The sequence below is a fragment of the Patella vulgata genome, chromosome 2 (assembly GCF_932274485.2).
Source record: "Patella vulgata chromosome 2, xgPatVulg1.2, whole genome shotgun sequence".
NCBI classification, from domain to species: domain Eukaryota; kingdom Metazoa; phylum Mollusca; class Gastropoda; family Patellidae; genus Patella; species Patella vulgata.
Window position 1 is genome coordinate 10748620 of NC_065880.2, and position 279571 is coordinate 11028190.

A 279571-nucleotide genomic window follows, 5' to 3' on the forward strand; every position below is an offset into this window, starting at 1 on the left:
TGGCCTATGTTACTCCCCGGTCCGAGCTACCCCTATACCCCAAATTTCAGACTCGGGGCAGACCTAGTGTAGCCGCCAACCCCGAACAGACAGACAGACAAACTTCACAAATATTAGTATAGATATCAAATTTCTGACATCTTACCCCAGTCTAATATGCACTCAGATTGATTATTTTATATTTATTTAAGAAAACAAAATCAAAATAATAACACTAGATTATGTCACAGGTTGGATTCAGTCAGATATAAAAAAAAGGCCTACCAATAAGTTTTCGCAGACAACAAAATGGCAGCTGGCTTATTACATAGCAAAACAGCATAGATTGATGAATTTTAAATTCCACATATCTTTGTAAATACTGAATGGAATGAACCATTTTTTGACTGATATTCATATAAGAGATTCATCTTTCACAATATTGTAGTTTGGCACCACAGGACTTTAAACATACATTATGCAAGAACTAAATCTGCCAATGGCAGGTCTTTCTTTAGGCCTGAAATGTTATCTAAATTATTAATTAGACATTAATTAACTTATCCAGACCATAATCAACTCTAGATGGCATCGATAGCCTGCGATATTTACTGGATTAAGATACCATTTGCTGCTCAACTTCGATTCATAATTTAATCATGAAATGGATCATCAAGACTATGTTTTTTATCGTACAGATTTTAGTAATGATGATCAAGGCTAGGCTGAAATTTCAATCGCTTCATTCTCAGTTCATAGTGGATCAATCTGATGAAATTTTCAGCAAATTGCCTTTACACTATCTAGTTTTTAACTACCAACTTATATCTAATCTCCCATAATGTATCTTTAAGTCATCATCCAATTACCAGTACATGTTTTAATTATATTAGTTCAAGAAAGAACAAGAAGCCAATCAAATTTTAATTATTTCTGGTAATTGCTTCATGGGTCCATGATCTGGGTGGGTTGGGTTGGTAGCCGTTTAGTTGGATGGGTCCATGATCAGGGTGGGTTGGGTGGCCGAATGGTTAGCATGTGCGCATTGTATCCTAGAGTCTATCATTGAGTCAACAGGTGTGGTTTCAATTCCCCGACAAGGAGTAGGGTAGTCTGTCCAACCTCGTGGCTTTTCTCTGGGTCCTCCCACTGCTAAAAACCACTACGCACAAGCGCATTATTGAAATAAAGTTGAACCATATTTACATGTAAGTCCTGAAATGACCTAATTTCTGTCAGTGGACTTAAACCCCATTTCTCTCTCTCTCTATTGTCCATGATCAGTTTTTAGTGTCTCCAATCACCTACAATGCACTGTTGTGGCCTGACAATCTATCTTTACCATTTATACTTCTATCAATTCTGTATTTTCAGTCTTTTGGTAGTGATGGAAAATTGGTGTTACATTATTGTAAAACACAAGCATGGGGATGACAGCAAGCTTTAATTTATTTCAAAATTTGTAAAAAGTATTTCTGTATATACATTGTATATAGGTCACACATCAAATAAAATACAACCATAAATTAAAAACATTTAGTTTATTTCTTTGTCAATTGGGGGGATCGCCGATTGGTTAGCATGTGCGTGCTGTATCATAAGGTCTGTCATTGAGTCAACTGGCAGGGTTTCGATTCCCCGTTTGTACGTGACAAGGAGTAGGGTCACCTGTCCAACCTTGTGGGTTTTCTCCGGTTTCCTCCCACTGCTAAAGATCCCTACGCGCATGTGAATTATTGAAATAAAATTGAATCATGTGTTAGTTCCGAAATGACCTAGTTTGTGTCGAGTGGACGTTAAACCCCATTTCTCTCTCTTTGTCAATGGATGTGTGAGGGACTTTTAAAGTTGGTCCATTCATCAACAAATACAATATGTGTCATTATTATTGTGGTAATCACATACATTAGGATATGACATTGTCCATAGAAAATTACCAAGAATTATTTTTGTTGATGTATGGCTATATTTAAGGGAATTAAGCTTATAATTACCCCATTTCCTACTGGGACCCCATTTGACCCAATTTATATGGGGAGAGGATATAATGTTCTGTTGTTAACAAGAGGAAAAAGTCAGTACCTCACCTACTTTTTATACGCCCATGGAGATATTAGCAATTGAATTTTAGGTCTAGTCTCGATCATCATTACTAAAGTTGGTATGATAAAAAAACAAAATCTTGATTATCCATTTTTGGATTTAATCATCAGCAGATCGGATTCAAATCCAGTGAAAATTCTCAACACATAAGATGGCACTGAGAGTTGATTAAGGTCTTTTCATGTTAATAAATGTCTAATTGCAGACAGACCTGCAATAGGCAGATTTATCTCTTGCATAATGTATATTTATTCAGGTATGTTTAATTGTGCTCATCATTCATTGTTTTACAAGTATCCTACATACTGTAGCCACACGTATGTTAAAACATTTCCCCAGTAATCTGAATAAGGTTGTCAGTCAATGGTTATATATTCAGGGGTTTGACTGTTGAAGAATTATCATTTTAAGCAATAACCACTTTTTCAATAAATATTTATTAAGTTACATTTCCCTTATATATACAATTAGGACAACTTCAAGACGTAAAAATATTATATAAAATGACAGTTGGATATTTTAAAACGGAAGAAAGATAAATCACTTTGAAAATAAGTTTTCATGTGTAATAAATATTAAAATTTAAATCAATTTTGGAAATGTATGTACAAAATGAGTTGTAAAAATTTAATTTTAGAATGTAAGCAAATGAAGAGTCCAGGGGAAGAACGATCTAAGTCACACTTTTGTCATTTTGCATAAAAGGCAAAACAGACTTTTGGACGAGAATACTTGGCGCGAACAGAACAACGAGTGGGTTTAATAACAACTTCAAATGATGTTTAATACCAGTACAACAACTGACTTCCACTTTTCAGCCAAATTAAGGTCAAATAAAGGGTATGATGGGCGTATTTGTCCAGGAGGCCATTTCACAAGGGCCTTGGTTTCAATGTGACTCTGATTGTTTTTACCTGAAATTGATTTTTCCACAGAAAGCTTATACAATTTGCTTCTAGATGACGCCATTAACTGGGGTTCACTGAAAAAGTGACTTAGATCGTTCTTCCCCGGGGCTCTTCAAATATTCTGTAGGTAATAATTTCTTTGAATTGTAAACCGTGTAATGTTTTGAATTGAGGTGATAATAAATTATGAAATATGATAGGAGCAATTTTTGCAAATATAAATGAGAACTCTATTCTTCATGTTTTAGTAATTGGGAAATTTCCATACTAAAATAGCTCCATCTTGGCCAACACTGATAATGTACCTTTGGTTAGGACAAATTCGGACTTTAGTAATAGCTGCACTGTGTCCAATACCAACATTGGTAACTTCTCCTTCATCATACCTCCACACCTGAAACATAAAAAATAGGATTCATTAATGATAACTTTAATGTTTTTTTAGTTTTCTTTCAAGGCATACATTAAAGATACATTATGGGAGATTAGATAAAGAGCTGGTAGTTTTCACTATAATAGTTAAAAGCAAGATAATGTAAAGGGAATTTGCTGAAAATTTCAGTCAAATTGATCCACCCTGAACCAAGTATTTAGAGATTGAATTTTGGGTCTAGTCTCGATCATTATTACTAAAGTCGGTACGATAAAAAAACAGTCTCGATTATCCATTTTTTTATTTAATCAAAAGCAGCAGACTGAGTTCTAATCCAATAAATATCACAGCCTAGAGATGCCATCGAGAGTTGATTATAGTCTGGATAAGTTAATTAATGTCTAAATAATTTAGATAACATTTCAGACCTAAAGAAAGACCTGCAATTGGCAGATTTAGCTCTTGCATAATGCATGTTTACAAATGTGTACCTCAAATATTTAAGGCATACATTAAACATGCATTATGCAAGAGCAAAATCTGCTTATTACAAGTCTTTCTTTAGGCCTGAAATGTTATCTAAATTATCAATTAGACATTAATTAACTTATCCAGACCATAATAAACTCTGGATGTCAAGGCTAGCCTTCGATGTTGGCTGGATTAGATTCCTATATACCGCTTAACGGCCATTGATAATTAAATCAAAACAGTGGATAATCGAGACTATGCTGTTTATATTAATGATTTTAGTAATGATGACCGAGACTATGCGAAAATTTCACCCACTTCGTTCTCGGCTCATAGTGGATCAATTTGACTGAAATTTTCAGCAAATTACCTTTACACTATCAAGTTTTTAACTATTATAGCGAGAACTGCCATCTCGTTAACTGATCTCCCATAATGTATCTTTAACAGGGAGAAAATAATCCACAAGTTTACAAATTAATGTGTACCTCAAATATTTAAAGGTTCTTTGAACAAATGCCGATATAAAGATGAATAGAATCTTGCAATGCAACTGCATTATTTTTTTTACCCCTAGATTAACAGCTGTTAAATATTTATAAAACATAAAAATATATTTTGAATATATGAAGTAAGAGAGAGAGAAATGGGGTTTAACGTCCACTCGACAAAAACTAGGTCATTTCGGAACTAACACATGGTTCAATTTTATTTCAATAATTCACTTGCACGTAGGGGTCTTTAGCAGTGAGAGGAAACCGGAGAAAACCCACAAGGTTGGACAGGTGACCCTACTCCTTGTCCATAAATCGGGGTAATCGAAACCACGCCAGTTGACTCAATGACAGACCTTATGATGCAGCGCGCACATGTTAACTATACTAACGTTCAAAAGAAAGTATACACTGTGCATTTTGTGCTGCATCAACCAAAGTCGTTTTTCCATGGTATACGGTATTAGGGTAGAATGTCAATTTGTTTCACATTTTTATTTTGCTTAGAAATGTTGAGTTTGGACGCAAGAGACAAACTCAATAATGCTTTATCAAATGTTTTTAATCTAAACAAAACTTAGTCATACTTTTAGTGTGTATACTTTCTTTTGGACGTCAGTATATTCAGCCATCCAACCTCCCTTTTTTGAATAATATATAAGAATGTAATAACAAAGATAATGAAAGATAATAACCTTTAACAACTTCTCTTCTCCACCAGTAACAAAGTATTTTCCATCTGGGGATGTATCCAAAGCATTTATAGCACCAGCTAAAGAACCATCTAGTTCTCTAATCAGAGAACCATCAAATGTTTCCCAGTAACCAATTTTCCTATCAGTGCCACAAGTCACAATATGGCAGGCATCAGCTCCATAACCAACACACTGGAATAATGTATTGGCGAAAACAATCTGACTTCTAACTTTTTTTCTGAAAAAGAAATAAATGAATCCGATTAAGACTCTGTATAAAAAGATAATCAACATAATAAAATCAGTAAATCAAATGTGCATTTAACTGCTTTTAACTCAATCTAATTAAAATACAGATCTACACATCGTTTCATTTTTTTTATACTTTCGATGTCCTACACTACATGAAGATCAGCGTTTCTGTTTCTTGTGGTTTACCCACAGTCCCTGCACCTCACGCCAAAAACTCGCTGTAACAGACTGTTTCATTGGCTAATCCCTCACATTAACTAAAACGCCGGTAGTGTAGTAAAGACAAGTAAAACAAAATTTTGAACTATAATTTATAAAAAAAACGAAACGAAATAGGATCTGTGTTTTAATCAGATTGCAGATCATGTGAATAGTTAAAACTATGGCTCTACTTTCAACAAGATTTTATAAGGCATTAATTTATCTATACTTAATTTTTTTATGTGCACAATTTGGTTAATCAAATGTCTGACATCATAGGGTCAAAGCCACTCCTATGACCCCTGACACGACCTCCCACTACAACTGGTCAGATCTTCGTGTAGTGTAGGCCATCAAAAGTATAAAAAAAAACAAAACGAAATATAGATGTGTATTTTTAATCAGATTGCATGATCTGTGATTGTTTATAATTCATTACAATAATTTAAAGTTACAATTTCATATTTTCTAAGAAAGTCAAAACATAATTATTTCTATGTCTTTTGCTTAATAGGTTGTCAACTCACTATTATACGATCATAGGTGTCATTCTCACACTTAAAACTCATTTACACCGGAAATAATAACACAATTACCTCCCTTGTTTTCTATTCTCAAACGTTTGAATTTGTCGATGAAAATGATATTTTTGCCAATTTCTCAACTGGCAATAGTGAATTATAGGATTAATAGGATTATTTTTTAACAAGGTAGGACTGTTTATAGATACCATCTATTTTAAGGCTTTATTTTAATAAATTTTAAAAATATAACTTAAAAATATGAAATTGTAACTTTAAGAAAACAAGCACAAAGTGCACTAATGATTTGTTCATCAACTTACTCTAGATCCCATATGATGCAGGTACCATCTGTACTAGCAGATGTACATTCTTTGTCATTGTCTCGAACCTTGATTGCTGATACAGAACCTTTATGTTCTTTCATCGTTTCAATTAGAACGCCTCTGTAGACTTTCTTTCCACGGGCATCGTAATTTTCTTGTATGGACCAAATCCTTACTTGTCCTTCGCCCCCGCCACTAATAATACATCTACCATCTGATGTACAGGCTATAGCCGTTACACCTTTATTGTGGGCTTCATTTATAACACATTTGTCCACTATGTTCGATGTCTTGGGATCAAATCCAAACGCTCTTATTTTACCATCAGCCCAAGCTGAAAAATAAACAAATTCATAAACACAAGAGAAAATATCCACTATAGTTATTCCCTAGATTAATCATACATTATGCAAGAGCTAAATCTACCTATTTCAGGTCTGAAATGTTATCTAAATTATTAATTATACATTAATTAACTTATCCAGACCATAATCAACTCTCGATGTCATCGCTAGCCTGCGATATTTACTGAATTAGGATCCGATTTGCTAGTCAACTTTCATTCATGATTTAATCATGAAATGGATAATCGAGACTGTTTTTTTTATCGTACCTACTTTAGTAATGATGTTCACGGCTAGGCCAAAAATTCAATCGCTAAATTCTTGGTTCAGAGTGGATCAATTTGACTGAAATTTTCAGCAAATTCCCTTTACATTATTTAGTTTTAACTATTATAGTGAGAACTGCCAGCTCTATCTAATCTGCCATAATGTATCTTTAATCTTTAGGGCTTTAACGTCCTATTGTTTTAATGAGAGAGAGAGAAGTGAGGTTTAATGTCCACTCGACACAAAACATACCTGAGTAGATACTGGAACCATCCCTTGTTATACACACAGCATTACAGGTTAAATTAGAAACAACATGTCGTCGAATTTCTTTACCAGTTGATAACTGCCAGATTCGTATTTCTTCATCTTGACATGTTACAATCAGTTCTGATGTTCCACTGAAAAAAAACATAAAATTTCATTAAATCAAAATTATGGATTGATATAGTAGGGGTTTTACGTCCTACTGGCCTAATGAAGACGGGCATGTGTGTTTATCCTTCCTTTATAATTGCAAATCTCTTTATTAGCCCTGTTATAGATGTAGGATGTTAAACCCCATTTTATTTCATTTCACCTTATTATTTTGTCCACTGAACAATCTTCTAGAGAGAAAAATGGGGTTTAACTTCCACTCGACACAAACTAGGTCATTTCGGGACTAACATATGGTTCAATTTTATTTCAATAATTTGCGTGCGCGTAGGGGTCTTCAGCAGTGGGAGGAAACCGGAGGACCCAGAGAAAACCCACGAGGTTGGAAAGACGACCCTACTCCTTGTCAAGTACAAGTGGGGAATCGAAACCACACCACTTGACTCAATGATAGACTTTCTGATCCAACGTGCACACGCTAACCATTTGACCACCCCCCCACCCCAATATTCTAGAACACCCCTACATTTAGCAATGTCTACATCACTGCATCTACTAAAATGGTTTTTAAAGAACAAATTCTAAAAGTATATAATAATAAAAACTCACAATGGAAAAACTGCATCATTAACTTGTTTGGAATGGCAGGTTTTGGTTAGTTCACATTTGAATTCCGCATAATTGAATCTGTAGATCTGGGAATGACCACTGCCAACGAAAAACTGCAAAAATCATGATTTAATTGTTTATGAATAAATAATTTTAGAGGCCAGCAAATTAATGAAAGAAAGGAAAATTTAAAAAATTAACAAACTTTATATGAAAATTATGAATAAATATTTTTTGGGGCCAGCAAATTTATGAAAGAAAGGAACGTTTAAAAATTAATTTAACATGGCATAAAAAGACTTCATACGAACACATACCTGGTGGCCTCCACCTCTTAGCGCTATTGATGTTATGGAATTACATTTATTTTTGAACGAGGTATCTCTCCAGGGTCTGAAATAGAAAATAAGTCGCCATGTTACTGTTCTTAATTAAAAATTTGTAAACATTCTAAAGGCCGGATGATTATCTGCTGTCTGATGAAGATCTGACCTATGACCCTATGACACCAGTTTTGTTTTCTATAGCTGTGAATGTATACCCACAGTTCCACGTGCCATGCAACAAGAACTCAACTCAACTGATCATTTGTTTGGTTAATCCCATACATCAACTAGAACGCGAGTTATTTAACAACACTTCCAGATCCTAGTGTAGTGAAGACAATTAAATAAAATTTTGAACCATAAAATACAAAACAAAATAGGATCTGCATTGTAATCGGATTGGATTTTCTGTAACAGAACTGAATTTTGAATTTTTGTTTAATGTTGATTCCACTTTCAACACTGGTCAGATCTTCATGTAGTGTAGGCCATCGAAAGTATAAAAAAACGAAACAAAATATAGATCTGTATTTAAATCAGATTGTATCTAACACTAATGACAGACAATAATTACAAGGATATCCTTTAAAATCCTACAACAGTTTAATTAACCAATAATACTTACTTGACATTTTGTTTGTGAACCATTGTTGCCTTTACTTTGTTGGCCTGAACAGACAATTTTATCTTATATTCTCCAAGTTCCCCATCCCCTGCTCCAACCAAAAATTCAAATGTGGGTAAACATGTTTTGGTGCCATCTCTGTTCAAGTGTTCATCTCTTTCCGAAATTCTAACAAACGCTAATGCAGTCACCCCGAGGCTGAATTTATTTTTCTCTGGAACAACAAACTGCAGACGCTGGGAGTCCATGTTGACAACAAGAATATCACCGGTTGTGGTTCCACAGAAGAAATATGGAGGATCTTGCTCATCAACCATCTGACAAAAAATAATTATATAATGAGAGAGGGAGAAAATTGGGGTTTATTAATGCCCACTCCAGAAAAAAAGTCCATTTCGGGACTAAAATATGATTATTTCAATAATTCGATGCGCTTAAAGAGTCTTGAGCAGCGAGACGAAACCAGAGAAAACATGCAGTTGAACAGCTGACTCTACTCCTCTTCACATACAAGAAGGAGAGAGAGAGAAATGGGGTTTAAAGTCCACTCGACACAAACTAGGTCATGTTGGGACTAACATATGGTTTAATTTTATTTCAATAATTTGCTTGTGTATAGGGGTCTTCAGCAGTGGGAGGAAACCGGAGGACCCAGAGAAAACCCACGAGGTTGGAAAGACGACCCTACTCCTTGTCACGTACAACCGGGGATTCGAAACCATGCCAGTTGACTCAATGACAGGCCTTATGATATAGCGCGCACATGCTAACCATTCGGCCATCCAACCCCCCCTCCCCATACAAGATGGAAATCGAAACCACGCCAGTTGACTCTAATGACAGACATTGTGATCTAAAGCGCATGTGTCTGACCATTCAGAACCCAACCCCCTGGGGCCCCTATAATGAGAACGAAATATGTAGTGTAATTCAGTGAGTGTCCCTCTGGACATAATTCAGAAATAGATCATTGTTATAAAGTTTAACAATTACACGCTAAAAAATCAACTCACCTCAATACATTTTACTATTCTTTTTAAACCTCCCAAATTTACGTCTGTCGGTCGAATTTTACGATTTTCTACATCTAACTGCCAAACTCTCAGAGTATTTCTAAAAATATTTTTAAAAAAAAATTAATTGTTAACAATTTGAAAAGCACTGCGGGCAAATCTCAAATAATCTTGTTTGCTACTTGGGTTAATGTTGTTTCTAAAATTGTCATTTCTTCAATTAAACATACATTATACAAGAACTAAATCTTTCTATTGCAGGTCTTTCTTTAGGCCAGAAATGTTACATAAACTATTAATTAGACATTAATTAACTTATCCAAACCATAATTAACTCGCAATGTCATCTTATGTGTCTGATTTTCACTGGATTTGAATTTGATCTGCTGCTAATGATACTGTTTTTTATCATGATGATCGAGGCTAGGCTTAAAATTCAAAAGCTAATATCTCAGTTCAGAGTGGAGCAATTTGACTGAATTTTCAACATATTCTATTTACATTATTTATTTTTTAACTATTATAGCGAGAAGAGTCAACTCTTTATCTAATCTCCCATAATGCCTGTTTAAAGTAAATTAAAGTGAAAATTAGTAAGTTATGATATACTGTACTTACTCTCCACCTGTTACAAATACATCATCTTTACTGTTTGAAGCACAAACACAGTATGTATTTCCAGCACTTTTAACTTGTGCTTGAGATCCACATATCGCCTCTCCTGTTATTGTATCCCACACCACCACACTGTAAAGATAATGAATTAATATAAGGACCTCAGATTTTCGACCCAAGCAAACAAATAGATACTGTTACTTGCCAGGACCTCTGTGATCTAGTCATTTTAAGGCCAGTCTTTGTGGCATGCATAAATATAGCCCCAGTTATTCAGGCAATATCTATTTTCAAACGCAATTAGTATAATGTTTTTACACTATTTAATCAGCAAGCCTAACAAATTTTCACTGATTAATTCTATTGCCAATAACTTTTGAAAAATGTTACACATGGAAACAAAATTTACACAGAGAGAGTCAATGACAGACCATATTATGATACAACGTGCACGTGCTAACCATTCAGCCATCCACCCCCCACCCCTTACAGAGAAAGGAGATATAAAGCCCAAAATGAATAGTAAAATATCTCAAAATCACCAAATTTGGAATGCATTAGACATGACAACTTCCATGAAATAAACTTACGATCCATCATCCTGTCCACCTAATGATATAAGGTAGCGGTCTTCACAGGAAAAAGTTAGAGATTCAACTTTTACTTTATGCAGTAAAGGCAAATTATGAATTGGTTCTCCTCTTGCGTAGTCCCAGATAATGATTGTAGCCTAAAATAATGGGGAAAAAATAAGTTTACAGTAAAATGTTTCAGTGGCATTTAGTAATTGAACTGGAAATACAGAGAACAATTCTACAGGATACAAGTTATATATATAGCATGGCTTTCATGAGTTAACAGGTTTAACTAGAGGCCGTAGGCCGAGGTGTTAAACCTGTTAACGAATGAAGCATGCTATAAATGTCCTGTAACATTGACAACTGCTCAACATGCTTGTTGTTATTGCACAGAAAACCCACCCCACTTCTCTATGATTTCTACAAGAGAGAGAAATGGGGTTTAACGTCCACTCGACACATACTAGGTCATTTTAGGACTAACATATGGTTCAATTTTATTTCAATAATTCGCTTGCGCTTAGGAGTCTTTAACAGTGGGAGGAAACCCCTGAGGTTAGACAGACGACCTTACTCCTTGTCACGTACAACCGGGGATTCGAAACCACGCCAGTTGACTCAATGATGCTCACATGCTAACCGTTCAGCCAACCCCCCCCCCCCCCTGATTTCTACGAATACTAGTGTAAAGAAGCAAAAGTGTGCAATAACATTGGACATGTCTATTTATTGCACGGTTAAGCTCCACCCAATCTACTAGAGGGAAAACAATCTGCTTATTCAACTAAAAGAACAAAGGAAGATTTCCCATCCATTTTACAATTAGTACTGTTTATTAGTGTGCTGAACATTTTAATTAAGCTTCTCTAGTCTCTATTATTAAAGTAATGAATAATAATGAAAAAATATAAAATATGATGGGACATATAGTAGTACTGTCGTGAATAGAGTATGCATAAACCAACATGTTTGTTGTTGAAAAGACGACTATCTGTTAGGCCTACCCGTGGCTGGTTCATTTCAAAATGGATTAAGAAGCCTAATCAACCTGATGTAAATTTGTCAACTGTGTAATGGACTTCAATGGTAGAATATTGTTTATTTCCTATATTTTTTTCAAAATTTTACTTTCTAGGCTGACTAGAAACATTATAATTTATTGAGGCTAGTAATTATAAGCTCAGTCACAGAAATTATGTTTTATTGATATTTAAGCAGGAACCATAATCACATAGTCCTGATGGACTACGGTAATGCAGGAACTTTAGAGTAGTTTAGTGAGACTATAATATCTTTACCTTAAATCCCATGTGTGTCACTTGACCTGTTGCAAGATATTTTCCAGATTTGGATATAGCCAAGCAGGTAACTTCATCAGTATGTTTTGACAGTATTCTTTGAGAACAATCTGTGGAAATATCTTCAATGATTATATTGCAACCTAATGGGTATATTAAGTGCTTTCTATCCGGGTGCATTTTTAATCCACCGACCACAGAGCCTGAAAATATTTTTATAAATTATAAGTTATAATTAATGAATATCACCGAAAATCAAAATAAACAACCTGATAGATATTCTTCAAATGCAAAATTCTCATCAGTAGGCTAGTGGAACCATAGTTCTGCTCTGAACGTAGCTCTCATTACTCTCGCCCTGTACATTCAGGGATCGTCCTATTGAATCCTTGTCGAAATAAAATCGTCTCCCAGTGAATTTTACTGGGCAACTTTTTACTGCTAAACGGTCATGTGTCAAGCCGTTAAGCAGAAAGGGGACGTATTTTTAACAGCATGATCCTGAGCATGTTATGTTGCACATACTGACTCGAGCGAGGTAAGCAAGGTCTTATTTCCTCACTAAAATGTTGGAAGTGGATAAACGACCGGATTCTGTTCCTGACGAAATGTTTACTACGAAACCGGATATCGTCTCTGATTGGCCAATTTTATCACGTGGTTATTAGCGGCCTATTCCAATATGGCGGCCTATACAAGCATCCTACTTGGTGCTGAATTTACGACTCTAAATTCACTTTTAAGGCGATGAAACAATTTGAATTTAAGAATCAATAGTGACATATTGGCGAAGAGATACGCGGACATTAGAAAATGCAAGAAAGAGAGGGTTAGGGTTAGAACCGAACCTATCGCGATAGAATAACCATGTGATGAAATTGGCCAATCAGAGACGATATCCGGTTTCGTAGTAAATTTTCGTAAGGAACCGAATCCGGTTGTTTATCCACTTCCTTAAATGTGCCTTTACATTGTTCAGGCTTTCACTGAGACTAACACACAACCGTTTAGCAGTAAAAAGTTGCCCAATAAAATTGAGAGTCGATTTAATTTCGACAAGGATTCCATAGGATGGTTCCTGAACGTACAGGCCAGGGCGAGTGTGACCTACGCTCAGAGCTGAACTAGTGGAATCATTTCTAAATATCATATGATTATGAATATGATTTAAAAAAATCTTATTTTGAAATATTAAAAATACAGGCCTAGCCTATATGGCAAAAACAACCTGTTTACTAATAATTAATTTAGTTTAAATTTTGGCTTCAACTCAACACTATTAACTTAAAGTAGCTAAGTCTCTAACTCAATATCATCCAAAATCTTCAACATTGAAAACACGATTTATTTGTCAAATTAAATCAACATTGATGTTGTGATCTTACCGGAAAAAGATGGGCTTTTGATATCCAATATTTAAGACAAAATAATAAACATTTTACCATTGGTACACGAATCGTGTACCATAATGCCCTTCAGCCCCAGTTATATCAAGAGACTCGAGGGACGAGGCTAGACACATTGCACCAAATTAAATGGCGTATGTAGACTGGAATAACCAGACACTAGAAATTTGCACTCGCTTGAGACTGCTGCCGCTGGCTTATTTCGCCGAACATAACTGATTTGAAATTGGAGTAAAAACGGAAACCATTGAATGTAAATCAGTTTATATACATTCATATTACAGTAATATATGCGTTGCGACCCACTTTTGTCAATTTCTTGGTCCCAAATGTTAGCGATTTAGCTCCTTTAAATTATACTAACTAGGCCTAGGCCTATCCCATTAAATCATCAACAAGTGAAACTAAAGCGAGATAGTCCTAGCCTAAAAAGTCTACTGAATTATTAAATAGGGATATTCTTATTCTAAAGAAAAGAAGCCAGCCTGCTTTACCCCATGTCCGTAGATTACCTATGGTTACAGTACACTGACAGTCACTGACTCAGCACCGGTACTGCGGTAGGCTACTTACCATTAAAACCAATAATTCTCTCGAGTTTTAGTGTATTGAATTCTTCGCGAAGATCTGCCATACTGATGTTTTTACAGACTCAAGTCTGTCTGGTGGTTTTCAGAAATATAACTAACAGCAACTACACCAAGTCCACTAAATAATCTAAAGTTGGTGTACAAATCCTAGAGACTTCGAATTATTTTGTTGTCATTAGAAACCAACATGGCGGACGAATAGTAAGCAGCGCCCCTATTCCTTTGGGTAAGTAAAGGGAGAGAAGAACGTTCGCATGTTCAGGCGGTAGCAGACCACCATTATCCCCCATTGTCAATAGCGATTGTCAAGCTAATTATCATGGCTTTGATGTAGCGTCATACTTATTGTAATATACCATGTGCACGAGTTCCGGTGACAACCATAACTGAAATTGCTTCATAAAATAAAATTCCATACGCATTCACTAATTGACGCTATTTTAAACAATCCAGCATGTGTATGAAATAATAATTTATATTGGTAAATATATATCGTTGCTGATTCTTCCTTTAGAGAACCAACTACAAAAGGAACGAAGATGAAATGAACTACCATATCGGACAATAAAACCAAATGGAAGGAAGAATGGACCACACTCACCAACAAGACCGAAGGAATATTTGAACTGTACTGCTATTCAACCGGACAAATTGACCAGACCGACAGAAATGACTTATACACACATATATATATATGTACATTCTATGTTTATTTGTCTCAATGTTCGTCCGTATTCATGTTTGCTTTGTCAAATGTTCGTGTTGTGCTGCATGATATGTGTCTGTAAAATGTCTATGTTTGTCACTAGTAGCACTTCTTTTTTAGTTTTAGCACCGTATCGTCCCGTCATTAATTGTTCTACTTGTGCTGTACATATTTATATAAATATCTAATAATCCTTTCAATTTTTTTTTATGGCTGAATGGTTAGCACGTGCGCGCTGTACCATAAAGTCTGTCATTGAGTCATCTGGCGTGGTTTCGATCCCCGGTTGTACGTGACAAGGAGTAGGGTCGCCTGTCCAACCCCGTGGGTTTTCCCCGGGCCCTCCAGTTTCCTCCCACTGCTAAAGACCCCTACGCGCAAGCGAATTATGAAAATATAATTGAACCATATTTTAGTCCCGAAATGACCTAGTCTGTGTCGAGTGGACGTTAAACCCCATTTCTCTCTCTCTCTCTCTCAATTTGTTTTCGCTAATAACCCTGTAAATAATTTCACTCTGTACATATAACATGTAATTGTGTGCGATATCACCTCGGTGGAAGCAGACGTTAAATAAACTTATTTCACTCGCACAAACAAACAGATTGTTGTCGTGCTGATCTAATTCCAACTGTAACTCAACGGCTATACAGGTAGAGAGCTGCGGTGGCTCAGTTAGTAAGATGTTGGCTCGCTAACCTGGATTTCCTGTGTTCAATCCAGGTTTTGGCCGACAAAGTTCATCGGGATTTAGGTCCCCTTTGTTAGTGGTGTAGGACTAAGGCGTGACCTGGGACAGCTGCCTAGTCGTTTGGGTGGGACGAAAAATGAGGTCCCGCGTACACATTGGTGTGCATGTAAACGAACCCTTGACAGTTGGAATTTGATATAGGCTTAATTAAGAGTAGGCTGTAGCGCCGCCGCCCGGGCGAAATTTCCCTTTCGGCGTCTGCTCGACTTCATTAATTAGCCCAGTCGGTGCAGAAAAGTAGGACGTTAAACTCCATTTCATTTTCATTGAATTTATGCTACACTATGCAATACAGGTAATATGTGCATATCACGTGTCATCAGTAATTTTAAATCAGACTGCGTGCAGAAAATATTGTTATTATTCACTGTTTATCGGGAATTTCCGTGTTCTATCAGATGCTCATTCAATTTCAATGACTATTTACATTTAATTAATAATAATTACGTTTTCTTTTATATCTAAAGGTTTAATATTCCCTTGTTTTTATTCATTCATACTTAATAAAAACATGGTAATGCACGGACCTTTTCTATTTTTCTCGTTTTTTCTCGTTTTTTCTTATCTAGTGGGGGTGGGGGTGGATGGCCGAATGGTTAGCACGTGCACGCTGTATCATAAGGTCTGTAATTGAGTCAACTGGCGTGGTTTCGAATCCCCGGTTGTACGTGACAAGGAGTAGGATCGCCTGTCCAACCTCGTGGGTTTTCTCCGGGTCCTCCGATTTCCTCCCACTGCTAAAGACCTCTACGCGCAAGCGAATTATTGAAATAAAGTTAAACAATGTTATTCCCGAAATGACCTACTTTGTGTCGAGTGGACGTTAACCCTCTCTCTCTTGGGAGCCACGGTGGCTTGGTGGTTAAGACGCTGGCTTGCTAGCCTGGAGGTCGGGTGTTCGATCCCTGCATTGGCCGAGAAAGTTCATCTGGATTTTCCGACGTGGTTTCCCCTTGTCAGTGGTGCAGAACGGAGGGCCTGACAAGGACAGCTGTCTAGTCCTTCGGATGAGACGAAAAACCGAGGTCCCGTGTATACATTGGAATTCGATATAACACACTCATAGCACACTGTATGGCATATGCCCGTCTTCATTAGCCCAGTACAGGAGCAGAACAGTAGGACGTTAAACCCCATTTCATTTTCCCCCTCTCTCTCTCTCTCCCCCCTCTCTCACTCTTATCTAGTGACAGTCAATTATTTTTTTGAATTGTCAGATAACCTCTCATAGTAGAAGGATAAATCGTGTTTTCCTTTTGCGTTCGTCAATTCCCTTTCTTGAAAGCTTCGTAACAAATCTATCGTAGCAATGATCTCTGTGTTAAAACTTATATTTGGGACGCGTTTAACCAATTCTATCACATGTGATAATGACTGACACCAATATTGTTCTTTAATATCTAAAGGTGTTTGTTGCTTGAATGTCACGAGATTCGGAGATTCACTATGCCGTTCACGTGGAGTTTAATGTGCTGATTAAATTTGTTATATCATGGCAGTTTTACAACATGAGAAATGGGTACATACGTGACCTTCTAACACGAATGAAATTTGATTTTGCAGCTAATAGAATTGTTTCAGCTTTACATCACGGATTTGCCGCGTTTGTTCCCGAGCCCTGCACGGGTTTGGTAGTTTTCTAAAGCCCAACCTTTTAAAGGATAATATTGGTGCCAGTCATTATCACATATGTGTTAGAGATGGTTAAACACATTCCAAATATACTTTTAACACAGAGATCATTGCTACGATAGCTGAGTAATACAGGTTTCCCGTATCGGAAGTGACGAACGCTAAAGGAAAACACGAGTCACCGCTCTATCTTATAACTGACTGAAGCGACGAGTGATAACATATACACGGCCGAATTTCTGCTCACTAATAATTCATTCGAAGACCAAAAGTTATTGTGTGAGACTGCGAGAGGATATCTGACAATTCATAAAAAGAATTGACTGCCACTAGATAAGAGAACACGTAATAAAAACAGAAAAAGTCCGTGCATTACCATGTTTTTATAAGGTATAGAATGAATATAAACAAGGAAATGTACGGACTATTTCTATTTTTCTCGTGTTCTCTTATCTAATGACATTCAATTACTTTATTGAATTGTCAGATATCCTCTTACAGTCCCATATAACAACTTTTGGTCTTGGAAGGAATTATTAGTGAGCAGAAATTCGGCCGTGTATCTGTTATCACTCGTCGCTTCAGTCAGTAGTTATATAGAGCAGCGACTCGTGTTTTCCTTTGACGTTCGTCACTTCCGATACGGGAAACCTGTATTACTCAGCTATCGTAGCAATGATCTCTGTGTTAAAAATATATTTGGAATGTGTTTAACCAGCTCTAACACATAAGTGATAATGACTGGCACCAATATTGTCCTTTAATTCCATTGTCACCATAAATTATAATTATATTCCTTTCTTGGTCGCAATTGAACCCCACACAATTTGAAACCATCAATATTGGATTTATCCTTTCCTTGCCACTTGGTCACCACATCCTATCACATCTTATTTCTTTCTTTTCGTTTTACACCGGCTCGGGCGGATCCAGGATTTGAATTTTTTGCAGAAGGGGTTTGCCCGGTACCTGAGACGATTATTTTTTTATTATTTATTTTTTTTTTCAATTTTTTTTTTTTTTTTTTTTTTGGGGGGGGGGGGGCTCTTCCCCGCACCCCAGCCTTGAAAATTCGGATAAAGGATAAAGCCCACACGAGCGTGAAACTTTTCTCATAAAAGGTGTTGTTTTAAATGTTTATGTAGCTGAGCGGGAGGGGGAGGGGGCTCTGAATTCGCCCGTGCACCGTGATATATTCGAGCCACCGTATTTCGTTTTAATTAGCTCAAACGCGAGGAACATCTTCTTTGTTTAAAATTAAGTGATTTTTCGTACAATCACGGGCAATAATCCATGAAGTTCCGGGTCTATATGCGCCATTATCGAAAAGAATCGAGATATTTTGAATATAAACATGTACATGTATTTTAAGTTTCATCAAAATCAGATACAAATTGTTACCATAGAGGGGTCCACAAGGTAAAAATGCGATTGTTTACACAAATTAAAATAGGGGCAATAATTTATGAATTTACGGTCCGATGTGTGCCAATATCGCAAGGAACCCAGATCTTTCGATATACATATTATTATATTTAGTTGTGTCAAAATCAGATAAAAATTGTGACCTCTAACGAGTCTATAAACAACTGTGAACAGATACACGGACAGATACATAAAACATCAATGCGAAAAGATGGGCGTATAAAAAGGCCAAAATTAGCTCCATGCAGCGTTGTATTTTCAACTTAAATCGGGGAATTGGGTGGACGAATGGCTTGATACGTGCGCGTTAGATCATTTGGTCTGTCATTAAGTCAGGTGACGGGGTTTCGATCTCCGCTACTACGTGACAAGGAGTAGGTCGCATGTCCAACCTCGTGGGTTTTTCTCCGGTTTCCTCCCACAGGCAAAGACACCTTTGCGCAAGCAATTTATTGAAATAAGAAAGAATAACGATATGTTAGGCATTGCCAAAACATATGTGACGCTATCGGTAAAAAACGCTATTGGTGAGTGATGAGGGACTTAAACCCCGATTTCATTTCATTTAGTTAAAGGGACAATAACACTCTTGCTGGCTTGACAGCTCCAGAAAATAAAAAAATAGCCTTATTCTAAGTACTAGATGTGTTAGTGTCCTACCTGTTGTGTAAATTATCCATTAAATCCTATTTTACTTGTCCAGAGGGTTCAAAAATATTTTTAAATCCAAGTCACATTTGAAAAGCTTTAGGTCAGGCTTTTCAAATCATTTAGTTGAATTTTTCCAATTTTTTAAATTAGGTGTGTTAAGATGAAATTTGTATCATCAATTAATTGGAATAATGTAAAATAGTACAATTTGTTGACCAGAATAAAGATTGGGACATATTATTCAGTTACAACAAGAGTGGTATTGAGCCTTTAACAGATTGTGTACAAAAATCTTGAAGCCGAGCGAGGCCCTGTCGTTTTTGACTAACTACCGTCGTTTGGATAGAACGCAAAGGTCCCGTGTAGGCTACACATTGGCGTAGCGCCGCTAGCTGTCCGGACAAAATTTCCCGATAGCTCACTGTATGACGTATTCACGTCTTCATTTATAATCCCAGTCGGTGGATCAGCCCTTCAAAGTAAGTGAACTGAATGATACGACCAAATGTCGGGAAGCCACGGTGGCTCGGTCAAACCTCACAAAACAGGCAGAATTGACAGGCAGATCTCGAGATTCTGCCTGTTCCTCCCGTTCACAAGAATTTGCTCGCAGCAATGACCTTGACTCAAATTTTCAAATTACCTCAAACTCCAAATCCCCCTTTTCAGGTTGCTCGCTATATGTCATCTTGCATAAAAGTGCTTTCCGGTGAGATAACGATCGGCGAACAGCTATATCGAGGCAATACAATATAATGTTGAGATTCATTGTGGGGTGCATGGGATTGTCCATGGGTGGCGCCCTATACGATTAGACCCGTAGGCCTACAGCGCAATGCATGGCGCATAAAACCTTGTCTTCATTACCCCGGTTGGTGCAAAAAGGCGGGACGTTAAACCTCAGTTCATTTTTTCATTGGAACATGAGACCTATGAGCCACAATACAATACTTTGCGGAAGTCGGTGTAACGTATGCAAATATAAATAGTCTCGATCGTTGCTTTCATTGAATGTAGCCTAATTAAATTAATACCGTAATTATTGTTCTGGCCCATGTGTTTGGGACGGCCGTTTTGGTTTGTTCTTGTTTTTTGTTTGTTTGTTTTTTGTTTTGGGGGGGGGGGGTCTAATAAAAGTTGAAGTGTATCTTGTTGTATATCGTTTTGTGTTGGCTGTTGTTGTCTACCAGGCAATGAAGTCGGGCGACTTACCTGGATACACGGGAGATCGTGTTTCCGTTCCATCCGAGTAACTAGATGTGTACGTATACTGTTTGTCTTGTCCCCTGCACTATCTAGCCTGTAGTAAATATTAGTTTGGGTGTATTAGTTTATCAGTAGGCTATACTTGGACATGCAGTCAGTAAATGCTCTCCCTTATTTATTTATTTATTAAAAAATTCCCATATTTATTTATTTATTTATTTATTTATTTATTTAAAATTCCCATAATTATTATTTTTTTATTTAAAATTCCCATAATTATTATTTTTTTTATTTAAAATTCCCATAATTATTATTTTTTTATTTTTTTATTTAAAATTCCCATAATTATTATTTTTTTATTTATTCAAAATTCCTATAACTAATTTTAATATATTTACAACTTTTCTTGAAACTATGAAGTTGATAGTCGCAAATATATTTTATTTATCATGAGTGTTAAATTAGTAATTATTTAATATGATGCCGATTCTCTTTTATTCAGCGTTAAAAAATCATACTTTAGGTATTTATTCCTTTAAAAAAAACTTTGCGTATGTAAAAACAATTTGCAAATCAACATATGCATTGTCATCTAATCGTAGCCTTAGCCTGTTTTCATGGTCATTACTTTTCCGCGATATTATTGTTTATATTTTCTGGGTCATGGACAAGAAAATCGGTTTTATTTATGCATTATTTACTACCCAAGTCATGCTTGTCTGTAGGTCAAAAAAGGACAACGCGAGACAGGCACGCTCAACGCTTTGCATTGTGGGTAGTTTTCCTAGATGTAAACAGCGGGTAGAGGGTAAGTTGTTTTCCTCTCTTGATGTGCTGCCATTTTTGTGTGCGAGCATAACCTCGTGATGTCTGCTGTTTCGCAGTCTTCGGATAACGATGCCTATGCTCTGTTGGCATTAAAATCGGCACCGGCAAGTCCTGCAAGAATGGGTTGGTGTCCAGACCCAAAGCATACCGCTATTGCACGCTTAGAAGGTCGAGACTTTGAATATTTGATGCGTCAAAATCGCATTACTATTGGCCGTAATAGCAGCAAGGGAGATGTCGACGTTGATATGGGACATTCAAGCTTCATTTCAAGGGTGCATCTAGAAATATTCTATGAACTGCCTAATTTTTTCATGAAGTGTGGTGGAAAGAATGGGGTATTTATTGATGGTATTTTTCAAGGAAAAGGAGCACCACCGTTACAGTTACCAAAAACGTGAGTTTGTTTTGTTTTGATGGCATGTGCCGACTGAGTGCGCGTGCTCGGAAATATGCATTGTTTACAATTACGTTTTGAATAGTTCTGCCCCATTTATTGTTAATTTCTTTCTTTGTATTATCAAAGTTAATCCAGTTTTATCATTTGATATTATTATTGCAAAGAAACAGATTGTTGTAACCCCCAAATACGTGTATTTTGATGCCGCAGTCAAAAGTTTGTTTCCATGTGGTTTTCCCCAAAATGGCGGCTATGTAAACAATTTATCTGCCTTGATCTGTCATTCATGATGTGAAAACTATTGTTATGTAATCAAGATAGTAAAGTGGGCTTTTATTGTTTGTGATTGACAACTGTAAGCTTGTTTGTTTGTGACTGGACATTAGAACCTATCATTAGTCAACTCAAGTGTCAATTTATATAAGATGTGAAATTTACATTTAGTTCCCCCTTGTGTGTCTATAAATAATAAAATATGCATGGCATAGGCCTATTTTAATGATTACTAATAGATAAAACTTCTGTTCTAAGGCCAATATCATTTTCTTGCTTTTATGTTTAATTGGCCTAAAATCTATAACCTTAATTTGTGTTAGATTAATAATTGCTGTCAAATAATATTATTTGTGATCTTTCTCATATTAATCAATTTTATCATTGTTTCCAACAGATGTATCCTGCGCTTTCCTAGCACAAACATCAAGATAGTGTTTCAATCATTGGTTGAAGAAAATCCTCCTCCTATTGCCATACCACCACCTAGTTCAATTAATGTCTCGCCAAAGAAGAAACCTTTACCACCATTAAAAATAAATATACCAGAACATGCACATCCAGTAAACAGTCCATGTCTTTCTCCAACAGGAACTATTAGGTAGGCTTTTAGTACTCAACCATAACACTATTTAAAAACTTATTAAGAAAGTACCTTAATAATATGAAAATGTATATTGTGTCCTTTTTTTTTTTATTATATAAACCTATATTTCAGTGTGGGTGTATTATGTCGTCGACATGTTGGGCAATCCATCCACAATTGGTTTGTGAACGCAATAAAGGCCACACTTTTCGACAGATTCTTTTCAGATATGGCTTGAAGCATTGGAGTCAACAGTAGACGAACCCTATTGATATTCAGAGTTATCCCCCCTTGCCAAAAAACATTGTGCACTCAATAAGAGTTTAGTTTTAACCGATTCTTTTCAAATTTTCTGTGGTCATGACAGGATGATACATTTTCCTGTTAGTGTGTCAGAGACTACATTTTTTAACAGTTTTTTTTTGTTTTTTTTTTAAGTTTTATGAGAAGCATAAGGACTTTGAGGAGACGATAATCCTATTGAGGCATTGGAATCGGAAAGAATGAACCCTGTTGATTTTCATCAATTTTTTACAGGGATATATATTATTTTTCCTGAAAAGTTTGTGAAAACAATCGAGATTAGATTTCTTAAAGGCTCCTGGATCCATTAATTTTTCTTTCGGATAAGCTGCTGTTGAGAAATACATGTAGCGGTTCTGTGGGCATATTTCCACACTTTGCGTCATGGTTATCTTTTCTTAATATTGGCAACACCTAACTAGAAACTCAAGACAAGTGCATGGATGAAACATTGTTATTTATATGAGAGAAATATAATAATATAATGAACTAGTTATGTTGAAATAAATATTAAATAAATCATTTTTAATTTGGGTGAATTGATCATTGAATTACTTAACGATGACCATATTTTATTGCAGTGCTGCAAATTCTTGTCCAACAAGTCCAAGAGGAGGAACAGGCCCTCGTATGTTTGTGCCCGATTTACAAGCAGCAGCTGTGTATGCTGCCGCTCACCCACGTGAAGAAAAAGACACTCAAAATAATCAAACTATTGTTGGTAGTGATAGTCCACGAGATGAATCAAAACCCCCATATTCTTATGCTCAGCTAATTGTGCAAGCTGTAACATCAGCAACTGATAAACAGCTAACATTAAGTGGCATATATGCTTATATTACAAAGAATTATCCATATTATAGGACAGCAGATAAAGGATGGCAGGTATGTTTGAGTTTACCATTTTAAACAGTACCTGGTAGGATTTTCAATGTGTGATTTTAATGAGGTAGGCAATGACAAAATGACAATCCATTTCATCCAATCTCAACTGAATCAGAATAAACAAAGTGGAAATGGAATGAAATGAAATGGGATTTAACGTCCTACTGTTCTGCTCCGACTGGGCTAATGAGGAAGGGCATACAGTGTGCAATGAGGGATATTTTGGCCAGACAGCGGCACTATGGGATCTTTTATGTGCAATCCAATGTATGTACAGGGCCTCGGTTTTTCATCCCATTCAAACGACTAGACAGCTGTCCTTGTCAGACCTTCAGTACTGCACCACTGATGAGGGAAAACCATGTTGAAGAATCTCGCTGAATTTTCTCGGCCAATGCAGGGGTTGAACAGACAACCTCCAGGCTAGCGAGCCAGCGTCTTACCCACTTAGCCAATCTTGAAAATGACCACCTAATTTATTATTTGGACACCTGTTTGTGGTATTAGAATAACCTACAGGGCTAAATACAAATTCGAACACGATAACGAATTCACTAATGTTATGTTTTTCAGAATTCAATAAGACATAATTTATCATTAAATCGCTACTTTGTTAAAGTACCCAGATCTCAGGAGGAACCTGGCAAGGGTTCTTTTTGGAGAATAGACGCTGCATCAGAAGCTAAACTTACATCACAAGCTTTTAGGCGGCGGAGACAACGTGGTGTACCATGTTTTAGAACACCTTTTGGTGGATTATCTACAAGGTAAATTATTTTACTACATGTATAAAATAATGACATACTGTTCTATAAATTGTTTATTACCAATCGGATTAAAATACAGATCTATATTTCGTTTTGTGTTGATGGCCTAGACCACATGAAGATCTGACTGGTTGTAGTGGAAGGTTGCGTCTGAGATCATACCAGTGGCTTTTGTCCCTATGAAGTTAAACATTTGATTAATTAATCAGCGTTGATGTTTGTAGTGGGTTACCAACTGATCCGTGCACCTCACGCCAAAAATTTTCTGTAACTGACCGTTTTGATTGGCTAATCCCTCACATCATCCTGAACGCTGGTTATATATCAGCTCTTCCAGATCCTAGTGTAGTTAAGACAAGTAAATCAGAATTTTAAACTATAAAAAAAAGAAACAAAATAGTTAAAAACTAGATAATGTAAAGGGAATTTCAGTCAAATTGATCCACTCTGAACAGAGAATTTAGCGATTGAATTTTAGGCTTAGCCTTGATCATCATTACTAAAGTCAGTACGATAAAAAAACATAGTCTTGATGATCCATTTTTGGATTAAATCACCAATGAGCATTGAGCAGCAAATCGAATTTAAATCCAGTAAATATTGCAGGCTAGCGATGACATCGAGAGTTGATTATCGTCTGGATAAGTTAATTAATGTCTAATTAATAATTTAGATAAGATTTCAGGCCTAAAGAAAGACCTACAATAGGCAGATTTAGCTCTTGCATAATGTATGTTTTATAATAATAGACAATGTAGAAAAGCATTGTACCAGGTTATCTGAACAAAGTTTTTGAATTGGACATGATCTTCTTATCCTTCAGATCTGCTCCAGCTTCTCCAAGTCATATGGCTGGAACATTTACACCTGATGATTTGTCAAGAGAAGGAAGTCCAGTACCTGAAACTATCTCTGAAACAGAGCCACCACAACATATGACCGGTGTAATATATCGGCCTGGTATTACTTCAGTTCAAACAGATCATAGACTTAGTCAGTCAGCTCCAGGTTCTCCTGCAGGTCAGTATTTTATAAACTGTACCCGATCAAGTTTCTACTCAGATATAGCTTAAAGATACATCATGGGAGATCAGATAAAGAGCTGGCAGTTATCATGAATGAAAGTTAAGCAGCAAATTGGATCCTAATCCAATAAATATCGCAGACTAGCAATGACATCGAGAGTTGATTATGGTCTGGAGAAGTTAATTAATGTCTAATTAATAACTAGGACAGCTGTCTAGTCGATGGATGGGTCCAGTGCATACATTGGCATGCACGTAAAAGATCCCTTGGCAATTGGAATAAGAGTAGGCTGATATAAGAGTAGGCCGTAGTGCCGCTGCCCGAGCAAAATTTCCCTCGTAGCACACTGTATGGCGCATGTCCATCTTCATTAGCCCAGTCAGAGCAGAATAGTAGGACGTTAAACCCGATTTCATTTCGATATCAAACGCTTCTGTATATATGCAAATAAAATAGATAAATTGTACCTGACTTTACTGAATTCCTTAAAGAAAAGAATCAGTATGACAATTTTAAATGTTTCAACTTTCAATATATTAAAAACCAGTTTTGTTTTTTGGGGTTTTTTTTTAGGATCTCGAGTATTGTCTCCTGTTACAGTGGTAGCTAATGCTCCTACAGCAATGCATCAAATGCCCTCTGTTATCACAAAACCAAAAATATTTGTTACAAATGCTGGACAACAAGTGCTACTGAATGGTCCACTAATCTCTGGCTCCCCAATTACAAACGGTACACATTTAGAAATTAAGAAAGAAAATCCTGACCATGGTCAAGGTAGGTTATAATTGTCACTGACGAAAATCAAATACGATTTTAATACGCCAACATGGAAATGTGGTCGTATATTGTTGTCTCCCCCTAACCGTTTTGAAATTTATATATGTTGTTTACATTAGTGAGATGAAGAGGCCTATTTCATTTTAACAATTTCTATTTATTGTTGTAACGACAAACATTATTGTCCAATTTGTTTAAATGCATTATGTCCTTTTAAGAATTGTGTAAAATGTAAAGTATAGCCTAATTTTATTTTAATGGAGGACATGGCAGAGAGAGAAATGGTGTTTAACCTCCACTCGACACACTAGGTCATTTCGGGACTGACAATTTTATTTCAATGATTTGCTTGCATCTAGGGATCTTTGGCTATGGGAGGAAACCCACAAGGTTTGACTGGAGACCTTGTCACGTACATGTGGGGATCTGACACCACCACCACGCCACTTGACTCAACGACAAGACCTAATGATCTAACCCACACACATTAAACCATTCGGTAATCACTCAACCCCATTCGCCAATCGACCCTCCAAGATTTTCATTTGTATAACATCATAAGAGAACACAATCTTTTTTTTACTTTTATGTCTGGAGTAGGGTCACCTGTCCAACCTCGTGGGTTTTCTCCGGGGCCTCCGGTTTCCTCCCACTGCTAAAAGACCCCTACGTACAAGCGAATTATTGAAATAAATAAATTAAATTTTATGTTAGTCCCGAAATAACCTAATTTATGTCGTGGACGTTAAACCCCATTTCTCTCTCTCACTTTTATGTCTTCTACTAAATATACTAATCAAAATTTATTATCAACATTAATAATATTTTTGTTGTTTTGTTGCAGGTATTATCAATACTAGTGCTTCACAAAAAGTTGCATCGTTAATGGCAACAGCAACAGCAGGCCAATATGGTGCTGGTGGCACTCTCAAACCAATTACCCTCATCCGGACATTGGCAGGTCCACAACAGTCAACAGGGCCAACAGCCGTAACCTTAGCAACACCACACCTAACATCACAACTAACAACATCTCAAGCTAATCTAACAACATCAGTAGGAGCACTACAAGCATCTCAACCCTTCACTCTCATCTCTCAGCCAACTTTTCAGATAGTTCAGTCTGCTGCTGTACCTTCAGGAGATAGTAAAAAAGTTCAGTCCCAGATAGCTGTGTCAACTGGAGAAAATCATGCAGTCATTTCTCAACCTGTAGCTACAGCTTTACAACAGCATTTATTAGTAAGACATTATTATATTTCAATTTATATTTTTCTTTCTCTCTATATATATTTGTAAGGGGGGGGAGGGTGGATGGCCGAATGGTTAGCATGTGCGCGCTGTATCATAAGGTCTGTCATTGAGTCAACTGGCATGGTTTTGATTCCTTGGTTGTACATAACAAGGAGTAGGTTCCTCTGTCCAGCTTCGTGGGCGTGGTTTCAAATCCCCGGTTGTATGTGACAAGGAGTAGAGTCGCCTGTCCAACCTCGTGGGTTTTCTCCGGGTCCTCCTGTTTCCTCCCACTGCTAAAGACCAGGGCTGTCGGTAATTTTTCACAGTTGATTAGCAGCACTGCTAATCAAAAAGTCCAATTTCGCCAAATTTGATTAGCAAATTTAAAAATTGATTAGCAGTTTTTCAGTTTCAACATAAAACACCTAAATAACAAGAAATTACTTTAATTCATAACAAACATGATGATTAGATTTCATTCTTAGATTTTTTTTAGCACTGCCACATGTAGTTGTGACAGTTTGTGAATGTGAATGTCTGAAGCCAAATCTTGGCAGTGACTTCCGAAGCCCTACTCATTTTAATTGTTATTTTTTTGTTACGTTAGAAATCTTGTTTGGAAAACAATTTTGTCTGCTTTTTATCGTGTATTACTATTTTGGTTCAATCGCGCGCACCTTTATTATTATTAACTAGACACACGCGATATGAACAATATTTTACGGGAATTCTTACTTTGATTTATCATTTTACAATACGTTAACATGTATTTATTTCTTTCAAAATGTATACTGATATAATTACTTGAAATTGACATGTCCCGCAACGTGAGTGGTACTACTTGATTCCCTATTTCCGGTTTAATAGTCGCTATTCATAGAGTTATGTCCCTTTATTATATACATGTAGTATAATGAATTGTGTCTGGGTAGTTCAAGAAGAAAATGTCACACGGAGAATTCAGTTTTGTTTATGAAATTTTATTTGGCATTTTATACACGTTGAAAGTGGATTATCCTTGTGTCAATATCCAAAATGACAGGCATATTAATGATTCGCAGTTACTGCGAATCAAAACCGTTAGATTTTTAATTTTTGATTAGCAACGGACAAAATATGTATCGCTAATTGCGCTGCGATACTGGTTGTCGGCAGCCCTGCTAAAGACCCCTACGTTCGAGCGAATTATTGAAATAAAATTGAACCATATGTTAGTCGAGTGGACGTTAAACTCCATTTCTCCCTCTCTCTATGTTTGTATATGGGACTTTACTTTTTAAATTTTCAAAAATAAGGAGTGCTCAAGTTTCTATTTAAGATGTTTCCAGTAGCAGTTTAATGCATTCAAAATATGTCATTCCTGCGATAGACCATTTTATTGATAATGCTCATATAAATTGTAGTAGTTAAAATCTCGGCAGCTTGGTTAATAATTATCATTTTATTCAAAATCTCAGAAAAAGGAAAATTGGGACTGATTGGAATTAATTTCATCAAAATCATACGCGAGATGTTCATAATATCAAACCAGATCTTAAACATACCTTGAAATTTCATCAAATTTGTCTAGAAGTTAAAAAGTAGTAAAATTTGTTATTCTTATACGTCCACATTTTCATGTGGACATATATTGTCCACACAATTTTTATACGATTTTGACGAAACTTGAAATATAGGGTTATCTCCTAAAGATCTCCGTTCCTTTCGAAATTTGTCGGTGTGCAGACGAAGAGACTTATCTTCATACGACTTTATTTGAGGATACGTCACTTCGTCTACCTAACGACGAATTGATCTGATTTTGATAAAAACTTAAAATTTATGATTATATACCAAAGATCTCGGGTTCCTTTCGATAATTGTGCATATCAGACTGTAATTTCCTGGATTATAGCCCCTGATTGTTCAAAAAATGATATTTCTTTTTTAGCTCCTTCTCGGTCCATTTCTTGCAAAATGTGGGCTTATCTTGCATGGCAACCAGATTTCTTGTTGAAGTAAAGAACGAAAACAACATCTGTCTAATAAGAGTTTATACAAATGTCTCTTTCCTTATGTTTTAGTTACTTATTTAAAGAAACCCAGGGGGCACGGTTGCTAAGTGGGTAAGACACTGGCTCGCTAGCCTGGAGGTCGGGTGTTTGATCCCTGCATTGGCCAAGAAAATTCATCCAGATTTTCCTTTGTGGTTCCTCCTTGTCAGTGATGCAGGACGGAGGGCCTGACAAGGACAGCTGTCTAGTCGTACGGATGGGACGAAAAACTGAGGTCCCGTGTACACATGAAAGATCCCTTGACAGTTGGAATTCGATATAAGAGAAGGCTGTAGTGCCGCTGTCCAGGCAAAATTTCCCTTGTACCACACTGTATGGCGGATATGCCCGTCTTCATTAGCCCATTTCGGAGCAGAACAGTAGGACGTTAAACCCCATTTCATTTCATTTCATTTAAAGGAACCCAGAAACAATTTGAAAGAATTTTATTTTGTTTGGAATTTTGCCAGAAATTAAATATTGCTAATTCTATTAACAGATGCAAAATGTTGCCAACCTGGCTGCTAAGAGAACTTCAGATGGGGAAAATGGTGAAAGGGAAGGTCCCGACGGAAAAAGAATAAAAACAGAAACAACCGAAGCAAGTTAATTGATGACACAAAGAGAAATATATTAACTGTGTGCTTTAATTGGTTTACCCAAGACTTCCATGATGATCTGGGTGAAATGTTTAAGTTCTTTTTAAAATGTTACTCTTTGTAAAACTATTAACAAATCTTCACCTATGCTTTATCCTTAAAAAACCCTATTTTGTAAAAAAGAAAATAATGATAAAATTAATGATGATTATCTATGATATATTCTATATTTAAACTTATAAAAGCTGTGTATTTATTGTGTTTAGATAATCATTACCTATATGATATACATGTTAGCATCCTACTTCATAGATCATCATCTTATGGCATAATAATGGTTGATCGTTATTCAATTTACTCACACCAATAATTTATTACGGAGAATGTCAGTTTTATGATGACCTTTGATATGAAATTAATTTTGAAACACATTGTAGATTTGAAGGTAGCAATATAGTGAAATAGTTATGTGTAAAGTTATATGAGCACTTAAAATACAGATGTGACGTCATCTGTTGATGTTGGCGTACTATTATTTCAAATAATCGTACGGGCAACTTGCCAATTGTACATTATTTATACTAGTGAAATATTGGACTCGAGTGACATATTTCACTGTAAAAGCACGTTCGGAGTATCTATATTTTAAGTCGTTTAATGGTCTTGAACTTAGGACATTGCATAATATATTGTAAAAACACGACCCTCTTGTTGTTACAGTGTATTACTTAATGTCACCTTCTCGTCCATTAAACAATACATAAATAAAATGATTCTAGTCTACATATTTTATGTGTGTAGTTCAGAAAGATTATCGGAATAGTATGATATTCACATTATGTTATGATATGTTATAATTAATTCGAACTTACTGTAGAGTAATTATAGTAAATTATTACATCGTGTACTTATGGTATCAATCTGATTAAAACAAAGATCCTAATTCGTTTTGTTTTTTATAGTTCAAAATTTCATTTTACTTGTCTTTACTGCACTAGGATCTAGGATATAACCAGCGTTCTGGTTGATGTGAGGGATTAGCCAATGAAACCATCTGTTACGGTGACTTCTTGGCGTGCGATGCACGAAACTGGGTAAACCACTAGAAACATCAACGCTGATTGATTAATCAATGTCTGATGTCATAGGTCAAAAGTCATTCACACGACCTCCAACGCGACCTTCCACTACAACCAGTCAGATCTTCATGGAGTGTAGGCCATCGAAAGTATAAAACAAACGAAACGAAATATAGATCTGTATTTTGATCAGATTGTATAGAGTTATAATAGTAAATTATTACATTGTGTAAGTATGGGATAGCAGTACATCGTCGATTCAGTCATCAATCAAAATTATATTAAGGAGAGAGATATGTAAACAAATGAAGTTAAATGGTTAGTTTTATGTACAAGTTAATAATATAGTTATTGATTTTATCATCGGTTATTATTTGTTTTGCTTTTAATTTAATGCTGTTTTGTGTTGTAAATTTTGAGAACTGTTTTGTTATTAATTATTAAAAAAAATGATAGAAATAAACCATAAATAATATTAAATTCAATGTTGTATAACATATAATATATCCCCAATTCTTGATCTGTTTATATTTTTAATTGTGGACATTTGATCGGCTATATGTATGTCAACATGTACTGATGTTACAGAATTGTTTTACATGGTTTATCCCCCGCCCACTTTTATTATGTTTACGTGTAAAATACTACCTTCTATGAAAGTGCTATTGTGTTTGGGGTGATATATATATTTATTATATATTCTAAACAAACATAAGACTAGTATTTTTTATTCTATTACAAATTTATTTAGTTTTATCTACCTAAATATACAACACAATAAGGCTGATTTATAATGTATATATTCCCTGTTATGATACACATGTACAAAGGTTTAATTTAATGCTGATCGCTAATATGTACATTGCTATATATGTCAGTTTAAATGTTAGTCAAAATATTTACATTGTTTTGAAAAATATTCAACTTGGGTTAAAAGATACCAGGTATTTTCTTCCTTCTCTACTGAACCTATGTTCATGTAGTCCATAAAAACAGTAGAGGTTTAAACATTCATTATGCAAGAGCTAAATCTGCCTATTGCAGGTCTTTCTTTAGGTCTGAAATATTATCTAAATTATTAATTAGACATTAATCATTCATGATTAAATTATGAAATGGATAATCGAGACTATGTTTTTTTTATCACACCAAATTTAGTAATGGTGATTGAGGCTAGGCCGAAAATTTAATCACTAAATTCTCGGTTCATAGTGGATCAATTTGACTGAAATTTTCAGCAAATTCCCTTTACATTATCTAGTTTATAACTATTATAGTGAGAACTGCCAGCTCTTTATCTAATCTCCCATAATGTATCTTTAAGTGAATAAAAACGGGTACATGAAACAGAATACAATAGTTCAAGAAGCCAGGAAAATTACCCGATTAGTAGAAAAGGCGTGGAAAATGATATTTTGTTTTTTGATATTTGCGTTATACAAATGATCATTTTGTAGAGTATTAATCAGTCAAAAGTGTATCTTGCTACAAAAAATGATATTTTGAATTTTGATATTTGCATTATACAAATGATCATTTTGTAGAGTATTCATCAGTCAAAAGTGTATCTTGCTACAAAAAATGATATTTTGAATTTTGATATTTGCATTATACAAATGATCATTTTGTAGAGTATTCATAAGTCAAAAGTGTATCTTGCTACAATAAATGATTTTGTAGAGTATTACCGGTAATCAGTCAAAGTGTATTTTGCTAGAAAAAATTTGTTCAATATTGAATGTTTGGCGAAATAAATAGGTAAGATTTTAAAATATTTTATATCCTACTGCATAATAATTGGTATTTATGATGAGGATTTTCAAGATGATCGAAACTGTGAGTGTTTTTGAGGAATTACGTTTTCTTCCATTTTTCTTTTTTCTTTTTTTTTTTTGATATCATTATTTATCACTTCACTCACCTCTTAGTAAATTATTCTTATATTATGATAGGTCATTACGCCATATTTTTGTATATACATAAAATGCACATATTGACAATATATCATCTTAATGTTGCTATATTATTTGGTACCATCTTTAGACTTCATTATAAATAATTGCCTTTGAAAAATGCCAGAAAATATTAGTGCTTTTAGGTCAGTGAATGTGTTCTTCTGTAAGCAAAGAACTCCAGTGTCTGTTCATCCTCGTGGATTTTCTCCGGGTCCTCCGGTTTCCTCCGAATGCTAAAGACCCCTATGCGCAAGCGAATTATTGAAATAAAATTGAACCATATGTTAGGTTCGTCTGTCCAGCCTCATGGGTTTTCCCCGGGTCCCCGGTTTCCTCCCACAGCTAAAGATCCCTACGCGCAAGTGAATTATGTAAATAAAATTAAACCATATGTTAGTCCCAAAATGACCTAGTTTGTGTCGAGTGGACGTTAAACTCCATTTCTCTCTCTCTCTCTTTCTCCGGGTCCTCCTGTTTCCTCCCACTGCTAAAGACCCCTATGCGGAAGCGAATTAATGAAATAAAATTGAACCATATGTTAGTCCCGAAATGACCTAATTTGTGATGAGTGGACGTTAAACCCCATTTCTCTCTCTCTCTCCAGCTATTACGATCTATGGCAAACTGTAAATTTCTTGTAAACTATTAGAGATATGTGTTAATAATGTTATCATACCCATGTCATCTGTTTCATCCATCATGTCATTTTAGTGTATCATAGTTGTTTTATTAGAAACTTATTCAAAGCCAATCATGATCAAGTTTTTTTCTCAAGTTGTTATTTTTGTTAAGATTAAGTCAATTATGATGGTGGACGAAACCACATTTATGGCGAATGATTTATTTTATGAAAATGTTCTCACAATAAGGCTGGTAATATATAAATGGTATTCTTTGAATGGCATTTAGTAATTGGAACATAATCAAACACTTTTATGGAATGACAATTACTATGGTTTATTTCACTGCGACGTTTCAACAAGATTTCCCAAGTTGTTATCAAGCATATACACAAATGGTGTTATATTATGCCAGTCGCATGTGTGTGGAGTGGAGCACGAGCTCAAATACAACTTTTTTGTTCCATTGTGAGTTCAGTGATTATTGAATCATACTAAAAGTTCACCAATTGCTTCATTGTGAAGTTTGAATAATTTTTTTTTATATTATGAAATTAAAATACAGGAATATTTTGGAACAAGTCCATTTATTCTTGTATTTTAAATGTTTATATATTTTATGATATTGTGAAATATATGTGTACAGAATTCACAAAATAATGACTTGTAAAGTGTATTACTTATTTGTTTGTTGAATGATTATGTTCGGAAACAAAAAATTTCACACATTTATAACCTGTGAATGAAAAGTTTTTCAAAAATCTAGAGAAAATGTAGTCTTCAATCATTTTTACAACTTTGCTTCATTAGTCAGCCTTTTATACCGTTATTTGTTTTATCGGCTATTTGGATACCATTGTATTGTAGTTAAATATGTTTTGTACATATGTGAATTTGGTTAATCAACAGTTTCCAGAAAAATTGATTAATTTAAATCTTCTCCAAATAGCTTTGCAGTGTCAATGTACTAATGATAGCATATTCATGTATTTGTAATTTTTGCAACTGTTGTCATTTCATTGTAATACGTCAGTCAGTGGCTATAATATGATCACGCTATATAATGAGTTTAAATATCATTTTTCCTTATATGTGATCACACCCACATGTATAAATAAAGTGTATTGTTTTAAGGTCAAATCAAGAGTAGATTTATCAATAGATTGCTAGGGGGGTGGGTGACTGAATGGTTAGCGCATGCACGCTGTATCATAAGGTCTGTCATTGAGTCAACTGGCGTGGTTTCGATTTCCTGGTTGTACATTGCAAGGATCGAGTAGGTTTGATGGTTTAATCTCGTTGGTATTTTCGGGGTCCTCCAGTTTCCTCCCATTGAACATATGTTAGTCCTGAAATGACCTAGTTTGGGCAAGTGGACCTTAAACTCCATTTCTCTCTCTCCATAGATTGGTCTCAATTTTGCAACTACACAACTGGTGAGGTTTAAAGTCCTACTGTTCTGCACAGACTGGGCTAATGAAGACCAGCATATGCCATACAGAGTGCTGTTAGGGAATGTTCGGACAGTGGCGCTGCAACATATTCTTGTATCAAATTCCACAGGTTCTTTTAAGTGCACTCCAACATTTACACGGGACCTCAGGTTTTTGGTCTCATCCAAACAACTAAGCCCAGTCCTTGCTTGGCTATACATCCTGCATCACTGACAAGGGGCAACCATGCTGGAAAATCCTAATTTGACTAATGCAACCAACACCGTGGTCGAACTCGACAATAAAAAATGTGAGGGTGTTCTTGAGGGACGTAAGGAGCACTTCTTGAGTGTTGATATAAGAGAACGAGATTTAAACATCTAGTAGATTCTTCAAGAGTAATTTACATAGGCTTCGATATATTTATGGTAAAGGAACGGCGACTAATGACAAATACAAGCTAAAAATGGATTCCCCTCAATGAAATTACGCGATAAACAAGGTTGACACATGGGTTAGTTTTCTAGAGGGATTTGATGCAAGCTTTTGATAGATATATTAGTTTAAATATGGTTTTAGACCCAAAATATCATCAAATCACGGGGGGGCGAATGGTTAGCATGTGCGTGCTGTATCATACGGCCTGTCATTTGAGTCAACTGGCGTGGTTTCGAATCCCCAGTTGTACATAACAAGGAGTAGGGTCGCCTGTCCAGTCTCGTGGGTTTTCTCCGGGTCCTCCAGTTTCCTCCCACTGCGAAATACCCCTACGCGCAAGCAAATTAAAGAGATAAAATTAAACCATATGTTAGTCCCGAAATGACCTAGTTTGTGTCGAATGGACGTTAAACCCCATTTCTCTCTCTCTCTCTCATCAAATCACACAGTTTGTACCTGGGAGAGCATCTTTAAAAGATTAAGTTACTTATGGAATGAGATGGGGGTTTAACGTCCTACTTTTCTGCACCGACTGGGTTAATAGAGAGATGGGGTTTAACATCCAATCAACACAAACTAGGTAATTTCGGGACTAACACATGGTTCAATTTTATTTCAATAATTCGCTTCCGCGTAGGGGTCTTTAGCAGTGGGAGGAAACCGGAGGACCCAGAGAGAACCGACGTGGTTGGAAAGGTGACCCTACTCCTTGTCATGTACAACCGGGGAATAAAAAACCCACCAGTTGACTCAATGACACACCATTTGATACAGCGCACACGTGCTAACCATTCAGCACCAAATGTTGTTTAATGGCACGTCGGCACTGTGCCAGACATATGGTGAATTCATTGAGACAGATTAAATGTAATCACATGATAAATGTAAAACAAAATATCACAGTCAAGTAAATAATTAAAATCATATCACAAAAACATTATAAAAACATATCACAGTATATTAAATATAACTAGAAAACAATAAATATGGTTAAAATATAATTATTTACATATTAAAATTTATGATAAAAATCTGTCTCTTTTAAAAAATCTAGCAGTTTTCCATATAAACAAGGTTGGGCAAACAGAATGTGCAAAGACTGGCAACGGTACTGGGTTAATGAAGATGGAAATGAAATGAAATGGTGTTTAACGTCCTACTGTTCTGCTCCGAACTGGGCTAAAGAAGACGAGTATACGCCATACAGTGTGCTACGAGGGAAATTTTGCCCGGACAGCGGCACTACGGCCTACTCTTAATACATCGAATTCCATCTGTCAAGGGATCTTTTACGTGCAAGCCTATGTGTACACAGGACCTCGGTTTTTCGTCCCATCCAAATGACTAGACAACTGTCCTTGTCAGGCCCTCAGTCCTGCATCACTGACAATGTAATGAAGATGGAAGTTAGTAAATATATAGATTTATATACATCCAGATTTATAATGTGGACATATTATGCTGTCTGTGTTTGTGTATCGCCTACAGGCTGCAATTCATAAAACTTACTCCTATACCCTAAGGATGATCCCTATTGTTTTTGACCCACTTGACCTAATTAGGAATGGAGTTATGGCCCCTGGTTAAACAATCTTTTGAAGCGCCTACGGGTCATAAATTTTGACAGATCTTCTTGAAACTTGATACTTAATCATCATGCCCTAAGGATGGACATTATTGATTTTGGTTCAGCCCCCGATTCTAGAAAATGTGTGGATCGTCTACAAACATTTTTGGCTTAAATATACTTGTAAAAATTGGGTTACTTAACCCTTATACCCTCAGGGTAACCCCTATTGTTTTTGGTCTACGTGACCTAATGATTAAAACATCTAGTCAACCTATAGGCCAGTGGCGGATTACCAATGGCACCCTAGAAAGTTAGAATGCATAAATCTTTTTACAATTATATATATTTTCTTAAGGTCTAAATATAAAAAAAATTTAACTAACGGCGAATTTGTACTGAACTGACTGATTACAACATTTTGTCTGGAGCAACTCTTTTATCCCCGGTATCCCCAGTGGTATCGTTTCCTTCTACTCCATCTGCATTTTTTAGCCGTGATTTTTATTTGATGCTTTGAGCAAGTGAAATTAGGTTCAGTTGAAAAATTTTCAACACATATTTTCACAGTTTGCATGGACATAAGCATGGGCGTCACATTGTTTTTCTGGGGGGGGGGGGGGGGGTCTGAATATACTTGGACCCCCCCCCCCCCAAAAAAAAAAAAAAAAATTTACATAGTAGGCCCTAAACTCATATTTATTTACAACAATTATTAGGATTAGTTAAGATCTTATCTGTATAAAACCTGTTATACATATCCCAATATGGTTTACATTGCTAAAATAAAACACAGAGAGAATCATCCTTGAAACATATGTGTGAAGTGAAAAGTAACTGTGTTCCATAAAATTGTGTCTTGTTAATTTTTTTCTGCCACTTATCAGAGTGAATCGCATGTAGGTACCCAAAAAAATTAACGCCTAAACCAAATATTTATCGGCCGCTCAGCCAGCCACGTAACCATAATACTTTGCACGCGGTGGACCAATCAGCAAACGAGTTGTGTAGACAGCATGGCCATGTGTTTGTTTATATTTTTTAGGGGTTTTAAAATAGGGTTAGGGTTAGGGGGTAGGGTTGCGGACCCCCAATTATATATTTCACGGCTACGCCTCTGGAAATAACTAATTATTTAAATTATGTTACAAATAATGAAGATCCTCGAGTGGAACACTGAAATCATAATCTTATCTTACCGAACAGTCTTTCGAGTGTCATGACACCCCGTGATTCTGGTTCGGCAGCCATTTTAAACTGAACAGAAATTTCGCATAACAGATGGTGGGTTTAATGAAATCATATAATTATACGGTAAGGTTTCACCTTTATTTCAATGGGAATTGGTTTATTGTATGTTAAGCTATGTACAGTACAGTTTGGGGTCAGTGTTATTGGAAATTAAGGGAGTTATAGGCCAGTAACTTTTTTTAGTCAATTGACTACCAAACTTGCTCAAAGGAAGTCCTTAGGACGGTCCACTACTGTGGCTGGAGCAAGGCGGAAGACATCAGTAGTGAAACCATTTCTACACTAACCCCAGACACATAGTCAAATTATTCATCCTTGTTAATTGTACTATTTTTATCGACTGATCAGAAAATTCCATAAATAGAAAGCGAATGGGCGCAGGAAAGTAACTCGCATTTTATTTTAACTAAGATTGCCGAATCGTTGTTGCCATCCTCCAGTGGTATCGTTCCTTTCTACTCCACTGAACCCTGGATTCATTCGCGGGGTTTTAACGAATTCAAATTATTTGCCCTTGATGATTTCATTGGCCACGTAGGTTGGTTCTACGAACCAATCAAAAAAACAGTTTAGGCCTACATACCAGTCTTAGTGTCATTTTCACGTTCACCACAATACACCAGCTTGTACGCTCGATTATGGGAAAGTTTGCAAGAAATCTAATATCAGAGAAGTGACATGCACACAAAATGATGTCCTAAAATATTTGACAATCGAGCGTACACTGCAGGCTCATGTATTGTGGTGAACGTAAAATAAAAAGTGTCTAGGTCCATGGACGCACTTATACCACCCGATTAAATTTTATTACATACTTCGAGAAGGTATTTGTTGAGTAATAAAACCTTCTAGTAGTTTATCGAGGGCTGGCCGTCCTTACCGCACGGTACAAATAAAACCTTCTAGTAGTTTATCGAGGTTCGGGTGCTTCCGGAGTTCAAAATGGCCGCTTTATATAAATGAGAATTTTGGGGATAACTAACCCTAACCCTAACCCTTTTTAAAAGACTGAACTTGGGTCTAATTTAGTTTTTACTCCTCTTAAAAGGGTTAGGGTTAGGGTTAGGGTTAGTATTCCCCTAAATACTCATTTGTATAAAGCGGCCATTTTGGTATGAGTTCTGGCTTGTTCTGAAATTTGTTGCTTCTAGTGGTGATAATATTTGTACCGTGCGGTAAGGACGACCAGCCCTCGATAAACTACTAGAAGGTTTTATTACTCAACAAATACCTTCTCGAAGTATGTAATAAAATCTAATCGGGTGCTTATACCGAGGATGTGTCTACCTGCACAAGAGTATAGTTACTCTGCTTTATGCGCGGCACTTTATTGGGCATCATCATTAATAAGATTATGTCAACAGTGTCCGTTGAATGCAGCTGCAACAGTCTTATTCATTGTTTGAAATTCGGGTGGGCCCAGAGATTTCCGTTGCAAAACTACATAAATAATTAGGCTATTTGGGACCACTTAAACTTAGCTATGGCTATACTCTGGCACTGGTATAGCGTGAAAGCCCGTTAGCGGTCGTTTATTTTTTTTTAAAATCTGGAAGAGGCCCTCACACTCCCTGTGGGCACTGACCAGGGGCGCAGATCGCCAAAAATTGGTGGTGGGGACTATTGGTAAAGAAGGGGGTTGGGGGTCCCCCCCCTCCCGAAATTTTTTGAAAACTAGACGCTCTAAAACGCACTCTGTGGGTATTTTCAGCATCATTTTCTGGCAAAATAATACGAAATATAACCGCACGCCGCTGGCGTGAGTTGCTAGAGGTTGGTGGGTGGGGGGGGGGCTTTTATAATTTTTTTAATTTTTGTTACAAAATAATGTCTAAATATGCATTCTCAGCGATTCTGAGGAGTTTTTACCAATAACAAAATAGTTCAGAGAGCAATTTTTTAATCGAAAAAAAAATTCAATAAAGTGTTTAATATATTTAAAACTAAAGAACAGTACATTTATATCCACTCTGCCCGTTTCTTTTCCCTTTGTCTTCTTTCTGGACGGCCCATGACAGGTTTTAAAAAATGTCTTTTCGGATAAATTTCCTAAATTTCTAAACCATCTTCAAAACAGCCAAAAAATTTCACTTACTTGTGATAATAAGTACACGATTCTTGGCTCAGCTTACTGTACTAAAAAAAATAGAGGGTTCGAGTCTTAAATTTTAGATTTAATTGCCTATGTTCCACAGAGAGAGATAGAAACCGGTCTTTAAAAATACGTTTATTTAGTTTGGCAGCAAATCTAGCAATGAAGGGTTCCCCAGATATACAAACTAAATCCTTTAGTTAGGTGATTTATCATCCAGTATACCAGATAAAAACAAAATTTCAGTTTTTCCTTAACCCTTTAATACCCAGGGTATCAGATATGCACACGATATACATATTTTAATCCCTATGGAATATTTTGATTATTTACTGTCATAATATGAATTATCACTTATTCCCTGTTAAATAAAAATCGGTCACCGGGTGCAGCTGTACAACTTAAGGACCCTGGCCTCAAGTGCCTGGGACCAACTCTACACTTTTTGAAATGTCAATAAAAGCTCTGGAATGATTTCAATTTCAGAAAATAAACAGTAAGTAAAACATCGGAAATAACGGAAATAAATGGTGGGGACACAGTATATCATGTCCCCACCATTAAAAATATCGGTGGGGACGCGTCCCGGTGTCAACACCGGGATCTGCGACCATGGCACTGGCAGAATAACTGCAAAACTATATAAAGAAGGTAAGATGGACCACTTTCTAGTGTCTTTACACGTGCCGGAAAACGCGTAAGTTTGCGGCCGCCTAATTTTCAAACTTTTCGCGCGCTTGGTGACTTTTTTCTGACATTTCATTTTTCATTTCTTCACACACACACACACATATTTTTTCACGGGACCCGTATGCCTATGTGTATGTTATAAATTTTGAAACGCAATAATTAATTGAACATTGAGGGTGACTTTACTCAGGAATTGATTGAAGTTTGGTGAACAACAATGACATAGGCTACTTTGCTACCCACGAGTGAGCCGCACGGTGGCTCACTAGCCTGGGGGTCGTGTGTTCGATCCCTGCATTGGCTGAGAAAGTTCGTTGGCTTCCACTTGTTAGTGATGTAGGACGAAGGGCCTGACAATGACAGCTTTCTAGTTGGGATGGAAAACAGACCCCGTGTACACATTGGCGTGCACGTAAAATATCTCTTGGCAGTTGGGATTCGATATAAGAGTAGGCCATAGTGCCGTTGCCCGGGCAAAATTTTCCTTATATAGTTAGCACACTTGACTTTGTGGTGTATGACCGTCTTCATTAGCCTAGTCGGAGCAGAACAGTAGGACGTTAAATCCCATTTCATTTCATTTTGCTACCCATGGGCATTCAGTGATTTGAGGTATTTTCAAATAAAAAAAATAATCGGTGATATTTATTACAAAATTTATTTTCAATATAAACGTAACCTAGTTTTAGGAGGAGGCCCCCATAAGTGTGCGAGGAGCACTACAGGCCACAATTTTTTTTACCGATCCTCTTGAAAAAGGACATACTTAAATCTTGTTCTATAAGTTTGATGCGTAAAGAATTTAGTCAACCTGGCCTAATTACTTGCTTTTGGTCACTGTTCTCATGGCAATTTTTGTTGACTTTTAGGGTCAGAATTTAAAAATAATGTTTTGCCAGGTTTTGATGAATATTCATGATTTTTAGGGCGGACTGGTCATAAATAAACACAGGCCTACATCAACTAAGGTGATTGAATAAGGAGATTCCATTGAACAGGCTTAGCAAAAAACAAAACAAAAAAAAACAAAACAAAAAAACCAATACAAAAAGCTAAATATATATTTATCAGATGATTGTTACATGTTGGGCTCTTTGTGGATATAAAGATTAAGAACATCAGAATTTTCAAGAAAAATTATAGGCCAAGAAATGTCATTGATTTAAAGGAGCTAAATCTATATTCTTTCTTAGAAATGGACACAAATGTATATAAACTGATTTACATTCAATCGTTTCAATTTTTACTGTAATGTCTAATCAGTTATGTTCGGTGAAATAACCGAAGAGTCCCAATTGAATGGCAGTCTTTGGTTATTTCAGCCTACTCCGGTAGTAGGCTATCCTCTTGTGGGATATATTTAGCGTCGTTCATCAAGTCGCTTAATACAAATGGCACCCGAAAGCATTGTGGCACTTGATTCGTGTGTCAATTTTAAAATGTTCATTTTGTATTATAATAAAGAAGCCCATCTTTTCAGGGTAAGATAACAACATCAATGTTGTTTAAATTGACCAATAAGTCGTGTTTGCAATGTCGAAAACTATGGGTGATATTGAGTTAGAGACTTGCATCCTTTAACATTCATTGAAGTTAAGTCAGTAACTCCAGCTGACTGAATTCGTTACGGAGTTATGGCTATGGCCCAAGATTTCGAAATCTTGTAAATCGTCGAACAGGCACAGGACATAATTTTTTACGGATCTGCTTGAAACTTGGTGTACATACATTATGTCTTTACAACTATTGAGCCAATGAAAATTTTGTGGGCGGCTCCGCAAAATTTGGGCACTGTTGGTGCTCATAACCCTCCCATAAAATAAGCGCACCTACGGCGAATTTTAGTGCACTAGACAATCGAGATTAAAGCTTGCAAGTTTGATTATCTCCCCTTGCTACAAAACACGAGGCGCTTATGTCTCCCTTGACAACCGCTTCAACAAAATCTCACCTGGTTGCCTTGGGTGCATATATTTTGATATTTATTTCAGTCTGCACCTAATGTATCAAGTAAAAACTATTTAACTTCGTACAAAGACGGTTCTGGATATATTATTACTTCAGAGATGGCCGCCGCAACACTGATGAGCCGGGAAATTGCCCCAGAGAAACCACTAGAAATGACAACAGGCTCTAGTTCAAGAAATGTTGATATGGAAATAGTTTATAATGGAAATACAGGCAATGATATGGGAATATCTACAGTTGGTTTCAGGTCATCTAAGTATAACCCAGCAGAATGGCACGAAACAAATTATTCAAAATATTATCAGTCGTTTGTGGACCGTGATGGATCAGAGCAAATACGCCATGAATCAAACCAAACATCAAAAGAAGCAGAAGCAACCACCAACAAAAGACAGGCTGCTGTCACCAAAAAACTAAATGAAAGGGTGCATGATATCAACTTCTGGAAATTGGAAATAGAAAGAGAAATAACTGATGTAATATCAGAAACAGATTTACAGTTAGCGCAAAAGAAAAGGTTAGAAAATGCTCTACGGGCCACAGAAATACCACTACACATAGCTACTGATAATTTGAATTGTCGACAGCGAAGAGTGGGTGTTGATATGGTTCAAGATGATGTAGAATTAGCATTATTAAAGGTAAATATAAATCACCATTTCATAATTTTTACCGTGTCATTGCATATGTTCATTTCTTTTCTTCTCATTGAATTCAAACAATACAATGAATATAATATTTTACAAATTAACTAACAGATGGTATTACTTTGGTAATTATCATTACATTAATTAAGAATTTAACTTTTAAGTAAAGCTATTTCTAAATCTGAAACTGAATTGATAATAAGTCGTTTTCATGTTTATTTAAATCTAATTTTCAGGAAGTTGAAATTATCAACAATGTTCAAGATTTATTAAAGAGAACAATTTCACAGTCTGAAAAACAAATAGTGTAAGTATCACTGTGGTTCTGGTTGTGTTTAAAAAAATCAATCAAGAAACTAAAGGAGTGAAACCTCTTTGAACAATAAAATGTTGAATTTGGTTGAACTGATGTATTAATGTTATGAGTGATGGGACAAGCTCTAGTTAAATTATCAATTCTAGAGATTGAGCAGAAATCTATTTGGTTTATTAATTTTGGTTTCGTTGAACACACTGTTGGTTATATCTTAGCATTTCATCTACAGATGTAAGTTATTAAACAAGGACAAATTGCTATCTTAGAAAACAAACCATCACATAAAGTACATATATTCTTTGAAACTACCCAATGAATTACTATAATTGTTATGTACGCAAACTTGTATATAGTACAATTAATTGAACTTTATTCTCATTTTCAGATTAAATCGTGATGCAAAACAGAACTTAGAAATGGATTGGAGTGATAAAAAGGAAGCTCTTGAAATTGATACTCGGGCTGCAGCGTTACGAAACCATCACACAAATAAACAGTTCTATCCAGGAGCAGCTAAATTTGAAGAGATGTAAGTGTTGTAAAACTCAATGCTTAATTTTTGAAAATCATAATTTATCTGTTTACAATATTACACTAATAATAATAAGTAAATTGTGGCAGTTAATTCACAAGACCAATCCAAAGAGATAACTCTGTGATGAATAGGCCTTTAATCTCTTGTATCCAGTTAATTATTAATACAGTTAATTACCTAGGCATTCATGTAAGGTATTATTTATTTATCCAATATTAACGAGTACCAAAGTTAATTACATTGCAAAATAATCTATTTTATAAGATTTGTGGACTTATCAATATTATTTTTGTTTATTTTATAGTCAATCTACACCAGAGTCCTGGGCACAGTTTTCACATGATAATATTGTACGAGGTGAACACGAAAGAATGGCATCCATACAGTTACGAACAATGATAGATAATATATTAGAGGATACTTCACGGGATATGAGAGAACAGTGCGATACTGTGGACACAGCTCTACATAAGAGAGTTGTGGAAGTTGAAGATGCTAAAACAAAGATGGAAGAAAATTTGGGCAAGGTATGTTCCTATATCATTATCAGTCAAATAATATAATAATAATAGTTTATTCACAACTACATGTACAAGCATGAGTATGGAAGTTACAACAATCATTTCACATTGTGATGCATTACAATATCTGATTAGATATCTTACAAAATAATATTAATTTTCAAGATGTGTAGTACATATTAATATTGATGTAATCATCAATATTAAATGGTACATGTCACTTAAAAAGGCTATATTTATATTCCTCTACACCTGACTGACTACAATCGTTAGTTTGATCCAGTAAGCTAACTGAAAAATATGTCTTTTTAATAGCTAGTTTTGTTAGCTGATTTTCTTCCTAGTGTGGAGGTTGAACTATTTGGATACATATGTCAATCTTAATCATGAATAATGTCCTCGGTTCAAAATAAAATCACAACATTTAAACATTGGGAGAATATTTAGAAGGTGTCTATCCTATTACGAAATGTTTGAAATTAATTTCTACTCATTATATAGAGATTCCTATTTTTCAAATATTTTATTTTGTGCCAACCACTCATTATCTTGATGCTTTGTTTTTACAGATCTGTGATGAAATTTCAAGTCAAGAGAAGAATATAGAAATGTTGAAAAAATCTATTCGAGATAAAGAAGATCCAATGAAAGTTGCCCAAACACGTCTCCACAACAGAACCTTCAGACCTAATGTAGAATTATGCAGAGATCCTGTGCAATATGAGTAAGTAGAAATGTTCTTTAATACTCTAATTTATTAAATATAAACTATTTCTTGATGCACATTTAATAGTACGAAATTAACCAGATCCATTAGTTAGATTTAAAATGATTGATACCAGATGAGATATTGACCCAGCTAATGAGATTAGGTTTAGTGATACACCCTCAGAATGAATTCATTGATTATTATTATTAAATGCATCTGTAGATAATCATAATCACTGGTCATCAAATCCATAATAAATTTTAATCCAGGATTATCAGTCTAATCCAGGATTATCAGTCTAATCCAGGATTATCAGTCTAATCCAGGATTATCAGTCTAATCCAGGATTATCAGTTTAATCCAGGATTATCAGTTTAGTCAAGGATTATCAGTTTAATCCAGGATTATCAGTTTAAAATTTAATCAAGGATTATCAGTTTAAAATTTAGTCCAGGATTATCAGTTTAAATCTAATCCAGGATTATCAGTTTCAAATTTAATCTAGGATTATCAGTTTCAAATTGATCAGTGCAATCACTAGTCTGATTTTGCTTAGAAGTTTTGTAGAAACACATCTTTAATTTAAATAATTTATTTTTTTGTTTAGGCTTGTTGGTGAAGTTAATGAAATTTCCCAGTCTATTGATGCTTTACATGCTAAGTTGAACTCTGCTGAAAACAAACTAAAAGATTTACAAGATAACAGAATGGCTCTTGAAAAAGAGATTTCCAACAAAAAGAACAGTCTTTTCATTGACCGAAACAAGTGTATGACTGTACGTACACGATACCCAACTACTCTCCGATTACAAGGCTATCAGTGAATAATATAACACGAAAAAACTTGCCCATGGTTATATTGTTTTTATTTATGTAAATTATAATTGAATTGGATATTATGTGGAACCAATAGAAAGTATATTAATGTCTAATTACACATATCATATCATTGTTAATAATTGTACATGAAAAATAGAATGTACACAAGTCACTATTTATTCACATACAATAACTTTTATTATATATTTACATATTCAACTGTGATAATTTTATAGCCTGTTTTGTTTCAATGTTTGAGAAATTTTATTGTACATTATAAACAATTTTTACTTAATAACTTTTAAAACTCAAATATCTACTTATTTTACTGATAATGTTTCAGATTTTTGTTGTTCCATATACGATGATGCGCCAGTCTTTAATTTTCTCAAACAGGAAATTATTTGGTATGAAATATAATTTAAAAATATACTTCACAGAATTTCTGGCTTATTGTTGTCATTTATAGACAGAGAGGAAAACCCCCAAGGTTATAGTCAGGCAATCCTCCTCTACAAGGGCATTTGTTTTTTTAAATATTGATATGAGCCCAGTGACCCATCATCCTAAACTGGTGGGCCAAGTTTTTATGGACTATTCAAGCACTGGAACATCACTATTCCACATTCTGTATCGACCCATAATTGATTTATAACTAGGACAAACTCAAACTTGATTTCTATGTTTTTAAAGTCCAAGAACTACCAGTAAAACGGACTAGGATTACACTTTAAATCTGTAATCCGTTTTTGTGCATTATATGAAATTTGGGTTTTACTTCCTACTTTTCTGAGGGGTTGGATGGCTGAATGGTTAGCGTGCGCGCGCTGTATCATAAAGTCTGTCATTGAGTCGACTGGCATGGTTTCGAATCCCCGGTAGTACGTGACAAGGAGTTGGGTCGACTGTCCAACCTCGTGGGTTTTCTCCGGGTCCTCCGGTTTCCTCCGACTGAAAACCCCTACGCGCAAGCGAATTATTGAAATAAAATTAAACCATGTTAGTCCCGAAATGACATTTCTCTCTCGCTCTCTCCTATTTTTCTGGACAAACAACATTCAGTGTGCTATTAGAGGATGTAATACAGACAGCTGCATTACAGCCTACTCTTTGTATTGATTTCCCCACTGTCAGAGGATATATTACAAATTGTATCTTAATCAGACTGACACTTCCTGAGCTACGGCCAATTCAATTTGGGTGATTTCAGCCATCAATTTGGGTGATTTCAACCAAAACAGGAATAACCACCAATGTTCAAATGGCCAAGACTCTGTAACCAATAAAAAAGTCACTGAAATTGGTATTTCTGGCAGGTTAATAATACAAAGAGTGAAGACCCTTTGCCCGGGCAATGCTCACTAGTCCGATATCTATTATTAGGGTTGGGGTTCATTACATCTTGTGGGTTTTCTCCCACTGCTAAATACTCCTAGGTGCATGCGAATTATTGAAATAAAATTGAAAACGATATGTTAGTCCAGAAATGGCCTAGTTTGTGTCAAGAGGACGTTAAACCCAGTTTCCCGTGTTGTTGAAAGTTTGAGATTTTCCGGCAGAATCCACCCTTGTCAGTGGTGTAGATTGGAGGGTCTGACAAGGGATAATGTATAGTCGTTCAGACAGGACAGAAAACAAGAGTTCCTATGTACACATTGTCATACACTTACAAGATCCCTTGACAGTTGGAATTTGAAATAAGAGTAGGCTGTAATGCCACTGTTTGGGGAAAAATAATCCCCCGTAGCACACTGTATGGCGTATGTTGTCTCAATAGCCCCTTCGGAGAACATTAACCCTCATTTAATTTTTCAGTCTAATATACTATTCAAAAAAAGTAGGGGATATTTGATTTTGGGGGCATAATAATAAAATATGCAAATGACTACGAAAAAAGTCACTATAGAACCTAACAGAAGAAACATTTCCAGTTACATGTGACGCCCAAACGCACCAATAGCTACCGCATGGAATGCAGGTGATGCTTGGGATCATCATGGGGGTCCAACCCAAGATTTGCACGACTCTGACTTTGAATGTTACAGTCATTGTGGCATTGAATTCCAGGGTGGAAACATCAGTTTAATTGTTTCAGTGACCAGAAAACAAATTTTGATATGCGTCGGCTTACCCAAAATGAAAGGTTACGTGCCCTTGGCATGCTACAGATCGGCACAACACAGGCGGTTGTGGCGCGGACGATGAATGTTTCTCAGTCTGTCATAAGCAGGCTATGGTCCAGATACCGTGATACACAATCTGTACAGGACAGACCACGCTCAGGTCGACCAAGGGCGACAACTCAAGCCCAGGATCGATTTATCCGTACCTTGGCCTTGAGAAATCATGTCATCACAGCAAATCAGATCAGCGCTCGTCTTCAAACAGACACTGGTGTGAGAGTGAGTGGCCAGACGATTCGGAATCGACTGCATAGCTGGGGTCACCTTCGCGCCCGACGTCCTCGCGTGATCCCTTGTTTGAGAGATCATCACATTCAGGCAAGACGTCGTTGGTGTACGGATCGTCAACACTGGGATAATCGACGCTGGAGCAATGTGATGTTTTCTGATGAGTCAAGGTTCACTGTTGATTTTTTGGACAGACGTAGGAGGGTGTGGCGTCGTCGAAACGAGCGCTTCCAAGACGTTAACGTCATCAGACATGATCGATTTGGGGGTGGTTCTGTTATGCCATGGTGTGGGGAGGCATCACTGTTGCTGGAAGAACGGCTTTACATGTTGTTGCAGGGCGTGTTACAGGCCAGTACTACCGGGACAACATCTTGGCAGTCCATGTTGTGCCGTTCGCACGACGTCATGGCCGCCGTTTCATCTTCCAGGATGACAACGCAAGATGTCACAGGGCCAGGATCGTTACCTCCAACAACAGAACATCACCACATTACCTTGGCCAGCACTGAGTCCCGACCTCTCCCCCATCGAGCATGTCTGGGACATGCTTGGACAGAGGTTACGTCAACGTCAACAACGTCCTGCCAATGTCCAAGAACTTGCTGCTGCGTTGCAACAGGAATGGGACAATCTGGACCAAAATGACCATAGACGTCTCATTAGGAGTATGCCACGTCGGATCAATGCTTGTTTGGCAAACAGAGGAAGATTTACCCGTTACTGACTTGGTTGTGATGCTGTGGTAACTTTGCTGTTTGACCCCGGGTATCATTTTACCCTTATAATGGTCAGTCTGTGCCTTACTTAGTCTAACGATCATTTGGAATAAATCGATGAATGTGAACTTCATTTCATTTTGTCATTTGTTTCTTCGTCAGTTTCATTAGGTGACTTTAATAACACTTAAAAATCAAATATTCCCTACTTTTTTTGAATAGTATATATTTCAGCTGCATAAGGTACTGCCAGCACTCTATTTCTTCAGGCCAAAATTTTGTTGAAATGTTAAAGTGATATGTCTACATTTCAGCTTCAGATGTCCTTAAAGTTACAATTTCATATTTTTAAAATGTATTAAAATAAAGATGTATCTATAAACAGTCCTACCTTGTTAAAGAATAATCCTATAATTCACTATTGCCAGTTGAGAATAGGAATAGGAAAACAAGGGACTTAATTGTGTTATTTCTGGTGTGAAGATTTTTAAGTGTGAGAAAGATAACCTATGATCGTATAATAGTGAGTTGACAACCTATTGAGCAAACGACATAGAAATAATTATGTTTTGACTATCTTAGAAAATATGAAATTGTAACTTTAATAATGTCCTTTCTATAATTTGAATTTGAAATCATGTCTACTAAGTTAGAATGGAGAAGTAGAACATGTTAAATTAGCCCCTCCAAGGGTCCCAATTGCACTACCTATCCCCAGGAGTTTGCAACCCTTGACTAAAACAATGGACTTGGATAGTCCATTAGACTCGAAGTGCACGATAGGACCTTTAATTCAGGGAATGGGGTTGATGGTTGTTTTTTTTTTTAATATCTCACTTACCCATACACACCTAAGCCTCCCAAACAACTGGCTCGAAAGGAAAGGTTCTGCACTATCACCCTCGGTGGAACCCGATGTTGACCTCTACGAACGAAGAGTCTGTTTTAACATTACAAAGAACAATTTATTTGTATTTAATTTTATTAAAATATAGTAAGCACTGCATGTGAATAGTTTGAACAAACTAAAGATCATATCAATTATATACAGCATATTCACAACATTAACATCATATACATAATGAATATGCATTATACCTAATGAATATGCATTATACAAGCATTACAACAAACTGACTGAAATCTTGCGTGTTGAGTCACACTTATAACAGAAAAATGATTGACAGATTGACATATGAAATATACACACTGACATGATTTTAAAATGAAAAAACTTGATGTGTAACTTCAAACAGATCTCTGGACACTAGACTTTTCTACGCATTGACAATGATAACAAATCGACTACAATTTTATAAAACAAGAGAAAGATATAATATAATAGGGACTTTTCGCATCGGTACGAAAACGAACACCAAAACGAACATATGTTCATTTACGTTTTCGTATCCTCTAACACTCGGTTTCGCAATCCGATGTACGATACTAGATAGATGGCGTTAATTTCCACTTCATGAACTTCTGTCTAGGCAAAGTTTTCAATTGATTTTTAGGCAGAATATTGCTTTCGAGCACATTCTACGAACTCTACACAATCAACAATATACACAAAGCCTCGAAAAATAGTGGAGAATTCAATATATGAGACAAGAAACATATTCGTTTGCATACCTACGTAAATCCAGCTCCACGCGCGTAATGTTTTTCACCAGCCGAACACTCATTACGGGTTGACGTCACAAGTACACATGAATCGATGAAGTTTTCGTATCAATGCAAAAGGTCCCTAATGTGAATATATACGGAGACATTAAAACCTTCTCATTGTGGCAGCTGCTATACCAAATCTATTGTCTGGTTGACGAGAAACATTTTGACCCATTAAATTCATATTTGAAGACGGCGCGGTAGTACCCATGTAGACATTATTTCCCATCGTACCCATGACCCCAACCCCCATATTATTGTAGCCTCTATGTTGATTTGTATTTGCGGTGTTTCCGATCCATCTGTCAGTAGAACGACCTATGACTGCTGGTTCAACTGGACCTAACTTACGATCCATACCACTACCCCAGGGTTGCCTTTGATTGGTTATTGCACCACCTGTAATAAATTGAAGCATTAATTAATTTTAAGTTTTTTTTAACTTAATTTATAGTATGGAAAACAATTTTGTCTAAACAGTGTTTAACTCCATGTATGGGAGAGAGAGAAATGGAGTTTAAGGTCCACTCCACACTAACTAGGTCATTTCGGGACTAACATATGGTTTAATTTTATTTCAATAATTCGCTTGCGCGTAGGGGTCTTTAGCAGTGGGAGGAAACCAGAGGACCCAGAGAAAACCCACGAGATTGGACAGGCGACCCTACTCCTTGTCACGCACAACCGGAGATTCGAAACCACGCCAGTTGACTCAATGACAGGCCGTATGATACAGCACGCACGTGCTAGCCATTCGGCCATCCTACCCCCCTTTTTGGCTTGGATATGATTGATTACCATATTGTGTATACTTACTGGCATTTCCTTGCCATGTATCACGTCCACCAGACATTACCATTCTAGAATCTGTACCATGACTATCTGTAAACAAATTAACACACATCAAAAATAAATATCAAAACAAGTGTGCACAAATAGTCTGTTGTAATGATTAATCATAAAGGAACCGAGGTTTTATCTCCATATATATATATATATATATAGGCTTAAAGGGTTAAATAGTTGAGGCTGACTCGATTTCAAACACCCAAAAGCAGTAGCAGCTCTTTCAGAAGACTCTTCCAGGCATGTGAATTGAGTGAAAAGAAATGAAATGGGGTTTAACGTCCTACTGTTCTGTTCCGAAATGGGCTAATGAAGACGGGTTGAGTGAAGAGCAGAAACAGGTATGGTTGATGGGATCAGTTTATAAACCATTATCAACATTCCACCATTTTATCTTCAGTTCCTTTTAGGTCCCGAATGGAAGAGATGGGTTACCTTCTGCGGGTGAAAGAGTTCAAATCAGCAGCACGGTAGAGATCTTCCAATAGAGGAAGGAGACAAATAGTGTCAGCCTTAGGATTTATATAGAAAGTAATGATTTACAGGTCATTTCGGGACTAACATATGGTTCAATTTTATTTCAATAATGCTAACCATACACGTGTTAACCATCCCACCCCCTTGTTTACAGTAGAAGGCTAGTTCACAATGCTTTAATAATATCTTTATTTAGTACACACCTCTTGTATGTGACGGTGTTGTTCTATCTGCTTTCCAGTCTGCTCTACCACTACCTGTATGACTAGTAGTACTAGTACGTTCATTTCTACTACCACTTCTATCTCTAACTCTATCACTTCTATCAGCTGTACCATATCGTGAACTACTTGTACTATATAATACAATTCATACATATAACAATGTTCATTAATATTAAACATATAACCCATGTTCACATCACCCTGACGTCATTATTTTTAACACTGAAAGCAATGGGACCTGGCTTCAAAAACTGTTAATTCTCTACATGTGCATAATGGTTTACTTAAGAGAATTGGGGTTTAACGTCCACTCAACACAGACTAGGTCATTTCGGGACTATAATAATTAAAATCAACATGTTCTACATAAATTGTTTCAATGGCATTTAGTAATTGAACTGGAATAGATAGGTCCCAATTCTATGGAATACAATTACTGCTTATTATTGAGCAATGCGTCAACTCGGCTTCTCTAGTCATTATCAAGCAATGATAAAATATGAAAATATAACTTGTAATTAAGGGGTATCTCTGGTTTGTCAGCATTAACTAAGTATTGTTGTGTACATGTATATATTGTCTTGTTATATTTTCATATTTTATCATTGCTTGTTAATGACAAGAGAAGCCTATTCGAAATGTCGCTCAGTTATAAGCAGTAATTGTATTCCATAGAATATGTTCTACATAGTTTTGAAGAAATTGTTATATGAACTGCCGATCTCAGCATAAAATCAATCGTATTTTAACGTACTCGCAAACAAATTATTATATTTTCTTTGATAGATTTTAACGTCCAGGAGTCAATTATATTCTGATTTAATCTTTATGCAAGACAAATGGGGAAGCTGTGTCCCACTGCTTTGAATGTTAATATCATTGACTGTTTATGAACTGACCTCTGACCTTTTACAGTGATATAAAACACCTATTTGAATCTAATGTATTTGTTAAATGTGCAAAATGTAGAAACTTACTGACAAGTATTCAGAATATTTTTTTTTTATTTCAGTTTGAACAGATAGGGTAGGAACTAGGGTTTGGATAGGGATTTTAAGTTTGTGCTAAACACAATCTACAAGGTTGGTAAAAGTAAGCATCAAATAAAAAGGGTGCAACTAATCTACCTGTACTACTAGCAATCTATTATTAGAAATAGATCAGATAGAACTGTAATCTGATTAAAACACAGATCCTATTTCGTTTCATTTTTTTATACTTCCAAATTTCGTTTTACTTGTCTTTACTACACTATGATCTGGAAGAGTTGTGATATAACCCACGTTCTTATTTATGTTTGGGATTAGCCAAAGAAGCGGTCTGTTATAGGGAGTTTTTGGCGGGAGTTGCATGGAACTGTGAGTAACCTACTAGAAACATCAAAGCTGATTGGTTAATCAAACTTTATAGGGTCAAAAAAAAAAATGCTTGTATGACCTCTGATGCAACCTCCTACTACAACTGGTCAGATATTCATGTAGTAGAGGCCATTGAAAGTATAAAAAAAATGAAACGAAATATAGATCTGTATTTTAATCAGATTGGAATAACTGTAATCATCAGAAATATATCGGACAGAAAAAATGTAATCATCAGAAATATATCGGACAGAAAAAATGTAATCATTAGAAATATATCAGACAGAAAAAATGTAATGTTGTATTTCATTCTGTTTGAAGAATAAAACTTACTTTGTATATCTATCATCATTACGTTTATCATCTCTACTCGTATCATGACGACCTCTATCTCGACGATCACTAGTAGTATCTGAACCTCGTCTATCGTATCTTTCTACCTTTCTATCAGTACCTGTACCAGAACTACTAGTACGATCATGGTATCTACCTGTACCACTGTCTCTTCTGAAACTCAAAACATGTCTCATAAACAATACTTGTTCGATGGGATACAAAACCTGTCCTTATAAACTGTTCCTGGTATCATTCAGGCTTTACATCAGGCTGTCTTTCATAAATTCTTATTTGAATAATGGCACTAACATCCATCCATCCACCCATCTTCCAATATGGTGTATTTTTTCTGGTTTCAAATTATAATCTTGTCCTTCTGTAATTGCTTCCGGTTTTGTTTCCCAATATTTTATAATCAAAACATATGACACGAACCTCACCAGAAAAAAAACAGTTTGCCAGGCAACAAAGTATATACCCAAAGCAGCTAAGTCGTCCTGGCAGTCCATAATTGTGTTGGTTTTTTTTGTAAGTAATGTAAAACATTCAACACAATAAAAACTCATCAAGAGCAGTAATTATCAAACAATTCAAATTTGTGTATAAATTTCAATAAATAGCTTCTAGAGCATCCACAAGGAATTGCGGTAGATGACGGTCGAACAGACTGGGATGAAGACAATATGAGATCCTAATTCTATAAGGTTGTATAAACATGTACAGGGATCATTTTAACCATCACCAAACTAAAATAACAGGGATTTTGTGTAGAGTGGGAGTAATATTACCCTTCCCATGATCTTCAGACCCATCATCAATTTCTGATATAACCATGAATAATGTTTATTATGTATTTTACCTAGTATCATACGGATCATATCTCGTTTCTAATGTAGCTCGTTTACCACCTACACCATAATCATCATCTCTACTACGACTTTCATATGGTCTCTTTAACGCTCTTCTTTCCATTTCTAGTCTATAAATATCATAAAAACAACTGTCATTTATCAAAATATTTAATTTCTTAAATAGTAGATAATCATCTCAATAATATAACGACTATACCAGAAGCTATAGCATGACCATGATAGACCACCCATTAAAATATTTGTAAATAAAAAGATATTTAGGAAAATAAAAACTGTAAGAAGTTTTTTTTGGTATAGTTTCTTGCTGAAATCAGTATATATTTGTAGGTTTAAGGGCTGAGGGCTACCCAAAAAATATTTTCTGAAATTCTAAAGCTATTGAATTGAAAATGCTACAAGTAGTTAGGAAATGTAATAAACAAGGGAAAACTAACATTAAAAAAAAAGGAAAAAAAAATTGTTGCCAGGGCAACACATTTTTTAGGAAAAAGTATGAATAACGTAGGTACACCATATCTTTGATAATAAGATAAATGTCTCCTTATCCGACTGCTTATTCTTTAATGATAACCCTAAAACCAGACAAAGTTTTTCTCTATAATTTTTATAGTTTCTTGGAAAATGATGTTTAAAACATTTGCCTCACTACAATATTTTGTCTTTGAAGAAGTATTTTGATAACTTTTGAAATATTAATGATAATTCAAATTGTTTTCTGTCTGATTCTGTGGTAGATATTAGTTTATATATCCTGCAAATTTTGCGAAAATATCTTAATTAGTTACAGAGATATAACGTACCTACATTTTTCATAATTTTTTCCCAAAAGATGCATTACCCTGGCAACAATTGTTTTTTAATGTTAATTTTCCTTTGTTTATTACATTTTCTAAATATATTCAATTCAATAGCTTTAACATTTCAGAACAAAATTAATCATATCCTCCCCGCTTAATAGCCGTTGTGTTTATGGTTTACATGGCTTTTAATTTTTTCTTCAATACTCAAAGAGTACTATTGTACCTTAATCTTTCTTGGCGTAGTAACTCCTCCTTTTCTCTTTCTAATTTTTCTCTTTCAAGTCGTAATCTCTCTATTTCTAATTTCTCTCTCTCTATTCTCTCTCTTTCTAATCTGTAAATTAATATAACATACTAAAATTAAACTATAGTTCAATGGGACAAATAAATCATAGCCAATTACACCAATATTGGAGCATAATCACCATATTTAGACCTTAACTCTCTGAAGAGAGATTGAAACACTGTGGAACTAGTATCTTTCTTTTTGTTTTTTGTAAGATCGGGATCGATCTTGGGGGGAGATATAGACCATGGTGGTGTCTCAAAGAAATGGGTATTTGCAATACTGTCTTGAGTGATACTAGCCCGAGACAAAAGGGGTTGAATACGAATACCGAACCACCGCATCTCTCCCCCCCCCACTCTAAAACAAGATTATTTCAGGATGACCGGAACATACAATCTTTATTTGACAACCCTTGGATCTGCAAAATATGTACTACAACTAGTCAACCAACCTACCGATTTCTTAAAAACATGGACTATAAAGATTGTACCTTATTTTTTCATGTTCTCTCTTTAGTCGGACAGCCTCTTCTCTCTGTCGTATATGAACTTCTTTTTGTCGATTTTGTTGTCTTTCTAATCTACGTCTCTCCTCATCTCTCATTTGTCTTTCTTTCTGTAAAATCCTTTCTCTTTCACGCTCAGCCTAATAAAAACACAAGACACAAAAATGAATAAAAAATTAAGAGTTACAGCAATTGCTATTAAAGAAGCTAAGTCGAAGACTTTGGATGATATTGAGTTAAAGACTAAGCTACTTTAAATCCTTTTCAATACTGGGCAGATGGGAGTTATCGAGATCTTTTTCAAACTTGCTGGTGGAATTGTTCAATGAAATGGTGTTTAACGTCCTACTATTCTGCTTCTATACTGGGCTAATGAAGACCGGCATTTGCCATATAGTTTGCTATGAGGGAAATTTTGCACAGGCAGCAGCACTATGGCCAACTCTTATATTGAAATCCAACTGCCAAGGGATCTTTTACATGCACGCCAAAGTATACACAGGACCTAGGCGTTTTTTTTATCCCATCCGAATGACTAGACAGCTGTCCTTATTAGGCCCTCCGTCCTGCACCAGTGACAAGAGGAAACCAAGTCGGAAAAAATTGTTCAAGGAAGGAAGTCTTAATTTGTGAGAATATTACAGCCCCTTCTCTGAAACATTTAAAATTTGCTAGGAATGTTCAACTAATCATCAGGAAGAAGTCTATCAAAATTCAGGGGCCTGTTTCACGAAGTTTTAACTAAGATAAAATCCAAATTTTAGTAATTTGATTGGATAATATTAGACTGATTTTAGTGCTTAGCCAATCAAAATTGAAGCTACTAAAATTTGGATTTTATCTTTAGTTAAGATTTCGAGAAACAGGGCCCAGATGCTATTGAACATAAATCAGTTTTAAATACATACTCGGATTTGTTCAAAAGATAAAATATCTTTAGAGCGACCCTTTGAATGATCTCTTGACCTCCCCCTTTCTGATCTTGGTCGAGAACTTTTTCTATCTTTATCTTTATCACTTTCACTCTTTTTATCTCCCTCTTTTTTATCTTCTGAATAAACAAGACAATTCATCAGTATTTTTCACAATTTTTCTATTTAAAAATATATTAAACAAATTTAATTAATTTTATAAAGGTATTACTCTTACACTCTGAGAATACCAAGTCTTAAATTTCATTACTTTAATTTATATCATTAATTTTTTAAATGTATTAAACTTGCATTGTGAAGACTAAGTCTTGAATTTAATTTACAAATATTTCGGGCTGTTCTAGAAACTAAGTTTACTATCAAACTGTACATATTTTGTACATCAGAAAGTAAATAAAATTTCATCAGCAATTTTTTCGCAAAGAGATACTTTTTACAATAAAATGACAAGTTGTAAAGACTTAATTACTTAATCAAGGTCAATTATTTCACAAGAGATAATTTTTACAAGAAAATCACAAGTCGTAAAGATTTAATTACTCAGTCAAGGCTAATTCTGTCACCATCATCATAACTTGAGATATCCCATTTCTAGCTGCTTCAGAAATATTTTTTACAATAAAATCAAAAGTCGTAAAAATTTAATTACTCAGCCAAGGCCAATTCTGTCACCATCACTATAACTTGAGATATCCCATGTCTAGCTGCTTTAGATACAAATGTTTATAGGGTACTTAATTGTCACTGTTTCTAGAACAGCCCTACCTTTAGAAGGATCTTTCTTCTCACTTGATTTGGTTGATTTTGAGTCCGATTTTGGCTCCTCCTTCTTGGGCGTCTTGTCATCTTTCTTGGGTGTTTTGTCTTCCTTGGCTTTATCATCTTTCTTTTCCTCCTCTTTTTTACCATCCTTAGATTCTGTTTTACTTGGTGTCTTTTTATCATCCTTTTTTTCTACTTTCTTCTCATCCTTCTTTTCTTCAACCTTTTTATCCTCCTTCTTATCACTTTTTCTATCATCCTTCTTATCATCCTTTCTATCACCATCTTTTTTATCTAAAAAAAATAATGATTTTTTTTTTGTAATTTCACACACTTCTCGAGTTCTAAAAGCTCAACAATTTTTAACCAATCTTGATCAGATCAAACTTTGATAACTATGGTTATAAAAATAAAACACACTTATATGGATATACTACTTCTGAATTTATTAACATGCTACGTTTCGATACACATACAGATATCGTTTTCAAGCAAATAATTTGCTTGAAAACGATATCTGTATGTGTATCGAAACGTAGCATGTTAATAAATTCAGAAGTAGTATATCCATATAAGTGTGTTTTATTTTTAGTGAAATCTATTTCTATATGTCTTATAAGGATTAAACTATGGTTATTTGCAGAAATCCGGTAGCATGTTTTCGAGTGGTCGCAACCGTTTGCAATATATTTATTTCCTTAATCAGATCAAACTTTCGTAACTATTTGCAGGGTACTTAAACCTAGTAAATTCGACAATCACAAATTTTTGTCCAATTGCATTGGTAGAATTGGATGTGGGGAAAAGACATTACATAGCAATACAACTTTGAGTAACCCCAAAATAGGCAGCATGTTTCTGAGCGGTCGCAACCAATTGCTAGGCTCCGTTTGCAATATTTTGTAACTCTAAAATGTAATCAGCCACATTCGAATTTCAGCTTGTCTTTAGGACAACTAGATGTCGTTCCTTTCCTACAAAAGAGAAACCAAGCTGGAAAATCACGATAAAACTTTCTCAGCCAACTAAAGAGAGAGAAATGGGGTTTAACGTTCATGTGACACAAACTAGGTCATTTCGGGAATAACATGGTTTAATTTTATTTCAATAATTCGCTTGCGCGTAGGGGTCTGTAACAGTGGGAGGAAACCAGAGGACCCTACTTCTTGTCACATACAACCCAGGAATCGAAAACCACGCCAGCTGACTCAATTACAGACCTAATGATACTATGCGCACGCATTCACCATTTGCCCTCCCCCCTCCTCTCAGCCAACTAAATGTTCTATTGATAAAACATTACTATTAAAGTTATTTACCATCTTTTCTAGTGCTGCTTGATGATCGTTTATCAGTTGATGATCGTTTATCAACTGATGATCGCCTATCATCTGAAGATCGCTTATCGTCTGATGAACGTTTATCATCGGATTTATGAGAGGTAGATGATGTTCCTGGTTCATTCTTAGCCTGCATTATGATAATAGAAATATCTTGTTAGGAATCATTCATACAATTCAATGTTTCAAACTTCAGTATATTGTACTTGAAATTTTTTTTTTAAAATTCAAGCCATGTTATCTTAAGCCAACAACATCTAAAGTTTACATTCTGTGTTCTGGATTTTTGGATATGACACTGTTTCCATGCACATCTTGCAATGTTTATACACATTTGATCAATTTAAACTATTCCAGATGAGTTTTACTGAGATGAAGAAATCTGGATTAGTTTTGAATAATTGATATTCAACATGAGTAACTCAAAAATAGGTAGCATGTTTGAGAGAGAGAGAGAGAGAGAGGAGAGGAGAGGAGAGGAGAGAGAGAGAGAGAGGGTTTAATGTCCACTCGACACAAACTAGGTCGTTTTGGGACTAACATGGTTTAATTTTATTTCAATAATTCGCTTGCGCGTAGGGATATTTAGCAGTGGGAGGAAACCGGAGGACCCGGAGAAAACCCACGAGGTTGGACAGGCGACCCTACTCCTTGTCACGAACAACCTGGGATTCGAAACCACGCCAGTTGACTCGATGACAGGCTTTATGATACAGCGCACAGGTGCTAACCATTCGGGCATCCAACCCCCCTTGAGCAGTCGCAGCTGTGCATATCTGTAGTTAAGGTAAGGTTCTGAAAAAGAAAATAAAATGTACCTACCCTTTCACAGAGACCATTTTACTGTGTACTATTATTAAGTGCAGGGGGACTGCACCACACAGAATTAGTTAAGGGTAGGTGAATGTTCTGAAAATGCTAAAAGAAAATGAAATGTACCTACCCTTTCAACGGAGATCATTTTACTGTGAAGTTCTGTTCTATGAAGATGTTGTATACATTTAGTTGCTTCTTCAACAGTTGACATGGTAACAAACCCATAACAACGTGAACCTGGTCTTCTGGCATTCGTAACAACCTTAGCTCCAACTACCTGTAAATATATAGTATCAACTACGTTAAAAATTTGTATATTGTCTAAAATATTAAAAAATGTGTTTTTGTCAACAAATATATTTTCCTTGTATTTCAAGATATTTTTTCCATATAATTGTTGATTATGTATTTAGGATGCATGGATGTCGAGGAAATATATCTTTAATTATTTTTAAATAATTTTGACCTGGCCATTAAACGAATATTCTGGTTTCACACACATGATATCCCTATATTTATCTTTATTTCGAAGTTATTGTATCACAACTAAAAATTATCCAAGTTGGTGTGTTTTCTATCGATAGAGCATGTGGTAATACACGTAAGCTACTGGAATGAATTTTCTACGGCCAATCCTGTATTCATTAGCCCAGTCGGAGCAGAACACTAGGACGTTAAACCCCATTTTATTTCATTTCCAATTTTGTGTTATGAAATAAAATGGGGTTAAAGATCCTACTGTTCTGTTCTGACTGGACTAATGAAGATGGACACAAAATTGGGATAAACCCAATATAAGAAAAGTGAAGCTATTACCTTGCCATATTTACTGAAGAGTTGTTTGAGTGCTGTAGCTCTAGTAAACGATGATAAACCGCTCACCCACAAGTTACGACTCGAAGAGGAACTTCCTGCATGAAAAACAAAATACAAATTGTACAATAACATTCTACTTGCATTATATTTTTTCTTATTCTAAGGTACATGTACATATAGAGTTATTCAATCAGATTGAAATACAGATCTATATTTCATTTCGTTTTTTTATACTTTCGATGGCTTACACTACATGAAGATCTGACAAGTTATAGCGATAGGTCACGTCAGGGGTCAAAAGACCGACTTATGACCCTTTTGACGTCGGACATTTGATTAACCTATCAGCATTGATGTTACTAGTGGATTACCCACAGTTCCGTGAAAAACCAGACCGTTTCATTGGCTTATCCCTGACACCATTCAGAACACGAGTTAAATAACAACTCTTCCAGATCCAAGTGTAGTAAAGACAAGTAAAACAAAATTTTGAACTATAAAAACGAAACGAAATAAGATCTGTGTTTTAACCAGATTGAGAAATATTTAACTCCATCCAGTATTAATGAAGATGTGAATATCTTGCAACGTTTGGTATCCTCTGCAGATGACATAAACCAGATATGGTCAAACTCAAAACGAACATAAACAAAATTCATTTTGGCCAAAATGGCTCACAAAGTGTTCGATTAATACTAAATAAGTGATTTTTAATTCGTTGTCTTCATTATTTTTCAAGATTGTAACCGTTTTCTTTATAAGTACTAATTAAACATACATTATGCAAGAACTAAATCTGCCTATTGCAGGTCTTTCTTCAGGCCTTAACCCCAAAATGGATAATCAGGTCTTTGTTTATTACTGTAACAATGGTAACAATGACAATCAAGGCTACCATGAAATTGATATGAGAATTTCTTGGCTCAGAGTGAAGCAATTTGACTGAAATTTTCAGCATATACCATTTACATTATCTATTTTTTAACTATTACAGTGAGAACTATCAGCTCTTTATCTAATCTTCCATAATGCCCCTTTACAAAGGTTCTACTCAACCCCATACTAGGATTTGAATTTAGGAAACTCCCTCTTTAGAAATTCAATCTTTTTGAATAATGTATATTTCTTACCTTTGCTGTCTTTTGATTTTGAATCTCTTGTGCTCTGAGATGAACTGTAATTTATAAATATAATTATTATGCTTCTATTCTTACACTAATAAATCAAGGATGATATATTTAATTTAATAAACCTTCCGTTTCTAAATGTTGCTAATAAGAGTTATAACTTGGAGGCGTGTGTCATAACGAATAGAAATGTAATCAAAAGTGAAAACCATCACCTTAATGTAAATGTATGTTAAGACCAATGAATGAACATAATTCACTCCAGAGAAAAAAAGACACAATCGGTAAAAATAATGAGGTCAACGCCCTATAAATTTCTTTCACGAATTTTTTCGTTCTGAACCAATTACGAAAATAAAACACATTCTTTAATCCATTTATTTTGTTGAACTGCTTTCATGGACTCTCCACACTCCAATACGAGTTCCGGTACATCTTTTACAATATCTTTCTCAATGCATTTTGAAATATCGCCATCCATGTAATGGAAATAATAAAATACCAAAAAACAACGTAATATAGGGGAGACAGAGTGGAAGTTGTTGATTTAATCACAATTTAGATATCAATAAAATTCAACTTTTTCTTTAAAAAGAAAAAAAACTAAGAAAACTAGAAACCCAACATCCAACTGTACAAGATCTAATTTGAAGGAGGGAAGCTGTAACCACAAGGAACCATTAAAAGGGGTGCAGAAATTGATGGTTTTGTTCTTCAGCATATCAAGCATTTGGTGTATGCTAAAGGCATCATACAAACCCAACCAACCTCTTGGATGTTGATTTGCTATCTTTGATATCCTTCTTTTCTTCTCCTTTCTTTTCTTCCTTCTTATCCGATTTATCTTCAGAAGACTTGCCCTTGTCCGTTTTCTCAGCTTCTACCTTTTTGTCCGTTTCTGGAGTGGTTACTTGGTTTTCTGCCGTTGATGAATCTGTAGTCGTAGCTTCTGTTTTAGCACTCACCTTTTGTTCACCCTGAGAGTTCAGAAGATCAGCATCTATTTCACTCATCTGAGTGTCATCTACCCTTAGATCAAATGAGTCATCGTTTGCCTCAAATATAGCACCTTTAGCTGCCACCTTTGCACCCGATGTTGGAGTTTTTGTGGTACCATTTCCTACTTTAGCAGCTCCTGTAGCCGATTTAGGTGTTGTCTCTGTTTTATTAGCTGTCTGTACTTTTGCTGCTGGGGTGGTCTTGGCTGTTGTTGGAGTTTTCGGGGCTGGTTTCGTCACTTTAGGGGAGGTGTTGGATGTATTGTTGACTGGTGTTTCTGTTGTCTTCACTTCTGCTGTCTTGTCTGTCACTGCTTCTGGTTGTTTTTCTTTCACTTCTGAGTCGGACTTGACATCAGTTTCTTCCTTCTTTGTTTCAACTTCTGGTTTTTGCTCGGTTTCCATTTTCACTTGACCAGCATCCACAGGGGGTGCTAAAGAAATTCATTGGAAAAGATGGTTAGGATCTTGTTATGATAGCAAATATAAATATAGTATGAACCCACTTACCGGCACACAATATTAAAAAAAACAAACAGATTAAGATATCAGGATACCATACTCCATTTTACACCTATCTTCGACATCACATTCCTTCGTAAATAGTTCTGTCATAGTTTATTTAGCACAATTCTGCTGACCATGAATTCATTATGTACATATTTTTACATCTTGTAAACTTATCTTTGAAGCTTTATTCAAGTGGATTCAGTTCGTGTATGTTTGATGGTATTAACGTGTCACTTCCGTCACTATTGTCCTCATATCTAGTATTTTAATTAATATACAACAAATAAATCGTATCACACGATGCTTTTGATCAATGTCCTCTCGGGTTTGCAATTTTAAAAAAAATACACATGCATCAGCCAGACGAAATATCTTGTGGTAAGTGTAACATCAGTTGTTCATCTGCTTCTTCCATGTCTCTTCTATTTGATTTCCTCCTCATACTAGTGTGCTCAAAACCCACATGAAAACATGTGTTTTAATTCTCTATACATACACCATATCCATCTAAATACTTTTTACTCAGGTATTTATTCTCACTACCTCGGACTGGTTATCATTTCCACAATACAGCCATTATTTTGAGAATATAGTATTTTTGATTTTAATCTTTGATTAAATTTGTGTATTGTATTATTGTAAGAGCCATATTTAAAATTTATTTATCGTATATTACATTAGTTTTACCTTCAGTAGTTTCAGTTGCCATGCTTTCTTCTGATTTACCTTCCACTTTCTGAAATGTTTAAAATCAACATGTATCTTCAGATCAATAATACTCAAGTTTCTTTTCCTTACAGGGACTAGGACGATTTGAACAGTCTCAAAAATAATAGTCTGAGTACGTCTGAAATTTAAGCGTTAAAATATTGAGGAATGGTGCATTTACCCAGTCTCAAAATTTTAGCTCATAACATTAGAATCGTTTGGACGTAAACGTCAAAACTGCTTATCCGGCACATAGCCAGCGTTTTACCCACTTAGCCACAGTGACTGCCAGATGGAATACGAGGATGAGTTATTAAAATCATAATCATGCAAACGAACCTTGTGTTTCTCTATTTAGTAAAATATTGTGAAGTTTCATTTGCTCTATAACAGTACTGATGCACCATTTAAAGCAATAGAGATCACATTTGCCTACTATAATTTTTTTGGAAAGATGAATTTCTAATAGGAATCAGTCCAAAAATGGTTCAATTCCTTTCCGTATATACAAAGATATGTTGAATTGGAATTTCATCGATCTATGATGCTCGCTATGCAATTAGCTAGTCACCATTTTGTTGTCCACGGACATTTAATGATAGGTCTATTTTAAATTCACTTGAATCCAAGCCAGGACATTATCTTGTGTCTATAATGTTCTCTTAAACATACATTATGCAATAGCAAAATCTGCTTATTACAAGTCTTTCTTTAGGAGTGAAAAGTTATCTAAATTATCAATTTGACATTATTTAACTAATCCAGACCATAATAAACTCTTGATGTCAACGCTAGCATTCGTTGTTGGCTGGATTAGATTCCTATATGCCGCTAACGGCCATTGATAATTAAATCAAAAAAAAGTGGATAATCGAGACTATGCTGTTTATATTAATGATTTTAGTAATGATGACCGAGACTATGCAAAAATTTCACCCGCTTCTTTCTCGGCTCACAGTGGATCAATTTGACTGAAATTTTCAGCAAATTACCATTACACTATCTAGTTTTTAATTATTATGGAGAGAAAACTGCCATCTCTTTATCTTATCTCCCATAATGTATCTTTAATTAAATGTTAAATAATCAATCTGAGTTTATATTAGCGTGGATTTAAAGTTTTCCATCTTGACCCATTTGTTAATCTCGTATGTTTATGCATATTCCTGAAGCAACGACTGCGAATTTTACATCTGGACGTTCCTAGATTACTTTTAAATTCCCAAACTTATACTCCATAGCTACGTTTTCTCCCTTTACTGCAGAAACGTGAACAGTCAGAAGTCGTGACACAAAGACAATCAAATCAACCATAGCAACCTCCACGGAAACCTTGACATTGAACAAACTTTGAACTTTGCAACTCGATTATCACATGTAGACATAAAAGCTGGAAAGCGCGAGACTTGGTATTCGCGATGATCAAGGAATCTGATAAGCTCTCAAGCTGGGTGAATACCCAATCGAAATCAGTGCTGAAAGATGCAGGGTATGACGTGAAGGCCTTGGTAAGATGTACAGAGTTAAAGCGAGATCAAGAATTCTACTGAAGATGACATTTATGTAAAAATCACCACCAATTAAAATCTTCGTACAAATTAGTAATGAGAAAAAAAGCAATAAAGTTTATTATCCAACTACCTTTTCAGTATTATCTTCAGTTTTATTACCATTGACTTCATTCTGTAATAAATGTACAATCAAATTGTAGCTTTCGTCACATTGTTATATATTAACAGCTAAATTTCTTTATTATAATCATTAATTACAAATGAGAAGGTTTTTTTAACATTTTTATACTATGTTGGCAAGTACAGGTAAATTTCGAGAGAGAGAGAGAGAGAGAGAGAGGGTTGACACAAACTTGGTCAGTTCAGGACTAACATGGTTAAATTTTATTTCAATAATTTGCTTGAAGGTAGGGGGCTTTAGCAGTGGGAGGAAACCGGAGGACCCGGAGAAAACCCACAAGGTTGGACAGGCAACCCTACTCCTTGCCATGTATGACTGGGAAATCAAAACCACACCAGTTGACTCAATCACAGACATTATGATACAGTATGCAGTGCTAACCATTCTCTTAATTTCATATTATTATTCAATCTCCAACAAAACAAGCAATGACAGTTCATATTCCATCGAAAAAGTTCAAGACAGAACATTTCACAAAATGTTTTATTCACAAAATTAAGCTTTATTCACTAAAATGTATCTAGGACATCTCCATTCTTATTGTTTAAAAGTAAAAATCATTCAAGCAAGTTATTGGGTTAAGCAGTCAATGACTATCACAAAGTACCTAACAATACCAACTTGATCAAGCTTAAATAAAGATTAAACCAACAGCTGTCTGAATTTATACACTCTTCAATACAACACATGTAACCAACAACTTCCCAGATATTAATCTTTTATTTTCCTGTTCATTACTATCAATAATTCTTGTAAATAATTAGCTAACTGGTTTATTTTATTCCCCTCATGGCATCTAATACAAATTAGTATTGATCTTACTTTTAAATTTGCTAATAATATACCCAAGAAGCTATCTTGACCTAAATAATTAAACTTGTACCTTAGAGATTCCTCTAGTGACATCTAATACTAATTAGATTAGAACTGATCTTACTTTTAAATTTACTAATAAACCTAAGAGAATATCTTGACCTAAATAATTCAACTTGTACCTTAGAGATTTCGTCTTTGTTATTTAGATTAGACTGATTTTCATCTTTAACTGGTTCCTGAAACAAGATCATGCTTTCTAAGCTACTTGATTTATGATGTTAAAACTACATGTATAAACTGAGTGCTTGTGAATATGTTTGTTAGCTGCAGGGAACAAAGTAAAAATATAGATATATATGGAACACACACACACACCAACAAAAATTATTAAAATACATTCAGTTTAAAAAAAATTAAAACAAACAAAAATGTTAAAATATGTTATAAAAAATAATATGTCTAGTTATAACTTTAAATATATAAATAAAAATTAAAATAAGACTCCTCCCCCCCCCCCCAACCAAAAAAAAAACAACTCAATCCCCACAAAAAAAACAACAAAACAATGCATCCAGTTATGAATAATGAGTACAGAAGTGAAATAAAGATAGCCATGCAAAGTGTTGATATCTGTCGCCACAACAGCTATGTCTCAAGAAAAAAAGTTAATTCTATAAGGAGCCTTCATGCCTTCAAGAAATAAGATTGTCTACGTGTTCACACACAATCAATAGTGTGGTGGTGGTAGTAGTTTATATGACAGTGAATATTGATAGGGTTCGTCCTATCATAACCCCAATGCTTCACACTATGTTTGAATCTTTTTTTGTCTAAACCTTAGCCAATTTATGATGAAACAGACTGACAGGGGCGACTAATTAACACACTGAAACGTGGGCTTATAAAAATAAATCGAATATTGACTATATAATACACTCTGTCTGAAAAGTAGGCTTATAAAAATAAAATGGAATATTTGTTTGAAAGTTTGAGTTAGATATATCTACAACTATACCTTCGATTCAGCTTTTTTTTCAACTGTTTTTTCAATTTCAGCCTGAATAATAAACAATATATAACATCGTCAGATGAGAGAGAAACAGAGAAATGGGGTTTAACGTCCACTCGACACAAACTAGGTCATTTCGGTTCAATTTTATTTCAATAATGCGCTTGCGCATAGTGGCCTTTAGCAGTGGGAGGAAACCGGAGGACTTGGAGAAAACCCACAAGGTTGGACAGACAACCCTACACCCTGTCACGCACAACTAGGGAATCGAAACCATGCTAGTTGACTTAATCACAGACCTTATGATACAGCCATCCAAGCAGAGGTAGAACATTTATAATAACCCAACTTTACTGATTTACAAGTACAACTTCTTTTCATTTCCAATCGAGATCTAATAAAAATATTCTTTTGTTTTTACTGAATATTTAAAGATATATTATGTAAAATTTAGATAAAGAGCTAGCCATTCTTGCTATAATAGTTCGAAAATAGATAATGCAAAATGAATAATTTGAAAATTTCATTTAAATTACTCTATTGCAAGCGAAGACATTAGCCTTTGAAGGTTTGACAAGACGTGTGCATTAATTTCAACCACCACACTGGTTGTTCGAAGCTATGTCTCGCTCCTCCATTTTTAGCTTAAATCAAAATATGGCTGAACAGTTCTAATCTATTTAATATCGGAGAAAACAGATGCCATCGAGAGTTGATTATGGTCTTGTTTTGTTAATAAATGTCTAATAGTTTATATACATGTAACATGCATATGCTCTTGCATAATGTATCTTTAAAAAACATAACTTGTTAGTCAATATATTAATTGATTTATTGAATATTTAAATTTAATACAGCACGTATGATCAGTAAAATTGATTATACTGAAAAAAATAAAGCTAATAAAATTTCAATCAATATATGTAAATAGGTAAGTCTATATTGACAGCAAAAAATATTATAAAATTAATGAGAAAATTCTCTGACCACCTGTGCTCTTATTCAAATTTTATTACAAATAATATTAAATTTAACAAAATGAGTTGTTTCAAAAATGGCACAAACAATAATGATATTCGACATGTATTTTATAAAACTTACATTGTCAACTTTTGTAGTTTCGTCTTCAGTCGTTGGAGCATCTACACCATCAGTTGTTTCTGCTGGTTCACCTGTCTCTGTTTCCATATCTTCCTCTTCTTCGTCGTCTTCCTGTGTAAGACAAAATAAAGTTATTAAGATTCTATCACTAACAACTAAATCTATTTGTTAAGACCAGCTCAATTTTTGTCAAGGTTACCGAGATGTAAATAAGGTTAGGGCACCTGAATGTTCGCGAGATTGTAGGTTAGGGTTAGGGTAAGCATTGGGGCAAAGTCTAGGGTTAGGGTTAGAATTAGCGCTAGCCATGTTTACATCTCGTGACCAATGACGAAAATTTGAGCTGGCCTTATCATTTAGCACTAACCATCTCTAACAATAAGCTTCTGATTTCAATAAAAAAAATAGACGTATGCATTTCAAGCTGATAAATCACCAAGAAGAAAAAAAAAAGTTCGGAAAATTATTAGATCTTAATAAATTAAAAATTTTTGTTTTAAAAATAATACCTAAAATATATGATATAGTTACTTCAATTAATAAAACTGTATAACAAAGTATCAAACGCACAGCTCACAATAAAATATGTCCGTTTTTGCTGCTAACTTTCAATGTACTGACAAAATCTTCAAGAATATTGAATAAACTATGAAACACTTCACCAAACTTGGAGTTTATATCATGATTGGCTATTAATATACCAGATAACTGTTACAATAGTCAATAAAAAATAGCCTTAAATCAATACAAAATGGTGACATATGTTCAAACCCTTTATACTGCTCATACTGATACCGGTAACAGCATACCAGTAGTTACTGACTTACAATGGTTTTTATATATTCTTAGTAACAGTCTTTAAGGCAGTATATTATAATATGAAAGTTTATTCAATGAAGATGTAAGTTCAACAAACCTCAGTATTGGCCTTATCACCTGATTCTGTAGAATCATCTAAAAATAATTACAAATTACAATGCATTAATATGAATTTGTTGTAAAATATTTTAAGCTTAAATTAAAAGAATTTAAATATAAAGAAGACTAAATCATCAACACCCCACACACTTGTTAAATACAAGGATAGACAATCTCTGTGCAATTGTAATCAACAACCTTGTAATGTATTTGGGTTTTTTTTGGGTTTTTTTTAGAATTACACTGTCAAAGTATGAGAAGACTGAAAACATTTGGATATATGAATGATGCAAGTTTAATGTAAGTTTGAAACTTTTCGACACAGGATAATAAGATGCAACTATTTCAAAATCAATATAAATATAATCATAAATACAATTCAGTGTGTATCGGTACCTGCATCAGTCTTTCGTGGTGACTTTTTTTGTGTATTACCAGTCTTTTTGGTAGAAATATCGGCTATATCAAAGAGAAATTCATTTGGATCTTCACCAGCATCCTCTATAGACTGAAAACAAGACAAAATTGTATAACAATTGTTCTTTGACAGAAACCGGAGGACCCAGAGAAAACACATGGGGTTGGACAGGCGACCATACTCCTCGTCACATACAACCAGGGAATCAAAACTGTGCCAGTTGACTCAATGACAGACCTTATGATACAGCGCGCACACGCTAACCATTCAGCCATCCATCCAATCCCCTGTTCAAAAGAAGCTACCTTTTGTACTTGTTGCTAGTACTAACCATGTTACACATTATCCATGTGTCCTTATTTTGAATTTGATCCTTATGAATAATGCAATATAAAATAGCTTGAATTCTTATCCAAAATCCCCGACTCTGCATTAGGTTTGTGATTTAAAGTTTCGTGAAATTCTACACTATAATTTGAATCCAAGCTTCAAAACTGTACTGAAGACATGCTTTAAATTTCATATAAAGGTCAATGACTTCACAGATGAGAAATGTGTGAAATTTCAGATTCTAAAATATCCATAATTTTAATAAAAGGAATATCAAAATATGACACCTGTACACGCCCCTTGAATTATTTCTTTCTCATATCCAGACTGTGGAAAAATAATATTTTCCTGACCTAATTACCGGTATTTGATGTCAAATTTTTCCAGTAAATTATATAAACTTTATTTTCAAACATTATTTTCATTTTTTTTTAAATGTTCAAATATACAATCCAGTGATTTGTGTGCATGTCCATTTAAGTCAATATTTACACTGATGTCTTTAAAATCATACTGTTCTGCACCCAACTGGGCTAATGAAGAAGGGCAAAAATCAACCAGTGTGCAATGATGAAAATTTTCCCGAACAGCGACACTACAGCCTAATCTCATATGGATTTTAAAATGTTATGGGTTCTTTTACATGTAAGCCAATGTGTTTGCCAACTTAGGTTATTCGTCCTAACCGAAAATGTGTGAAATATGTTGTTATAAAAGCATCTGTGATTTGACTTACAACTTTGGGCGTAACTGCAAAACAGAGCTCTGTGTAAAGCTGTGCAAACACGAATTATCAAAGTTAGATTATAATGCAACGTTATAGGCCTATGTGAATGCCTCACATCCCCGTTCCCCCAAAATCCCCCCCCCCCCCCGTTATGCGTCCCTGCCTCTATCAGACATGCGGTATGAATGAACTTGAAATCAGTCAGTCATCATTGGTAATAGAAGTGGAAACCCTGGAAAATTTATGATCTAAGGGAGGTAAATACATGTAGTGCTAAATAAAGATATAGACACCCATGAATTCTTTTTCAAGAATTGACCTTCAGTACTAGTATTCAAATGGCCAAAACATCTTGTTTATTATTATGAACAATCACATCCACTAAACTTAATCTAAATGGCAATTTCCTATTTTCAGGGGTCAAACTGGACCCGACCGTTTTTCTTTATCTTAAGTTAATTCGTCGTCACGATTCATGTTTGTTTATAATAATGAATGAACCAACTGAATTGTGGGATTTTTTTCTAGGAAGGGGTGCAACTATTTCTTGAGTTTCGCTATTTATATATGTAGTAGATTATCATGTCACATATCGACTGTCAAATGTGTAAAAACGGTCCAACCAGTCCCTCACAACATTGAAAACAAGCATGTTGTGGGTGATCAGCACTGTGCATTTAGTTTTGAAGCAACCTGATAACCAAGTCTTCTGTAGTAATCTGTTTCACTAAATTCTGCTTATGTTAATGTTTGTAACGAAAAGTATTTGAAAACCACAATAAAACGCAAAATAGCAAATGTGCGTCTCAAATATACTGTGTAGCCAATGACAATAATAAACCGAAAATGCTAGCAATGGTGTAAGTAAAAAGTCGAGCCTTACTTTTTCATTTACGTTTTTGGCAGTCATTATAATTTTTCCATCTAGCCTATTTTCATTTTCACGACCCAAATTTAATCTATTTAGGACTTCGTTATCTAACTACTACTACGGCTGTACAAACCTTTTGTAACCTCTCATAAAGAACTGCTTTTACGCCAGTCTTATCTAAACCCCTCTTTTCTAATTCTGCACGTAAATCAACGACTCTTAAATCACTCAATTTTTTCTTTTCTGATACAGCCGCCATGATTTTCTCTCACTACAAATGAACGATCACGCGGTGATGGGCGCGCACAATGCAGTTTCATAGTTGAATTAGTTTCCGTCAGATTTATTTTCCGCGCAAGAATACATTCGAAAATGAACCCGTTTAAGTTCGTAATAATATGGCCACAGCACAGGTCATTAATGAATTCCCCATTGCCTTTAATGTTAATTCTCGTCTCTTAGACCGATTCAAACTTTTTCTCAAATTTTCGTTGGGTAGAATGCTTTCTACCATAGATGGAGCAACATGTGACAACCTCTTGATCAAAAGCACGTATGAGGTTCACCATGGAAAACTTGAGATACACAAACTGGAAGTAAAGACTTTAAACATGCAATTTTCCGCCCTACATTTCAACCTAACCAAACTCTCCACTCTTGTAGGCCTATTATCCTTCCGTCTCAAAATCATGAATATTCACCATAACCTTGCAGAAAATGTATTTTCAAACCCGTTTCTTCGATTCTACACCAAGAAGTCAACAAAAATCGCCACGCGCTCGAAATAGGTAATAAAGCCAGTTCAGCAGTTATTTTGACACCCGACTTTGCAAGAAACAAAAAAAAAAATGAGAAAGTGTACGATCCTATATAGCAGTTTGTGGGATTTCATAGCATTATAGGTCTACAGCAAAGCTAATTCATTCTATATTATCTCATATGAATTTTGAAAAAGGTCGGGGTGGTCAAACTAGATATTTTGCAGGCGAACCAAGGCAAAACATTTTTGGATGTTTTCTTTCGATTTATCCTAGAAAACGCCCACATTTAAAGCGATAATTTCATATTTTTAAGTTATATTTTTAAAATGTATTAAAATAAAGCCCTAAAATACATGGTATCTAAAAAACAGTCCTACCTTGTTAAAGAATAATCCTATTAATCCTATAATTCACTATTGCCAGTTAAGAAATTGGCAAAAATATCATTTTTAACTTCAAATTCAAACGTTTGAAGATAGCTATTCCATGGGGGGGGGAATAGAAAAACAAGGGAGGTAATTGTGTTATTATTTCCGGGGTGAATGGTTTTTACGTGTGAGAATGATACCTATAATCGTATAATAGTGAGTTGACAACCTATTGAGCAAAAGACATAGAAATAATCATGTTTTGACATTCTTTGAAAATATGAAATTCTCGCTTTAAACAGTCTGTGACATTCTTATAGGATCCGTTTTATATTTGCGCAATATTGTCCTCTGTGCAGTTTTGATTTCTTTCCCATATATGAAAAACACCTATCATTCCAGGCAGAGAGCAAAGAAATAAACCCGAACGGACCCAGCCAAATAAATTTATTCTAGCTCTTTGAAACTTGACATATATACTAATACACTTTTTTTAATATAATAAAGGGCATGTTGATTGCGCCTTTTGAGATTTTATAACATTTTATTCAATATATTGACAAATCAGTATAAGGCCTAAGTTAATTGTATATTTCTTGTGTCCTATCATGTACATAGCAATTAGCTAGTATTTTATTTAAAAGAAAGCACAATTAAACTTCTCTTTGAAGTGTATGTAAACGACCAGCCGAGCGAAGCGATGCCAAACAATTTTCTTAAAATAAAACCTACATTTTTAATTTTTTTAATCCGTCGGCCCAGGCCCAGAACCCTCTTAAGCCTACCTGTTCTTTAAATCATCCAAACTCGAAAAAAAAAACCCGACTGTTCTGACAGTCCAATGTAGTTAGAAGAGTGCAGTATTTCGAGAACCTTAAGGAAGAATACATAAATGAAGAATATTGAAAGTTTACAGAGAATCGATGAGTATAATATCCGACAAAGTGTGGGGATCACGTGGCTAGGTGGGTAAGACGCTGGCTCGCTAGCCTGGAGGTCGGGTGTTCGATCCCTGCATTGGTCGAGAAAGTTCATCCAGATTTTCCGGCGTGGTTCCCCCTTGTCAGTGATGCAGGACGGAGGGCCTGGCAAGGACAGCTGTCTAGTCCTTCGGATGAGACGAAAAACCGAGGTCCCGTGTATACATTGGAATGCACGTAAAAGATCCCTTGGCAGTTGGAATTCGATATAAGAGTAGGCGATAGTGCCGCTACCCGGGCAAAATTTCCCTCATAGCACACTATGGTGTATGCCCGTCTTCATTAGCCAAGTATAGGAGCAGAACAGTAGGACGTTAAACCCCATTTCATTTCATTTCCGACAAAGTGTTAATACCAAAGAAGCGTTTCTATTGTAATGGCATATTCATGCCAAAAAATTCCGATGAACTTTCTCGCCAATGCAGGGATCGAACACGCGATCTCCATGCTAGCGAACCAGCGTCTTACCTCTTTTCTTTGTTTGATGATTTAGTGAACTGTTAGATAAAGTATCAGAGATTTCACCTTTCATGTCGGAAATTCCATCGATTCTATAGTTAAACGTTTTGTAGTAGCCTACACGTATTCATCAATACATCAGTATCAAGACATACATGAGTTGGTCATTTTAACAGGCAAAACGAACTTTAATTATTACAATAATCTTTATTGTTTCTGTACAAATTAATATACCATTTTCCCGCCACTTTTAACATCGATATCCCGGTACCACCATTACAGAAAATTTTATACAGTATTCTATGAAATCTTTAAATTAAAGTTTGTTAATAGCAGTCTCTACAACATTCACCATCGCAATATCCTTGGTAAACGAAGTGAGGTTGTCACTATGGAAACAGTGACGAAGCCCGTCATCGCAATGACAACCAAGGTCATTTGAACAACAATACGATGCCATTACATATCGGTGTCATGGGGTTTCCCGGAAAATTCCTCCTTTCATCCCTTGCTTCTTTTTTTCTGGATGTCATATATTAATGATTTATGATAAAGCCGAACGATACATCACCCTGCTGTCCTATGACAACCAAGGTCATTTGCACAACAATATGAAGCCAAAGCGGTGTCATGGGGTTTCCCGGAAATTTCCTCCTTTCATCCCTTGCTTCTTTTTTTTCTGAATGTCATATATACTATTCAAAAAAAGTAGGGGATATTTGATTTTTAAGTGTTATTAAAGTCACCTAATGAAACTAACGAAGAAACAAATGACAAAATGAAATGAAGTTCACATTCATCGATTTATTCCAAATGATCGTTAGACTAAGTAAGGCACAGACTGACCATTATAAGGGTAAAACGAGAGCATCGCTGTCGCTGCAATATACGTCCACATTCTTGCTTTGATTCATATGGTACTTTTTAAAATAAAGTAGGTGTGACACCGCCCCTGGGGGTCGGGACATGCACCAAAATAAATAGTTGCTATTCTTACGGTATAAGGAATAAATATACCAAGTCCCTGGGGGTTGGACATGGACCAATATAGGTAGGCCTACAACCCTATGATGGATCATACTGAATTGGATCCAAATATGTTAATAATTGCAACCTGTAGATTATTTACAGACAAAATATTAACAAAAAGTGGGTGTAGCACCGCCCTTGGGGGGACTGACCATGTACGAAAATCAATAGTTGCCGTCCTTTGGGCATAAGGAATAAGTGTACTAAGTTCCAAGATAATCAATTCAGAATTGAAGCTAAACACAAAAATGGACGTGGCTGTGCCCCTGGGATCGGGGCATGCACCAAAATCAAAAGTTGCCGCCCTTGTGCCATAAGGAATACATATGCCAAGTTTGAAGATGATCCATTCAGAATGTCGGCCAGTATACAATACACACAAAAATTGGTATAAGGAATAACTATGCAAAGTTTCAAGACAATCCATAAAGAATTGGGCCCTGTAGGCGCCCCCCCCCCCCCCCACACACACACACACACAGACGGAGTGACGACGTAATACGTCCATATTATGAATGTGGACGTATAAAAACGATTAAAGGGAAGTAAGCACATTTAATACCGCAAGGATTTAATAATACAACTGCTCATCCTAAATTTTGTGAAGATGGTGCTATTATATTTAACTTATGATACCGTTCGTCGAACTAAGCTTATAATTCTTTTAGAATCAATGATATGCCTATGGTAATACATAGGGCCAGTTTAAGCTTGTATGGGGCCCCTAGCTAACAATGTCACTGGGGTCCTTGCATCAACGGTGAAAAGGGGGCATATTCTTGGTATTGTTTGTCTTACGCACGCAAATCCAATTTGTATGTTAGCATGGTAGATAGAACTAGAAATGGGCGTGGCTCTGCCCCTGGGGGTCGGGCATGCACCAAAAACAATAGGGATCTTCCTTGGGGTATAAGGAATAAGTATACCAAGTTTGAAGAAAATCCAGTAAGAATTGCGCCCTGTAGGCGACACAAAGACACACGAAAAGAAAATGGGAAATGGGCGTGGCTCTGCCCCTGGGGGTTGGGCATGTACCCCAAACGATAGGGATGTTCCTTAGGGTACAAAGAATGTGTATGCAAGATTATAAGTTAAGAAATGTGGCCTGTAGACGACAAACAAACAAATACTAGAAATGGGCGTGGCTCTGCCCCTGGGGGTCGGGCATGCACCAAAAACAATAGGGATCTTCCTTGGGGTATAAGGAATAAGTATACCAAGTTTGAAGAAAATCCAGTAAGAATTGCGCCCTGTAGGCGACACAAAGACACACGAAAAGAAAATGGGCGTGGCTCTGCCCCTGGGGGTTGGGCATGCACCCCAAACGATAGGGATGTTCCTTAGGGTACAAAGAATGTGTATGCAAAGTTTCAAGATTATTAGTTAAGAAATGTGGCCTGTAGACGACAAACAAACAAATACTAGAAATGGGCGTGGCTCTGCCCCGGGGGGTCGGGCATGCACCAAAAACAATAGGGATCTTCCTTGGGGTATAAGGAATAAGTATACCAAGTTTGAAGAAAATCCATGAAGAATTGCGCCCTGTAGGCGAACCACAGACACACACACACACACACACACACACACACACACACACATACACACATACACACACACACACACACAGACAGGGGCGACGGCATAATACGTTCACATTATGAATGTGGACGTATAATGATACCCGGGGTCAAACAGCAAAGTTACCACAGCATCACAACCAAGTCAGTAACAGGTAAATCCTCCTCTGTTTGCCAAACAAGCATTGATCCGACGTGGCATATTCCTAATGAGACGTCTAGGGTCATTTTGGTCCAGATTGTCCTATTCCTGTTGCAACGCAGCAGCAAGTTCTTGGACATTGGCAGGACGTTGTTGACGTTGACGTAACCTCTGTCCAAGCATGTCCCAGACATGCTCGATGGGGGAGAGGTCGGGACTCAGTGCTGGCCAAGGTAATGTGGTGATGTTCTGTTGTTGGAGGTAACCTGTAACGATCCTGGCCCTGTGACATCTTGCGTTGTCATCCTGGAAGATGAAACGGCGGCCATGACGTTGTGCGAACGGCACAACATGGACTGCCAAGATGTTGTCCCGGTAGTACTGGCCTGTAACACGCCCTGCAACAACATGTAAAGCCGTTCTTCCAGCAACAGTGATGCCTCCCCACACCATAACAGAACCACCCCCAAATCGATCATGTCTGATGACGTTAACGTCTTGGAAGCGCTCGTTTCGACGACGCCACACCCTCCTACGTTTGTCCAAAAAATCAACAGTGAACCTTGACTCATCTGAAAACATCACATTGCTCCAGCGTCGATTATCCCAGTGTTGACGATCCCTACACCAACGACGTCTTGCCTGAATGTGATGATCTCTCAAACAAGGGATCACGTGAGGACGTCGGGCGCGAAGGTGACCCCTATGCAGTCGATTCCGAATCGTCTGGCCACTCACTCTCACACCATGAGTGTCTGTTTGAAGACGAGCGCTGATCTGATTTGCTGTGATGACACGATTTCTCAGGGCCAAGGTACGGATAAATCGATCCTGGGCTTGAGTTGTCGCCCTTGGTCGACCTGAGCGTGGTCTGTCCTGTACAGATTGTGTATCACGGTATCTGGACCATAGCCTGCTTATGACAGACTGAGAAACATTCATCGTCCGCGCCACAACCGCCTGTGTTGTGCCGATCTGTAGCATGCCAAGGGCACGTAACCTTTCATTTTGGGTAAGCCGACGCATATCAAAATTTGTTTTCTGGTCACTAAAACAATTAAACTGATGTTTCCACCCTGGAATTCAATGCCACAATGACTGTAACATTCAAAGTCAGAGTCGTGCAAATCTTGGGTTGGACCCCCATGATGATCCCAAGCATCACCTGCATTCCATGCGGTAGCTATTGGTGCGTTTGGGCGTCACATGTAACTGGAAATGTTTCTTCTGTTAGGTTCTATAGTGACTTTTTTCGTAGTCATTTGCATATTTTAGTATTATGCCCCCAAAATCAAATATCCCCTACTTTTTTTGAATAGTATATTAATGGTTTATGATAAAGCCGAACGATACATCACCCTGCAGTCCTATTATCCTTGGTAAATGAGGCGAGGTCACCATGGCAACGGCGATGACGTCATGTCATCGATTATGACAACCAAGGTCATTTGTATGACAACGACGATGAGGCAACAGCAGTGGCTACGTGATGCCCGGGAATTCCCCTCCCTTGTATACATCTTGTGACCTTGGGAAAATCTGCAGAGGTGGCCTTCTGAAATAGATGACCTTGCCTTGCGCCAATATGGGCGTGGCACTGTTCAGTACACACATCATCTGTATTATGTCCCTTGTTCTTATGCTAATATTGTCTCCAGTGAAAAATAATATACATGATAACCAATTATTTTATACTACAAAATGTTTGCAAGTGACAGTGTATTGTTAACAAGTACCAATTTTCTTCTGTCATTTTCAAGATCTTAATTTATAGATGGAACTAAATGTAATGGGCGCTTGAATGTCTCTCATTGGCAATAAATCCTTTTTTTACCAAGGTCATTTTGATAATAACAGATAGTAATTTGAAATCCATAAATAGATGAACTGTTGAACAATTTTAATAGTTATGCACCAATTTTAAATAAAACAAAAACTTCTGTGACAAAGAAGAAAAATTAATAAGTCAAAACAATCACTATAAGTTCATAAATTAATAATTTATTCCTTGATATTTTCCTCACAATCGCTTTTAACATTATCTTGAACTTCACTGCTGACTTTCGTGTCTGAACTATTCTGACATTTGGTACTGTCATCAGTTTCATCTTCCTCCTTGTTGTCTGGCTTTGTTTTTGCCTCTTGTCTCTGTTTTTCTAAAGCTCTTCTTGGTACATATATCTGTCTCTCTGGTCTGTCCTTTCTCTTTCTTCTTTTATCCTCAGAATCGGTCACCTCTTCTTTTCCACCAGTAGCTTCAGTATTTTTACTGGTGTCACTAGTTGGTGGTGTTTCACTAGCAGGGACTGTTTCACTAGTTGGAGTTGTTTCACCAGCTGGGGTTGTTTCACCAACAACTTTATTATCATCATTCTTGTTAGTTAATCCAACAGTATCTTTGTCTGAAAGGTTGGTATCTGACTTCCCTTTTTCTCTAGAGCTATTCTTAATTTTATCTCCCTCTCCTTCTTTAAATTTATCCTTACTTTTATCCTTACTATAATTTCTACCATTATCCCTATCCTTTCCATAAACTGTATCCCTATTTCTGTCCTTTCCATAATCCCTATCCCTTCCATAGCCTTTATCCCTGTCCCTGTCTTTCCCATAATCCCTATCTTTTCTATAATCCCTTTCCCTGTCTTTTCCATAATCCCTATCTCTATCCTTTCCATAACTCTTATCCTTTCCATAGCTCCTGTCCCTGTCTCTTCCATAGTCTCTGTCTTTTCCTCTGTTATGTTCTTTATCTTTTCCATAATCACGTCCTTTAGAATTGTCCTTTGCACGATCTCTTTCTTTGTCATAAACTCGTTCCTTTCCTTTCCCATAATCACGATCACTACCTTTAGCCCTATCCCGATCCTTATCATAATCACTATCTTTTTCATTGTCAATATCCTGATCACTATATTTATCATCTTTAGGTCTATCACTACGCTTTCCTCGGCTCCCCTGATCATCTCCTTTAGCTCCACCTCGTCCCCCATAACTCTCACGCATACTTTTATATTTATCGCTGTAAGCACTGCTTGATTTATCATTTCTAGCCCTCTCTTTCTCACGATTTTCTTTAGAGAATCGCAACCTTTCTCTTCCGCTGTTTTTATCGTCTTTCTTGTCATCTCTTTTATCCCTGTCTTTATCATCATCTTTACTTTTCTCTTTTTCTCTTTCAGGATTCTTGAGCACTTTGACTGATAACTGTTCATCTGTTTTTGTATCTTTATTTTTATCCCTATCTTTGTCTTTTTCTTCTCTTTCCCTGTCTCGTTTCTCCCTTTCTCTCTCTTTTTCACGTCTTCTGCGTCGTTCTTCATCCTTCTGCTTCCTACGTTCAATTTCTCTTCTCTTTCTTTCTTCAATCTTTTTCTGAATTGCCATTTTTCTTTCCTCTCTTCGTCGCTTTAGATATTCTATCAACGGTGTAGTAACTTTTAATACCCCATTATTGGCTTTCAATTCTCTTTCTTTGTCTTCTATCTCTTCAATTAGGGTGTCTATTGTGGGTGCGGATTCTACGTCAGGGTTATTTAACGACTCTAAGAAATTCACATAATCTGAATCTTGTTCTAAGGTGCCCTTCCTGCTATCTACCTTTTTCACTTTCTTCTTTGGTACTTTTTGGAAAGGAGAAAATTCTACAATTGCAGGATATTCTTCTCCTTTGCTGTCCAGAAAAACATATCCATCAAATTTATCCCTAAACAGGTAGACATCTTCGGAATTGACGAAGTTGATGTAGGCTCTTGAAAATGCATTGGCACCAAGGCTGCGGTCAGCTTTAACAAAGTAGAAAAAATCATATGTGGGTAGTGGTGATACTTGCTCTATGAATGTTTCAGGTGTCAAGGATGGTGGTAGTCGCCTTAAAACTACTTTAGATGGCGCCGATTCCTTCGTAGATTCCTTCTTTCTTTCATCTTTTCGTTTATTTTCTGAAATTTTCGAGCTGTCTTTCTCTTCTGTCATCTTAGATTTTTAATTAGTTTCAAAACACAAGACCCGTGTTAACCCATTTCTGCCGAGTTCGATTGTCAAGACGTAAAATTGATAACGTAACTTATTGTAAATTCTCGAACAGGAAGATTCGCCATAAATAAATGTAGATAAAATTCAATTTGTTGGAAGGACGTACCTTATCTGGAAGTTCCAGTACAATCTCTCTGACGATATGATATTTTTGGCACTTAAAATCAAATACAGATTATCTGTTTTACACTTACAAAGCAGAAAAAGAACAAAAAGAACAGGATTACATTTTGATCGCGGAGGCATATATTTATCTGAAGGAACATATCAGACTATGAATCTTCGCTGTCCTTGACCTTTCATTCCTTTGATTGCTGTACGGGAAGACAACTCTGTCTGGCAGACTTTTGGATGGTTTGTTTGATCTACATGAAATGACATGAAATGAAATCAATGACAATTTACAGTATTTCTTTTTATAGGTATCTTTCATCTCTTTAGAAAGGTGTAACTGGGGCGGGCTGCGGAGTCCTTTATCTGTTGTTGTTGTTTATTACAGATTTAACGTCCAATACAATAAATATTATATTATTATTATTATATGGACAGGTTGATTGATTTTATTAAATTATTTACACCTGATAATTATTAAAAGCTCCTATAATAATACCGCCTCTGTTATGAGTATATATATAGGTTTTTCAGTGGTACATTTTACAATAGAACTAAGACCTTTGGCAGCTGACTTCATTTAAAGGAGCTAAATCGCTAATATTTGGGACCTAGAAATTGACACAAGTGGGTCGCAACTCATATAATACCGTAATATGTATGTATATAAATTGATTTACATTCAATCGTTTCCGTTTTTACTCTAATTTCAAATCAGTTATGTTCCGTGAAATAAGCCAGCAGTCTCAATCGAGTGCAAATTCCTAGCGTCTGGTTATTCCAGTCTACATAAGCCGTTTGGTTTGGTGCAATATGTCTAGCCTCGTTCCTCTAGTCTCTTGCTAGAACTGGGGCTGAAACGCATTATGGTACACGATTCGTGTACCAATGGTCAAATATTTATTTTGTCTTAAAATATTGAATATCAGAAGCCCACCCTTTTCTGGTAAGATCACAGCATCAATGTTGTTTTAAATTGACAAATAATTTTTGTTTTAAATGTTGAAGATTTTGGATGATATTGAGTTAGAGACTTAGCTCCTTTAAAGGTTCAATACCACTCTTGTTGTAACTGAATAATATGTCCCAATCTTTATTCTGGTCAACAAATTGTACTATTTTACAATATTCCAATTAATTGATGATATAAATTTCATCTTAACACACCTTATTTAAAAAATTTGAAAAATTCAACATAATGGTTTGAAACGTCTAACGTAAACCTTTTCAAATGAAACTTCGATTTAAAAATATTTTCAAACCCTCTGGACAAGTAAAATAGGATGTAATGGATAATTTACACAACAGGTAGGACACTTAAACATCTAGTACTTAGATAGAGATATTATTTATTTTCTGGAGCTTTCAAGCCAGCAAGAGTGTTATTGTCCCTTTAATTCATAGTGTCTATAGTGAAGCCATGCTGAAGGCTTATCATTATATATTATAGGCTATAGGAGTCTTATTATTATTAACTTATTATTAACTTTGCATCAAAGTTGAGCGACAAAAAGCTTTGCAACCGAAATAAATCAGATGGATTTTATACTATTTCAGTGTTGAAGAAGAAGGAAAGTTATGGATGCCAGATCAAGCTTTGGTGTTAAATTGGAGGAGTTTTTACTCATCCTAGATGACATCATTGACAGAAAGAATAGACATTTAGAAAGACTCTGTAAAGATAAGGAAATATTATTTAAACAGTGGTGAGTTACAGTATTATATTGAAATGAAGAAGTAATATAACAAAATGATTAGTAGATTTCACTAAAAAAAAGGCAGAAAAATCCAAAAGTTTGTTTAATAATAGCCAGTACGTGTCTAGTAGTTTAACAAACTTGAAATGGTGAAATACAGCAATCTGATTAAAATACAGATTATAGATCTACGATACAAGGAGTGGGCTATGCCTTGAAAATAGGGGGTTGGATGGCCGAATGGTTAGCACTTGCGCGCTGTATCATAAAGCTTGTCCTTTTGTCAACTGGCTTGTTTTCGAATACCTGGTTGTACATGACAAGGAGTAGGGTCGCCTGTCTAACCTCTTGGGTTTTCTCCAGGTCCTCTGGTTTCCTCCCACTGCTAAAGACCCCTACGCGCAAGTGAATCATTGAAATAAAATCAAGCCATATGTCAATCCCGAAATGACCTAGTTTGTGTCAAGTGGACGTTAAACCTCATTTCTCTCTCTCTCTATGCCTTGAAATTTTTGTTTTCATGTTATAATCATGTATCTAAACAAGCTTTTATATTTTACTCATTGAAGGCCGAAGACAGCATGTGATGAAGATGATAAAATCGATGATATTGAAGACAAGAAGAACGTACATGTAGAAGAAATCACTTGTGAAGAAAAACATGGAATGAATTTAGTCAACAATCTACTTAAACGTGCGGAAAAAGCCAGAATAGTTCAAAAAAAGGTTCCGAAACATTTTTTTGTCCTGTGTCTTCTTAATGTTCAATTCTCTAATTATCTTATTCCATAGAGAATTGTAGACTATATTAATCAGATTGTATGAAAGTAATATATCTACAAACTCTGATCAGGGAATCCGATTCTTTTTCAAATCTAAAATTGCTGCCATTGTTAGACACAGGTGAATAGTGTTGTAAGCTAAGACACTAGAGGATATTTTCAATATTCTGGCAGAATAGGAAAGGATTCCCTCCATACTTTATTTGGGGGGGTGGGGGGGGGGCTTATCACTTAATCACTTTAATCCTTGATATTGTTTTTTATGTTTTATAATAAATGCCATACTTTAATTGAAAAATATTTTCTGTTCACAATATGACCTGTGCATATCTAAGAACCATAAACAATTGGAATTTGAAGATTTACATCTGGCTGGATAAAATTTTCCCCAGCACAACAAATAGCCTTTTGACAAATGCCCTTTCTAATTTGATAACACCGTAACAAAATAGTTTTACAAAATAATTGCTCGTAATGTCATATTCTTTAATAAAATAGGGAGCCATGGTGGCTAATTGGGTAAGACGCTGGATCGCTACCCTGGAGATCGCGTGTTCGATCCCTGCATTGGTCGAGAAAGTTCATAGTGATTTCCGATGTGGCTTCACCTTGTCAGTCGTGCAGGAAGGAGGGCCTGACAAGCAAAGATGTCTAGTCATTCGGATGGAATGTAAAACCGAGGTCCTGTGTATACATTGGCGTTGGAATTCAATATAAGAGTAGGCCGTAGTGCCGCTGTCTGGGCAAAATTTCCCTCACAGCAGTCTGTTTGGTGTATGCTCGTCTTCATTAGCCAGTCGGCGTAGGACGTTAAACCCCATTTCATTTCATTTCTTTGATAAAATAATTTTATGCCCCACTATTCCGAAGTAATCCAATATATCTATTCTGTAATTTTCAGATTATTGAAAAAGCTAGAAAATCTGAAGAAACATCGATTGAATTAGAAGACAAGGTTGATGTTGATGAAAGTAATAATGCCAAATTAACTTCAAGTGTAGTTGAAGCAGATTCCCATATTGATAACACCAAGCAACAAGTTGACATTATTGTTAATGAAAAACAAATAGGCCATGTCGAAACTAACCCAAATAATGAAGTGGTATACAAAACGGGCAAAGATAGCAATATTAAATCAAAAAATGTTTTGAATAATAAGCCTAATGTGCAGCATAGTAGTGCAAGAACTGTCAGAAATGTACCTAGTCAAAAACATTCTGCTCCAATTAAGTCTACAAAAGTAAATAAAGATTCACTAAATCCAGTAAGATTAACAGATAGTACGAAGTCGACTAAATCTACTTTAAAATCATCCAGACCAAGTAGTACTACCAGCACAAGACACAAACAAATGCCTGTTCATATGTCGGCACCATTTAAAACGGACCCAAACGTGAAAGTTCCTGGAAGAAGAATCAACAAGTCGTCTTTAGTCTCATCAAAGCCTGTGATCAAATCAAAATATCTTGATACAAAAAACGCTCAAAACATTAATATCAAAACTAACTCATCCGCAAGAAATTGTATGATAAATGAGATCAAAACTAACTCGTCTGCAAATGAGCCTTCTGCTCCAATAAAAACTAGTACAAAGATCTCAAGTTCGGAGGTATCTTTGTCGAGGAGTGAAAATCAAGCAACATGTAGTGATAAAACAGTAGATCAATTGAGTTCTACAATTAAATGTGATAATGTAACTGTTGATTCAATCAGTGCTAATGAAGATGTGAAATCTCCTGATTCTTTGATTGACCCAAGTAAACTTGTTAATCCATTAGAAGAACTATGTATCGAAGATAAAGATGAAGCAATCTCAGTATCTAAACCAATATTTGATTTATACAGGGATGGGTAAAAAAATTTAAATCATTTTAAACCGGATAAGCTACTTAGGTTCATTTGACCAGGTTTGCCCAACCTTGTGGGTTTTCTATAGGTCCTCCAGTTTCCTCCTACAGGTATAGACCACTATGCGCAAGTGAATTATTGAAATAAAATTGAACCATATTTAATTTACTACTGTTCTGCTCCGACTGTGATAATGAAGACAGGCATACGGCATACAGTTTGCTATGAGGGAAATTTTGCCTGGGCAGCGACACTATGGCCTGCTCTTATATCGAATTCCAACTGCCAAGAGATCTTTTATGTGCATGCCAATGTATACACGATAACTGCTTACAACCGGCATATTGAAAGTTCACCCAATCTGATTAAAACACAGATCCTATTTCTTTTCGTTTTTTATAGTTCAAAATTTTGTTTTACTTGTCTTTACTACACTAGGATCTGGAAGAGTTGTTATATAACCCGCGTTCTGCTTGGTGCGAGGGATTAGCCTATTAAACTGTCAGTTGCTGCGAACTCTTGGCGTGCGATGCACGGAACTATGAATATTCCACTAGAAACAGCAACGCTGATTGGTTAATCAATGTCTGATGCTATTGGGTCAAAAGCTGCTCGTATGACCCCTGACGCAACCTTCCACTACAACCGGTCAGATCTTCATGTAGTGTAGGCCATCGAAAGCATAAAAAAAAAAAAACGGAATATAGATCTGTATTTTAATCAGATTGAAAGTTCACTGTTATATGGATCCATTTACAAGGGTGTTTATATAAATATCTATCTATTCTCGGGGGGGTGGATGGCTGAATGGTTAGCGTGCGCGCGCTGTATCATAAAGTCTGTCATTGAGTTGACTGGCGTGGTTTATACATGGCAAGGAGTAGAGTCGCCTGTCCAACCTCGTGGTTTTTCTCCGGGTCCTCCGGTTTCCTCCCACTGTTAAAGACCCCTATGCGCAAGCAAATTATGTAAATAAAATTAAACCATATGTTAGTCCCGAAATGACCTAGTTTGTGTCGAGTGGACGTTAAACCCCATTTCTCTCTCCCCCTCTATCTATACTCTCCGAAACGTCGCCTAAATAAATCAGTAGCTGTTTTCCATAAGTGTGTTTATAGTTTATTGCTCTGTCCAGTTACTAAATGCCACTTAAAAAATATATAAATAGCGTTACAAGATTTGTTTTTGTTTTGTCAGGTCAAGTTTAAAGATACCAGGTCGGCTAAAGAAATTGATCAGTCAGAATAGGAAATTACAACAAAAAGTATCTAAAGTCTCTGTAACTAAAAAAGTTGGTGTGAGCGATCGTGATAAATTTATGGGAAATCTAGAAAGTATTGTGAGTATTTTCTTCATTTTATGGGAAATCTAGATAGTATTTTGAGTATTTTCCCCAATTTTATGGGGAATCTAGAAAGTATTGGGAGTATTTTCCCTTATTTTATGGGAAATCTCGAAAGTATTGTGACAATTTCCCTCATTTTATGGGAAATCTAGAAAATATTGTGAGTATTTTCCCGTATTTATGGGAATTTTAGAAAGTATTGTGAGTATTTTCCCTTATTTTATGGGAAATCTAGAAAGTATTGAAAGTATTTTCTCCAATTTTATGTGAAATCTAGAAAGTAGTAGTATTTTTCCTTACTTTGTGATAAATTTATTGGAAATCTAGAAAGTATTGTATTTCACTCAGATAGTATTTTGAGTATTTTCCCCAATTTTACGGGAAATCTAGAAAGTATTGTGAGTATTTTACCTTACTTTGTGATAAATTTATGAGGAATCTAGAAAGTATTGTGAGTATTTTCCCCAATTTTATGGGGAATCTAGAAAGTATTGTGACAATTTCCCTTATTTTATGGGAAATCTAGAAAATATTGTGAGTATTTTCCCTTATTTTATGGGAAATATAGAAAATATTATGAGTATTTTCCCCAATTTTTTATTTGTACTCTGAATGAAATGAATAACTTTTTTACCATATGTTAGTCCCTAAGATCTAGTCTGCTCAGAGTGGACACTAAACCCATTTACTCTTTCTACCCAAGCCTGGAAATAAGGCACCTGTCACAGACAATGTCAGGTACAGATTCAGGCTTTGTCAAACACTAAATCTCTGATGCCTGTCATTTTGTCCGGCACTGATTTGTCTTTTTTATTGATATTATTAATACATGTCTGAATATAATTTGTTTTTTTAGTTTGATAAAAGTAGTGATTTGAGTCTTCAGTATAGAAAGTTACAATGTTTAACAGCCCACACTAAGTTACAACAATTACTTCAACAACTCCAATTAGAAAATATTAATGGTAATTATAATACAAATACTAGTCAACCCACCTTCTGGAGAACTATTAAAACGGGTTGGTTCGTCTGTCTATCTGTCCATTACACATTTTGGTGCACCATAACTATCAGTTAAGCGGTGGACACACTAACGGAATGATTCGGCCGAATGAATCAATGCCGATACTCGCCATATGGTTAACATGTGCACATTGCATCATAAGGTCGTAGGTATTCTCGAGCCCTTGTGAAGACATCAACCTCGTGGGTTTTCTCCGGGCCCTCCGGTTTCCTCCAACAGCTAAAGACCCTCTACGCGCAAGTGAATTATTGAAATAAAATTGAACCATATGTTAGTCTCAAAATGATCTAGTTTGTGTTGAGTGGCCTTTAAACCCCATATCTCTCTCTCTCTCTCTCTCTCTCTACTCCGACTGGGCTAATAGAGTGTGCTATGAGGGAAATTTTGCCTGGATAGTGGCTCTATGGCCTACTCTTAAATCAAATTCCAACTGCCAAATTATCTCTTACATGTTAATGTGTACATGGGACCTTGGTTTTTGTCCCATCCGAACGACTATATGTTGCCCGTTTCTATACCCTCTGTCCTGCACCACTGAAAAGGGGGAACCACGCCAGTTAATCCTGATGAGCGTTCTCTGCCAATGCATGAATCAAACATGGAACCCCCAGGTTAGCAAGCCACCGTGGTTTATACTGGATATGGAAACCGTTTAATTACTCTCAATATAAAGTAACCTGTGGTGGTATATTCTTCTCTTGTTTAAACATTTTTATTCGGGAACAGACTTAGCTTATGCAAAAGCCCTCTCTATAAATTCGGGGGTTGGATGACCGAATGGTTGTATGTGACAAGGAGTGGGGGGCCCTCCAGTTTCTTCCCACTGCTAAAGACTTCTACACGCAAGGGAATTATTGAAATAAAATTGAACCTTATGTTGGTCCCAAAATGACCTAGTTTGTGTCGTGTGGAGGTTAAACCCCATTTTTCTCTCACTCTCTCTCCCTCCTCTCCATATAGGAGCTTCTACCCTCTTCCATTTTAATGCTCCGCTCTAGTATTTTCTGTAATTTTATGTTTTTGAAAAATTGATGAACTACATGTATCTCAAATTTTTGTCATGATAATGCTGTGTTTTCAGATCTATCAACACCATTTGATGTTTTACATGCTAAAATGATGGTAGAATTTATTCTCACAGCTTATCACGACTATGAAGAGGAAACCAAAAATGTCCTTGCAGGTTTTTATCCATAAATACATGTATCTGTACAATTAAAATAGCTGTTTAAATGGCATTTAGTAATTGAACATATTAAAATAAACACAAATCTGATTAAAACACAGATCCTATTTCGTTTTGTTTTTATAGTTCAAAATTTCGTTTTACTTGTCTTTACTACATTAGGATCTGGAAGAGTTGTTGTCATTGACGTGTTCTGAATGATGTGAGGGGGTAGCCAATGAAACGGTCTGTTACAGGGGGCTTTAGACGTGTTTTGCACGGAACTGCGGGTAATCCATTAGAAACATCAATGCTGATTGGTTAATCAAATGTCTGACGTCATAGGGTCAAAAGTCACTCATATGACCTCTGACGCAACCTATCATTACAACCAGTCAGATCTTCATGTGGTGTAGGCCATCGAAAGTATAAAAAAACAAAACGAAATAATGATTTGTATTTTAATCAGATTGAATAAACACACGCGTTCTGTGGATCAACAATTACTGTATTTTTATATCAGCGCTACGTTTCTACAATGGTTTTCTATAATGCCTGAAAATGACAAGAGAATCATTGTAGAATGGTCAGCTCTTTAACTAAATCTTACATAATGTTGATTTGAACATGCATTATGCAAGAGCTAAATCTGCCTATTGCAGGTCTTTCTTTAAGGCTGAAATGTTTTTGAAATTATTAATTAACTTATCCAGGCCATAATCAACTCTCGATGGCATCAGCTTTCTCCGATATTAAATAGATTAGAACATTTCAGCCATGTTTTGATTTAAGCTAAAAATGGAGGTGCAAGACATAGCTTCGAACAACCAGTGCGGTGGTTGAAATTATTGCATACTTCTTGTCAAACCTTCAAAGGCTAATATCTTCGCTCGCATTAGAGTAATTTGAATGAAATTTTCAAATTATTCATTGTACATTATCTATTTTCGAACTATTATAGCAAGAATGGCTAGCTCTTTATCTAAATCTTACATAATGTTTATTTAATGTTAATAATTTAGTTATTTGTTTTACTTCAGTTAGAAACTATGATAGATCATCTTATAAACCTATTACAGTCAAATATCAACATTCACTTCCATCTATCTGGCTTCCTGATAATATCACCACAGGTAAAATTGATTATCTAAACGTTTTCTATAAACCTGTGCTGGGGAAATATCCTGATGTGTGTGAGAGAATATTGTCATTCTTGTCCATCTGTCTGAAAACTTTGTGATGCCAAATGGGTTTAAACCCCCCACCCCCACCCCCCCCCAGTGGCTGTTTACTTTCTTTTCTTTCCTCGTGAACTGAAATCAGCCTATTATGACTGTAACTCAAGCGTGGAACCACACAGTCCTGTTATCCAGTCTTAAAGATGTATTATGTACATGTAAGAGCTAAATCGACCTATTGCAGATCTTTCTTTAGGGCTCAAATGTTATATACCGGTAAACTATTAATTAGACATTAATTCACATGACAAGCCCATAATCAACTCTCCAGAGCATCGGATGGTTGTGATTTTCAACGTATTGAAACACAACCGCCATTTAATGATTTAATTTAAAAATGGATAATTGAGACTTTGTTTATTATCATAACAACAATAGCAATGAAAATCAAGACAACACTATTCTTTAAACAATCATAACTGCTCAATGAAGTAATAGTCCGATTGTCAGATAGTAGTTTTCACAAAATCAGAGTTTGTCTGTGAAATGTATGTTTCGTGCTATATTTTTCAACGTAACCATGAGATATATTTAAGCGAGCGTCATAGATCGATGAAATTATCAATTCAACAAATTGGATCATTTTTGGACCCATGTTCCTATTAGAGATTCATCTTTCACAATATTGTAGTTTGTGTCAAGGGGATGTTAAACCCCACCCTCTCTCTCTCTCTCTTATTAGAGATTCATCTTTCACAATAGTGTAGTTTGCAAGGGATTCCTATAGTGCCAACATGACGCAATGATACACCTTAATTCTAATGGTGTCTTTTCTATGTGATTTTTCTTTTTATTATTTACCAAGAAACTTATTTTTATTTCAGAAATCTTGGACTGTCGTGATCAAGTTACTTACAGGTCCAAAAAGGAAATACAAAAGTATCAAACTGCACTGTTTCAGTTACAATTACTACAATTACGTAAAGCTATTCTTCGAATTGTACAAACTGAACTTTTACCATGGCTTCAGAAGATGGATACTTCTTCCAGGTAAATGAAAATAGCCCCTTTCAATCTCCTATCAGTCTGTCTATTTTTATACGCCCACATTTTCATGTGGACGTATATTGTCGTCGCCCCTGTCCGTCCACAATTGTTTGTGAACAGTCTACAGGTCACAATTTTTATCCGATTTCAATGAAACTTGAAATATAGGTTTATCACCCTAAGATCTTGGTTCCTTTCGATATTGGCATGTATCGGGCTGTAACTTCATGGATTATGGCCCCTGATTGTACGAAAAATCATGTTTTTAGCTTGTGAACACTGTAGAGGTCACAATTTTTATCCGATTTGGTTTAAACTTGAAATGTATGCTTATAACCCATAGATCTTGGTTCCTTTCGATATTTGTGCATATCGGAATGTAACTTCCTGAATTATGGCCCCTGATTGTAATAAAAATCGCGTTTTTAGCTTGTGGACCCTATAGACGTGATAATTTTTATCTGATTTAAAAAAACGTATTATTATATCACCGTTAAACCCTAAGGACGGCTGAGTTCGAATTTCGTGAAAATCGGCCCAAAACTGACACACAAAATAGCCGCCGTTCGTTCTCAAATAGCGTTAAAATATAGTATATCAAGGTTGTGGACCCTATAGAGGTCACAATTTTGAACCGATTTTGTTGAAACTTGAAATGTAAGTTTATAACCCAAAGATCTTGGTTCCTTTCGATATTCGCGCATATCGGACTGTAACTTCTTGAAATATGGCCCCTGATTGTACGATAAATCACGTTTTTAGCTTGTGGACCCTATAGAGGTCATAATTTTTATCCGATTTAAAAAATCGTATTATGATATCACCGTTACACCCTAAGGACAGCTGAGTTTTGTGAAATTCGGCCCAAAACTGACAGATAAAATGGACGCCCTTCGTTCTCAAATAGCGTAAAAATATGGTATATCATGGTTGTGGACCCTATAGAGGTCACAGTTTTTATCCGATTTTGTTGAAACTTGAAATGTAAGTTTATAACCCAAAGATCTTGGTTCCTGTCGATATTCGTGCATATCGGACCGTAACTTCCCGAATTATGGCCCCTGATTGTTAAAAAAATCGTGTTTTTAGCTTGTGGACCCTATAGAGGTCATAATTTTTATCCGATTTAAAAAATCGTATTATTATATCACCATTACACCCTAAGGACAGCTGAGTTCAAATTTCATTAATTCGGCCCAAATCTGACAGATAAAATGGACGGCCTTCGTTCTCAAATAGCGTAACAATGTGGTATATCACGGTTGTGGACCCTATAGAGGTCACAATTTTTATCCGATTTTGTTGAAACTTGAAATGTAAGTTTATAACCCAAAGATCTTGATTCCTGTCGATATTCGCGCATATCGGACCGTAACTTCCTGAATTATGGCCCCTGATCTTTAAAAAAATCGTGTTTTTAGCTTGTGGACCCTATAGAGGTATAGCTAAAGTCATATTCCTTCCTGGGGGGGTTGGATGGCTGAATGGTTAGCGTGCGCGCGCTATATCATAAAGCCTGTCGTTGAGCCGACTGGCGTGGTTTCGAATCCCCAGTTGTACGTGGCAAGGAGTAGGGTCGCCTGTCCAACCTCGTGGGTTTTCTCCGGGTCCTCCGGTTTCCTCCCACTGCTAAAGACCCCTACGCGCAAGCAAATTATTGAAATAAAATTAAACCATATGTTAGTCCCGAAATGACCTAGTTTGTGTCGAGTGGACGTTAAACTCCATTTCTCTCTCTCTCTCTCACATTCCTTCCTTCATATTTTTTATAATGTTCATATCAAAATATGATAATTCGCCAATTCAGCCTCAAAATTGAAAATATCCGTCATTTTCATAGTTCCTCTCCTCAGGTGAAACCCGGGACTGGCAAGTTTAGGTGATCCTACATCGATGTCCCCACCCCCACCCCTCCTCCCAACATTTTTGGGCTAGCTGCGGGCCTTAAGTCCAATGTCACAGGACTCAAGTACCCACCTCTGGTGTGTACATACATTGTAGTCTATGAATTCAATTCAAGGATATTAAAAAATTCAAGACTGACACATTAAAAAATATATGTATTTTTTGGAGTGAATGATTTTTTTAAAGTTCTGCTTGCTAAATTAAATAAAAAGATAATCTTTGTCTGCTGTAACAAAGACCTGTGTGTTTTTGATGATAATTATATACTTAATTTTTTTTTCAGAGACTATATGAGTGTATACTGTGGTGTGTATTCTTTGCTTACATCTGATGGTAACCATCTTCCAGCTTTAGTTCAAGAAATTCTCCCATCCTGATATTGTAACCAACACTACCAGAAACCATATTTATTCTTATATTTTTAATAAAGCTAATTTATGTGAATACATTTTTTGTCAAGTTAAAGTAGCTAAGTCTCTAACTCAGTATCATCCAAAACCTTCGACCTTAAAAACATGAATTATTTGTTGGTTTTAATCAACATTGATGTTGTGATCTTACCGGGAAAAGATGGGCTTCTGATATCCAATATTTAAGACAAAATAAACATTTTACCATTGGTACACGTATCGTGTACCATAATGCGTTTCAGTGCCATTTGTAACAAGCGACCCGAAGAACGAGGTTAGACATATTGCACAAGTCATGTCAAACGGTTACCCCATTATTCTTATCTGGAGAGCATGCGCAATAAATACTACCGGTATAGACTGGAATAACCAGTCGCTAGAGATTACCATTCGATTGAGACTTCTGGCGTATTTCGCCGAACATAACTGCTTTGAAATTAGAGTAAAACGGAAACGAATGAATGTAAATCCGTTTATTTACATTCATATTACATTATTATATACGTTGTGACCCATTTGTGTCAATTTGTAGGTCCCAAATATTAGCGATTTAGCTCCTTTAAGTTCTTTTCTGAGATTACTGGTAAAACCAGCTTACTGATATAGGGGATGGGTGTCCTAGTATGATATAATATTGGCATATTGTGGCGACAAACACTAGTTATTGCTTCCATATATACTCTCCTAAAAATAGACCTATAGCAGTTTTCTGTCCCCCTTTTTTTACTTGGCGTTTTTTGTTAATTTTGGTCTAGAATTGAAGAAGAGTATTTTATTGACATTTTCTGCTAGGTTTTGGTGAATATTTATGATTTTGGAGGCAGAATGATCAGGAAGTAAACAGACATGAAAAAGAGAAATCAAATATAGACGTCACAGCCTGTAGGTTCCTTTGACTACCACATCAACTACCTCTTTGTGGTTATTAAGATAATCTCAATGTTCAAAAAAAAGTTTAGGCCAAGAAATGTTACGCATTTATCTATTGAAGTCAATAAGGGAGAGAATAACTAGTCTTAGTGCATAGGGAGGCAGACCACCATTAATTTTCCCATTGACTTCAATGTTAATTCTGGCCTCTTTGCCCACCTCCAACTTTTCCCCAAATTTTCGTTGGGCTGAATGCTTTTCACTACAGACAGAGAAACAAATGGTCATGTCTTTGCACTAAAATTTGTATGAGGTTGACCACCAAAACTTTGAGATACACAAACTTGAAGAAGCATACTAAAAACATGTAACTAGTTGCAGCCAACCTGATAACCCTGTTATCCTTCCGCCTCAAAATCTAAATATTTACCAAACCCTGGCAGAAAATGTTAATTCAAACGCTCTTCGTCCATTCTAGACCAAAAAATCAACAAAAATGGGCATGCAAAAGGGGAGAAAAGAGAGAGAATTGCTATAAATAGACGAACTACAATTTAATGGTGGTTTGCCTCCATAGGTGTTAAATGTGTTCCTACCACCCCATGCCATAATTTTTAATCAGGAATTGTATAACAATGGTAAAGTATGTCCATGTGAACAGGGAAGATCACTTGATTTGCAATTTATTCACTGATCAAGACAGGTAACTTGTTGTTGGGCGTCCCTGTTCCTTGGCTAAGTCTAAAAGTTAAGGCCAGCTCAATTTTTGTCAAGGTCGCCGAGATGTAAATAAGGTTTGAGCCCATGATTGTTGGCGAGATTGTAGGTTTGGGTAAGCATTGTGGCTAGGTCCAAGATAGGGATTAGCACTAGACCTGTTTACATCTTGTGACCTATGCCAAAAAATTGAGCTGCTCTTATCATTTAGCACTAATCCTGTTCCTGCTTTCATCGGCCAGGTCATAATCAGTTTGTCTGTTGTTACTAGGGTACATTAAACCCTCACTTTTCTTTTGTTGGGATATCAAGAGCTTAATCCATGCAATAATGTTCAGAAATGAAAGGGGGTTTAACGTCCTACTGTTCTGCTCCATACAGTGTGCTATGGGGAAAATTTTGCCCAGACAGCAACACTACAACCTACTCTTATATCGAGTTCCAACTGCCAAGGGATCTTTTACGTACATGCCAATGCCAATACGTGCACAGGACCTTGGTTTTCCGTACCACCTGAATGACTATACATCGTCTCTTGCCAGGCCCTCTGTCCTGCATCGCTGACAAGGGGGAGCCATGCCGGAATTCATGATGAACTTTCTCGACCAATGCATGTATCAAACGAGGAACCTCCAGGCTAGCTAGCAAACCTCTTACTCTCTGAGCCACCGTGACTCCTGCTAAAAAATATTCATTGATTCATTAATTATATCAAAATAGAGAGATGGGTTTAACTCCACTCGACACAAACTAGGTCATTTTGGGACTAACATAATAGTTCAATTTTATTTCATTAATTCGCTTGCACCAAGAGTTTTTTTTAGGGGGGTTGGTGAGGAGGAGAGAAAGAGATGGGGTTTAACAAAAACTAGGTCATTTCGCTTGCACCTAGGGGTCTTTTATTTTTTTTTGGGGGGGGGGGGGGGGTACAGGAGAGAGAGAATTGGGGTTTTAATACAAACTAGGTCATTTCGAGACTAACACATGGTTGAATTCTTTAGCAGTTGGAGGAAATCAGAGTACCCGGAGAAAACACACGAGGGTGGACAGGTGACCATACTACTCCTGGTCATGTACATCTGCCGAATCGAAATGAAATGGGGTTTAACATCCTACTGTTCTGCTCCTAACCTGGGCTAATGAAGACGGGCATACGCCATTTTGTCCGGGCAGCGGCGCTACGGCCTGCTCTTATATCGAATTCCAACTGCCAAGGGATCTTTTACATGCACGCCAATGTGTACACGGGACCTCGGTTTTTCGTCCCATCCGAACGACAAGGCAGCTGTTCTTGTCGGGCCCTACATCCTGCATCACTGACAAGGGGAAACCACACCGGAAAATCTGAATGAACTTTCTCAGCCAATGCAGGGATCGAACACCTGACCTCCAGGCTAGCAAGCCAGCGTCTTACCCACTTAGCCACGTGATCCCCCCTGCGAATCGAAACTACGCCAGTTGACTCAATGACAGACCTTATGATACAGCGCACACATGCTAACCATTATGAGACTAACATGGTAATTTTATATGCCCTCATTTCAGTTTGGAGATATTATGTAGTCACCCTGTTTATCGCGACAGAGGCTAGTTTTTGACGGATTCTTTTCAATTTTGGTGTGAAGCATTGTGGTCATTCGTACCCTAGTTATGCCCTCTTTGCCGAATACAGGTTATAGTCTTTAACAGAATTATTTCAAATTGAGTTAGAAGCAGTGCAGTCATGGGTGGAGGAATCCTATTGATATTCAACATTCCAGCTTCCTTCCATTCCGGAGTTATTATCCCTTTACCAAAAACATTGTGAACAAGATTGAGGATAGTTTATAACAAATTCTGTAGAATTCTGTGTTTTAACAATAGGGCGAAACCTATTGATGTTCACCATCCTGCATCCTTCCTTACCAGAGTTATGCCCCCTTTGTCAAAACCCTTGATAACTCAATAGAGGTTATAGTTTATAACAGATTCTTTTCAATTTTGGTGTGAAGCACTGTGGCTATTGATGGACAAACTCTATCGATATTCAGCATTGTGTGACTTTCAGTTCCAGAGTTATAACCCTTTTGCTTAAATATCAAATTTGGTGAACATCCAAGTTTTCCTTTTGGATAAGCTATTATCACATACTGGGTTGTTGGCCTTCATCAACTTTCATTGTCTTGTAAACCCCCACTACAACACTGTCCTACTTTTCTAAACCAACTGAGCTAATAAAGACAGGCATAAGTAAGAAGCACCCGATAATTATCTACAAGTACTTGCACATTTATCTTTTTATGTAGCATTAAGCAATCAAATGAATTATAGCTTTGCCCAATCAGCAGAAAATGCCCATCTTGGAACTTACTCATGGATTGATATAATACCTGTTTCATCAGAATAATCGAGTTATGAAATGAAATGGGGTTTATTAATGTCCCACTGTTCTGCACCAACTGGGATAATGAAGACAGGCATACACCATACAGTGTGCTATGAGGGACATTTTGCCCGGGCAGCGGCACTACAACCTACTCTTATTTTGAATTCCGACTATCAAGGGGTCTGTTATGTACCCATGTGCACACAGATCTCAGTTTTTCGTACCATTCGAACGATTAGACAGCTGTTCTTGTCAGACAATCCGTCCTGCATCATTGACAAGGGGGGAAACACGTCGGAAACAATATATGATAAGAAAGATTTATTATTCTGTCCCTTGCCAGGCCCTTGGTCCTACAGAGGATCGCGTTTTTTTTGTACTGCCCGAATGACTATATATTGTCCCTTGGCAGGCCCTCCGTCCTACACCACACTGGATAATACCCATGAACTTTCTCGGCCAACACCCTGGATGGAGAGAGAGAAATGGGGTTTAAAGCCCACTTGACACAAACTAGGTCATTTCGGGACTAACATATGGTTTAATTTTATTTCAATAATTCGCTTGCGCGTAGGGGTCTTTAGCAGTGGGAGGAAACCGGAGGACCTGGAGAAAATCCATGAGGTTGGACAGGCGACCCTACTCCTTGTCACGTACAACCGGGGAATCTAAACCCTGCCAGTTGACTCAATGACAGACCGTATGATACAGCGCGTGCATGCTAATCATTCGGTAATCCAACCCTGGATCGAACACAGGGCCTCCTGGTTTATGAAATGAAATGAAATTTAACGTCCTACTGTTCTGCTCCTAACCTGGGCTAATGTAGACGGGCATACGCCATGCAGTGTGCTATGAGGGAAATTTTGCTCGGACAGCGGCACTACGGCCTACTCTTATATCGAATTCCAACTGCCAAGGGATCTTTTATGTGCACGCCAATGTGTACACGGGACCTTGGTTTTTCATCCCATCCGAACGACTAGACAGCTTTCCTTGTCAGCCCCTCCGTCCTGCATCACTGACAAGGGAGAACCACGCCTGAAAATCTGGATGAACTTTCTCGGCCAATGCAGGGATCGAACACCCGACCTCCAGGCTAGCGAGCTAGCGTCTTACCCACTTAGCCACATGATCCCCTCCTGGTTTATGAGCAAATGTCTTAATCATTGAGCCACCATGGCTCCCTATGCGTTTCAAAGTTTCTACCAACCAAATTACTTATATCAAACCAAATCAACTATACATCAAATTTCATTCAACCATGTCCCATAACATCAACAAATCAAATTGCTTATGTTTCACAGAAAATGCTTCATCGAAGTCGGTCAAAACATTCACCAGATGAACATTACAGCCAAGTACCAGGCCCTCTGTCCCACAGCAATGAAAAGGTAGAACCAATCCGGAAATTCCTGATGGACACAAGGCTCGAAATGAAATGAAGTTTAATGTCCTACTGTTCTATTCCTGCTGGGCTAATGAAAACGGGTATATGCCATGCAATTTGCTATGAGGGAAAATGTGCCTGGACAGCGGCGCCATGCCCTACTTTAGTTCGAATGCCAACTGTCAAGGGATCTTTTACGTGCATGCCAATGTGTACACGGGACCTTGGTTTTTCATCCCATCCTAAACCATTGACAAGAGAGAGAGAGAGAGAGAAATGAGGTTTAACGTCCACTCAACACAAACTAGGTCATTTCGGGACTAACATGGTTCAATTTTATTTCCATAATTCGCTTGCGCGTAGGGGTCTTTAGCAGTGGGAGGAAACCGGAGGACCCAGAGAAAACCCACGAGGTTGGACAGGTGACCCTACTTGTCATGTACAACCAGGGAATCGAAACCCCGCCAGTTGACTCAATGACAGACTTTATGATACAACGCGCACGCCACTGACAAGAGGCAACCACGCTGGAAAAAAATGATGAACTTTCTCAACCAACACTGGGATCGAACACAGTACCACCAGGTTAGCGAGCCAATGTCTTACGTACTGAGTCACCATGGCTCCCCCACACGGATAGAACACAGGACCTTCAGTTTCGCAGTCCAATGTCTAACTCACTGAGCCACTGTGGCGCCCAACATGTAACAAATGTGTAGGGCTGGATGGCTGAATGGTTAGCACATGCACTGTCTGTCATTGAGTCAACTGGTGTGCTTTTGATTCCCCAGTTGTACGTGACAAGGAGTAGGGTCGTCTGTGCAACCTCGTGGGTTTTCTCCGGGTCTTCCCACTGCTAAAGACCCCTACGCGCAAGCGAATTATGGAAATAAAATTAAACAATATGTTAGTCCCGAAATTATTTAGTTTGTGTCGAGTGGACGTTAAACCTTATTTCTCTCTCAAAACAGAAAGCTCAACATGTAACCAATGTAACTACCAAATTCAATATATTTAAGGAGTATATAGGAGGGAATGGTTTTTAAAGACTTTAAATTGAATGGAGGGGCTAATGTGGGTGGAGAGAAATGGGGTTTAACTTCCACTCGATACAAACTAGGTCATTTCAGGACTAAAGGTATGGTTTAATTTTATTTCAATAATTCGCTTGCGCATTGGGGGGGGGTCTTTAACAGTGGTAGGAAACTGGAGAGAACCCATGAACTGGGTCAATTATGTTTCGATCAAATTCCAAGCAAAGGCCTACTTACAACCATATCTGGCACAACTTTGCACTTGAATGCAATGTACAGCTGAAATTGTTAGCCATACAAACTTTTCTAGTAAATGGTTGGCATCAGGTGTTCTAGAAAGATAAACTAAACTCGGAAATGAAATGGGGTTTAACGTCCTACAACTATACTGGGCTAATGAAGACGAGCATACGCCATAAAGTGTACTATGCGTGAAATTTTGCCCGGGCAGCGGCACTATCGCCTACTCCTATATCGAATTCCAACTGCCAAGGGATCTTTTAAGTGCATTCCAATGTTTACACGGGACCTCGGTTTTTCATCTCATCCGAAGGACTAGACAGCTGTCCTTGTCAGGCCCTCCGTCCTGCATCACTGACAAGGGGAAACCACGTCGGAAAATCGGGATGAACTTTCTCGGCCAATGCAAGGATCGAACACCAACTAAATCGGGCCAACTGTATTAAAATTCGTCTATTTTGGAAATAGGTTCTCCTTAATTAAGGACTAGATAGTGAATTTTGTTTACTTATCTCAATGCCTGTATTGCATCATACTCCTTAAAGTTTTTCGTTTGATTAGACCCAATCCCACTAAACACTGCAGTAATGAAAGCAAATTTCTGTTCCAAATTATGACTGGTCAATAGTCCGATTAACAACCAATAGCTAACTGCGTAACAATATCATTCCGATTTAAACAGATCTCCAGGTATGTTTACAAAACGTTACGTCATGACTCACAAAATTCATTACGCCGAATTAACCAGTGAATAGCAGAAATTCTAATTGCATGCCAAACGAGGCTATCAAAACGGCTACAATGTAATGAATACTGTTTGGTGACAAACAATACTTTCACCGTTTTTTTATACCTTAAATCACAGTCCAAAATTTTAAGGATGACCCCAGATTAAACGAAGGACTATTAGAGCCTATTGCTGTACATAGGAGAGATTTGATTGAACGGGAAGAATAGACACACTCCCTCAAAATCTCGCGTCAGGAATTTCTCGGGCTATTGCTTCAGGAATATGGTATTGCATGTGCTTTGATCAAGTGTTAATTTGTTTTAGTTGATGGACACACTTCAACTTAATTCGAAATTTTGCATAAACTCAAAACTTAACCATGCCAAATCTAATTCGTGTATAGTCAAATCAAACAATTGAGAGCTCAAGTACATCCTTGAAGTTAACATATCTTAACTTTCGAAACTGACATTCCTAATGAAATTCATTAACTCTTGAGACAACTTGTTTTCAAGCCCCGCTATACAACTACCACATGTTTGGTCCGATTCTTTTGGGAAAGAAATTATGTGGACAATAAACCCCATCTAAATAGTTGTACTCCTTGCTTATAGCTTGACTAATTTTCTAACTTTTGAATTTGCACCAATTTCAACAAACCGCTTCAAAGCTATAAGCAAGTGTTTAGCAATCTGATTAAAACACAGATCTTATTTCGTTTCGTTTTTTATAGTTCAAAATTCTGTTTTACTTGTCTTTACTACGTGTTCTCAATGATGGGAGGAATTAGCCAATGAAACGGTCTGTTACGGCGAGCTTTGGGCGTTTTTTGCACGGAACTGTGGGTAATCCACTAGTAACATCAATGCTGATTGGTTAATCGAACATCTGACATCATAGGGTCAAAAGCCACTCGTATGACCCCCAACGCGACCTATCGCCACAACCGGCCAGATCTTCATGTAGTGTAGGCCATCGAAGGTATAAAAAAACGAAACGAAATATAGATTGAGTGTTTAGTTACTTTTTTTGAGAATTTTTAGTCATTGAAAGATGATCCCAATCAAATTTAAATGACATGATGGCCAAAATAAAATCACAGCTAAATCAGCCTGTATCTGCATAATCAGGAAAGACACTGCTAACAGGAAAACTGCTTCTGTTCAGCAACTGCCAACAAACAGGCCAACAGGGTACAAACTGCAAGCAGTGGTCACCTCCGCTTACTATACAGCAAACAGCACAATTACCCGTTACTCAGCTCCTGACTGGGGAGACAAGAAAATATATAGGTTAGTGAATGAAAACGTTTTATTCTTATTATACAGAATGTATGCGAATAATGATAGATGAAAATGATAAACGAAGGACACTACACATAAAAACAACAATATCTGAAATTACGTAAACTATAAGACAATTCTTTACATTATGGTAATAATATTTTATCGTGTCCTTAAAACAAATCAAGTTGCTGAGAAGGACAAATAAAATTTATTTAATTATAAAACACAATATGAAACACTAAAACACATACAAAAGAAGGCATGTTACCTTTAATACTGAAAGGCAACAATTCAGTAAACAAGAGTTGTCTACGAAACAGATATGTGTTTCACAAATAGCATTCTGTCTGTGTTGGATGATGATTTTTTTATTATTTGCATTCAAGTTCCCCCCTCCAGTCCATTATATTCATTCATTTTCTCCATTCTCCATTGGAGAGGCAGATCTGGATCTAACTGGAGACTTTGATGGTGATCTGCTTCTTGATTTGCTAGCACTTCTTGATCGAGATTTGCTTCGTGATCGACTTCGAGATCTGGACCTGCTGTAGGATCTTCGCCTTCTTGAATATCTGTCTCGGGATCTTGATCTGGATCTGAAATAGAATATTACAACACTGTCAGATATTTGAATGAGTAGGCCTACTCTAGAGGGATAATAATAAAAGACAATAGAATCTAAATTATTTCGTTAGTTGACACAAACACATCAGCTCAGTAGAAATGTGATTTTAATTTTGCTCTTTAGTGCATTATCATATTCATAGTGACATCATTCTTCATACCGGTACACTGTCTCTAAAAAGAGGGGGGGGGGGCCAAAATATTTAATGTGTGCGAGATCACAAGGTCTCATCGAGTCTGATAGCATGGTTTCAATTCCCTGCTTGAACTATCCAACACCGCATGTTATCTCTGGATCTGCTACCTACAGCTTCAGACCCCTTACACTCATGCAAATTATTGAAATAAAACTGAACCGTGTTAGTCCCGAAATGACCTAGTTTGTTTCGAGTGGACGGTAAACCCCTTGTCTCTCTTTCTCTAAAGAGGCCATTTCTATTTATTTTGTTAACTCTTTGTGTTAGGTAATAACTGACCCAGATTATCCTATTTTTAAATTTTTACAACCCTACCCATGATGAAAGAAAACCTGACCTATGACTGTTATATCTTGAGCGGCCACCACCATCACGTTCACGATCTCTGCCGTGGTACCCCCCTCCACCTCCTCGTCTTCGATTATCTTGTCCTCTAGAATTTGATGGTCTGCCGTATCTTGCCATTTGCACCCTCAATTCTCTTCCATCCATCATAGCACCGTCCATTGAGTCCATGGCGTCTTCAGCATCTCTTTTGTCATAATACCTGACGAAAGCAAATCCACGACTTTCTTTAGTAAAGCGATCGCGTGGAATGTAGATGTCGCCAACTTCTCCATATTTATCGAATGCCCGACGTAAATCTTCGGGTCTAGTTCTGTAGGTCAAATTGTCCACTTTTAGAGATACCATACCCTCCGTTGAAGGGGGCCCATTTCTTCCATCTCTGCCATAACTCATGATTTTGTGTCTGAACAGAAATTCTGCCTCAGCGGTGATTCAAAATGGCGATTAAACGTGTCTTTCTAGTTGAAACCTTCCTCTTCCGTTGCAAGGTGCTTTTGTTCTGAATCTAGGTCAAAAGCGGTAGTCTCGACTATCCAGTCAACAACCAGTAGAGTTCTTATCCAGACGCAATCGACTTTCCTAAATAGATAGAGATAGATGTTTTAGATCTAGATATTTTATTACATAAAACACCCTTTTATAGCAGCATGTAAGTTATACATTATGGCATTACTTGAATACTTCTCGGTGAGAAAATTAATTTGACTCGAAAGGAATAAAACGCGGTCAAGATCCACACGCAGTGTGTGTGTGTGTGTGTGTGTGTGTGTGGGGGGGGGGGGGGGGGCTGGCAGCCGGTGGTTTGAGGAGCAAAGCTGGGGCAAAGTTCAAGGATTAGGAGGCAAAGGCGCGAGTTTCAATCAGGGGTATGGGGAGCCTCCCATAGAAATTTTTGAAAAAGAAACTGCCGGAAATGTAGCTACAATATGTACCCGCGTCCTGTCTTATGCCCGGCTACAATTGATCAACCAGTCCTTATGTTTATAAAATTGTGCGGGAGCCATAAAAAGCTCCTGATACCTTGAATATAATGCAGTTTAAAAGTAAACAAAAACTGAAAGTAGTTGACTAATCTCAATATTTAGGAGAGCGATTTAGCTAATTTGCAGGAGTCTTTAATGACTCCTTCGAAGGAAAGCCGACGTGCGTCGAGAGGAGCAGGAGCGAAATCTCCCCTTAAACGTGAAGGACTGATATACTATTCGAGGCTTTGCAATTTATGTTCAGTTGCATATTTTCAACACATATCATCACAGTTTGGATGGAAATAAGTAATTATTTAAATTATGTTACAAATAGTGACTAGTGGAACACTGAAATCTTAATCGTATCTCACCGAACAGTTTTTCTGTATGTTCGAGTGACAAATAATCATGTACGTGATTCTGGTTCGTCGGCCATTTTAAAATGAATAGAAATTTCGCATTACATAGCAGTTGGGTTTAATCAAATCATATAATTATGCGGCAAGGTTTCACCTTTATTCTAAAGGGAATTGGTTTTATGTTAAAGGCTCAATACCACTCTTCTTGTAACTGAATAATATGCCCCAATCTTTATTCTGGTCAACAAATTGTACTAGTTTACAATATTCCAATTAATTGATGATACACATTTTTATCTTAACACTCCTAATTTAAAAAATTGGAAAAATTCAACTGAATGATTCAACTGAATGATTTGAAAAGCCTAACGTAAACCTTTTCAACTGTGACTTGGATTTTAAAATATTTTCGAACCCTCTGGACAAGTAAAATAGGATTTAATGGATAATTTACACAACAGGTAGGACAATTAAACATCTAATACTTAGAATAAGGCTATTATCTATTTTCTGGAGCTGTCAAGCCAACAAGAGTGTTATTGTCCCTTTATAAGCTATGTGCAGTACAGTTGGTTAGAGTAATCGGAAATTAAGGGAGTTATAGGCTAGTAACTTTTTGGAAGTCAAATGACTACAAAACTTGCTCAAAGGAAGACCTTAGAGCGATCCACGGCTGTGGCTGGAGCAAGAGGGAAGACATCAGTAGTACGTCGAACCATTTTTACCGGAAATGCAGTCTGGCAGAATTTCGGGCACTGATCGTCGAGATAAATAGATCTGACCAGATACCGCCTGACGAGGGGGGTTGGGATGGCCTAGTGGTCTAGAGTGTCACGCTTCGACCTCTAGCTGGCCGGTCACCTCTGGCTTGCGGCTGTGGTTTCGATCCCTGGTGTGAGCGTATGTGGCATGGAGATAGGGGCGCCTTCTCAACCTCGTGGGTTTACTCCGGATACTCCGGTTTCCTCCCACACGAAAGACCCCTGCGCGTGCGCTAAGATCATGAAAATAAAAAAAAGACAACTTGTCTGCGATATCACCTTCGGTGGAAGCGGACGTTAAACACTAACAACAACAACAACAACCGCCTGACGCCTAGTTTACCCGACCAGGGAGGAAATTGTCAAACGAACGGACTTGCGAATCTCAACGAAGCTCCCGAAACTTTGAAATACTGGTCTTATGGCAATGAACATACCTATCGTTTAAAGTGTGGTAGTTGAAAATTAAACAAAAACAGGTTGGGGAAACTGGGGCACAGTGGGGCAAAGCCCATAACTATTTTTTCTAAACAAGTGTCCGATCTAGAATATAATACTGAAATTTAGGAATGAAATGAAATGTGGTTTAACGTCCTACTGTTCTGCTCCGACTGGGCTTATGAAGACGGGCATGCGCCATACGGTGTGTTGAGGGAAATTTTACCCTGACAGCGATGCTACGGCCTATACTCTTATATCGAATTCCAACTACCAAGGGATCTTTAACGTGCACGCCAATGTGTACACGGGACCTCGGATTCTAGTCCCATCCAAATGACTAGACAGGTGTCCTTAAGTCGGGTCCTCCGTCCTGCACCACTGAATGGGAAACCATGCCGGGGAATCTCAATGATGAATACTGAAAGGAAGATATATTAGAAGAAAACTGTTATATTTATTTTCAAGGGCATTCCGTAATGGATATAGAGAATTTCCTACCAGTCTATTTTTATATCAAAAAAATATCAACACAAGTTGATAAAGTAACAAAAACGAGGCTCTGCCGAGTTTTTTTTACTTTATTAACGAGTGTTGATATTTTTTGATATCCAAAAAGACGAGTAGGTGATTTTATTTATCATCCAATCCCTTCTAAGGAGATATCGCAGTAGATTATGAAATATACCACACAAGCGATATCTACTGTAGAATGTATTATTGGGTGATAAAAAGCACTAAGTCTGAGGCTATGCTGGGGAAAGAAAGAGTCGAAGAAAGAGATCGAGATGACAGAAACCCCCAAGGCCGAGGTTTTCTTTCCGATCCAGCCTAACCGAAAACGAGTGCATTATCTAACTTATAAACCGAAAATAAATTTTAATAGAAGAAAACTAAGGAATTCTGCAAGTTATTCCAGGCATAGAAAAACCGGGAAAGATCAAAGAAATTTACCGTTACAGTTCACTGGTTTACAATTTGTATCAATCTGTGTCGAGAGAAACAACGTCTTTTTGTTCGTTAAAATTTTGATTACTGTTTTCTTTTTAGCAATAGTCCATGCAGGTTTAGAGGTGTCGTCGCTGTTAGCAACATAATTATATGTGTGTAATTTCATAAATTGGTTTTATTGATATAATTATTTTGTGTATAAAACCTGCACGGCGTGAAGGTGGATTGGGTGGTATCGGTTATCTTGGGATGAGTTGTCTTTTAACTTGGGATGAGTTGTCAGGTATTCGGTGGGAAATGAAATGGGGTTTAACGTCCTTTTGTTCTGCTCCTATACTGGGCTAATGAAGACAGGCATACGCCATACAGTGTGCTATGAGGGAAATTTTGCCCGGGCAGCGGCACTCTCGCCTACTCTTATATCGAATTCCAACTGCCAAGGGATCTTTTACGTGCATTCCAATGTATACACGGGACCTTGGTTTTTTGTCTCATCCGAAGGACTAGACAGCTGTCCTTGTCAGGCCCTCCGTCCTGGTATTCGGTGGGACATACTATCCCACTCTTAAACCATCATTTTTTTTTTTAACTCTGTAACATTTTAGAGCCACATCTTTAATTATTATAATTTTAGAAATATAACACGACTCGAAATGGGTGGGGGTGGGGAAGATTAGGGTCCCGTATTCCTATGTAAAATAATTTGTCTAAACTGGTGTACCACTGCGAACCGACCTCGGGTTGTCTCGGACAATTATTAATAACTTTTCTTTTCGCATATCCTGAATTATAAACTTCGGACAATTATTTGTAACTTTTCTTTTCGCATATCCTGAATTATAAACTAACATTATACGCCGTGCATTTCGTGCTGCATCAACCCAAGTCGTTTTTCTATTGTATGCGGTATATAATGGGTACAAGGTCATTTGTTTTACATTTTTTTTTTTTGCTTGGATATGTTGGAGATAACTCGGTAATGTTTTATCAAATGTTTCTAATCTAAACAAAAGTTAGTCATATTTTACGTGTGCATACTTTCTGTAGGACATATTTCAACTGAAAGTTTGAAACTTAGTATGCCTATATGTTGGCTATCTACATATACCAAACCTCGATTTATCTCATCAATTTGGATAGAAAGTCAATAGGTTAAGTTCATATTAAACAAAATGATATGTTATATTATTTAGTACCGGTATCATGGGCGTCACACATGGGGGGGGGGGGGGGGGAGGGGGCTGAATATACTTTGACCCCCCCCCCCCCAAATTTACATAGTGGGCCCTAACTCATATTTATTTACATCAAATATTAGGATTAGTTAAGATCTTATCTGTATAAAACCTGTACATATCCCAATATGGTTTACATTGCTAAAATAAAACACAAAGAGAATCATCCTGGAAACGTGTGAAGTGAAAAGTAACTGTGTTCCATAATTGTATTAGTGTGATGTTTTAGTTTAACCCCGTAAAATATGCCACAACAGTGTCTACAGAAGACTAAAACTTTAAATTTTCTTTATAGGGGTGGCGTCCCACACTCTCCCTATCGCGCTACATCGTGCAGCAGCCTCGTGCCTCCGGTGTCACAGATTAACATTTTATATAATTTCATTTGCGGACCCCCCCCCCCCCCCAAATATATATTTTACGACTCCGCCTCTGGCCGGTATACAGTACATGTATTTTGATTTGAAAACACGATGTAGATTAAACAAGCATTATGCAAGAGCTAAATCTGCCTATTGCAGGTCTTTCTTTAGGCCTGGATGTTATCTAAATTATTAATTAGATATTAATTAACTTATCCAGACCATAATCAACCATCGATACTATCGTTAGCCTGTGATATTTACTGGATTTGAATACATTTTGTGATGGATAATTTAACTTAATCAAAGTGATCAAGGGACATAACTCTGGGAGTAATTATCCAATATTGCTGAAAATTAATAGGATTCTTTGTCTGATGACCATAAACACTGTCTATAAATTAAAAGTCTATTGGATATTCACCACATTTCAGTGTGGGCTATAAAAATGGATAATCGTGACTTTGTTTATTGTCCTACCAACGTTAGTAACGACGATCAACACTATCCTAAAATTGAATCACTATCTTGGTTCAGAGTGAAGCAATTTGAAATTTTCAGCATATTCTGTTTCCATTATTTAACCATAATAATAGTGAGAACTGTCAGCTATATCTAATCTTACCTAATGGCCCATTTAATAGAAACCTGAACACCCTAGACAAGTTTTAACCGATTTATTTCAATTTAGTGTGAAGCACTGGAGGAGAGAGAGAGATGGGGTTTAACGTCCATTCAACACAAACTAGGTCATTTCGGGACTAACATATGGTTCAATTTTATTTCTATAATTCGCTTGCGCGTAGGTCTTTAGCAGTGGAAGGCAACCGGACGACTTGCAGAAAACCCTACTCCTCGTCACGTACAACTGGGGAATCAAGACCTCGCCAGTTGACTCAACGACAGACCTTATGATACAGCGCGCATGTGCTAACCATAGTGATTTTAAAATTGAATCGCTATCTCGATTCAGAATGAAGCAATTTGACCGAAGCATATGCCCTTTATATTATCTAGTTTTTAACTATCATAGTGAGAACTGCAAGCTCTTTATCTAATCTCCCATAGTGTATCTTTAATACACAATGAAGATTACTTAAATAGAACAGTATAATTTAAAACCACTCAGTGCTGCAATAAAAGAATCAAGTAATAACCAAAAATGTCCACTTCCTAAAGTCACATTTAATGCCAAATTATTCAATCACTCCTGCTCAACGTCATTGTGGAACGATGAAATGAAATGGGGTTTAATGTCCTACTGTTTTGCTCCGAACTGGGCTAATGAAGACGGGTATACGCCATACAGTGTGCTATGAGGGAAATTTTGCCCGAACAGCAGCACTACAGCCTACTCTTATATCGAATTCCAACTGTCAAGGGATCTTTTACGCGCACGCCAATGTGTACACGTTTTTTTGTCTCATCCGAATGACTAGACAGCTGTCCTTGTCAGGCCCTCAATCCTGCATCACTGATAAGGGGGAACCACGCCGGAAAATCTGGGTGAACTTTCTCGGCCAATGCAGGGATCGAACACCAGACCTCCAGGCTAGCAAGCCAGCGTCTTACCCACTGTGACCCCCCGTATCAATCTAAAGACAATCGAAATGATTATATATAGGCGTAAACACGGTGTATAAATATAAAATCAATCAGATGATAACTATTGTCTCCAAAGCATCCACAAGATTTTTCAAAGTAATCAAGGGCCATAACTGTTGACAGTAATTATCAGAAATTGTTGAAAATCAATCGGTTTCTTCATCTGATGACCTCAAACACTGTATAAATTTATAAAGTCAATAGGATATTAACTTTAGCCTCTAGAGTGTCCACAAGCAATTAAGGACGGACGGGGGCAACAACAATATACGACCACATTTCAATCGGATATTAACTTAAGCCTCTAGGGCATCCACAAGTGATCAAGGGCCATAACTCTGGCAGTAATTATCAGAAATCGTTGAAAATAAATACACTTCTTTGTCTGATGACCTTAAACACTGTGTATGAATTTAAAGTAAATCGGATATTAACTTTAGCCTCTAGAGTGTCCATAAGATTTGTCAAAGTGATCAAGGGCCATAACTCTGGCAGCAATTAGAGGAAAATCGCTGAAAGTCAATAGGATCTGCATCTCATGACCTTAAACACTGTATAAATTTAGCCACAAGATTTTTTAAAGTGATCAAGGACCATAACTCTGCCAGTAATTATCGGAAATCGGTGAAAATCAATAGGATTCTCTGTCTCATGACCTTAAACACTGTGTATAAATATAAAGTCAATCCGATATTAACTTTAGCCTATAGAGCGTCCACAAGATTTTTCAAAGTGATCAAGGGCCATAACTCTGGCAGTAGTTATTGGAAATCAGTGAAAATCTATAGGCTTCTTCGTCTCATGATCTTAAACACTGTGTATAAATTTAATGTCAATCGGATTGTGCGAGAAATCTGGACAAACTAGATCATTTCGATTTAAGAGTAGGTCATAGCGCCACTGTCCAAGCAATATTTCCCTCATAGCACAATGTATGGTGTATGCCCGTTTTCATTAATCCAGCCAGAGCAGAGAGAAATGGTGTTTAAGGTCCACTCAACACAAACTAGGTCATTTCAGGACAAAAACATGGATCAATTTTATTTCAATAATTCACTTGTGCAAAGGGGTCTTTAGCAGTGGAAGGAACAGGAGGACCAGGAGAAAACCCACGAGGTTGGACATTCGACCCTACTCCTTGTCATATACAACCTGAGAATCGAAACCACGCCAGCTGACTCAATGACAGACTTTAAGTTACAACGCTCTTGCGCTAACCATCCCCCTGAACTAATAAGAGAGAACTAGGATCGAAATCCTGATGAACATTCTAGGCCGACACAGGGATCAAACACAAGACCTCCAGGTTAGTGAGCCAACGTCTTGGTCACTGAGCCATCGTAGGCCCCTACTGTGGATCAATCAGGTGCTAACTTTAGTCACTAGAGCTCATGAATCACATTCTATTCGAAATCAAAGTGGGATGACAATATATATGATCAAATTTCAATGAAATTTTTTTTAGTTGATTGTGCTACTACGTTCTTTTGATTCTCTTTGACACCCAATTAATTAGTCTCTTGTCACACCTAATTAAATTTTAAAATTTGATTACTGAACAACATGTCGAATGTTGCAGGGTACTCTTTATATTTTTTACTGACAGCACCCAAATCAAGGCAAGCATGACACAAACTAAACTCAACTAAACTCGACTTAACAGGCGATAGATCTGCTGACAAAGCGTATCTTTTTATGATTTTATAAAAAATTGAAATTCATGTAAAACCATCTTGACCGCTTTATGGGAAAAGTTGATCTCAAATGAAATAGATTCCCAAATGAAAATTTACAGGAATTCAGCAAAATCAGGAAAGACACTGCTAACAGGAAAACTGCTTCTGTTCAGCAACTGCCAACAAACAGGCCACAACAGGGAATAAACTGCAAGCAGTGGTCACCTCCGCTTACTATACAGCAAACAGCACAATTACCCGTTACTCAGCTCCTGACTGGGGAGACAAGAAAATATATAGGTTAATAAAAGATTTTTTATTTATTCAATGTTAAAATTGTCATTTCTTTATGATGTACGATGTTTATGGCAGTTTATGTAGCCATCATGAATATTACTCAAAATACTGATGATTGTTTTATCATTAAAGATAATAGAACATAAAACTTTAAAATTTTGCAATACTTTCAGTATTATATACATGTAGCATTCAATGCTAAAATCTATTCCCAAGTCAAAGGTAAATAAAATGTGCTCATGATGCCTATAAATATATACAAGTATTACTAGTGAATGTCTAGATCACAAAGCAATAGTAACCTGTTTCAACTGTTTTTATCTCTATAATAGAGAGCGTTATTCTTGTCCACATTTTCATACCAGTGGTTTACACAGGAAGCACTAACAGAACACTTTAATCAAATTCGGCATTATCCTTTGGAGATCTATCTGGGGATTTTGATGGTGACCGACTTCTCGACTGCCTTGGTTCACTCTTTGGTGTTCGACTCTTAGAACGACTGACACTTCTTGATCTTGACTTGCTCCGTGATCGGCTTCGTGATTTTGATCTGCTATGAGACCTTCGTCTCCTTGAATATCTGTCTCTGGATCTTGACCTAGATCTTAAAATTAAAAAAATAATTATTAATAGCTTTACAGAAAAAACATTCTACTGGATCACAATTTTGAGCCATTTTTCAACTATTCAACAAGTTATTTATTACACTTAAGCCCTGGTTACACTTAGCCGCAATAAGCGTGTCGTTCTCGACATGGTACCGGGCTGCAATAATTTTCAAGAAATTGACCCGTTTACAATACTCTAAAATAACCGGTCTCGGAACTGTGCCAAATGTGTAACTCTTCACAGAAAATTTAATTTCAGTCCCGATGCAAATTATCTGGATAAAAACAATTATGGGGGTTAATTTAGTTTGGGAATCATTCCTAGATCTGTCACTTCACACTTGTCAGTATCTGTTTTGATCTAGTTTATAATATTATTAGTTAAGAATTTAGTTTTTATTTTTAAACTAGGCTAATACTAATAGATTGATTATATTAATTCAAGGTCAACATTATCTTGGACTAGGCTAGCAGACTTGCAACAATTACACTGGAACGGAACAAAATCATGAACAACGGACTGGAATAGGCTGCTCTATGACGTACTGACCTAGATCTATTCCTTGAACGCCCGCCTCCACCACCACCACCATGCCCGCCGTAGTTATTTCTTCGGCGATCGTTGTAACCTCGTGAATTTGATGGTCTTCCATATCTAGCCATCTGAACCCGGAGCTCTCTTCCATCCATCATAGCACCATCCATAGCATCCATTGCATCTTCGGCGTCTCTTTTGTCATAAAATCTGACAAAGGCGAATCCTCTACTTTCTTTAGTGAAGCGATCGCGTGGGATATAAACATCTCCAACGTCGCCATATTTGTCAAATGATCTTCTTAGATCTTCTGGTCTGGTTCTGTAGGTTAAATTATCCACTTTTAGGGATGTCATCCCTTCTGTCTTAGGAGGTCCTCTTCCGTAACTCATAAGAAAGTCAATTCTTTACAATTTGAGCAAATCAAAAACGTTTTTTCTTCAAACATCTATGTCAATCTTGAAACCGCAGATACACGCTTACCATTTGGAGCGGCAAAGTGTCGCGAAAGGTTTTAACTCGGTGTATTCCGTAAGTCTTATCTGTCGTTGATTGGCTAGAATCATTTGCCTCTTCGCATTAATAATTATCTGACCAATGAAATTACAATGAATATCTCGGATTATTTCCGGAAGTACTCGGCGTATGATCAAGGCCGTGTTATGTTTGTTTAACGGCCAACACAATAATAGCTAATGTCCAAAACCCAGACAATAAATTATAAAACAGATGATAGTGGAGCACATATTAATTATGCCAACACTAGAAATCAAACTGTCAAAGCTCAAACTGCGAACACAATTATTGATTATTCTAAATTGTGTTATAATATCTAAGCTACTTTTAAAAAACACAAAAATCTGTTAGGCCTAATTAACTTAGAAAAATTAGAACATGATATAGAAGATTTAATTACGGGTATTCCAAATTCCTTAGCGCACAGCGCACCAGCTACGAAACCATCAAACCAAACACTGCCTAGAAAACTTTACAAAATCTCGTGACCATAAAAATGACAATAATGTCATGTGATAATATTGTTGTTCAAGATGGCGACGTGTGATATCAGATTGTACAATATTATCGTGCTTGGTGTCTCTTTTATGCTTATATTTACAGCATTCCAAACATGCTCAATGATAGAGGTATATAAAAGCTCCAAAAATATAATTTTAAAGATATTTCAGTCACCCCAAAAAACTTGTTAAAGCCAAAGACAATGTTGGTATCCACCAATTTTACTTGTGAATGTGATACGTAAAGACAATACCAAATATTATTTTTACATTGGATTAATTGAAAGAATCGGGAAGTGACACAAATAAAGTCAACCAGCTATTTTTTATACTGACTGAAGTAGAGAGCTGTAAACAGATAATTTTAAAATCACTGATAATTCTTGTGAAGTTAAAGAGTTGTGTATAGGATGCGAGATATCAGTTCGAAACTATCCCTAAAATTAATTTACTGTCATGTGATCAGAAAAACAGAGAAAAAGAGAAATAGTCCTTGCATAGATTACATATAGTAATATAGAAATGGTTCCACTACTGATCTCTTCTGTCTTACTCCAGCCACAGTAGTGGATCGTTTTAAGCAGTTCAAATGAGCAAGTTCTTTTTAATCAAATGACTAAAATAATGTTACTGACCTATAGCTTCCTTAATTTCCACATAACAGAGTTTAGTGCGACAATATTGTAGCTAATATTAATTCTGCTTCAACTATAAAGCCAAATGAATGCAATCTTTATTCCTTTACAAAAAAGTAATTGCAAATTGTGTAGGCTCCAGAGTGTATTTCAGCCTTGTTGTACATTTTTAAGCTAAATCAAAGATGTAATTTCTTTTAAGTGGGTATGATATTTTAGACACACTTTAAATAAATTAAAAACACTTATATGGATATACTACTTCTGAATTTATTAACATGCTACATTTCGATACACATGCAGATATCATTATCAAGCAAATAATGATTTATAACAAAAATGTGGTGCAATATATAATCGTTAATCTCTTATCGATTATTAGTTTGATCTGCTAAATTCAAATAATAATTTCTAATCGTTATCAATACATTACAATCTTTCAATTTGTTAATCCTTTGTAATTGTTTATCCATATTATGACTTCTCTCATCTTGTTATTTCTTAATTAAAGATTTATCTGTTACATGGTTTCCAATTGTTAACTATATATTGCACCACATTTTTGTTATAAATCATTATTTGCTTGATAACGATATCTGCATGTGTATCGAAACGTAGCATGTTAATAAATTCAGAAGTAGTATATCCATATAAGTGTTTTTAATTTGTGAAATCTACCTCTATATGTCTTATAAGGATTACACTTTAAATAAGTACAGTACACTGAATGAGTAGTAATTCAAGCTTCTGAAATCCAAGTTTTGATCATTGTTATGTATGAAATATCATATGCTTAGTCTTAGAGATGAGAAGTATCTGAAAACCAAGTTTTGATCATTGTCAAGTTATGTATGAAATAGCGTATGTTTAGAGATAAGAAATGAATATGAATTCATATTTGATGAATAAAGATCGGCCAATTATGGCTTTAGATTTAGAGCACAATCTGAATTGCAATATTTATAATCCATGTTGTGGAGACAGTGGTAACTTTTTATGAATAGTTTCGATCTGATATCTTCTCACAGTCTCATATATAACTGTATGTCTACACAGGAATATTGTCAATCAGGGACATTAACTTTTTCTTTTATTTTCGACATTTCCTGATTCTTTAAATCTTCTTTATGGATCAACTGTAGCAAAGATCTCCATGTTAAAGTAATATTTGGAATGTGTGTAACAAGTCCAATGTGAGGGGGTGGGGGTACCTACTATATTTCAGTACAAGAATATTTTCCAAAGGACACACTTTAGATAAAGAGCTGGCTATTCCTTGCTATAATAAATCAAAAGTAGATATTAGAAATGATTATATTGTATATTGAAGCTTTTAAGCATTTGCAAATGCAAAAAAAGCTTAATTTTAAATTCGCTTGTTGACAATTCATTAGCCCATAGTCAGAGCAGAACAGTAGGACGTTAAACCCCATTTCATTTGATATGGGAAAATGTCGCACATTACAGAATGAGTTGTCCACTGAGTAACATTGGCCACCCATATCATCCTAAAGGAATCCTTTGTTGTGTTATGTAACATAGATTAGTTAATGTCATGATAGATAGAAGTCTGTTGTTCCAACAAGGGCTTAATAGTTAATCCAAACACCCAAGATAAAATTGAATTAGAGGATTAATCTGTCAATGAAGCCAATTTTGACAACATTTACAATGAAGGATTAGTAATTAGAAAAGATTACAATGAAATGAACTAAGTTTGTTACTAATTACATTTTAGTGGTCGGTGTAATTCCAAACTGTCTGACATATTACAATGAAATGAACTAACATGTCATTAACTGTATTAATTATTTAATTTGCAATGTTGAGATTGATTTAAACACAATTTATTTCATAAATTGGATGGCCGAATGGTTAGCACGTGCACGCTGTATCATAAAGCCTGTCATTGAGTCAACTGGCGTGGTTTAGAATCCCCGGTTGTACGTGACAAGGAGTAGGGACCCCTACGCGCAAGCGAATTATTGAAATAAAATTAAACCATATGTTAGTCCCGAAATGACCTAGTTTGTGTCGAGTGGATGTTAAACTCCATTTCTCCCTTTCTCCCTCAATGCTAAAGACCCCTACTTGCAAGTGAATTATTGAAATAGAATTAAATCATATCATAGTTTGTGTGGAGTGGACGTTAAACCCCACTCTCTCTCTCTCTCTCTCTCTCTCTAATATATATATATACCCTCAGTTGAAAATTTTTAGTTAAAAATTCTACAAGTATATAATATAAACATAGGCATTTAACCATATTAATCGGTTAGAGACATTTAGTAACTGGATAGAGCAATAACATATAACATATGCTTATGGAAGAACAATTACAGTACTTAATTTATTTATGCAAACTTTCAAAGAGTTTTTTCTGAACATTTTTAATAATTGTTATCTGTAAGTATATGTTATAGTTTATTATTATACCATATATTTGATGTTTATGCCATAGTTTATTTAGTTGATATGAAAACATCATTATAATTCAAGGCACAAGTCTTGTCAACGGTGTATGAAATTCATACCTATTTTGTAAACCCTTCTGTATGTACATTCTATTCACTAAACCAGTAAATTCAATTGTCTTTCTTTTTTTGTCCCCCGCCTTTCGAAGAAAGCAGGGGACTATTAAAATGGGTTCGTCCGTCTGTCTGTCTGTCTGTCTGTCCGTCTGTCTGTCCTTCTGTCTGTCCGTCTGTCTGTCCGTCACACTTTTTGGGACACAATAACTCTCTTCCTAATTGAGCTAGAATGTTCAAACTTGGTGTATGTGTTTATTAGGTCAATGCCTTGATGGAGTTCGAAGATGAGCATTTTCCGCTTAGGGTAAGCAGAGATAAGCAATTTGATTGGTTGATGCTTTGGGACACGATAACTCTCTTCCTAATTGGGCTAGAATGTTCAAACTTGGTGTATGTGTTGATTAGGTCAATGCTTTGATGGAGTTCGAAGATGAGCATTTTCCGCTTAGGGTAAGCAGAGATAAGCAATTTGATTGGTTGATGCTTTGGGACACGATAACTTTTAATTGAGCTAGAATGTTCAAACTTGGTGTATGTGTTTATTAGGTCAATGCCTTGATGGAGTTCGAAGATGAGCATTTTCCGCTTAGGGTAAGCAGAGATAAGCAATTTGATTGGTTGATACTTTGGGGCACGATAACTCTCTTCCTAATTGAGCTAGAATGTTCAAACTTGGTGTATGTGTTGATTAGGTCAATGCCTTGATGGAGTTCGAAGATGAGCATTTTCAGCTTAGGGTAAGCAGAGATAAGCAATTTGATTGGTTGATGCTTTGGGACACGATAACTTTAGTTCTAATTAAGTGAGATTGATGAAACTTGGTGTATAGTTTCATTACAGTAATACCTTGACTAAGTTTGATAATGAGCATTTTCTGCTCAGGGTAAGCAGAGCGATACGCAATTTGATTGGTCGAGACTTTGGAAAACAATAACTCTCCTACTTTGATTGTCCCCCGCCTTTCGAAGAAAGCAGGGAACTATTAAAATGTGTTCGTCCGTCTGTCTGTTTGTCTGTCTGTCCGTTCCGCTTATGGTAAGCAGAGATAAACAATTTGATTGGTTGATCTTCGAATTGAGTAAATGTTCATGCTTATTGTCCCCCGCCTTTCGAAGAAAGCAGGGAACTATTAAAATGGGTTCGTCCGTCTGTCTGTTTGTCTGTCCGTTCCGCTTAGGGTAAGCAGAGATAAACAATTTGATTGGTTGATGCTTTGGGACACTATAACTTTAGTTCTAATTAAGTGAGAGTGATGAAACTTGGTGTATAGTTTCATTACAGTAATACCTTGACTAAGATCGATAATGAGCATTTTCTGCTCAGATTAAGCAGAGCGATAAGCAATTTGATTTGCTGAGACTTTGGAACACAATAACTCTCTAATTATTTTCCTATTTCGGCGGGGGACATCAGCCTCACTGTTGGCTTGTTTGTTTTAAATAGAAAACGGTACTGGACAGTGTTAAAGCAGATGGTAATGGCACTAATCCTGGAGATGGCTACACTAGGTATGTTTTTATATTGATCACCAGAATTAGACTTGAAATATTCAATCTTTATATGCTTGTCTTCATCAATAATATGTAAATACAAAATGAAATAGGGTTTAACATCCTACTGTTCTGTACCAACTTGGCTAATGAAGACAGTCATACGCCATACAGTGTGTTATGACAGCGGCACTACGGCCAGCTCTTAGTTTGAATTCCAACTGTCAATGGTTCATTTACGTGCACGCCAATGTATACACATGACTTTGTATTTTTCTATTTCATCTGAATGATTATTTATATGTTGTCCCTGGAAAGGTCCTCCATCCTGCATCAGGGGGAACCACGCCGAAAAATCCTGATGAACTTTTTCGACCAACAGCAAGATCGAACACATGACCCCAAGTTAGCAAGGCAATGTATTACTCACTGTGCCAACGTGGGGTTAGCACGTGCGAGCTGTATCATAAGATCTGTCATTGAATTAACTGGCGTGGTTTCGATTCCCCAGTTGTACGTGACAAGGAGTAGGATCGGCTGTCCACCTTCATGGCTTTTCTCTGTGTCCTCCGGTTGCCTCCCACTGCTAAAGACCCCTACGTGCAAGTGAATTATTGAAATAAAATTGAACCATGTGTTAGTCTCGAAATGACCTAGTATGTGTCAAGTGGACATTAAACCCCATTTCTCTCTCTCTTTTTCTTGATTTTAGAATGATTTTATGATTTTCATAAACAGTGTTTTAATAATACTAGGTTCCCACTGCTATGCGATGTGTTACGATATTATTGTTCATAATGAGTCCAAAATCTTGTACGTGCAGATATGTTCAGATACGTTTCGATACAATCAACACTTATATGATATGACCCGATAGGATCACCACGATAACCCCACAATTAAAACCACAATTTCACTCGTAGTGCGAATCATGATAATGGAAACCTAGCGTAACTAAGCGAAGGCAACATTATCCAGGTATAAATTTTACAAAGTTACAGTACACTAGTTCATAGAAAGAAGAACACATTTAACAAATCAGGCAGTTTTATTTTATTAATGAAAAGATGTTGCTATTCTTTTTGTACCCTCAGGGTTGGATGGCCGAATGATTAGCATGTGCACGTTGTATCATAAGGTCTGTCATTGAGTCAACTGGTGTGGTGTTGATTCCCCAGTTGTATGTGACAAGGAGTAGGGTCGCATGTCCAACCTCGTGGGTTTTCTCCTGGTCCTCCGGTTCCCTCCCACTGCTAAAGACCCCTACGCGCAAGCGAATTATTGAAATAAAATTGAAGCATATGTTAGTCCCGAAATGACCTAGTTTGTGTTGAGTGGATGCTAAACTCCATCTCAATCTCCATTTTTGTACCCTCAAGTGAATCACAGAAGTCCATTTTAATTGAAAGTTTAGTAGAGTTTTATGTTATCAAAATTTTGACCCCATGTATGCTGTATTTTTGCTATTCTCATCTAAATGACAAGTGGTTCTAGAAAGAAATGATGCTTAACATTTAGTCCAAACTTTACTTAGGTCATTTTGAAAGTAACATATGCTAATTTGTTATTTATATAGTTTACGTGTGCAATGTCGGGGGGAAAGTTTGCCCAGATAGCACCGTTTCCATGAACTCTTTTCTGAATTCCAACTGCCAAAGAATATTTTATCTACACCACCAAAGAAATTAGTAGATTGATAACTTTTTAAATGAGTTGAAAATGTCTCTTTTAACAAAAATCTTCTTTTATTACAGTCTGTGTATTATCTATGCTGTGTTCTCAGCATCTAATTGGGCAGCACCATCTGTTGTCAATTTTGCTGGACCAAAGATATCTATGATAATTGGTGGTATTATGTACTTGTAAGTTTAAAAATATTTTCCTTCTATTAAATTATAATTAAAGTGAGAACCAATCAGTATAGATACATAGACATGGTATGGTATATCCAACCTGAAGAAAATACAGTTTAACGTTATGCAATAATGCAGTTAAAAGTTATAATTAATATAAAGTCTTATGCAATTGAAGACAAATGTATATGGAGTTTTTTATTTCATAAAGAAATATACATAAAGCTTGATACGGCTAAATATCGGTAATTATTATAACTGTAAACAGTAGAGTTTGGCCCAGTTACTGGAGATCGCAGATGTATTTGAGTCACGTATGGTATATGGCACATGTTTCACAAGGTGCTGGAGAAGGGTGTGCCTATACCATGCACTTTTATTATTTTCCTGAACCACCTCTGCCAAACTCGCCTGCGCCTTATCTACGCATGCGCCTAATACACCGAAAAATATGGTAATACTGTGTAATTCAACACGGCGCCCGAAGTGTTTCAATCTGATTAAAACACAGATCCAATTTTGTTTTGTTTTTTTATAGTTCAGAATTTTGTTTTACTTGTCTGTCTTCACAACACTAGGATCTAGAAGATTGTTATATAACCCGCATTCTGGATGATGTGAGGGATTAGCCAATGAAACGGTCTGCTGCAGCGAGTTCTTGGTGTGCGATGCACGGAACTGTGGGTACCCTACTAGAAACATCAACGCTGATTTGTTAATCAAATATCCAACGTCATAGGGTCAAATGTCACTCGTATGACCAGACACGACCTTCCACTACAACCGGTCAGATTTTCATGTAGTGTAGGCCATCGAAAGTATAAAAAAATAAAACGAAATATAGATCCAGGCCACGAAATTTCACGCGAATGATACAAATCGGTTACATGCAGTCGCGACAGCTCAAAAACACGTGACCGATTTCCTGGTTACGCAAATTGAAATATCGGTTACGTTAACAAATTTCATTAACATTTATTCACATTTGATCAATTTTTATACAGCATGACTTTGTGACACAGGTCTAAATTATTTGTATTATAGCACAAACTCCAATCATTCATTCTTGGCATTTCATTTCTCCATCTTACTGGTACTTTGACACGTGGCTAAGTGGGTAAGACGCTGGCTCACTAGCCTGGAGGTCGATTGTTCGATCCCTGCATTGGCCGAGAAAGTTCATCCAGATTTTCCGGCGTGGTTTCCCCTTGTCAGTGATGCAGGACGGAGGGCCTGACAAGGACAGCTGTCTAGTCGTTCGGATGGTACGAAAAACCGAGGTCCCGTGTAGACATTGGCGTGCACGTAAAAGATCTCTTGGCAGTTGGAATTCGATCTAAGAGTAGCCCATAGTGCCGCTGCCCGGGCAAAATTTCCCTCATAGCACACTGTATGGCGTATGCTCGTCTTCATTAGCTCAGGTTAGGAGCAGAACAGTAAGACGTTAAACCCCATTTCATTTCATTTCGGTACTTTGACACATATTTTGACATCACGTATTGACCAGTATTGATCACGTATTGATCTGTATTTTAATCAGATTGATCTATCTATCAAATTACATCCATTAATAGTCTAATAATTGTTTTTATTACTTCGTTTCAGTTTATTTATTTTATCATTTTTAAAACCGATGGAATGGTCGTTATATTTAGGATCAGTTTTAGTGGGTTTCGGAGCTGCTAGTAAGTAATTATGTTATATATAATACTTTCTTTACATTCGTGGTAGAATATTATTTTCCCTCCTGCTGCCCATGAGATCTGCCACACTGATCCCTTTCTGCCAAAATTGCAGTGCCACAAATTTGCAGTGCCATAATGCAGTAACCTTCAACCGTTAAAATATACCTAATAATTTGTGATCTTATGTGTATTGTAAAGCAATTAAATTATCCAAAATTTGACCCCTTTCATAACCTCCAAATCAAAATTGTCCGCTCTTGAATACAGACACTATCCAGCTCGTGCATTTCAATGAAATACGTCACGAGAGTCCAATATTTCAACTAAATAATGTACACTAGGCGCATTGCCCTTGCCATTATTTGAAATAATGGTACGCCAACATCAAAGGATGACGTCGCATTTGTATTTTAAGTGTGGTTTAATGATCGATAGCGAGACATTAAGTAATATATTGAAACAACACATACAACACTCGCTCGTGCTTTACAATGAAATAGGTCACACGGTTCCAAAATTTCAACTAGTATAAATAATGTACACTTTGCTCATACCATTATTTAAAATAATGGTACGCCAACATCAAAGGATGACTTCACTTCAAAATTTCAACTAGTATAAATAATATAGGCTTGGCACATTGCCTATACCATTATTTGAAATAATGGTATGCCAACATCAAAGGATAACGTCACATCTGTATTTTAATTATTGTTGACTCAGTTTATACTTTGTTCAGTATGAGATTAATTAGGCAAAAAAAAATTTAAAAAATGGAATAAATGGCGAAAAGAAATAAGTCTCTTTTTTTACTTTGTTGCTGGTGCAAATTTATGATTGCTTCACATAGATAACTACGATATGTAATTTTATTTTACAGTTCTGTGGACGGGACAGGGAAACTTTTTAACAATCAACTCAGATTCAGAAACAGTTTCAAGAAATAGTGGAATTTTTTGGGCACTTCTTCAATGCAGGTGAAAATATAATGAAGATGCTATTCTTGATGGTATACATTTGTATTAAATATACCAAAATCCGACACAACTTGAAATATTTATCGACATGCGACTTGCGAATTATGACAACTCTCGTCATGCAAGAGCTGAGGACTCAAGTTGTGGTGTGGAGGATATTTGATGAACTGGTGACTTAAACAGGATTTGGTCTTTGTGAAAACATCAACCTCGTGGGTTTTCTCCAAGTCTTCTGGTTTCCTCCCACTGTTAAAGACCCCTACATGCAAGCGAATTATTGAAATAAAAATTATGTTAGTCCCGAAATGACCTAGTTTGTATCAGTGGACTTAAACCTCTCTCTCTCTCTCTCTCTCTCTCTCTCTCTCTCTCTCTCTCTCTCTGTTTAAATGCACATTTACTTGTATGCATGCTGTCGTAAATGCAATAAATATCTTATCTTTTCTTATCTTATATCATTCCTAATATTTTCATTTTATTTGATATAATATTGCCATATTTCTTTATATTTTCAGTTTACTGTTTGGAAATATGTACAGTTATTTTGTATTTAAGGGAAAATCCCACATTTCATCTACAGATAGAACTGATTTATTTATTGGTCTGAGTTCTGCTGCTCTGGCAGGAATTTTATCATTACTTCTACTTAGAAAAAAAAGGAACACTGACAGTGAAAATCTGGTTAATCTTAATTCAAGGTTGGTGCCCATATTTTGTGATTTATTTTCTAATGAAACAAATTATTTTTATTTAAAAAATAATCAACAGAATACCATTTAAATGTGAAGTTCAGCCCCCAATTCAGTCTCAGCTCCCAGAGATAAGTTTACCCTTTGTTTATCTCTGGGAAAACTCGCCAGCCATATGTCAGCCATTTTGAATGTCACATGATATATCCTTCTGTAGGATGTTTCACAATGATCCAAGATGGTGGCTCAAACTTGCGCACTAAAAATAGTTCGCAGTAAATCATCAAATCGGCTGTTTTCGAATGAACTTGTGATGTTAAGATGTGGAAAACGTTCCAAGGTTCATTAATATGTAACGCATGCATCAAATCGATGCCTAATTGTCGAGAAATCGGCAGCATTTCATTCAAACAAATCCAGCCAGTCAGGAGCCACTGGAGGCGGAGCTTAGGAACCGATTTAAGACTGGTTAATGGCCTGTGAGTTGTCCCAGAGATTAACGAGGAGAAAACTGATAAACGAGGGGTAAACTTATATCTGGGAACCAAGATTGCCTACAAATGTCACTGGAGCCAGACTGCAACATTTGTATAGTGTATTCAGCAAATGGACTGTTCACCGTGTACAAAATACAAAATAATTTTATATTAATGTACATTTACAGCGGTACAACAGAACCATCCGACTCACCTCTTCAAGCTCTTAGTAAGATTTTACAATAATATTTTTTATTCCTAAAGTAATAAGTTGTAATATAACTATACCTAAGCGGATGTATAAATCTGCCACCTAAGCCCCAATATACTTCTTTGACAAAATGACGTTACCTGTTTAAGGTGATGGAGCAAGATGATAAGATTTTACAATAATGTACCTAATAGTAAGTGCAGGGTGACTGCACCACACACAACAATTATACGATTACACAAAACAAATTTATGGACAAGACACAATACACATGGCCGAATGGTTAGCCTGTCCATGCTGTATCATAACGTCTGTCATTGAATCAACTGGCATGGTTTTAATTCCCCGGTTGTTTGTGACAAGGAATAGGGTCGCCTGTCCCACTGCTAAAGATCCCTACATGCAAGCGAATTATTGAAATAAAATGGAACCTTATGTTAGTCCCGAAATGACCTAGTTTGTGTTGAGTGAACGTTAAACCCCATTTCTCTCTCTCTCTCTCCATTTAGATGGTATAGATAATCTATCAGTATGGATGCCAACTCACTGTCAGTACTTAATTACGAATCATTTAACGCTACGAAAATGGAGAATTCATCCAAGAATTAATTTTGATTTGTAATACTTAGCTTGACACACGTGGAAATCAAACAGTTCAGTATCAAAAGTAAAACGAGGCTGTCCGTCTAGGTTTTGAATGGTGTCACAAAATCAAATGACCAAATTAAACACTGGATCATCTGGGCTATGTTATCACTTGTCTCTCCATTAAAAAAAAATTCTTTATGAACACTCTACAGTTTAGTGTTCTTTATAGATTGCTTTCAAATTTATGATTTTTTTTTTTAGAACGTTCCTTTCAACTGTTAAAAACAAGAGAAATGTTGTTTCTTAGTGCTGCATTTGCCTATACAGGTAGGTTTATTAATATGGGGAGTAGGGTCGCCTGTCCAACGTCTTGGGTTTTCTCCGGGTCCTCCGGTTTCCTCCCACTGCTAAAGACCCCTACGCACAAGCGAATTATTGAAATAAAATTGAACCATATCTCTCTCTCTCTTTCTCTCTCTCCCGTCCCTAGCAACAGAAGTTTTTTTCTCACATGTGTGAGGTTTCAAATGTGCCAAGATATGTCTACATAAATTTAATATTGTCCTATTGTTTTTAAAGGTTTAGAGTTAACATTTTTTAGTGGTGTATATGGAGCTAGTATTTCACATGATCAACATTTTGGGGCAGACAGAAATGGTCTCCTAGGACTGTCTGGGATATTAATAGGTGTAGGAGAAATTCTAGGTAAGATTTGATTTCATGAAATGAAATGGGGTTTAATGTTCTACTTCAACAGGGGAGTCACAATGGCTAAGTGAGTATGCTGCTGGCTCGCTAGTCTGGAGGTCCGGGTTCGATCCTGGTGCTAGCCGAGAAAGTTCATCAGGATTTTCCCGCGTGGTTTCCCCTTGTCAGTGGGGCAGGAAGGAGGTGCTGTTAAGGACAGCTGTCTATTCGTTGTTTAGATTGTGCGTGCTGTATCATAAGGTCTGTCATTGAGTCAATTGGCGTGTGCACTGTATCATAAGGTCTGTCATTGAGTCAACTGGTGTGTGCACTGTATCATAAGGTCTGTCATTGAGTCAACTGGCGTGGTTTCGATTCCCCGGTTGTACATTACAAGAAGTAGGGGCACCTATCCAACCTCGTGGGATTTCTCTGGGTCCTCTGCTTTCCTCCCACCGCTAATGACCCCTACGCGCAAGTGAATTATCGAAATAAAATTGAACCATATGTTAGTCCCAAAATGACCTAGTTTGTGTCGAATGGATGTTAAACCCTATTTCTCTCTCTCTCTCTCTCTCTCTTTGAAATTAACTCAGTAGCAAAAGGGTCAAGGTGATTAAAACACAGATCCTATTTTGTTTCGTTTTTATAGTTCAAAATTTTGTTGTCTTTACTACACTAGGATCTGGAAGAGTTGTTATCGTTATCGTGTTCTGAATAATCAGATTGCAAAATAGTTTAAAACTTTGTGATAATTTCTATATTTTCAGGTGGTGCCATGTTTGGCCTGTTTGGAAAAAGAACCAATAAACATGGAAGAGATCCTATTGTATTAATGGGTTATTTAGTTCACATGACAGCCTTTTATTTGATATTCATCAACATACCACAGAATGCACCAAGTGTAGAAACAAACGATTTTACTTATGTAATGTCCAAGTAAGACCAAGTTTTTGTTGATGTTTTGTTTTACTAAGCAAAAAAAGGGTTGAGGCCGCCCAAGTTTTGATTTGTCATTTGTCATTGATTCCATAATGTAGTAAGGTTTTTGAACGTTATTAATTTAACATGGTGCCCAAGGGGTTTCAATCTGATTAAAACACAGATCCTATTTCAGTAAATTTTTATAGTTGAAAATTTTGTTTTACTTGTCTATACTACACTAATTTATTTGATTATTGTTTTCTAATAGTAAAGTTGTAGCCTTGTTATGTAGTTTCTTCTTGGGATTTGGTGATAGCTGTTTCAATACCCAGGTATGTTTATTTGTCATATTCATTTTTCAGAAAATATCAAATTTTATACAGCTTAATTCATGCTAAAATATATTCAAATTAATTATTTAACATTTAATTAAGAAAACAAATTCAAAATATCAGCCTAGATAATTCCCGTGCTAAAAAGAAGCCAATCAAGTAGGTTCAGCGAAACTTAAGAATGACGATGGCTTGTTTAAAAAGGATATAGATGAAACGGCCAAAGGAAATGAAATGAAATGGGGTTTAACATCCTACTGTTTTGTTCCGAACTGGGCTAATGAAGACGGGCATACACCATACAGTGTGCTATGAGGGAAATTTTGCCCGGACAGCGGCACTACGGGCCTACTCTTATATCGAATTCCAACTGCCAAGGGATCTTTAACGTGCACGCTAATGTGTACACGGGACCTCGGGTTTTTCGTCCCATACGAACGACTAGACAGCTTTCCTTGTCAGCCCCTCCGTCCTGCATCACTAACAAGGGAGAACCACACCGGAAATCTGGATGAACTTTCTCGGCCAATGCAGGGATCGAACACCCGACCTCCAGGCTAGTGAGCCAGTGCCTTACCCACTTAGCCACATGATCCCCAACGGCCAAAGGAATATAGCTGTTATTCAAAATGACCCTAAAAAATCAAAAACGATGTTATTTGATAAGAATTCAGTGTTATATATTTAGGGGGAGCGATGGTGGCTAAGTAGGTAAGACGCTGGCTTGCTAGCCTGGAGGTCACGTGTCTGATTCCTGCATTGGCCAAGAAAATTCATCAGGATTTTCCAACATGGTTTCCCCTTGTCCTTGGTGCATGGACAGATGTAGTCTTTCGCATGAGACGAAAAAAAAACTGAGGTCCCCTGTATACATTGGCGTGCTCGTAAAAGATTCCCTGGTAGTCGGAATTCGATATAAGAGCAGGCTACTCATTTTCAGAATTAATCAGTCAAAATTTTAACTGGACTCAAGTACAAATTAGATAATTTGGGGTGATTTTAAATTTTTAAATTATTTTTACAAATTTTTAAACAACGGTTTGATATTGAATGAATGTGAAAGAAATTAGTGCTAAATACACAAGATTAAATGATACCCTGGTTATTGTAATATTAGTTTGCAAGGGATTGACTGAGACTAAGTTTTTTAAGTGACATGCAGATAGTTTTATAGATTGATATATATAAAAAGAACTTATATTATCATTTTTCAGCTGTATTCAATGTTGGGTTATATGTTTCCTGAAGACAGTTCACCAGCATTTGCTTTATTTAAATTCGTTCAGGTAATGAATATATTTAACAAAATCTTTTACTAAAACAATAGCAGTTTTTTCAGTCTTATACAAAATAAAACCAATTGTGAGCCACACAAAATTCCAGAAAAAATTTCATAACATAATTTCAAAGCACGTTCGTGCTCCAAGACACGTTATTTTAGGCCCTGATCTGGTTTCAACAGGAAATGTTCAATGGAGTTACTTGTTTCTGACAGGAAAATGAATGAATGGAAATCACCGAGGACATTTTTATTTTTAATTATTTGAAATTAACACAAGTGATGTGGCGGTAACTGAGAACCAGAAAATTTCTTTTATGTGACCTAGGTTTTTTTTTTATATTTTTAGTCAATTGCTGCTGCCATTGGTTTTGCCTACAGCAATGTTTTACTACTAGAATGGCAACTATTAATATTAGTCATATCCGGAACAGCTGGATGTATATGTTTCAATATCATAGAATGGCAGAACTCATGGGCAGTTAAAAGTGGCTATCAGACAATTTAACTTGATAATGTAAATAAAGTTTGAATAGTTTGGTAAGTAGGACTACTATTTTAACAATTTATAAGATTTTGTATAATGTTTATAGGAATTCGGGGGGTTGGATGGCCGAATGATTAGCAAGTGCATGCTGGATCAAGATTTGTCATTGAGTCAACTGGCGTGGTTTTGATTCCTTGGTTGTACATGACAAGGAGTAGGGTCGCTTGTCCAACCTCGTGGGTTTTCTCTGGGTCCTCCGGTTTCCTCCCACTGCTAAAGAACCCTACGCTCAGGCCAATTATTGAAATAAAATTGAACCATATGTTAGTCCCGAAATGACCTAATTTGTGTTGAGTGGACTTTAGCACACACACCCTCTCTCTCTCTCTCTCTCTTTCTCTCTCTCTCTCTCTCTCTCTCTCTCTCTCCCTTCATAAATGTGAATAATATGTCAATTCATATTGATATACACTTTACCCTGTTTTTCTGTAGGTAGAGAAAGACAGAAGAAGGAAGAAGTCGCTGGTCTGATGAATACTCCGCTAGTCCACCAAAAGACACTAATAAATAATCTATAAATTTAATATTTTAGTTTTATCTTAAAGATACATTATGGGAGATTAGATAAAGAGCTAGCAGTTCTCACTATAATAGTTAAAAACTAGATAATGTAAAAGGAATTTGCTGAAAATTCCAGTCAAATTGACCCACTATAAACTGAGAATTTAGCAATTGAATTTTCGGCTTAGCCTCGATCATCATTATTAAAGTCTGTACGATAAAAAACATAGTCTCAATTATCCATTTCATGATTTAATCATGAATGAAAGTTGAGCAGCAAATCAGATCATAATCCAGTAAATATTGCAGGCTAACGATGACATCAAGAGTTGATTATGGTCTGGATAAGTTAATTAATGTCTAATTAATAATTTATAAAACATTTAAGTCCTAAAGAAAGACCTGCAATAGACAGATTTAGCTCTTTCATAATGTATGTTTAAGGAAGATTATTCTAATACTCTTTTTTATTTGAATTGTATTAAATAAATATTCCAAATGTATCTAGCTAGCAATGTGCCACACTGTAAAGAAGGTATTAATGTGTAATTATATTTTGCTAAAACCAAGTATGTATATAAAATGTGCCACACTATCAAGTAGATATTAAATGTGTTATTATATTTTTCTAAAACCAAGTATGTATATAAAAAGACGATGTATTAACTTTTGAATAAGGAAAACCTTTTAATAAGGAAACTTTTTTATTTTTGTGTACATATCGTAGAATTAAAACAAATTACATGACTGTAAATCTGTCTGTTCTTAAAAGGGGAATTATGTAAGATATAGAGCTGGCCGTTCTGGCTATAATATTTCAAAAATAGATAATGTAAAATGAATATATTGAAAATTTACTTCAAATTACTTTATTACTATAGTTATCAATAATTATAGTTATAACAAGATGTGTACTGGTCATTCAAGACTTAGCTTCGCTCTCCATAAATTAAATCATAAAACGGCCAAACTGTTCTAATCTACTTAAAATCAGAGACATCCGATGGCATCAAGAGTTGATTATGGTCTTGTCATGTTTATAAATGTCTAATAAATAATTTAGATAACATTTCAGGTCTAAAGAAAGACCTGCAGTAGGCAGATTTAGCTCTTGTATAATGCATGTTTAAGCATGCTCATTGATGAATTTAGCTCTCAAGAGACAGAAATTATTATTAATATATGGGAATGATTCTGAGTGGTTAGGTGTTATAACCATTCGGAAGCCATGTTGGCTCACTAAGTCACCAGGAGGTCAGGGGTTCGATCCTGGTTTTGGTCGAGAATGTACGTCGTCATTTTCCATTGTGGTTTCCTAACTGCCCTACATTATACATCTCTCTCTCTCTCTCTCTCTCAATTTTAATCTATGCATAGTAATGATAGTCTATGCATTAATTAAATTTCTAAAGCGGTAGACACACACCTGAATGATTCGTCCGAATCAATCGGCGTCGAAATTCGCCTAGTGTGTCCACTGTCATTCGGCCAAATGATTCACCCGAATCAAACAGGTTTGATATATTCGACTGAATTATATTCGTCTGGTGTGTCTGCTTAGCCGAAGCATTCGGCCGAATGTAGAATTCATTAGCCAATCACCACTCATCATCCACTCATACCGAGAAGTCAGGTGATTGTTTGAAGACATAGACGCCGCCATGTTTAATCATGTGAGGTGAAAGGTGATGCAATCGACTGGTGAATCGGGCGAAGCATTCGACTAGTGTGTTTACCCATTCGGCCGTATAAAATTTGGCGCCGATTGATTCGGGTAATGTGTCCACTGCTTAAAATTTGAAGTTGATTTCAATGTTTAATTGTGTCTCATATTTGTACTCTATTTAAGCTCTACTTAAATCATTTATACAATATGTAAAACTGTGACATATTTATTGATAGATTAAACATATAAATGTACCAGTTAACATTTGTATTTCACTAGGGACCGGGTATCATTCAGATTTGATGAAAAAAGGAAAGAAACTGAGCCTACCATCTAGAATCTATGGGTTAGTTGTATTTTACGTCCGCTTCCACCGAGGTGATATCGCAGACAATCTAGAATCTAATCGTCGTATCCAGTTAATAGATTGACATCCAGAAAGTGTTAAATGCCATTGTCAAGATTCATCAAAAAATGTCCAGTTTGTGCTACGTGTAGTTTAAGAAACACTGTTTAGTTTTGACATCGGTCGTCTAGTTTATGAAACTAAATGGTCATAAACCAGACGACCAATATCAAAACTAAACAGTGTTTCTTAAACTACATGGTAGCAGAAACTAGGCGCTTTTTTGATGAATCTTGATGGCATTTAATATTTTCTGGATGCAATCTATTGGATACGTGTATTAGATTCTAGATGGTAGGCTCAGTTTCTTTCCTTTTTTCATCAAATCTGAATGATACCCGGTTCCTAGTGTGTATTTCATTCAAATAGTAAATTATGACGCCATGACTAAAATGTTCACATAGGCCAAAAGCTTCGGCCCCAAGTTCATAAAACATTATCAGACCTAAATTAAGAATTTACTCAACTTTCTGTCACTATTTATGAGAAATATCTTTGATCCAGAAACACAAAACTTTGCACATAGTTTCTTATTGATGTATTTGATACATTAAAACAACAAAAGTATTAAAAAGGGCTATAGTTTAGTTAAAATCGGTGAACAATTTTGAGTAAATTCTTTACTTAAGTCTGATAATGCTTTGTGAACTTGGGTCCAGATCCTTAGAGCTACCTGTCATATTGAGAGTCAACAAAAATTCCTGGATGTAGTTCATAGTGCCAGGAAGTATTGACATGATAGTTTAAGATTTATATCTAATAAATATATTAGGAATGAATACAATCTGATTAAAATACACATCTATATTTCGTTTCGTTTTTTTATACTTTCGATGGTCTACACTACATGAGGATCTGATCCGTTGTAGTGGAATGTCTCGCAGGAGTCGTACAAGGGGCTTTTGACCCTATAACGTCAGTTAATCAATCAGTGTTAATGTTTCTAGTGGTTTACCCACAGTTCCATGCATTGCACGCCAAGAACTCGCCATAACAGACCGTTTTATTGGCTAATCCCTCACTTCAACCAGAACGCAGGTTATATAACAAACTCTTCCAGATCCTAGTGTAGTAAAGACAAGTAAAATGAAATTTTGAACTGTAAAAACGAAACGAAATAGGATCTGTGTTTTAATCAGATTGAATTAAATAAACGTAACAATGCAAGAAATGTATGTGATGAATGTATTTAGATTTCTGGGCCCTGTTTCACGAAATATTAACTAAGATAAAATCCAAATTTTAGTAATTTGATTGGATAATATTAGATTGATTTTAGTGCTTAGCCAATCAAAATTGAAGTATCCACTAAAATTTTGATTTTATCTTTAGTTAAGATTTCGAGAAACAGGGCCCAGAAATTGTAAAATAATGTATATATGTATATAGTATTATTATTATTATTATTATCTTAAGATCTATATATTTTAAACTGAACATGACAAATATATTATAACTTGTTAAAAATGGTTGTTTGAACATGAATTTTAGTTACATTCAATCTTTATGTCATTAAAAGCGTCTAGTCTTTTCTTCAAGACTTGTGTTTGACTTTGCTTTAGATATTAGGTGGATATATATTTTCATTTCTTGTGGCGAACACACTACAGGTCAAAGTTTGTAACATATTTTTATCAAATTTTCATAATGAGTTCATGGGAAAGTGGGCGGGTTGGATGGTCGAATGGTAAGCGCATGCGCGTTGTATCATTAAGTCAACTGGCGCGATTTTGATTCCCCGCTTGTACGTGACAAGGAGTAGGGTCGCCATGCATAGTGATAACATAGTATCAGTTTACCCTTTAAAAAACTGGGGGGTTGGATGGCCGAATGGTTAGCACGTGTGCGCTGTATCATAAAGGCCTATCATTGATTCAACTGGCGTGGTTTTGATTCCCCAGTTGTACGTGACAAGGAGTACGGTCGCCTGTTCAACCTCGTGGGTTTTCTCCCACTGCTAAAGAACACTACGTGCAAGTGAATTGAAATAAAATTGAACCATATGTTAGTCCCGAAATGACCTAATTTGTGTGGCGTGGATGTTAAAGCCCCTTTCTCTCTGTCTGTCTCTCTCTCTCATGAGGGTCCTGTTTCACGAAATTTTAACTAAAGATAAAATCCAAATTTTAGTAGATACTTCAATTTTGATTGGCTAAGCACTACAACCCGTCTAATATTATCCAATCAAATTACTAAAATTTGGATTTTATCTTAGTTAAAATTTCGTGAAACAGGACCCAGACTTGTTATTTCCCTTTAATGCTTGGGCCCAAACAAAGTCCTGTTTATGTGTAAATGAAATTATATGATAAAATTATTGTTTCTTTAAGGAATTGTTATTTTTTACAATTTATATGCTTAATTTCATGTTTTATATTTTATAAATCTACTTTGTGGGTTGTCTTTAAAGGATTCATTTAACAAATAAATATATATATCAATTTAATTCGGTTTGATTTGTTTCACAAAGTGGTTATATGTTTACATTTAAAATTTTAGGTGTGGAGATAGTCAGTATTTTGTGTTCAATACCTGTGCCCATCTTCATTGGTCCATGGAGAGGGGGGGGGGGGGATGGCCGAATGGTTAGCACGTGCTCGCTGTATCATAAGGCCTGTCATTGAGTCAACTGGCGTGGTTTTGAATCCCCGGTTGTACGTAACAAAGAGTAGGTTCGCCTGTCCAACCTCACGGGTTTTCTCTGGGTCCTCCGGTTTTCCTCCCACTGCTAAGACCCATATGTTAGTCCCGAAATGACCTAGTAGGAGCATACAGTAGGACGTTAAACCCCATTGCATTTCATTTTCAATACCTGTAATCTAGATACAGGTCACAATTCTATGGAATACAATTACTATTCGAAGATACTATGTCGGTTTCCTGGTCGGACAATTTAGGATGTTTGGAAAATAGCGTCGGACATGTCCGGAATATACGGGCGAAATCCCATCACTGATCACTATGCATGGCTTATTGTACTTCAGGTAGCAGTATAACTTTCTACCAACATTGTCAAAAGAAATCAATGTATAAATTAATTAAAGATACATTATAGGAGATTAGATAAAGAGCTGGCAGTTCTTACTATAATAGTTAAAACTAGATAATGCAATGGGTATATGCTTAAAATTTCAGTCAAATTGCTTCACTCTGAACTGAGATATTAGCGATTGAATGTTAGGCCTCATAGTCTTGCTTATCCATTTTTGGATTTAATCATCAGTGAATGTTGAATAGCAGATTGGATTCAAATTCAATGAAAATCTGACACATAAGATGCCACCAAGAGTTGATTATGGTCTGAATAAATTAATAAATGTCTAATTAATAATTTAGATAACATTTCAGGCCTTAAGAAAGACCTGCGCTATCGGCAGATTTAGTTCTTGCTATAATGAGAGAGAGAGAGAAATGGGGTTTAACGTCCACTCGACACAAACTAGGTCATTTTGGGACTAACATATGGTTTAACTTTATTTCAATAATTCGCTTGCGCGTAGGGGTCTTTAGCAGTGGGAGGAAACCGGAGGACCCGGAGAAAACCCACGATGTTGGACAGTTTACTAATCTAGGGCCTCATTCACGAAAACTTCGAACTACAATATTTTAAAGATGCAGTCATTTCATTGGTTGAGAAATAACATCCTAGAACAAATTTGAGCTCTTGGCCAATGAAAGGGCAGAATTATTAAGATATTTTAGTTTTAAGTTTTCATGAATGTGTATCGCGATTCAGGAGCTATGATTCATAACCAGGTCAATATTTAACAAGAAAACAACAGGATAAATGAATAATTGATATTTTTAGTCCTGCCGATGTCGAAGAAATAAAACTGCTCTTAAACTGGGTTGATTCTGTTGTGTCTCTCGGAAGATCATTTCTGAGAGAGTTGGATGCTTTTAGCAGGTCAAAAAAACAACCCAGACCCCACCAAGAGGCCAACCCCAGTACCCCGCTAATTTGTGTCCCTGGTAATGCAGGAATAGTATAAATTAAAGCCCACATTGCGAGTCCAATACGACCGGAACTAGTCGATGATAACCAGGTCCTGATGGCCAATTTGATCTTATATTTACATGAATTTGTAGTCGAGTGGTAAGGACACTGAACTCGATTAGAATGAACCTCTGTCATGGCTTGGAGCCATGGTGGGTAAGACTCTGGCTCTCGTGTGTTCGACTCCTGCATTAGCCCACAAAGTTCATTGTTAGTTTCCGACGTGGTTTCCCAATGTCAGCTGTTTAGTCATTTGGATGGTACAAAAAAACGAGATTCTGTGTATACATTGGCTTTCACGTAAAAGATCCCTTGGCAGTTGGAATTCAATAGAAGAGTAGGCCATAGTGCCGCTGCCTGGGAAAACTTTTCCTCCTAGCACACTGTATGGCGTATGCCCGTCTTCATCAGCTCTCCTTAACAACATGGCAGAAGAACACAAATATAAATAATGTTAGTCCCAAAAGTATTGTGTTGACAAGATGTGAGAGAGAGAAAAATGTGGTTTGACATCCACTCAACACAAACTAGGCCATTTTGGGATTAACATATGGTTCAATTTTGTTTCAATAATTCACTTATGCGTAAGGGTCTTTAGTAGTAGGAGGAAACCTGAGGACCCAGAGAAACCCCACAAGGTTGGACAAGAGACCCTACTCGGGGAGTCAAAACCATGTCAAATGTAGACAACGCATCCAGACAAATATTCAAAGAATATTTTCCTGGACGATAGAGACTAAAGTTAAAGCAACTCCTTATATGGGAAACATCAACAACTTTTATTTCAATACATACATGTATTCACAAACTGATCATAAAACAGCACTGACAAAACGGCACATTTACAAAGCTTAATAATAGAATTTACACTTTGTACAACATATATTGTATATTTCTTAAACTCTTTCATATTAATAACAATAATACATAGAACATTAAGTAAGAGATTTCACATTAAAAAAGATGAAACCTAATTTCAATATTTTTAAAAAAGAAAATTGGAAAATTCCAAAGAATTGAGAATTTCTAATGAATACCTCAGGAATACAGATTACAATATGACATTAAAGCAAATAATTTGTTAAAAAAAAAAAGTTTTGTTTTGGTTAGCATGTGAGATAAAAGAGTGTTCAAGGAAATAGCCTGATTGCCGACATCAACATCACCATCCATTTACAATGTTTGGCGACATGACACGATTTATGACTGTGTTTAATACCCCTATAAATGACTTCTTACAATGATATGCTTACCATCATGTGACAAAAGAAGATAATCTGGTCCAGGGCCCACACTGGCTTTCAATTTTTTTCCGCCAAAATTGATGATAATTTTTATTTTAAAAAAATGTTCATATTTTTTTCCGCCAACTGGAATATTTTATCTGCCAAAAATGTTAAGAATTTACTCAACTTCAATCACTGTTTATGAGAAATATCTTTGATCCAGAAACACAAAACTTTGCACATAGTTTCTTATTAATGCATTTGATACATTAAAACAACCAACGTTTTACAAGGGGCTTAAAATAAGGCAAACAAGTTTGAGAAAATTCTTAACTTAAAGACTGAGAATGCTTTATGAACCAGGGGCCAGATGTTCTTCTAATGTATGAAATAACATCACTGTATTCGCTTCGAGTAGTCTAGATGCAAAGGATTGAGATCATTAAAACTGTGACAATATGATATATGTACGTGTTCCCAAGTGCGAAAAGCATTTCTTACTTTTTAACTCCATAGCTTAATTAGCCTTTTTTTTTTTATCATAAAAAGCAGGAGTCGAACATATCAAATTCACAAATAATAGTTTTAAAATCAACAATTGTTTGTTAATAACACATAATTAATAATTACACACTGGAATATTAGTCTCATCTGCTGCCATAAAAACACAATTAAAATAAGAAAAGAGGATTTGTCTGCAATAAAATTTTGATTATCAAATACAAACCTTAAAATATATTAAACAGATACCAATTATGAGATTATAACTATACTGATTTATATTCGATAAAATATGATTTATCCAATAATACATATTTGTCAAACAGCAGTTACATTTCACAAACTATATTTCAGATAATTTGAACAAATTTACAACTACCCAGTACCAGTAGGCAAATATCCAAATGTGACACACAGTTATTTTTAAACAATTTTAATAATTATTAAATGTTATGGAAATAATTTCCAAACAAATTTACAACTACTGGTATGCAAATATCCAAATGTGACACACAGTTAATTTTAAACAATTTTAATAATTATTAAATGTTATAGAAATAATTTCCAGACAAATTTACAACTACCGGCATGCAAATATCCAAAAATGTGACACGCAGTTATATTTAAACACATTTAATAATTATTAAATGTTTATGAAAATAATTTCCAAACTTTCCTTTGTATTAAAGATACATTATGTAAGATTTAGATAAAGAGCTGACCATTCTACACTATATAGTTCAAAAATAGATAATGAAAAATGGATTTATTGAAGATTTCATTCAAATTGCTCCATTGGGAGCGAAGATATCAGCTTTTGAAGGTTTGACAAGATGTGTGCATTAATTGCAACCACCGCACTGGTTGTTCAAAGATTAGCCTCGCTTCACCATTTTTAGATTAAATCAAAATATGGCTGACCTGTTCTAATCTACTTAATATCAGAGATATCTGATGACATCAAGAGTTGATTATGGTCTTGTCATGTTAATAAATGTCTAATTAATAGTTTAGAAAACATTTCAGGCCTGTATGTTTAAACACAGCCAATAACAAGATTGAATATCTAATTAAGTGTGCAGATTTAAAAATATACAAATGAAACTCCCTCCCCAAATCAAATTCTTCTGAATATTATTTAAAACCAGACCTAATATTTAATTTTGAGTGAAGATTTAAAGATATACATCAATGCCTGAAGGTATGGTTGTGTTTGTACATGCATGTAATATAAACAACAAAAGGATATAATATGAGCAGATACTGAATAAAAAAGCTCAAGTTTGTCTAAGCATCTAAATATATATTTATAAAAATGACAAGTGGGTGGTGATATGAATATTTGGAAATACTTATACATGGAGATATATATATATATATAAGAGAGGATGATATATATATATTCAATATTCATAAACAACTATATACAATTAAACTATTTATTACAAAACAATATATAATAATTATTAAGTAGTAATACGGGTATATATAAACTAATGGTGTGATATGTAGCACTACAAAAAAGGTAATATGTTCTTATTTCATAAAAACATCAAACACTCTAAGATATATATATCTATAAATCTAAATGTACCTGGAGAAAGGTGAGATAGAGTTCAAAGAGAAAACCTGTCAATTTGATGAATTTATCATCCTAATAAAATACTCTGTGTACAATTTTATTTCTTATAACTGCCAAACTTGGTGTGGTTGTGAAATTGTAAATCAAATATTTTTTTCTTGATCGATTTGTTCATCTTGTTAATAATAGTTCTGCAGTCATTCAATGCTGTCAATTCAAACTTTCTGGAAAGATGATAGAGCACCCACAAGGTTACAAAGCAAACACAGTGCTGAACCTGGGTCAGAAGTTGATTCCAATTTACTATGTGGATATTCACAATTGAGCTTTCCGGAATTAAATTCTCTCAATTCCCAAAATAAGTGTCAATCGAGTGAAAAGGAGAATTTGGGAATACAACGCATGTGCAGACTGCATAAAGAATATCTCAACCAATCATGACAGCTGAAACATATTTGTAACTTAAAATACGTCACGATTCTACTCACACCACCTCGGCTGTCGGGACTGACAAAACTGTGACATGAGTGAATTCCACCCATTTTCAATACTATCTAATTTTTCTGTATTGATGCTTAATTAGTATGTATTTTATATAAGGATACATGGAACACTAATACAAAACTGACATGCTATATATATAATAACATAAGCTAATATTATTTATACTTGTAGATATTACTTACATGATTTTATATTTCAGTTATACCATAGTTAAATTAAATGTCAATATCATCTAAATGCAATTAATATTGAGAAATAAATTCAAAGTACCATAGTTAAATTAAATGTCAATATCATCTAAATGCAATTAATATTGAGAAATAAATTCAAAGTACATGTTACAAATTGTGATAGAATTCTAATTGAGATTTTTTCACTCTTTTTTGGGGTTTTTGTACAGAAATAAAACGGTCTATGACGCATGCATGCCGTAACAGCTTTATGTAATACGTTCATTTTTCTTTTAATAGTCACATTTATCAAGTCACAACCTCACTAAAAAATTGGACATGAGCACTATAAAAGGTAAGTGACCCAGGTTAAGTTTTTTCAATCAGTATTTTATGCTGAAACTCTTTTAATAATCACATTTATCAAGTTACTCCCTCACTAAAAAATTGATGTGAGCACTATAAAAGGTAAGTGACCCAGGTTAAGTGTTTCTTCGATCGGTATTTTACGCTGAAACTCTTTTAATAGTCACATTTATCAAGTCACTCCTTCACTAAAAACTTGGATGTGAGCACTATAAAAGTTAAGTGACCCGCAAGTAAAGTCTTTTCTCGATCGTTATTTTGCGCTGAATCTCTTTCAGACAAAGAAGCCATTTCTTCAAAAATTGGCCTCTTGATTTGCATGCGTAAACAAACCGCTTTTTCGGACTAGGACTCATCCTTTAAATAACACAGAAGTTATTCTAAAAATATTTTTATGAAAGTCATAAAAGGAACTTTCTTAATTTTAATTTGTGACACATTATACAGTATATTGCTATCGATGTAATTTATAATAATAATAATAATAAAAAAAAGTATCGCACAACTATTCAATCCACTAGGGAATACACTAGGCGCTAGAAAATGTTAATGATAGTGACTAAATAACCAAGTTTTCAGTCTTTGGATTTAAAAACTGACAGATTCACATAGTCGGATATTTTCTGGAAGCGTATTCCAGGGGAATATAAAGACGAATAATCCTTAAAAACATTTCAAAGATTGATTTAAGATATAAAGATACACATACTTTCTGCGGAAAAGGACAAAAGATCTGATTAATATATATTCCTTAAAGAGCATGCATACAATACTTACATTTAATAATATATCTATTAAAGTTGCAATTTCATATTTTTACGTTATATTTTTAAAATTTATTAAAATAAAGCCTTAAAATAGATGGTATCTATAAACAGTCCTACTTTGTTAAAGAATAATCCTATCAATCCTATAATTCACTATTGCCAGTTGAGAAATTGGCAAAAATATCATTTTCCTCTTCAAAATCAAACGTTTGAGGATAGCTACTCCATGGTGGAGAATAGAAAACAAGGGAGGTAATTCGGAGGTAATTGTGTTATTATTTCCGGTGTAAATGAGTTTTAAGTGTGAGAATGACACCTACGATCGTATAATAGTGAGTTGACAACCTATTGAGCAGAGGACATAAGACATAATTATGTTTTGACTTTCTTAGAAAATATGAAATTGTAACTTTAAGCTAGGACATACACCATACTAAGATTAAAAGCTACTCAAAATATTGATCACATTCACAAAATAGGACACAGTTCATAAAATAAATTATATGTATATATATATATATGATTTGTTTATAATGAATAAAAATAAGATTTTATATATATTTTGTATATTTTATTTATTTGCCATCAAGTTTTGTGTAGTAATAAAGCAATGAGACAGCTGTTTGATACGAGCAACCATTATAGGCGTGTCTGTTTCATATTTATATATAACTAATAAACACATTATCTACAGACAATGGTCCAACTTGATTCTGGTGTGCCGATTAGTTTGAATGTTGCCATACATTCAAATAATAAACACATTTTCTACAGACAATGGTCCAACTTGATTCTGGTGTGCCGATTAGTTTGAATGTTGCCAGCCATACAAATAACATATGCATTAAGAACAGCAGTGGTCTAACTTGATTCAGGTGTGCCGATTAGTTTGAATGTTGCCTGTATGCTACATGTGAGACTGCAAGCAACAAGCAAAAATAGCACAAATCATTATAGAGGTAACTATATTCTTTCAAGCCACATTAAGAAATTCAATAATAATATGCATGTTGAACAAGCCTAAATGGGGCGTAATGTCCTGCTTTTCTGCATCAACCATGGCTAATGAAGATGGGAACTTCACGAGAGCAGAGCAGATTTCATAGAATGAGCAAAATATGAGTTGATGAAAATGAAACAAGCAAATCTGATTAGCACACCAGAAACAAGTTGGACCTATGTTATAAATTAATGACAATCTTTCAACTAAAAATAAATGAATGGAAATGGGGTTTAACACCCTACTGTTCTGCTCCGAACTGGGCTAATGAAGACGGGCATACGCCATACAGTGTGCTATGAGTGAAATTTTGCCCGGACAGCGGCACTACGGCCTACTCTTATATCAAATTCTGTCAAGGGATCTTTTACGAGCAGGCCAATATGTACACGGGACCAACTAAAAATAACTATTTATGATTGTGTATATATGTAGTGGAAAGATCGTCAAAAGTAAAAATAACTATTTATGATTGTATATATGGTGGAAAGATCGTAACTCTAAAGATATTGAAAATCTGGGAAAGAGATTCTACTTTTTCAGTTTGTTTGAGAATATAGTCTCAGAGCAATTTCCAGAAGTAACAATATTACCAAAATCAAGCATAGTTCTATTGTCTCTAAATTGAGAAGCATATCAACAACCTGACTATATACTATATTATTTTTTTATGAGATTAATTCCTTTTTGAACTTTTACTGCTAAATCAAGCAATTACTATCATTTATTTAAAAAAAAAAAGTTAGTAACGTTTTGATATTTTGGACAAAGGTCGATAGTTTCAAGCTTTAATAACAATGTAAAAATTTCTCAAGTACTAAACTGTCGGCCTATTCCCTGAAATAATCTCTCTCTTCCTCAGTCTTTGATCTTCATTGGAATTCATCATCAGAACTAAGAAGTGTGGTCTTTTCATTAAAGCGATGTTTATTTGGTGTGGTACCTGGAGGACCAGGAGGACCTTGTATACGAGGTTGTGGTTGACCATGACCATGTCCATGACTCTGTGGTTGAGGTGTGTTACCGTTTGGGGTGATCTGATTCTGATATTGATATGGTTCTGTGGGCCACATGCTATCTATATGTTCTTCTTCACGAGTTGGTTTCGAGCCATGTTGATATTGAGTGTACTGCTGGTACTGAGGATGAAAGTTATGAATTGCGTCCTGCATTATGTCCCTTGGGTTCATCGTTTCCTTCAAACTGCTCGATATGCTTTGAAGGGAGACAGTACGTCCATGAGTACTGGTAGGACCCGAGCTGTAAACACTATGGGGGAAAGCAAATCTAAGAGCAATGGCAGCAATAAACATCTCTATACAGATAAAGAAGTTTTGCCATCCAGCAGATACTGTACCTACTCCTACTTCCATGTGGTTACCTTGAGAAAATATAGGACTTATTACTTCCGTTTTCTCCAGTATAGCCAATACAACACCTAGAAAATATAATAATATCATATCAAATTAGTCATCATGCCCTACAACACTTAGAAAATATAATAAACAATATCATATCAAATTAGTCAACATGCTCTACATCATGTTTTCTATATAAAGGCCCAATATTCCAAAATAAAACAGCAAATATAGACTTTTAAGCCATTAGCAAAGACAAAAATAGGCTTAACGAGCTGAAGCTCAAATTAATTTTATATCCAAGAACAAAGAATCCAACAAGTTATCTTTCTAAGATCAATGAATCCAAGAAGTTATCTACGAAAACTGAATCCATGAAGTTATCTAAGAAAACGGATTCCAAGAAGTTATCTATCTAAAAACACTGAATCCAAGAAATCTAAAAACACTGAATCCAAGAAGTTATCTATCTAAAAACACTGAATCCAAGAAGTTACCTATCTACGTTTTTTTTTTGTTATAATCATCTAAAAACACTTTTCAGCCTTTTCTTTGTTAAATTTAAATAAGGAAAATGTTTATTAAACTTGTTCCACATTGCATCTTTAAAATGGCTATTTTTCGACAAACTTCAAAGTTGAACATTATCTTGGAAATATATTTTGAAACATGCGTATCTTTCATTTCTTACTTTGCCAAAATGACAGCGACAAACTTCAAAATGGACATTATCATGGAAATATATTTTGAAATGAAATGAAATGGGGTTTAACGTCCTACTGTTCTGCTCCTGTACTGGGCTAATGAAGACGGACATACGCCATACAGTGTGCTATGAGGGAAATTTTGCCCGGGCAGCGGCACTATCGCCTACTCTTATATCGAATTCCAACTGCCAAGGGATCTTTTACGTGCATTTTGAAAGATTTTTATTTCTTACCTTGCCAAAATGACAGGAAAATGGTGGATTTGATGATACAGAATTTAAGAACCGGTTCATATGCACTCAACAATTCTCTAGTGGCAAAATAGAAGAGAAGAAGCCCGTACAGAGCCAAACTTATAGAGAAATTGTAGATTAGAGTGATGTATAAATACGCTCGAGCAATTCTGTAATATATAAAATATTCATAAAATGATTAAAACATAAAATCTATGTCCTGCTGTTTTATCGAAATTACCCAATGAAATTATTGGTTCTGTTTTGGTTTTAACTAACATGAAAACTAGGCCTACACCTTGTCACATACAACCGGGGAATCAAAACCACACCAGTTGCCTCAATGACAGACCTTATGATACAGCGCCCACATGCTAACCATTCAGCCATCTTATAAAAGATCAGAATTTTTATTAATGTTTTAAAAAAAAATAATCTAAATTTCAATCTTTTAGCCACATATTATTATAATAATGTTCATAAATATTATACTTTGAAGTAATTATTGTGCTATAATTTATATTATTTTATGATCAGTAGTGGAATACCGCGTTTTATCAGTGAAATAAAAGTGTTATTCAACTGGCTAGTTGTTTTTACCTAAAATGATTGTAAAATCATAAAATAAATAGAACATTTGCCGTTTTGTCGTGAATAACATATTTTATTTCATCGAGAAGCAAGAAAACTTATATTTTCACGAATGCGTAGCATGAGTGAAAATATAAACGTTTTCTTGCTTCTCGATGAAATAAAATATGTTATTCACTCTAAAATGACAAATATCCTCTATATACTACTCCATAACACCAATCTGATTAAAACACATATCCTATTTCGTTTCGTTTTTTATAGTTCAAAATTTCGTTTTACTTGTCTTCACTACACTAGGATCTAGAAGAGTTGTTATTCTTGACGTGTTCTGGATGGTGTTAGGGATTACCCAATGAAACGGTCTGTTACAGCGAGATTAAGGCGTGTTTTGCACAGAACTGTGGGTAATCCATTAGAAACATCAATTGGTTAATCAAATTCTGATGTCATAGGGTCAAAAGCCGCTTGTATGACCTCTAACGTGACCTAAAGCTACGACTTGTCAGATCTTCATGTAGTAGAAGCCATCGAAGGTATAAAAAAACAAAACGAAATATAGATCTGTTGTTTTACTCAGATTGCCAAAAGACCAATAGTAAATCATTGTCAATAAGAAAGCATAATAAACAAAAATCCTTACGAGAAGTTTCCATCTTTATAATAACCAAAGGCTTGTAGGATGAGAGTTAAGATGGCCATAACAGGCTTGATGATACAAAACTGTAATGTGGCCTGAAAAAAACAAACAAGCGGTTCAAAATCACATTTAATCAATGCTCAAATATAGGATCAGATATATTAATGCTATATGGAAATAAGGTTAAGGTTATATTTTACAATATTTTCAGTCAAATGCAACTGCTCAGGGCTCTTGCTGCCAGAGAGAGAGAGAGAGAGAGAGAGAGAAATGGGGTTTAACATCTACCCAACACAAACCAGGTCATTTCGAGACTAAGATAAAGTTCAACTTTATTTCAATAAAATAAATCGATAGACCGTAGGGGTCTTTAGCTGTGGGAGAAACTGGAGTATTCAGAGTAAAACCCACAGACAAGCAGGGAGGAATCAAAACCAGGTCACTTGATCTTATGATCTAACTTGCCCATGTTACACCATTAGATCCCCTCCTGCCACTGCCCAAAGCCAATTTATCAATTTGTGAAATAAAATAGAAAGTGGTGATAATCCTGACAATATTTTCTTTTTTTATGTCCTGGTAATTCTTCCTGGACGGTCAAAACTTGTTTTAGTTAGAAATGGTTAGAACCTGGTAAAAACTAATCAAAACTCTGAGCGATACACTTAAGAATTATATCTCTTTCAAATCCACTTTAGACCACTATATTCTAGTACTACAAGGAGTTGGAATAATGTTTCACGTTTTGTAAGTATTTATATTATTATATATATTGCAGTGTACGTTATCATAGAAGGAAAATGTGAATATATCAATTAGCTTGCAATCTTATTTTTATCAAATTGTGTTTTAACAACAAAAAGTTAGTCATAACTTCCTGGTTTTACTGATTTTTACCATATTTTTACCAGGTGGTTAAAACTGAGTGTTTTTTGCCAACCAACCCAGGAAAAAAGGTGACATTTTTTTTTTCATAATCATATTTTATCCTGGAGTGTCAATAGTCATAGATTAATGGTTTTGGTTGATTGATAATTACGGATAAAAAAGACCATCCCATGTAATTAATTTAGATAATTAATCCAAGCAAAAAATAGTTATTAATTAATATGTTTCTCAATCGCTAAATGTCCGGTGTCTGTAATTCTACTAAAACGGCAAATGACAAACACCCAAAAAATAGGGATAATGCGCGGACTTGGTGATTGGGATTCCTTTATTTCCTGCATATTTTTTATTCTGCTAATTAATTCAAACAAAAAATAGTTACTAGTTAATGTATTTATCAATCACTAAATGACACTTAAAGCTTGATGTGAAATGGGTGACCAGATTGTAATGTCTAACTTAAGATATAATATAAATAAGTTGTTACAAACCTGTTTACAGAAACGTAGGAAACCAATTGTATATTGTCGTCCCGATAGACAACATGTACACCAAAACCAACTAGATCTACAAATAAAATACAATATTACAATTCTAAAGAGTTTTTCCAAGAGAGTGAGAGAGAGAGAGAGAGATGGGTTTTTACGCCCACTCAACACAAACTAGGTCATTTCAGGACTAACATATGGTTTAATTTTATTTCAATAATTCGCTTTACACGTAGGGGTCTTTAGCAGTGGGAGGAAACTGGAGGACCCGGAGAAAGCCCACGAGGTTGGACAGACAACCCTACTCCTTTTCACGTACAACCAGTTGACTCAATGACAGGCCTTATGATACAGCGCGCACGTTCTAACCATTCGGCCATCCAACCCCATTTCCTAGTGCGAACATTTATTACACAATGCATGCACTGATGCATGCACTGATAATCAATGATAACTTTAGCTGTTTGAACATACATGTAAACACTGTGTATAAGTTTCAAAACAATCGGATAATAACTTTAGCCTCTAGAGCACGCACACGATTTTTAAATAACTGCATTCATAAAGCAAAACTTGTCATTCACATATAGACTGAAGGTTGTCCTATTAACAACCTCAAGCCGGGAAATATGGTACCTATCACAGACAATGTCAGGCACAGATTTAGGCACAAAATCTCTGGTGCCTGTCATTATGTCAAGCACTGATTTGTCTTTTTATTGATATTATTAATACATGCCCGGCACCAAGTTGAAAATATTAGGTACTATTTTATGAATGCCTGACATTTTGTCAGGTACATCTAAAACCGTTATTTTCAGCCCTGTGTGCCCTTGACTAAATTACATTTACAGACTAAAAAAAAATACCCATAGTTAAAGAATAGCAGAAATATGAACAAATTATGGTTCATCGGTGTGATGTTGTATTTTGTTGAAAAAAAGAGATCTCTTTATTTATATTTCTTCACAATCCTTTATTTTGATCTCAGAATCCCAAGGATAATAGGGTTTTTTTCTGTGTAACATAATCCCTCAATATTAACAGGAAACTAATTATCTGTATCATTCAAGATTGTTAGAAAATTGACATTCTACTAATAGTGCATGTATATGACACAGAAGTCTTATTTAATACCTTTAAGCTCTAGTTGTCGAACATTCGTAATATCCTAAGGAATCTTATTGATTCAAATTATCACAGAGCCAATGGTATTACCTTTTTATAAGCTTTGCCTTTTAGCTTGACATATTTTTCAATCTCGTAGATAAGATGAATAGAGAAAACAGTCTGAAGTTAATCAATGTGAACAGCGAAGAATGTGGGTTTTTTTTTTGGGTTGACTATAAAACCTTGTCTGAAGAAAGTAACAATTAATTGGCTGGATCAGTTAACTTACTTGATTGGCTTTCCTCGTATTTCTGCCATAATTGAACCTTCACCTCCCAGATATTCATAGCACAGACTTAGAAAACTGTATATCACAAAGGCTGAAAAATATACAATTTAAATAATCACACATGTTATATGGAACGAATGAATGAAATAGAGTTTATCATTTGATGGATTATAATAAGTTCTTAGTTCTTCTCATTAATAGATTTTCTGATCTCAATACAAAATAAATATCAAATATAAAAATTAACTAGAATAAGATAAGTAGAACAGACTTAGAAAACTATATATCAGAAAGGCTAAAAAAAATATACAATGTAAATAACCACACTTGTTATATCGAACAAATGAATGAATGAATGAATGAATGAATGAGTGAATGAATGAAATGGTGTTTATCATTTGATCATTAATAAGTGTTCTTAGTTCTTCTCAATAATAAATTTTCTGATCTCAATACAAAATAAATATCAAATATAAAAGTTAAAGGACAATATAGGTGTCAGTCATTATTACATATGTGATAGAACTGGTTAAACACATTTCAAATATAATTTTTAACACAGAGATCATTGCTACGGTAGATGTGTGACAAACAGCTGAAGAAACGGGAAGTGACGTCAAAAATGACAAAACACGACTTATCCTTCTATATAAATGACTGAAGTAACGAACGATAACAGATACACGATCGAATTTCATTTCACTGATAATTCCGTTGAAGATGAAAAGTTTTTATATGAGACATCTGACAATTCAAAAAACAACTGGCTGTAATAATGACTGACACCAATATTGTCCTTTAACTAGAACTAATAGAAGTTGGCTTACCTTCATAACAGTCTCTAACACTGTCAAAATACACATAAAAATTGTCATTGTTGAAAAACATGAGACTGAGAAATGAGTCGAAGGAATAAATAGGTACAATGAACAATACTCGAACAATCCATCTTTGTTCATTAGGACATGTGTAGTAACGTAGATGTAAATAAATCTGAAATATTAAATCAAGAAAAATAAGATGATATATTGATGACGATATATAATAGTTGTCAAATGATAAAACATTGATCAATAAATAATTTCTTTTTACAATGTAGGGGGAGTGATGGTTGTATTGTTAGAGAGAGAGAGAGAGAGATCGATGGGTGTCATTATGGGACTAACATATGGTTCAATTTTATTTCAATAATTTGCTTGTGCTTAGGGGTCTTTAGCAGTTGGAGGAAACCAGAAAGCTCTCAAGGTTGAGAACAGGCTAAAGACCCGAGAATCGAAACTATGCCACTTGACTCAATGACAGACTTTCTGATTTAACGCACACACGGTCACCCCCCTGCCCCACACCTCTGTGTCGTTAGAACATTGGATTAGAGCCAACGGGTACCAATATGGTCAGTAATTATTCAGTATATACATCTTGATAAAAATCTGACGAGAAATTGTTGATGGACACTTGGTTTACAGATGTGGGTTTATAAAAACATTGTAATTATTTTGGTGTGTACAAAAGAATAACAAGATGAATGAAGTAAAGTTAGCACCATTTATTAAATAAGGCCGTACAACAGCCGCTATTCAATCTCCATTCATTTGATACAAATAAAAATCCTGACTTAAATATGGAATTAAATAAAAGCATTAGGGATAATGCCCATTACTATGACTCCCTCCTCACTCCCAACAAGTCCCCACCACCAAAAACAACAAGACAATCTTATAGAATTTCCCCACGCTATATATACCTTTTGTAAAAATTTGAAAGTTTCTCAACTCGTTTGAGATGTTTTAATAGTCTGAACTCAAAATATACATATCTTCATAGTCTTATATAATATAAAGTTGAACCTCTAAATGCCCATTAACACGACTCCCTCCCCAGTCCCAGTCCCAACAAGTCCCCACCAAGACAATCTTATAGAATTTTCCTATGACATATACCTTTTGTAATAATTCTAAAGTCTGTCAACCTATTTGAGATGTTTTAATAGTCTGAACTCAAAACATAAATATCTTCATAGTCTTGGTCAGTAATCTTATATCAAGTAAAACCTCTAAAATGCTAACATAACACGCTATGTAGCTGTCAGCTGGGTAATTGGAAAACATTGTCACAACGGTATGTCTACTGAATATTTTATGCGCTATGTTCTTCTGATAATTGTCTATGTGACACCGATGTAAAACAGTTTACTTCTTAAAATGGCAGTGTGGAAAACTGTCTGACTTCATAAATATATGAAATGGGTTAAACGTCCTACTATTCTGCTCCGACTGGGCTAATGAAGACGGGATCATAAATATGACTCATGCTACTCAGACAATGTACCTATCATCCAAATCCTAACTTTGGTAACTTAACATACTGAAAGATAGGATGCCAGACAGTGAAACATACTGATTAGACATATACGCCCACATAAAAGGAAGAGAGAGAGAGAGAAATGGGGTTTAACGTCCATTCGACACAAACTAGGTCATTTCGAGACTAACATATGGTTCATATACATTTTAAAAATATTGGATGATAAATGCAATCTGTAGACTTTTCACAAGCAATTGTGGCTGACTGACCAGGGCAAAGACAATACACAACCCAATTTCAAATGTTCTTGAGATTCTTGATAAACCCTAGTGTTTTTGCCATCACAGATACTGGTTGTGCATAAGGCAGGGTATGTTTACATTTTCTCGAAAATCTGATACCACTTATCACATCTGTGATGGAGATGATATTGATATCCTGTGGCGGTTTCACATAGCTAACTGTTCTAGTTTTATACCGTATTGACATTCAAATCTATTTGGTGTTGCAAAGGGCTGTAGTACTAACTCGGATATTTTGGATTGTCTGTTGTTGTTCTTAGTGCTTAAAGTCCGCTTCCACCAAAGGTGATCTCGCAGACAAGTTGTCTTATTTTCATTTTTATTATCTTGGCGCACGCACAGGAGTCTTTTCCTGTGGGAGGTAATTGGTGTACCCCGAGTAAACCCATGAGGTTGAAAAGGCGCCCCTATCTCCAAGCCACATACGCCCACACCAGGGATCGAAACCACAAATGCAAGCCAGAGGTGACCGGCCAGCTAGAGGTCGAAGCGCGGCACTCTAGACCAGAGTAAACCCACAAGGTTGAAAAGGCACCCCTATCTCCAAGCCACATAGGCCCACACCAGGGATCGAAACCACAAACGCAAGCCAGCTAGATGTCAAAGTGTGGCACTCTAGACCACTAGGCCATCCCAACCGCCCGGATTGTCTTGGGAGCTGCCCTGTCTAACAGGACCAGTATGGTGACTTGGAAGACAATAGCAGAAACAATGTGTGTGAAATAGCTTTATTTTAACGTCTTCCTCCACCGAGGTGATATCGCCGACAAAAAGATCTTGACAGCTTTATGTCCAATTTAGTTGTCGATTGGGGGATTAATTGTCCTCAAAATGAGTGGCCAGACTTTATTAAGTCGGAGATGATGGTTTCTTCCTCAAGATAATGAGCATCAATATGCATAACCACACATTTCTTGTGAATGGCCTCAATCAACAGGCACAAAAAAAATACATGTAATTGATGAGCTTGGGAGTAAATAATCAATATAGCCAGCACTACAGAATTATTTGTCAGTGATGTTAAATTGTCTTAGTTATTCTATTACAAAGATAGGTAATATGTAGCTGTATGTACATGTACTTGGACACAGACAACAGGTCATGAGTTCACACCATTCTCAGACTTAAGTTAAGAATTTACTCAAAATTGTTCACCTTATTTTAACTAAAATATAGCCCTTTATAAAACTTTTGTTGTTTTAATGTATCAAATACATCAATAAAAAACTATGTGCAACTGCAAAGTTTTGTGTTTCTGGATCAAAGATATTCTTTAAGTTGCATTTAGCGATCGGGGAACAAATTAACAGAACACAGTTTTTATGGGATACAATCACTAGTTTATTCTAAAAGCACGACGTTTCGACAAGTATCCTCTTATCGTTATCAAGCAAAAATGACAATTTAGTAAACTTGTGGACAATATATATGAAATTAATAAGAATCCATGCAGATGGTTTCTTATTAATTATGCAAGAGCTAAATCTGTCTATTGCAAGTCTTTCTTTCGGCCTGAAACGTTGTCTAAATATATTAATTAGACATTAATTAACCTATCCAGATCATAATCAACTCTCGATGGCATCCCTAGCATGCGATTTTTAGTGGATTATGACTCGATTTACTGCATAACTTTCCTTCACGATTTAATGATTAAATGGATAATCAAGACTATGCTGTTTATTGTAATGACTTAAGTAATGATGATCTAGGCTAGGCGGAAATTTCAATCGCTTAGTTCTCGGTTCATAGTGGATCAATTTGAATGAAATTTTATGCAAATTGCCTTTACATTATCTAGTTTTTAACTATTATAGTGAGAACTGCCAACTTGTTATCGAATATCCCATAATGTATCTTGAATATTTATCAACAATCTGATTAATAAAATACAGATCTATATTTTTTGTTTTGTTTTTTTAATACTTTTGATGGACTTCACTACATTAAGATCTGACCGCTTGTAGTGGGATGTCACATCTGGGGTCACACAATTGGCTTTTGACTCTTATCATGTCAGTCATTTGATTAACCAATCAGTGTCAGTGTTTCAAGTGGGTACTCATTAATACAAATTTTTATTTTGATTTGTTTTCTATACATGTAGCTGTGAATGACAACTCTTCCCGATTCTAGTGTATTGAAGACATAGGATCTGTGTTTTAATCATCATCTCACATAGAGACAACACCATCCCACTCTGAGACAACACCATCCCACACAGAGACAACACCATCCCACCCAGAGACAACACCATCCCACTCACAGACAAAACCATTCTACACAAAGATAACACCATCCCACACAGAGAAAACACCATCCCACTCTGAGACAACACCATTCCACTCAGAGACAACACCATCCTACAGTCAATGCCACCCCACATACAGACATCATCATCATCCCACAAAAACAGAAGCTAAGGTATGCATACCCTTTGCATAGTTATATCTTTCTAATTAAACGAGCATCCTTAGATTTCACAGGACATTGTAAACAAAATTGGTTTTAGGTATTTAAATCAAATGCCAAATGCGACGAAATAAATACAACTTGTTTGAAATTACAATGAAAATATTGAACAATTTGGACAAGATTGAGAGAATTGCGTAACGGGTAATTTATCTCATTTAAAGAATGGTTGACTTGATAATTGCGACGATCACTTATCACAGTAACTTTGACAAGTAGCTAGATAAACATGCTTATTATATAGGCACTTACACAGTGTGGAAATTTTTACTTTTGGCCAATCCCATATGGAGAGAGAGAGAGGGGGTTTAACGTCCACTTTACACAAACTAGGTGATTTCAGGACTAACATATGGTTCAATTTTACTTCAATAATTTGATTACACATCAGGGGCTTTAGCGGTGGGAGGAAATAGGAGATAACCCACAAGGTTGGACAGGTGACCCTATTCCTTGTTACGTACAACCGGGGAATCGAAACCACGCCACTTGACTCAATGACAAATCTTATAATCTAAAATTCCATTCCAAAACAGTGTGCAGCAGGGGTTCAGTGAGTTAGACGCCGGCTCGTTAGCCAGGGTTCGATCCCTGCATTGGCCGAGAAAGTTTATCCCGATTTTACGGCGTGGTTTCCCCTTGTCAGTGATGCAGGACTGAGGGCCTGACAAGGACAGCTGTCTAGTCTTTCGGATGAGATGGAAAACCGAGGTCCCGTGTATACATTGGAATGCATGTAAAAGATCCCTTGGCAGTTGGAATTCATTAGCCCAGTATAGGAGCAGAACAGTAGGACGTTAAACCCCATTTCATTTCGTTACCGGTAGCCAGGAGGTCTCGGGTTTGCTCGCAGTGTTGGCGAGAAGTTCCTATAGGTGATAACAGATTCGGTTTCCCTTGTCAGTGGTGCAGAACGGAGGGATTGCCAAGATCAGCTGTGCAGTTGCTTGGAAGGGGTGCGAAAAATTTAGGTTATGAGTACACATTGGCGTGCACGTAAAAGATCCCTTGACAGATGGAATTCAATATAAGATTAAGCTGTAGTGCTGCTGTCAGGGCACAATTTCCCTTATAGCATACTATATGGCGTATGTCTGTCTTCATTATCCCAGTTGGAGCAGAAAAGTAGAGCAGAAAAGTAGAACATTAAACCCCATTCGATTTCCTTTTAAAACAAGTGTAAATATCAACTGATGCATGTAACATACCTACGGACGGATGTAGGCCGATTGCTATTAGCTACTTTGATTTACATGTCAACTAAAACAGATGTGAACTATAGTACACTACATGTACCGGTAATACAACTAATAACATGCATCCATCAACTAATCCAGTAGAACCGTAAAACCCATTTCATTCTCCATCACCTACACACAACTCATCAATCAAACCATTTTGTCTACTATCTTACATTAACAGCACAACTAGGATATTCAATTCTCATTAATTCTCTACCATAGCAAATTCTCTACTACGGTGATAAAAAAATATTAATTTGATTTGTAATGTGGAAGTGGACCCCTAAGCTCCATTCACGCACGCCTAATGGTATTTGCTTTAATATATAATGTTATCATTATTCAATATACTGTCCTTATTTTACATCCTAATATTATCACTTTAACATCTTCTCAACCTTAAATTGTGATTTGTTACCATAGCAACTAACAGGACAATCTCTTAAGTCTAGACAACAACAGGAAAGTTGCAATATAGAACTAAAGAACCATTGTCCAGGTTGCAAACGAAATGAAATGAAATGGGGTTTAACGTCCTACTATTCTACTCCGAACTGGGTTAATGAAGACCGGCATTTGCCATACAGTGTGCTATAAGGGACATTGTGCCCAGAAAGCGGCACTACGGCCTAATCTTATATCGCATTCCAACTGTCAAGGGATCTTTTATTTGCATGCCAATGTGTACATGGGACCTTGGTTTTCCGTCCCATCCGAACAACTAGACAGCTGTCCTTGTCAGACCCTCCCGGCCTGCATCACTGACAAGGGGGAACCAGGTCGAAAAACCTGGATGAACTTTTTTGGCCGATGCAGGGATCGAACACCCGACCTCCAAACTAGCGAGCCAATGTCTTACCCACTTAGCCACCGTGACACCCTCATTGTCCAGGATGTAATCGGTACCCAATTTGACACGGTATCTTAAATCTTATGTAGTGTAATAAATGAAATTTATAGATCACTTTAACTTTAACAATGGTGTGCTACTGCGACTAATAGTAATAATAAAATCTTTGAAAAACAGCCAAATAAGATTGATTTCTGATACAATAATGGCTGGTTCCTTGTTTTATAACTTCTTTTTTTAAACATCAATCAACTGTACAGAACAAAAAGGCAAGATAAAGAAGTGGCTCCATGTGAAATCAATTTCACATTAAATGGACGAAAATTACTTTAAAGGAGCTAAATCGCTAATATTTGGGATATAGAAATTGACACAAATGGGTCGTAACGCATATAATAATGTAATATGAATGTATATAAACTGATTTTCATTCAATCGTTTCCGCTTTCAAATCAGTTTCAATCGAATGGCAATCTTTAGCGTCTGGTTATTCCAGTCTACACCGATAGTATTTATTGCGCATGTTCTTCAGATAAGAATATGGCGTCACCATTTGACATGACTTTTGGAATATGTCTAGCCTCTTCTTCGAATCCCTTGTTACAAATGGTGCTGAAACACATTATGGTAAAATGTCTATTTTGTCTTAAATATTGGATATCAGAAGCTCATCTTTTCCTGGTAAGATAACAACTTCAATGTTGATTTAAATTGACAAATAACTCGTGTTTCCAATGTTGAAGTCTTAGGATGATATTGAGTTAGAGACCTAGCTACTTTAAGTAAGGATAAAATAATTTACCCCAAGGGATAAAGTTCGTAAAGTTAAGTGGACTAAGATGAAACTAAATTATTCAGATTTTTTTCGTGCTTATGAATTTTTCATCTGGATTTAAACTGTGGGATAGACAAGTACGGACTAGTCTGACTGATATACAATCACTTCCTTCAATTCTATCAAGTACTTCAAGTCATGATGTGTTATCTTAGTGCTATAGAATTCACTTTCAAACTACAAATAAACAACAAATCTCTAATAGGAATCTCTATAATAATAATAATAATAATAATAATAATCTATTTATAAAGCGCTGAATATCCAACAAACTGGTTGCGCAAGAGCGCTATCTACATAAGATATCTTTAAAAGAGAAAAATAACCATAACACCAAAAACATTTAAACACATTGAAGGAATGAAGAGAATTGGTGAAATTACCATAAATAAACAAAATAGTTATTAGTCACAGGAGCAGAACAGTAGGATGTTAAACCCCATTTCATTTCATTTCTAATAGGAATATTAGTCTAAAAATGGTTCAATAACATTCAACATTTACAAAGATATGTGGAGCTAAAATTTCATCAATCTATGCTGCTCACTATGTAATAAACCAGCCGCCATTTTGTTGTCAGTGAATCCAAGCCAATACAATATCTAGCGTTGGTATTTTGATTTTGTTTTCTTAATTAAAGATACATTATGTAAGTTTTAGTTAAAGAGCTGACCATAATTGCTATAATAGCTCAAAAATAGATAATGTAAAATGGAAATATTGAAAATTTCATTCAAATTACTTCATTCTGAGTCAAGTTGTCACTGTTTGTAGTTTTGACAAGATGTGTGCAGCATGGTAACCAGGCACTGGTATATTCGAGACTTAGTCTCGCTTTCGCATTTTAAAATTAAATTCTTAAATGGCGAACCGTTCTAATCTAGTTAACATCTTGAGTATCCTATCCAATCGAGGGTTGATTATGGTCTAGTTTTGTTAATAAATGTCTAATTAATAGTTTATATAACATTTCATTACCAAAGAAAGACCTACAATAGGCAGATTTAGCTCTTGCATAATGTATGTTTAAATGTTAAATAATCAATCCGAGTATATACTAGCATTGATTAAGCAGCGAGTAATTTGATATACTAGCGACAAATTAAAATGCCGCATCGTTACTTTGAAAACTGTTTCTCTCATTATCTAATTTTGATGTATGGGTCGTTATTGTCTGGCAACATAATCAATCCTCTTGTTTCAGTAATTCCCTGTTCTTTGATTAAATATTCAGTGGTATCAATGTTTAAGGTATGATTTACATTTACTATCTTATTTCATCTTTATTAAATTCAACTGTTATTCACTACATATGTTCTTGTGCCGGCATGTTAGATAGTTGAATCGATGCATCGTGATTTATTGCATATGTTCTAGTGCTGGCACAAAAGATAGTTGAATTGATGTATCGTGATTCACTGGTTATGATCTAGTGCTGGCACAAAAGATTGTTGAATCGATGTATTGTGATCCACTGCTTATGTTCTAGTGCTGGCACGATAGATCTTTGAATCGATGTAACATGTTTAACTGCTTATGTCCTGGAGCTGTAACATGTTTAACTGCATATGTTCTTGTGCCGGCACGATATAGTTGAATAGATGTAACATGTTTAACTGCTTATGTTCTAGTACTGGCACCATTGATGGCTGAATCGATGTATCGTGATTTACTGCACATGTTCTAGTGCTGGCACGATTGATAGATGAATCGATGTACCGTGATTTAAGTATATGTTCTAGTGCTGGCACAATAGATCAGTGAATCGATGTATCGTGATTTACCTCCCAAAGATTTGTGTATTGAATCGCAAAACGCATTTATGTATCAAGATTATCTTTTTTTGTGGGGGTGGGGGGTGGGGGGTGGTAGCTTCAGTAAGTAACAGGTTACTCTTAATTATCCTCGTCACCCATTGTTTTGGTTCTTATTTTGATCCACATCAATATTGTGATAGAAAACAGTTTTATTTCTTCAACATCAGCAGGACTGAAAATATCAATTATTCATCTATTCTGTTCTTATCTTGATAAATATTAACCTGGTTATGAATTCTGATACAAATCGTATAGTAACACCTAATCACAATATGACCTGAGAGAGAGAGAGAGGGAGAGAGAGAGAGAGAGAGAGAGTTTAACCTGGACACAAACTAGGTCATTTCGAGACTAACACATGAGTCAATTTTATTTCAATAATTTGCTAGCGCATACAGTTTTTTGCAATGGGAGGAAACTGGAGGACCCAGAGAAAACCAACCAGGTTGGACAGGCGATCCTACTCCTTGTCACGTACAACCAGGGAATCGAAACCATGCCAGTTGTCCCAATGACAGGCCTTAAGATACTGTGCACACATGCTAACCATACGGCCACCCAACCCCCAATTGTATTAAGGGTAGAATCTCTCTCTCTCTCAATACAATTATCTAATTTTATAACTAAGCCGAAATGCCTGTTAATTATGCTGAGTAAGCGAGTTCTTGCAGAAATAGTTCATGATTGTGTTCAATAGGGACTACAATTAACCATGATAACATGGCAATAGAATGAAAGAGGCTATCATGTGACGGGTCAATACTTGGTTTGCCTGGTGAAGAGATGATTATAGATTATTGTTTCACAATGACCTTGTCTTTGTTCAACAGTAATTGCAACACATCCAGTAGACACATGCAATTTATCACCCTTCAACTAATACTGTACAGAAACTATTTATAATTCTGGTAGTTCATCTTGTTTCTTCTGGAAAGACTTTCTTTACAATAGTCTTTTATTTCCATATATCACAATGAAATGAAATGGGGTTTAACATTCTTCTGTTCTGCTCCGATTGGGCTAATGAAGACAGGCATACGCCATACAGTGTGCTATGGGGGAAATTTTGCCCGGGCAGCGGCATTACGGCCTACTCTTACATTAAATTCCAACTGCCAAGGGATCTTTAACGTGCAAGCCAATGTATACACAGGACTTCAGTTTTTCATCCCATTCGAACGATTTGACAGCTGTCCTTGTCAGACCCTCAGTCCTGCACCACTGACAAGGGGAAACCACATCAGAAAATCCTGATGAACTTTCTTTGCCAATGCAGGGATCGAACACGCGCACTCCAGACTGCGTTACGATCTACTCTTATATCAAATTTCTTCTGTCAAGGGTTCTTTTACCTACACGCCAATGTGTACACGGAAACTTTTTTTTTTGTCCCATCCAAACAAATATACACTGTCCGTTGCCAAGCCCTGCCTCCAGCACCACTGACAAGGTGAACCATCCCAGAAAATCCATTATGAACTTCTCGATCAATACCAAGATCAATCACATGACCTCCAGGTTAACGAGCCATGTCTTATTCACTGAGCCAATATATCACAAACAAGTTTAAATCTATAGTAAATATCAACAGGCATATTGTTTGTGTTTTTTTTTTATATACACCAATAAAATGTATAACTCATAACCAAATTCTCATCAAAGTAACCTGAGAACCACAACCTTATTTGTGCCAAATGTGGGGGATTGGATGGCCGAATGGTTTTCGCGTGCATTCTGTGTCATAATATAAGGTCTGTCATTGAGTGAACTGGTGTGGTTTCGATTCACTGTTTGTACGTGACAAGGAGTAGGGTCGCCTGTCCAACCTCATGGGTTTTCTCCAGGGTCCTCTGGTTTCCTCCCACTGCTAAAAACTTCTACACACAAGTGAATTATTGAAATAAAATTAAACCATATGTTAGTTCCGAAATGACCTAGTGGATGTTAAACCCCATTCCCCCCCCCCTCACTCTCTCTGACCAAATGAGTGAAACAAAGCGTGAAGCCATTGATTTTCATTTACATAAATATCTCACAATGCCTAAATCTAATTTACACCAAAAAGTACTGAAATTGATCGTCATTTGAAGAAACATTAAGCCCTTGAAAACTACAATATTGTAAAAGTTTAATCTCTAAAAGCAATATCAGTCCAAAACTTGCTTAAATTTGTTCAGTATTTACAAAAGATGGGATGAAATGAAATTTGTCAACATTGCAGTTTGCAAGATGTTTAATATTACTCGAATGACAATGAACAGGGGTAATAATGACTGAGTTATTCAGCTTTAAAGAGGGAGAGAGAGAGAGAGAAATGGGGTTTAACGTCCACTCGACACAAACTAGGTCATTTCGGGACTAACATGTTTTGGTTTTTTTAAAATTTTATTTCAATAATTCGCTTGCACGTAAGGGTCTTTAGCAGTGGGAGGAAACCGGAGGACCCGGAGATAACCCACGAGGTTGGACAGGCGACCCTACTCCTTGTCACGTACAACCAGGGATTCAAAACCACGCCAGTTGACTCAATGACAGGCCGTATGATACAGCACGCACGTGATAACCATCCAACCCCCCTAAGCTTTAAAGTCAGTGTAAACTAATTAAATGCCATATTTGGCATGTTTCATACTGCATATCATAATAGGGGCATTTAAAATTATGTCTTTGTCACAATATGCTTACACTGTAATCTGGGTATCATTCAATCTTTCAGATTCATTCAATATCAAATCTTTATTTAAAAATTCGTAAAAATCGTTTAAAATCACCAAAAATCATCTAATTAGTACTTGTGTCCAGTATAAAGCTGACCATTTAATTTTGATAATGAGTGTTCAATTTAAAAGCGTTTAATTTCTCGACCACTCTTAAAAAATAAACAACCCAATTAATTTTTGAACAGATGTCAGGAAATTAAATACTTGTAAATTGGACACTCATTATCAAAATTAATCAGTCAGCTTTAAACTAGACACAAATACAAATTAGATGATTTTAAATTATTTTTGCCTATTTTTAAACAAGGATTTGATATAAAAACAAAATGTGAAAAAAATTAGTGCTTGATACACAAGATTAAATGCTACCCGGGTTACAGTGTTAGGCCTTACAATATAAATAGTTCAACAATTCATGTATGGTGACTTTATAATTTATCATTTTCCTCTCATGAAATGTCAATTTCTATGTAGATACAGACACATGCTAACACTCAGATAAAATCCATATTTTTTGTCTTTATATTAAAAGCTATTAGGAAGTAATCTTTAAACAGGAAGCAATAAATTGACATCACCATGTTTAAATAATGGATTCACAGTATGATAATATTTATTAAACATGCATTATTAAGAGCTAAATCTGCATATTGCAGGTGTTTTTTCTACCTTCAAACGTTATATAAATTATCATTTAGTCATTTATTCACATGACAAACCCATAATCAACTCTCTCGGTCATCAGATACCTTAGGTTTTGAATAGATTAAAAGTTGTAATCTAATTAAAATGAAATGAAATGCAATGGGGTTTAACGTCCTACTGTTCTGCTCCTACTAGGGTAATGAAGACAGTCATACGCAATACAGTGTTCTAAGTGAAATTTTGCCCAGGCAGCAGCACTATGTCCTACTCTTATATCGAATTCCAACTGCCAATGTATACACCGGTCTTCGTATCATCCAAACGACTAAACATCTGTCCTTGTCAGGCCCTCCGTTCTGCACCACTGACAAGGGGGAACCATGCTTGAAAATCCTGTTGAACATGCTTGGCCAACGCTGGGATCGAATACGCGACCTCCAGGCTACCGCGCCAGCGTCTTACCCATTTAGCCACCGTGACTCCTCTAATCTAATTAGCAAGAATGTCTATGTAACTTTTACATAAACTAAAGTAATAATATCGTTATTAATTCAAACCTGGACAAAATGGTTTTTAATTTAAACTAAAACCTCATAGTCGAAACTTTGTATTAATAATAATATTGATAAAAATCAGAAAAAATACAAATCAATGCCGGACAAAATGACAGCCATGAGAAGCATTGTGTCTGATAAGCCTGAATTTGTGTCCGACATAGAAATGGGGAGGAACGCATATAATAATGTAATATAAATGTATATAAACTGATTTACATTCAATCGTTTCTGTTTTTACTTTAATTTCAAATCAGTTATGTTCAGTGAAAAATGCCTGAAGTCTCAATCGAATATCAATCTCTGTGCATGCTCTCCAGATAAGAATATGGCGTCACTGTTTGACGTGACTTCTGGAATATGTCTAGCCTCGTTTTTCAAGTCACTTATTACAAATGGTGCTGAAACGCATTATGGTACATGATTCGTGTACAAAGGATAAAATGTTTATTTTGACTTAAATATTGGATATCAGAAGCCCATCTTTTCCCGGTAAGATCATAACATTAACATTGATTTAAATTGACAAATAATTTGTGTTTTCAATTTCGAAGACTTTGGATGATATTGAGTTAGAGACTTAGCTACTTTAAATATTGGATATCAGAAGCCCATCTTTTCCCGGTAAAATCACAACATCAATGTTGATTTAAATTAACAAATAATTTGTGTTTTCAATGTCGATGACTTTGGATGATATCAGGGCTGTCGGTAATTTTTCACAGTTGATTAGCAGCACTGCTAATCAAAAAGTCCAATTTTGCCAAATTTGATTAGCAAATTTAAAAATTGATTAGCAGTTTTTCAGTTTTAACATAAAACACCTAAATAACAAGATATTACTTTAGCTCATAACAAATATGATTAGATTTCATTCTTACTATTCTTAGATTTTTTTAGCACTGCCACAAGTACTTGTGACAGTTTGTGAATGTGATGTAGACATTTAGTTAGGTCTTATGTCTGAAGTGACTTCCGAAGCCGCAATCATTTTAATTGTTATTTTTTGTTATGTTAGAAATCTTCGTTAGAAAACAATTTCGTCTGCTTTTTATCGTGTATTGCTATTTTTGTTAAATCGGGCGCACTTCGATTAACTAGACACACACGATATTTTACGGGAATTTTTACTTTGATTTATCATTTTACAATACGTTAACACATATTTATTTTTTTATATTTTATTTACAATATGTGGGGGATACACTGGATTTATTTCTTTCATAATGAATATGATATAATTACTTGATGTCTCGCAACGTGAGTGGTACTACTTTATTCCCTATTTCCGGTTTAATAGTCCCTATTCATAGAGTTATGTCCCTGTATTATATAGTACCGTATAATGAATTGTGTCTGGGTAGTTCGAGTAGAAAATGTCACTCGGAGAATTCAGTTTTGTTTATAAAATTTTATTCAATATTTTATACATGTTGAAAGTGTTGACAAAGCCTTCTAGTCTTCAAATGTGGATTATCCTTGTGTCAATATCCAAAATGACAGGCATATTAATGATTCGCAGTTACTGCGAATCAAAAACTTTAGATTTTAATTTTTGATTAGCAACGGACAAAATATGTATCGCAAATTGCGCTGCGATACTGGTTGTCGGCAGCCCTGGATGATATTGAGTTAGAGACATAGCTACTTTAAACTGCTAGAATTAATACTCAATCTTAGATTCGACCCTGTATCATTTGACAACAACACAAAATGACATTTATTTAGTACACTATAGTTCCATTTTATGAACATTACACCATTTTAACTTCTTATCCATGAAAACAATAGTAACAATCAACTTGACTCAGGCTACAGATAAATCTATTATACCAATAATCTATTTTTGTCTGAACAGACACAAGTTTTATTGAAAACCATTTATATCTGTTACTGATTACATATAAATCTCGTAACAATACATTATGAAAACTAATGTCTTGACACATGTACGAATAAAAAAATTAGACAAGTATATATTTGACAACAGGTCAAATGTCAGTTTTATAATGCAAGTTCTCTTCTTTCTTTATAAATTATAACACATTTATTCAACTTAAAATTCATTGTTTTATTAAGACCATTTTTATGAATACTAAAATATAATTTTTAGATTTATTTAATATCAGTATGACAAATTTCTACTAACACAACACGGCAATCTTATCACCTGTGTGTAATTTTATTCTTTAAAATAACAACTTCATGTTTAGATTTGGGTGTTTGTGGTTTTATAAATGCATGTGGATTTTTTTTCTTTCTTAAAACCCGAAACTGTATGACACTACAAGATAAGCAAGACAAGTTTAATTTTCATGGTGTTATTTTGCAGTGTGTATTGCACAGGTGCAGTTTATGTAATATACCCAAAACACAATCACTTGTTCGGATGGGATGAAAATCTGAGCTCCCATGTATACATTGACGTGCACGTAAAAGATCCCTTGGCAGTCAAAAAATCGATATAAGACTAGGCCATAGTGCCGCTGCCAGGCAAAATTCCCTCATAGCACACTGCATGGCATTTTCCCATCTTCATTAGATGAGTCGGAGCAAAACAGTAGGACGTTAAACCCCATTTCATTTCATTTCCAAATCACAATCAGTTATACATGCAGCTATAAAAGAGCTTAAACCAAACTACTGACACCTAAATCGTTTGCCATTAAATAGAATAGGAGATTAACATTCATAAGGTTTGAACAGAATTTGATTAATAGTGTTTTGAAAATGGTTTATCCATGACATATCAAATACAGTTTTGACCTGAATACCCATGAATCACATTTAAATAAATCATTATTTCAACCATATGTGCAATTTGTCAGTTTAACCGCCTCATATACAGCAATACTTCGGCTATTAATATTTTAACAATTTCTAGTCTAAAGGTACATGTATCATAAACTGGCAGGCTGGTTGTCAGTTACGTCACTTTAGATACTGATATACCAAAGTATCACAAAAATTTGTTACAATTAAACTACGCGGATGAGAAGTGGTATTAGATCTTCAAGAAAGATTATGCATAACATGCCTCGTGGACAACACCTGTCAATAGTCACATGTTTACACATAGTTCATTGGGGCTCTAGTTTTGATCCGGATTTCGTAAACGGAAGCATTGGTTAATGACAACCATGGGGCCCACTGGTCAACTTTTTTCAATAAATATCCTTACATCATTATTCCATTAAATATCATCAATATAGAGAAAGAGAAATGTGGTTTAACGTCCATTCCAGACAAACTAGGTCATGGTTAAATTTTATTTCAATAATTCACTTGCGCGTAGGGGGTCTTTAGCAGTCGTAGGAAACCGGAAGATGGACAGGCAACCTTACTCCTTGTCATGTACAACCGGGGGGAATCGAAACCACGCGAAACGTGTAATATCACTATATATTACCTTTTCATATACTAACATGTTGAAACGTCGTGCTGTATGTGCATAAACCAGTGATTGTTTTCCAAATAAATTGTGTTTTTTTGTGTGTTTTTTTTTAATCGCTAAATTTCATTCAAGGATTACAATGGCCTACTCTTTTATCAAATTCCAACTGCCAAGGGCTCTTTTACGTGCACGGCAATGTATACACAGGAACTTGTTTTTGTCCCATCCAAACGACTAAACAGCTGTCCTTGTCAGGTCCTCAAGGGGGGAACCACGTCTGAAAATCCTGATGAACTTTCTCGGCCAATGCAGGGATCGAAAACCCGACCTCCAGGCTAGCGATCCAGCATCTTAACCACTTAGCCACCGTGGCTCCTTTTTTTTACTTTCTTAATTATGCCTAATCTTTAATTGTCAGTCAAGGAAAACAATATCTCACCTGATGAACTGTTATAAGAATAGCTGCCACTGCAAATGTTCCTGCGATGCCTTGGGCTGCAGTAGTCTGTAAAAAGATCAGGGGTATTGGAGCCGATATATTGGATACATTAGGATCGAGTGATGAACCTGTTACATCTGGGTTAAATGTGGTAGTTGTTTGGGTTGTAGTAGGAATTGAACTTGTTGTAGTTGGTTCAGGAACTGCTGTAGTTGATTTTATAACGGCAGACACCAAATTAGCCAAGACTTTAGTTGTGGATGATGGTGACAATGTTGTGGAATCAATGGTAGCCATCTGAAAAATGTATACATTGAAGAAATCAATTTAAGAAAAATGCACTTTTTCAAATTCCATCGATTCATCCAGTAGGAAATTCTTTAGTAGTGGATAATGGTGACAATGTTGTGGAATCAACAGCAGCCATCTGAAAAATGTATACATGTACACTGACGAAATCCATTTAAGAGTAATACACTTTTTCAAATTCCATCGTTTCGGCCATACACACAAAGAGCACTACATTTATTATTATATCGTAAAAATGAAGAATTTGGGTCACCATATGCAATCTGATTAAAATACACATCTATGTTTCGTTTGGTTTTTTTTTTTTATACGTTCGATGGCCTCCACTACATGAAGATCTGATAAGTTGTAGTGGGAGGTTGCATCAGGGGTCATACGAGCAGCCTTTGACCCTGTGACATTAACATTTTATCAACCAATCAGTGCTGATGTCTCTACTGGGATTCCCAGTTTCATGCACACTACGTCAAAAAAACTAGCCGCAACAAGCCGTTTCATTGGCTAATACCTTACATCAACCAAAACGCAGGTTATATAACAACTCTTCCAGATCCTAGTGTTGTGAAGACAAGTAAAATGAAATTTTGAGACTATAATTAACGAAATGAAATAGGATCTGTGTTTTAATCAAATTGCTCCATATGTGACCCAACAACAAAATAAAATATAGATTTGTTACCATGGTAAATCAACTCTATCGTCAAACTTACAACACTACAGCAAAATAATTAAAATTGATTAATTAGATGTTGAACTAATCAATGTTCTTGATAACGAAATGAAAATAAAATGAAATGCGGTTTAACGTCTTACTGTTCTGCTCTGACTGGGCTAATGAAAATGGACAAACATGTACGCCATAATGTGGGCTAAATGAGGGAAATTTTGCCTAAACAGTGGCACTATGGCCTACTCTTATATCGAATTACAACCGTCAAGGGATCTTTTACGTGCACACCAATGTGTACAGGAGACCTGTTTTTTTGTCCCATCCAAACGACTAGACAGCTGTCCTCTTATATCGAATTCCAACTGTCAAGGGATCTTTTACGTGCACACCAATGTGTACGCGTGACCCCTTTTTTCCGTCCCATCAGAACAACTAGACAGCTGTCCTTGGTGGGCCCTTCGTCCTGCATCACTGACAAGGGGGAATCACGCCAGAAAATCTGGATGAACTTTCTCGGCCAATGCAGGGATCGAACACCTTAACCACCGTGATCCCTCGAGGGCATAATAACATTCTGGTTACCAAGCTTGCATCCTTGCTCACTCAGCCACCGTGATATATGTACATGTGGATTCACAGCTCAGCAGAAATTCAGCCAGTTGTGTGCATAAATTGATTGAAGCATGTAAAATGAGGGCATAATTAATTACTATAGAAACAGATCGAAGCTATGAGAGGATTGTTTGGCTGATAATATGTCTGGATTATCAACAAACCTTTTTTAACTTATATCACACACAAAGACAAATTTCAACAGATAGATCAAGAGAGAGAGAGAAATGGGATTTAACGTCCACTCGACACAAACTAGGTCATTTCGGGACTAACATATGGTTTAATTTTATTTCAATAATTAGCTTGCGCGTAGGGGTCTTTAGCAGTGGGAGGAAACCGGAGGACCCGGAGAAAACCGATAAGGTTGGACAGACGACCCTACTCCTTGTCACGTACAACCGGGGATTCGAAACCACGCCAGTCGACTCAATGACAGACTTTATGATACAGCGCGCGCACGCTAACAATTAAGCCATCCAACCCCCCTTCAACAGATAAAAATATATAATTTTGACATAAACATGTACATCATAATCGATTCAATAGGATTTGTTTTGAAACATTTGTTCTAGACGAAAATGATCAATACCGTGTATTATTCACAATGTGATAAACTACAAGTGAAAAGACTTGTCTAGTAGTTGATAATATATACCAGGTATGTGAAAATAAACAGATCAAAATCAATAACACCTGTATAGAATATAATACTGTGGTATAATCCTACTGTTTTACATATTGTAGAATACTTTACCTGTATATACCTGTACAATCACACAGTCTTACATTAAAGAAGCATTACGTAAGATTAGATAAAGAGAGAGAGTTTACCATCCACTTGACACAAACTTGGTCATTTCGGGCCTAACATAAGGTTCCATTTTATTTCAATAATTTGTTTGCACGTACATGTAGGGTCTGTAGCAGTGGGAGGAAATCGGAGGACCCGGGGAAAGCCCACGAGATTTGACAGACAACCCTACTCCTTGTCACGTACAACCAGGGAATCGACACCACGCCAGTTGACTTAATGACAGACCTTGTGATACAATGCGCAAGCTTCAAATTGCGTCACTCTGAACCGAGATATTAGAGATTCAATTTTAGGTTAGCCTCAATCATTACTAAGGTTAGTAAGATAATAAACAAAGTCTTGATTAGCCATTTTTTCATTAAATTACCTATCACAAAATGTATTCAAATCCAGTAAATATCAAAGGCTAACAATGGCGTTGAGAGTTGATTACGGTCAGGAAAAGATAATGTCTAATTGATAATTCAGATAACATCTAAATCCTAAAAATAACCTGCAATAGGTAGATTTAGCTCTTGCATAATGTATATTTAAGTTCATTATCTCATTATATTAAGTTGATGAGCCTATTATCACTTACTTAAATATAGCATTATAGTATAACACTGTTATTACTGTAGTATTATAAAATTGACAAGCAAATATCTGTAAACCCTGAAGGATTGTAGCAAATTATTTCACAGGCTAGATGTACATTCTTTTTTCCATAACCACAGATGCCTCAAGTTAAACATGCATATGCAAGAGATAAATCTGTCTATTGCACGTCTTTCTTTATGTTATATAAACTATTAATTAGACATTTATTAAACATACATTATGCAAGAGCTAAATCTGCCTATTGCACATTTTTCTTTAGGTTTGAAATGTTATCTTAACTATTAATTAGACATTTATTAACAAAACAAGACCATAATCAACTCTTGATGCAATTGGATACTCAAGATTTTAACTAGAATAACTGTTTGCCATTTAAAAAATTAATTTAAAAATGGGAAAGTGAGACGAAGTCTCAAATATCTAATTATAATGTATTTTTAACATGAAAAGACCATAATCAACTCTCAATGTCATCTGATGCTTTCTATATTCATTAGATTTTAATCCCATCTACATGCATCGTTCAACAGCCATTGATGATTAAACGCAAAAATGGATAATCAAGTATTTTCGTCACAATGGCAACGACAATCCAGGTTACAAGGTTTTTAAAATGAGTATTTCTCGACTTAGGCTGAAGTAATTTGATGGAAATTTTCAGAATATTCCTGTTACATTATCTATTATTTAACTCTTATAGTGAGAAATTTCAGCTCTTTATCTAATCTTCCACAATGTATCTTTAATATTTTGCTTTCTGTTAAATGTAGGATATGTATTCAATTGTGCTATGTTTTACTTTTAGTATTACATGTTTTGTCTATTTTTTGTTGTGCAGCTGTCATGCATTATCTATTAAAGATAGGTTCCCGCGTACAAACTAGGCGATTTAATGGTATATATGGACTAAAAACATATTCAAACTAATTAATTTGTCATAACTTTGCTTCAAATCCTTCTCAAACATTCTTATTGCTAAGGAATGTCCTGCTATAAAAATTCGATCAAACCAGGTCATGTTTACTTCACGTGACTTACCTCTCTTGCAAGTCAGAGGAGAATTCATTGCATACATAAGACGATGTTGTCTTTAATCGCTTACTATTTATTACAAAACGCAGGTTATATAACAACTCTTCCAGATCCTAGTGTTGTGAAGACAAGTAAAATGAAATTTTGAGACTATAATTAACGAAATGAAATAGGATCTGTGTTTTAATCAAATTGCTCCATATGTGACCCAACAACAAAATAAAATATAGATTTGTTACCATGGTAAATCAACTCTATCGTCAAACTTACAACACTACAGCAAAATAATTAAAATTGATTAATTAGATGTTGAACTAATCAATGTTCTTGATAACGAAATGAAAATAAAATGAAATGCGGTTTAACGTCTTACTGTTCTGCTCTGACTGGGCTAATGAAAATGGACAAACATGTACGCCATAATGTGGGCTAAATGAGGGAAATTTTGCCTAAACAGTGGCACTATGGCCTACTCTTATATCGAATTACAACCGTCAAGGGATCTTTTACGTGCACACCAATGTGTACAGGAGACCTGTTTTTTTGTCCCATCCAAACGACTAGACAGCTGTCCTCTTATATCGAATTCCAACTGTCAAGGGATCTTTTACGTGCACACCAATGTGTACGCGTGACCCCTTTTTTCCGTCCCATCCGAACAACTAGACAGCTGTCCTTGGTGGGCCCTTCGTCCTGCATCACTGACAAGGGGGAATCACGCCAGAAAATCTGGATGAACTTTCTCGGCCAATGCAGGGATCGAACACCTTAACCACCGTGATCCCTCGAGGGCATAATAACATTCTGGTTACCAAGCTTGCATCCTTGCTCACTCAGCCACCGTGATATATGTACATGTGGATTCACAGCTCAGCAGAAATTCAGCCAGTTGTGTGCATAAATTGATTGAAGCATGTAAAATGAGGGCATAATTAATTACTATAGAAACAGATCGAAGCTATGAGAGGATTGTTTGGCTGATAATATGTCTGGATTATCAACAAACCTTTTTTAACTTATATCACACACAAAGACAAATTTCAACAGATAGATCAAGAGAGAGAGAGAAATGGGATTTAACGTCCACTCGACACAAACTAGGTCATTTCGGGACTAACATATGGTTTAATTTTATTTCAATAATTAGCTTGCGCGTAGGGGTCTTTAGCAGTGGGAGGAAACCGGAGGACCCGGAGAAAACCGATAAGGTTGGACAGACGACCCTACTCCTTGTCACGTACAACCGGGGATTCGAAACCACGCCAGTCGACTCAATGACAGACTTTATGATACAGCGCGCGCACGCTAACAATTAAGCCATCCAACCCCCCTTCAACAGATAAAAATATATAATTTTGACATAAACATGTACATCATAATCGATTCAATAGGATTTGTTTTGAAACATTTGTTCTAGACGAAAATGATCAATACCGTGTATTATTCACAATGTGATAAACTACAAGTGAAAAGACTTGTCTAGTAGTTGATAATATATACCAGGTATGTGAAAATAAACAGATCAAAATCAATAACACCTGTATAGAATATAATACTGTGGTATAATCCTACTGTTTTACATATTGTAGAATACTTTACCTGTATATACCTGTACAATCACACAGTCTTACATTAAAGAAGCATTACGTAAGATTAGATAAAGAGAGAGAGTTTACCATCCACTTGACACAAACTTGGTCATTTCGGGCCTAACATAAGGTTCCATTTTATTTCAATAATTTGTTTGCACGTACATGTAGGGTCTGTAGCAGTGGGAGGAAATCGGAGGACCCGGGGAAAGCCCACGAGATTTGACAGACAACCCTACTCCTTGTCACGTACAACCAGGGAATCGACACCACGCCAGTTGACTTAATGACAGACCTTGTGATACAATGCGCAAGCTTCAAATTGCGTCACTCTGAACCGAGATATTAGAGATTCAATTTTAGGTTAGCCTCAATCATTACTAAGGTTAGTAAGATAATAAACAAAGTCTTGATTAGCCATTTTTTCATTAAATTACCTATCACAAAATGTATTCAAATCCAGTAAATATCAAAGGCTAACAATGGCGTTGAGAGTTGATTACGGTCAGGAAAAGATAATGTCTAATTGATAATTCAGATAACATCTAAATCCTAAAAATAACCTGCAATAGGTAGATTTAGCTCTTGCATAATGTATATTTAAGTTCATTATCTCATTATATTAAGTTGATGAGCCTATTATCACTTACTTAAATATAGCATTATAGTATAACACTGTTATTACTGTAGTATTATAAAATTGACAAGCAAATATCTGTAAACCCTGAAGGATTGTAGCAAATTATTTCACAGGCTAGATGTACATTCTTTTTTCCATAACCACAGATGCCTCAAGTTAAACATGCATATGCAAGAGATAAATCTGTCTATTGCACGTCTTTCTTTATGTTATATAAACTATTAATTAGACATTTATTAAACATACATTATGCAAGAGCTAAATCTGCCTATTGCACATTTTTCTTTAGGTTTGAAATGTTATCTTAACTATTAATTAGACATTTATTAACAAAACAAGACCATAATCAACTCTTGATGCAATTGGATACTCAAGATTTTAACTAGAATAACTGTTTGCCATTTAAAAAATTAATTTAAAAATGGGAAAGTGAGACGAAGTCTCAAATATCTAATTATAATGTATTTTTAACATGAAAAGACCATAATCAACTCTCAATGTCATCTGATGCTTTCTATATTCATTAGATTTTAATCCCATCTACATGCATCGTTCAACAGCCATTGATGATTAAACGCAAAAATGGATAATCAAGTATTTTCGTCACAATGGCAACGACAATCCAGGTTACAAGGTTTTTAAAATGAGTATTTCTCGACTTAGGCTGAAGTAATTTGATGGAAATTTTCAGAATATTCCTGTTACATTATCTATTATTTAACTCTTATAGTGAGAAATTTCAGCTCTTTATCTAATCTTCCACAATGTATCTTTAATATTTTGCTTTCTGTTAAATGTAGGATATGTATTCAATTGTGCTATGTTTTACTTTTAGTATTACATGTTTTGTCTATTTTTTGTTGTGCAGCTGTCATGCATTATCTATTAAAGATAGGTTCCCGCGTACAAACTAGGCGATTTAATGGTATATATGGACTAAAAACATATTCAAACTAATTAATTTGTCATAACTTTGCTTCAAATCCTTCTCAAACATTCTTATTGCTAAGGAATGTCCTGCTATAAAAATTCGATCAAACCAGGTCATGTTTACTTCACGTGACTTACCTCTCTTGCAAGTCAGAGGAGAATTCATTGCATACATAAGACGATGTTGTCTTTAATCGCTTACTATTTATTACAAATATCGTATCCTAATTAAATTCTCGAATTATCCACTACCCGCGTCTTTTTCCGTCATTTTTCTCACAGAAAGTGTTGTACATCTAACTCTTCATAAAGTTTATCAACTTGTACATCAAGCGCTCAATGTTCGCGTGTGACCTTTGACATAACGCGTGCAGAAATTCCTAATCGTCGGGCTGTTGATTAGGGGAACCCTTACATTTCTGTCCTGTATACGCTCCATGAGTGTTTTTCGAGGAATCCAGTATTTTTCTAGTAAGATTGGATATCTCTACTTTCTATATATACCAAAATTACCACACTTTTATTGGAAATAACCACCCGATAAATACTTTTCTGAGAACCTATCTTTAAATATGAAAATCAAATGTCAAATGGCTAAACAAAAATTCTATTTAACTACAGTTTTCAACTGAAAATATCAAGCTAATGGGAACTAAATGATATCAAAATTTACTTAACAGCAATGAGCAAGGCCAGTTTATTCAATTCAGATGATGATCATGTGACCGGATAACATGTCTTATAGATGCATTATGTGTGATTTAGATAAAGAGCTGGCTGTTCATGCTATAATATAACAGTTCAAAAATAGATAATAAAAAATGAATATTGAAAATTTCACTTCAATTACTTTATTCTGAGCGAAGTTATTAGGTAGCGAATATTGTTTATTATTGTTGTAATGGTACTGGACAAACGAGACTAAATAATAGTCTTGAAGTCAAAATAAAGACCTGAAATAGGCAGATTTTAGTTTATACATAATGTATCTTTAACTATGTAGCTATTACTGGACTACATGTACATGTGCAAACAGTTTGTTGTGTTTTGAAAAAGCATCTTCAAATTAATATCACGTTGCACGGAGCCAAGACTTCTAAGAGCCCTTTCATAACAGAATCAACTGGGCCTTTTTTAAAGTGATGTCATAGATTCAATCTGTGCTTGGTTTGGCTCGGTACCATGTACGTAGTTGTAAGCAAATCTGTAGGTGGCCTATATACAAGTAAACGATACTAGTGCTGATAAAACCATTCATCTTCTCATGATTTGTGTATTGAATCAATTTTTTTACGATTCTTTTTTTTTTTGTCACTTCAGTAACTAACCTGTCACTCTTAATTAAACACCCTTAAATTGTTTAGGTAAAACATGTACCCAAATCAGATGCTCTAATTTTAATATAAATGCCAATAACTTTGCTGTAGAGAATGTTTAGAATTCAGATTCTATAATATAATATCCATAATAAATTGAATATCAAAACATGACATCACAAATATACATGGCACTATTCTATTATCAATCATGTGTAGGTGGGAGATGGTCCTTCAGCAAATATTCTGACATTGTTTGTAAGACGTTGTTCCCCTAAACAGCATCTGGTATCATTTTTTGTTCTTTTAAGCAATGAGAAAAACCTTTCAAGTTTTGTATTTGAAATATGAAATGTATAACAGTTCAATAATTGTTAAAATATTCTTCCATTTTGATTGCAAATGAACTGATTTCAAGAGGTATTTCCATGTCTTATATTAATCATATATAGCAGGATGAAGACATCTAACTGAATACTCAATCATATCATGCCATTCATCTAATATCTCAGAAAAAGAGCAAGAAAGGTTCAATACTTTTTCAACATATTTATAAAGAAATTGTAAATCATCATCAGCAAAACTAATATCATCAGAAGAGATATCCAATTCAACCCCCCATGTAAAATTATTTAAGATGTTTGTTGCCTTAGTCTTTATCACTTCAGCTAAATTGCCACCCTGTTCATATCTTTTTTTTACAGCACTGAGGAGATTCTCAATTATTTTGTTGTTATTAATCTTTATATGAGCTACATGACTTAGCAAAATGCAATGCTGACGAAGAAGACGATAGTTTTGTGACTGCACTAAAAAAATGTCATACTCTACCCTTGAAAAACTGAACACCATTATAGTCTACAGAACCATTTTCATCATTTCTAGTAAACATCACAGCAGAAAGAAATTTTTTAACTGCAGGCAGTTTTTCAAAATCACAATCTGTTAAATTCTGTAGCCCATTTAAGGCCGACAGAAAAGCTTACAGGATCAACAATTTCAGCATGAAAAAATTTTAGACAGATGTGAAATGGGGTTTAATGTCCACTCGACACAAAGCAGGTCATTTCGGGACTAACATATGGTTCAATTTTATTTCCATAATTCGCTTGCGCGTATGGGTCATTTGCAGTGGGAGAAAACCAGAGGGCCTGGAGAAAACCCACGAGGTTGGACAGGCCACCCTACTCCTTGTCACGTACAACTGGGGAATCGAAACCACGCTAGTTGACTCAATGACAGACTTTATGATACAGCGCGCACATGCTAACCATTCAGCCATCCAACCCTCCTTGAAAAAATTTAGACAGATGTGAAGCAGGGGTAAGAATGTCGTCAAATGGAGGCATCTGTAGTAGGGCCATTAACATCATTGCAAATAAATGACATATACCGGTACAGCGTTTTGGGGTCTGGATTTTTTAAATCTAATAATTAGCAATCAACTCAATTTGATGCGTAATGTTTTTGTGAATGGCAATTAAAAATTTTAACTTAATTTTTTTACAAAAACTCTGTTGGACAATCATTTCCGACCGAAAGGCAATTCGGTCGTCAAGAGGGGTCAATTCCACTGGACATTGTCTGTGTCCGACCACTTATTTCAGGGCATGGTGGTGTCGTTAAAGCAATTGTAGAATTTGGTCACCTAAATATGTCTTGGGAGATACATGTCTAATTGGTACATGTGTAACTACTTCATAATGCTTTAAAACTAGTGTCAAACAAATGATAATAAGCATGTGAAATACGTTATAAAATTGGCTGTGAATTGACTTTAACTTCATTGAGTAACTGTAGACTATGCCAGAGCTTGGTGTAAACAATCGAAATGGTGGATTTTTTCGAAGCATTTATTTGTAGTTAATTCTTACAGCAATTGGTGACCTGATTATGAATCGTGATATGAATGTCATGGGTTCTTTGTGCACCTCATTAAACTTACATGATGGATGGACCTCGCTTTTACTTGCCATCTCCACGAATAGGCACACTCTCCTTAACAGAAATATAAGAAATGGGGAAAAGGATACCATACCACTTTTAAAGAGCACAAAAAATTAACACATAAACATGGTATATATGCTTAAAGTAAATGAAATGAAATGGAGCTTAACATCCTACTTTTCTGCACCGACTTGGCTATGTCTGCACAATAAAATCATCAGTAACTTGTGGTGCGATAACATCATCATAAAAACATTATTGACGTGTTTTGTAGGATTAAAGTGCATCTCTAAAAAAACCATTTAAAATCATCCATTTATAAAAGTGCTGTTTTTTGTTGCATCGTAGTATATCTCAAAACAACCTTAGAAACAAGTAACAAGTTTCAAAACCAAAAGTCTATATTATGAACAGGTGGAATGATCATTAGGCCTAGTGTATTGTCATTATACACTGTACACAGGAATTCATACTCAATAATTTATTAGTGTAATTGTATTGGAGGCCTACTCAAATATATTCTTCACAGCAGGTACAATGTACATGTACATGTAACTAGAACAAAATCAAGTATCATAGATCCTAACGAGTATCCAAATACAGGTATTCAACGTCCATAAATACAATTCCACTAATTGTTAGTAATGTTATACATAATTTAGCCAGGGAACAGTCCGAAAGTTACTGCCATCAAGTTGTGTTAGGTGTTCCGGAAAGAGTTTCTTGCTTATGGTTTATTTACAACAAGTTCTGAATAGAACTAGAAATAAGCTACACTACATGGTCTCGCTGATTTCATATTAAACAAATCATACTGTTTAGTCTGCTTTTTTCATCATTCGCATGATTAAGAATCAGTCAGATTTTAATGGCTAGCTGTAGCTTTATATTAATGGAATGTATAGTATTACATACTTCTAATAAAATTTTTATCACTGTGACATTACAAACACTTAAGAGTGTTTTAGTAATTGGCAAAATTATTGATTACTTTGATTAAACGAAGATATCTCAATTAGCCTACGTAATTACAAATAATGGATTAAGATAAAATTTATTTCTGTGTGTATCAAAACACAATAACATTTGAAGTGTTTAGATACTTGATGTGCTCTTTAAGAATGTCTAAAATGATTAGACCTCAAGTTCCTCGATGGGAATCAAATGTCGATTTTCCTTTTGTGGGGTGAAAATCTGTCTTCGTTAAATTATATGTCTCCAAATGCATAGGCCAGTATTAATATACAACCTACCTTATGTTGCACTCTCGACACATCGATTCAAAAATAGTTACAAATGTATCTCAACAAAGCCTTTATCTATAGAAGTATATGGACATGTAGCTACGAGAACGTAGCTAAAAATGTTGAGATATACTGATGTGTTTGTTTTTAGTTACGATTGGATGCCTTTAGTTCCAAGTGGCAAACTCAATTTCTTTATTAATGCATGTAACATCTTTGCAATAAGATAAGTTTATGCTATTATGATTAATTAAACTTACAGAGACCAATGTAGTGGCACAACTATCGCCTAACTCCAAATATTCGCGTTTAAATTAATGAAGCGTTGTTTTTGTCTGACATTCACCGCCATTGAAATCCATTTACAGTTACGGTGCTTTAGATTGCCCTTTTGATTGGCTGTTATAAAAGCCTTATATTTAGCCCCGCCTTCATGATGACAGCGTATCGTTTAAAAAGATGGCGGTCTTAGTAACGACTTAACGCCTCATTTTTAAAAACGACGATTTGTACCTGTTTCAGGTAGGATTATATGCTTAATTGTAGTTGGGTGTGGCAGAAATATTATAAATAATAATAATCAATCGTTGTTTTGATTAAAAATATTGTCAATTTTGTTTACAAATGCCGGGTGCGAATCGCTCCTGTATGTGCTACGTTGAAGTTAATAGCACCAACTCTTATCTCGAAACACAGAGGGTTGATAGATGAGATTTGTTATCTAATGGACATGTAGCTTATGTGTAAACAATGGAAGTTTTATCTGACAAAACAAATCAACATATAAAATTAATAAAATCCACTGAATCTGACCATGTCCATTTTATTTTGGACCCAAATCAAAAAGGTTGTGACATTTTAAGCTTTGAGTTTACATAGTAAATAATATTTTTAACATGACAGCTACATCATGTATGTGTATGACAAGACTGTCACTCATAACTTAAATGTCATTCGACTCAGCAGTGTCCTGGACCTGGTTTGACTGGGAAATGAAAAACTGACGAAAAAACACCAGATATAAATTAAAAACACCAAACTTTTTCAAGAACAGAGCTATTTCAATGTTGGTATGTACTTCTCGAGGTGCAGTCACATATAGTCAGATGTCACAACATATATTGTATGAAGATGGACAGAATCAATCATCACTATCAGGCTCTCGAGATATGCTTTTGCCTTTTCTGAAGATCAACATATGCCGTATTATTATGCTAAAAACCGTATCATTATTTCAAATAGCTTTACGGATAAATACTTACAGTTGTTATGCGTAGCTATTCTCCGAATTTTGTCACATGATTGGAATTCATTAGAAAAAAATAATCATCCAATTAACCGTGTTCAGTACTTCTCTATTTCTTCCGTAATAAAATGGCGAAAAACGGAAATGACGTATAAACACCTGACGCTGACGTCATTATAAATTGTAAACAAGAAACGTGCATAATAATTGGTTTCTCGATATTGTGATAATAACGTATTAAAAAATGTTTTGGTCTTGTCCAATTCTTTTTAGATTGATACTGTTTGCTATAGGCATTTCCACTACTTTACTAAACTAGGACGGGAAATAAACCAGTTTTATACAATATGAATCAGGTTTTTTTTTTAATATTTAGACAGGATTTATCCCCCTTGAATAAGTTTCCTACTTTAGATTGTCAGTGGCGAAAGGGCGCGAATTGTCATGCTCGATTTTGTTTACATGGGTTATTTTTGTGATTTATAGAAATAAATAGGTTTACTTACAGATTCAACATGCAGAAAGCAATCACGTAAGTATCGGTCCGCCAACAACCCATATTGGTTTACCCGGTTAATTATACGCTCATAAAATAATAATAACTAAATAAAGATTAACGTTACAAAACATGTTATAATAGAAATAATCTTTCTGACATGTTTTTGTATGAACAAACTAATCAATTAAACAGCTAACTCTCTATAATCTATTCTTTGAAAATGGGAGGGGGGGGGGGGGTCTTCATCAATTTAAATTAATGCTTTGTCTAATATTAAATGTTAATTTTTTGGCAGTGGATATTTAACCATATATGGCACCTTACTTTAATTTACCGTACGCTTCCGTTTAACATGCACAGTTCTCTGATAACTGGACTTAGCAGTTTTCGCTTTGGTGTCTGACATTAACCCATAACCAAAACCCTAACCCAACAGTTCTATTCATTCTTTGTCTAACATTGCTTCTTTTTCCGTTTCTTATAAAGGAACGAAATAGCCATACTTGAATTTCTATGGTAGAAACTGGAGAATTATTTTTAAAAGAAAATAAGATAATAAATGTAAATTGTAGAAAAGCATTTAGAATATTATTCTATTTTGGTCGAGGGTGCATTTCTGTGGATTTTGGTTTTAATTTAAGTACTAAGACTGTCAGTGGTTTATGTTTTTCCCGTAAAATCGTGCTTCTGCACCGAAACGATGTACGGTAAAATAGCGGAAGTAGATACTTTGCCGTATACGGTTAAATATCCACTTCGTAATTTTTTCAAAGATTCCAAATTAAATTGTTTCCCATGTTACCTAAATTTTGTTTCGTCTTTCACTCTGTATCGCTGACGTTCTTAAATATTGTGCGTTGACCTATAATTCGATGGTCATGGCGGCGCAAAAGCTAATCGGTTGTTTTGCTCAAACTAACTTGACTAAAATGTTCCTTTACATTGTAAAGGCGTTCACAGCCTATAGGGACTGACACACGACCGCTAAGCAGTAAAAAATTGCCTCTGTAAAATTTACTGGGAACTAAAAAAGTTTGGACAAAAAGCCAATAGAGCGAGTGTAACAAGACTTACAAAGCTTGAACTAGCTGCAGTAGCGCTGCTGTATGGGCAAAAATTTTCACATTGCACACTTGCAAGATGTACGCCCCCTTTCATTTCATTGTTTTGTCGAAATAGGTGAGTAGTCCAAATTTAATGGTAGTCGCTTGCTCCTGGTTAGTCCAGTAAACATCGAAGGTATAGTTCAACAATTAATTTCAAACTAACGTTTTGCCTTGTTCATTATTAGAATCCCATATTTTCACCATGAGATGGAATGGACCGATAAATTGTTTTTGCAATTTCAAAGACTGAATAATATTTAGTTAGCTCTTTACACTCTTTAAGATTACTGGTATCAAAAACCTACCCATGTGTTTGACATGAAATTGGCAAAACATAATCCATTGTACAAATAAGGCCACACAAAAACATATTCTGGTTCTCAGAAAATCCTTTTAAAAAGATTTTTGTTTTTATTTTGTCAAAATCGAGCTAGTTTTTCATTTTTAAGAAACACACAAAATTATTATAAATATAATATTTATTCAGCTCTATAAGAAAAACAAAATATAATGTTGTGTTGGGATCACTACCTTCTAGACGCCTTCTATATATCAGCACGTGAATGGACGGTCATATTCATATCTCAAACCCCCCTATATATTAACACAAGACATGTTCGTGCTTCGAGCACACTCCGGAGTATGTGTCTGTTTTATTAACTTCAATATATATATTACAGTGAAGAGTCGACAGGGGCAGATAACTCCCGTCTCACATGACTTATATTACAATATTGATCATCCTGTAAAGGATCAATACGACAATAAGCAAGAATTTGAAATAATGGCCGAATAATTCTGTGACTTCATCTATCTACATTTCAAATCTGCCTGTTTTTATTTTGCCAGATTTATGGTATAGATACCGTCCGTACTCATTGTTAAAGCATGTACCTGGGAGAATATTTTCAAATTTATTTCTTGGGAAAGATAAGGCATTTTAATCATAAAAAAAAAAGACGGATCAAGAACGAAATTGTTGCCATCTTTGCAAATAATAAACATTCGATACCAAGTGCCATTTGTGATTGTCTATATTGATTTCCATGGTAACGTACTTGATAGCCGATTGTTGTGTTCATTTCCTGTTATCAAGAAATATTCAATAGAGTTACTTCCTTTGATCACAGGAATATGAACGATCAAGAATTACTGACTTTGTTCACTCGGCAAACCTCGACAGATTCTACACATCTAATCTCGGCTGTATGACGAATTCCACTATATTGGAACTATTTTAAAGGTCCCGGATGAAAAATGGCTGCACCCATGGAGATTTCAGTGGAGAGTGTAGTATATCAACAAAAGTCAAGTTTGGCATTGGGTTTGGGGAATTACCAGGGAATTACCAGGGAATTATATCAAACCAGCAGCCTAGAGACAATATCTCTGCTCGTTTAGTTATATACATGTACACTTGACAAAAGACGCCATTTTGGGACTTTTTTGTAAAAGCGACACGTTTTCCTGTTAAAGTAAACCGGTAGCCGCATCGCAAATGTATGGGCGTAGGTACATATCAATTACTATCATACAGCCGAGGGTAGATGTAGGGTACCGGAATCTGCCGAGGTTTGCCGAGTGTGACTTTGTTGTTATTTTTATTTTTTATTTTTTTTAATAAAAACAGATGACACGGCCCATTTTTGATGACGCAGCTGTATCTGAGAAACAGAATATTTTTTTTGTGTGGCCTAAGTATTCCAACTACAAAAAAAAAGTTTATTAATGCGACTGATTCAGACCATTATTTGAATATCAAGAGTATTTTAAATATGTTTGTATGCATTTAATAATATAGCAAAAATGACAATAAATAGAATAATTACAGAAAGTGTCCTTTAAGAGCGATTATCCATGTCTCAATATTCCAGTTCTCTACATATATACTCTTCAAAAAAAGTAGGGGATATTCCGAAACGGAAACAATACAAAACTGTGAAAATGTGCTGCTGTTTTTATTAGAGGTAACCAGTATATGTTAATAACAGGCCAATTGCCTACACATGAACATAAACAGTTCATATGGGCAGCTTATCTGAAGGCTCCATTTCACTCGCAAAGAGATACATGTACACTGTCAAAAGTGAAAATGGACGTTTTTGCTTTTTGTCTTAATAATGAGTAATTGCTCCCACCAATCATCAGACATTCAGCAATTCATCGTGGCATGCTCCTAATCAACCGTCCAATCACGATTTGGGGCAATCTGACCCCCTCCTCTTGCAGTACCATGGCCAATTCTTGCAGTGTTGTCCGTTGATGTTGACGTCGACGAACACATCTCCCGATCAAATTAAACGTAACACACTAAAGCAAAGATACGCTAAACAGTAAATCTTATGCAAGAACCAATAGGAAAGCAAATGTGGATAGGATAAACCAGCAAGCGGCAGTTTTCATCAAACCTTTCTTGAAGTGTCAAATTTGACAATGACCCTCTCCCATGTGTATGGCGCTATTGCGTGTCACGTACAGCTCAGTGGTTCTGTTGGGGCGATAAGTTCTTCATCTGTGAACATACAGTCAAAGCATGTCAAGTGTCCATGACTATTTATCATATCACAACCTGCATAGGTATTTGCATTTCAATATCCCCTACTCTTTTTGAAGAGTATATATCAACGAAAACTAGAAAATACTAGCTCAGTAGTACGATATTAAAGGATTTGGTTTAAATTTGGTGTGAAGCATGGGTATCATCATATTCCTGAAGCAATGGCCTGAGAATTCCCTCTCTGCTGGATTGACTTCTGATACTTGAGTTTTTGAGGGAGTGTGTCTATTCTTCCCGTTCAATCTGGGGTCATCCCTAAACTTTGGACAGTGATTTAAAGATACATTATGGGAGATTTTTATAGAGAATTGGCCATTCTTGCTATAACAGTTCAAAAGTAGATGATGAAAGAAGAATATATTGAAAATTTCAGTCAAATTACTTTATTCTGAACATAGTTATCATCGTTGTAATATTTGCCTAGAAATGGTAGCGAAATGCGTCTTCACCTTGGCCGACCGTTTGATTGACAGGCGTTAACTCCACCTACATATCTCGATTATCAAGTAAAGTTTTCAATGGCATACGGAAACGCTTTACAGCGGCCTCGCTAAGTACACTCTATCATTTAGCCTCGATCTAACTGACGTATTTTCATCAGGTTGCCCCATACTTGAATTAATCAATTAGTGAAATCCTATTTAAATCCGAGCTGTAGTCGAGCCATCCGTGGATCTACAGAGTTGATTTTGGGCTTGTTGTTTAAATAAAGATCTAATTTATAATTTCTATAACATCTGAAGCCTAAATTAAGACTTGCAATAATCAGATTTAGCTCTTGCATAATGCATGTTTAAGGTATTAAAAACAGTGAAAGTATTGTTTGTCTCCAAACAGTATTGTTTACGTTGTAGCCGTTTTGACAGCCTCGTTTGACACACAATTAGCTTTTTTTGCAATATTCTGTTATGCACTGGTTAATTGGTCTTAAGAAATTTTGTGAGTCATAAATTAACGTTATGTAAACATATTTGGAGCTCTATTTAAACCCAAGTGGCATTGTTACGCAGTTACATGTAGCTATTAGGACTAATCAAACGAAACACTGCGAGGAGTAGTGGGGGGGAGGGGGTAATGAGATGACAAAACAAACCCTATCAATATTTAGCGTTCTGTGACCTCCTTTTCCGAAAATCTTCCAACAGGCACTACTCTGTTCTTCATCCATCTCTTGCAAAATGTGGGCGTATCTTGCAAGTCGTCTGCTTGTTATCACTGTGAGGGCTAGACTTGTGTAACTGTGAACTTATTTAATTTTCTTTCTTAGGCGATGCATTTCAAGCACCGGTATGCGAAATGCACCTTTGGGATGTTTATGGTGGGAAAATGTACACAGAACACACAGCAGAATCCGTATAACGGTTGCTCCCAGACATTCTGTTGTATTGGTACCTATCATTCAAAGGTCTCTATTTCATGTCCTAACTAGATCCTATTATCCCTGAGTGTGAATATTTAACTAATAATGACTCAGTTTACGCAATGTACCTTATAGTAACAGTTTGTGTTTGTTGCTTATAGAGAGAGAAATAGGGTTTAAAGTAGCTAAGTCTCTAACTCAATATCATCCAAAATCTTCGACATTGAAAACACAAATTATTTGTCGGTTTAAATCAACATTGATGTTGTGATCTTACCGGGAAAAGATGGATTTCTGATATCCAATATTTAAGACAAAATAAACATTTTACAATTGGTACACAAATCGTATACCATAATGCGTTTCAGCGCTACTGGTAATAAGGGAATCGAAAAACAAGGCTCGGCATATTCCACAAGTAATGTCAAACGGTGACGCTATATTCTTATCTGGAGAGCTAGCCCAATAAATAATATCGGCGTAGACTAGAATAACACAACGCTAGAGATTAAAATTCGATTGAGAATACTGGTGTATTTCGCCGAACCTAACTGATTAAAAATTACAGTAAAAACAGAAACGATTGAATGTGAATCAATTTATATACATTCATATTACATTATTGTATGCGTTGCGACCCATTTGTGTCAATTTCTAGGTCCCAAATATTAGCGACTTTGCTCCTTTAACGCCCACTCGTTTATTTCTCTATTACGTCATTTGCTGTAAACAGACATTTATTTTGCTTGCCAATCAGTTGAAGTAGATTTTCCAAAATCTGTATTTAGGAACTGTGATGGATTGTAGATGGCCACAATATATAGTGGTTAAATTATAAAGTCATATAAATATTTGCAAATTCACTATTTTGATTTTTCTTATCACCATCTCCTTTTGTAAAATAAATTAAATTAGAAAGTGTTTTATGTGAACAGAACACCAAAATACATGTTTAGATACAAGAAAGAGATTTTCTTTCTTTTAGTTTTAATAAATTATTAAATATGACAAATTTCTTATTAAAAAGAAATATTGGATTTGTGATTTATTTAGTATGATGAGATGTAGTTTCTTGTCGAGTTTTATTCTTTAGAATAAAATAGTGTTTAATATTATCCCTATTGAGTCCAGATCTGGTACGTACAGGTACATTCGGATATATTCGGATACGTTTCGATAGATCAATACGATTGCTACGACTGACCTCAATATATATGATAATACCTGATAGGATCACCACGAATTCAATCGTAGCACGAATCGTGATAGTGGGAAACTAGCATAAAGATTTAGCTCTTTTTTTAGAAATCATATATTGCCTCCAGTACTAATAAAACTATTTTATATTTTTTCAGATCTTTCTTTACTAAACCACCAGCTTCTAAAAACAGAGAGTAAGTATTATCAATGCATTTGTTTCCTTATTAATGCAGTCTGATTAAAACACAGATCCTATTTCTTTTCATTTTTTATAGTTCAAAATTTTGTTTTACTTGTCTTTACTACACTAGGATCTGGAAGAGTTGTTATATAACCCAGGTTCTGATTGATGTGAGGGATTAGTCAATGAAACAGACTGTTGCGGCGAGTTCTTGGCATGCGGTGCATGGAACTGTGGATATCCTACTAGAAACGTCAACGGTGATTAGTTAATCAAACGTCTGACCTCATAGGGTCAAAAGCCGCTGGTATGACCCCTGACGCGACCTTCCACTATAACCGGTCAGATCTTCATGTAGTGGAGACCATTGAAAGTATAATAAAAAGTGACACGGAATACAGATCTGTACTTTAATCAGATTGCCTTACAAAATCTATCTGTATGGATTTAAATGCTAAATGTCAGAAATCAGAAGAATCTTAATTTTATGTCTTTACACCAATATAAAAGTAAATTTAAACAACTTTTAACGCATTAAGAATCAAGAAAGACACACGACAAGCCAGACAGTTCATATATCTCTAGAGTAAAAAAATGCTAAATTCCTATCATAGTGCATGAAAATTTGATTACAAGATGGACTTAAAGGTCACCGGAAAAGCTTCATAAATGTTTTAAATAATGCAAGTAATTATGTCAACATATCCTTTCCATAAATATAACACGACCCGAATGTCAATATTACCTGCAACAGGTAAATTTCAATGTTAGTAATTTCCGTTGTTCTCCGTAGGTAGTCGTAACTTTCTGTCAATAAACAACAATCTTTGACGTCATTTTAGTCCTTCTACTCATAGAAATATAGACTAGAATGACGTCACAGATTGTTTATTGGCGGAAAGGATACGTCGACATAATTACTTGCTTTTCCAGTGACCTTTAAATAATTTGACATATTTACTGTATATTCTATTTCAGGCCGTCCGAAAAATCGCCTATGAGGGTGAAGAATAATTCACCAAAGAAAGTCGATAGTCCAGTCAAGAGTGATGTAGACTCACCAATTAAAGTACGTAGTAAAAAGCGCTCAAGGATTATTGAAAGTGATGAAGACGAAGAAAATGAAGTAAAGCCAGTTGAAGAAACAAAAATTGATGAAAAATTAGAAGTTGATAAAAAATTAGACCTTGATGAAAAATCCAACAAAACTGAAGAAAAGGGGATTACTAGTAAAACTAAGAAAAAGTTAGATAGTTTTAAGAATAGTAAGGTGGCTGATGACGAAATTAAAAGTCCTAAAGTAAATAAAAAGTCAGAAAATTTGGAAAGTAGCAAAACACCAAAGTCCAAAACACCTGAAGTTATAACTGTTCAGGTTTGTACTTTATTCTGTCATATTTTTGTATGAATAAAGATTTTAATTAAAGGCTCAATGTGTCATTAAAGCCCCCGTCGGACCGGGGCGGCGTCCTTCCTGCACGGCTGCGACCGTACAGCGACCAGAAAATGCACAAGGTCGCGGGCAAACGTGAATGAACACAACACAAGAAAATGTCCTAAAAAATTACAAACTTAAAAAAGGTCTCACAGCTTTCCAAGTCAGAATGCAGAACCTTGGCTTTGTTTTGAACATGACTCGGCCATCCTTGGCGACCACAGAGTCCACAGCATGATATCTGGCATTTACATCACGCTTTTACCACGCTTTATCATACGGTCTGTCTTTGAGTCAACTGGCGGGTTTTTCGATTCCCCGGTTGTACGTGACAAGGAGTAGGGTCGCCTGTCCAACTTCATGGGTTTTCTCTGGGTCCTCTGGTTTCCTCCCACTGCTAAAGACCCCTATGCGCAAGCGAAATTGAAATAAAATTGAACCATGTGTTAGTCCTGAGATGACCTAGTTTGACCTAGTGGACGTTAAACCCCATTTCTCTCTCTTTTTGTACAGGTATAATATTCTTTAATTAACAACTGGTCTTCAATCAGTGATAAATGGATGACAATTGAAAGAATATTTTTTTTAAATTGTAGGATGAGGAAACAGATACCTCAACGGTAGCATCACCATTGAAATCTCCTGGTGGATTTCCTATTCGTAAAACAGGTAAACTGAGACCCTATTTCAAAGGATATGATGTGTTGACTGCATTGGCTACAATTACCAGAAAGTCATACCCCTACTATTATTAAACAGTATGATATGAGGGTAATTTTGCCCGGACAGCTACACTACAGCCTACTCTTATTATGAATTCCAACTACCGAGGGATCTTTTACGTTCATGCCAATGTGTACACAGGACCACAGGTTTTTGACCCATCCGAACGACTAGACAGCTCTCCTTGTCAGGTCCTCCATCCTGCACAACTGACAAGGGGAAACCATGCCGGAAAATCCAAATGAACTTTCTCGGCCAACACGGAGATCAAACCCACAACCTCCAGGCTAGTGAGCCAGCGTCTTACTCACTTAGCCACTGTCGCTCCAAATTGTTATTGAAACTAATTATTTGAACATTTTTTTCAGCTCGTAAGAGTATGGGATTAGGCAGTGCTGTTAAAAGAAAGAGTATAGCGGACAGTCCACAGTCTGCTCCAGTAGAGAGTCCAGCCAAACGACAAAAATCTGAATCCACAGTTAAAACGGATGAAGATTTAGGAATAAAGCCTTTACCAGCAGACACTGATGATGTTGAAATGAAGGTAAAAATCGTTAAAATAGATCTCAATTCAGCAACAATAATTTTATTACACAGTTCTTTTTGTTTTTTGTTTTTTTAAAATACTGTTGAAAATGATGTCTAGAATGTTACTCAACCAATTTGTTTCACAGAGGATTACGGAAGTCTTCTAATATCTCTGTAAAAGGTGACTTCCTTCAACATGTGACATCACATCGCGTGGCCTCAATCATTGGCTCAGTGGCGTGTGCATTGTTTACACATATAAGACCAAGGCTCTACACAGCATTTTGAACTTACTTGTGCAAACATAAGTAAATTTTCAAAACCACTAGCCAAACAAAATTTTCAGTTGCCAAGTCTGAAGATTAGAATAATTTGTTGTATGATATAGCTAAATTATATTGTGAACATACATAACTCTTCAACTTGTCGTCCTATAATTATTAATAATAATAAAAGATGTTTTAAATTTTTTTCCGACTGGGACTCACTGCGAAACGAAGACGGCGAAGCTTGTAATTTTGCTTGTTTGGATGGTGTAGCGTCAGTAGCATGACTATCATCATTTTTCCCCAACTGAGACTCACTGCGAGACGAAGTTACTTTACTAGTAAAGTAAGACGATATAGGTTTGATTCCTCTGCTAGCCATGCTGTCAGCTGTCTCGTAAACTTCCGATAAATACAGCGCATGCGCAATGAGAATTTCCTCGCAGAGGACAATGCGATTGACCCAATTTCAAACCAGGAAAGAAACAAGAGTGACAGTTGACCGGGATCATTGCCGATTACGTTATCTTTACGGAGAAAAGTTCAGATAGCTATAGTGTTAATTCGGGACTTCAAGATATATGTTCACTCGCCAGAAACCTAGCAGTTATAAATATCTGGTCGCCATTGTCAAAATTCACTCGCAAATGCGAGTGTTTCAGTCGCATTGTAGAGCCTTGCATTAGACGTTACTGGTTTGGGCAGAATGGCGTCTTTTACTCATTTTAATACCCATTTACACTAAATAGGAAATAATTTTTACCTACAAATACTTCCAACGTCTTTATTTATTTTTCTAATACATAAAAAAAATGTTTTAGAATTTAATTTGTCGGAGGAAAAAAGTTAATATTTGTGGTTCATTAAGTTGCATCGATTTCATCCCTATCAGTGATTGTAGCGGCCTAGTGAATATTCACTGCTGATCAGTATGTTACTGAACTACAATTTCCTGCCAGTGCTCATTCTTTAAGACATAGGCTATGTAGATATTTTGTAAATTTAATTATTTCAAATTGAAAATTATTTAATTTCTACTTACCTGTAGGAAACGGAAACAGAAGAAAAAAGTGAAATAGAAATAAAAAATAAAATAAAAGAAGAAATAAAAGAAGAAATTGAAGACACAAAAAAGGAAGAAGTTAGATCAAAAAAGGGTAAAGAGAAGAAAATAAATTATTTCTGTAAATTTTTATGTAGATGAAAGCATCTTCAAATCTATTAACATTGCTAAAACCTTACAATATCAATGTCTGCCTCTTGTAGGGCAGTCCATGTTAAAATGGGAACCTGATCTAATGTAGTAATTATCAACAAATAGTTTGAAAGCCTTCTTTTGAAAGAAAACTAAACTAGCTAAACATGCACCATGGATCAGCAATTAGAGGGAGAAAACTCTACTTGTCATATTGGTAAAGTATGCTAAAAATGTGTATTATGAAACTGTTTACATGTGTTTTGATGTACAGGTAGATGCTCTAAACAGTTGTGTTATTTTTATCCGCCCACATTTGATGTACCGGTTGATGCTCTACACACTACATGGCCCTTATTCACGAAAATTTAAACTAAGATACAATCGAAATTTTAAGAAATACTGCAATTCGATTGGCTGACCAGTAAAATCAATTTGCATATATCCAAGGAAGTTGCAGTATTTCTTAACATTTCGGTTGTAACTTAGTTTAAGTTTTCGTGAATAAGGGCCCAGTTCTTGTTAAAAATAAAAATAAACTGACAGGGAGTGTTCATTTGTTCGTATTGCGGAACTCTTTCCAAATTATGTACTTGTGAACATTGTATAGAAGGCAGTTTGTTCAGTTACTATGAATAGCCCTTTAGAATTCATTTAAAATGTTTAGTCTCGAAATGACCTAATTTGTGTCGAGTGGACGTTAAACCCCATTTCTCTCGCTCATTTAACATGTTCAAATTCATGAATACTTTTTGAACACAAGTTCTCAATATAATATTTTAAGACTTAGTAAGAAAGGACCCCAGAAATTTCTAAATTTTCAGATTATAAATTCTGCATGTGTTTTGGTGTGTATCTCTCACATTCACCTTTTGAGTGATGAATTTTCTGAAAACGATACAGAAAAATATTCTCAATGGAATTTATTAGAATCTGTTCGGGTTGTTCATAATGGCATAAGGAGGAAACTTATCAAATTCCAGAATATTTTGAAGGTATATTTCATATTTATAAGCCCTGTTTAATTTAAATTCACCGGTGTGGTTCCCCCTTGTCAGTGATGCAGGATAGATTGCCTGACAAGGACAGCTGTCTAGTCCTTCGGATGGTACGGAAAACCAAGGTCCCATGTACACATTGGCGTCCACGTAAAAGATCCATTGACAGATGGAATTTGATATAAGAGTAGGCCATAGTGCCGCTGTCTGGGCAAAATTTCCCTCATAGCACACTGTATGGCGTATGCTCGTCTTCATTAGCCCAGTTCGGGGTAGGACGTAAAACCCATTTTATTTCATTTCATTTCTTTAAATTCATTAAATCTTGTGTTACAGGAGAAAGTGATTGATCTATATCGAGCCTGAAAAGTTTCTGTCAGTGTTTTATATGTTAGTTTACTTTCGGTATCTGTCAAATAGAGTTTGAGTTTCTTATATATATTTTTTTACAGTGAAAAAGGAGAAGGGAAAATCTAATTCCCCTGGTAGTAAAACAAGCAAAAAACCTGTAAATGATTTTTTCTGTAAGTACTAATTTCGTCAGTCTTCTTATTTCTTTTTCTGTTTTATTTTTGGATCCCTGCCTTAGAGAATGTTTTTTTTATAAAACTTGAAAATACCTTATCACAACCTCACAGATAGGTTTGAACATCATTGTCAACTAGGGCTGGCGAAAAATATTGATATAGCCAATAATTGTCGGCAACTACGGGAAAATATTGATATCGATATTCAGTTCTTGATATCGATACTCGTATAGAAAATAAAGGATCTTCTATTAAATGAAATTAACAGAATGTTTTGTGTCAAATAATCACTGTCCTATCATTCAAAACACGCTTAAACTAAAAACATACAAAAAGGAACAACCACAGTAGTGGTAATTATTGCGGTCGCTTACAACAATAACAATGAATAATTAATTAATTGTTCAGGGGAAATAACTTGATTTTAATAGAAATTTATTTATTATTATAAGTGGGTGAGGAAAATTGTCACTAGTGATTGATGCCGAGTGCGAATCTGCGAATACTATTTTGTTAATAACACCATCAGATTTACATGGAACCTTGGTTTTTCGTTGCATTCGAACAGTTATACTCCTTCACCACTCAAAAGGGAGGAAGTGAGCCGAAAAATCACTACTTTCTCGGCCAAAACCGGGATCGAACAAGGGACCTCCTGGTTAGCTAGCCAACGTCTTACTGACGCAGGATTGTTGGGGCCAGAGGTCGCAGTTACCCAAAAATCTGCGTATTTCACATATTTTTTTTCAAAATAAACGCAAATATTGACGAATGCAGTGTATTTTTTCACGCAGAAAATTTCCCCGACGTGAGAATAAATAGATTATTCTATGTCGTGGTTTGTACAATTTCTGTGCTTCACACAGCATTTACACACCTACTGCACCTAGTCTCCGTAGGTTTTTATATTTCCACTTATTTCATTCATAATCTTTAAGTTAATGACAGTAAGCCTTCTATGCGTAGCTATTCTGAGACACCCCTATTTTGCTGCACTGGAAGCATTAAATCACATTTCATACAAGACTTTAGATTGGCTAGAACACAATACACTGTTAAAATTCGGCCAATCAAATATTGGCTTTCATAGCGATAGTTTTCTCTTTACTTCCTATCGAAGTGAAAGATTGAAATGACTATGTCGTCAACCATAGATATGCCATTAACCTCCAGTCGTCATTAGACTAAATACAGTAGGCCTATCAATGAAATAAGAACGCTTAAAATAGGGTTGTTCACATAACGGCTTTACTTGCTTCTATTGAGTATTTTGATAGGCCTTAAGTCACGCTGATGTAGATGGCAAAAACGCACAATTTTCGAATGTCTGTGTATTTTTACGTAACTCAAAATTGATCCACTGTGACCTCTGATTGGGGCTAATGGTGGACTGGTATTGCTTCAGCAATACTATCAGTATGTTTACTTAAAGATACACAATGTGACAACCTGTGACCATTCCTGTGGGTATATGTTTCTTTGTCCCGCAACCTGTCTTTGCAAATGAAGACAAGCCAAACTGCCATGTAAATTGTCAATCTGAAATTTCTTGTTATATCACAGAAATAATCAGGAATTTTTTTTTTATTTTTTTTTTTATTTTAAGCACCTAAAGCTAAAAAAGAAACGAAGGATGATCTAAAGAAAGAAACAGTTGTTAGTCCTAAGAGTAAACAGACCAGTCCCAAAAAAGAAAAAAATGTGGAAGAAAAATCTAATACAGGGTGAGTTGATATTACAATTAATGTTAAAGTTCTTTGCTTGATAAAGACGGGTGTTTCCTCAGCGAAACGTCGCTAAAATAAACTCTTCAAGTAACTTGTATTCCATATAATTGTGTCATGTGTTAACGTTAAAAAGACTATAAAAATTATTTAGCCAAAATCTGGTGTGCCCAGTCTGAACACTTAAAACCAAATATGAGGCTTGTTTTGGTTTAGAATTGATCCATTCCAAATATTTCAAAACAAATTAGAAAAATTATTGTTCCTTTTTAAAATTTAGATCAAGACAAAGGTATTGAATTGGGTTGATCTGTTTCGCAAGGTGGGGGCGGTGGATGGCCGATCGGTTAGCACGTGGGTGTTGTATCATAGGGTCTGTCATGGAGTCAACTGAGTTTCAATTTCCTGGTTGTATTTGGCAAGGAGGATGGTCGTATCATAAGGTCTGTCATTGAGTCAACTGGCGTAGTTTCGATTTCCCGGTTGTACGTGTCCAACCTCGTTGGTTTTCTCCAGGTCCTCTGGTTTCCTCCCACTGTAAAACATATTACATAATTGTTGAGAATATCACAGTATAAAGGGATATATGTACCTTCATAAAAAACATTCCAATATAGAGGATATATCTTAAATGAACATTCCCTGGGTTGCACATGACATTTAAATTATGAAAAGCCATATCACTGTGGAATAAAGTATTTAACATAATTTGATGATACTGAGGATGAATTGTTGCAGGATAAACAAGCGCTCTTTAATATGATTTATTCAACAACACTTTTTATATATGTATCTTTTTGCTAAATTCATTGTTAGAAACGTTTTAAAAATAGAAGTTTTATAAGCTTATTGAAAGGATTAAACCTATTTTTAGCACATCTTTTAATGGATTTTGATTTTTTTTCAAGTATATCGGACAATAACTGCCTTAAGCTATAAATTCATGTGAATTTCTCATCTGTTAAAGTTATCTTTCTTTTGATTTTCAGTATAATTTCTCAACTGTTTGTTTTCTTGAATATCTACCTTTCTTGTAGATAGGGGGGTTGGATTGCCGAATGGTTAGCACGTGCGTGCTGTATCATAAAGCCTGTCATTGAGTCAACTGGCGTGGTTTTGAATCCCCGGTTGTACGTGACAAGGAGTAGGGTCGTCTGTCCAACCTCGTGGGTTTTCTCCGGGTCCTCCGGTTTCCTCCCACTGCTAAAGACCCCTACGCGCAAGCGAATTATTGAAATAAAATTAAACCATATGTTAGTCCCAAAATGACCTAGTTTGTGTCGAGTGGACATTAAACCCCATTTCTCTCTCTCTCTCTCTCTCTTTCTTGTAGATAACAAAATTTGGAAACTGTTTCCCATATTTTTGAGGTTTATGTAGGTGTTATAAAGTCTAGAAATAGAATGAATTGTTCATGACAATGAGATTATAAGATTTTATTAACTCCAATATTTATATGCCGACACATATATACTTTGGGTGTAGAAAGTCGTCACTTCGGTCCGTCAATAATTTCTTGTTATGATCGCAAACCTTGAGGGGATGATCCCTATCAATTTTCAGTGTTCTAGGAATCCATTTGTAAATGTGGTTCATTTTCTTTGCGTCTCAGTATATAGATTGTGTTATTTTAAGTTTGGAGTTGACCAAATTTGTCTATTATTGTTGTACCGAGTTAGTGTTGATTTGGTAATCAATTAGTGTTGTACTGATTTAGTGTTGATTTGTTATTCAATTAGTGTTGTACCGAGTTAGTGTTGATTTGGTATTCAATTTGTGTTGTACCGAGTTAGTGTTGATTTGGTATTCAATTAGTGTTGTACCGAATTAGTGTTGATTTGGTATTCAATTTGTGTTGTACCGAGTTAGTGTTGATTTGGTATTCAATTAGTGTTGTACCGAGTTAGTGTTGATTTGGTATTCAATTAGTGTTGTACCAAGTTAGTGTTGATTTGGTATTCAACTAGTGTTGTACTGAGTTAGTGTTGTAAAAGTAAAATGAAAATACTGCTAGTATCATGTTCTTGCCTAATGAAAGTGTTAGATATTATTTGTACTAAACCAAAAGATGCCATTCCTAATGGTACAGTTAATGATAAACCAATTTAAAAAATAAAACAAACGTAATTTCTAAAGCTGCTGTAATAACCAAAAAGCTAAATTTTACTGCTATTCAGAATCGTCAACAATAGATTTTTTACGGCTGTAATATAGTTGATAGATGTGTAGAGAATTGCAAATGTGATGGCTATTTATAGTCTACTAGACTCTAGTGCCAAGTATTATTATGCTGCGTGGTTAGTCAGACATCACTTCGAGACAAGCCACTGAAGCGTGCACATTCGCCGTGTCGAGTCAAACTTTATGTAGAGAAAATTTTCACTCACAAGTCACCTTACCTATATCAAATTCCACAAATCTTGTAAAACATTGCAATATCCCTTAAATATTATGACTTTTGACTGCTGAGTTTCTGAGGTTTCGTAACCAAGACGTGGGCACTACAATGTCACAGCCATAAATCTGTTCGCTTGTGTTGATAGGGTTAATTAAAGAAGTAGAGACTGGACAACCAGACCTTAAATCCGGTCCCTCATATTGGTTGAAAGGGTTAATTAAAAACCTAACACATGGAAGTAGCCCCCAACAACCAGATGCTTGTATTGTGGGCACTACAATGTCTCGTCCGTAAATTCAGTCGTGCGTATTGAAAGGGTTAATATATAAAAACTAAAAGCTTGATGTGATTGTCTCGGGTTTCGTTATCTTGTCATTTATGTTTCACAGTACGTGTCGAACTGTCAATCTTGTTTATTGTTAGTTACTACATATATCTTATCTTCTAATGCCACTTAATTCAATATATTGATTAACTGTCATCTTGTACTCTTGTAGAAAAACGTCATGGATATTTAAATAACTGGTTGTATTATGTTACATGAAAAACATGATTATACAACTGTCCAAAATAATTCAGAAGATGTACAAGCGCAACTGTGAATTAGAGTTTTTATTTCCTGGTTTGAAGATATTTTTAGCATTTGTTATCGACTAAATTTTGAATATTTATTGAAAACCTATTCTTATGTGTGTGAAATAGCTTTATTTAACGTCCGCTTCCACCGAAAAGATATATTTCAGACAAACCTATTTTTAAAGGAGCTAAATCGCTAATATTTGGGACCTAGAAATTGACCCAAATGGGTTGCAATGCATATAACAATGTAATATGATTGTATATATAAATTGTTACCGTTTTGACTCTAATTTAAAATCAGTTACATCCAGCGAAATACAGCATGAGTCTCAACCGAAAAGCAATTTCTAGCGTCTAGTTATTCCAGTCTATTGCGCATGCTCTCCAGATAAGATATGGGGGGGGTTGGATGGCTGAATGGTTAGCGTGCGCGCGCTGTATCATACAGTCTGTCATTGAGTCGACTGGCGTGGTTTCGAATCCCCGGTTGTACGTGGCAAGGAGTAGGGTCGCCTGTCCAACCTCGTGGGTTTTCTCCGGGTCCTCCGGTTTCCTCCCACTGCTAAAGACCCCTACGCGCAAGCGAATTATGTAAATAAAATTAAACCGTATGTTAGTCCCGAAATGACCTAGTTTGTGTCGAGTGGACGTTAAACCCCATTTCTCTCTCTCTCTCTATAAGATATGGCGTGACCGTTTGACATGAGTTGTGAAATATGTCTAGCCTTGTTCTTTCTGGTCACTTTTCACAAATGACGCTGAAACGCACTATGGTACACGATTCGTGTACCAATGGTAAAATGTTTATTTTGTCTTAAATATTGGATATCAGAAGACTACCTTTTCGCAGCAAGATCACAATATCAATGTTGATTTGAATTGACAAATAATTCTCAATTTCAACGCGTAAGACTTTGGATGATATTGAGCTAGAGACTTAGCTACTTTAATCCCAAATGTCATTAAATATTTTCCGGTAAACTTTTCTTACCTCCAAATTGGACCAAAATGTCTAACAAATGAAAATGAAATGAAATGGGGTTTAACGTCCTACTGTTCTGCTCCTATACTGGGCTAATGAAGACGGGCATACGCCACACAGTGGGCTATGAGGGAAATTTTGCCCGGGCAGTGGCACTATCGCCTACTCTTATATCGAATTCCAACTGCCAAGGGATCTTTTACGTGCATTCCAATGTATACACGGGACCTTGGTTTTTCGTATCATCCAAAGGACTAGACAGCTGTCCTTGTCAGTCCCTCCGTTCTGCACCACTGACAAGGGGAAACCACGTCGGAAAATCCGGATGAACTTTCTCGGCCAATGCAGGGATCGAACACCCGACCTCCAGGCTAGCGAGCCAGCGTCTTAACCACCTAGCCACCGTGGCTCCAAAATGTCTAACAATACTTCTATTCTGATGGTAGCATTTATACATGAGCATCAGTGTCTTCATGAACAGAATTTCCTGGTATGAAAATATTTAGTAATTGTTATCTACGAAATTTTGAATATTTATTGAAAACCTATATCCCAGATTTCATTAAATATTTTCCCCATAAACTTTTCTTATCTCCAAATTGGACCAAAATATCTACACGATACATCTGTTCTGATGGTAGCATTTATACATGGGCATCGGTGTTATCATGAACTGAATGAAGGTACAGCCATCACATGGCCGATTGAAATCCCTGGGGCATAATGTGTTGTGATCAGAAAGAGGTTGCGTGTTATATATGGCGATGTATCATACGTTGAGTCTCTGAGTAAGACGCTCGCTAGCTAACGTCTCCCAAAGTTTAAATCATAGCATGTAAAAAGTGAATGTATGATCCTTTGATGTTTGAGACAAAACAGGAGTTGTCAATCATGTTTCAATACAACATTAATCTGTTAATCCATTCTCTCTTGTTAATTTGGTACAAAAAGATTAATTCAGGTGAGCGGCAGGCGCTCGAAAGCTATCGCTCGCCTCAAAAAACAATGAGTGTCATACTTTGGATTAGTAAATGAGTTATACTAATGTCAAACTGACAATGACCTACATGTACATTCTAAAATAGGTAATATTTTAGGCACATGTTTGAAAAAGCACATTTATTTTTTTTTTTTGCATTGAAAATGGTGTAAAAACTTTTGTTATTCCCTTGAAAAGCACACACCATCAACTGCCCATGACAAGAATTGTGTGTTGTATGTGGGTTTTTAAGTTATAGACACCAATTACCGCAGGAAATGTAGCAGTGGTTAATGAGCTTATCGGGCTCATAATCATAGCTTAAGGAATAATGGTAGTTCAATATCTTCTGCAATACTCGGGCATGGACAAGTTTATTTTTTAGGATTTTTATATGTCTTTTAACAGTAATGTTGTAGAGCATTTAGTATACCAGTAAAAGATGTCTTATACTTATATTATTAAGTTGTTAGATTTTAAATTTTCTAAAATGCTTGAAGCAGACACTGTCTGTCTTTATAATATGGTCATTATATCAACTGATCATTATATTTTACGTGCTAGATTCAGATACTGGCTTGATTAGAAGATTTTATAGTAAATTGCTTCCAGCAGACGACACTACTTGTCGTGTATAAATGCCATTATAAATTGTCATCATTAGAATACAAGTATCATGTACTTGGAGACCAGAAAAGCGTATGGGAAAATATTTTATGACTTTTCATTTAGGAATTAAGAAATGGTTTTCAATAAATATTCAAAATTTCGTAGATATGTATAGAAATCTGGTAAAAATCATTTAGCCGATATTGTTTGGTAGCTAAAGGGGCATTATGTAAGATATAGATAAAGAGCTGGTTGTTCTCGCTGTTGATAATGCAAAATGAATATACTGAAAATTTCATTCTAATTACTTTGTGCATTGATCGTAACCACTGTACTGTTCATTCGGGCCTTAGCCTCGCTTCTCCATTTTTAAATTAAATCATGGCCGAACAGTTTTAATCTACTTAAAACCAGAACCATTCGATGGCATCAAGGGTAGATTATACTCTTGTCATGTTAATAAATATCTAATTAATAATTTATATAACATTTAAGACGCAAAGAAAGACCTGTGCAATACGTGGATTTATCTCTTACATAATGCCTGTTTAAATAATACTTTAATTTTATTATTCCGAAAACCTGAGTTCTTTTTCATACCCTCTCCCTTTAAGCAATGGTTTTAGTTAAAACAAATTTAAAGCTTAATGGAGAGTTTCTCCCCTTTTCACCCATTAAACTAAATGTTAATACCCATTAAGAAGTGTTTATAGGAAGGTCTTGAGACGTGATTAATTTTCGTTGGTATAAGATTTCTGTTGAATTATGTGATTGCCATTGAGCCGTCATGTCCCGCTTAATGAAACTAAGTAGTATTTAAGACCGAGTGCGGGAAAACTTCAGATGGTCACAGAAAAAGTCCAGGAGATTGGCTATACGCTGTGCATACTAACAACCAGTTTGTTGTGATTGTGAAGAGATTGTTCTTTACCCCCAGGTTCGATGAAGACTCGTTAGATTTCTTAATAAGAATGTTTAGTGGTGAGATATATTCCGTACAAGTTGCCAGTAACACAAGACGATATTGACAATTTGGTTATTTATAGACAGTATTTATCACGCTTCTATCTTCTAATTGTGCATGTCGTTGAAGTTTTATACTGACAGCAGGAATAGGATATACTTGAAGGTTTAAATTTGAAAAATTTCAACTTTTAATATAGATTATTTCATATTGTTTGTAAGAAACACATACAAAAAAATAGAAAGTCGGTTAGTCTTGTCGATGCATTAATTGTATTTATATAAATATTTTGGGTGAAATCAGACATAATTTTTAATACTTACACATTGAAATGTTGTGATATATTTCTTCTTTGATTGACATTTAGTAATTGAACGTATTAACACAAGGTAGTTGTATGGATACACAATTACTGAGTTTAATACTAAGCGACGTTTCGACAAGGATATTATCTTCTTTATCATGCAAACCTCGTCAAAACGTACGCTTAGTATTAAACTCAGTAATTGTGTATCCATAAAATTGTACCTTGTGTTATCATATATTGTAGTCAACCCTGTCAGTTGCCTTACTTGTAAATGCTTGAAAGTGTAAAGTTATCATCCAGTTGTGTTTATTTTCATGAGGTCAAGTAGCCTATTGATTTTCAACCATTTCTGATACTAAATGTCGTAGTTATGGCCCTTGATTACTTGTAGATGCTCTAGGTGTTAAATTATCATCTGATTGACTTGAGTTTTTATGTTCATGAGAAGAAGTAACCTATTGATTTCTAATGATTACTTTCAGATTTCTTGCCCTTGATCACTTTACCTTCATCAGATACATGTGTTTTATTTTTGCTAAAATAAGAACTAAAAGCCTATCAAATTTCAATTATCTGATAATTACTTCATGGGTTGTTGCCCTTTCTTTTACCTGGAAAATGCCCAATGTTCTGAGTATAATTGGCTGACAAAACAATTATATCAAGATAGGATTATCCACGAAAAAAGATGACCAGGTCCTGCATGAAATGTTTCTTCTGAGAAAAAACACATTACACACTTTTAGTTACATCTTTCGAATCCCCAGTTGTACGTGATAATGAGTAGAGTCGCCTGTCCAACCTCAGGGGTTTTCTCCGGGTCCTCGGTTTCCTCCCACTGTTAAAGACCCCTATTGAAATAAAATTAAACCATATGTTAGTCCCTAAATGACCTAGTTTGTGTCGCGTTGACGTTAAACCTCTCTTTAGTTACATCTGCATTAAAGAAAATTGAGGCACAAGCGATGTCAGGAAATATATAGATTTTGTTAGATATTTTTTATTACAAAAAAGTACAGACTATTAACAAAAATTTCACGTTTCACATTCTACACAGCAGTGTGCTAATTGCCTTTATAGAAAAAAACACATTAATTAACATCTTCATTGTTTAAACATTTCACGTTTCACATTCTACACAGTAGTGTGCTAATTGCCTTTATAGATAAAACACAATAATTAACATCTTCATTGTTTAAAGTGAAAGTTTATAATCATAACTTACACTAAACATATCAGTATTAAAATGGTAGTATAAAATCCAATCTAGTCTCCCAGAGACAAGTTTACTGTTTGTTTCTCTGCGCTGGGGAAACGCTCCGGCCATACATCAGCCATTTTGAATGTCACATGATGTATCCTTCTGACTGACGCTTCACAAAGATCCAAGATGGCGATCCAAACTCGCGTATCTTCAGAAATTTTTGGGTATTTTACACTCATATTGCCGAATCGCTCGCTAAAAATTGTTCCAGATAAATTCATCAAATCAGCTGTTTTCGAATGAACTTTTGATGTCAAGATGTAGAGAATGTTCCAAGGATCATTAATATGTAACTCATGCGACGAATTGATGCCAGCCAGACGCCACTGTGTGAGGAGCTAAGGAACTGAATTCAGACTGATCAATGGCCGGCGTGATTCCTCAAAGAGAGAAACGAAGCCGAGATTGTATAAAATCTTAATTCACACACACTAAAATGCGGGCAAATAAAAAGAAATATATAATAGATACATATGATTACAAAACATCAATTGGATACACATGTTATATTAAATATATATCTTTACACAGATAGATTTAGTTAAATAGTTGAAAAATAGATAACGAAAAATTAATATATTGAAAATTTCAGTCAAATTACGTTCTGATTATTAATAGTTCAAAAATAGATAACGAAAAATGAATATATTGAAAATTTCAGTCAAATTACGTTATTCTGTGTGAAGTTACAACAAGAGTTTGATGTTTTAACAAAATGTAACATAGATTATTTATTATTGTAGCAATGATACTTGACAATCGAGACTAAGTCTCGATTATCCATTTTATCGTTAAAACTCTTTAATGACAGTGGCGCTCTAATCTACTTAAAATCAGAGCCATCCAGTGGCCCAGAGAGTTGTTGATTATGGGCTTGTCATGTTAATAAATGTTTAAATGATAATTTATATAATATTTGAAACCAGAAAAAAGACTCACAATAGGCAGATTTAGCTCTAAAATATGCATCTTTAAAAACACATAATGAAGTTAATTAAAATATTGACAATATTTCAAAGATTTGAAGTCAGGAAAAAGACTCACAATAGACAGATTTAGCTCTAAAATATGCATCTTTAAAAACACACAATGAAATTAATTAAAATATTGACAATATTTCAAAGATTTTTTGACATCCACTGTCAATCTGAACACATTTATTACAAACACCTAAATATCACAACCATTATATATTAAATATTATGAAATTTTACTATACATATAGCTGCTTCTTAACGCAGATTTATGTCTAAGGAATTTTAAGAAGTCTAAATAGAATCTACATGTATTGACAATGATAACTACTGTCTGTTGAAGATTTTGATCTTACAGATTTTACAGATTTAAAATGGCTAGACCTCTCTGATTTAGGTTAAATCTGTTCATTTCAATGGATTTTATGTTTCAATCTGTTTTTGTTGAAAAATGTTCAAGTATAACTGAATTTGTGACACACTGTCGACACAATAACCCCAAATTAAGCTAAAATTAGTAAACATGCAGACTGGAAAAATCTTTGTAAGAAAAATTTGATCAGAAAGAACTTACCCATCAGGAATCAAAATACATAACCCCATTCAATACTTTATCCAATCTGATTCAAACACAGATCCTATTTCGTTTCATTTTTTTATAGTTCAAAATGTCATTTTACTTGTCTTTACTACACTAGCCAATGAAACGATCTGTTACAGCGAGTTTTTGCTGTGAGGTGCACAGAACTTTGGGTAAACCACTAGAAACATAATCGCTGATTGATTAATCAATGTCTGACGTTATAAGGTCAAAAGCTGCTCATATTTAACCTGACCCGACCTTCCAGTACAACTGGTCAGGTCTTCATGTAGTTTAGGACATCAAAAGTATCAGGGGCCTGTTTCACGAAATTTTAACTAAGATAAAATCCAAATTTTAGTAATTTGATTGGATAATATTAGATTGATTTTAGTGCTTAACCAATCAAAATTGAAGTATCTACTAAAATTTGGATTTTATCTTTAGTTAAGATTTCGAGAAACAGAGCCCTGTATTTAAGTCAGATTGTACTTTAATTTATCATAACCTAAATCCAAGAGGGTTAGCTCATTCATGATTGGGAATAACATACAAAAATCTTGACACTATTACTAACAAAGTTAATCTCCATGATGTGCCCGATCTAACTGAAGGCTGATTTTCTCATATGGTAAGAAAGGGTAAAAGAGTTAAACTGAGTTATTCATCAAATAATATGTGTCCAGAAAATGAAGAATAATCATTCATAAGTGCTGAATCTTTGCTGAGTTGTACCCACACATGCTCATCTACCGTTAATTCTAATATAATAGTATTACTACCTGTACCATACCCAGCACGACCATCCCCATGTAAAGGTAATTTATGGTTTTTGTTTACCATCATCCAAGCATAAGCGTCTATTTTATTCTGGCCTAGGATGTGTGTCGTAAATAGATAAGTTCCGTTATGCTTACAAATAAAATGAGATGTGTAGGGGTCAAAACTCTCTCCAAGATTCAGGTGAACTCGATCGAATGTCACAGCAGTGTCTTGAAGTACTGGTCCCAGTTTAGTGCTGCGACTCGCGGAGAAGGCAATCTTAGGTGGTTGAGCACCCTGATCTCCCTTTTCTCCCTTCTCGCCTTTAGTACCTGCATAGCCTCTAGAACCAGGATCACCTTTCAAGCCTTGCTTACCTTGGGGACCCTGAGGTCCTTTTGATCCTTTACGACCTCGCTCACCTTTCGGACCAACTGGACCAGCGATTCCTGGTGCCCCTGTGAGATACAATAAAACAAAATGTGTGAAGCTATCATCATTGCTAATCTTGGATAGTTGGCCATTTATATCTTGATTAAAAAAAAATTTCTCAAAGATGTGTTATTACTTTATAAGTTAGCTTACACTTTCGCTAAAATACCAAATTTCTCGCGGCTTACTACAGGATAAATATGTTGGCTACTCAGATTGATTATTTAAGATTTAGCTACGAAAACAAAATCCAAACATCAACACTAAATAATCTCCCGACTTGAATTCAATCGGATTTAAACTTGGACCATCAAGCTTCTTAGATACTGATAGGCGCAAGCAGTATGGATTGATGAAATTTCAATTTAATGTTAGGGGGTGGATGACTGAATGGTTAGCACATGCGCGCTGTATCATAAGGTCTGTCATTGAGTCAACTGGCGTGGTTTTGATTCCCCGGTTGTACGTGAGAAGGGGTAGGGTCACCTGTCCAACCTCATGGAATTTCTCCGGGTCGTTCGGTTTCCTCCCATTGCTAAAGACACCTATGCACAAAGGAATTATTGAAATGAAATTGAACCATTTGTTAGTCCTAAAAATTGAGATGACCTTAAATATATTTAGCTGCCTCAATTCTTTAATTGATATGCCAGGAATTGTGTTGAAAAGCAGTTTTATACAAAAATGTAATAAACTGAAACATGTTACATTACCGTACCGGTATTTGTTTATTTTGCCTCAGGTGTACGAAAAGAGATTCTTTTGTATTTGATCCACAGATAAGTTCACATATTGTCGGTGAAGTGTCAAAAGGGTGTATCTAAGAATTTCTAAAGATTAAGAAATAGAACCTTTTGCATTTCAAAATTTCCACAAATCAAGATACAACAATTGGACACGTGATACCCAGAACAGTTCTAATTTGACTAATTTCCCGAGATACACCGTTTTGACACTTCACCGACGATATGTGAACTTATCCAACATTTTTGTATGTTATTGTTTTACTGGACTCACCTGTCATTCCTTCAGAGCCTTTGTCACCTTTGGAACCTGTTTCACCTTTATGACCATCCATTCCTCTTGTTCCTGGTTGTCCATGTAAACCTGGCATACCTTGTACTCCTGGTATCCCCCGACAACATTCATTACACTTGTTGGTATTACCTTTACTAGTATAGTATGATTGCCCGTCTGCTGTTAGGTAGGTGGATAGTACCACCATAACTACTACAGTATTCTTCATATTCACAACAATCTAACAAGAAAGAAAAAAAATATTTGAAAATTTTGTATGCCACAAAATAATAATCAGAGGAGAGAGAGTTTAACGTCCACTTGACACAAAGTAGGTCATTTTGGGACTAACATATGGTTCAATTTTATTTCAATAATTCGCTTGCAGTGGGAGGAAACCGAAGTACCCAGAGAAAACCCACAAGGTTGGACCGGCGACCATACTCCTTGATACATACAGTTGGGGAATTGAAACCACACAATGACAAACCTTATGATACAAAGCGCACGCGCTAACCATTCCGCTATGCAACCCACCAAAGGTAGATAAACTTTGACCTAAAATGTTCCTTTTTATACGCCCACATAGAAATGTGGACTAATATTGCTGTCGGTCCGTCCGTCAGTCCGTCTGTCCATCGTCCACAATTTCTTGTGAACGCTCTATGTTGTTTGCCTTAGTGAGATGAAGAAGCCTATTTAATTTCAATAATTTCCGTTTATTATGCCAAAAGTTAACATCTGATCTTTGTGAAATTTATTTGTAATATTTAAATTAGGGAAACGAAGAGGCCTATTGAATTTCAACAATTTCCGTCTATTACTTCTAGAGTTATGGCCCTTGTTTCATTTTGTTTAACCTTGTGAACGCTTTAACGGCAAAAGTTATCATCTTATCTTATATGCATTATTTAAATTAGCGAAACGAAGAAGCTTATTGAATTTCAGCAATTTCCGTTTATTACGTCTAGAGTTATTGCCCTTGTTTCACTTTATTGAACCTTGTGAACGCTTTAACGGCAAAAGTTATCACTCAATCTTTGTGAAATTTATATGCATGATTTAAATTAGTGAAACGAAGAAGCCTATTTAATTTCAATAATTTCTGTTCATTACGTCTAGAGTTATGGCCCTTGTTTAACTTTATTAAACATTGTGAACGCATCTGATCTTTCTGAAATTTATATGCAATATTTAAATTAGTGAAACAAAGAATCCTATTGAATTTCAGCAATTTCCATTTATTACGTCTAGGTTATGGCCCAATTTCACTTTATTGAACCTTGTGAACGCTCTAACATCAAAAATTATCTGCCGATCTGTATGAAATTTGCATGCGTCATTTAAATTAGTAAAGAGAAGAATCCTATTGAATTTCAGCAATTTCCATACATTACTGCTAGAATTATGGCCCTAGTTTCACTTTATTGAACCATGTGAACGCTCTAACATCAAAAGTTTTCTGCCGATCATTTAAATTAGTAAAGAGAAGAATCCTGCTGAATTTCATCAATTTCCATATATTACTTCTAGAGTTATGGACCTTGTTTCACTTTGTTCAATCTTGTTAATGCTCGATTGATGAAAGTTATCATCCGATATGTATAAAATTTATATGCATCATTTAAATTTGTGAAACAGAGGTCTATTGAATTTCAGCAATTTCCGTCAATAATTTCTAGAGTTATGGCGGTTGTAAACCTTGTGACAAAAGTGATCATCTAATCTGTATGAATCTGTATATGCATTATTTAAATTAGTAAAATGAAAAAGCCTGTCAAATTTCAACAATTTGTGTAGATTACTTCCAGAGTTGAGACCCTTGTTTCAGTTTGTAGAACTTTGGGAACCCTCAAACGGCAAAAATTATAATCTGATCTGTGTGGAACTGTCTTGTAAAGGCCCCCAATTACCTACCTACAAAGGAATAAATATGCGACAACCCCTGTCGATCGCTCGGAAGATTTAGCTGCTGTGGGCGTATGTTGCATTGCCTAGCAACCTATCTTGTATTTTGGTAGTAGCTAAGGTATTTGAAAGTATAATATATCTAGTTTGGTAGTAGCTACAGTATTTTTAAAGTGTAATATATCTATTTTGGTAGTAGCTACAATATTTGAAAGTGTTATATATCTATTTTGGTAGTAGCTAAGGCAAGTTAAACCGATATTCCGTGTACACATTGGTGTGAACTTAAAATATCCCTTGACAGTTGAAATATGATAAAAGAGTAGGTCATAGTGCCACTGTCTGGGCAAAATTTCCCTTATAGCACACTGTATGGCGTTCTGCCTGTCTTAATTAGCCCAGTCGGAGCAGAACAGTAGAACGTTAAACCCCATTTCAGTTCTATTTACTAATTGTAATCTAACCCAGCAGAACACCACTTTATTTGTGCTAAACTCAAAGAAAATCTGCTGGTTGAAAAGATTTCAAGATTATTTCTGTAATAGTCATGTTTTAGTGCAGTTTGATATTATTTTCCTAATTGATCTAATACTCAATGACAAGAGACTCAGACAGAATTATTTTCCTTTCTATAATCAGTTGATAACAGTATTGTATTTCATGTTCTGTGCTCAAGACATTTTTGTCTGTTAACAAGTCGCCGTAACAGGTTGTTTCATTGGCTAATCCCTCAAGCCATTCAGAATGCAGGTTATATAACAACTCTTCCAGATCCTAGTGTAGTACAGACGAAACGAAATTTTGAACTATAAAAAATGCAACGAAATTGGATCTGTGTTTTAATCAGATTGTTTTGTGCTGATAACAAGACAAACATTCCAACAATTGTAATGGATAATTTTATTGTTACCTTAAATTTTATTTGTAATGCAATATCATATTTTGCATGCTTGATATTATTCCGACCCTTTCCTCTGTCATTGAGTCGACTGGCGTGGTTTCGAATCCCTGGTTGTACTTGACTAGGAGTAGGGTCACCTGTCCAACCTCGTGGGTTTTTCCGGGTCCTCCGGTTTCCTCCCACTGCTAAAGACCCCTATGCGGAAGCGAATTATTGAAATAAAATTAAACCATATGTTAGTCCTGAAATGACCTATTTTGTGTCGATTGGACATTGAACCCCATTTCTCTCTCTCTCTTTAAATTTCGTTTTTGCGTCTACCATATAGGCCTATTGTTATTTTCAGAATCTGAATCACTGATAGAATTTTCATTTTGTAAGAGGAGTTTACATCAGATTTTTTCTTGTCTTTGAAAAGAATTGTCGGTCATTTTGATTCTTTCCCTTTATTTTTTTTTAAGACAAAACAAAACATCAAATAATCAGTGCTTGGATTAACTATTAGGAGTAAATAATGACTTTATCATTGGCAATTATCACTTAACTAAAACCATTAATCCAGGACGATTGATTAGTATAACTCACTGACACGTCCCAGATTATCAGCTAGTTGATTAATTTATAGTCTGACACTCAACGTAATGATCAGTCTGGGATAAATACAATTAGAATTTTAAGATTTGTTTTCTGTCTGCAATATCACATTGGTGGAAGTGGACGTAAAATACGACTAACTCACATACACAAGATTTGTTTTCTGCCACTACTCAAAAAGAGTCGCAAGTACCCCAAAAACTTATTTCCAAAACCAAACTTGAATTGCCACTTTTATTTTATTTGTCGCAAATTGCGACTCTGGCGACCGACAAAGTGAGCCCTGGAGAGAACTATGAAGAGTTTTGACTGTATACCAATCATTTTCATAAAGCTGTTGATTCTTGATTGTCTTTTTCATTTTTCAGACAATATCATAGTTTTTACATCTTAACCCTTAAGACCGTTAGGGCTATTGAGTCTAGTATATAGGCCTAACGTCATTCAGGACGTCGGTGTCCAAAGGGTTAATCAGATTAAAAAAAGAAGCCCATCAAATTTATTTAGCTAAGATATAGGGCACTTGCTTGTTTATATATGGGTTAAAGATTGGTCAAACAGCCTTGAAAAATCAATCAAAATTGAGCAATTTATATAGTTGTTATTTTGACCTAAGTGAAGTTTGGCCGTTTTGATTCCCGTTCCTCGATTTTATCCTGTTTAATTGTCTGCATAGGATGTGAAATATTATTAAATTTTCAATTCATCGAATTATTCAACGATTTTAGAAAAGTATAAAATTTAATTTTGTAAAATGACAATCTTACAGATGTATTATGTAAGAGCTAAATCTGCAAATTGCAGGTCGTTTTTGGCATCAAATGTAATACAAACTGTCATTTAGACATTTATTAACATGACAAGCCCATATTCTACTGTCCAGACCATCGGTTAGCAGAGATTTAATAGGATTAGAAAGTCTGTAAGATTTGAAAATTAAAGATAAACAAATAATCGAGATTGAGTCTCGTTTTACCAGTATTTTAAAAATATTTTGAGAATAAATATTAAATACTGCTTGTGTTATTGGATAGGACTGTCAAAAAATATTGCTTTATCGATATATTGCAATACTTTCCTCCGCGATACATTTTTGCCATATCAATATTTTTCTACTTTTATTTTATATTCAAATGTTAGCTAGAATGTTTATAAAGACTTCATAATCAGTCATATTATTCACGCTTTGCAGTAAACAATAAGTCTGCAAAGACAAGACCAAAGTTGTAAAATCATATAAAAAGAAAAATCAGTCATATTATAGACTTTGTTGTAAAAACAATAAAACTATGTTTTGTGATAAACCCTGACTTTATGGAAGTATTGCAATATTGCAATATATATTGAAATACTTTTTATGAAGTATTGCAATATATTGCAATTACGATTTTTGGCAGCAATATACAGCCCTATTACTGGATCTTTGTGCATTATTGTAAATTGATGTTTCAGTTTGTTTCGTTATTGGATATGAAAATTGATGAAAAGAATATGGTTGTATGGTGATAAAGAGAGTAAATCACTTCACAACATCACGATTTACTTGTAATTGTTGAATGTTTATATTTACATCTACTTCGATCATAAATTGATTTTATGGACATAAGATCATTAATCTCTTTAAATTTTGAGATTTCTTTTTATACGCCCATATTTTCATGTCGGCGTATTATGCTGTCGCCCATGTCCGTTCACAATTTGTTTGTGGACACTCTAAATTGATTGGATGGAGATAAGATCATTAATCTTCTTGAATATTGTGATTTCTTTTTTTACTCATGGATATACTTTACGTTATAAATAAAATGAAATGAAATGGAGTTTAAAGGGACAATAACACTCTTGCTGGCTTGACAGCTCCAGAAAATAAATAATAGCCTTATTCTAAGTATTAGATGTTTAATAAGTGTCCTACCTGTTGTGTAAATTATCCATTACATCCTATTTTACTTGTCAAGAGGGTTCGAAAATATTTTTAAATCCAAGTCACATTTGAAAAGGTTTACGTTAGGCTTTTCAAATCATTTAGTTGAATTTTTCCAATTTTTTAAATTCGATGTGTTAAGATGAAATTTGTATCATCAATTAATTGGAATATTGTAAAATAGTACAATTTGTTGTCTAGAATAAAGATTGAGACATTATTCAGTTACAACAAGAGTGGTATTGAGCCTTTAACGTTCTACTGTTCTGCTCCAATTTGGCTAACGAAGACAGGTTTACCGGTAGGTATATATCAGATAGAGTCTGACTGCCTAAAATGTTGCCTTTCACTATCAAATTTGGTTGATTACTTTTAATGACTTTGAAGAATGTCTCATTTTTGTACACCCACACTTCATGTAAGAGCTTCTAGTCATCACCCTTACCCATCGATCAATTCTTGTAAACACTATATACATGAACAGATCTGATTTTGTTCAAAATTACTGAAGTTCACAGTTTTGCAATAAATTTTTGCAGAGGTACTGTCGCGGTGGCCAAAGCCTTGTACAGGTCAGAGTTTGTTTTTTCTTTTTAAGATTTTGTAAAAAAAAATATGTTTGGATAGTTAAGTTAGTCAAAATCTGCTAGTCCTACAGAGTTTTGCATAGATTTATTGCCCTGACCTTTAAAATGTATAAATTCTTGAAAAATGTCGCTTTAATCTTCATGTAAATAAAAAATGACAGTTTTTCTACCAATCTGTGAAAAATGAAATTTATTTAAACTGATCACCTCGGTACTTTGTCCTGCAAGATTTAACCTTAAGCTTTTATACTTGTACACTTACGTTAATAACAAAAAGCTCATAAAATTTGGGTGGTTGGGTGGCCGAATGGTTAGTGTGTGAGCATTGTATCATAAGGTCTGTCATTGAGTCAACTGGCATGATTTCGCCTACAGGTCCAACCTCATGGTTTTTCTCCCGAAATGACATAGTTTATGTCGAATGGACGTAAAACCCACTTCTGTTATATAACAAAAGAATCCCAGCATCGTGTCTGTGATGAAAAAATGTTAAAGTTTCTGTTATGTCGTGGGTGGAAGTGCTGAATTTAGATATTTCTGAACTGGGCTTCAAGATCTTAACAATTCCTACGCAATCAGAGATTTCAGTTCACTGTGATTCTGTTTCTCACCCACCACCTATTACACGAATTAAATGTAGAAATAATCGATGTATATAGGTTTAGTACAAGATGGGCAAACGGATCAGGGGGATTGGATTGCCGAATGGTTAGCGTGTGTGCGTTGTATCATAAGGTCTGTCATTGAGTCAACTGGCATGGTTTCAATTCCCTAGTTGTATGTGACAAGGAGTAGTGTCACCTGTCCAACCTCGTGGATTTTCTCTGGGTCCTCCAGTTTTCTCCCATTGCTATATAAAACTGAATTATTGAAATAAAACTGAACCATGTGTTAGTCCCAAAATGACCCAATTTGTGTCGAGTAGGGGTTAAACCCCATCTCTCTCTCTCTCTCTCTCTCTTTCTCTCTTTCTCTGATCATTGAATGATCCATTCTTTTTAATTAAATGTGGTAAGATCTAAAATTACAAAAAATAATAACCTATAGAAATTTATCTTACCTTATGTTAAAGTTTCTTTGTCGGAAGAAAATAGAGAATTTTATCCTGTGAAAACAAGTACAAGTTTTAATCGCAGCTTGATAATGTATCTATAAAGTCTATGTCCAGCCTGTCGATAACTCTAGGTAAAAATACCCATATTTGGCTTTCATAACTTATATAGCTACTGGATACAGCTAAATGACCATTCAGAAATCAATTAACACTGTGTGATGGAAATGATAACAAAACACAAGGAAGGAGACAAAGTTTGAGAACTAACTGTGAATCTGCGACTCCTCACCAATCATAAGTGAGAAGAAACCATTTGATGAAATATTGAGCTGTTTTTCCTTAGGGTAATCCATTATCTGTTAATTGGACCAATCCAGGATAGTTTTTCTTGAAGCTGTGTAATATGAATGGCATTATTTACTTTGTTACTCTTAAAATGTCTGCATATCTTTAAGATATGCAGGAAGATCTGATGTTAAACTCTATTTTCATTTTTAACAATTTTATTTTACTTTATTTTCTTGACATACACAGAAAAGTCTGACATTAAACTCCAATTTCATTTAAAATACATTTAATTTTACTTCATTTTCATGACATTGTCATCTAAAATATCTGCATATCTTAGAAAAATATGACGTTAAACTCCATTTTCATTTGAAATACAAAATTTTTTACTTTATTTCCATAACATTAAACTCTTAATTTAATTTAAAATACAATTTTTTTAAAAATATGATGTTAAACCCCATTTTCATTTAAAAATTGAATTTTTTTTACTGTATTTTCATGACATTGTCACCTAAAATATCTGCATATCTTAGAAAAATATGACGTTAAACTCCATTTTCATTTAAAATACAAAATTTTTTTTCGTATTTTTCCATACTGTCAACTAAAATATGTGCATATCTTAAAAGATATGCAAATATATATATATTAGGTGACAATGTCATGAAAATAAGGTAAAAAAAAATTGAATTTTTAAATGAAAAGGGGGTTTAAAGTCAGACTTTTCTGTGTATATCAAGAAAATAGAGTAAAGAAAATTGTATTTTAAATGAAAATGGAGTTTAATGTCAGATATTTCGGTGTATCTTAAACCCCCTTTTCATTTAAAAATTCAAATTTTTTTTACCTTATTTTCATGACATTGTCACCTAATATATATATATTTGCATATCTTTTAAGATGCACAGAAAAGTCTGGCGTTAAACTCCCCCTTCATTTATAATACAATTATTTATTTATTTTTATATTTTTTTACTTTATTATTTTTTTTTTTTTTACTGTATTTTCATAACATTGTCAGCTAATATATTCTATTGGTTTATTTTTATTTAGAATAATCAAACTATAACCCTATTGAAACTAAAGGAAAAATGTTAATGAAATTCAATTTCCAAATCCTTTGATGAATTATTCCACAACAGAGCAAGAATATGCAGTCCCTAGAAAGTTAGAAATAAGTAAAATTTCAAAGTAATTCTTACAAGAAATTTATAAGCATTATCTAAATTTCAACAATTTTTGTATATTACTTCTAGAGTTAAGTTCTTTTATCAGTTTGTAAAACGTTGTGAACCTTCAAACGACAAAAATTATAATCTGATCTGTTTGGAATTGTTTTGTAAATGCCCCTAATTACCTGCAAAAGAATAAATATACAACATTTGTCATCCGCTCGGGCGATTTAGCTTCTGTTGGCGTATGTGTGTTGTTGCCTGGCAACCTATCTTTTCTTTATGAAAGATATATCTGCCTTTGTATATATTTTAGAATACTGATCCAAAACATCCTGTGTTTTCTGAATGTGTTAATAAAATTGTCACTTCCATGGTGATGTGGGGATCACTGTGGCTAAGTGGGTATAATTAGACACTGGCTCGCTAGTCTGGAGGTCACATGTTTGATCCCTGCATTGGCTGAGAAAGTTGATCCAGATTTTCCAGCGTGGTTCCCCCTTGTCACTGATGCAGGATGGAGGGCCTGACAAGGACAGCTGTCTAATCGTTCGGATGGGACAAAAAAACGAGGTCCTGTGTACACATTTGCATGCACGTAAAAGATCCCTTGACAGTTGGAATTTGATATAAGAGTAGGCCATAGTGCATCTGCCCGGGCAAAATTTCCCTCATAGCACACTGTATGGCGTATGCCCATCTTCATTAGCCCAGTTCGGAGCAGAACAGTAGGACGTTAAACCCCATTTCATTTCCATGGTGATGTGTTAATTGAGATCTATGTAAATGATTAGTTTGATATTTTGTTTACCAGTACATGGTTTGTTTAATCAGTGCTAGGAAGAACTAGAAGCTTGTCAAATGTTTATTATTTTGGGATAATTACTTAATGGTTAATACTGGCCTTGCCATAACCTAAAAATAAATAAAGATGCAAAATATATTATGGAGTGTTCTGTGAATATTTTGTCTTGGTTTTAGAAATCTAAGTCAACTAACTTAGTCAGAACAATCAAGCATTTATGGTATATGTCCACTGGCTAGTCACAGGTTAATAATTTAAGCCCACAAAACTAAGATTCAGTTTGTACTCTTTTATGATTTTGGAATTATGTATTTGCTGTCTGTCTGTACATTGGTTCAGCTTTTTTGTTGTGTTTAGTTCTTTATATGGTTTGTATTTATGCTGCATGATTTTACATTATTCCTTTTACAAGCAAGGGGGTTGGATGGCCGAATGGTTAGCACGTGCTATAATACGCACAATCTGATTAAAACACAGATCCTATTTCATTTCGTTTTTTATAGTTCAAAATTTCATTTTACTTGTCTTTACTACACTAAGAGATGTTATATTACCGGCGTTTTGGTTGAAGTTAGGGATAAGCCAATGAAACAGTCTGTTACCACTAGAAACGCCAACAGTGATTGATTAATCAATGTCTGACGTCATAGAGTCAAAAGCCACTTGTACGACCCCTGACACGACCTTCGAGTACAACTTGTCAGATCTTCATGTAGTGTAAGCCATCGATTGTATTACAAGATGATATAATATACCATCTTTAAACCCAAATACTCCAACAGTAACAGTAAGATGCCATCTCCTTCGATATCACATTTATTTTATACTTGGGGGTGTGGGTGGATGGCCGAATGGTTATCGCGTAGTATCATAAGGTCTGTCATTGAGTCAACTGGTGTGGTTTTGATTCCAAGGTTGGACGTGACAAGGAGTAGGGTCATCTATCCAACCTCGTGGGTTTTCTCTGGGTCCTCCGGTTTCCTCCCACTGGTAAAGACCCCTACGTACAAATGAATTATTGAAATTTAATTGAACTAATGTTAGTCCATCTTCATTAGCCCAGTCAGGAGCAGAACAGTACAATGTTAAACCCCATTGCATTTCAGTACCTGACATTTTAAACTTTGTGCTATTAAAGATATCAGTAATAACACTGAAAAAAAATGCAAATCTATGCCGGACAAAGTGACAAGCACCATAGGTTTAGTGCCTGATAAATTCTGAATTTGTGCCTGACATTGTCTGTGACAGGTACCTTATTTCCAGGCTTATTAAAGATACATTATGTAAGATTTAGATAAAGAGCTAGCCATTCTTACTGACTTAGTGCGAAATAGATAATGTAAAATGAATAATTTGAAAATGTCATTCCAATTACTCTATTGCGATCGAAGATATTAGCCTTTGAAGGTTTGACAAGACGTGTGCAATAATTTGAACCACCGTACTGGTTGTTCGAAGCTAAGTCTCGCTCTTCCATTTTTAGATTAAATCAAAATATGGCTGAAGCGTTCTAATCTATTTAATATCGGAGAAATTTTATGCCATCGCGAGTTGATTATGGTCTGGATTTGTTAATTAATGTCTAATTAATAATTTAGATAACATTTCAAGACTAAAATGTATGTTTTTGCATAATGTTTTTGCATAATGTATGTTTAAAACAGAATAAAATCCAAAGTTGTGTACAATGCAGTCTTTTAATCTCACTGTGTTCGGCAATACTCAGTCATGAGAAACTCATAAGTTCAATAATGTGATGTAAAATTGATGAAAGATATAAATTTGATCAAACTAACTATGCACTTCGTTACCCTAGCCCCCCACACATATAACAAATATTAAACCTAAACAAAGACATTTTCTCATAATCAGACAAAGTGACATTTGATGAAGTGATTTGTCAAAAAGTCTGATTGCAACATGAAGCCTCTCTTGATGACATCTGTTCACTTCAGACCAGAATTTTAACAAGCTGGTCTTTGTATTCTTTCAGATCTCATGGAATTTGGTTTTCCTCCATGACATTTGCTTTTGCTATGAGACTTTAATGTGTTTTAAGAAAGTCTGAGAAATGACAATGAAGCCAGCAGTCTTCTTTGTTTTTGGAAAAGCCTTAAATGCTTATTGAATTTTGGCCGCAAGACTGATCTCGGAATCTGTTTATTCTTAATTATATGAAAAAAAGTTGAAACTGTCTTCAATATCTGACTTGTCATGAAGTGTGAAAAATTGAGGTCTTTTGAGAATATTAATTGAAGCAAAACTCTCATTTCCTTTCACTTGTATAATGTTTCTTGAGTATCATGATTTTTTTCAACATTATTTAATGTCGTTTTCTGCGGTTGTTTGATAAAACAATATTTCTCGGAAATCATTGAGGGTTTTTTTTTTCAACAAGAAGTATAATTGTATTGATTAACTTTAACTGATCATCATTGCATCCATTTTAATTTAAAATTACAAATGGTGGTCTTATTTTCAATTCAGGTCACTGTTTCCCATTTTCTTTTTGTCTGATTTCTGTTCCTTAGATCTTTAGCTATGGAAATTTGATGAGTAATTAGAAAAAGTTGCATGCTTTGAAACTTGACCGTGCTATTCAGTCTTCGCTGCCGTTATTAATTAGAATACCCTTCAAAAGGAGATCATTAAGTGATGTTGAAAAATTCCAGGCAACCAAAATGAAACAAGCCATGTTATGTGTAATGAGTATTTAAATTAATATTTGTCAAATTTTAAGCCGAAGATTGGATAATGGTGTGCGAGTTAATGAGACGTAATCATGTTGTATTTTTCAGGGCTTCTGTTAAAGACATTGACTATAATCCTAAAAACTCTAAATACCATCCTATTGATGATGCTTGTTGGAAACACAAAGAAAAGTAAGAAACACATTCTATGGTTTATATATCTAAATATGATAATAAAACACATTGTATTTTTTTTATATAATATATAAATACAATATATGGTAATAGCACACATTGTATGGTTTATGTATCTAAATAAATACAATATATGGTGGGGATCATGTGGCTAAGTGGGTAAGACGCTGACTTGCTAGCCTGGAGGTCGGGTGTTCGATCCCTGCATTGGCCGAGAAAGGTCATCCAGATTTTCCGGCGTGGTTCCACCTTATCAGTGATGCAGGACGAAGAGCCTGACAAGGACAGCTGTCTACTCGTTCGGATGGGACGAAAAACCGAGGTCCTGTGTACACATTGGCGTGCACGTAAAAGATCCCTTGACAGTTGGAATTTGAAATAAGAGTAGGCCGTAGTTCCGCTATCCGGGCACAATTTCACTCATAGCACACTGTATGGCGTATGCCCGTCTTCATTAACCCAGTTCAGAGCAGAACAGTATGGTTTATATATCTAACTACAATATATGGCAATAACACGTTGTATGGTTTATATATCTAAATAAATACAATATATGGTAATAAAACAATATGCAACACACTAATTGGTCCAGATTTTTTTCCAAGAACATTTAATAACTTTTGTAATTTAATTTGTCTGACTACTGATAGAATGTTTTAGTGTGTATGTCTTGATATGTTCTTGAATTATGTTATTCCAGGGTACCTTATCTTGCCTTGGCAAAAACCTTTGAAGCAATTGAAGACACTTCAGCCAGGTAACATATTATGATTATTAATTGTACATTTTAGTTCACTGGTCAACCATTCCAGTATCAGGACTTTATTTTCTACATTGATCTGTATTTTGAGTTGAATTTATAACTTGATTCTTTAACCTTTCAAAATAGATTCTGTATTTATAGGGGGTTGGATGGCCTTATAGTTAGCGCGTGCACCCTGTATCATAAGGCCCGTCATTGAATCAACTGGCGTGGTTTCGAATCCCCTGTTGTACATGACGAGTAGGGTCGCCTCTCCAACCTCGTGGGTTTTCTCCGGGTCCTCCGGTTTCCTCCCACTGCTAAAGACCCCTATGGCAAACGAATTATTGAAATAAAATTAAACCATATGTTAGTCCTGAAATGACCTAGTTTGTGTCGAGTGGACGTTAAATCCCATTTTTCGTTCTCTCTCTTATTCTATAATGTTATTAGTATAAGAACAATAACTTGGTATCCTAATTGTATAAATCTCATTAAAATAATTTGATGAATAGTTCTCTTAAAATTATATATTGATCATAAATAATAAAGACATCTATATTGTCAGTACATATAATTATAATGATAATATGCTCTATATTGTCATTACATTGTCAGTATCATATAATGATAATAAAGACATCTATATTGTTAGTATTATAATGATAATATGCTCTATATTGTCAGTGCTTATCATTGTAATGATAATATGCTCTATATTGTCATTAAATATTATATTATAATGATAATATGCTCTATATTGTCAGTACATATCTTTATAATGATAATATGCTCTATATTGCAGATTAAAGATGATAGAAATATTAAGTAATTTTCTGCGTTCTGTGATTGTTTTAAGTCCTGATGATCTGTTGTGTTGTATTTATCTATGTTTAAATCAACTGGCACCTGCCTATGAAGGATTAGAATTAGGTGTTGGTGATACAGTATTAATGAGAGCTATAGCTCAAACTACAGGTAAACCACCTTCATTTAAATTTTAGCCATTCCACATTATTCCCCCAATTAGATACTATTAGACAAGAAATTAATGCCTTAAGTTCTGTTCCTGAATTCACAAAGCATTTTCAGACATAGGCTAAGAATTTACTCAAAATTATTTGCCTTAGGCCTACCGATCAAGGCTATTTCTCATAAATAGTGATTGAAAGTTCAGTAAATTCTTAGCTTCAGTCTAATAATGCTTTGTGAACTCAGGGCCTGGTGTGCCATTTGCATTTTTCGTTAAGATATCAAATCTCTCATGTCTTAATCCAAACTGATATTATATTCAGATTGATTATTTAACATTTGATTAAAGAAAACAAAATTAAAATACCAAAGTTAGATAATGTCCCAGCTTGGATTCAATCAGATTTTTAAAAAAGTCCTATCAATAAACCTAAAAAAGACAAATCAGTGCCGGACAAAATAACAGGCCCCAGAGGTTTTGTGCCTGACAGTGTCAGTATGTGACGGGTGCCTTATTTCCAGGCTAAGTAGGGTATGATCTACGGTGGAACGCATCAATAATTATTTTGGTTGTGGGCATGTGGCACGTTTTGCTTACTCTTATTCCACTTCTTTTGAAGTAGTGGGTTTACTCCGGGTCCTTTGGTTTCCTCCCACTGCTAAAGAACCATGTGTTAGTCCCGAAATGGTGGGGTTGGATGGCCGAATGGTTAGCACATGTGCGCTGTGCTGTATCATACGGTCTGTCATTGAGTCAACTGGCGTGGTTTTGATTCCCTGGTTGTACGTGACAAGGAGTAGGGTCGCCTGTCCAACCTCATGGGTTTTCTCTGGGTCCTCAGGTTTCCTCCCACTGGTAAAGACCCCTACGCGCAAGCGAATTATTGAAATAAAAAAAAATTAAACCATATTAGTCCCGAAGTGACCTAGTTTGCGTCTAGTGGACGTCAAACCCTATTTCTCTCTCTCTCTCTGTCACTTCTTTTGAAGTAAAGCTTATTGCCTATTTACATAATATGTGGGTGTACATGTAAAAAAAAAAAGGTAAAATTAAACGAAAGCATGTCAAAAGCAAAATAAATTCTGGTGTAGAATTTGTTCTTTTTTTAACCTATAATTATTATAATATGAACTGGAGAGAAAATGTCTACAAAGGTTATATTGATTTCTTGAAAATACCAAGTAGTAAACATTGAAATCCTGGTCAGATGGGTCAACTGGATGGATTAATATGTTGATATTTTGATTAATTAACTGTTATCTTGCTTATTCCTCAGTAAATACTCTTGTCACGTTCAAAGGGTTAATCAATCTGTGTAAGGCCAGCGAGAATAAACAGATTTATATTATTATGATATTGATCCGTTTTATGTCCATCTTGTAGTCTTCTTCCGTCTGCTGTCAACATACAGACGAGATTTCATACTTGTTTATCACATAGTTGTTATAGTACAAAATTACTCTAGTCTGCATCACATAGTTTACAAAATTACTCTGTTCAATCCTGGCCAATACTACACACCAAAAAAAAAAAATTCCGAAAGATACTGAAAAATCACCGAAAAATGTGGGAAAAAAATTTTGATACTAATTACCGAATAAATCTGAAAAACCCTAAATACCGAAAAAACAACACTACCAAAAAAAAAAACCCCTGAAATACGGAAAAATTAGGTACCCCAGTGAGAGCTCAGATCGTGTCCCGGGGTGTCCTACTGATAGTTAGGTGCACCAATGAGCCAATATACAGTATTTCGGCATATAGTGTTTTTTTCTGTAATTAGTATTGTTTTTTGGGTATTTAGGGTTTTTCAGTAAAGGGGGGGGGGCAGTATTTTTGGTGTATACGTGTTATATGTGTAGTACAGTTGCTCTGTCCTAGTCACAAAATCATTATGTCCTCGTCCCATCGGTTACAAAATGCACTTTTAAAACAAAAAATTTAGATTGTCATTATTGATTAAATTTTAGTTTACATTAATTTCCCATAATGTAATAAAAGTTTTATCAGATACAGTACCCACAGAAACTGCTCCCTCCAACAAAAATTTTTGTAAATCAAGTTGGAAATTAATACCAATATCTAAAGAGAATATTTTTTTCTGCACGATTTGACAGATCTTTCTGATAATTAAATATCAAGACTAAAAATGTGATTTGTAATCTCTGTGAGTGTGGGTTGGAGACAGTATTTTTTATTGAATATTATTAAAACAATTATTCTGGTCATGAAAAATTATTCTGGTAATTATGAAGAATTATTCTGATTATGAGGAGATGCCTTTTTTACCAAAATTATGCATAATATCTTTAATTATATTCGCATCAATGGCAGACTAGTTTAACACATTCGCTGTTAGATCATAAGGTTTGTCATTGAGTTAACTGACGTGGGTTCGATTCCCCAGTTGTACATGATATGGAGTAAGGTCACCTGGCCAACCACGTGGGTTGTCTCTGGTTTCTCCCACGTGCAAGCGAATTATTGAAATAAAATTGAACCATGTGTTAGTCCCGAAATGACCTAGTTTGTGTCACATGGACATTAAACCCCATTTCTTTGTTTCACTCCAATGGCTGATTGAAGTGACGTCATTTCAATTCCCGTCTTGTACTTGACAAGGGTCCCCTGTCCAAACTTGTGGGTTTTCTCCAGATCATCCAGTTTCCTCCCACAGCTAAAGATTCCTACGTGCAAGTGAATTATTAAAATAGAATTGAGCCATATGTTAGTCCAAAATTGACCTAGTTTGTGTCGAGTGGACCTTAAACACTATTTATCTCCCCCACTCCACCACACAATGTTCCAAATTCTGTGTATTTCCATAATTGTTTGATGTCATTTGCTTTGTCCATTTCTTTGAAATCCTAGGTATGTAAGAAATAATTTAATATAAAAAAAATAAATGTTTTTTTTTGTTTTTTTTTCTTTTTTTAAATTAATCCAGGAAGAAGTATGGATCATTTGAAATCAGCGTTACATGAGAAAGGTGACTTAGGATTAGTTGCTGAGGTATTTAAAATTATTTTTGAGCTTAAAAATTCAATTCAATATCCTTTCAATAATGAAAGAATTAAGAATTGCAGCTAATTGTATTTATCTTATAGGGCCAGTCTCAATTATATTTTCCAGAATAAAACTGCTTAATTTTGTGGTAAAAGCTCTTAAAATCCTCTACCTTAGGGACAAGCAAAAAATTCAATATACGTGATACGTTTTCAAATAACTTAAACTCGTCAGTTTTCATCTGGAAATGGAGACGTGGTGTCCCAAGTTGTATAATACGGTGTCTGGCGAAAACAAGACTTTTATTTTATAAAAATAACATGTAGGCCTAGCCTACAGCATGCGGGTCATGCACTGGTTAGATCTCTAAAGGAACGGTAATAGATTATCAGGTCACACTACGAAAAAATTGACTTGAAGTCTTAAAAGTGTATAGTGTCCGTCTAGATGAGCGTTTTTGACGTTCACATCCAAACAACTCAATATTTTGAGCTATATTCTTTATACAAGGTAAATACACCATTCCCCAATATTTTGGCACTTAAATTTTATTCGTACACAGACTTTTATTTCTGAGACTGTTGAAATCAGGATGGTCCCTTTAAACACTCTGATACCACTTCCCATTTATCGGAACAGTTTACATACACTCTGATACCACTTCCCATTTATTGTAACAGTTTACATAGCTAATACTATTTCAATGCACTTTTGTACCATATGCAAGCTGCATTTAATCACAGAGACTGTAAACATTACTTTCTCCAGGTCCTCCGGTTTCGTCCCACTGCTAAAGACCTCTAGGCACAAGTGAAATAAAATTGAACCAAATGTTAGTTCCAAAATGACCTAGTTTGTGTCAAGTGGAGTTGAACCCCATTTCTCTCTCTCTCTCCCCATCCTCTTTAGAAATTCATAGGAGCAGAACAGTAGGAGGTTAAACCCTATTTGATTTCATCTCTCTCTCTCTCTCTCTCTCTCTCTCTCTCTCTCTCCCCTTTTTTCTTTAAAACAGTGTCAGACATCTGTTTTTACTTTAAAATTCAAAGTTGATCTAGTTTTTTCTGGTCTATAACACAAATCAATAGAATAGCTAGACATTTAATGGCTTGTAATTGAAAATTTAAACTCGATTACAGATATTATTGGGATTTTAATTAAATAGGAATTCAAGGATAGGATAGAATTAAGTGCTTGGTTTGTTTTCTGTCATCAATCTTCGGTGTTTATGCACCAACCCTATGGAATTCCTTGTCTGGTTACTTGAGGTCTATTACGAATTGGGGGGGTTGGATGGCTGAAGGGTTAGCGTGCGTGCGCTGTATCATAAAGTCTGTCATTGAGTCGACTGGCGGGGTTTCGATTCCCCGGTTGTACGTGACAAGGAGTAGGGTCGCCTGTCCAACCTCGTGTGTTTACTCCGGGTCCTCCGGTTTCCTCCCACTGCTAAAGACCCCTATGCGCAAGCGAATTATGGAAATAAAATTGAACCATATGTTAGTCCCGAAATGACCTAGTTTGTGTCGAGTGGACGCTAACCCCCATTTCTCTCTCTCTCTCTCTATTACGAATTTGATATCTTTTTAATGCTCTTTAAAAACATATTTTTTTCGAAAATGTTATTCAACATAATGCGGTATGTCTAGTGTTCAATTAATTTTTTTACATGTTTATAAACATTATGTACAGTGGTTTGAGATTTTTAAATGTAAATCGCTATATGAAAAATTCTTTATTATTATTATAATATACAAAAAAATAATTCTGTCTTGTCATATGTTGTTTCCGGCGTGTTTTCACTTGTCAATGAGGGGGTTGGATGGCTAAATGGTTAGCGTGCTCGCGCTGTATCATAAAGTATGTCATTGAGTCGACTGGCGTGGTTTCGAATCCCCGTTTTTACGTAACAAGGAGTAGGGTCGCCTGTCCAACCTCGTGTGTTTACTCCGGGTCCTCCGGTTTCCTCCCACTGCTAAAGACCCCTATGCGCAAGCGAATTATGGAAATAAAATTAAACCATATGTTAGTCCCGAAATGACCCAGTTTGTGTCGAATGGACGTTAAACCCCATTTCTTTCTCTCCCCCCCTGAGGGCCTGACAAGGACAGCTGTCAAGTCATTCGGATTGAACGAAAAACTGAGGTCCCGTGTACACATTGGCGTGCATGTAAAAGATCCATTGGCAGTTGGAATTCAATATCAGTAGGCCGTAGTGCCGTTGTCCTGACAAAATTTTCCTCATAGCACACTGTATGGCGTATGCCCATCTTTATTAGCCCAGTTTGGAGTAGAACAGTAGTACGTTAAACCTCATTTCATTGTCATATATTGTTTTACAGAGCAGTAGAAGTACACAGAAAATGATGTTTGCTCCCCCAAAGTTAACAGTGTCTGGCGTATTTAGTAAATTAAAAGATATTGCTAATTTAACGGGAAATTCTGTAAGTAAAGAAATTGAAGAAATGTGTGATTTTCATGTTTCACATGCTGAATCTTAAACATACATTATGCAAGAGCTAAATCTGCCTATTGCAGGTCTTTCTTTAGGCCTGAAATGTTTTCTAAATTATTAATTAGACATTAATTAACTTATTCAGGCCATAATCAACTCTCAATGGCATTTGATTTCTCCGATATTAAATAGATTAGAACAGTTCAGCCATATTTTGATTTAAGCTAAAAAAAAATGGAGGCACGAGACATAGCTTCAAACAACCAGTACAAGGTTGAAACTATTGCACACATCTTGTCAAACCTTCAAAGGCTAATATCTTTGTTCACAATAGAGTAATTTGAATGAAATTTTCAAATTATTCATTTTACATTATCTATTTTTGAACTATTATAGCAAGAATGGCTAGCTCTTTATCTAAATCTTACATAATGTATCTTTAAACTGAAGGCAGCGGAGGGCCTGACAAGGACAGCTGTCTAGTCCTTCGGATGAGACAAAAAACCGAGGTCCTGTGTATACATTGGAATGCACGTAAAAGATCCCTTGGCAGTTGGAATTCAATATAAGAGTAGGCGATAGTGCCGCTGCCCTGCAAACCTAGTGGGTTTTCTCCGGGTCCTCCGGTTTCCTCCCACAGCTGAAGATCCCTATGCGCAAGCGAATTATTGAAATAAAATTGAATCATATGTCAGTCCCGAAATGACCTAATTTGTGTCGAGTGGACGTTAAACCCTATTTCTCTCTCTCTTTTAACTTTGCTATAGTGCACTGATAAATGAACCCAGTAGATCTTGACAATCAGTGAAATTGAGGTCGAAATGTTACAAGAATCACAAAAACGTAATTGCTTCTGTGGCTCCTAGCAGAAACAAAGTCTGTAATATTCACTCAGGATTTTTATTATTATTTTATTATTATTGTTCGATTTATATAGTGCTTCATTACGCACGAGTGTTTCTAAGCGCATTCACAGCAAAATAGTTCAAAAATATTTTTGAAATATGTTTTTACGTTAATCTTAAGCTCTGGATAGAAGAGGATTCTCAAAGAGTTTTTGGAAGATCATTCCACATTTTAGCTGCTCTGACGGAGAAAACATATTTACCAGAACGTTTATTATATTTAGGAATCCTCAATATGCTATGATCACTTGAAGAACGAAGGTTGGATCGCCGGGGAGTATAGAAATCAAAGAGGTCTTTTAAATAACTGGGTGCAGTGTCAGAATAAATTGGTTTAAACACATTCACAAGAGCTTTAAACCCTTACTCGAACTTAGCTGAAATATGATCAAATTTTCGTGTTCTAGTTATTTTTAAATGTGTTTTATATTACAGTCACAGTCTAAGAAAGTTGATAAAATAAAAGGATTATTTGTGGCATGTCGTCAGTCAGAAGCTAGATTTGTTATACGATCATTGTCAGGAAAACTACGTATTGGTTTAGCTGAACAATCTGTATTGACAGCGTTAGGAAATGCATCATTTTTATCTCCAACTGGTCAAGGTAAGATATATGTTTTCCTAATCCATTTTACCTAGCATTAAGTTTTATCATTCTCGACAAATATTAAAGTAGCTAAGTCTCTAACTCAATATCATCCAAAGTCTTCGACATTGGAAACACGAGTTATTTGTCAATTTAAATCAACATTGATGTTGTGATCGTACCAGGAAAAGACAAAGAAACATTTTACCATTGGTACACGAATCATGTACCATAATGCATTTTGGTGCCATTTGTAACAAGGGACTCGAAAACGAGGCCAGACATATTCCACAAGTCATGTCAAACGGTGGACTCGAATAACCAGATGCTAGAGACTGCCATTAGATTGAGACTTCTAGCGTATTTTGCAGAACATAATTGATTAGAAATTACAGTAAAAACAGAAATGATTGAATGTAAATTAGTTTATATACATTCATATTACATTATTATATACGTCGAGACCCATTTATGTCAATTGGTAGGTCCCATATATTAATAATTTAGGTCCTTTAAGCAACCACAACCGTTATCTTGTTAGAAAAGTAATGATTTAAAACAATAGCTTTTGCTAGATTCCAAATAACTATTTGATGGAAAAAATTTCAAATGTAATTCAGATATTCAACTTTTATAGAATATCCACCAGAAATATTAGATGCCGGGAAAGGTTTGGCAGCAGACACCCTGAAGAAAAAGATGGAGAATAATGCCTTGATAATTAAAACAGCCTATTGGTATGTTTTAATTTCTAATGTTCATACGCCCCTATTTAATTTGTACGAATATTATAATCACCAGCATCTGTTGATCTATTGTCAATTGAAATGCAATAAAGAATTTAGTGGGATTGTTTATTGAGGCATATGGAAGTGTACCCTGATGAAATCCAAGAGCTTTTTAATTGCACATTGAGGTGTTTATCTTATGAACCCAAGAGAATACAAGAATATTTATATTATTTCAATCACAAATATTTTTTAAACCTTTTTCTTATTGTGGGGGAGGGGGGGGGGGAATGGTTAGCACGTGTATGCGCTGTATCATAAGGTTTTTCATTGAGTCAACTTGTGTGATTTTGATTCCCCGGTTGTATGTGACAAGGAGTAGGGGCATCTGTCCAACCTCGTGGGTTTTCTCCAGGTCCTCCGGTTTCCTCCCACTCTTAAAAAAACCTGCACCATATGTTAGTCCCAAAATTACCTAGTTTGTGTCGAGTGGACATTAATCTCTCTCTCTCTCTCTCTCTCTCTATCTCTCTCATGCATTTTTCCAAGAAGCCTTATAACATATATTTGTAATTTTCAGTGAATTGCCAAGTTATGATGCTATCATCCCTGTTTTATTAAACGATGGAATTGAAGAATTGCCTAATAAATGTCGACTTACACCAGGTAACTATCTAATACATTCCCCATAGATTTCTAAGCATTTCTTCCATGCAGTGGCAGAAGAATAAGGCCTATCAGTACAAGGTCATGAATGTTTATAACTTCATTTTATTGTATGAATGTTTTGGATGTAATAAATTTAGTGTCTTTTCTGCACGAACTTGTCTCATGAAGTCAACAAGCGGCGTGCTATGAGGGCAATTTTGCTCTGAACGGTGCGTTACAATAAACTATGAGGAGTAGTATAGAATGTGCTGTGCTTGTGCGTCTATGTTGAGTTACTTTTCAACTTCTCCTTAGTGTATTATTTTATGTTTAGGTATACCTCTAAAACCTATGTTAGCCCATCCTACCAAAGGTGTGACTGAAGTATTACGAAGATTTGAAAACATGGAGTTTACATGTGAATATAAATACGATGGAGAAAGAGCGCAGGTGATTATAATTCATTTATACCACATTTTTTTTTAGATCAAACACATACGTACAAAGATTACACATATACGTACAAAAGGCGCAGGCTGAATTCGTCGAGGAAAAATATAAATCTTAATGTTTAGATGCTTAGATAAATCAGTCTACTAAATCAATGTCTCAAAAAGCTCTAGCTTGTTGGTGTCTTTTATGAATCAATGATAAGCTTTTAAAGGAGCTAAATCACTATTCTTTAGCACCAAGAAATGGACACAAATGAGTCTCGGCGTATATAGTTATGTAATATGAATGTATATCAACGGATTTACATAAATCATTTTTGTTTTTGCTGTAATTTCTAATCAGTTATGTTCGGCAAAATACACGAAGATTTCCAATTGAATAACAGCCTTTGGCATCTGGTTATTCCAGTCTGTACCAGTAATATTCTTCTGTGGGGTATGGTTAGCCTTGTTTATCGAGTCGCTTCATTACAAATGGCACTAGAAAGCATTCCGGCAATCGATTTGTGTGCCAATTTTAAAATGTTCATTTTGTGTTAGTTATTGGATAAGATAACAACATAAATGTTGATTTAAATTTGCCAATAAGTCGTGTTTGCAATGCCAAAGGCTGTGATTCATATTGAGTTAGAGACTTGCCTCCTTTAATGTTTAAATTACATGAAGCTTTTGTTATTCATCTTTTTTTCCAACCTCGTGGGTTTTCTCCGGGTCCTCCGGTTTCCTCCCACTGCTAAAGACCCCTACACGCAAGCGAAGTATTGAAATAGAATTGAACCATATTAATCCTGAATTGACCGAGTTGACATTAAACCCTCTCTCTCTCCCTCTCTCTCTCTCTCCCTTTAATGTTTCAGTGTACTTGTGCTCAATTGTAAGTTGAATATTTTATTCATTAATATTTTTTGTCTCTTTCAGATCCATGTATTAGAGAATGGAGATATCTGTATATATAGTAGAAATTCTGAAAATAATACCAGTAAATATCCTGATATAATCAGTAGAATGCCGAAAATACTCAACGATGATGTTAAATCTTGTGTTATAGACTCAGAAGCTGTCGCCTGGGATGCTGTCGAAAAACAAATTCAACCTTTCCAGGTTCTGAGTCACAGAAAAAGAAAGGTAGTTTTAGTTATTAAAACTAGTATGGTAAACAGATCTCATTTTTGCAGATTCGGGTAAACTGGTCCGGGTTAATATTTAAATTCACTTCATCCATAAATTAAAGAGGTACTTAGTTTCTCATCATGTGATAAAAATAGTGTCAATCGAATGAAAAGGAGAAGTTCGGAGTACCTGTGCCGACTACATAAAAAATATCTCGACCAATCAGGACAGCTGAAACATATTTGTTACTTAAAATACTTCACAATTCTACTCACACCACGTCAGCTGTTGGGATTGTCAGAACTGTGACATGGTTGAATTCTGTATCTCTTGATTGCAATTCTGTCAATTCGAGCACCCCCATAGATCTTCTTCAGTCTGTGGTCAAAAGGGAGATAATATGACTTTAGGGTACTATGACGTGAGTTATCCCCCTTTAGTCTTAAAGAACCATTTTTAGTGTAAATTTAAAACATGTTAAATAATTATTTTTGTTTTGTTTTGTTAAAGGATGCTGATATAGCAAATATTAAAGTACAGGTCTGTGTTTATGCCTTTGATTTGCTGTATTTAAATGGTGAATCATTAGTTCAACAGCCCTTTAGAAAGAGGAGAGAACTCTTACGTTCATCTTTTAAAGAAACGGAGGGGGAGTTTGTTTTTGCCACTTCCATGATTGCATCTAATACTGAAGCTATTGAGGAATTTTTAGATCTATCGATTAAAGGTAATAAATTAAATAGAATCATAAAGAATATCTCAAATCATTATAAGTGTGGAATAATGTTTTAATTTGACAACTGGGGGGTTGGATGGCCGAATGGTTAGCATGTGTGCGCTGTATCATAAAGTCTGTCATTGAGTCAACTGTTGTGGTTTTGATTCCTCGGTTGTTTTTGTCAAGGAGTAGGATCGCCCATCCAACCACGTGGGTTTTCTCCGGGTTCTCTGGTTTCCTCCCATTGCTAAAGACCCCTACGCGCAAGAGAATTATTAACATAAAATTGAACCATGTGTTAGTCCCGAAATGACCTAGTTTGTGTCAAGTGGAGGTTAAACCTCTCTCTCTCTCTCTCTCTCTGCCAAAGATCCCTTGGCAGTCAGAATTAGATATAAAAACAGGCTGTAGTGTCACTGTGTGGGTAAAAGTTCCCTCATAGCACACTGTATGGCATATGACCGTCTTCATTCGCCCAGTTGAAGCAGAACATTAAACTTGACCTCATTAAACAACTAGACGTCTGTCCTTGTTAGTCCCTCCATCCTGCACTTCTGACACAGGGAAACCACGCCAGAAAATCTCAATGACTTTTTCAGCCGACACTGCAAACAAACCTGTGATCTCCAGACTAGCAAGCTAGCCACCGTGGCTCCTCTTCAGACTTGATATTATTGGTATCTTGCATATGATACTGATGAAATGATCCCTTACTTTAATTACAGGTTTAAATTAATACTGTGCAATATTTGAATTGTAAACCTTTTCAGGAAATTGTGAGGGTTTAATGGTTAAAACATTAGATGTTGATGCTACGTATGAAATAGCTAAACGATCTCACAATTGGTTAAAAGTAAAGAAAGATTATTTAGAAGGTGTGGGTGATACATTAGATGTAGTTGTTATAGGAGGTTATAAAGGTACTGGTAAAAGAACCGGCTGGTATGGAGGATTTCTTCTGGCTATTTATGATCCAGATAATGAAGAATTTCAGAGTATTTGTAAGGTAAATCTCTTTGTTCATATTGTGGGTCTAAGGCCGCAAATGGAAAGATTGGAAAATCGTATTCTAAAAAAGGGAAGAAGCCTCGGCTCTCCTATGTCTAGTCTGCGATATCACTTCTGTGGAAGCCGACGTGAAAGCACCAGGTAGTAGTAGTAGTGTTCATATTGTGACAACCTATCAGTCTGTTTGTTGGAGGGGGGGGGCATGAATGGCGTAACGCACGGTTTATTCCCTATGGGTACGTTACGTGACAAGGAGTAGGGTCACCTGTCCAACCTCATGGGTTTTCTCTAGAACCTCATTTCCTTTAACTGCAAAAGACACCTATATGCAAGCGAATTATTGAAATAAAACTGAAGCATGTATTAGTCCTGAAATGACCTAATGACCAAGATATTTCCAGTGCGTGTATGTATAGTAAGTGAAAGTGAATCGGACCACACACTAACAAATGAAATGGGGTTTAATGTCCTACTGCTCTACTCCGACTGGGCTAATGAAGTTGGGCATACGCCATGCAGTATGCTATGAGGGAATTTTGCCCAGGCAGCAGCACCATGACCTGCTCTTATATCGAATTGCAACTGCCAAGGGATCTATCATGTGCACGCCAATGTATTCACAGGACCTCAGTTTTTGTCCCATCCAAATGACTAGATATGTCCCTGTCAGGACCTCCGTCCTGCACCACTGACATGGGGAAACCACATCGGAAAATACTGATGAACATGCACGAACAAAGCTGTGGACAAGACACACAATACATGTACATGGTATCATGTATGCTTTACACCTGTCTGGAAATAGGGCACCTGTCAAAGACTTTGTGACGCAAATTATATCATATACATATACTAGCCTGGACATTAGGCACCTGTTACAGACTTTGTGACGCAAATTATCACATAATGTATATATAATTATAAAACGTGTCTGACAATGTAAGGTCTGTGACAGGTGCTCTATGTCCAAGTGTGATAATTTGTGCCTGAAAGTGTCTGTGACAGGTGCCTTATGTTCAGGCTTGTTGGGTGATAATTTGTATCTGACAACTTCTATTACAGGTGCCTTATTTTAAGGCTTGTATATGTGATAATTCGGAATACTGTAATTAATGGAATTTTGTATGTTCTGATGAGCTTGTATAAAATAAGGAATTAATGTTTCATGAAAGTGGTCAATATACACAACAAAAATATGAAATTAAGGTGAAATTTGTTTTTCTATTATATTACAGATAGGTACAGGGTTAAAGGACGAAGATCTAGAAACACATACTAAGTATTTTAAAGAACAGGTTATAGAACAACCTAAACCATATTATAGGTGGGATAACTCTCATGAACCAGATGAATGGTTTGAAGCTAGTCAAGTGTGGGAGATTAAAGCAGCTGATTTATCTATATCACCAACACACAGAGCTGCTGCTGGCATGGTATATTTTATACTATTGTTTTACACAGGTTACATGTAATGAAATGAAATCGGGTTTAACATCCTACTGTTTTGCTCCGACTGGGCTAATGAAGATGGACATACGCCGTGCTGTGAGGGTAATTTCAACTGCCAAGGGATCTTTTACGTGCATGTCAGTGTGTACACGGGACCTTTGTTTTCCATCACTTCAGAACGAACAGACAGCTGTTCTTGTCAGGCCCTCTGTCCTGCACCACTGACAGGGGAAACCATGTCAGAACACACAATCTCCAGACAAGCGAGTCAGATTTTCTGGCGTAGTTTCCCCTTGTCAGTAGTGCAGGACAGATGGCCTGATAAGGACAGTTGTCTTGTTGTTCAGATGTGATGGAAAACCAAGTACCTGTGTACATATTGGCGTGCATGTAAAAGATCCCTTGGCAGTTGGAATTCGATACATGTGTAGGTCATAGAGCCGCTACCCGGGCAAAATTTCCCTCATTGCACACTGTATGGCACATGCCCGTCTTCATTAGCCCGATCGGAGTAGGACATTAAACCCCATTTGGCTTGGGGTAGCAAAAGACTTCCGATATTTGTTGTTCCTATAAATTAAAAGTAATAATTTACAAATCGTAAATCTGTAGAAATTAATAATGTATATCTTTTATACAGGTGGATCCAGAAAAAGGTATATCTCTACGTTTTCCTAGATTCTTAAGAATTCGAGATGATAAAAAACCAGAAGATGCCACCTCGGCATCACAGGTAAGATATTTCTTTTGTTTTTCAATGGGGGATCACGTGACTAAGTGGGTAAGACCCTGGCTCGCTAGCCTGGAGGTCGGGTGTTCGATCCCTGCATTGGCCGAGAAAGTTCATCCAGATTTCCGGCGTGGTTTCCCCTTGTCAGTGATGCAGGACGAAGGGCCTGACAAGGACAGCTGTCTAATCGTGTACACATTGGCGTGCATGTAAAAGATCCCTTGGAATTTGATATAAGAGTAGGCCGTAGCGCCACTGCCCGGGCAAAATTTCCCTCATAGCACACTGTATGGCGGATGCCCGTCTTCATTAGCCCAGTTTAGGAGCAGAACAGTAGGATGTTAAACCCCATTTCATTTCATTTGTTTTTCAATGATCTGGTTTCTCTGATGGTACCTGGGGGTTGAATGGTTAGCGTGTGTGCGTGTGGTATCATAAGGTCTGTCATTTGTCAACTGGTGTGGTTTCAATTCCCCAGTTGTACGTGACAAGGAGTTCGGTCGCCTGTCCAACCTCGTGGGTTTTCTCCATGTCCTCAGGTTTCCTCCCACTGCTAAAGACCCCTACGCACAAGCGAATTATTGAAATAAAAATTGAACCATATGTTAGTCCAGAAATGACCTAGTTTGTGTTGAGTAGACTTAAACCCCATCTCTCTCTCTCTCTCTCTCCCTAAATGATCTAGTTTGTGTGAGTGCACGTTAATCCCTCTCTCTCTCTCTCTCTCTCTCTCTCTCTCTCTGATGGAACCCCAGGTGGTTCTGTGAAGATGGAAACCCCATCTCTCTCTCTCTCTCTCTCTCTCTAAATGATCTAGTTTGTGTCGAGTGCACGTTAATCCCTCTCTCTCTCTCTCTCTCTGTCTCTCTCTGATGGAACCCCAGGTGGTTCTGTGAAGATGGAGTTGGCTCAATAATCAGGAGGATTCTGGTTCCGAGTTCATAAAACATTCTCAGACTTAAGAATTTACTCAAAATTGTTTGGCACATTTTAACAAAAATATAGCCCTTTATAAAACTTTTGTTGTTTTAATGTATCATTAATAGTTTACTAGGTAGAATTATTGATCATTGCTTGATATAGATACCTGTAAGAGTATTTAATAAACTAAGAAGTAGTAAATCCATAAAGTTGTGTTATTATGAATATTATACCTCTACTTCTAAATGTCTTTCAAGGATATTGTTGATAATTGTTTATTTTCTAGGTAGCTGATATGTATCGGAACCAGGATCAAATTCAGAACCAACAGAAATCAGCTAAAACCAATGATGAAGAAGAATTTTATTAATATTTGTCTGTTTTTTTTCTATGGATTGTTTAGTTGTTTTTGTTAAAGAATTATGAAATTGTTTATCACTTATAATAAAATTTGTATATATACTTTTCATACATTGTAATTAAATAATAAAAAAATCAGAGTTCATTAAGTCTTAGACCGAATGGTTAGCGCATGCTCATTGTATCATATGGTCTGCCATTGAGTCAGCTGGCATGGTTTTAATTCCCTGATTGTACATGACAAGGGGTAGGGTCGCCTGTCCATCCTCATGGGTTTTTTCTGGGTCCTCGGTTGGTTTCCTCCCACTGATAAAGACCACTACGTGCAAGCAAATTATTGAAATAAAATTGAACCATATGTTAGTCCCAAAATGAACTAGGTTGTATCGAGTGGACGTTAAACCGCATTTTTCTCTCTCTATAATATTTTTGATGTAGGTACTTGAATTATTTTGTATGATTGTTAATGTTTGTATTTCTCTAATATTTACAAAGGAGAATATTTGTTAGTAGTAGCAGATAAAATTGAACTTCTAAATACCTAGGGGGGTTGGATGGCTGAATGGTTCGCGTGCGCGCGCTGTATCATAAAGTCTGTCATTGAGTCAACTGGCGTGGTTTCGAATCCCCGGTTGTACGTGACAATTTTGCCCGGGCAGTGGCACTATCGCCTACTCTTATATCGAATTCCAACTGCAAGGGATCTTTTACGTGCATTCCACGGCCAATGCAGGGATCGACCTCCCGGCTAGCAAGCCAGCGTCTTAACCACCTAGCCACCGTGGCAACCTGTTTGTTAAAAGTATACATATATAAAATTGAACTTCTAAATTCCTGTTGGGGAAATGTTTGTTGATTGATACTAGACAGATATGAAATTAGACATCTAAAATTTGTAAATAGCAATCAGTATAGATTTAGTCACATGGAATTATGATTTATAAACATCTGTAATTTATAAATATGATGTACATACTAGATTTTCTCCATTTGTAAGACCCATATTTTAGTTATAAATTGGAATAAAATATTTGTACACATAATTTGTCTTTTGTGCAATATGTCTGGGCAGCAGATTTCTGACTGGTGATGAGTTAATGTAGGACAAATGTCAACTTAGAGGTTTGAAATATCTCAGCAAAAACAAACCAGCATATAGGAGGCAGACTACCTTTAAATTGTAGTTCGTCTATTTATAGCAATTACCTTTCTCTCTGTCTTTTTTCTAACCTTTTGTGTGCCCATTTTTGTTGAATTTTTGGTCTAGAATGGGCGAAGATGGTTTGAATTAACATTTTCTGTCAGGTTTTGGTAAATATTCATGATGTGAGGCGGAAGGATAACAGAGGTTGGTTACGGTGATATGTACGGCAAATAGATACATGTTTTTAGTATGCTTCTTCAAGTTTATGTATATCAAAATTTTAGTGGTCAACCTCATACAAATTTTCATGCAAAGACATGACCATTTGTTCCTCTGTAGTGAAAAGCATTCAACCAACGAAAAGTTGGCGGTGGTCAAAGAGGCCAGAATTAACATTGAAATTAATGGTGGTCTGCCTCCTGTAGTTAATTGACATAACAGTAGTTGTCTCCCATGGTGTACAGAACAGCAACAGAATTCGAAGCAAATAGCCATGGGTCCCGCTTTCCATGTAATCGTATTTACCAACGTGAAATCGCCAGCGTTTCGGCGCGCGAAATTTTGTATTTACAAGTGAACTGATAATCGCCGAAAGAATTTCGGAATCCCACGTAAATGACGTCATAGATCAGTCTTGATGCGTAGCATTGGCCGCGATTTGTTTATATTAAGTCGAATGTTAAGTTCTATGAAGATGCACCTTGCTGATCGTACGGCAACAAGAGATTAAATAGAACCAATGTTCCTGAAAATTACACTATTCGTCACCATCGTTTGTATGAAAGTGCCAATCCATACTACAAGTGAATAAAAACGCCGCCAAAAAGTCCGTCTTCATTCGCCCAGTTCGGAGCAGAACAGTAAGACGTTAACACCCCCCCCCCCCTCTCACCCATTTCTATTTATTTCATTTCCGCCAAAAAGTCGCTCATATAGCAACTATTTTTCTCTGCGCGAGCAAACACTTACATGGATATAGTCCCATTATATTTGATTTAGACCGCCTTCATCGACTGCAACAGGTGCATGGAATACTGCTGATAGCTAGGGATAGAACTGTAAACAATTCTTATTCCGTGAGGGGATCACGTGGCTAAGTGGGTAAGACGCTGGCTCGCTAGCCTGGAGGTCGGGTGTTCGATCACTGCATTGGCCGAGAAAGTTCATCCAGATTTTCCGGCGTGGTTTCCCCTTGTCAGCGATGCAGGACAGAGGGCCTGACAAGGACAGCTGTCTAGTCGTTCGGATAAGACGAAAAACCGAGGTCCCGTGTACACATTGGCGTGCACGTAAAAGATCCCTTGGCAGTTGGAATTCGATATAAGAGTAGGCCGTAGCGCCGCTGCCCGGGCAAAATTTCTCTCATATCACACTGTATGGCTTATGCCCGTCTTCATTAGCCCAGTTTAGGAGCAGAACAGTAGGACGTTAAACCCCATTTCATTTCTTATTCCGTGCGCTTCGACCCCAGGATCCGCTGGAGAGCTTACAGCGCTCCCTAGAACCCCAGTTGTTTTACTCGCGACCTTCTACAGTCGTTTGGGGTTGTGCATTGTAAAAAGCTGACAACGTTCGCGTCTAGTGCTGGCTCGATGGTTAGGGGCCGTACTATTTATTTATTTATTTTTGAGGGGGTGGTGGGTCTAATATAACAGCGAAGGATACCAAATATAAAAAAATATAGCATGCTATAAAGGGAATTTCGATCAACTGACGACTCGATGTGATTAACACAAATTCTATTTCGTTTCTTTGTTGTTTAAAATTCATTTAGGGGGATCACGTGGCTAAGTGGGTAAGACGCTAGATCGCTAGTCTGGAGGTCGGGTGTTCGATCCCTGCATTGGCCGAGAAAGTTCATCCAGATTTTCCGGCGTGGTTCTCCCTTGTCAGTGATGCAGGACGGAGGGGCTGACAAGGAAAGCTGTCTAGTCGTTCGGATGGGACGAAAAACCGAGGTCCCGTGTACACATTGGCGTGCACGTAAAAGATCCCTTGGCAGTTGGAATTCGATATAAGAGTAGGCCGTAGTGCCTCTGTCCGGGCAAAATTTCCATCATAGCACACTATGGCGTATGCCCGTCTTCATTAGCCCAGGTTAGGAGCAGAACAGTAGGACGTTAAACTCCATTTCATTTCATTTCATTTACATTCATTAGTGTAGGCCATTGTAAGTATAAAAAAAACGAAACGAAACGAAATATAGATCTATATTTTAATCAGATTGACTGACGGCTGTTTCACCAGTACCAAATCCCAGGTGTTATTTACAATAAAAGTAGATGAGATTTATTCTAGAAATCCATACACCGTTGACGTCAATACATTTAGGTATATTAATTTCTTAATAAGAAATCGGTAATAAAAAATCGTAGTTGAAGAAAAAAACAAAACAACCGAGAGATCGGTCGTTATAATATCTTAATAAATCGGTAATAAAAAATTGCAGATGAAGAAAAAAAAAACAACCGCGAAATTGTTTGTTATAAAGAGTCGTTTTTTGTTCTCTATATGCCACAGACGCCAATTAAAAGTAACAATTATTTCAAATATGACGTCAATTAGAATTATGGTTAAAAATACATGGAATATTAAAGAGTGTTCATGATTATCGTTTTATATTTTGTGCTATTCGGGGGTGGGTGGATGTCGAATGGTTAGCTCGTGCGCGTTGTACCATAAGGTTTGTCATTGAGTCAACTGGTGTGGTTTCGATTCCCCGCGCGGTCGTATGTGACAAGGAGTAGGGTCGCCTGTCCAACCTCGTCCGTTTTTCCCGGGTCATCCGGTTTCCTCCCACTGCTAAAGACCCCTACACGCAAGCGAATTATTGAAATAAAACTGAACCATATGTTAGTTTCTAAATTATCTAGTTTGTGTCGAGTGTACGTTAATCTCTCTGTCTCTCTCCCCCCTCTCTCTCGCTCCCTAAATGATCTAGTTTGTGTCGAGTGCACGTTAATCTCTCTCTCTCTCTCTCTCTCCCTAAATGATCTAGTTTGTGTCGAGTGCACGTTAATCTCTCTCTCTCTCTCTCTCTCTCTCTCTCTCTCCAGTAAATAGTTTATCTATCACTACCTTGGAATTTTAGTGTGTTTAAGTCGTGTTTGTGTGGCTGTCAAGAATTTGAAGGAAAGGTATATTTTTATTATTAATTTCTCTAATCGCCAATACTCTCTGGTTTCGATTTCTATCTGTGACCTTCACCATGTAGCCTAGGTCAGTAGTCGTGACTAAAGAACTTGAAAACAACCATCTGAAAGACAGTTGTAAACAAGTTAATTGACTTCATGATTGTTTTACATCTTCAGTTAGTCCATCTACAGAAAGTAGGTCTGAAATGAAATGAAATGAAATGGGGTTTAACGTCCTACTCTTCTGCACCTAACCTGGGCTAATGGAAGACGGGCATACGCCATACAGTGTGCTATGAGGGAAATTTTTGCCCGGGCAGCGGCGCTACGGCATACTCTTATATCGAATTCCAACTGCCAAGGGATCTTTTACGTGCACGCCAATGTGTACACGGGACCTCGGTTTTTCGTCCCATCCGAACGACTAGGCAGCTGTCCTTGCCAGGCCCTCCGTTCTGCATCACTGACAAGGTGAAGAAAGTAGGTCTGAGCCCTGTTTCACGAAATTTTAACTAAAGATAAAATCCAAATTTTAGTAGATACAATGAAATTACTAAAATTTGGATTTTATCTTAGTTAAAATTCTGTGAAACAGGCCCCTGATCAAAATATCCTCGTTCCCAAGGCAGCGGCTAAGATAGAAATATGAAATATGTGTGGAGAGATTTTTGGAGCTGTAACCAGAATGTTTTTAAAATAAAATTGATTAATATACATAGAAAGAGTTGATAGAAAGATATTTTGCCGGCGCTTTAAGTTAAAATGAGTCAACTGGCGTGGTTTCGAATCCCCGGTTGTACGTGACAAGGAGTAGGGTCGCCTGTCCAACCCCGTGGGTTTTCTCCGGGTCCTCCGGTTTCCTCCTACTGCTAAAGACCCCTGCGCGCAAGCGAATTATTGAAATAAAATTAAAACCATATGTTAGTCCCTAAAGGACCTAGTTTGTGTCGAGTGGACGTTAAACCCTTTTTGTTGTGGTAACTTTGTGTATGAAAATGTCCCATGCTGTGTTCCTGTGTCCTGATTTGACTTTGATTTCCTCGGTTCTTCGTGCATGGGAATCAAATGAAAAGCACCAATTAACTATCTTTAGGCCACATATGAATAGTTCTTTAATAAAAAACGATGTTTTGGAGGTTTCCCAAGGGAGAACGTCTATTCTTTTATTTCTAGATTGTAAACAACCCCAGCTGATGTAGTTGGCTTGTTGTTTTCATTATATACATGCCATTCTACATACCATATCGATCCGTCTGTTTGATAAACAATCCTATATCAATGTATTACCAATTTAAAAATATCACAGCTGGTACTATTCCGTACGATATATTCATACTTTTAATCACCATGTCAAAACACCCAAATATATAATAAAACATTTATATGGTGGCCCATGGTGGACTCGTCAGAATTGCGCTTCATTAATGTTTTGACAGCCAAAAGTCAAACATGATTATTCGTATATGTAATCGTCGGCATAGGCGTACGAGCTGGGGGGGGGGGGGGGGCTGGGGGCGGCCGCCCCATTTTGGGCACCAAATGCTGGGAAAATTTGGGCACACAATTGTACTTGGTAAAAGTTGTATAAATAAAATATTGTGTTCTTGAGTGTGTCCAATTTAACAGCGAATTTATTATCATTATGTAACATACTTAGAACCTAACTACACTTTTTGGGCACCAACCACCACCGCCCCCTCCCCCCCTGTCAAAAATTTCCCCGGTATTCGTAACCATAGAAAACTTAGCAAAATTTAATCTGATTAAAACACAGATCCTATTTCGTTTTGTTTTTAATAGTTCAAAATTTCGTTTTACTTGTCTTTACTACACTAGGATCTGGAAGGGTTGTTATATAACCCGCGATTTGGATGAGGTGAATGATTAGCCAATGAAACTGTCTGTTGCATCGAGTTCTAGGCATGCGGTGCGCACAACTGTGGGTATCCTACTACAAACATCATGACTCCTAACGCGACCTCCCACTACAACTGGTCAGATCTTCATGCAGTAGAGAACATCGAAAGTATATAAAAAATAAAATAACGAAACGAAATATAGTTCTTAATTTTATCAGCATGGCACAATTTAAATCATAGCGATTTACTTTCGTGGATATTCCTGATCAGATCTAAATATTAGGGTCACCTACATATTTCTTCATGGTCACGAGAAGTAAACATGACTAGCGCTAACCCTAACCCTATCCCTAATCCACAATTCGAAAGCAACCGTGTCTAAATCGAGGCAGCTGGAACATGGGCGTTCCAGGAGGAACTAGCAGGATCAAGGGAGCTGGTTAATATTCGTGTGAAGTGTAAGTAATAACTGAAAGCCCTGTGTCCATATGTGTTCGATCTGGTTCCCTCTTGTCAGTGGTGCATGGCGGAGGGCCTGGCATGGGACAACGTATAGTCGTTCGGATGGGACGAAAAACCGAGGTCCTGTGTATACATTGGCGTTCACGTAAAAGAACCCTTGACAATTGGAATTTGAAATAAGTGTAGGCCTTAATGCTGCTGCTGTCTGGGACAAAATTTCCCTCGTGGCACACTGTATGGTGCATGCCCGTCTTCATTAACCCAGTCGGAGCAGAACAGTAGGACGTTTAACCCCATTTCATTTCATTTTTCTTTATTTTAAACTTAATTTAAATTAAACAATCCTAGATAAGTGTACCGCGACATACACATACTTTTAAAGATAATATATAATACCAATATGGAAGTGTCCTTTTCCCTTAATCTTTGAGCACCAACACACGCTTCAAGCTTTAAAAAATCAGTAATTTATTTAAAACCCTTATATATAGTGGTCTAGCCTATGTATTATTTAGTAGAGTCAATTATTAACACGTTAATCAACTCATATCATTTAATTATATATATACAAGTTGTCCACAATAGCATAAGCCTGTCAACTAGATATCATCTAGACCTATATTACTTATATATCAAATTGACAAATCAATGAATAGGTTTACACGCCGTGTCAAAGTCATTAAAGACTGGTTATAATTTAACAATTTATAATTTAAATGTACAATAAACAAACTTAGATAGGTGTACCGTGACTTACACATACTTTAGTTTAAAGGAGCTAAATCGCTAATGTTTGGTACCTAGACTTTGACACAAATGGGTCGCAACGCATATAATAATGTAATATGAATGTATATAAACTGATTCACAGTCACTCGTTTCCGTTTTTACTCTAATTTCAAATCAGTTATGTTCGGTGAGATACGTCAGAAGTCTCAATCGAGTGGCAATCTCTAGCGTCCGGTTATTCCAGTCTACACCGATATTATTTATTGTGCATGCTCTCCAGATAAGAATATGTCGTCACCGTTTGACATGACTTGTGGAATATGTCTAGCCTCGTTCTTCGAGTCCCTTGTTACAAATGGCGCTAAAACGCATTATGGTACACGATTCGTGTACCAATGATAAATGTTTATTTTGTCTTAAATATTGTATATCAGAAGTCCACCTTTTCCCTGTAAGAACACAACATCAATGTTGATTTAAATTGACAAATAATTCTTGTTTTCAATGTCGAAGACTTTGGATGATATTGAGCTAAAGTCTTAGCTACTTTAAAAGATAATTTATAATACCAATATGGAAGTGTCCTTGTCCCTTTAATTTTTAGGCACCAACACACGCTTCAAACTTTAAAAACAAATCAGCTTAAATATAGCTTAAATATTCCAGAATGAAAAAATGAAACAATATCGTCCTCTCTGTTAATATCCGGCCATTTCTCATGTGAAAACAACAGCAAATTAGTGATAAGAGTTTTCTTTCAATCACGAATCTGAAACTTTCATAAACGAATTAATAATTCTACCGAAATACGAAGTTGTAATCAGAAAGATAATTTTAAAAAAAACCCAGAGATATACTCTACGGTAGGCCTATTGTTGATAAGCTTCATTTTGCTCAGTCTAAGTCAAGACCATAACAGATCAAACCATTAGTGAAGTATAGCTACACCTGTTGTTGCAATTACAGTCATTAATATTGTTCTTCGTGGTGTTTTAAGGAGCTAAATCGCTAATATTTGGGACCTAGAAATTGACAAAAATGGGTCGCAACGCATATAAGAATGTAATATGAATGTACTGAGCGCCATAGAAAACGCATCACTTAGTTTTTCGTATAACAAAATGATCCTGTAAACATCTTATTTATTTTGCTTCTTATTGTGAACAATATTCAAATGGGAACACATCAATAACAACACATTTGTACACTTATGGATGTTTAATCTGTAATCAACGGTACAAAGTCAGAGGGGTCAAATGGTGTGCATCTGTGGTCTCCGATACAGACGGCGTCCAATCTCATCCCAGACATGTTCTATCGGTGCCATGTCCGGATAAAGATGATAGCGACTCTCATCACTGAAGAGCACACTTTGCCAGTCTACTCTTCTCCATGTCTGGTGTCCTTGAGCCCATACCAAACGCCGCTGACGGTGATGATCCCTGAGGATAGCTCCAACATAAGGTCGTCGTGCACGGAGTCCTACTTCTCTTAGACGACGTCTTACGGTGTTGGCACTTACTGGTCCTTGTCTTCCGACGACTGCTGCACCTGTTCGAGTAGCTGGGCGGAATCTGTCACGCAGATGAGTGACCCGGATGTAGCGGTCTTCAGCCTGGGTTGTAACGCGTTGTGGACCAGGACGTTGACGGTCACGTGTTGATCCAGTAACTCGAACACGTTCCAACAACCTTACACTAGTGGACTGATGACAATTGAAGTGTCTGGCAATAGCACGTGTAGACATGCCAGCCCTGGACATTCCCATGGCTTCATTCCGTTGATTTTCAGTAAGTCTCGGCATCTCTAGCTCGATTCCTTCACACGTCCAACAACAAATTACGACATGGCGCTTAGTATATATAAACTATACTGCAAGTCTCATGGGAATGGCAATCTTTAGCGTCTGGTTTTTCCAGTCTACGCCGATGGTATTTATTGCGCATGCTCTCCAGATAAGAATATAGCGTCATCATTTGACATGACTTGTGGAATATGTCTAGCCCTGTTCTTTGAGTCCCTTGTTCCAAATGGCGCTGAAACGAATTATGGTACACGATCTTGTGATCTTACCGGGAAAAGGTGGCCTTCTGATATCCAATATTTAAGACAAAATAAACATTTTACAATTGATACACGAATCGTGTACCATAATGCGTTTCAGCGCTATTTGTAATAAGGGACTCGAAAAACGAGGCTAGGCATATTCCATAAGTCATGTCAAACGGTGACGCTATATTCTTATCTGGAGAGCATGCCCAATAAATACTATCGGCATAGACTGGAATAACCAGACGCTAGAGGTTGAAATTCGATTGAGAATACTGGCGTATTTCGCCGAACCTAACTGATTAGAAATTACAGTAAAAACAGAAACGATTGAATGTAAATCAATTTATACACATTCACATTACATTATTGTATGCGTTGCTACCCATTTGTGTCAATTTCTAGGTCCGCTTCCACCGAGGGTAGTATTCTTATTTACATAGCGCACGCACATGAGTCTTTCCTGTGGGAGGAAACCGCAGTACCCGTAGTAAACCCACGGGATTGAGAAGCCCCCCCCCCCCCACAAACACCCACACAAACACCCCCACACACACACACACACACCCATCCCCAATGATACCAGCGATCGAAACCACGACCGCAAGCCAGAATTAACCGGCAAACCAGCCAGAACTCGAAGAGCACGCTAGGTCATCCCAATCTCATTAATGTGGTGTACAGATAGGCACAATGATCATAATGCAGGCCCGTACCTAGCCCACGCCCCCCCCCCCCCCGCCAATCTCGTCGTTGGCTCCAAACCAATTTCACTCGGCTTTACGTTGGTCGTTGGGTTCGTATTTCGTCGTATGGAAAGAGCACCTTCGGCGCCCATTGCGGGCCTGCCATGGCGCTATCCAGTTAAAATGTAGTCGTATAATATGACTGATTGGTTTGAACTTAGGTCGAGATGATTAACTGACTCGCATGATCGAACTAAGCTACAAAAACTATCCCACAATCAAATCTATTTTTAGGGATTATGCATCCTGTTTTTCATTGACCCAATGGCTAAATATTGACTTATATTGCGGTCAGAGTGAACTCGATTCATAGTTCATTACTACATATATATATATAATATATATTACACCTAATACTATACACACGATAGGGGTCATTAAGCATTCATAAGATTAGTATAGTATCCAACATCAAACAGACACCGTCAAATGTTTTTGACATAGACTTAATATAGATAATAAAATGATGATTATAATAATATGCCGCAAGATGAAAGGTAAAGGATATTAAGGAAATGACTGGATATCACATAATTCGACTACTTGTTATGACACCTTTCCTAATCTGATTTAAAAGTACTTTAATACTGATTAACTTTAGCCATGAACTAATGACCCAGAATATTTCTACAAATATAAACCACATTTGGAAATATTTAACAATTTTGGATAACTGATCGTAAAATTTCCATTTCCCGGTTGTACGTGATAAGGATCAGGGTCACCTGTCCAATGTCGTGGGTTAACTCCGGGTCCTCTGGTTTCCCCCCACTGCTAAAGACCCCCACGCGCAAGCGAATTATTAAAATAAAATGGGGACAGCTGCCTAGTCGTTCGGGTGGGACGAAAAACCGAGGTCCCGTGCGGGCAAAATTTCCCTCATATAGCACACGTGTATGCCGTCTTTATTAGCCCAGTCGGAGCAGAACAGTAGGACGCTAAACCCCATAAATCTCCCACAGCAGCTTCGACAAACCACTCTATTTACCCGTCGTTTGAACTCTAAATGGCAAGTTTGACAGTTGAAAATAACTGTCATAAAACAATATATTTCCTCAATTTGTCAAAATAATTTACTTGACCTACAAACCCCCGCTCCTCGATCAAAATGAAATCATCCCAATCGATCAATCAATTAGAAACGAGGAAAAAAAAATCATAGACTATGATTCACGCTCATCAAATACAATCTGTTTTATAAAATAAATAGTAGTGCACGTATTTCAACAATAGAATATTGTGTTAAAGGTGTGTTAGTTTACGCCCGGTCTAATTTCTTCTTCTAAAAAGTCAAGTACGTTGCAATTAACATAAATCAGTAAGTCAATGGCCTCTTTACACCTGCAGTAGTGTCTGACTCTTTCCCTGGCACAGTTCGTCGCGTTTCTGGCGAACCGACGTTCTGGCGAACCGACGAATCTGATATATTTAAGTATGGAGAATTGTGTGTTTGAACTTTGCGTTCTGTTGTTATTTCTGTAGCCATCAAATAATAACATTTATGTAAATTGCATTCCGTGTCCTAATGTATATGTATGAAATATTAAATCACAAATAAATGTTATTATTTGATGGACATAGAGATAACATCAGAACGCAAATTTCAAAGGTAAAATTCTCAATACTTAAATATATCAGATTCGTTGGTTCACCAGAAACGCAACGACTGTTGTTGGCTGACGGCCGTGGGGTAGTAGGAATGAGAAGACTCTGCTTTTGTCAGGGGTTTTTTTTTTGCGATTTTAGAGACATTTCGACCCTCTACATTGACAATGAAAGAGAGAGAGAGAGAGAGGGAGAGAGATGGGGTTTAACGTCCACTCGACACAAACTAGGTAATTTCGGGATTAACATGGTTCTATTTTATTTCAATAATTTGCTTGCGTGTAGGGGTCTTTAGCAGTGGGGGGAAACAGGAGGACCCGGAGAAAACCCACAAAGTTGGACAGGCGACCCTACTCCTTGTCACGTACAACCCGAGAATCGAAACCACGCCAGTTGACTCAATGACAGACCCTATGATACAAAGCGCACGTGCTAACCTGTCGATAATTTTAATAATATTGACTGATGAAATTGTTTTGGACAGGATACAAACTTCTGACATACATGTCGTAGAAACGTAACACACCTAATTAAAAAAATTGGAAAAATTCAACTAAATGATTTGAAAAGCCTGACGTAAAGCTTTTCAAATGTGACTTGGATTTAAAAATATTTTTGAACCCTCTGGACAAGTAAAATAGGATTTAATGGATAATTTACACAACAGGTAAGGCACTAACACATCTAGTACTTAGAATAAGGCTATTTTTTATTTTTTGGAGCTGTCAAGTCACCTAGAGTGTTATTGTCCCTTTAAACTATCAAAAATCGTTAAATACTCGTAAATCTGAGGTTGAACCAAATGCCAACTCTCAAAACAGCTATAAAAGGCTAGGGAAAGAGTCCAATATGTCGATCTGTACCCGCAGAGTGTAGCAAGTGCCTTAAATTAGGCCTAATCGTGACAAACCGATTGTCTGTGGAGGGCTAAATCTATATGTTAAGGCCAGCTTAATTTTTGTCAAGGTCGTTACTGGTTACTCACGATATAAACCAGATGCCTATCCAAGCCAGTGAAAGGGAGACTTTTTACCACATGGAATATAATAATGCACGCATATTTATTATGGCAACAGAGACGGTTGGCCTTCTGTCAGTAATACAAAATCAACCAACATATTTTTTACGACCATATCTGCACGGTACCCCACCCCACCCCTTACTCAAACGAAAATTAAATGAAAAATATATTTAATTATATTATAAGTTAAATAATGAATTTATACCGTTTCAATGGAAAATCATTGACTGTCACCCATGACAACTGAAGATTATCTTGTTCAAAATTCAGAGATTGGTGTTTCCTGTAATAGAAAAAATGTCTATGGGATGAAATGGGGTTTAACGTCCTACTGTTCTGTTCCGACTGTTCTAATGAAGACGGGCATTATACGCCGTACAATGTGCTATGAGGGATCTTTTACGTTTATGCCAAAGTGTACACGGGACCTTGGTTTTTCGTCCCATCCGAACGACTAGACAGCTGTCCTTGTCAGGCCCTTCGTCCGGAAACGTCTAATCGTTTCTTTAACAGACATACATTTAGAATACTATATACTTTTTAATATTTGAGTCAACTGGCGTAGTTTCGATTCCCCATCTGTACGTGACTAGGAGTAGGGTCGCCTGTCCAACTTTGTGGGTTTTCTCCGGGTCCTTCTGTTTCCCCCCACTGCTAAAGACCCCTACGCACAAGCGAATTATTGAAATAAAATTGAACAATATGTTAGTCCCGAAATGACCTAGTTTGTGTCGAGTGACGTTAAGCCCATCTCTCGCTCTCTCTCTCTTTCATTGTCAATGGTTTCGATATTCCGGTTGTACGTGACAAGGAGTAGGGTCGCCTGTCCAACTTTGTGGGTTTTCTCCGGGTCTTCCTGTTTCCTTCCACTGCTAAAGACCCCTACGCACAAGCGAATTATTGAAATAAAATTGAACAATATGTTAGTCCCGAAATGACCTGGTTTGTGTCGAGTGACGTTAAGCCCCATCTCTCTCTCTCTCTCTATCTCTCTCTCTCTCTCTCTTTAATATAAAATAAGATAAACAAAACTCAAGAATAATAACCTGAAAATATTGAAATGTTATATTACACGTGGTTATATATCGAGACTAATGAATCTGTTGTATATAATCAATAATATCAAATGATATTATATAGTAGATGGGTCATCACAGTCTCCCACCTACAGCAATATTTCCAATTTCCGGTCGCCAGGGAGAGATGGAATGTATTGGCCGCCGCCATATCTGATGAAAGCCTGGAAGCTATAATCCATATCTCGATCCACAATGACTCGTGGGAGAGAATCTCAAATACTTAGAAGTCATTTGTGAACTTCTACATTTCAGGAAAGCCGCTATTAATAGGTTATGTATGGGTGAATTTTCCAAATATAGATCGCTAGAAGCAAACAAGTGTCAGTTTTCCCACAACCTTCCCATCGTCGAAGATAATTGCCGTAACGCGCTAATGAACGGGGGTTGAAAATGAAACTTCTCTGCATACGGTTACATCACATTAAAATGGCCAGATTATCCCCAGGGACAAGTGTCCTATTAGTTACTGAGTTTTTACCGATATATTGGACAGTTGCAGTATATTAGAAGTCGTGTGGTCAGAGGTGTAAAGTACGTGTATACATGTATATGTGTTACAAAGATAACAGTCGTGGGAGTGCTGTTATGTAAATTGTAGCTGTTCTAGAACGACACCAGGGTTGTTCACACGAAACCTCTTAACACGCACGACAACAGAAGTCCATTAATACAACACGACATGACTAGCTGATCCAGTTTCATTCACAGTAATATTATAATGTTATCTTACTTATTGTTAAACCATTGCTCATAAAACTCTCATAACAATCTCCACATTCCGTTCTTTAAAGATGGGTTCACAGAAAAGTCTTTATCGGGTGGTACGTATTATTTCCAATAAAAGTATGGTAATTTTGGTATATATGGAAAGTAAAGATATCCAATCTTACTAGAAAAATACTGGATTCCCCGAAAAACACTCATAGAGCGTGTACAGAACAAAAATGTAAGGGTTCCCCTAATCAACAGCCCGACGATTAGGAATTTCTGCACGCGTGATGTCAAAGGTTACACGCGAACATTGAGCCCTTAATGTACAAGTTGATAAACTTTATGAAGAGTTAGACGTACAACACTTTCTGAGATAAAAATGACGGAAAAAGACGCGGGTAGTGGATAATCCGAGAATTTAATTAGGATTCGATATTTGTAATAAATAGTAAGCGATAAAAGACAACATCGTCTTATGTATGCAATGAATTCTCCTCTGACTTCCAACAGAGGTAAGTCACGTGACGTAAACATGACCTGGTTTGATCGAATTTTTATAGCAGGACATTCCTTCGCAATTACAATGTTTGAGAAGGATTTGAAGCAAAGTTTTGACAACTTAATTAGTTTGAATATGTTTTTAGTCCATATATACCATAAAATCACCCAGGTTGTACGCGGGAACCCATCTTTAAAGGGACAATAACACTCTTGCTGGCTTGACAGCTCCAGAAAATAGCCTTATTCTAAGTACTAGATGTGTTATATATATATAGTGTCTTACCTGTTGTGTAAATTATCCATTAAATCCTATTTTACTTGTCCAGAGGGTTCAAAAATATTTTTAAATCAAAGTCACATTTGAAAAGCTTTACGTCAGGCTTTTCAAATCATTTAGTTGAATTTTTCCAATTTTTTAAATTAGGTGTGTTAAGATGAAATTTGTATCATCAATTAATTGGAATATTGTAAAATAGTACAATTTGTTGACCAGAATAAAGATTGGGACATATTATTCGGTAACAACAAGAGTGGTGTTGAGCCAGATATAAGGATTTTCTTACGGGAATTCTGGGATATTCTCATCTTGCGTACATGTAAACATAGACGGTTTATAAGCAAGATAAAGTCCTCGACTTCGGTTATCCTGGGGAAGAAAGACTTCAGAAAAAACCCTCGACAGAAAAACCTCGGCTTTCCGGCCTCCGGTTTTCTTTTTCTCGGGTTATTTTCTTCAGTCTTTCTTTCCCTAGCATAACCTCAGTCTCGTGCTTTATCCTACACAGATAAGATATACATATGACAGAAGCTTTTTGATATATTCATTGAGATGTCGCGGTTAGAGAGAGAGAGAGAGAGAGAGAGAGAGAGAGAGAGAGAGAGAGAAATGGGGTTTAACGTCCACTCGACACAAACTAGGTCATTTCGGGATTAACATATGGTTTAATTTTATTTCAATAATTCGCTTGCGCGTAGGGGGCGTAGGGGTCTTTAGCAGTGAAAGGAAACCGGAGGACCCGGAGAAAACCCACGAGGTTGGACAGGCGACCCTACTCCTTGTCACGTACAACCGGGGATTCGAAACCACGCCAGTTGACTCAATGACAGGCTTTATGATACAGCACGCGCGTGCTAACCATTCGGCCATTCGGCCATCCAACCCCCACACGTAAAAGAACCATGAACAGTTAGAAAACGAAATAAAGAGTAGGCCACAGTGCCGCTGTTTGGTCAAACTTTCCCCATAGCACACTGCATGACGTATGCCCGTCTTGATTAGCCCAGTCGCCCGTCGAAGCAGATGAGTGGGACGTCAAGCACCATTTCATTTCAGATCTACACGAAGTTATATTGTAATGAAATCTATCATATTGTATACCCAACCAAAAAGAGAAACCAAGGAAGTAAAATATAGAATAAGGGTTCGATAATTGGTGAGTACAGTTGATAGGAAACAGACTCGAAGAAAAAAATACCCAAGGTTTTTTCTGTAGAATTTTCGTTATATAGCCTATTTGTTATTTGAGAAATAAATCGTGTACATTAGATTATATAAATTTAATTAGAAAATGTAATCAACTATTATATCTGTATATCACGTTTCTAATAAGAATACACGTGGATCTGTTCTCTATTAATTTAATGTTATATCACTACTACATGTGATATAACGCTGATAATACCGCTTACAATTATCACAATCTAATCAAAACCAAACCATGCTGTTTTATGGTCCCGCCGTCTTCATTAGCCCAGGTTAGGAGCAGAACAGTAGGACGTTAAACAACTCCATTTCATTTCATTTTATGGCCCCGTGTACATATTGGCGTGGACGTAAAAGATCCCTTGACAGTTGGCATTCGAAATATTAAAGATACATTCCCCTCATGGCACACTGAATGGCGTATGCCTGTCTTCAGAAAAGTAGGACGTTAAACCCCATTTAACCCCGCCTCTCTCTCTCTCTCCCCCCTCTCTCTCTCTCTCTCTCACACTCATATATTATGGACCCGTGTAAACAGTGACCATGGTATGCACCTAGAAATTGTAGATTTTAAACAATGTCGTTATATGGAGATTGTGCTATATTTTATATTGCTGACATATTGATATATATGCAGTATTATTTGAGCATCTGTTGTTTATACCCACCCTCTCTATTGATTTCCAACATAAATAATGCTGTTCTGTCTAATTCTCGAAAACAGCTGATCAAATCTAAACATGATAAAAACGTACAGTGTGTATCGGCTATGTTATAGATTTCTATCAAATAATACCAACATGGATGGTTGATTGATTGACAAGTGTCAGGGTAATTATAATGATTTGTTTATTCTACTTGGGTGTTATGTTATGTTAAAGGTACAATATTATTATGTCTACAGAAATACGCACTAGATCTGACTCTTTAAAGATACATTATGTAAGATTTAGAGAGAGAGAGAGAGAGAGAGAGAGTGTAACGTCCACTCGACACAAGCTAGGTCATTTCGGGACTAACATATGGTTTACTTTTATTTCAATAATTCGCTTGCGCGTAGGGGTCTTTAGCAGTGGGAGGAAACCGGAGGACCCGGAGTAAACCCACGAGGTTGGACAGGCGACCCAACTCCTTGTCACGTACAACCGGGGATTCGAAACCACGCCAGTTGACTCAATGACAGACTTTATGATACAGCGTGCACACGCTAACCATTCAGCCATCCAACCCCCCAAGATTTAGATAAAGAACTGACAGTTCTCGTTATAGTAGTTTAAAAATAGATATACAGAAGGAATATATTGAAAATTTCAGTCAAATTACTTCGTTCTGAGCGAAGTTATGACTGTTTGAAGAATAGGATAGTCTCGATTTTCATTACTACCGTTTTAACGATATTAAACAAAGTCTCGATTATCCTTTTTAAAATTAAATCATTAAATAGCGACCGTGTGGCAATCCGTTCAAAATCAGAACCATCCGATGATCTAGATAGTTAATATTGGGGTTGTCGCGTGAATAAGTGTCTAATTAAAAATTTAAATAACATTTAAGGCCAAAAGAAAGATTTGCAATTGGCAAATTTAATTCAGCTCATTATATTATGCATCTTTAAGAACGAATAAACCGTATTACTCTTCACAGGCCTATTTCTACAACCGATCTTTACACCGTGCTTCCAAATGCGCTCAAACTTCAAAGTCCTCGATATTCAGAAATATCTGATGACAGAACCGAAGCCACCATACTTGGATAAAGCACTCGCTATCCAAATATCCTCTATCGGCGATGAAAATAGCCAACTTAGAAATTAAACCAGTCGACAAAGATAAAAACAAATCCTGGTGTGCATATCGATTTGGAGTTTCAAATTGATGACTTCTGTAAAAACTCCTTTTTCCACCTTCGGTTTATCAGAAACATCCGTCACCTCATTTCCATGGACGCAGCTTATTTTTATACACTTGTTGGTGTCTCTGATTTTGTCAAGACTACACTATTATTGCAGGACTTTTATCTCCTATGCAACTCCTCAAAATACTTGGGCGGGGGTTGGGTTGTCTAGTGGTTTGACGCGCGCGTGGTTTCAATTCCCCGCTTGAACGTGACAAGGAATAGGGTTGGGTGGTCTAGTGGTTTGACGTGCGCGCGTGAAATCGCAAGGTCTGTCATTGAGTCAAGTGGCGTGGTTTCAATTCCCCGATTGAACGTGATAAGGTGAAGGGTCGCACGTCCAATCGCGTGGGGTTTCTCCGGGTCCTTTCGTTTCCTCCCACTGCTAAAGACCCCCATTGTAATAAAATTGAACCATATGTTAGTCCCGAAATGACCTAGGCCTTGCCTGTTCTGTTTAATCTTCCATAGAAACTTTCAAAACTAAAAACAGATCTGTTTACGACCTATTATGACTTCCTAGCGTCTTGAGCATGTATAGGCCTTCTAGTATGAAAATGTTCGCGGTATAGTGATGAAGACAAAATTTCATTCATTTTTCATTATTTTCACCGTGCACAAATTCTAGTCAGTTATTTTCTACCACAGAGTAAAAAGCGTCACATGATTTTTCGGAAAATAGGTAAGGGATTAGCGAGAAAGATTTGCCCTGTGTCACGTTTATGTAAATTTACTCTTGGCTACAGCTTTATTTGCAATAAAGTAAAGCAGGCTATTTTTTTAATTTCCTTAATAGAATTGATTGACGTAAATAACTTTACATGCCACCTTAAAAGGATAGTAGCCTACATCCTCAAAACACGTTCGTTAGAGTATGAAAGTCAAACTACATGTAATTGTGATTAAATAACGTATATACCTTGTTTGAAGTTTTAGATTAAAATTTGGAATTGATCGCTAAGGTTACGTAGTTCTCTCTATTTAATTTGCTAACACATGCCCTAATGCTGAATGAAAAGGAGACTTTCGGAGTAGGCTACAACGCATGTGCCTACTGCATAAACAATATCTCAACCAATCATGACGGCTGAAACATATTTGTTACTTAAAATACGTCACGATTCTACTCACACCACTTCAGCTGTCGGGACGGGCAGAAGTGTGACAGGATCTCTTGACTGGACAGAGGTCACCAAATATTCCTACGAATTAAGGTCGAACGTAATTCTTAGTCTTTCTCTCCATTTCCCTTTCCCCCTTAATTTTGCATGGCGATTTGGGTTGACGTTTTGGTGTTGAATCGAAGAAAAGGGTTTGAAAATACATTTTCTGTCAAGTTTTAGTAAATATTCTTGATTTTGATGTGGAAGGATACAAGAGTTGAGAGTTTGGTTAGGTTGAAATGTAAGGCAGAAAATTGCATGTTAATGGTCTTGTGTATCTCAGGTTTTTTCATGAAGAACCTCATACCTGCTTTTTGGTAAGAGGTTGCCACCTGTTGCTGAATCTGTGGTAGAAAGCGTTCTACCCAACGAAAATTTGGGAAAAAGTTAGAGCCGGTCTAAGAGACGAGAATTAACATTAAAGTCAATGGGGATATCATTAGTGATCTGTGGCCGATTGCTATTCTGTCAATTCGGAACGTCCCTGGTTGACAACCGAGCACTCCCTGTGATAAATAAGGTAAATGTTATTACAGGATAACAGGCCTTCAAATCAATGCAAGCGAAAGTAAACCCTTCAGCCCCTACAAGTTTAGAAATTTTCCATCCAATTTATCATTTTATACCCTGTATTGTTTAGCCAGGATTTGTTTGTTATCGAGCATACAATAGAATGTATAAAGACATGTTATTTTTGATAGGTCGAATGTGATACTACCATAACTCTTCTATCTTGTTTAAATGTCAAAAGTCAGTAGATAAAACATTAGAATTATAGTTTAATCTACGGTGGCCCATCGGTGCCATTCGTTAATTTATTCCCTTTTCTAGTAATTTACCTCATAGGAGAAAGATTCGCTGCAATACAACGAACGAGTGTTTCGTAATGAAATATATGCTAAATCAAAACGCTATTTGCATCGCAGAGAAAAGGTTTACACAGCAGAGAAAAGGTTTTTTTGATTTACCATATATTTCATTGCGAAAAACACGTTCATTGTGCAGAGTGAATCTTTTTCATATGGGCTAAGCTAAATTATTAGAAAAGAGTATAAATTAACGAATTTAATGGCACCAATAGGTCACCGTATTAATCAATATGGCCGTTGTTTGTTTTGTTACTTTCTTAGCAACTTTCTTAGTTATTGGCAACAAGAATTGACTTTTTGGCGGGAAAAATCTAGTAAATAAAGGGGAAGTAAGTAGGTAAAATCGGGTTGTAACTATCAGATATGCATATAACTATTATTTCTCTTATTAACACCGGAGGTTGGATGGCCGAGTGGTTAGCATGTGCGCGCTGTAACATAAGGTATGTCATTGAGTCAACTGCCGTGGTTTCGATTCCCCGGTTGTACGTGACAAGGAGTAGGGTCGCCTGTCCAACCTCGTTGGTTTCTTCGGTTCCTTCGGTTTCCGCCCACTGCTAAAGACCCCTTCGCGCAAGCGAATTATTACAATGAAGTTGAACCATACGTTACTCCCGAAATGACCTAGTTTGTGTCGAATGGACGTTAAACCCCATTTCTCTCTCTCTCTCTCTCTCTCTCTCTCTCTCATTAAAATCCTATAAAAGAAGTTAAACTGATAATATATTCATGAATTTCGGTCGAAATACAATAGACTATGGCGGTATATTTGATTAAAAATTCTAAATTTGTAAATGTCGTGCTATCGTCTAATTTCTAACTTCTATTCATGTAATTTCTAAATAAGACAACGTATAATCCAATTTCTTTATTTGTTCAGCGAAAATTTTAATTCTATTTCCTTTTATTTCTATTATTAAGGCGAAAATGTCTTCTTCGTTGATGCTTTACATGGTTAAATGGTTGGACGGAGTGCTAAAATTGAAAACAACATCGAACGTGATATAGTTTGCAAATGAAGAGCCCCGGGGAAGAACGATCTAAGTCACCTTTTCAATGAACCCCAGATAATGGCGCCATCTGGTAGAAAATTGTATAAGCTTTCTGTGGAACAATCGATTTCGGGTAAAAACGATCGGAGCCACATCGAACAAGGCCCTTCTGAAGTGGCCTCCCGGACAAATACAAATCCATCGAACCCTTTTTTTAACCTTAATTTGCCTGAAAAGTTGAAGTGAGTTGTACTGGTAATTATGGTTCGTATTAAACATCTATTCGCGTCAAGCATTCTAGTCCAAAAGTCTGTTTTGCCTTTTATGCGAAAAGACAAAAATGTTACTTAGATCATTCTTAACCTGGACTCTTCAAATACTATGTGAAATTAAAACGACATTAACAAATTTAGAATTTTTAATCTAATATACCGCCATAGTAGACCATATTAGTTCAATGTTCTGTCTGCTTGGGACTCAGTTCTAATGTGTTACTCCAGTTTTACCCAGTAAAAGTTCACTTTTATGTTTGGCTAATATCTGAATGTAATGCTTACACAGCAAAGTAATGTAAATGTTGTATTTTTCTGTTGTTTTTTTTTTTTTTTTTGTTTTTTTGTATTTTTAATAAATAAGATTGTTGTTTAATAACCTGTTACACATCTCTGTGTTGCCATAGAAGTAAAACTGTGAACAATTTTATCAGTTTGCAAGCCTATTCTCATCTCACCTATAACAGGTGTGAAAAACTTTCTGTATTTTTACCGGTTTTTGCCTGCTGAATTACCTTATCTAATTTACCCAATCAAAGCTCGGATATGTCAAGTGATTACCACAGTTCGACTCTGTTATCAGTCTAGTTACCACCCAACCATAGTTATGATCGGTTATTAAAGTCTAGTTACCACTAAACCATACTTCTGATCGGTTATTAAAGTCTAGTTACCACCGAACCATAGTTCAGATCCGTTATTAAAATCTAGTTACCACCAAACACAGTTCTGATCAGTTATTAAAGTCTAGTTACCACCGAACCATAGTTCTGATCCGTTTTTAAAGTTTAGTTACCACCAAACTATAGTTTTGGTCTGTTATAAAAAGTCTAGTTACCACTAAACCATACTTCTGATCGGTTATTAAAGTCTAGTTACCACCAAACATAGTTCTGATCGGTTATTAAAGTCTAGTTACCACCAAGCATTGATCTAGTCATAGTGCAATATTTTTCAGAAGTGTTCGTCAAAGGCTTTGAAATCCGCACGAAAATTTGTACGATTCGTAAATTGGAAGTTTGTACCACCTGTGGTCAGCTTTTTGAATACGATCTATTTTGACTTTATTATTTTGTTAAATCACATCAAATTTGAAATTATTTGGTTTTAAAACCTCGATACCTCTTTAATATTTAACATGACCATACCTCTTCCATGATGGAAAATAATGAAATTTGTTGATTATGTTGGATTTTAAATGTCGATTTACTTCGTGGGATAAATCAAGATGAGAAAGCCATGTTGAGATATAACCGATATTTTATATTTCACTATCGACACAGTAAACTAAAAATGATATCCAAATTAGTAAACCAGTCGTCTGTCACATAGGGAGAGAGAGAGAGAAATGGGGTTTAACGTCCACACGACACAAACTAGGTCATTTCGGGACTAACATATGGTTTAATTTTATTTCGATAATTCGCTTGCGTGTAAGGGTCTTTAGCAGTGGGAGGAAACCGGAGGACCCGGAGAAAACCCACGAGGTTGGACAGGCAATCCTACTCCTTGTCACGTCCAACCGGGGATTCGAAACCACGCCAGTTGACTCAATGACAGGCCTTATGATACAGCGCGCGCACGTGCTAACCATTCGGCCATCCACCCTCCCCTGTCACATAGGGACTCGGTTGGGTATTATTCCAGTTTTACTCAGTAAAAGTTCACCTTTATGTTTGGGTAATATCTGACTGTAATGCTTACACAACAAAGTAATGTAAATGTTGTATTTTTCTGTTGGTTGTTTTTTTTTTTTTGGTTTTTTTTTAAATAAATAAATAAGATTTAATAAATAACCTGTTACATATCTCTGTGTTGCCATAGAAGTAAAACTGTGAACAATTTTATCAGTTTTCAAACCTGTTCTCATTTCACCTATAACAGGTGTGAAAAACTTGCTGTAATTTTACCTGGTTAATTAACAAGTTTTATATACACAAGACTACAACATGGCGATATAGTCCTCTAGTAATGACCATCTCTTCCTTTTGTTTTTCAACCGGTTTATTAATTTTTAGAAATATTTATCTGGTTAACTCTGACATAATTAGTATTCAACTCATTGATTTAAAGACTGTCCGGTGATAATATTCTATTCTGTAGCTTCTGCTCCGTTATCAGTCTAGTTACCACCCAAACATAGTTTCGATCAGTTATTAAAGTCTAGTTACCACCCAAACATAGTTACGATCAGTTATTAAAGTCTAGTTACCACTCAAACATAGTTCTGCTCATTTATTAAAGTCTAGTTACCACCCAACCATAGTTCTGATCGTTTATTAAAGTCTAGTTCTGATCGGATATTAAAGTCTAGTTACCACCAAGCATTGATCTAGTAATAGTACAATATTTGTACGATTCGTAAACTGGAAGTCTGTACCACCCGTGGTCAGCCTTTTGACTTAACTATTTTGTTAAATCACATCAAATTTGAAATTATTTGGTTTTAAAACCTCGACACCTCTTTAATATTTAACATGACTATACCTCTTCCATGATGGAAAATAATAAAATTGTTGATTATGTTGGATTTTAAATGTCGATTTACTTTGTGGGATAAAACAAGATAAGAAAGCCATGTTGAGATATAACCGATATTTTATATTTCAATGTCGACACAGTAAACCAAAAATGATATCCAAACCAGTCGACTCGGAATTCATCCCAGGAAACAAAATTTGTAGAAGAACTTAAATCGTGTGAAGCTTGTCCCATCACTAACACATCAGATCAAACCAGGTCAGTGCATATTTTGACGCGGGTGTGCGTTGCATCATAAGGTCTGTTACTGTCATTGAGTCTAGGAGAAGGGTCGCCTGCCCAACCTCGTGGGTTTTCTCCAACTGCTAAAAAACCCTACACTGTAAAAAAAATATCTGTATTTAAAATCCATACTTTTTGTTATTTGAAGGAAATTATCCGTATTATCACAAAAATATCTATGGTTTGAGATATGTATTTTTACCATAAAATCTGTTGTTTTAGTTGCATTTCTGTATTTGGACATAATCGTCGGTATTTTTACACACTTTTCAGTATATAAGATGATAAAAACTGTTTATTAACAATGTAAATCGTATTATTAAACAAAAGACCTGTAATATTCCAGAATAACTTGTATATTGACGGCACTGTTCTGTTAATTCACATAGTTATACTGTTGGATTTGGTTAACGCATGCGCGTCGTGGACTTGTCCTATGGCGGTGAATGCTCGAATCACTCGGCAAACCTCGGCAGATTCCGGTATCCTACATCTAGATGTAGGGTACTGGAATCTGTTGAGGTTTGCCGAGTGTGTTCGAATGTGCGATGACGATGCAGAATAAAGAACAGAGGGAAATCAACTTTAAGATATGAAGGTAAGCCTTCCTAATAAGATGTAAGTGTTTAGGCAAATCTACAGACACTGAGTATGTTATTGGATTTAAAGACACAGCCTCTGTACTGTCTGTTCAGTTTACTGCTTTTTTATGTTTAGAATCTATGATCAATACACATAGTGGCCATGCACATGTATGCTGTATTGTGAATTTGAAATTGACCATGTAAACAATATTAAAGTGTAAGAAACACGATGGTGTAGAGAATATGATGCTGGATTATTAACCATAAGCTAAGAAAGTTACCCGGGCTTATTTTGAAACTTGCGCCCTTTCTTGTCAATGGCGCAGGCTCTAATTTGTTTAGTTTGGACTCACAACTGGGGGCCTGTGTGCCATTAATCGTAAATGTTAAAAAGAACCTTAAGCCTTAAACATTTATCTCCGCTGCCTTGGCAAGATGTCGCCGAGAGGATACTCCATGACATGTGCAGGCCAGTTAACACCTTTTGATTTCATGTACTGTATGTGCTTCATCATTCTGTTTCAGGTTTGTATTGAAGGTATCAAAATTTGCAAGAAGACGAAAAGAGGCAAAAAGTAGTAAGCCTGACCTTCAGAAATCACAAAATTTGAAGCGATTTAAGATTTCTTGCTCTTAATTTCTGTTCATTTTTAATATTTTTGTACATTCATGACTGAAAAATTGTAAATAAATTATTTTTTTACAATGATTTTGTTTTATATTTAACCAAAATAATCATGTTAAAGAACAGAAAATCTTCTAGCAGAAGATCCATTATAACAGGAAATAATTCTGTAAACTAACAGAAAACCGTCTGGCAGTTGGTTTACCAGATTTTTTCTCTTTAAAAGAAAAAAACAGAATAAAAGTAACAAAAAAAAAAATTCTAGTAAACCAGCTGCCAGGACTTTTTCTGGTTTCTAACAGAATTATTTTTTACAGTGTACGCGAAATATTCAAATAAAATTGAACCAAATATTAGTCCCGAAATGATCTAGTTTGTGTCGATTGGATTCTGTCGATATGCAGTAGACCGCATTAGTTCCATCTTCTGTCACATAGGGACTCGGTTGGGTGTCAACTCAATTTTACCCAGTAAAAGTTCACTTTTATGTTTGGCTAATATCTGACTGTAATGCTTACACATCAAAGTAATGTAAATGTTGTATTTTTCTGGGGGGGGGGGGGGTGTCTGGGGTTTTTTTTGCGGGGGGGGGGGGTATTTTTAACAAATAAGATTGTTGTTTTATAACCTCTGACATATTTCTGTGTTGCCATGGAAGTAGAACTGTGAACAATTTTGACAGTTTGCAAACCTGTTCTCATCTCACCTATAACAGGTGTGAAAAACTTCCTGTATTTTTACCGGTTAATTAACAAGTTTTACATACACAAGACTACAAGATTGGATGGCCGAATGGTTAGCAGTTGCGCGCTGTATCATACGGCCTGTCATTGAATCAACTGGCGGGTTTTCGAATCCCCGGTTGTACGTGACAAGGAGTAAGGTCGCCTGTCCAACCTGTTGGGTTTTCTCCGGGTCCTCCGGTTTTCTCCCACTGCTAAAGACCCCTACGCGCAAGAGAATTATTGAAATAAAATTGAACCAGGTGTTAGTCCCGAAATGACCTGGTTTGTGTCGAGTGGACGTTAAACCCATCTCTCTCTCTCTCTCTCTCTCTCTCTCTCTCTCTCTCTCTCTCTCTTCACTGTCTAATTTACCTGATCAAAGTTCGGATAGGTCAAGTTATTACCAAACCATAGTTTTGATCGGTTATCAAGTCTAGTTACTATTAAACCATAGTTCTGATCGGTTATTAAAGTCTAGTTACCACCCAAACATAGTTCTGATCGGTTATTAAAGTCCAGTTGCCACCCAAACATAGTTCTGATCGGTTATTAAAGTCTAGGTACCACCCAAACATAGTTCTGATCGGTTATTAAGTCTAATTACCATCCATAGTTTTGATCGGTTATCAAAGTCTAGTTACCACTAAACCATAGTTCTGCTCCGTGATCAGTCTACTTACCACCCAACCATAGTTCTGATCCGTTATTAAAGTCTAGTTACCACCCAAACATAGTTCTGATCGGTTATTAAAGTCTAGTTACAACCAAACCACCGTTCTGATCGGATATTAAAGTCTAGTTACCACCAAGCATTGATCTAGTAATATTTGTACGATTCGTAAACTGGAAGTTTGTATCACCTGTGGTCTGCTTTTTGTATACGATCTATTTTGACTTTTCTATTTTGTTAAATCACATCAAATTTGAAATTATTTGTTTTTAAAACCTCGAAACCATCTTCCATGATGGAAAATAAAAAAATTGTTGAAGCGTGCACGTTACATCATAAGGTTTGTTACTGTCATTGAGTCTAGGAGAAGGGTCGCCTGTCCAACCTCGTAGGTTTTCTCTGAGTCCTCCGGTTTCTTCCAGCTGCTAAAGGCCCCAAAGCGCAAGCGAAATATTGAAATAAAATTAATCCAAATGTTAGTCCCGGAATGATCTAGTTTGTGTCGATTGGATCATCTCTTTTTATTCTTTACACAATTTTAGAAAAGACAAATAATGGTTTCCTTAAAACATTGATGCGTGCTATATTACTTTAATGGCACAATGGAGGTAGAATATTTATAGCGAAAATAGTCCGGTCAGATTGATTGGAAGATTTCATGATTACGATCGAAGCTTCGACTATATAAACTTGCCATTCTATTGAAATGTATTTTTAGTCTTGTAATTCCATTTATAGAACTCCACTAGGAGATGAGCAGAAACACGTATTTATACCGGATTTCAATTCTCTAAAAAAATATCTCCTTATTCGGTTGATAGATTTCTCATTTTGAATTTATATTACCGAGCAGATTGTTGGCTTTTTCTATGTTATTGGTGGAACGAAAACGTTTAATTGTTAGATTTGTATTGGATTCATAGTTTTACACTATGAGAAAATCTCATACGCAGCCATTACAATAGAATACCAATATATACAAGCTTGAATATAACAAGCCATTATCGATCTCCCTATTCGTGACGTAAATAGCTCATTGTCAGATGTCGTTTACATGTATGTTTCATCCACAGAAAGAAAATTCAATAATTTAAACAAGCTCTCGGGCATACGAGAAAAAAGAGATGAATAAAAAAAAAATAAGGCAGCAAATTTGATAAACACTGTTGAGAAAATAGGATGGAGTCTTAGAATAAAGACCAAATTAGATTCTAGCGATACGTGGATACATATTAACGTAATGGGATTTCTTCAGTTTGTAAAAAAAATCAGATCAGGTTATGGCACTGGAACTTAACTACCGGGTTATTATATTTGGGAGCGGCGGTGGCTCAGTGAGTAAGACGTTGGCTTGCTACCCTGAAAGGCCCGTGTTCGATCCCGGTGTTGACCGTGGTCCCCTCTCTTGTCAGTGGTGCAGGACAGAGGGCCTGGCTAGGGACAAGGTATAGTCATGCAAAAGAACCTTGACAGTTGGAATTCGATATAAGAGTAAGCCGTAGTGCCGCTATCTGGGTAAAATTTCCCCCATAGCACACTGTTTGGCGTATGCCCGTCTTCATTAGTCCAGTCAGAACAGAACAGTAGGACGTTAAACCCCATATCATTTTACGTGCAAGTCAACGTATACACGGGACCTCGGTTTTTCGTCCCATCCGAACGACTAGACAACTGTCCTTGTCAGAACCTCCGTCCTGCATCACTAACAAGGGGAAACCACGTTGGAAAACCCCGATGAACTTTCTCGGCCAACACCGGGATCGAACCCTCAACCTCCAGGCTAGCAAGCCAGCGTCTTTTTTTTTATTATTGTATTATTTATCGAAATTCAAATAGATACCATCAAAATACAATATAAATCATACAATTGAAAATGGCGATAGAGATAATTCGCTTGCGCGTAGGGGTCTTTAGCACTAGGGGGAAATCGGAGGACCCGGGGAAACCCACGAGGTTAGGCAGGGGACCCTACTCCTTGTCACGTACAACCGAGGAATCACATATTAAGGTATTATGGGGACGGTGTAACAAAAATCCATACCAATTATCTATATAATTAAACTCCATGACAGTTGTCTGAAATCTTGTTCTAAGAGAAGTTCGCACAGTGGCAAATGATCCTAATCGATTATTTCTTGTCACGTACCAGTGTGGGATCGAAACCACTCCGTTTGACCCAATGAAAGGCTTTATGATCTAAAGTGTGGGGTCGAAACCACTCCGTTTGACCCAATGAAAGGCTTTATGATCTAAAGTGCACGCGTCAAACCATATGGCTGTGGTGTTGAAGACCCTAAATCCGATTAAAACACAGATCCTATTTCGTTTTGTTTTTTATAGTTCAATATTTCGTTTTACTTGTCTTTACTACACTAGGATCTGGAAGAGTTGTTATATAACTCGCGTTCTGGATGATGTAAGGGATTAGCCAATTAAATGGTCTGTTACGGCGAGTTTTTTGCGTGAGGTGCACGGAACTGTGTGTAAACCACTAGAAACGTCAACGTTGATTGATAAATAAATGTCTGACGTCATAAGGTCAAAGGTCGCTCGTATGACACCTTACGCGACCTTCCACTACAACTGGTCAGATCTTCATGTAGTAGAGGCCACCGAAAGTATAAAAAACGAAACGAAATATAGATCTGTATTTTGATCAGATTGGAAAGTCCTTAATGTCAATTTTCCTGAAATTGGGATAGTAACGTAAAATGTATTTTTGGAAGCTGATACAGTATTACCATGGCCACCAATCCACCTATTTCTACTTTAACTACAAAACAATAAATTGGATAAATGTTTCATTTATAAAAGTATTCACCCCGCAAAAACATGCTTGATCTAAATATCCGATGTCAGTAATTTATAGCATTACAGAACCCACTAAAGTGACGGTAAAAAGAAAGATTTCTTCGCTGCAGTGAAAACACGCACGTAACTACGTAACTTATACATCTTCATTGAAGACAGCAATGAAATGAACATAATCCGAGGCCTAGAAATACATTGTATTAAAATAAAATAGACCAATGTCCTTACTGGAGTTCACGTGGGTTGGATGGCCGAATGGTAAGCGCGTGACCGGCTGTATTACAAGGTCTGTCATTGAGTCAATTGGCGTGGTTTCGATTCCCTGCTTGTACTTGACAAGGAGTAGGGTCACCTGATCAACCTCGTGGGTTTTCTTCGGGTCCTCCGGTTTCCTCTCACTGCTAAAGACCCCTACGCGCAAACGAATTCTTGACATAAAATTGAACCGCGTGTTAGTCCCGAAATGACCTAGTTTGTGTCGTGTGGACGTTAAACCCTCTCTCTCTCTCTCTCTCTCTCTCACACTCTCTCTCTCTTTCCCTCTCTCTACTGGAGTTCCCCAAATTTTAAACAGTTTGTTGTCGTTCGTTGATTTTCATTGCACGCTGTTTTAGTGTCACTTTCTCGCTTTAATATCACGGATAAAACCAAACACGTTATTAATTAGGAACAGTTATTTAACAATATTCAGCCCTGTCAATCTGACATCGAAACAAACAACGGATATAATTTAAAGTTCATCGATCTTATTTTTAGCCCCCGCTTAGAACTATCAGCATGGAACGTGTATAGGGTAAAGCTTAATATATAATATATTACAGACTATATCTACTACGCTACGCCCCCTCATGTAATTATATTATTTTTATCAGAATTAAATGATAATTTCCCGTTTGTTAGTCTTCTATCGTCCATATGTCACAATATTCATTCTGCTTTGGTAATCTTTTGTTGCGCAGTATTTGTGAAAATGAAATTCAATTTGCGTCAGTGACCTTTTCAAAATGTAAATACTCTCGTAAAACTAGGTTAAGCATAACTGTGATAATATAAGTTATGTATCGAGTGGGTTATCAAACAGGCGTATATTATCAGTATTAGTAGAGAAACAATAAATCATAATACATTGAATTTAGGCATATGCCAATGGAAATGAAATGGAATGGGGTTTAACGTCCTGTGGTTTCGATTCCCCGGTTGTACGTGACAAGGGGTAGGGTCGTCTCTCCAACCTCGTAGGTTTTCTCCGGGTCCTCCGGTTTCCTTCCACTGCTAAAGACGCCCACGCGCAAGCGAATTATTGAAACAAAATTGAACCACATGTCAGTCCCGAAATGACCTAGTTTGTGTCGAGTGGACGTTAAGCCTCGTGAGTTTTCATCGGGTCCTCCGGTTTCCCCCCACTGCTAAAGACCTCTACGCGCAAGCGAATTATTTAAATAGAATTGAACCATATGTTAGTCCTGAAATGACCTAGTTTGTGTGGATTGGGCGTTAACCCCATTTCTCTCCCTAATTAGCCTTTATATTATACAGCCTTGATAAAGAATAGAATGGCATATTATTGAGTTGACTATTTAGCCTATTATTAAGTTGACTATACGATCTAGCAACTATAACAAATAGAATACGCGGTGTCTAGTTTTGATAAAAGAGATTGGACTAGATGATTCGACTTACAGATGATTTATCTTAACTAAATGATTATTGACCCTGTATTCAGATCAATCCTAGATTTATGTTTTTGTTTACAGTGAGGATAATATCACTATTCCCACTGCGAGTATTTATATCACTACTACTATTACATACAATATATCACCGATATAACCTGAATAATATATAAAGATTAACCCGAGCTTACTACTCAGACACAAATAATTATAGAATTTATTAGATCAATTATTCCACGTTGCTTCTTATTCAGAATTATGGAATTTATTAGATCAATTATTCCATATCGCTTGTTATCAGACACAAATAATTATGGAATTTGTTAAATGAATTATTCCATGTTGCTTCTTATTCAGATAAAATACTTTGTTGTTAGCCAGATAACCTTTCTAATGGAGTTTGACAGACCTTATGATCTAACGCGCTCGTTAAATCATTAGGCCAACCAATCAGAGAGAGAGAGAGAGAGAGAGAGAGAGAGAGGGGGGGGGGGTAACGTCTTCAAGAGACAGTCAGGCGGGATGATAAAGACAACCTCGATGATCAAAATCCCCAATAATGGCCTTGGTGAGGTAGACGAAGATATCTAATACAGCGAGAGAGAGAGAGATAGAGAGAGAGAGAGAGAGATGGGGTTTAACGTCCACTGGACACAAACTAGGTCATTTGGGGACTAATAATTCGCTTTCGCCTACTCCTTGTCACGTACAACCGGGAAATCGAAACCAAGCCAGTTGACTCAATGACAGATCCTTATGATACAACGCGCACGCGCTAACCATTCGGTCACTCAACCCCCCTGACAACCAATGGAGACTTGCTAATGTTTTTAATCTTCAAAAATACCAAGTGGAAAAATCATTCAATGTTGTTGTAAGTTTTGTCAAAGGGGAATTAAAATGTAGAAATAAACTGCAAAATAAATTTACTCGTTGGCAAACAACACAAAGCCCTGAAAGTATACCTTATAGTTGTCACAGCGCGCGCGCCTGAGCTAATTAGTATAAATTAGTATAAAGTTCATATTAATCGGTTATTTTGCCGATAACTTTTGAAATTGGAATATGGAAGATATAAATATTATCATTATTTATGTTCCCCTGTGAAGTCTAAAATCAATAGTGAAAATCAATAGGTGACCTAATTGGCTAATCTCCCATCCCCTACTCCCCACTCCCAAGCAAGTCAGTGGAACACCTGATAGCGAACACCTGAGATGGGTCTGGTATAATCCATGGGAAACTACAGAACCCTGTTCCTGTTGGGGGGGGGGGGTTAGATGGCTGAATGGTTAGCACGTGCTCGCTGTATCATAAAATCTGTCATTGAGTCAACTAACGGGGGGTCGATTCCCCGGTTGTACGTGACAAGGAGTAGGGTCGCCTATTAAACCTCGTGCGTTTTCTCCGGGTCCTCCGGCTTGAAATAAAATTAAACCATATGTTAGTCCCGAAATGACCTAGTTTGTGTTGAGTGGACGTTAAACCCCATTTCTCTCTCCCCCTCTCTCTTGTCCGATTAACCCACGCGAAAGTCGGCTTAAGTACTTAGCTCTGCCAAACAAGAGAAAAACAATAGATTTAGCACCACGGATGCTCCGGGGGGGATGCACGAGAAAAGGTGACCTTGAGATTTAACAGGGCTGAAAATCAATACCAGAACTTCCAACTGAGGATCATGGTGGGTTTGGCAGTTCTATAAGAATAATTAGTAGATAATTAAGGCTGGATCACACAGCGCTTGAAACAGCAGGGACAGCGAGGATAGATTTGGCCAGGGTAGCTGATAAACATGCACAGGAAACATCGTAGTAATCATGAGTGATTCAGCATTAATTTGAAGAATGTCGCACAAACTGCTAATTGGCAATCTGGTTAAAACACAGATCCTATTTCGTTTCGTTTTTGTAGTTCAAAATTTTGTTTTACTTGTCTTTACTACACTTCATGTAGTGTAGGCCATCGAAAGTATAAAAAACCGAAACGAAATATAGATCTGTATTTTAATCAGATTGGATAATTAGCGATGTCTAAGGACAATAAACAGCACAAATTAAATTAGACTCTGGACGACATACTAAACTTAGGCTGTCTGTCTACAATTAGCTCCGCTTGAGAACAGACATTAAAGGAGCTAAATCGCTAATATTCAGGACCTAGAAATTGACCCAAATGGGTCACAACGCATATAATAATGTAATCTGATTGTATTTAAACTGATTTACATTCAATTGTTTCCTTTTTGACTCTAATTTCAAATCAGTTATATCAAGCAAAATACGGCATGTGTCTCAACCCTATAGCAATTTCTAGCGTCTGGTTATTCCAGTCTATTGAGCAGGCTCTCCAGTTGAATATGTCTAGCCTCGTTCTTTCTGGTCACTTGTTGCAAATGACACTAAAACGCACTATGGTACACGATTCGTGTACCAATGGTAAAATGTTTATTTTGTCTTAAAAATTGGATATCAGAAACCCATATTTTCCCGGTAAGATCACAACACCAATGTTGATTTAAATTGACAAATAATTCACATTTTCAACGTGTAATACTTTGGATGATATTGAGTTAGAGACTTAGCTACTTTAAGATAGTTGACCGACAGTCGAAAAGGCTATGTTTACTTCGGTTATTTTGAGAAGTATTAATTCTGCTTCCATTTAATAGAATTGAATAGATTTATTTAGTCTTTGTGTAAATGCCAGGAGTGGAATGTAGTAGAACCGCATTGCAGAACAGTATACTAATTTTTGGATATGGCGGTCATTCAAGGCAGAGATTAGCTGCAATTTTTAGCCGTGATAATTCTTATCTACGGCTGCAATTGATACACTATTCGACTATTTACGCAAGTAAAATTAGGTTCAGTTGCAAATTTGTCAACACATAGCATCATAGTTTGCATGGAAATAAGTGATTATGTTACAAAAAGTGAAGAGTGGAACACAGAAATCTTAATTTTATCATAACGAACAGTTTTTCTGTATTTTCGAGTGATATAATATGACATGATTCTGGTTCGGCGGCCATTTTAACTGAACAAAAATTTCGCATAGCAGTTGGGTTAAATCAAATCATATAATTATGCGGTAATGTTTCACCTTTATTTCAATGAGAATTGGTTTATTATATGTTAAGCTATGTACAGTACAGTTTGGGGTCTGTGTTATTGGAAATTAAGGGAGTTATAGGCCAGTAACTTTTTTGTAGTCAAATGACTACAAAACTTGCGCAAAGGAAGGCCTTAGGACGATCCACTACTGTGGCTGGAGTAAGACGTAAGACATCAGTAATGGAACCAGTCTCGAGATTTAGTCTCGAAGTATGAAGTAGATGGATCTCCGTGTGTGCAGAATGTCTCGACGATTGATAAAAACATGCCATTGGTGTCTTGCACGGTACTTTCATGCTTTCATATGAGAATTTTTCAGCGTTGTTACCACATGGAAACCTGTCCAGAAATAGCGCCTATTCGTTGGGATGGAGCGAAAACCAATGTGTTCACATGTGTGCACATAAAAGAACCATTGGCAGTTGGAATCCAATAGCTGCTTGGAGAAAATTTCCCTCATAACCATAGCACACTGTAGGGCATATGCCCGTCTCATCCCGTTTGACGTGGAACAGAAGGATGTTAGATCTCTTTTCATTCATGTGAGGTTCTTACACACCTCTTACGCTGCCCTTAAACAGTAAACGACACATACAGGGGTCTGTTTCACGAAATTTTAACTAAGATAAAATCCAAGTTTTAGTAATTTAATTGGATAATATTAGATTGATTTTAGTGCTTAGCCAATCAAAATAATGAAGTATCTACTAAAATTTTGATTTTCTCTTTAGTTAAGATTTCGAGAAACAGGGCCCTGATCAGCAGTGAATATTCGCTAGGCTGCTACAATCACTGACAGGGATGACATCGGTACGGCTTAATAAACCCCCAATATTAACTATTGTCCATCTGAAATTGAATTTGAGAATATTTTTTTAAGAAATAGAAAAATAAATAAAGGTGTTTTAAGTATATGTAAGTAAAAGATATGCCCTATTTAGTGTAAATGGGTGTGTAAAATGAGTAAAAGGCACCATTCTGCCCGAACCAGTAACGTCTTACGTAAACAATGCACGCGCCATTGAGTCAATGATTGACGTCGCGTGATGTGACTTCACGTGTTGAAAGCAGCCATTTTTTACAGAGTCATTAGAAGACGTTCGTAATAGCTATGTTAAACAGATTGTAAATGACACACACGACACACAAATCTTCAGCTGGGTTAACACGAATTAAAAATGCTCATTGAAACTGAAACTTTTCCGTCTATACAGGATGTGCCAAAAAAAAAATAAAAAAAAAATTATACCTTATGGCTGTTCATTACTTTTTTGAATGTGAATACTTTAATAATATTTTCTTTTAGAAAAATGACACAGAAACATGAAGTTTTTAGTGGATACTGATAGTTCCATTTTTTGTCACTATTTCTAAAATACGGTTCAATAATTAATGACGTCCTCAATCCATGCACCCATGGGTAACATTTTTTTTTTTTTTTTTTTTTTGGCCCACCCTGTATATTTAGCTTTAAGGAAACTCAAAACGTTCAACCTAAAGGATTATAATCATTTTTTATATCCTGCCCATGTTATTTTTATAGTGATATTTTATGTTTTTGTGTTGTTAAATTTTAAAATTTTTAAACCATAAATGTATTACAGTTCAATTTATATCAAATAATCCCATCATGTTATTTCTATTGTGGTATTTTTGTGTAGTAAAAATTTTAATCCGGTGTCATAAACCACAGATGCGGTACATTTCAAGTTATATAACATAATCCCACCCAGTCATAATCTGACCATGTTATTTTTATAGTGGTATTTAATGTTTTTATGTAGTAAAAATTTTAATCCGGAGAGGGAGATAGAGAGAGAGAGAGAGAGAGAGAAATGGGGTTTAACGTCCACTCGACACAAACTAGGTCATTTCGGGACTAACACATGGTTCAAATTTATTTCAATAATTCGCTTGCGCGTAGGGGTCTTTAGCAGTGGGAGGAAACCAGAGGACCCGGAGAAAACCCACGAGGTTGGACAGGCGACCCTACTCCTTGCCACGTACAACCGGGGAATCGAAACCCCGCCAATGACAGACCTTATGATACAGCGCAGCACTTTAATCCGGGGTCATAAACCACAGATGTCGTTCACATCAATTTATATAAAATAATCCCATCCAGTCGTTTATTATGTGGTTACACCTCTGGCAATTTGTAAGTGCTAGCGATAATCTCGGTCTACTTCACATCTAGATATATCGAGGGAAAAATAGATTGACATTAAGGAAATTAAACACTGTTTGTCAATATGTGAATATTTGTTCTGTGAAAACAGACTAAGCACAGTAATATTTAGACTTAAACTTAGACATTCGTGATGTAGTTTTATTAAGTTTTTTTTTATTTTAAAATTAACGAAAACAAAAAGAAAACAGAATAGAATCACAGATTAGTTGAACTTCCAGACAAAGAAAGATATATTGAGATAACTCGACTACATGTAATAATTGTTAGCTCTTGTATTGTGATTTTTTTTTTATTTGTCAATCAGTGCAAATAGGCGTTGGGCGAGCATGATAAAATACATTTTCACAGATACACATTTGTTGAAAATCTACACGTTGTTAGCCTCCAGAATGACGATTCTTCTTGTATATATATATATACTGTTAATACAGCGTGATTTTATTATCCGTCACTGATAAATATTAGCCTTTTGTTTAGAACAAATATCTTGGCAGTAAATCCTTAGAAGGTCCAGGTTCAAATTGAACTTCCTGTTGTTGTAAAAACAGCTTAGACTTTCTATGGTTTTTTTTATCCTGAGCAAGTTTACATGAGCGATAAAGGGGATATTTTGGTCTAAAATTGCACAGGTGCACTGCTCGATATGAACACACTTAGCCTGTATTTGAAGCTCAAGACGGGCGGCTTAAGTCGGTAAACCAGTGGTTCTCAACCTTTTTTGCAAACGGCACACCTTGGAACACATGAAAAAATGGCGGCACACCTGGCTAAATATATATAAATGCCTGAACAGCCGCTATCGCGGTGAAAATGTTAGCATAAAAATGTAGTTTTATTTTGCCATCTTTAATTTCAATTCTCAAACTTAAGTTAAGAATTTACTTAAAATTGTTCGCTTTATTTTAACTAAACTATAGCCCTTTATCAAACTTTTTATGTTTAAATGTATCAAATACATCAACAAGAAACTATGCGCAAAGTTTTGTGTTTCTGGATCAAAGATATTTCTCATAAACAGTGACTGAAATTTGACTAAATCTTCAACTTCAGTCTAAGAATGCTTTTTGAACGCGGGGCCAGGCTTCTTTAGTGAGAAATTTTCTAAATGTGTCGTTCAAAATTTCGCGGCACACCTAGGAAGATCTTGCGGCACATCGGTGTGCCGCGACACACTGGTTGAGAATCACTGCGGTAAACTATAGTCTTGCTGCCCTCCATTGCCTGGACTGTTGCCTCTACAATATCCAGGAGTAAGGCTAGGGATTTGAGTGGGGTTGGATGGTCTAATGATTTAACGCGTGTGCAATAGATCATAAGGTCTGTCATTGACTCAAGTGGCGTGGGTTCGATACCTATCTTGTACGTGACAAGGAGTAGGGCCGCTTGACCATCCTCGTGGTTTTCTCTGTGTCCCCCGGTTTCCATCCACTGCTAAAGACCCCTACGCGCAAGCGAATTCTTGAAATACAATTGGTGCATGTGTTAGTCTCGAAATGCCCCCCCCCCCCCCGTCCCTATGTCTCTTTCTTTCTCTGAACAGTTTCCGGCTCTAAATTAGACATGGTTGGATATCCTTAACTCATGGACATTTTTTCCTCACAAATTCGGAGAAATGTTCTGGACTCTTAACACCCAAGACAGACCCAACAATTATTTTGGATACAAGAAAGTGTCGATTTCACATATTATCACCACTGCCATTTAAAGATACATTAGTTAAGATTTAGATAAAGAGATGACCATTCTTGCTATAATAGTTTGAAAATAGATAATGCAAAATGAAAATACTGAAAATTTCATTTTAATTACTTTATTCTGACCCAAGTTATCGCTGTTTATAGTTTTGACAAGATGTGTGCATTGTGGTAACCAGAGCACTGGTATATTCGAGACTTAGCCTAGCTTTCCCATTTTTAAATTAAATTTTTAAATGGCGAACCGTTCTAATCTAGTTAAAATCTTGGGTATCCGATGCCATCGAGAGTTGGTTATGGTCTCGTTTTGTAAATAAATGTCTAATTAATAATTTAGATAAAATTTCGGGCCTAAAAGTTTTGTTTTCCAAGTTGATTCTGTGGCACCTAAAGTCATGGAGTGCTCGGGCAATTGCTAGTGTGTAACTGCCCTGTTCGAACTCCCTTAACAAAATGAAAAGAAATGCTATGTGTTCATGTTTTCAAATGTTATGCTAGACTACCACTCTCGTGCGATGCGTTACGATAGAATTGTCCCTATTTAGTCCACACTATGCTACCTGCACATCCGTTCGGATACGTATCGACACGATCAACACGATTGCTACGACTGGCCTCAATATATGATAAGACCTGATAGGATCACCTTGATTGCTACGACTGGCCTCAATATATGATAAGACCAGATAGGATCACCTCGATTACTCCACAATAATAGAACCCCAATTTCACGTGCACGCCAATATGTACACGGGACCTCGGTTTTTCGTCCCATCCGAACGACTAGACAGCTGTCCTTGTCAGGTCCTCTGTCCTGCATCACTGACAAGGGGAAACCACGCCGGAAAATCTGGATGAACTTTCTCGGCCAATGCAGGGATCGAACACCCGACTACCAGGCTAGCGAGCCAGCGTCTCACCCACTTAGCCACGTGATCGTGGAAACCTAGCATTAGCAATAATTAGCGCGTTTGCATTGAAAGATAGTTAATTATATTGTTTTCGGATGGACAGGTCTGTATTGATTCTAGCGGAGAGATTGGTTATTTTATTTGTCCTTAAAGTCCCGATGCGCCATTGGCATTTCTCGCTAAAATATCAAATATCAGATTCATTATTTCACATTTAATTAAGAAAACAAAATCAAAACACCAACCCTCGATAATGTCCCGGCTTGGATTCAATCGGATTTTAAAAACAGAAAGGCCTATCAATAAATCTCGCGGACAACAAAATGGCGGCTGGCTTGTTGAAAAGCGAGTAGCATGGATCGATGAAAATTCAATTCAACCTATCTTTGTAAATACTGAACGGAATTGAACCATTATTGGACTGATATTCCTATTAGAGATTCATCTTTCACAATGTAGTTGTAGGCAGCTATTTTATTAAGTTACTAGAAGAATGCCCGGCTTCGCTCGGGGATCATAACCCCGAAACCGGAAGTGGTAGACTAACGCCACCTGGCCTATGTTACTCCCCGGTCCGAGCTACCCCTATACCCCAAATTTCAGATTCGGGGCAGACCTAGTATAGCTGCCAACCCCGAACAGACAGACAAACAGACAGACAGACAGACAAACGACAGTCACAAATATTAGTATAGATAGATTAATAGCCCATTATTCTTGTACTCCCCGGGCCTGTTATTGACTGATAGGACGGTCCTCATCTCTCGGAGTAGATAGACGGCCATTATTATGTGAAGTTTATGAAGTTATTTTCTGCCTGCTTTAAAAGGTCTCCAGGTTTTGTTCAGTTTATCAAGTGCCAAACCAGTAAACATCGACTCCCACGCTTTAGTCTCATACAGATTATTGCACTTAGTTTCCAAGACCTAGGAAATTTCTGAAGATTTTCCGGTACTATGACACTGTCAATGATCAAAGAATAAGAATGAGGGGAAGCCTAGCTTAGTAACAATCAGGTTATGTTGACATATTAGAGAGGTCCAGATACGCTCCGAGGACGAGGGGATTCCATTTTTGTATACTAGGTAACCGGTTTACGAGGACTTCCCCCCACGGCGACAGAGGAAGTCGCTGGTGAAAACGTCTTGGACTTTCTGAAACCGTAAGTGAATTCCGTGTTGGTTTAATTCTATTTTAGACAACCTTTTTCATAATTATACCAAAACACACCCCTTTCAAATATACCAGTCTTTTTAAGGCACTGTTTAAATGGTCGAATAAAAGTGCAATGATAAAACGAATCAACACTTCCAAATAGTGCAATTTTTGATCTATTCACTTTTCAGGACCAAGGTGTTTTTTCAAGAATGCAGTTTTTCTGAACCGTGAAAGTGCTTCACGTCTTCCGAGAACGACGACAACTTCACCTCGTTCTCGGAACGGATCTGAAACTCTCTATTACCTTAATAATATCGCGGCATTGACCCCTATATCCTTCCATACATAATAGTTCGGTGTGTTTACTTATTATACTTCCTTACTGGCTTCCGTGTCGACAGAGAGAGAAATGGGGTTCAACGTCCACTCGACATAAACTAGGTCAATTCGGGACTAACATATTGTTCAGTTTTATTTTATTAATTCGCTTGCGCGTAGGGGTCTTTAGAAGTGGGAGCAAACCGGAGAACCCGGAGAAAACTCTCGAGGTAGGACATGCAACCTAATTCTTGTCACGTACAACCGAGGAATCGAAACCACGCCAGTTAACTCAATGGCAGGCCTTATGATACAACGCGCACGAGCTAACCATTCGGCCACCCCCCCCCCCGCCCTTCCGTGTCGACACAAAAATACACAGTCAGTTACATCTGAATTTATCTATGGAATTAAAATATTGAACTAAGACAAAAGTAATTTTATTTTTTACCAAAGAAATCAATGAATTCAAAATCTACAAGAAGGCGTATAAAAAAAATGTCTGAAGATCACCTTTAAAATACAAAGGTCGTTAACAATATAATGTCAGGGTGAAATAGAATAAAAGGTAAAATAAATGAGTTTGAAAGATGTTTTTCCATTTATATATTGTGTGTTTGTGTACTTTTTAGAATTGCAACACTTTCTTCAATATTTTTTTTTTTTTTTAACAAAACCAAATGTTGAAATCCTTACAATTGATGTGTTTTCAGTACTGACTGATTGATTTTCTAAAAGATCGTTTTCCGCTAAAAAAGGCACTTAACGTTTTGACTAATTTGTTTCCTCAGTTATTTTTCAATTTGTATAAAATCATTATTACCATTATTAGCATTATAAGCACCTTCCATATAATCTTCCGGGTGGAAAAAGATTTGAACTGTTAGTTAAACAGGCATTGTGCAAGAGAGAGAGAGAGAGAGAGAGAGAGAGAGAGAGAGAGAGATGGGGTTTAACGTCCACTCGACACAAACTAAGTCATTTCGGGACTAACATATGTTTCAATTTTATTTCAATAATTCACTTGCGCGTAGGGGTCTTTAGCAGTGGGGGGAAACCGGGGGACCAGGCCCCAAGTTCACAAAGCATTCTCAGACTTAAGTTAAGAATTTACTCAAAATTGTTCGCCTTATTTTAACTCAAATATAGCCCTTTATGAAACTTTTGTTGTTTTAATGTATCAAATACAACAATAAGAAACTATGTTCAAAGTTTTGTGTTTCTGGAGCAAAGATATTTCTCATAAACAGTGATTGAAAGTTGAGTAAATTCTTAACTTAAGTCTGAGAATGCTTTGTGAACTTGGGGCCTGGAGACAGGCGAGTAGGGTCGCATGTCCTACGCTATCCATATTAATCTCTGTGTCGTTTGTTCCGTGGAAAGATTACCGTGGAAAGAATTAGTATGCATATCGTGAAATATACACTAACAGATCCAACACTTAATACAATACAGTTGAATAGTAACAGCTGTTATTTTTAGGTTGTCAAACATGGTGTTGGCTAATTTCAACTTATTAACTTAGGAGTGGCGGAATGGTCTAATGAATGGTCTGTCGGGGCTAAATCTACTTATTAAGGCCAACTCAGTTTTTGTCAAGGTCGCTGAAATGTAAATAAGGTTAGGGCACGTGATTGTTGGCGAGATTGTAGGTTAGGGTTAGGGTAAGCATTAGAGCTAGGTCCAGGGTAAGCGTTAGGGTTGGGATTACCTCTAGCCCTGTTTACATCTCGTGACCTATGACGAAAAATTGAACTGGCCTTATCATTTAGCACTAACCAGCTTTCGGTCATAAGGTCTGCCTTTGAGTCAAGAGGCGTGGTTTTGACTGCGTAAGCTAATTATTGAAATAAACCTGTACTATGTCAGTCCCAAATTCCATTTATAAAAAAATATTGACCATGTATTTTAAAAATTGAGCGAGAACCCATTTTTCACAAGTTCGATATATCCCTTGAAAGTGATATTTCCGGATAATCAGGGCTTTATTACCGTATAAAACTGAAATGAAATAAAATGAAATGGGGTTTAACGTCCCACTGTTCTGCTCCGACTGGGCTAATGAAGACGGCCATACACCATACGCCATGCAGAGTGCTATGAGGGACAGCGGCGCTACGGCCTACTCTTATTTCGAATCTCAGCTGCCAAGGTATCTTTTACATGCAAGTCAATGTGTACACGGGATCTCGTTTTTTTTCGTCCGATCCGAACGATTAGACGGCTGTTCTTGTCAGACCCTCATCGTGATTTTCCGACGTGGTTACCCCTTGTCAGTGGTACTGGACGGACTGTATGACGCATGCCCGTCTTCATTCGCCCAGCCGGAGCAGAACAGTGGGACGATAAACCCCCATTTCATTTCATTTCATTTAAGGTATAGGGGGTTGGGTGGCCGAATGGTTAGCACGTGCGCGATGTATCATAAGGTTTGTTATTGAGTCAACTGACGTGGTTTCGATTTTCCGGTTGTACGTGACAAGGAGTAGGGTCGCCTATCCAATCTCGTGGGCTTTTCTCTGGGTCCTCCCACTACTAAAGACCCCTTGTTTGTGTCGAGTGGACGTTTTAACCCCACCTCTCCTTCCTCTCTCTCTCACACTCTCATTAAAGTATAGTCAACATGCAAGTCTTTATGTATACATTAGTGGGATAGAAAACTCTGATGGCCATAGATCAAACGACGGTGTTTTAAAGATAAACCAATCTCCATGTCGTAACTAAGAAAGGAAGTTGGGCCTATAATTACATCAATATAAAATGTATTTGTAAACTATGGAAACGTGGAGGGGTCAATAGCGCGATGGATACCGCGATATTAATACGGTGATATGCCAACATATTGTGATCGATGCGATGATTTTACCCCTGAAAAGATGATTTAAGCCGAATTAATTGAATCATTGCGCTATGTTGCATGTCATGGTTTCTTTTTAAACGCCCACGTTTGCGTTAAAATATCACTTTTCTGAGGTTTTGTCACCATATTCCATTTCGCCGAAGTAGGCTATGTGTCGACATGTTCGTAAAATATGTTCACAAAGTTTCAGAATAGCGATATCTTAACGCATGGTATGATAATCGCATCGATGACAATATGTTGCGATATTACTTTATTAAGCATACATTATGCAAGAGGTAAATCTGCCAATTGCAGGTCTTTCTTTAGGCCTGAAATG

The 279571-nt window shown here is 36.1% G+C and overlaps 12 protein-coding genes across 24 annotated transcripts; 5 read left to right on the top strand and 7 right to left on the bottom strand.

The window, feature by feature from the left end:
- Positions 1-2503: 2503 nt before the first annotated feature.
- LOC126812222 (cilia- and flagella-associated protein 52) lies at positions 2504-14559 on the bottom strand. Its single transcript, XM_050538501.2, has 12 exons — positions 14356-14559; positions 12377-12579; positions 11091-11230; positions 10504-10632; positions 9886-9985; positions 8873-9189; positions 8239-8314; positions 7922-8034; positions 7187-7335; positions 6321-6657; positions 5024-5261; positions 2504-3384 (listed from the first exon to the last, which is right to left on the bottom strand). The coding sequence occupies exons 1-12, from the start codon at positions 14414-14416 to the stop codon at positions 3235-3237; spliced, it is 2013 nt and encodes a 670-aa protein (XP_050394458.2). The 5' UTR covers positions 14417-14559; the 3' UTR covers positions 2504-3234.
- Positions 14560-21527: 6968 nt separating this feature from the next.
- On the top strand, positions 21528-35253 carry LOC126812224 (forkhead box protein K2). The gene is made up of 8 exons (XM_050538503.2): positions 21528-21968; positions 22642-22845; positions 23715-24018; positions 24592-24785; positions 25609-25805; positions 26385-26588; positions 27436-27833; positions 30360-35253. Exons 1-8 carry the CDS (start codon positions 21610-21612, stop codon positions 30468-30470), a joined length of 1971 nt encoding a protein of 656 aa, XP_050394460.1. The 5' UTR covers positions 21528-21609; the 3' UTR covers positions 30471-35253.
- An 8237-nt stretch (positions 35254-43490) lies between these two features.
- LOC126812236 (tektin-4) lies at positions 43491-47531 on the top strand. Its single transcript, XM_050538521.2, has 6 exons — positions 43491-44193; positions 44436-44506; positions 44901-45044; positions 45355-45577; positions 46141-46295; positions 46888-47531. Exons 1-6 carry the CDS (start codon positions 43651-43653, stop codon positions 47102-47104), a joined length of 1353 nt encoding a protein of 450 aa, XP_050394478.1. The 5' UTR covers positions 43491-43650; the 3' UTR covers positions 47105-47531.
- Positions 47532-51193: 3662 nt separating this feature from the next.
- Positions 51194-73796, bottom strand: LOC126812218 (scaffold attachment factor B1). 8 transcript variants are annotated; one of them, XM_050538489.2, is made up of 22 exons: positions 73629-73788; positions 71546-71657; positions 71148-71185; positions 70232-70342; positions 69137-69178; positions 68301-68357; positions 67255-67296; positions 65593-65641; positions 64166-64829; positions 63401-63444; positions 62271-62365; positions 61582-61731; positions 60618-60768; positions 59326-59592; positions 58513-58655; positions 57590-57744; positions 57034-57144; positions 55998-56117; positions 55136-55309; positions 53424-53575; positions 52714-52779; positions 51194-52296 (listed from the first exon to the last, which is right to left on the bottom strand). In XM_050538489.2, the coding sequence occupies exons 1-22, from the start codon at positions 73752-73754 to the stop codon at positions 52001-52003; spliced, it is 3165 nt and encodes a 1054-aa protein (XP_050394446.2). In that variant the 5' UTR covers positions 73755-73788; the 3' UTR covers positions 51194-52000. The 8 variants fall into 8 exon arrangements, with proteins under 8 accessions (XP_050394446.2, XP_050394445.2, XP_050394448.2 ...); XM_050538488.2 differs by having other exon boundaries at positions 59302-59592; XM_050538491.2 differs by lacking the exon at positions 68301-68357 and having other exon boundaries at positions 59302-59592.
- A 6900-nt stretch (positions 73797-80696) lies between these two features.
- LOC126810638 (nipped-B-like protein B) lies at positions 80697-82908 on the bottom strand. The gene is made up of 3 exons (XM_050535818.2): positions 82894-82908; positions 82691-82773; positions 80697-82157 (listed from the first exon to the last, which is right to left on the bottom strand). Exons 1-3 carry the CDS (start codon positions 82906-82908, stop codon positions 80813-80815), a joined length of 1443 nt encoding a protein of 480 aa, XP_050391775.2. The 3' UTR covers positions 80697-80812.
- Positions 82909-83128: 220 nt separating this feature from the next.
- Positions 83129-95400, top strand: LOC126812225 (uncharacterized). Its single transcript, XM_050538505.2, has 10 exons — positions 83129-83265; positions 84512-84660; positions 85221-85377; positions 86335-87284; positions 88479-88620; positions 89483-89591; positions 90732-90833; positions 91856-91948; positions 92878-93043; positions 95229-95400. The coding sequence occupies exons 2-10, from the start codon at positions 84533-84535 to the stop codon at positions 95320-95322; spliced, it is 1941 nt and encodes a 646-aa protein (XP_050394462.2). The 5' UTR covers positions 83129-83265; positions 84512-84532; the 3' UTR covers positions 95323-95400.
- Positions 95401-103768: 8368 nt separating this feature from the next.
- Positions 103769-105668, bottom strand: LOC126812249 (serine/arginine-rich splicing factor 2). Of its 2 annotated transcripts, XR_008786171.1 has the most exons (3): positions 105146-105668; positions 104256-104583; positions 103769-103969 (listed from the first exon to the last, which is right to left on the bottom strand). XR_008786171.1 is itself a non-coding variant. In XM_050538541.2 (2 exons), exons 1-2 carry the CDS (start codon positions 105547-105549, stop codon positions 104397-104399), a joined length of 591 nt encoding a protein of 196 aa, XP_050394498.1. In that variant the 5' UTR covers positions 105550-105668; the 3' UTR covers positions 103995-104396. The 2 variants fall into 2 exon arrangements, 1 of the variants encoding a protein (XP_050394498.1); XM_050538541.2 differs by lacking the exon at positions 103769-103969 and having other exon boundaries at positions 103995-104583.
- Positions 105669-110889: 5221 nt separating this feature from the next.
- Positions 110890-115471, bottom strand: LOC126812250 (serine/arginine-rich splicing factor 2). Of its 2 annotated transcripts, XR_007675868.2 has the most exons (3): positions 114967-115471; positions 114108-114412; positions 110890-113784 (listed from the first exon to the last, which is right to left on the bottom strand). XR_007675868.2 is itself a non-coding variant. In XM_050538542.2 (2 exons), exons 1-2 carry the CDS (start codon positions 115341-115343, stop codon positions 114202-114204), a joined length of 588 nt encoding a protein of 195 aa, XP_050394499.1. In that variant the 5' UTR covers positions 115344-115471; the 3' UTR covers positions 113806-114201. The 2 variants fall into 2 exon arrangements, 1 of the variants encoding a protein (XP_050394499.1); XM_050538542.2 differs by lacking the exon at positions 110890-113784 and having other exon boundaries at positions 113806-114412.
- A 480-nt stretch (positions 115472-115951) lies between these two features.
- Positions 115952-133204, top strand: LOC126812237 (UNC93-like protein MFSD11). The gene is made up of 14 exons (XM_050538522.2): positions 115952-116096; positions 120577-120641; positions 122378-122485; positions 124082-124161; positions 125042-125138; positions 125654-125836; positions 126492-126532; positions 127364-127429; positions 127682-127807; positions 128560-128728; positions 128982-129045; positions 130260-130331; positions 130674-130864; positions 131304-133204. Exons 1-13 carry the CDS (start codon positions 116001-116003, stop codon positions 130830-130832), a joined length of 1326 nt encoding a protein of 441 aa, XP_050394479.1. The 5' UTR covers positions 115952-116000; the 3' UTR covers positions 130833-130864; positions 131304-133204.
- Positions 133205-139120: 5916 nt separating this feature from the next.
- On the bottom strand, positions 139121-180523 carry LOC126812231 (transmembrane protein 184B). Its single transcript, XM_050538516.2, has 8 exons — positions 180403-180523; positions 167435-167731; positions 150689-150854; positions 149862-149952; positions 148466-148541; positions 147090-147181; positions 145856-146025; positions 139121-144995 (listed from the first exon to the last, which is right to left on the bottom strand). Exons 2-8 carry the CDS (start codon positions 167729-167731, stop codon positions 144430-144432), a joined length of 1458 nt encoding a protein of 485 aa, XP_050394473.1. The 5' UTR covers positions 180403-180523; the 3' UTR covers positions 139121-144429.
- On the top strand, positions 180129-236477 carry LOC126812219 (DNA ligase 1). Of its 4 annotated transcripts, XM_056098664.1 has the most exons (24): positions 180771-180918; positions 185816-185953; positions 187264-187302; positions 188268-188664; positions 189321-189393; positions 189816-189991; positions 191290-191398; positions 192887-192958; positions 194568-194685; positions 218570-218653; positions 219357-219413; positions 220204-220376; positions 223319-223383; positions 225717-225818; positions 227170-227338; positions 227958-228057; positions 228629-228714; positions 229031-229146; positions 230067-230273; positions 230769-230985; positions 231747-231982; positions 233220-233417; positions 234074-234166; positions 235371-236477. In XM_056098664.1, exons 1-24 carry the CDS (start codon positions 180902-180904, stop codon positions 235452-235454), a joined length of 3126 nt encoding a protein of 1041 aa, XP_055954639.1. In that variant the 5' UTR covers positions 180771-180901; the 3' UTR covers positions 235455-236477. The 4 variants fall into 4 exon arrangements, with proteins under 4 accessions (XP_055954641.1, XP_055954642.1, XP_055954640.1 ...); XM_056098666.1 differs by lacking the exons at positions 180771-180918; positions 185816-185953 and adding an exon at positions 180129-180210; XM_056098667.1 differs by lacking the exons at positions 180771-180918; positions 185816-185953 and adding an exon at positions 180583-180742.
- Positions 202526-213784, bottom strand: LOC126812246 (otolin-1). The gene is made up of 3 exons (XM_050538538.2): positions 213507-213784; positions 206533-206773; positions 202526-205541 (listed from the first exon to the last, which is right to left on the bottom strand). The coding sequence occupies exons 2-3, from the start codon at positions 206759-206761 to the stop codon at positions 204982-204984; spliced, it is 789 nt and encodes a 262-aa protein (XP_050394495.1). The 5' UTR covers positions 206762-206773; positions 213507-213784; the 3' UTR covers positions 202526-204981.
- Positions 236478-279571: the final 43094 nt, after the last annotated feature.

What these genes read in the sequence shown, in the direction of transcription:
- LOC126812222 (XM_050538501.2), bottom strand. Translation starts at nt 14,416, where the DNA reads ATGGCAGATCTTCGCGAAGAATTCAATACACTAAAACTCGAGAGAATT. An exon ending in GAGAATTATTGGTTTTAATG is followed by an intron (nt 12,580 to 14,355) that starts GTAAGTAGCCTA and finishes AAATATTTTCAG; the next exon opens with GCTCTGTGGTCGGTGGATTA. An exon ending in TGCATCATATGGGATCTAGA is followed by an intron (nt 5,262 to 6,320) that starts GTAAGTTGATGA and finishes TTTCTTTTTCAG; the next exon opens with AAAAAAAGTTAGAAGTCAGA.
- LOC126812224 (XM_050538503.2), top strand. Translation starts at nt 21,610, where the DNA reads ATGTCTGCTGTTTCGCAGTCTTCGGATAACGATGCCTATGCTCTGTTG. An exon ending in TCTCCAACAGGAACTATTAG is followed by an intron (nt 22,846 to 23,714) that starts GTAGGCTTTTAG and finishes ATTTTATTGCAG; the next exon opens with TGCTGCAAATTCTTGTCCAA. An exon ending in TTTGGTGGATTATCTACAAG is followed by an intron (nt 24,786 to 25,608) that starts GTAAATTATTTT and finishes CTTATCCTTCAG; the next exon opens with ATCTGCTCCAGCTTCTCCAA.
- LOC126812236 (XM_050538521.2), top strand. Translation starts at nt 43,651, where the DNA reads ATGGCCGCCGCAACACTGATGAGCCGGGAAATTGCCCCAGAGAAACCA. An exon ending in CAGTCTGAAAAACAAATAGT is followed by an intron (nt 44,507 to 44,900) that starts GTAAGTATCACT and finishes TCTCATTTTCAG; the next exon opens with ATTAAATCGTGATGCAAAAC. An exon ending in AGAGATCCTGTGCAATATGA is followed by an intron (nt 46,296 to 46,887) that starts GTAAGTAGAAAT and finishes TTTTTTGTTTAG; the next exon opens with GCTTGTTGGTGAAGTTAATG.
- LOC126812218 (XM_050538488.2), bottom strand. Translation starts at nt 73,754, where the DNA reads ATGGCGGCTGTATCAGAAAAGAAAAAATTGAGTGATTTAAGAGTCGTT. An exon ending in AAAATCAAAAGACAGCAAAG is followed by an intron (nt 62,366 to 63,400) that starts GTAAGAAATATA and finishes TTTTTCATGCAG; the next exon opens with GAAGTTCCTCTTCGAGTCGT. An exon ending in AGAGAACATGAAAAAATAAG is followed by an intron (nt 57,145 to 57,589) that starts GTACAATCTTTA and finishes ATTAATTTACAG; the next exon opens with ATTAGAAAGAGAGAGAATAG.
- LOC126810638 (XM_050535818.2), bottom strand. An exon ending in AGGAATCGGCGCCATCTAAA is followed by an intron (nt 82,158 to 82,690) that starts GTAGTTTTAAGG and finishes AAGAAAGAGAAG; the next exon opens with AGAAATTGAACGTAGGAAGC.
- LOC126812225 (XM_050538505.2), top strand. Translation starts at nt 84,533, where the DNA reads ATGGATGCCAGATCAAGCTTTGGTGTTAAATTGGAGGAGTTTTTACTC. An exon ending in AACCAAAAATGTCCTTGCAG is followed by an intron (nt 90,834 to 91,855) that starts GTTTTTATCCAT and finishes GTTTTACTTCAG; the next exon opens with TTAGAAACTATGATAGATCA. An exon ending in TCCTGATAATATCACCACAG is followed by an intron (nt 91,949 to 92,877) that starts GTAAAATTGATT and finishes TTTTTATTTCAG; the next exon opens with AAATCTTGGACTGTCGTGAT.
- LOC126812249 (XM_050538541.2), bottom strand. Translation starts at nt 105,549, where the DNA reads ATGAGTTATGGCAGAGATGGAAGAAATGGGCCCCCTTCAACGGAGGGT. An exon ending in TCAAGATATAACAGTCATAG is followed by an intron (nt 104,584 to 105,145) that starts GTCAGGTTTTCT and finishes ATTCTATTTCAG; the next exon opens with ATCCAGATCAAGATCCCGAG.
- LOC126812250 (XM_050538542.2), bottom strand. Translation starts at nt 115,343, where the DNA reads ATGAGTTACGGAAGAGGACCTCCTAAGACAGAAGGGATGACATCCCTA. An exon ending in CGTTCAAGGAATAGATCTAG is followed by an intron (nt 114,413 to 114,966) that starts GTCAGTACGTCA and finishes TTTAATTTTAAG; the next exon opens with ATCTAGGTCAAGATCCAGAG.
- LOC126812237 (XM_050538522.2), top strand. Translation starts at nt 116,001, where the DNA reads ATGGCGACGTGTGATATCAGATTGTACAATATTATCGTGCTTGGTGTC. An exon ending in AGTGGGTTTCGGAGCTGCTA is followed by an intron (nt 124,162 to 125,041) that starts GTAAGTAATTAT and finishes TTTATTTTACAG; the next exon opens with TTCTGTGGACGGGACAGGGA. An exon ending in CTCACCTCTTCAAGCTCTTA is followed by an intron (nt 126,533 to 127,363) that starts GTAAGATTTTAC and finishes TTTTTTTTTTAG; the next exon opens with AACGTTCCTTTCAACTGTTA.
- LOC126812231 (XM_050538516.2), bottom strand. Translation starts at nt 167,731, where the DNA reads ATGGCTACCATTGATTCCACAACATTGTCACCATCATCCACAACTAAA. An exon ending in TGTTAGAGACTGTTATGAAG is followed by an intron (nt 149,953 to 150,688) that starts GTAAGCCAACTT and finishes TATATTTTTCAG; the next exon opens with CCTTTGTGATATACAGTTTT. An exon ending in TTTCCTGTCATTTTGGCAAG is followed by an intron (nt 144,996 to 145,855) that starts GTAAGAAATAAA and finishes TATATTTTCTAG; the next exon opens with GTGTTGTATTGGCTATACTG.
- LOC126812219 (XM_056098664.1), top strand. An exon ending in TTTATCTCCAACTGGTCAAG is followed by an intron (nt 227,339 to 227,957) that starts GTAAGATATATG and finishes CAACTTTTATAG; the next exon opens with AATATCCACCAGAAATATTA. An exon ending in TAAATGTCGACTTACACCAG is followed by an intron (nt 228,715 to 229,030) that starts GTAACTATCTAA and finishes TTTTATGTTTAG; the next exon opens with GTATACCTCTAAAACCTATG.
- LOC126812246 (XM_050538538.2), bottom strand. Translation starts at nt 206,761, where the DNA reads ATGAAGAATACTGTAGTAGTTATGGTGGTACTATCCACCTACCTAACA. An exon ending in AGGCTCTGAAGGAATGACAG is followed by an intron (nt 205,542 to 206,532) that starts GTGAGTCCAGTA and finishes TGTATCTCACAG; the next exon opens with GGGCACCAGGAATCGCTGGT.